This window comes from Nesoenas mayeri (assembly GCF_963082525.1).
Source record: "Nesoenas mayeri genome assembly, chromosome: 25".
Classification (NCBI taxonomy): Eukaryota; Metazoa; Chordata; class Aves; order Columbiformes; family Columbidae; genus Nesoenas; species Nesoenas mayeri.
The window spans coordinates 4,651,147-4,927,524 of record NC_137549.1 but is presented as its reverse complement, the minus strand read 5'-3'; the positions used below and the strand labels follow the sequence as shown (position 1 = coordinate 4,927,524).

The 276,378-nt window shown below is 53.7% G+C and overlaps 18 protein-coding genes across 29 annotated transcripts; 7 read left to right on the top strand and 11 right to left on the bottom strand.

Moving 5' to 3' along the window:
* Nucleotides 1-7,739: 7,739 nt before the first annotated feature.
* On the bottom strand, nucleotides 7,740-16,887 carry PGPEP1 (pyroglutamyl-peptidase I). Of its 4 annotated transcripts, XM_080359446.1 has the most exons (6): nucleotides 16,853-16,867; nucleotides 14,088-14,142; nucleotides 13,819-13,871; nucleotides 8,988-9,104; nucleotides 8,563-8,795; nucleotides 7,740-8,218 (listed from the first exon to the last, which is right to left on the bottom strand). In XM_080359446.1, exons 5-6 carry the CDS (start codon nucleotides 8,766-8,768, stop codon nucleotides 8,026-8,028), a joined length of 399 nt encoding a protein of 132 aa, XP_080215572.1. In that variant the 5' UTR covers nucleotides 8,769-8,795; nucleotides 8,988-9,104; nucleotides 13,819-13,871; nucleotides 14,088-14,142; nucleotides 16,853-16,867; the 3' UTR covers nucleotides 7,740-8,025. The 4 variants fall into 4 exon arrangements, with proteins under 4 accessions (XP_080215572.1, XP_080215570.1, XP_080215569.1 ...); XM_080359444.1 differs by lacking the exon at nucleotides 14,088-14,142 and having other exon boundaries at nucleotides 16,853-16,887; XM_080359443.1 differs by lacking the exons at nucleotides 14,088-14,142; nucleotides 16,853-16,867 and adding an exon at nucleotides 16,484-16,525.
* A 139-nt stretch (nucleotides 16,888-17,026) lies between these two features.
* LSM4 (LSM4 homolog, U6 small nuclear RNA and mRNA degradation associated) lies at nucleotides 17,027-22,676 on the top strand. The gene is made up of 5 exons (XM_080359375.1): nucleotides 17,027-17,129; nucleotides 17,325-17,366; nucleotides 17,475-17,573; nucleotides 19,208-19,391; nucleotides 21,467-22,676. Exons 1-5 carry the CDS (start codon nucleotides 17,127-17,129, stop codon nucleotides 21,553-21,555), a joined length of 417 nt encoding a protein of 138 aa, XP_080215501.1. The 5' UTR covers nucleotides 17,027-17,126; the 3' UTR covers nucleotides 21,556-22,676.
* Nucleotides 22,677-26,937: 4,261 nt separating this feature from the next.
* Nucleotides 26,938-28,269, top strand: JUND (JunD proto-oncogene, AP-1 transcription factor subunit). Its single transcript, XM_080359256.1, has one exon. It carries the CDS (start codon nucleotides 27,042-27,044, stop codon nucleotides 27,999-28,001), a length of 960 nt encoding a protein of 319 aa, XP_080215382.1. The 5' UTR covers nucleotides 26,938-27,041; the 3' UTR covers nucleotides 28,002-28,269.
* A 5,511-nt stretch (nucleotides 28,270-33,780) lies between these two features.
* On the top strand, nucleotides 33,781-42,162 carry PDE4C (phosphodiesterase 4C; the record flags this gene model as incomplete). The annotated part of the gene is made up of 16 exons (XM_080359191.1): nucleotides 33,781-33,822; nucleotides 34,371-34,576; nucleotides 37,543-37,725; nucleotides 37,798-37,834; nucleotides 37,939-38,003; nucleotides 38,108-38,157; nucleotides 38,607-38,719; nucleotides 38,840-38,933; nucleotides 39,357-39,535; nucleotides 39,609-39,707; nucleotides 39,778-39,942; nucleotides 40,027-40,126; nucleotides 40,219-40,373; nucleotides 40,462-40,584; nucleotides 41,386-41,568; nucleotides 41,644-42,162. The coding sequence occupies 16 exons, from the start codon at nucleotides 33,781-33,783 to the stop codon at nucleotides 42,160-42,162; spliced, it is 2,313 nt and encodes a 770-aa protein (XP_080215317.1).
* A 2,174-nt stretch (nucleotides 42,163-44,336) lies between these two features.
* On the top strand, nucleotides 44,337-48,527 carry RAB3A (RAB3A, member RAS oncogene family). The gene is made up of 5 exons (XM_080359510.1): nucleotides 44,337-44,413; nucleotides 45,179-45,406; nucleotides 45,594-45,712; nucleotides 45,806-45,930; nucleotides 47,270-48,527. The coding sequence occupies exons 2-5, from the start codon at nucleotides 45,179-45,181 to the stop codon at nucleotides 47,458-47,460; spliced, it is 663 nt and encodes a 220-aa protein (XP_080215636.1). The 5' UTR covers nucleotides 44,337-44,413; the 3' UTR covers nucleotides 47,461-48,527.
* Nucleotides 48,528-48,708: 181 nt separating this feature from the next.
* On the bottom strand, nucleotides 48,709-53,149 carry MPV17L2 (MPV17 mitochondrial inner membrane protein like 2). Its single transcript, XM_080359511.1, has 6 exons — nucleotides 52,016-53,149; nucleotides 50,829-50,990; nucleotides 49,888-49,964; nucleotides 49,450-49,578; nucleotides 49,294-49,367; nucleotides 48,709-49,117 (listed from the first exon to the last, which is right to left on the bottom strand). The coding sequence occupies exons 1-5, from the start codon at nucleotides 52,179-52,181 to the stop codon at nucleotides 49,329-49,331; spliced, it is 573 nt and encodes a 190-aa protein (XP_080215637.1). The 5' UTR covers nucleotides 52,182-53,149; the 3' UTR covers nucleotides 48,709-49,117; nucleotides 49,294-49,328.
* Nucleotides 53,150-54,182: 1,033 nt separating this feature from the next.
* Nucleotides 54,183-56,594, bottom strand: IFI30 (IFI30 lysosomal thiol reductase; the record flags this gene model as incomplete). Its single annotated transcript, XM_080359459.1, has 7 exons — nucleotides 54,183-54,300; nucleotides 54,401-54,469; nucleotides 54,545-54,697; nucleotides 55,415-55,510; nucleotides 55,588-55,662; nucleotides 55,764-55,943; nucleotides 56,460-56,594. 7 exons carry the CDS (start codon nucleotides 56,592-56,594, stop codon nucleotides 54,235-54,237), a joined length of 774 nt encoding a protein of 257 aa, XP_080215585.1. The 3' UTR covers nucleotides 54,183-54,234.
* Nucleotides 56,595-57,246: 652 nt separating this feature from the next.
* On the bottom strand, nucleotides 57,247-75,026 carry PIK3R2 (phosphoinositide-3-kinase regulatory subunit 2). Of its 3 annotated transcripts, none has more exons than XM_080359440.1 (16): nucleotides 74,921-75,026; nucleotides 68,790-69,517; nucleotides 65,452-65,544; nucleotides 64,925-64,987; nucleotides 64,039-64,170; nucleotides 63,701-63,902; nucleotides 63,504-63,589; nucleotides 62,946-63,051; nucleotides 62,743-62,841; nucleotides 62,453-62,633; nucleotides 62,126-62,251; nucleotides 61,861-62,003; nucleotides 61,496-61,672; nucleotides 61,165-61,236; nucleotides 60,556-60,726; nucleotides 57,247-59,828 (listed from the first exon to the last, which is right to left on the bottom strand). In XM_080359440.1, exons 2-16 carry the CDS (start codon nucleotides 69,127-69,129, stop codon nucleotides 59,636-59,638), a joined length of 2,184 nt encoding a protein of 727 aa, XP_080215566.1. In that variant the 5' UTR covers nucleotides 69,130-69,517; nucleotides 74,921-75,026; the 3' UTR covers nucleotides 57,247-59,635. The 3 variants fall into 3 exon arrangements, with proteins under 3 accessions (XP_080215566.1, XP_080215568.1, XP_080215567.1); XM_080359442.1 differs by having other exon boundaries at nucleotides 60,670-60,726; XM_080359441.1 differs by lacking the exon at nucleotides 64,925-64,987.
* Nucleotides 75,027-77,496: 2,470 nt separating this feature from the next.
* Nucleotides 77,497-99,526, bottom strand: MAST3 (microtubule associated serine/threonine kinase 3; the record flags this gene model as incomplete). Its single annotated transcript, XM_080359190.1, has 29 exons — nucleotides 77,497-78,494; nucleotides 78,594-78,775; nucleotides 78,949-79,085; nucleotides 79,195-79,317; nucleotides 79,429-79,655; nucleotides 79,739-79,939; nucleotides 80,037-80,269; nucleotides 80,821-80,969; nucleotides 81,074-81,183; nucleotides 81,896-82,018; nucleotides 82,180-82,281; nucleotides 82,609-82,774; nucleotides 82,885-83,017; nucleotides 83,251-83,389; nucleotides 83,697-83,905; nucleotides 84,045-84,130; nucleotides 84,494-84,561; nucleotides 85,062-85,194; nucleotides 85,602-85,703; nucleotides 85,785-85,994; nucleotides 86,309-86,384; nucleotides 86,787-86,944; nucleotides 87,397-87,475; nucleotides 88,388-88,408; nucleotides 88,517-88,589; nucleotides 89,119-89,207; nucleotides 95,642-95,722; nucleotides 97,197-97,228; nucleotides 99,488-99,526. 29 exons carry the CDS (start codon nucleotides 99,524-99,526, stop codon nucleotides 77,497-77,499), a joined length of 4,479 nt encoding a protein of 1,492 aa, XP_080215316.1.
* Nucleotides 99,527-100,929: 1,403 nt separating this feature from the next.
* IL12RB1 (interleukin 12 receptor subunit beta 1) lies at nucleotides 100,930-105,974 on the top strand (the record flags this gene model as incomplete). Its single annotated transcript, XM_080359189.1, has 15 exons — nucleotides 100,930-100,975; nucleotides 101,333-101,447; nucleotides 101,583-101,752; nucleotides 101,825-101,976; nucleotides 102,452-102,488; nucleotides 102,634-102,744; nucleotides 102,828-102,910; nucleotides 102,992-103,208; nucleotides 103,288-103,458; nucleotides 103,533-103,634; nucleotides 103,737-103,883; nucleotides 103,967-104,110; nucleotides 104,239-104,335; nucleotides 104,404-104,488; nucleotides 104,579-105,974. 15 exons carry the CDS (start codon nucleotides 100,930-100,932, stop codon nucleotides 104,948-104,950), a joined length of 2,049 nt encoding a protein of 682 aa, XP_080215315.1. The 3' UTR covers nucleotides 104,951-105,974.
* A 7,518-nt stretch (nucleotides 105,975-113,492) lies between these two features.
* ARRDC2 (arrestin domain containing 2) lies at nucleotides 113,493-121,886 on the bottom strand. 2 transcript variants are annotated; one of them, XM_080359504.1, is made up of 8 exons: nucleotides 121,387-121,886; nucleotides 116,620-116,686; nucleotides 116,362-116,509; nucleotides 116,089-116,191; nucleotides 115,561-115,817; nucleotides 115,124-115,283; nucleotides 114,727-114,878; nucleotides 113,493-114,636 (listed from the first exon to the last, which is right to left on the bottom strand). In XM_080359504.1, the coding sequence occupies exons 1-8, from the start codon at nucleotides 121,649-121,651 to the stop codon at nucleotides 114,583-114,585; spliced, it is 1,206 nt and encodes a 401-aa protein (XP_080215630.1). In that variant the 5' UTR covers nucleotides 121,652-121,886; the 3' UTR covers nucleotides 113,493-114,582. The 2 variants fall into 2 exon arrangements, with proteins under 2 accessions (XP_080215630.1, XP_080215629.1); XM_080359503.1 differs by lacking the exon at nucleotides 121,387-121,886 and adding an exon at nucleotides 117,786-119,866.
* A 799-nt stretch (nucleotides 121,887-122,685) lies between these two features.
* SAXO5 (stabilizer of axonemal microtubules 5) lies at nucleotides 122,686-126,971 on the bottom strand (the record flags this gene model as incomplete). The annotated part of the gene is made up of 8 exons (XM_080359188.1): nucleotides 122,686-122,946; nucleotides 123,297-123,385; nucleotides 124,019-124,220; nucleotides 124,412-124,530; nucleotides 124,862-124,977; nucleotides 125,062-125,156; nucleotides 125,339-125,442; nucleotides 126,323-126,971. 8 exons carry the CDS (start codon nucleotides 126,969-126,971, stop codon nucleotides 122,758-122,760), a joined length of 1,563 nt encoding a protein of 520 aa, XP_080215314.1. The 3' UTR covers nucleotides 122,686-122,757.
* On the top strand, nucleotides 126,970-129,428 carry PEX11G (peroxisomal biogenesis factor 11 gamma; the record flags this gene model as incomplete). The annotated part of the gene is made up of 5 exons (XM_080359255.1): nucleotides 126,970-127,035; nucleotides 127,107-127,295; nucleotides 127,821-127,999; nucleotides 128,189-128,239; nucleotides 128,359-129,428. 5 exons carry the CDS (start codon nucleotides 126,970-126,972, stop codon nucleotides 128,582-128,584), a joined length of 711 nt encoding a protein of 236 aa, XP_080215381.1. The 3' UTR covers nucleotides 128,585-129,428.
* Nucleotides 129,429-131,008: 1,580 nt separating this feature from the next.
* LOC308049454 (ectoderm-neural cortex protein 1-like) lies at nucleotides 131,009-134,976 on the top strand. Of its 2 annotated transcripts, none has more exons than XM_080359123.1 (2): nucleotides 131,009-131,096; nucleotides 131,829-134,976. In XM_080359123.1, exon 2 carries the CDS (start codon nucleotides 131,844-131,846, stop codon nucleotides 133,611-133,613), a length of 1,770 nt encoding a protein of 589 aa, XP_080215249.1. In that variant the 5' UTR covers nucleotides 131,009-131,096; nucleotides 131,829-131,843; the 3' UTR covers nucleotides 133,614-134,976. The 2 variants fall into 2 exon arrangements, with proteins under 2 accessions (XP_080215249.1, XP_080215250.1); XM_080359124.1 differs by having other exon boundaries at nucleotides 131,033-131,096; nucleotides 131,834-134,976.
* Nucleotides 134,977-143,427: 8,451 nt separating this feature from the next.
* On the bottom strand, nucleotides 143,428-184,435 carry ARHGEF18 (Rho/Rac guanine nucleotide exchange factor 18; the record flags this gene model as incomplete). The annotated part of the gene is made up of 31 exons (XM_080359509.1): nucleotides 143,428-143,711; nucleotides 143,804-143,926; nucleotides 145,595-145,922; nucleotides 146,106-146,573; nucleotides 147,130-147,177; nucleotides 147,768-147,824; nucleotides 148,863-148,984; nucleotides 149,878-150,015; nucleotides 150,656-150,844; nucleotides 151,134-151,225; nucleotides 151,411-151,589; nucleotides 152,579-152,655; nucleotides 153,498-153,746; nucleotides 153,908-154,025; nucleotides 154,859-154,984; nucleotides 155,699-155,949; nucleotides 156,467-156,607; nucleotides 156,766-156,878; nucleotides 157,670-157,814; nucleotides 160,788-160,851; nucleotides 163,325-163,392; nucleotides 174,266-174,440; nucleotides 174,829-174,934; nucleotides 175,377-175,457; nucleotides 175,694-175,738; nucleotides 175,943-176,000; nucleotides 176,569-176,683; nucleotides 177,336-177,546; nucleotides 178,827-179,326; nucleotides 179,825-179,961; nucleotides 184,360-184,435. The coding sequence occupies 31 exons, from the start codon at nucleotides 184,433-184,435 to the stop codon at nucleotides 143,551-143,553; spliced, it is 4,761 nt and encodes a 1,586-aa protein (XP_080215635.1). The 3' UTR covers nucleotides 143,428-143,550.
* A 6,156-nt stretch (nucleotides 184,436-190,591) lies between these two features.
* On the bottom strand, nucleotides 190,592-230,815 carry INSR (insulin receptor). Its single transcript, XM_080359458.1, has 21 exons — nucleotides 230,661-230,815; nucleotides 224,243-224,794; nucleotides 208,673-208,988; nucleotides 207,134-207,279; nucleotides 206,737-206,881; nucleotides 206,302-206,516; nucleotides 205,306-205,432; nucleotides 204,580-204,830; nucleotides 204,097-204,264; nucleotides 203,278-203,479; nucleotides 198,962-199,230; nucleotides 198,627-198,769; nucleotides 197,865-198,024; nucleotides 197,446-197,545; nucleotides 197,122-197,189; nucleotides 196,723-196,952; nucleotides 196,127-196,237; nucleotides 195,888-196,047; nucleotides 194,965-195,094; nucleotides 194,545-194,679; nucleotides 190,592-193,071 (listed from the first exon to the last, which is right to left on the bottom strand). Exons 1-21 carry the CDS (start codon nucleotides 230,734-230,736, stop codon nucleotides 192,717-192,719), a joined length of 4,059 nt encoding a protein of 1,352 aa, XP_080215584.1. The 5' UTR covers nucleotides 230,737-230,815; the 3' UTR covers nucleotides 190,592-192,716.
* Nucleotides 230,816-234,743: 3,928 nt separating this feature from the next.
* On the bottom strand, nucleotides 234,744-239,311 carry USE1 (unconventional SNARE in the ER 1). Of its 5 annotated transcripts, none has more exons than XM_080359090.1 (10): nucleotides 239,028-239,311; nucleotides 238,316-238,510; nucleotides 238,067-238,116; nucleotides 237,775-237,853; nucleotides 237,413-237,565; nucleotides 237,164-237,182; nucleotides 236,434-236,464; nucleotides 236,041-236,203; nucleotides 235,702-235,824; nucleotides 234,744-235,279 (listed from the first exon to the last, which is right to left on the bottom strand). In XM_080359090.1, the coding sequence occupies exons 2-10, from the start codon at nucleotides 238,415-238,417 to the stop codon at nucleotides 235,271-235,273; spliced, it is 729 nt and encodes a 242-aa protein (XP_080215216.1). In that variant the 5' UTR covers nucleotides 238,418-238,510; nucleotides 239,028-239,311; the 3' UTR covers nucleotides 234,744-235,270. The 5 variants fall into 5 exon arrangements, with proteins under 5 accessions (XP_080215216.1, XP_080215215.1, XP_080215214.1 ...); XM_080359089.1 differs by having other exon boundaries at nucleotides 234,744-235,120; XM_080359088.1 differs by having other exon boundaries at nucleotides 235,712-235,824.
* A 298-nt stretch (nucleotides 239,312-239,609) lies between these two features.
* Nucleotides 239,610-273,069, bottom strand: MYO9B (myosin IXB). The gene is made up of 40 exons (XM_080359092.1): nucleotides 271,853-273,069; nucleotides 265,331-265,425; nucleotides 263,659-263,721; nucleotides 263,433-263,532; nucleotides 263,187-263,287; nucleotides 262,836-262,965; nucleotides 262,016-262,105; nucleotides 261,683-261,799; nucleotides 261,286-261,420; nucleotides 259,769-259,890; nucleotides 259,044-259,185; nucleotides 258,582-258,777; nucleotides 257,398-257,473; nucleotides 256,902-256,991; nucleotides 255,803-255,913; nucleotides 254,187-254,226; nucleotides 253,567-253,689; nucleotides 253,043-253,123; nucleotides 252,746-252,856; nucleotides 252,116-252,238; nucleotides 251,689-251,838; nucleotides 250,906-251,072; nucleotides 248,786-249,745; nucleotides 248,193-248,259; nucleotides 247,824-247,954; nucleotides 247,118-247,275; nucleotides 246,794-246,984; nucleotides 246,231-246,329; nucleotides 245,577-245,753; nucleotides 245,055-245,096; nucleotides 244,811-244,922; nucleotides 244,566-244,636; nucleotides 243,249-243,441; nucleotides 242,803-242,931; nucleotides 242,555-242,660; nucleotides 242,025-242,156; nucleotides 241,379-241,502; nucleotides 240,300-240,439; nucleotides 239,879-240,018; nucleotides 239,610-239,743 (listed from the first exon to the last, which is right to left on the bottom strand). The coding sequence occupies exons 1-39, from the start codon at nucleotides 272,687-272,689 to the stop codon at nucleotides 239,880-239,882; spliced, it is 6,171 nt and encodes a 2,056-aa protein (XP_080215218.1). The 5' UTR covers nucleotides 272,690-273,069; the 3' UTR covers nucleotides 239,610-239,743; nucleotide 239,879.
* Between the last annotated feature and the right edge of the window lie 3,309 nt (nucleotides 273,070-276,378).

The window sequence follows — 276,378 nt, the reverse complement described above, 5'->3', positions numbered from 1 at the left end:
ATGGAGGAAACAAAATCCAACCTCAGTACATCGCAGAGCATCATCTCCTTTAGCAAGGGAAGCCTCAGGAGATGCTATGAGGGAAGGAAAACCCAGAAAGCCCCTTAAAACAACAGGATTTTAAGTGTGGATGGTTTTCTTTAAGTGTGAGGCACAACTGTGGATGGGGCACGAGATGGGAGCTGCTGAAGAACAAGGTGAGGTTGCTGCCAGCCTAACCTGCACCAGAAATACATGTATTTATTTGCACACCCGGCATGGACCAGGCTCCACGTGCCCGTCAGCAGGGAATTAGTCAGAGGAATGTGACTCGGGCAGAGCTACAGAGCACCCACCGCCGGCCAGGAGCAGCGGAAAGCGGTTTTCACCCAGGTCTGAACTCTACCGCTGGTTGGGAACCAGCCAGGACAACCCCGGGCTGTGGCAGAGGTGGGTGACGACCCATTTATACAAAACCATGGAATGGTTTGGGCTGGAAAAGCCCCTTGGGATCACGGGGTCCAACCGTTCGCCCACCCCTGGCATTGACCCGTGTCCCTGAGAAATTAATCTCTTGGTGCAAGGGGCTCAAAACTGACCCCGGGGTTTGGGGTGAAGCTCCTGAGAAGCTGGAGCAGACAATGAGGCACCTCCAGGCAGCAGGGAAAGAAACACGGTTGAAACGCCGCGATGAGGAGCCCACGGTGGGCAAATCTTTGCCAGAGCATCCCCGCTGCCGTGGGAAGCTCAGACTGGGGATTCCCGGTGTACTGGGAGCCTGTTCATCCTCAGCGAGGCTGCGAGAGGCAGCAAACCCCGACCTGGGACCTGCCCGAACATGCAAGAGCTGCTCGGAGCGGGCAGGAAATTCCAGCCATTCCCCGCACCAGCCCCACAGCTGCGGATTTCTGGGGGGAGCTCTGGGGAGCCCTTGGGCAGTGGCTGCAAAAGCGTGAAGGGGTTTTTAGGGGGGGGGCGTTTCTCCAGCACCTTCGCTTGAGCTCGGCTTTGATTTGCGAGCTGGGAAAACGCGGGGAGGCGAGCGGCCCCGCCAGATGGACGCTGCCCAAAAATCCCACCTCGTTTACAGGGGGTTTGAGGAGAAGGAAAGGAGGGAATAGACGGAGCTGCTACACAAATATAATTAAGATCTACGAGGAGCCAGCCCAGCAAAGAGATCCCGGGATCTACAGCCAAGCAACCCAAGAGAGACGCTCCACAATGAGCTTCCTCACCACTGATGAGCAAAAGCTGCGATCTTCCCCCCGCCCCCGGAGAGTTTGGGTTGCAAAACGACCTCCTGAGCTGAGCCAGCAGCATGACATCACCTGGAAATGCCGCGCAGGAAAAGCTCATCACCTCGTAACGCAAACTGAAACGAGAGCGATTTCATCAGGGTTTGGCCGGCGGGGACCGCGGGCTCTGCAGGGGCTGGTGTTCGGGGATCTCGAAGCTCTGGTGCCCATCGTACGCTGGTTATCAGTGTAAGGAAACCTGGGGAAAAACGTCCCCAGAGAGAGGACAATAAATAAGCAAAAGCGGAGATTCAATAAGAATAGTGAGGTCTTGCTCTCTGCCCCCCTGCAGTCACAGAGCACCGCGACCTCGCCAGAGTCCCCAACTTTGGGCCAGGATGTGTGTGTGTCCCCCCCCGAGCCTCATCCCGCATGGGGACGCTGGGCTGGCTCTGGGCTCTACCCAGGTCAGGCTTTAACCCGCAGGCTTAGCAAAGCTGCGCCTTGCACTAATGAATATAATCCAACCTCCAGTCTGCTCGGGGAGAGGTAAACACTGAGTTACCGGCCTTGGCACGTGTGCTGCGGCGACCTGATGTTGTCCCTTCAGCAGTGACATCCCCGCTGCTCCAGCTCTGAACCACTGGGGTGGTGGGACCACCAGATCCCCCAGGACCAAATCGAAGCTGTTGGTACCTCCAGGCCATCCCTGGATGGCAGCACCATCTGGTGGCACCAGCCGTCCCCATTTGTCCCCATCCAGCCCGGTGGCAGCAGGGAGCCGAAGCGACATCCTCAGGCCGGGCTGCACAGACCCCACATTTAAGACCAAATTGCCCTTTTTTGTTTAAATTCTGCAAAACCCAAGTGAGTTTTGTCCAAATTTGAGCATGGGGTGCAAAGAGACGACTCCAGAACGTGGCTCCTCCACATCTCCAGGCGCAGGGAGAGCTGCTGCCAAACCTGTCCCCATGAATAATAACAAATCTGAGTAAAACCGGCATTTTTGGTGTGAAACACTGATAATTAATCAGATACGAATCAGATCCTTTCAGCTGCCTCCTGGAATTATCCAGTTTGGAGTCTCAAATTCGTAAAGGAAAACGGTGAAGTAGCTTTTGCTCCCCGGGCTTCTGTATCTTAATACCAGTCATGGGGTTTTTTTTGCATAAATAAGCAAGTTTTGCACAAATATTTTGGTGCTGGGCCTCAAAGTACAAAGAAAGAACATAATAGATAACGGTAAGATAAGATCTGCAAATACTCTTTTGAATAAAATGCCAGAAATATCTTGTTAACATTAGAAAACAAATGGTCACGTGGGACAGGGCAGGGGATCCACACAGCCGGTCCTTAGGGAATGATACAAACCCAAAGCCGCGCTTAAGGAACAGCCTAAAACCAAATCTGCCATTATCTGATCACCGCTACCAACGACCGACCCTACAGAACCCTTTTAAAAACCGCTCCATCCAATATCAGAGTCAAACTCTTTATTTACTTTGAAACACGGGTTTAAGTTTCCAGTGACAAAGTCCAGTTTGGCCGCAGCGAGCGCGGGGTTCGTTAACGGTTCTTGATTACACAGCCCTTTGTGACACGGGGTTGTTTGGGTTTACAAGGCACTGCGAGAACACGCTGAGAAAACCAGGAAAGCCCCGGCAGACCGAGAATTGTCCCGATAAGCATGAGATCAGCAAAACCTGAGGCACCCAGACAGCTGATTAACTCACAATTAACGAACGGAGGAGCCCAGAGGAGCGACGTGCAGAACCCAGTCCCAACAAAACACACAATTTCAAAGAGACGGAAAAACCTTCATGAATTTGGCCAAACAAAGCGCAGCAAATATTCTTTTCTTTATTGTAGGGTCGGAGCGTGTGTCAGAAAAACCTCAAGAAGGCGATTTGGGGCAGTTTCTGAAGAGTATCTGGGATAACGGGGACACCGAACACCCCGTTTTAACACCCACCTCCCAGCAAGCGGCTCCTCGCTCCCCATTACAAGGCACTCCCTGTTGCATCCAAGTAAACACTTGTGATTCCAGAAGCTGGTGCAATAGAAAACCTGAAGGTGTATTTAAGTAGCACAAGAGTTTTCTTTAAGGGCAGCGTGTAGTTTCATTTCCTATATCTAATTCCTACCTACGAGGAGGCATTTTCTTCTCTACTTTGTCTTAAAATAGACTGAGCAGAAGCGGATCGCAGGTTTCAATTAACACGACGAGGAATTAACAATCTCCTTGGCTTCGTTTCTGCTTTGGGGGTTTGGCAGAACAGCGCTTTTACCATCTCAGACACTGATCAGACACGAACACAAGGGGTTTTTAACAAAAATTGCACTTTATACGGCAAAACATGAGGGTTTCTGGTGCAAAAATACTAAATTCATCTCCGGCGGGATGCGTAGTTACGTATCAACCGGGGTGTTTTATCCAAGATAAAGTTTGTAAGAAAGCCTTCGCAACTCTGAAAATTCATTGAAATATTATCGGAGAATATATTAAAGTAAGTAAAGGAGACAATAGGAAGTTACATTGTGGAAGTACATACGAACTGCTGACAACTCTCGGCTGCACTGTGGGATGAGATCTGAAAATCAGAATTAAAACCCCCAGGTAAGTGGAGTTTCCATGGTTAAACATCCCGGTTCCGCTCGCTCGCAGACGCTCCGGCTCCCCCGTGGAGCTGCTCCGTGTCTGAGCATCAGCCGCACGAGCGGAGGGTCGGAGAAACGCCCCGAGTTCAAAACAGAGACACGAGGAGTTAAATCGTGAACCAGCACGGACAGCGGGATTTGTGGGGAACTACCCACCCAGCTCATTTCCACGGGGTTTTTCCCCATTTTTAGTGTGAAGAAACTCCTCCTACCGCGGTTCCTTGTACACGTTTCCTAAGCAAGTGGGCAACAGATCCGGCGCTCAAACACAGATTGAGGATCAGGAGAAACTTCAGCGGATTTTAACTCTTTTAGCCTTTTCATTAACAAAACCACCAGGAGCGGAGCCTGTGCTGTGGGAGTGCAGGTCTGCAGCCCTGGGAGCTCTGGGGGTTTATTCCAGGTGTGACATGGCCTGGAATGATCCCCTTTTGCCAGCCGAGCGAGGCACCAAAAGGTGAAACGTTGCCCGTACAACCAGCAGAACAACCAGAGACGCGCCGGAGTTTGAACGCTGCATCTCCCAGTGGCGCGTAAATACAATTAGGAGTTTCCTACCTGTACGTATGTACAAACCTTACAGAGATAAATAAAGGTAAACGGGTGCATTAGATCAGAGCCCTGCTCGACGAGGCTGTTCTGCCGCCGCAAGGAGCCGGCCAGGAAGCATTTATTAACATCTCCAATTTACTCTTGACATCTCTTGCCTTTGCATTTCCCTCCTCTCTGCGGTGAGAGCTGAGCAACCCGTGAATTGTCACCGAGTTGGAAACTTGAAGGACTCTGGAAGCTCATTCAGCTTTAGCCTCATGTCACAACCACATTCAACACCTCGAACCATCCTCATGACCTTTTTTCTTCCTCTTTTCCCACTACCAGCACGTTTGGGAGAAGCAATCAGGTTGGGGAATGCTCCAGATAAGCGTGAACTGCTCCGAAATCTTATAGATTGAATCAATGTACAACGGGTGTTTACCTGCAACTAAATCACAGAATCATAAAATATCTCCAATTAGAAGCCACCCATATGGATCATCAAGTCCCCCACGTGTCTTTAAGGTAATTTTCAGCCCGTAGTTGCTTTCTGTTTTATAAAGCAGATTATCAGGTTTAATCCAAAGGAAACTGGAAGCGTCACCAAATTATGGAGTTTACGACTTATCTGGAGTTCCTCAAAATCCTCCGCAGCATTTAATAAACGAACCAATTAAATAGTCACCACCAAACTCAACCAGCTCAACCAGCTCCCGCTCCGAGCTGCTGGCGCAGATCAGAACGACACCGGAGCCCACGCGGCGGAACCTCCCGAATTCTCTCTTCCACACTCAATATTCTCACTCCGCTTCTCCGCGATATCCCCCGAGACCTTTTTGCAATCACAGGATTCCAAAATTAGCAGTGATTAACACTAAATCTGAACTTGCTACGCTTACAAGCACTATCTCTTTTTTTCTGTGGTTGGCAACAGGTCTCGCAGGTCAGTGCAAACGAGCAAATTCTATTGATTGATGATCTGGAAGAGAAAGCAGATAGGAAGCGTTACACAAAACATCAGCTTTTTGAAGCTCTGAGCCATTTTTATGTTGTGTTTCCAAAGAAAATACCTACAGGAAAGGCATTATGAATTCAGGAGTTTAACAAAAAGCCTTCAAAAGTATTTAATTTAGGTCAGATTAAATAAAATTAGTTTAATGCCATTTTTAAATGTTTCACTATACAAAACTCCTCTACCACAAAGACACCCTTTACAAACACAACCTCTGAGGACTAATTCTCACCCCCAACAAAAGAAAAGATTATAAAATAAATTATGTTTGCTAAGAAAACGGAAGCTTCACCAAAACAGGTTACGAGGGAACGCGCAGCTCGACGCGACGCTCAAAATATTCCCGAAAATCGTCTCCAAAAACTTTTCGTCGCAGAAATCGGCTCCAGATTTTCCCCCAGAGCAGCCGAGTGGACCCAAGAAGGAAAATCCATAGGTGTGGGATGCAACATATGGAATAGAGCAGTGTGGGAAGCTGCTCGCCCCGCCAGCCGCTGCTTCCCCGACGTTGCATTTGGAGCCGCCGCGTCTTTTTCCGTTATCACCTCACTAAACTGTCCATTTTCCGCTCCCGTTTGATTCCCAACTACGAGCAAATTAAATAGCGTTACTGACAATTACTTAAATCAATTGCTGACTCAGAATACACAAATTATTCCTCTTTTATAAGTTTAGCAGCTAAGGTACACCGACAATAACTTCTTACCAGGCAAAGGAATCGACCTACAAGTAGCTCAACTATTTGCAAAAGAAAAAAAAAGTGTCAAACCACAAATAGTTCAACAAAATATTAAATAGAATAAATTACTAATCAGAAAGCCTGCCTGCCCGCCGACGAGCTGACAAGTGCTACTTTGTATTTGAACGCAAAAGAGAATATTGACTTTGAAGGCAAAACTAGATCTGGAAAGCCTGGAAACACAGCGGTCATTTCCTCGCTAAGCCAGAAATCTGTCCCAAAAAAGCCTTATACACTGGTCCTCTTGGCAAAGTCCCGACAGCTGCAGAAGCCTCCGTCCCCACGAGAAGCCCTATTTCCTTTTTCACTAGATTTCTACTGGAAAACAGCAAGTTAACGGCAGCTCTCACTGAGAGATACTATAGCAGAATCACTCATGATTAGAAAAATTAAAATAACGGTATTCTGAAATGTTTCTAAAATGTTATTTTTTATATATACATATATATCTGTAAAAGCATTCGAATCAAATCGCAGACCTCTTCATTTAAATGGTCCCTCAACGAGACCCACTGGTCACTCGTTACCAATTTTGTGTCCGTTCCCACTGTAAAATCCTCTGGTTTTTGCTGGAGTCTTGTAATTTGGAAGCAAAAACCAACATATACGATTCACTTTTAACGTCCTGCTTGGAACCTGCGTGCGCCCTTCCCCAAATGAACTCCTGGGAAAGTTCACACAGGAAGCAGCACCTCGTACCCTCCCATTGGGAGGGGGACACTAAAACTCCCCAGAATCCTCATTTGAAGCAAAATTCCTATTTTTCTAACAACCCCCTCTGGTTCACAGACAGCGGGAACAGGTTGAAGATTTTTAGATCTGACAGAATGTCTCTGAATCCGCACGCCCGTCTATTTACGCCTATTACAAATCAACGTGGCAACTTCAAAGTTAAACATTATTCTTCTAACCTTTAACGAGAACGAAAATGTATAACTAAGGAGGTTATAAATTACTCAACCTTCACCTTAAAAATAACAGCTAGCACCAAGAGTCTGGATAAAGATCTCCTGTGGAGAAAGTGGCCTTTAGCAAAGCTATTTAACCGCTAACGATTCGCTTTATACACGTATGAAACTATGTGTTTTGTACAGGAGGTATATGGTTGACTTGAGCGAGGAAGGTGGTGTTGAGAGCATAGTAACAAATAAAGACATTTGGGAATATCTGGCGCAAGTTGGGCTCATAATAAAATAAAGATATTCCTGCTCCACAACAGCAGGAACCCAACCATCCCTTTACCTGCAGCTACCAGTGCATTACAGAGGATCCGGCAAATACTGGGGGTGAAAAATCAGTGCCTAAAATATTGTTCCATTTCAGCAAAGTGGTTTTGAAGACTCCCCGTCCCCATCAAGCGCTGTTTATAACAAACCCACACCGCTCCAACTCTCTTACATTAAAACCTATAATCCGGGCCAAAGAGGGGGGAGGAAAAAGAATAAATCAAACCAAACCAAAAGCAAATCTTCTGATTTAAGAACTAGGCATGAGAAGATGGGGTTATTGCCTCCCTGCACCTGAACGGCAAAGTCCAGGTGGGAAACTCCCCGTCCGCGCTGCGTGAGACGGGGCGGGAGCCACTGCTTGGCTGATAGACAATACAACACAGCACAAACACATCAGTCGCTTCAGAGAACCAGCAGTCGCAGGTGTTTTAAAAGAGATTCTGAATCGTTGGTTGCCTGGGCTGAAATGCTCACATCTGACCAAAAACAAAAGTCAATTTCTAGCAGTGGAATTTTTTTCCTTGTTTCTTTTTGAAGTCTCCAATTCTGGGTCTGCACGTTTCAGACCGTTTTCCCCAAAACTTCAGTAGCAGGGAAACAATTGTGGAAGTGCAATACTAAGAGAGCTGCTGTCCGTGTTCAGTGTTCGTGCTGACAATTGATTTTGTCTTCAGAGTGCTCCAAAACATCCAGCATTTCCTCTATGATGGCCTGGAGCGCCCGGCCCAGCTGTTCGGCGCTGTAGGGCTTTCCCAAAGGAGGCACGTGGACAAAAGCCGACCTCCCGCGGCTCTGGTATAAAGACGTGTAGTAAGTGAAGTCACAGAGGTATCTGAAATACAAAAACAGAGTTTATTTAGCAACAAGTGATAAATACAGCATGCAAAGTGCAGGGCAGGATGACCCATCTTATCACTTGGCATTGCGGCAACGTCCTGCGATCAAGAGCAGAATAGAAGACAGGTACTGTGAGTCTGTGGTCACTTTAACCAAATTTAGGACAAGTTTTATCTTTTTCCCCCTGATGATGGTGTAACCACTGAAAAATCGATGGTATTGCAGTCCCATGAGAAGGGGAAAGCGCACGAATCGTACGGGCCTCATAAACCGAGCGTGAAGGGAACGCGTGTTGCGGGACAAGTCTTATTTCCCCCGCTGATCACCAGCATCTCGTACCTGCCGGCGTCCTTGGATATGGTGACGGTGACATCCAGCCCCAGCGCCGAGACCCTCTTGCAAACCGTGTCCATGTCGATAATGGAATCGATGCACTCGGGGCCACCTTCAACACAACACTGAGAGCCCGGGCAGAAACGGCAGTTGTCCAAACCTTTATAACCGACGTTATGGCCGCACTTCTCCAGAGTCACGGTCGTGGCCATCCCCGAAACACCCACGTGAACCACCAGCTACAAGAAGAGAAGAAACGAGTTAAATCAACCAAAATACAAGTGGTGGAAAAGCAACAGCCTGCTCTTCCCAATCAAAGACCGACGGAGTTGTTATAGGGTTCTCGCGTGGATACCGCAGTAACGAGCTGCTTGCTGTTAGAATGGCAGATTTTAACCATTTTCTCTGTCTTTTCTCCTCCACTTACTCACCTGGGGACTGTGTTTTTTCCACAATGCGGGAATGAGCCTTTGCACCGTCTGGTATTCAACTGGGACTTCATAGACGTGCAGATCCACATCATCTCGCAGTCCCAGCTTCTCCAGCTCCTACCAACACAAAGGAAGAAACCCAGGATGGTCAGGCACAGGATATTAGGATATTCAAGTGGTTTTCTAGCTCATACCCTGCACTGCCTCGAGGAGAGAGTCTCTTGAGAGCTAAGACAGAAGAAGCAGCAAAAAGAGCAAGAAGGGAAGAAAAAAACCCATAACGGGGAACAAGAAAGGTGTCTCTCCACCTGCGTTAACAGACTTCCCCGTCAGGCCCGTTTGTTTTGCTCTGATGTGTGTATAACAAAGAAATCAACGTTTAACCGACAACAGTCATCAACAAAGAAACCAACATTTAACTGACAACAGTCATCAGCAGCGCCCACGCTCAAAAGAAAGGTTGGCTAAATTATTTATAGAAGCAGATAGTCACACTCCCTTCTTGAAAGAACCAGGTATTTTGTAGAGAAAGTAGAATTGAGAAGATTATATTCGTCACATAATTTGTCTTCTCTCGAGTGTGTTGGCCTCAGGAGCAAACTCGCATTTGTTTGAGGAGCGAGAGCTCTCGGGGTGAGGGGCCGGTGCTCCCAGGCTGTGATTTGGTGTCTGTGTCTCCACAAATATTAACAAACGCTCCAGAGCACCCCTGGCACACTCTCCTCAACGTATTTGCTTTATTTTGGCAGAACCTGGAATACGACACAGCCCATTTCCAAAAAGCAGGTTCCCATCACTAGCTTTACCTATACCTAACATATAGTACTTAATTTTGCAACAAGAGTTGTTACCATTGTAGTGATTCAACTAACGCAATAAATTATTTCTCCCTCTATAACGGTAACTAAAGCCACGCCGTGAAAACATCCCAAATATCCAGGCAATAAACTTACCCTATTTCCTTAAACCTTTATAAGCACGAAGTGGCAGTTAAGTACCAGAACAGGACTTTATCAGAACTGAAACATTCTAGAGCCGTCAAACCCAAACTCTGAAGAACTCAAGGAGAGGATACACCCCCATGGCCTAAAGCTGCTGAAAAAAAATCATGTTCTTAAATAAAATCATCAGCTGAGCTCAAGGCCAGGAGCCTTGTGCAAGTCGACACTTTCCCAGTGACTGAAGCAACTTAGCTGTTGTGATTGATGAATTCCAACAGTGTCTAACACGGATCAAGTTCCCCTCTGATGAAAACGACATTTTTCGGCACTCTGAAAACTTCACGGCTGCTTTTCAAGAGTGGTAAGTGACCGTACGTGCCACAGAGCCAGCAGCCTTGGGCAGAGTCCTCCCGCAGCTCCGTCTCCGCTGGAAAGCAGCCGCAAGCGCATCCTTCTCCTTCTTGCATCTCCATCGCCAGGCCTGGGGGTCACTCAGAAGAATCAACTGCAGCTTTTCACACGTTAACAGACAGCAGAAGTTTGTTGTCTGATGTTGCTCTTCTCCTGAGATATATATTGGTTGAAAAATGCAAACTTACTTGCGGCAAGAGCTTGAAATGACTGCTTGTGCTAACATCAAAGGGGCTGCGCGTACAGCAAGAAAATAACCTGCGACTCCCATGTCCCCACGCCACCGTCGTCAACCTCATGGATCTGAGGTAGAAACAGCGATGAAAGAAGCCATCAAACTATCAAAGGACATTTTAAAATATGCTTGAATTATTAAAGTGTCTCTGTTTCAGGTTCGCATTCTGTGATCAGAGCCAAGAGCTGCGCTTTCATGCAATGATTTGGCTTTATTTTCCTGTGTGCGGAGATCAGCCTTGCAAACTTGAGGCTAAGGAGTGCAGATGGGCTGTTTCCAACGGAGCCTACCCGATTCCAAATCTTGAATTTCCCTAGGTTTCAAATTCTGACAAAGTAAAGACCTAAAACACGGAGCAAAAGCAAGAGTGAGACTTTCACGGCCCAGCAGATCTGAGCAACAACAATGATAAATCACTTGCTCTGGCTTGGAGGGCGAGTCTGATATTAAAGCATTAAAGTATTGATTAGCGTCTGGCGCACACAGACATTCATTACCGGAGATGGATGCTCAGCGATGTCTCATCACATCTTCTTTACACGAACGGGCCTTCCAAACGTTAGCTGCTTTACGCGGTGCGTTAATAAAGTAAGTAGTTTGCAAATGAGAGCATTCAAATACAAGTCAAACCTCTTTAGGAAGATCTGCACAGTGTTAATTGGTAGGAATTCATCATCGCTTCTCTGCAGAGTGTGAAACGGCTCCTAAAGATGAATCTGATCGTGGGAAGTTTTACCGGTGGCGCAGAACGAGCGTCTATAACGAAGGGGAAACCTCGGGCCGCGCATCCCGGCGACAACCACCTTCTCGAGATATTAAACCTTTGCTTTACAAATTCACAACGTTTGTTTTTTAACCAAACACGGCGTTGGCGCGCTGCCGCTCAATAATAAAGATGTATAAAGATGTACGCGGGCCCCCAGACAACAACTGATTGCCCCCAGCCTTGTATACCTGACAAACACAGAAAAACGAACGTGTTTGACCGATTCCCTGACCCCTCAACAATGGTCGCCTTTGTCAGCCTTTAATATCCTTATCAGGTCTGTCTAGACACCCTGACAGCAATTGTCCTTTGCCATGTCAAAACGCGCTCTGACCTCTCTCCTCCTCCTCCTCCTCGCCAGAAGCACTTTGGGGGATGAAGGCAGGAGCCCATCAGCTCCACAGTCCCCAGGACACACCTGTGTGTGCACCTGAAGTCACATCGGGAAGGGCAGGAAACGCACTGAACAGAAAGCCCGTTCTATAAAACTTCATCTTTAAAAAGCAAAAATTGCAGCTGGATAAAGAAAAAATCCCTCCAACGAAATATTAAACAGATGAAAACATTGAGCAGCAAATCTACATTAACAGGGAAGATTTCTGCTGGATGCCTCGGGAAAGAAAGCAAAAAGAAGTCTTTCTTCCCTCTGAATTTATAGGAAATCTCTCTCCTATGTGTAAAAATCTCCAAACATTTCATCTTCACTTTATGAGATTGTTACCGCTGCTATTTAGGGTACACTATGTGTTAACTACGTGTAAAAGTCATTTAGCCTTCAAAAACATGCAGCAGTACTAGAAAATCCCTGCAGTCCCAGGGAAAAGTCACAGCGACCCTGCTCTGGAGAAGAAGCCAAATAAAACCAAAAAGCGGCCGGGAAAGAAAAGCAGAGAATTTTATCCTCAGGATGTAGGATAATAAAAGGTGTAATAAACCAGAACTAGCTTAGCCCTAGAGCTAGGAAGGATTTACAAAGATTGTTTAATTGATTTTTTCTTCTATTAAAATGCAGATCACACCGTCTGGGACTCAGGAACTCAGACACGTCTTTGTGTCCACTCAGCTCCATGAAGTCCCCTGTCTGAAACCCGCACAATGCCCAACTCGCATGTGCTCAAAGACACGCTGTTCCTTTTTGTCTGGGCCTCTCGGGGCCGAGGCGGGGGAAGGAAAGGCAAAAATCCTGCCTAAAGTTGCTTTTTTGGTTTCAGTTGGAAGCAAAACGAGCTGTTGAACAGGGCTGGGAGGACGACGGGCTGCAACGCGGCAGAGCCCACCCCAGCAACTGCAGTTTTAGACTCTCAAAACACCTGCAGACCTGTAAAATTAATTTAAAATGCACTTGATTATTCATCCATGAGCCACACGGTGCCTCGAGCCGCCGGGCTGAAGGAATGACACACAACTGCTCTTTTTTTATATATATATATATATATATATTTGTTTTTATAAGGCACTCTTCCTGCCCCAGGAGCAAAATACTCTTATGTCTGTCTCCTCTAGAATAAAAGGAGCTTCTTTACAATAACGGACATTACACAAGTAAGAAAAAATCAAATCAATTAGTCTCACTAATAATTTCAGTAACGTGTCATTTTTCCACATACACAACGTGCGTTTTTCCCCAAACTGGGGCTGAGCAAACCCTCACTCAAACGTTCATTTTCAAAAAGCTCTTGGAGGCAAAGGTTTCGTCTTCTCGAACCAGCCAACACATTAGACATCTGGACATTAGTTGACTGTAATTGATTAGAGTTTGTGATTTAATTTAAAAGCATTCTAGAGAAGATATTAATCTCAGGGCTCTGAAGGGAAGAGAGACATGTTGGGGAGAAAAATAGATTTAATTCCCTGAGCAACTGTACTAAAAGGTACCCTGGAATTCCCAGTAGCTTTGTCATAAACCACAGCCAGAAGTGACAAATAAGAAGCGGGATAATGCGGCAGCGCTGTGCCTGGATGATGTTTTTACAGCAAACGACCTCAAATCCTTAGTTTAGCCGCACATCTCGCAAGAGTTTGATTTCCTCTTCTTGCCTTGTTTGTGGATGTATCGGCGTTACGTGGACGCGCTCGAGCAGACGCAGCTACAAGTGGCATCAGCACGATTTGCTCGAGCACGAACGATCTGCTCGAGCGAGGATCCTCCTCTCTGAGAGAAAACATTCCAATTCCTCCAGGTTTGTTTGTTTATTTGGAATTACCTCCTGCAGAGGAAGATTCCAGGCTCCCTGCTCCATTTAACATCCTCCAAACCCAGGGAGTTATGAATTCCTCACTCGCCTTAGCTACATTAACCAAATCTCATTAAATTCCACTAGCTAAGGGATTGTTTTCCGAGAAGCGAATAAAACATTATCCAGCTGACCAGCGAGCTGGTCTCGGTTAACAGTCTGAGCAGCCAAGTTATAAAAAGAGCTGCAAACTAAGATTTTTAGGGGTATGTCACGAGCAGGGCGCTGTGTTTGAACTTGTTACCTGCACTGCGATCCAGCTGGCGTTGACGGCGTGCTCTCCAAACGGCCCAAACCCTGCGAGAGAAGCGAAAATCCACAGTGATGAAGTCACCCTCACACGCTGGACTGAGCTTAACGTTGCACAGCGATCCCTGGTTTATATATCCTGAGAGAAAACTCACTTCTTCTAATGCCCAGTCCTTGTCTCCTTTACATCCAAGTTCTAAGTGAGACCTTCACAAAAATGGTTGAACTCTGCAGCTTTTACCGCGAAGGAAAACAATAACTCACCTGAAAAGAAACTCTTTTCCCCCAACAGACAGCAGGGAAACACGTTTTTTCCTTCCTGACCGGGTTAGAAAAACTTGTTATGAGCAGATAAGTTGACCGATGTCACGGAATGAGAATCATTATTGGATTTGCTGTCCCTGATCGTTTTAGCCCGCAGCAGACGCTTCCACAAACGTGGACAAACCCATCTCAAATATTTTTCTCTACTCAGCCCTTCAGCAACATCTTTGTTAGCATCGGTTATACCTTCGGAGGAAAAACCAAAATGCTGCTGATAACTCACCTGCTCCGAGCAGCAAAGTTTATGATAGTGTTATCAAAAATACTTATTCACCACATCTAAATTTCCTAATGAGTAACTTAGAGTTAACCAGTAATCCATAACATCTTTTCCTGAGCAAGCACACAAAGGTTAGGCAATTTATCTGGGCGCAATGTCAATATGCTTTAATTTAAAATGTCAGAGTTACCCTGTGAGCCTAATGCAATTAGGAGGCATAAATTCTGTCTAACTCGTGAAAGGACTTGAGAGGGGCCACAAATATTACATGACACGTTAATGGAAACCTTCTACTTGCTGTCCACAGTGAGTCTGAGGTTACGCTGCGCACGAGGACGTCAGGAATTTGCACAGCGTGGGCTCGTCTGAGCTGATAGATGTCTCACAATCCAACCAAAGTCGATATCTCCCCACCATAAACCTTCCGAAGGTTTCCACAAAATCAAAATGTAGGTGTATTTTCCTGGGAGAAAACCTCCAACATTACTAAGACAACCTACGACCGCAGCACAGGCCAATAAGTCGAATAATCCAATGTTTTTTCAGGTGCTTCTGCAAGTCAACACAGTCCTACAACTCCCTGGAAACAATCGCAACCTGCTGTTTCATTCCTAAAGAAATCGTAACAGTCTTACAAAAGAAATCAAACATAATACACATATTTCTTTTTAACAATTCAACCACCGGAACGGTGAAATCCTACAGGTGCCCACGCACGTAACCTAATCCTCTCCCTCTGAAACCAAAAGCAAACTGGCACAAAAACAACTGGGGGCTGCTGCTCCTCTGACTCATCCCCGACACAGATCCCTCGCGTTATCTGTTTCACGGAAGATAAGCAACTTTGGCAGCAGCATCCGACTCCGCCGAGCTCCTCCGCATCCACAACGGGCCCCTCCAAGGCTCATTAGCAGTAAACCAGCTGCAGGGATCTTTATGGGATTATCTCCTTAAAGAGTTCTAAAAAAGAAACCACATACAAATAACGCTCATGCTCGGCGAGCACATGCCTCTAACGGAACGAGAACACAACGCCGCTGCTGATTTTAAAAAGGAATTTAGCGCGAGATCGATGGCAAATTATCAAATATGGGTAGAGCTGACAAGGTAACCACTGCGTTTTAGCAACAGATTTCACTGAAAACAGGGAAAAAAGAGCAAGCAGCACCTTTGCAAGCGGCAGACTATTTACTGACGTGAGTTTTCTGTTTAGTCACCGCCGAGCGCGGCTGCTCGGCGTTAGATCCGGGTTTGGGGAAGCCAGACTTTGCCACCTGCTCCTCCGCTCTCTGCGCCCGTTCTCTGCAAAGACACTTTGCCTCCAATTAAAACCGCTCCAGCGCCTCGACCGCAACGAACCCCTCGCCCCCGCTATTCAAACGGTCTCAACTTCAGCTGCCGGAGGCGGGTGGTGGAGGGGGGGGAGACCTGAATAGTTTCCCCGGGTTCCCCATTTGTCACAGAACTGCCTGCCCCACAAATCAAGCCGCCCGGTCCTTTGTACGCGGGGGGCAAAAGGGCCTGACGAGCTCTCGCCCGCGATGCCGGGGCCTTTCGCCCCCTGGGTTGTGGTTGTTCTTCCTTCTGCCGTCCCGCGCGGGTGATTTTTGGGAATGGCCCCGGCACCTTGATGGGGTGGTCAGTGAGAAAATCCCCCCCGCTCCAGTGCTCTCATTGGTTTTCTTGCTCCTTGGGAGACTCTGTCCCCATCTGTCCCCAACCAGGAGACCATTGGGGGGGGTCTGGGGGGTGCCAACCCCCCCGCCCTGTGCCTGGCCAAGTGTTTGGAAAGTCAATGAAAAGCCCCTCAGCAAACAATGAACCCCCCCAGCTTCTGACACCCCCACAGCTCCTCACACCCCCCCACACACAGCAGCCCCTCAAAATCCCCCAACCCCGCCCTCAGTCATCTGCTTATCACCCCACACGGGGGACAGACCCCCCCCAGACAGCCCCCCGCAAGGCACCTCCTTAGTCGCCCCTGAGGGGACAGCACCCTCCGCCAAATTTACCTCAGGGAAGGGGTTCCCCATCTCCCCCTCTTCTCCCGCCTCACCGCCATCCCCCTTCATAGCCGCCCCTCAGCTCCCCCTCCCGCCCCAGGACAGCTCCGTACCTGTCACCACCACCGCCCGCCGCGGTTTCTCCATCGCGGCTCCGTCCCGTCCCGTCCCGTCCCGTCCCGTCCCGTCCCGTCCCGTCCCCGGTCCCGCCGCCGCCCCGCACTGAGCGCGCGACCCCGCCCCGCCACCGAGATCGCTCCGCCCCGCCGCCTAGAGCGGCCCCCCCGCCACCAACCACCGAGAGCGCTCCGCCCAGCCGCCTAGAGCGGCCCCATGCCCGCCGCTTCCGCCGACGAGGAGGAAGTGGTTCGGCGGGAGGTGCTGGAGCCGCTGCACCGTTGAGCGGTGTCCGCCGGAGTCTGTAAGGGACCCGGGTGGCAGTTGGTTAAACCGTTACAAAACGTTCAGACTAATCCACGCACGGGACTCTCTTTCCCCCGGGGAGTCTGCGGAGACCACAAACCGGAGCCGCTTCCCGCCCTGCTCTTCTGCTGTCGTAAAAGCGCGGACCGACTTGCCGCGGCGACGCTTTACGGCCGAGCCCGTGTTCTGCGCTCTGATTGGCTCCGCCGGGACCGCGCCGGGCGCTGATTGGTTCCGCCGGCGCCGTGCCGGGCGCTGATTGGCTCCGCGCAGAGCCGGGGGCGGTTTGAGCGGCAGCGCTCGGCGCGGCGGCGGCTCCGCGGCTCCGGCACGATGGTGAGTGGCGGCGGGGCCGGGACTCGGGGGCCCGGAGCCGCGGGGAGGGCCTGGAGCCGCGGGGAGGGCCCGGGGCCGCAGGGAGGGCCCGGGGCCGCGGGGAGGGCCCGGGGCCGTGGCGGGGGGTCTGACTCGCCTCTCCCCGGTGTCCCGGTCACCGTCCTGGTGCCTGAGGCTTCTCTGTTCCCTCCACAGCTGCCCCTGTCCCTGCTGAAGACGGCCCAGAACCACCCCATGGTGAGTACTGGCCCGCACCCCTGGCCTCGCCGGTGACACCGGGACAGGTTCCCGGTACCGGGGCTGACCTGACGCCCCCCCCACCCCCGTGACTCCCGTCTCTTGCAGCTGGTGGAGCTGAAAAACGGGGAGACGTACAACGGGCACCTGGTGAGCTGCGACAACTGGATGAACATCAACCTGCGAGAGGTCATCTGCACGTCCCGGGTAAGGCTGGAGCCCCCGGTACCGGGAACCGGTTGGGGTTTCTCACCCTCCATGTCCCGGGGAGCATCCCTGGGACAGCTCAGAGGCCGTCACTGCTGTGGACGGGTGATTTCTGCCCAAAATGTAAATTTAATGCAGTTAAAATGAGAGGAAACGGCCTCAAGTTGCACCAGGGGAGGTTGAGGTTGGATTTAGGAACAATTTCTTCCCCAAAGGGCTGTGGGGCATTGGAACAGGCTGCCCAGGGCAGCGCTGGAGTCACCATCGCTGGAGGGGTTTAAAAGGCGTTTAGATGAGGTTCTCAGGGACATGGGTGGGTTATGGTTGGACTCTGATTTCGAGGGGCTTTTCCAACCCAAAAGATTCTGTGATTTTCTGCTCTAGCGGGATCCAGAGCCACCGGGCTCAGTAAAACACCCGAACCACCTCCCCAACCCAGTGACAGCGGAACTGGAGGCTCTGCCGGGGCTGTACTGGTGGCACTGGTTTCACTGGCCGCTAGATGGCACGGAGAGGCGGCGGAACGCGGCCCCGGCCCCCGGGGGGGGTGTTTACTCCAGGGGAGAGGCCGGAACGAGGAAGCGAAGCAGCGTCTGGCTCCGTCCCCCCTCCCCAGCCAAGGAGCAGCATCCAGGGCAGGGTGGGGTTCACTGGGCGGCGTTTGGAACACGACTGGTTCTCTGTGTCTTGTCTTGTGCACAAAGAACTTGCCTGTACAGGCAGAGTCGCCCCAAATAACTCCTCGTGGGGCGGGGAGGTGGGGAGGGAAGCGATTTATTTTCTCCCCGGAGAGGAGGAACGAGGCGTTCTCGTCTCGCTCGCTCTTCTGGGGCGTTACAGGCGCCTCGGCCACGTGAGAATCGCTGGGCTGGAGCCAAACCCGTCCGCGGCCAAACCCTGGCGGAGCCGCAGTGCTGGGGCGAGGCGGGTCCCGGCCCCCCTCCCGCTGACATCATGGGCAGCCCAGTTGTTGTTTCAGCTTCGACGCTCGATTCCTCTTCCCCCAACCGCCCTCGGAGGTGAAACCCCCAAGAATTTACATCGTAGGAAAGCCCCGAAACTGCGTTAAACGACATAGCGAGGTGGCTGCTGCATAACCACACACCTGAAACGTTTATTTTTATATATATATATCTGTAAGCTCTTTATTTTGGCACATGGCAGCTGGCTCCGGACCTGCCTCGCTGTTCCCTCCCCAGCCCAGAGGAGGGAAGGAGCGAGGTGACTCCACGACGACGCCTTTTGCTGCGCTTTTCTTGCCAAAATAATCCAGTTCTTTTAGCTGTTGTGTGTGACTTACCACGCTCTCCGCTCCCGCTTTCGATTCCCTTCTCGTACGAGAAGGGAAGGTGCTGGTTTCCTCGGCCTCCTCGTCCTTCGTTTCCTGCGGTTGTGGAACAAATTAAAGCTACGGTTGCTCGTGGCTGAACGCTCTTCCCCCCCAAAGTTATAGGGCTGCATGTTTTAGAGGAACAAAACCCCTTCTTTTTGCAGCTAGTTACAGATAGCGCTTTCAGAAAAGATTGGTGGAGCCATCACACTCTCCAGAAGTGATGGGAAATATTCAAACGCCCCCAAAGTAACACAAAAAGCACCTGGTTTTGTTCGTAGCCTAACACCTTCCTCCCCGCTAGGATGGAGACAAGTTCTGGAGGATGCCCGAGTGCTACATTCGTGGCAGCACCATTAAATACCTGCGTATTCCGGACGAAATAATCGATATGGTGAAGGAAGAGGTGGTGTCCAAGGGCCGGGGCCGCGGTGGGATGCAGCAGCAGAAGCAACAGAAGGGCCGCGGCATCGGAGGTGCTGGACGAGGTAACGATCCTGCTTTGTTTTTCAGCTCGGAGAGGGGCTGAGCGGGATCTTTGCTTTGAAATTTCACCTCTTGTGCAAGGAACGGCTGTTTTTTCTCAGCTTTAAACCCAAACTGTGTGTCTGGGAGAAGCTGGAGCTGCTGCTGGGTGAGGTGTAGCCGAGCGAGCGTGTTGCCTCTGCCAAAGAATCGGGCAGATTGTTGCCAGGGATGTGCCTCCCTCCTTCTGGGGTTGGGCAGGAGCTTCAGAGTCTGAGCTTGACTGCTTCTACCCCTCCTGGCTAATTCGGGAGCGTGGCCTAACAAAACTGGTGTCTCTTGGCTCAGCAAGTCTGGGAGGGAAACAACTGGCCGTTCTGGTTGGAAATACACTGTGGCACTGATAGAAAAACATCAGCTTTTCTCCCAGGAAAATGGGGCTTTTGCTCTCCTGACTTGTTGACTTATATATGTTTTAAAAACCAAAAAAATACCGGAGGGTTTGTGTTCCTCCCGCTCCACGTGAATAATTCATGTTTCTGATAAAAGGACAGGTTGCCACTTAGGAAGAAATAAGTCACCAAACCAGCTCTTCCTTCCTGCGCAGTGTGGTCAGGGCACCTTGGAGCGCTTCGGCTGGGGGATAGATTTGCTATTTTCTCCCCAAAGTGTCCTGCTGGAAGCCGAGAGCCGTTCCTCTCCTTTCCTGCTTGTCCCTCCCGCCATATATTTGCAGTTCGTGGTCACCTCGCTCAGCCCCGGGGTTGCTCCCGGTACAGACTCATCCTGCAGCGCGAGCTTTGAGATCCTAAGCGCGCCCACTCCCGGCAACAAACCCGGGTTTGGCGCAGGAAATGGGAGGTTTTCAAAGTCACCGTGACACCGAAGGGGCGACATCTGATTGCGGAGCAGCCTTAACGAGCTGCCCCCGTTTAGATGACACGAGGAAACCTGGCGGGACGTACCCGGGGCCATCGCGCGACGGCTGCGACTCGCAGGGACTTCTGGAGGAAAAACCCCACGACTTCTTCTCCTCCCAGCGCGCAGAAGTGACCTTTACAAATCTGAAGGCGCCTTTTCTTTTTCCTCCTTCCCCTTTTTCAGTGGCCAAAGCACTTGGCATAACAGGTTTCTTTTTCATTTTTTTGGAAGGTGGTTATTTGGACAAACATTTCAGCTGTGGAAATAACCCCCTCGTGGGGAGCCGAGCCGAGCTCGGCTTGAGGCGGAGTTCCCCGCTGTTCTGATGTGCAGCTTCAATTCGCCGATGGAATATTTTAAAGGGAAGCTTTGGCATTTGCTAATTAGCTCAAACGTTTGGCTCTCATTACCAAGACACGAAGGGAGGAGGGAGAAAATAAAGAAGCAGGCCGATTCTGTTGCGAGGCCAGCAGGCAGAAGCAAAGCTGTAATTGTGCAGAGAGTTGAAAGGATTATTGTTTCTGACCCTGGTAAATCTTTCGCCTTTTACTTCTCGGCTTGCCAAACTCAGACAGTTTCTGCTCAGCTTCTCTGGAACTGCAGGGTTAAGAGCGATATTTTTATTATTACTATTTTTACTTTATTTTTCTTTTGCCCCTGCCGTAGTCGCATCTCCAAGGTGAAGCCGCCACAGCCGAGCGCTCAGAGCAGCTTTTCTGCCCATTGCCCAACCTGGGCTGCTCTAGGTTCTGCCCTTTGTAGGTTGGTGGCAGTAGATCCGCAGCCCCTTTACTACTTTCGCACACCAAGATCCAATTCCCCCTGTTGTGTGTATTTGAGGTGAATGTGAGCGGTGCGGGAAGGACGAGGGGGCTCAGACGCTCGTGCCTTTTGGCTCCTTGTTTTCTGTTTTGTCGCCTCGTTGCTTTTATTTGCCGTTTTGCTTTGGGGGGACACAGTATAACCCGCTCACCCCACAGGATTTAAAACACAGTGTCGCCTCCTCCTTTCTGTTTTTCAGAAAGGAGCGCAGCTCATCTGAAAGTCGCGTTTCTGCTGCTAAGACTAGAAAATAGGCGTGAGTTTGGGTAAAACTAGAATCAACGTAAAGCTGTGGGACGTGTCGCCGGCTCACGGGGTCGCTCTCCCATCCGCCCTCGTTCTTTCTGCCCCGCAGGTGTGTTTGGCGGCCGTGGCCGAGGGATTCCAGGCAGCGGAAGAGGCCAACAGGAGAAGAAGCCGGGCAGGCAGTCGGCGAAGCAATGAGAGCCTGTTTGCACCCCGTTTGGGTTTTAGCACCTCAGGATCGCCGTTTGTTCCAAACCCGTTACCCTCCCGCTCCGCCAACCGGTCCGAGCCCGAACTGTCTCATTTTGGAAAGCCCCTCGCCATTTAACCCGGGAAAGCGGAGTTATTCGCTCCTTCTAGTCGGCAAGTCATTGGAAACGTTTAAAAAATAGTCTTTACGGACTTAAGTTTGCCTTCTCCTGAGGGGGAAAGCGCCGTTTCATCTCTCAGGGTCACTGGGTTTCATTAGAAACGTGAACCACGTGCGCCAGAATGGAGGCAAAAACACTTTTTGGGTTGTTTGGATTTCTTGTATGTATTGAAAGGTGGGAAACTCGTTGCATTTGTAACAGGTGCGAGTGGTTTGGTTTAAAACACTGAACCTGAGGATGTTGGGTCTGTACCTGAGTACTCTAAAGGGTTTGGGGTTTTTGTTAAGAAAAAACACCAAACTTTTAAGCTGTGGTTTATCTTTATTTCTGGCTGGTCAGTTCTGTCTCTTTCCTGCGGCTTGAAGGAAACGTGGGGTGAACGTTGCGTTGGCCATCAAGGGTTTTTTCCCAGAGCGTTTGTGATAAATGAGTTTCCCAATTAGCTTATTACTAATTTGACTTGAGATTAGAAGTTGCCTTTAAAGGAAGGAGTTTTCGGTGGTTTTGTGGAGGGCTGCTCTGCCCCTTCATCCTCATGTGTTTGTTTTTTTCTGAAAAGCAACCGAGTGGTTGAGTTGATTTATTTCCCCAACACTTTAAAACCTGAATTCTGACAATATTGCTCAAGTTCTTTGCTTCTGGGACCTGGTGATTCAGGAACCTCCGTGGATTCCCAGCTCTGGGGCAAAACGCACCCACAAAATACCCTGGTTGATGGGAACTGAGGGTCTGTGTGGGGACACAGGGGGACAAAGCGGCTCCGACCGCAGCTCAACCCCCCGAAGGGATGAAATAGTTTAATTTTAGGGGAAAAGCTGATATTGTGACTTGTCCCGAACAGGTTTTCTTTGTTTTGTTGTTTTTTTTTACAAGCAATTCCCATATTGAAGCCTACTCTCTGCCATCGCCACTGTGTGAAAATGGGTGAAGAACATGCTTTTATACATACTTAATTTTTTAAGGTTTCTGTAACTCGCGTGCAGTGGTGAGTAGGAATAAACCGCCAACCTCCACAAGAACGACTCCCTCTCTCTTTTCTCTACGAAGGCGCTGAGCCCGGCTTCGCCTAAACCCTCGCTCTGGCCTAAGTAATTAATCCCCGAGCTAAACTTTCGGTTTCTGGTGCCAAGGAGCCAATTCCGGGCGATGGGAACGGGGCAGAGCGTCCTCCCTCCTGGAAACTCGACATAAACACCCGTGTGGCATTTGAACAAAGCCCAGCCCCAGCTTTGTGTCAGACTTTCCCTTCCCAAGCTGTTCCCTCCCTCCCGGGTCCCTCCGAGCCGCAGAAGCTCCAGCTGCCCTGCTGGAAAAGGGGAAGCGGCCGCAGCGCTGCCGGGATGTCGGGGCTGCTCTGGCCAGATAAACCTTCACCGCAACAATGGGACCTTTGGCTCGGGCTCAGAGTCCTCCGCGTCCGCCTTATCTCTGGGGTCGGGCGTTGGAGCTCATTAAGCTCTGCTTTCGTTTAATTACAACCCCAGGCTTTAGCAGCCTGCTCTGCTCGCCTCCCCCTTTCCTTTTCCCAGCCCTGACGGGATGTTTTTGTCCCTAGGCGTGGCAGCAGGTTGGGTGACAGTGGCTCCGTGTGACAATGGCATGGCTGTGGCTTTGGGCCTTTTTACCCCCAAAATGAGCGTCCGGGGCTGTTGTGTGCCCCACAGCAGTGTGGGGAGGCTGGGAAACAAAGAGAACAACAACAACAATCAATGAGGAGCGAGTTAAAAGCACCAAGGGTGGGCGTCACGGGACCAACGCGTCCGGTCAGACAGACGGGGCGCAGGGGACACGGCGAAGGCCACTGGAAAGCCTCTCTGGGACACTGGTGTCACCGGGGCTGGTGGCACCTCCGCGGGGCCGTGTCCCCGGTGCCGGTGCCCTGCGGTGACTCATAGCCCGGTGCTGCGCCGGGGAGCAGCACAGGAATAGTTACACACCAGCCGCCTGCGACGCGGAGGGAGTGGCTGCCGAAATATTTCAGGGCTGCGCTAAGCAACTAAAAATACACGTCAAACCCTCCTCCTCCTTTTTTTTTTTCCTTTTAAAATGTGTTTTCTTTCTTTCTTCCTATTTTTTTTCTTTAATTCTTAGTTTGGGTTGTTGGCAGCGCGGCCCCTCGGCGCTTCCTTGGGGCCCGGTGTGGCTTTGGGGACACGGAGCCGGTGACTTCTTGTCCTCCCAGCTCGGTTCCTCTCCATGACTAAGAGGCAGCTTCCCCTGTGCCCACGGTGCAAATCCCAGGGTGCTGAACACCCTCCTGCTTGTTCCCTTTTTGGGGGGACAGGGGGATCCAAGCGCATCCATGGTCGCTTGTGGGCATCTTTGGGTCCAGCCCGTGTCCCCAGTTTGCCAAGCGTCACCATGGTATGTTGTGGCTCCCGTCCGGAGCGGGATCGGGCCCGACCGGTGCGATGGAGCCGGTTACACACCAGGGAACGGTCCCGTTACGGGGGAAATGGGAAGAGCAGGAGATGCGGGGGATGATCGGGCAAACGTGGCTCCAGGCTCGTCGTGCCTCGGACGTGGGTTCATCCGAAATCCTGCTCCGGGGTAAATATAACCCCCTGGCAGGTGGCGAGGGACAGCAGGACTCGACGGGGGCTCCAACGCCTCCGGGAACAGCAGTTTCGGCCACCAGCCGAAGTGACACTGGCGCTGCCACCGGCTCCGTGGGCTGCCCCACTCGTGTTCCCCACGGGTCTGCAGGCGGAAGGGGCAGCTGAATCATGACCCTCATTAAACGCTCATTAAGAAAATGAAGCTGCCGGCTCGCCACGGGCATCAGGCTGTCACCGGCAAGACGTCCCGTGGTGCCTCGGTTTGGGGACAAGAGGCACGTGGGACCAGCAGCAGTGGCGATGGGGTGGGGGGACGTGGCAGGACGAGCCCCCGGGGTGCTGTGACCCTTTTGGGGGATGCTGAGGGGCGGCTGGGTTTTGCTGGGGAGCGGCGGCTGGGCCAGGCTGGAGCGTGGCTTGTGGCTCGTAGCCCTGGCTACCAGCCAGCCGCTCTTCCAGGGGGGCCCTGGGGCCAGTTCGTTCCTCCCTGCAACTAATTAAAGCACCTTCAGCCAAAGCTGGTTCTCATTTCGATGGCGACGGGGGGGACGCAGCGGCACGGAGGGATGCGCGATGCCCGCGGGGAGATCCCTGGCCAGGGGGGCCCTGTGCGGTGTCAGGGCAGGGGGAGCCACCCCCAAACCCCGGTCCCTGTCCCCTCCCCGGTCCCCGTCCCTCGCCAGGCGGGTTTCGTCAGGACGGAAAGTCTGAACCTGCCGGTCCGGCCGCCGCCGCGCCCCTAATGACGGGTTTGCAGCGGAAACGCAGATGGCGGCTTCACCTGGGAGCCGCGCGGCGGGTCGGCACGCCGAGCCCCGGGGACGCGGGCACCGCCGAGCCCGGGGGACACCGGCACTGCCACCTCTGCCACCTCCCCGGGTCAGGACACCGGGGATGGCGAAGGCCACCGGCTGGCGGGGACAGCAGGACCTCGGTCGCGTTCTGGTTTATTTGAGGGTTAAGCAACCGAGTTGATTTGGGATGTAATTAACTGCAGGCGTGGGGGGAGGGGAGGTCCCTGTCCCAGCCGCCTCCTGCCTCAGTTTCCCCAGTGCCAGCACCAGGGGCTGCCCCAGCGCTGTCCTGGATGTCACCTATGTCCCCTGTGACCTCCTCGCAGCCAGGGCTGAGCAGTGCCCTGTGCCACGCTGTCCCCATGGCCAGTGCCACACTGTCCCCATGGCCAGCGCCATGTAACACTGTGCCCCACGCAGTGCCACACTGTCCCCACACCCGGTGCCATGTCACGCTGTGCCCCACACTGTGCCAGCCTGTCCCCATGGCCAGTGCCACACTGTCCCCACACCCGGTGCCATGTCACGCTGTGCCCCACGCTGTGCCAGCCTGTCTCCATGGCCAGTGCCACACTGTCTCCACACCTGGTGCCATGTCACGCTGTGCCAGCCTGTCCCCATGGCCGGCGCTGTCCCCATGCCCAGTGGCACACTGTCCCCATGGTCAGTGCCATGTCACTCTGTGCCCCATGCTGTGCCACACTGTCCCCATGGCTAGTGCCATGTCACTCCGTGCCCCATGCTGTGCCACACTGTCCCCATGGCCAGTGCCACACTGTCCCCATGGCCGGTGCTGTCCCCACACCGTCCCGCAGCTCATTTATCGCCCCTGTTCACGCAGCCCCGGGACCATCTGGCTGCATCTCGGGGCGGCTCAGCCTCCCCGCGGTCCCGGTGTCCCCGCGGTCCCGGTGTCCCCGCGGTCCCGGGCCCCTCGGGCTGCGCCGCCTCCCGCCAGCACGTGCGTTATCGGCGGCCATCGGCGCCGCCCCCCCGCGCGGCGGCCGCACGCGGGGCCGGTGCCGGTGACGTCAGCGCTGACGCCGGTCCGCCCCCTCAGCCGCCCGCGGCTCCGGCGGCCGTGACGCGCGCGCCGCCACCGCTTAACTCCTTCGCCGCTGCCGGTTGAACGGGGGCGGCCCGGGGGGAGCCTGGCCCGGTTGGCCCAACGTATCACGGCACTGGGGTGGCGGGACCGCGCGGTTGGCCGTGACCCCCCCGCCCTCCATGAGGCTGTGCACGCTGGTGCTGGCTGGGCAAACCTCACCGTTCCAGGTACCACGGGGCGTAAACACCGAGGAGGCAGTGCCGGGGCGACCTTTCGGTATCACCGCGGGCACACACGACACGGCGGCTCCGTCCCACCGGGGCAGGGCCCGGTAGCCACCGGGGGTAGCCACCGGCCGGTGTGGCCCTCACGGCCCGGCTGTTCCCGGCGTGTTCATTTATTGGCCGCACCGTTTTACGGCCGGTGCCCGGTCCCCGGTCCCGCCCCTCCCTTTGTGCCCCATCAGCCCCGGCGGGGGCGCGCGCGGCGCCGGGGACGGCCACGTGACCGCCCCTTCCCCCGCGCTGACGTCAGCCCAGGGGCCCTCGCGCTGTTGTCCCGTTTACCCGCCCGGTCTCCCCGGCGACGGCGGGAGCCAGGAGTGGGCGTGGCGCCGCCTCTCCCGGGGCGGCGGCCACGCCCCTTTATGCAAACGAGGGCGGGCGAGGACGTCATCTTCAGCCAATCAGCGCTCGGCGCGGTGAGGTCACCGCCGCGCCGCCGCCTATTTAAAGCCCCGCGGGGGCCGCGGCCGCGGCAGACGCGTGTGTGCGCGCGCGCAGGAGCTGGGCCGCCGCCGGTTTTACCGGCGCCTCCCCCGCCCTCCCCTCCCCCCCGGCGCAGCGTTCGCCCCGTTCCTTTCCCTTCCCCCCGCCCCGGCCCCCCGTTCCCCGCAGCCGGGCGGGGGAGGAGGATGGAAACACCCTTCTACCATGATGATGTGTTGAGCGGTCTCGGCAGCGGCTTCGCCCCGTCCTCCGGTAGCAGCGGGCTCCTCCTGCCCTTCCCCGGCGGCAGCATGATGAAGAAAGACGCGCTCGGGATGGCCTTACCGGAGCAGGTGGCGGCAGCGTTGAAAGCACCGGGCGCGACGACGAGCGGCGAAGCGGCGGGTTTGCTGGGCTCGGCCGAGCTGGGTTTGCTTAAACTGGCGTCCCCGGAGCTGGAGCGGCTCATCATCCAGTCCAACGGGCTGGTGACCACCACACCGACCAGCGGCCAGTTCCTCTACCCCAAAGCGGCCGCCTCCGAGGAGCAGGAGTTCGCCGAGGGTTTCGTTAAAGCGCTGGAGGACTTGCACAAGCAGAACCAGCTGGGCGGCGGCGCGGCGGGGAGCGGCGGCGGAGCGGGAGGAGGCGGCGGCGGTGCAGGAGGAAGCGGCGGAGCGGGCGAGCTGCCCGCCGCGGGGCTGGCCCCGGAGCCGCCGGTTTACGCCAACCTCAGCAGCTACCCGGCGGTCAGCTACGCCGCCGACCCCGGCCCCTTCGCGGCGCCACCCCCGCGGCTCCCCCCGCCGCCGCCACCCCCGCCACCCCCGTTAAAGGACGAGCCTCAGATCGTCCCGGAGGTGCCGAGTTTCGGGGAGAGCCCGCCGCTCTCCCCCATCGACATGGACACGCAGGAGCGCATCAAGGCGGAACGCAAGCGGCTGAGGAACCGCATCGCCGCCTCCAAGTGCCGCAAGAGGAAGCTGGAGCGGATCTCCCGGCTGGAGGAGAAGGTGAAGAGCCTCAAGAGCCAGAACACGGAGCTGGCGTCCACCGCCAGCCTCCTCCGGGAGCAGGTCGCTCAGCTCAAGCAGAAGGTCCTGAGCCACGTCAACAGCGGCTGCCAGCTCCTGCCCCAGCACCAGCACCAGGTGCCGGCGTACTGACCCCCCCGCCCCGGGGGATCCCCCCTGCACCACCGAGGGGGCCCGGACACGGACTAAGGGGCCCCGCGGGACTTGAGGGTGTGTGTGGGGGGGGAGAGGACAGGTTTTTTTCCGAGGTGTGGGGGGGCACCGTTCGCTTCCCGCGCTGCAAACGGACTTAGACGGGGAGCCCGGGCCGCCCCCCCGAACCCGCGCCGGGACTCACGGGCCCCCGTGCCCGAGACATTCCAGTCAGGCCCCAGTAAAACTCCCCCCGCGACAACGGTGACCGGCTTGTCGGTGTTTGCTGCGCCGGGGGAGAACGGGGTTGGGGGGGGGGGGGGAACGGATGGGACCTGGCGCGGCGGCGCGGGCAGGAAGCGGCGCGGCCGGCTGCCATCTTGGGGCGGGGGGGGGAGAGGGCAGGCGGGGGTGTACCGACGGGAATGGGGGTCGGAGGGGAGGGATGTTGGGGTGCTGGGAGGAGTGGGGGGTTACCCCCGGGGATGGGGGCTCTGGGGGTCGCTGGGAGGGGGTGTTGGGGGGTGCTTTGTATGCTGGGGGGGTGTTGGGGGTGATCTCGTCAGGCTATAGTGGAAGTTTTGGGGGTTACAAGGGCTCCCTTGGGTAAAGGGGGATGTTCAGGGGTTAAAAGGGCTCCCTCGGGGGCGCCTGGGGTTACTGGGAGTTCCCTATGGCTGGGGAGGTGTTGGGGGGAACCTGGCTGCTTGTGGGGCTGCTGATCCTGGCTACAGTGTTGTCCTGCCGCCCCCCTGGGCTGGCTGGTGCCTCCATGGGAGGGTCCCCAACACCCCCCTACGCACACAGTGCTCTGGCACCCTGGGGTCACCCCACAGCTCCTGGCCGGGCCCCCTCAAGGCAAACAGGGAGTCTGGGCGTCCAGGGCTCCTCCCTGGGCTCCGGCAGCCGGCCTTGGCTTCCCGGCACTGCCATGGCTCCTCCTTCATGGCCCCCACCTGCAAGGGCTGGTTCCCCAATCCAGCCCATGAAGCAGCACCCAAGGGACAGACCCTCTGTCCTGGGAGCATTTAGGGACAGTGGCACCAGCAGCAGGAAGCTTGGCTCAGTCGCTCTGGCCACTTCCAGCCGCGGCATGCCGAGCTGTGCCATACTGTGCCAACACCAAGGATGGCCCTGCTGGCGGGGTGCCCAGCACGCTGGGGCCCTGCCCTGGGTGGTGGCGGCAGGGGGAGCGCGGCCTCCCTGAGGACCCGGCGCGGTGCCGGGGCAGCTGCGGTTTGCCGGGAGGAAGCGCCGTTCCCCGCCGTGCGGAAGCGGCCCCGGCGCGGCCATGCTGCGCCCCAGATGTGCTGCTGCGCCACTGGGACGGACGGGATGTCTGTCTGTCCCTGCGGCAGAGCCAGTGCAGCCCCGTGGCTGTGGGTCTTGTGCCCCTGTGTCCCTACATGCCCATGTTCCCAGGTCTCCGTGTCACCACATTCCTGTGTCCTCAGATCCCTTTGTGCTCAAGTCCCTGTGTCCCCACATCCTAAAGTCTCCATGCCCCCAAATCCCTTTGTCACCACATCCTTACATCCCCAGATCCCTGCATCTCTCCATGTTCCCAGATTCCCTCATCCCTGTGTCCCCATGCCCGTGGTACCAGATCCCTGTGTCCCCACATCCCTCTGTCCTCAGATCCCTGTGTCCCCACATCTCCCAAGTCCCTGTGTTCCCAAATTCCCTCATGCCCATGTTACTAGGTCACTGTGTCCCCACATCCCTCTGTCCTCAGATCCCTGTGTCCCCACATCCCCAAGTCCAACCATCCCAATGTCACCATGTCCCCAGATCACTTCTTCATCCCCATGCCCCCACTCGACCCTTCCCCTCCCCGGGGTGCCACCGGCAGGGGTGGCTCCTGCTGCCCAGGGTGGTCTCACGGTTGGAGGGGAGACTGGGGCACGGGGTGGGGTACGGGGGATGCTCGCGGGGTGCCGGTGCTGCGGCGCGGCCCGGGGCCGGCAGGGGGCGCCGCGGGCGGGGTCGCCCCCGCCTCCCCCGGGGCGGATAAAGGCGGAGGCGGCGGCAGAGCGGGCGCGGGGCGGCGGCGTGGCCCGGGGCGGCGGGATGGCCCGGGGCGCGCTCCGCCTGCTGCTGTGCTGCGCCGCTGCCGCACTCCTCGCAGGTACCGGGCGACGGGGCGTGGGGGGCACCGGGACGGGGCCGTGCACCCCGGGGGTCTCCGTGCGGTCCTGGCGGCACTCGGGGGCTGTGCACGCCGCGGTACCGGGAGGGCTGTGTGCTTCCCCGTGGGCTCCCGCCGCCCAGCCCGGCAGCACCGGGCACCGGGGGGGTTCGGGAGGGGCTTCCCGTGGGCTCCCTTGCACTCTGCTCTGCCGGGCTCAGCGTGTTCTGGGGTCCGTATGCCCCCCCCCAAGCCTGGGGAGCACTGGGGGGGCCCTGCCTGCTACCCCAGCTCCTTGGGGTGCAGCGGGGCCGGATCCAGCCCTGCCCCGGGGCAACCAGGGTTCTGTGGGAAGGCGGGGGGCTGCACCCCTGCACCCCCTCCCTGGGGGTCCCGGGGAGGCTGTTCCCCCCGGGGGCTCCCCGGGTGGGAGGAGAGCACCCTACCCCTCCCGCAGCTGGCAGCACCGCAGGGCAGGATGCGGCCCCGGCGCTGCCAAACCGGCTGGGCCGGCTGGTGCTTGTGGTGGCGTGAGTGCTCCGGCACCGCCTTGGCACTCTGGGGGCAAAGGGCCCTCATACTGTGGGCCGTGCTGTGCCGTGGTCCCCCCATTTCCATCCTGGGCCCCCCGACCACTCCCCTGCACCCTGGGATGCCTCGACTTGCCCGGCCCGGCACGGGAGCTGGCACCCAACCCTGGGTGCTCAGCCCTGGGCTCGCTACCAGCCTGGCACAGGGTGGCAGCTGGGTGGGAACGGCCCATCCTGTGGGCCCGGTGTTTGTGGGGACCCCCAGCAGCCACTCACACAGTCCCCCGTGGGTGCTGGCGCTGGGTGCTGGCTCTGCCGTGGGGCATTTGCTCCGGTGTTCCCCCGTGGGGCCGCGTTGGACCTGCTCCTCCTCTTGTGCAAACAGGACTTGGGCCGATAAGGGCACCGCGGTGCTGGCGCTGCCCAGCAATCGCTGCCGCGTCCCACGAGGCCACAGCGGAGCCCCCATCGCAGGGTGGCGCGGGGCTGCCTGGTGGGTGCCACCGGGGCTGGGCTGGCACGTGTCCCTGTGCCGTGCCCACCGCTGCCGCGCTGCTCTGCTCGTCCCCGTGGCACTGCGCCCGTGCCGTGACAGCTCGGGAGGCTCTTCCCCACCCTGGATTTCTGGGATGTGGTATTGGCTTAATCCCGGTTTTCTGGTTCTGGTGTATGGTGAAACCACCTGGGAAATGAGCATCGCGAGGGCAGGAGCTGGGGCCGGTGCCGCTGTCCCCCCGGGGCTCTGCCTGCCCCACGGTCCTGCCGCATCCTTGCTGACCAGCTCGCTCTCCTCCACGCTTTAGAGATGGGACACGGTACCACAGATGGCAGCAGCACAGTGTCTGTGAGCACATCGGCCTCAGCAACACCTCCACCTCCACCCACCTCAGCACCTCTGTCCAGTGCATCGGCCACACCGCTGTCTGCGTCACCTTTACCTGGCTCAGCCACCACATTGGCTCCAGAAGCACCTGCATCTTCATCCAGCCCAGCCACAGCATCACCTCCCACCGCAACGCAAGGCTCAGCAGCACCTACAACACCCCCATTCAGCACGACGGCAGCACCGTCATTGTCCCAGTCAACTGTGCCCAGCTCCCCGGCCACCGAGCAGCTACCTAGCTCGACGGCAACGCTGGCCCCATCCTCACCTGGAACCTCCGGGTCCCCTCCTGCGCCCGGTTCTCCTGCACCCAGTTCTCCTGCGCCCAGTTCTGCACCCAGTTCTCCTGCGCCCAGTTCTGCACCCAGTTCTCCTGCGCCCAGTTCTCCTGCACCCAGTTCTCCTGCACCCAGTTCTCCTGCGTCCAGTTCTGCACCCAGTTCTCCTGCGCCCAGTTCTCCTGCGCCCAGTTCTCCTGCACCCAGTTCTCCTGCGTCCAGTTCTGCACCCAGTTCTCCTGCGCCCAGTTCTCCTGCGCCCAGTTCTCCTGTGCCCAGTTCTGCACCCAGTTCTCCTGCGTCCAGTTCTGCACCCAGTTCTCCTGCGCCCAGTTCTCCTGCGTCCAGTTCTCCTGTGCCCAGTTCTGCACCCAGTTCTCCCGCGTCCAGTTCTCCTGCGCCTACTGGGACCCCCAGTGCCAACACCTTGTCCACCAGCTCCAGAACGACAGCAGCCATCAGCACCGGCACCGCAGCCGGCAGCTCGGGTGAGAGCCAGGCCGGGGGGCACCGTGCAGGAGGGGAACCCCCAGACCTGCTCATGGCCATGGGCTTGGCAGGAGCCCCAAGTTTCCCCTAGACCCCCCACTCAGGGGCTGCACCCACAGGGTGGGGTGGGAGGCTCAGGGATACAGGTCCCTGCATGACCCCAGAGCCCAAGCTGGTCCCCCCAAGGTGGAGGTGACACCAGAGCCAGGTGCTGGGTCTGAGAGGGGTGGGATAGGGGGATTAGGGAGACCTGGAGCTGGTCTTGAGCTCCCTCTCGCCCCGAGAGCTGCCGCGGTGCTCAGAGACCAGGCACACGGCTTGGCGGTGCCGGGGGGTAACGGGGTGCCTGTCTCCCCCTCTTGTAGCGCAGCCCCCCACCAAACCCAGCGCTGGTGTGGTCGTCATCATCTGCCTCTTCGTCTGCGTGCTGGTGGGGGCAGCAGCGGTGCTGCTGGTGCGGCTGTGCCGGCGGCGCGGGACCCCCCAATTCCACCACCTGGACGAGGTGCCCATGGTGCGTGGGGGGGACTTGAGGGGTGGCGGGGGGGCAGTGGGCAAAGCTGGGGGTGCTCACCCCACTTTCTCTCTTTCCTAGAGCAAGGTGACAGAGGGGTCCCCCATCACCCACTACGGACCCAGGTGACCCCCCCTCCGTGGCCCCCCCCGGGGCTGCCCACGCTGCTGAATAAAGAAGCTGCTGCCTTGGCCTTGGTTTTCTGTCTGCTCTGCACCCAGTCCAGGGAAAACCCCCACAACTGCTTTCGGGGTTCCCCCTACACCAGGCTGGAGGCCCCGGGGTGCCCCCAGGGTGGGTGCGGGGTGCCATACGGTGGCGCACAAGGTGGTGGGGGCCGTGCAGGCCCCCCCGGCGGGGTGGGATGGGAGGGAGCGAGCAGCCAGGCACGCACGTCGCCTTCCTTCTGCTCCGCTGCACTCGGCCGGGGCCGCGGCACACTGCGGGGCTGGCGGCACACCGCGAGGACCGGGCGCTGGTAAGGGGCTGTGGGTGAGGGTGGGCGCTGGTGGCGGCAGGGACCCCGTGCTGGGGCTCAGGATCCCCCCAGCTTGGGAGAGGCCGCTACTGGTTCTGGTTGGAGTGCAGGGGGCTCAGCCCCAGGGAACGGGGGGAGCTATGTGCTCACAACCGGTGCACCGCGGGTCCCCAGGGATGGCGGTAACAGGTGCCCCTGCCACAGGGGGTTCATGGCTTGATGGGCGCTGAGACCATAGACCATCCCCGTGGCCTCAGGCCTGGGTGACCTGTCCTCATCAGACCTCGGGGGCAGCGGGACTTGGGGGGGACTGTGCCAAGGGGGTGCAGCTGCGTGGCCCTGAAACCCGAGGCGGGGACTGAGCCTGGCTGGGGCAGCTGCTGGGACCCAGCACCCATAAATCACGGCCACTGGGGGGGGGATCCCGTCGCTGAACCCCCCGACCGCTGCTCCCGGAGCTCCCCCCCGCAGGGACGGCGATGAGACGCAGCCGGACGGCGCTGCCCTTCTTCGGCGCGGAGGTGAGACCGGGATGGACACCGGGGACCGCGGGGGTGTCCCCAGGGCGGGGGTGTTCCCGGTACGAGCGTCCCCGCGCCGGGCCCCAGGGCAGCAATAACCGGGATGGAGGCGCTGAGCGGGAGTTAATTATCCTCTTAATGGGTGGTTAATTATTATTCACCTCTGCGTAATTGCGCGTCGGCTCCGGGGGTTTTTCCGGCGGGGTCCCCGGGGACGGGGGGAGGCGCGGCGGCGGCGGGGGGAATGGGGTGTCCTGGCGGCTCCGTGCGCTGCGGGCTCAGCCGCTCCGGTATACCGGCTGTGCCCTTGGCTTCGTGCCCCACCACTTCCCCGGTACCCCCGGGGTGCAGCGCCGCACCGTGTCCAGCAGGGGGCGCCCGCGCGCTACCGGCGCCCGATAACGGGGAAGTGGGTGGGGGGAGCTGTCCCGGGGGAGGGACCCCCCCGTGCCGCGGGTGGGGACACACACGGACACCGGGAGCAGCACCCTGCAGAGCTCCCCGGTACCGCTGCCGCCGCCCCTCACCGCCGCCCCGTCTCCCCGCAGCGCTGCCGCGACGCCACCGACGCCGCCCCGTCGGGCCCGGGAGCGGCGGTGGGCGCCGTCCGCCGGCGTTTCTCCGGTAGCCCGTTACTGCCGCCGCTGGGCTGCCGGTTGGCGGAGGCCCGCGGCCCCGAGCCCGAGGGCAACCGGGTGGTTTTCACCATCGAGGAGAGCGGCCCCAGCAGCGGCGACGAGTCCGAGCCCCCCCGGTAAGAGCGGGACGGGGTGTTTGCTCGCCGCGGTGGCACCGGGATGGGGTTACCGGGCAGGGCGGTGCCGCCCCCGGTTTCAGCACCGGCGGGGCGGACAGTGGCACCGGAGAGCGGCCCCGGGGCACCGGTACCGGCACCGGGAGAGCGCCCGGTGCCAGCGGCTGCTGCGGGACAGACCCCTCTGTCACCATCCCCGCTGCTCTGCCTCCAGGATGTGCATCCCGTGCACCGGTTGTCACTGTCCCTGTCACCCCTGTCTCCCCCATCCTGTTCCTGTCCCCATCACCCCTGTCCCCATCACCTCCATCCTTGTCACCTCCGTCCCCATCACCCGTCCCTGTCCGCATCCCCTGTCCTCATCCTCCTCATCCTCTCCTTGTCCTCATCCCTTGTCCCAGCCCGGTGTCACCGCAGGGCTGGCCTGTCCCTGCCCGGAGGTGACCTCCGTCCCGGCTGTGCTGCTGCAGGGTTATTTTTGGGCCATTCCCCACCCCCGTGCCTGTCCCAGTCTGGCTTGTGGGGACAGCATGGGCCTGGCACAGCCGAGGGACCTGGCTCCGGTGTCACTCGCTGTCCACCCCCTGCACAGACACGTGTCCGGCAGGGACAGCCACAGCCTGGGGGGGCAGAACTGACTGTCCTGTGGCCAGTGTCCTAGGGCGTGTTCCCTGCCAGGTAGCCCAGGGGGGCCCGGCTTTGCCCCCACCTCAGCGTCCCCTGGTGTCCCTCTGTCATGGCATTCCTCTGCCTTGATGTCCCCATGCATCAGGCTTGCAGTCCCTTGGAAGCGAGTGTGTCCGGGATGCTCCAGACTCAGCGCGGCATGTCCGCGCTGCACGCCCGGGATGCGCCAGGCTTGGCTGTGTCCCTTGGTGGCACCATGGCACGGCCACCCCACACATCAGAGCCACTTGGGGCATTTTGCCGCGTGTCCGGGCAGAGCACCCCTGTCCTTGCGGGAGCAGCTGCCGCCTTGGGGACAGCACGGTGGCCAGTGGCACAGGGCCAGCGAGAGGCCACGTGCCCAGGCAGCTGGGCGCACACCGGGCCGGCACGGCCGGGGGGGACCCGCTCCATGTGCCGGAGCCAGACAGTTGTTTAATTTCCCAGGCGCGGGCGGGAGGGGGATGGAAACTTTCCCGGGGCCGCTGGGGCTGGGGCTGGGACGGCCGCACGCTTCCTGCTCCACACCGGCGGGCAGCCTGGCCTCTCGGTCACTGTCACCGCTGTGCCGGGGGTCCCTGGGCTGGGCCATGCTGCCCACCACGTACCGCTCGCCGGGGGCTTCGCCGGCGGCGTCCCCCTGCAGTTCTCCCCTTAATTCCCCCCGCAATTCCCCCGTCCTCTTCCGGAAGCTCCTGATGAACCAGAGCATCCGCCTGCAGCGGCGCTTCACCGTGGCGCATCCCCTCTGGTAAGGGGGGGGGGACGCTGGAGGGTCCCCGGCGAGGGGACACGCTCAGCCCTGGGCAGGCGGGAGGAGGCACCGGGCACAGGGTCAGCGTGGAGCCCCCCCGTGCTGTGGCACGTCCCCAGGGCCATGGGGGACAAGCAGGGGACAGCGGGGGTCCCCTGCAGCCGGGGGCTGAGCCGAGCCGGGGGGGCTGAGCACAAACACCATCAGTGCAGTGATGGGCAGGCGGGATGTGCAGGTGCCATGGGGGGGAGAGTGGGGTGGTGGGGAGGGCCAAGGGGCTTTTCCTGGCACCGCAAAGCACCAAAGCACCCGCCCTGGCACAGCTGGGCACCCCTCTGTGGCCCCCACCTTGGAGCTATAGAGGATTTGGTTTTGGGTGCCCCCCTGCCCGCACCCCGGGGTGCTGGTGGGTGTTGTGGGGATCAGCAGGTTCCTCCTCAGCCGCAACGGCACCTATTTATAGCAGCCCCCGGCCCCCCCGCCGCCCGGCAGTTATTAACGCTGACAGCCCGTCACCCAAACGAGGGGGTTTAATTAATCACGACCCCCCCATGGGGGCTCGTGTCCCCCTTGCCCACCCTGGGTGCTCGGGGCTGTCCCATAGGGTGGCAGCGGGGTCAGAGGTGGTGGCACGGGGCCGGGAGCAGCCGCGGGTGTCACTGCGGGGCCATCAGAGCCACAATGCAGCTTTGTGTCCCCGGTACCATCGGGGACGCGATGCAGGGGCAGGGACAGCACGGGGCTGCGGGTGGCACGGCACGGTGCCGCTGCCAGGGACGGGCACAGCGCGGGGAGCCGCGGCACCGCCAGAGCGGGGAGATGCTGCCGGGCAGCCGGTGCCCATCCCGGAGGCACTCATGCATCGGGTAGGTGACAGCGAGATGGGGACAGGATGGCCCTGGCGGCCCCCCCGCTTTCCCAGTTCACCCAGTGCTCTGGGGTGGCTCGTCCCTGTCCCCACAGCAGGGGGGGCATGGGGACATGCAGCCTTTCCCATGACCCCAGAGCAGGATGGGGGGGTGAGGCGGCCACAGCCACCATGGGGACACCGCGGGGTCACCATCCTTGTCCCCATGTCCCCTGTCCCACCACAGACCCACACAGCTGCCGGGTGGTTCTGGTTGGGGTGTCCCAAGGCCACCACCAACCTGTCCCTGAGGGTCAGGCCTTGGCTTCCTTGGTGGCTTCTGTCCTTTGGTGTCCCCTGGCTCCCTGCCATGGCTGGGACACTGTCACCCGCCATGGGACACGGCGCCTGGAGCTGAGGCTGATGGAGGTTTTGGGGCTTTCAAGGACTTGGGACAAACAGGGACCATGAGGTGGGGACAGGAGAGGAGGTGGCTTGAGGGTGTGGGTCCTATCCCCCCCTGACACCTTGGCTGGCCGGTGTCCCCAGCACCCATGAGGTCTGTGTGCACTGAGCTGCGCCGGTTCCCAGCAGCGGGACGATGGAGCCGCTCTGGCCGTGCTGGGCGGTGGCCGGTGTCACCGCAGCGGTCCCCGGGCCACCTGCCCCGTGCCAGCCTTGTCCCCTGTCCCCTCGCAGCTTTGACCTGGAGCATGGCCCCCCCGGGCGGGGGGCGCTGGACCCCCAGGCCAGCCCGGGGCTGGTCCTGCAAGGGACGTTCCCCCATGGCCAGCGCCGCGAGTCCTTCCTCTACCGCTCCGACAGCGACTACGACCTGTCCCCAAAAGCCATGTCCCGCAACTCCTCCATCGCCAGCGACCTGTGAGTGTCCCCCCGCACCCACCCCCACCCTGACCCCCCACCCTGAGCCTCACACCCCCTTTGTTCCCGCAGGCATGGAGAAGACATGATCGTCACCCCGTTCGCCCAGGTAGGTGCTGTCCCCGTGTCCCAGTGAAGAGGGGACACTGCCCTGCACCGGGGTGGGTGTCCGGGGGGGTCTGCGTGGCCCCAGCCCCTTTTCCCCCCCCCTAGGTCCTGGCCAGCCTCCGCACCGTCCGGAGCAACCTGACCCATCTCCAGGACCGCGCCACCATCAAGTGAGTGTCCGTGGGACAAGGAGGATGAGGGTGTCACCTGGGGGGGGAACTGTGACCCACGGCAAGGGGGGGACACCCGTGCTCAGCCCCGCTGTGTTTCACAGGAGAGCATCGAGCAGCAGCCTCCCCTCCGGGAGCAAGGCCAGCCTGGCCGGTGAGTGCTGGGGGGCAACGTGGGACAATTTGGGGGTGAGGGACGGGTCCCATGTGGCCCTGGGGGATGCACAAGGCCACCCCCAAACCAGGGCAGAGTCGCGGCTTTGCCCTTTGGGCTCCATGTCTGGTTTTCGGCAGCTCCAGCCGCTCTCAGCGCGGTGGAAAAGCTCCCGTTGATGTCAAACCTTCCATTAATAAAACCCCGGCGGCCGGCAGGGCCCCGCGGGAGCTGTCACCCCTCCTGGGGACAGCGTGACACGCCAGGCCATGGGGACAGCGTGACGCCCCGCTGCCCGGGGATGCTTGACCCCCGTCCGCTCCCCCGCGTCCCCCCGTGTCCCCAGCTCCGGGGGCGCAGCTACCCATGGGGGCTCGGGGTGCTGGGACCCTGTGTGTGCCCCCGCGGCGGTGGCAGGTCCCTTGCCAAGCCGGTGTCCCCCCCGGCAGAGGATGCCCAGCAGAAGCTCTCGCGGGAGACGCTGGAGGAGCTGGACTGGTGCCTGGAGCAGCTGGAGACCCTGCGGACCCGGCACTCGGTCAGCGAGATGGCCTCCAACAAGGTGAGGAACCCTGGGACGGACCCCACATCACCCTGGGAGGGGGGTGGAGACCCCCAGGATGGGAAACTGGGGGTCCTGCCCGCTCCCCCCCGTTGCTGAGCCCCTTCCCGCTCCCCCCAGTTCAAGAGGATGCTGAACCGGGAGCTGACGCACCTCTCGGAGACCAGCCGCTCGGGGAACCAGGTCTCCGAGTACATCTCCAGCACCTTCCTGGGTGAGGAGCCCCCTCTGGGGACCCCCCCTTGGGGACGCCCCCACCTGGGTGTCACCTCTGGGCTGGCAGCTGGGTGGGATTCACATTCACCCACAGGGACGGTGCCACTTGGCTTTTGCAAAAACATTTCAGTGTATGGAGCTGGGGGGTGGGAGGGGGTTCCGTGTGTCCCTGTGGGATTTGCTGCCTTAGGGGGGGGTCACAGTCACTGGTGTATACTGGTGCATACTGGTGGGGACATCCCTGTGGCCGTGGGGGGGTGCCCAGGGTCGAAGGTGGGTGGCCCCATGCAGGGGGGGTAAGAAGCAGCACTTGGCATCCCCCCGTTGCCATGGCATCACGGTGTCATCCGCACGTCACCGAGGGGATGCTGGGGGACACATGAGGCTCCCCCCGACTCATGATCCCCCTGTGCTGGCCCAGACAAGCAGCAGGAGGTTGAGATCCCCCCAGCCAAGGACAAGGAGAAGGAGAAGGAGCGGAGGAAACGTCCCATGTCACAGATCAGTGGCGTCAGGAAGCTCCCGCACAGCTCCAGCCTCGCGGCCACCGCCATCCCCCGCTTCGGGGTCCGCACGGACCAGGAGGGGCTGCTGGCCAAGGTGGGTCCCAGCGGGGGTGACCCAATGGGTGGCAGGGTCCTCCATGCTGGATCTTTGTCCCTTTGGTCCCCAGGAGCTGGAGGACACCAACAAGTGGGGTCTCAACGTGTTTAAAGTCGCCGAGTACTCGGGCAACCGCCCGCTGACGGTCATCATGTACAGCATCTTCCAGGTGAGCATCTCGGCGGGATGTCCCTGTCCCTGTCTCTATGGCCAGATGGGGACAATCCACCTCCCCGCAGGAGCGTGACCTGATGAAGACCTTCCGCATCCCCGTCGACACCTTCATCACCTACATGCTGACGCTGGAGGATCACTACCACGCCGACGTGGCTTACCACAACAGCATCCACGCCGCCGACGTGGCTCAGTCCACCCACGTCCTCCTTTCCACGCCTGCACTGGAGGTCAGTCCTGGTCCCCACGAGGCCACCAAGTGTGTCTGACCGGGCTGGGACACACCAACAATGGCTTTTTTCCCCCCATCCCAGGCTGTCTTCACGGACCTGGAGATCATGGCCGCCATCTTCGCCAGCGCCATCCATGATGTTGACCACCCTGGTGTCTCCAACCAGTTCCTCATCAACACCAGTGAGCCAGGGCAGAGGGATGGAGATGGGGGGGAATGTGGGGGACCCCAGTGTCCTCCTGGGTCACCCGGGGTGACCGGTGTCACCTCGCAGACTCGGAGCTGGCGCTGATGTACAATGACGCCTCAGTGCTGGAGAACCACCACTTGGCCGTGGGCTTCAAGCTTCTCCAGGAGGAGAACTGCGACATCTTCCAGAACCTGAGCAAGAAGCAGAGGCAGTCGCTGCGCAAAATGGCCATCGACATGGTACAGGGGGGGTCCCGGAGCACCCCAGGGTGAGGGGGCTTTGTGGGGGGGTCCAGGCTGAGCCCCATTCCCACTTCACCTCGCCCAGGTGTTGGCCACGGACATGTCCAAGCACATGAATCTGCTGGCGGATTTGAAAACCATGGTGGAGACCAAGAAGGTGACAAGCCTCGGGGTGCTGCTGCTGGACAACTACTCTGATCGGATCCAGGTGAGCACGGGGACACAGAGTGGGAACCTTACTGGTGCTCCAGGTGCTGGCTGTGGCTCCAGCCAGGGCTGCTGGGAAGTCCTGTTTGGTGCCACCATGTTTGGTCCTGTTTGGTGGCCCAACCATGGCCAAGTGGGTTCTTGGCACAAGGGTGGTGGACAAGGGACTTTGGGTAAGTCTGTGTCTGTGTCCCACGAACCACCCATGTGTCCTGGTGGCCACAAAGGCCAATGGTACTGGGGTGCATGAGGAAGAGTGCGGGCAGCACATTGAGGGAGGTTGTTCCTCCCCCTCTGCTCTGCCCTGGGGAGGCCCCATCTGCAGAACTGGGACCAGTTCTGGGCTCCCCAGTTTAAGAAGGACAAGGAGAGAGCCCAGCACAGGGACACAAAGATGCTGAGGGGTCTGGAGCATCTTTGTGATGAGGAGACCGAGAGAGCTGGGGCTGTTGAGCTGGAGAAGAGAAGCTGAGAGGGGTCTGATCAATGGATCAATATGTCAGGGTGGGTGTCAGAGGATGGACCAGACTCTGTTCAGTGGTGCCCAACGCCAGGGTGAGGGGCAACGGGCACAGACTGGAACACAGGAGGGTCCATCAGAATATGGGGAGAAACGTCTGTGCTGGGAGGTGGCAGAGCCCGGCCCAGGCTGCCCAGAGCAGGTGTCGAGTCTCCTTCTCTGGGACATTCAGACCCCCTGGGATCCTGTGTGATCTGCTCGGTGACCCTGCGTGAGCAGGGGTTGGATGGGGGATCTCCAGAGGTCCCTGCAACCCCAAGCACCCCGTGACTCTCCCCGCAGGTCCTGCAGAACATGGTGCACTGCGCCGACCTCAGCAACCCCACCAAGCCGCTGGAGCTGTACCGGCAGTGGACCGACCGCATCATGGTGGAGTTCTTCCACCAGGGCGACCGCGAGCGGGAGAAGGGCATGGAGATCAGCCCCATGTGCGACAAGCTCACGGCCTCCGTGGAGAAGTCCCAGGTGGGGCAGCGCTGTGGGGCCGGGAGGGCACAGGGCTGGGTTTATAGGGGGGCTCAGCTCTGCTTTCCCCCCCAGGTGGGCTTCATCGACTTCATCGCTCATCCGCTGTGGGAGACGTGGGCCGACCTGGTGCATCCCGACGCCCAGGAGATCTTGGACACGTTGGAGGACAACCGGGAATGGTACCAGAGCATGATCCCACGCAGCCCGTCCCCACCGCCCGAGGGACCCGGCGTGTCCCCCGCTGCCACCGACAAGTTCCAGTTCGAGCTGACGCTGGAGGAGGAGGAGGAGGAGGGCGAGCTGGACACGGAGCCCGAGGGGGCCGAGAGCCCCTTGGATGAGGACAACAGCGGCTCCAAGACACCAGCCACAGATGACTCGGGGTCGGCTGACACCGAGCGCCTGTCACCCGGCCCTGGGGACCGGGACTCGCCTGTCACCCACCCCAGGGACGTGGACAACCGGCGGGCGCTGGAGGGAACGTTGCCGAAGGACGGTGGCGGCGGGTGCTCGGTGCTGGGTGCCGAGGGCAGCCAGGGGCTGTGCCTGGACACGGAGGGCAATGTCACATTCCTGTCCCTGGGCAGGTAGCGGCACCGGCCGGTGGGTCCCCTCGCTACTGCAGGGACGTGGGACAGGACGCTGCCCCGGCGAGTGATCGGCACCGCGGGGACACAAGGGGACACGCCACCTGTCCTGCGTGGGAGCTGGGCAGGTCCTGAGAGGCATGAGGACACTGCTCGCCCTGTCCCAGCAATTGTCCCCTGCTCACACCCAGTGTCCCTGTGTACAGCCGCTGGGGAAAGTCCCTGTCCCCTTCAGACAGGGCTTGGGGACGCTGCTCCAGCCACATCTTTGGGGACACAGTCCCCCACGGGGCCGGGCACACCCAGAAGCATTTTGGTGTCCCTTTGGTGTCCCCTGGCAGAACCGCAACCCCACGGTGGGACGGCGAAGGGGGCTGGTGCCATCCCCCAGCACAAGGGACTGGGGCGCAAGCCAGCAGTTTATTTGGGGACAAATTCACTTTTTCAAGCCTTGTTTTGTAGCTCACTTTTTAATCCGAGCCTCACCCGGGCGCACTCACACGCGTTCCCGCGGCAGAAACACGTTTCTGCGCCGCGATCGATCCTCAAAATGCTGCCTTCGTGCTTTGCACTTTGGGCCCTGGCGGGTGCCGCGACCCCCCCACATCTCTGCAGGGGCCGGCGCAGCCCCCGGGGTCCTTTGGGTTTCATCCTTCACCTTCCAGAGATTAAACCTGGTTTGTTCCTCACTAATTCTGACCCTTTAAGTGCCTCTTTGCCGCGCTGCTGCCGCGGTGCCGTCCTCGTGCCACCGTCCCCGGGGACTGGCGTTGTTGGTGGCCCTGCTCGGTGTTTGAACAAAAGCCGAGCTCCTCCCTGGAAACCTCGATCCATCACTGGCAAACACAACCGGCTAAGGTAAATATTTAATCGCCGGCTTGGTGCGGCGCAGAGACCGTTCTCGCTACCCGCCCCCCCCGCCTCTTCCGCATTGCTCCCCACGGTGATTTATATCTGCAAACACGTCCCCACCCGTGGCACTGCCCTGGCACGTGGGGCCCCGCCAGCGCTCGCCCATCGGCTGCGGGGCCGCGGGAGCTGGGTGCTCCTTCCCCGGCACCACCGGGGGCTCCGTGCCGTCCCTGCCCGGCCCGCGGGCGCTCAGCATCACCACGTTTCTCCCGATGAAGCCAGCGGGTCGATAGGGACCAGACGAGGCTCTGTGATCTCCAGCAGGGCAGGAGCCTGTTGAAAAAGCCTTTTTCAGCACTTATTTGGCTGAGGGGCTGCGGCATCTGTAGAATCAGAGAATAAATGGGTTGGAAAAGACCCTCAAGATCATTAACCCACCCCCAGCACTGCTGGATGTCCTGAGAACCTCATGTCCGTCTGTCCAGCCCTCCAGGGATGGTGACTCCAGCACTGCCCTGGGCAGCCTGTTCAATGCCCCACAGCCCTTTGGGGGAGAAATTGTTCCCAGATCCAACCTCAACCTCCCCTGGCGCAACTTGAGGCCGTTTCCTCTGCTCCTGGCGCCTGTTCCTGGGGAGCAGAGCCCGACCCCCTCCCCGGAGAGCCCCAATCTCTGCACAAGGAGCTGCCGGGCATGGCCGGGCAGGGCTGGGCGAGGCCGCAGGCTGGGGAGCGTCACCGCTGCGGAGCCATATGCTGCCTCCCCTTAATCCCCGCCGGTTGCCACAGGGCGACGGAGGACGCGGGGGTTCGGGCAGGACACGACGCCCACCTGCGCCCCCCGCCCCAGCTGCGCGGGGCACTGGGAGCATCAAGCCCCACCGCGGTACCAGGTGCCCCTGGAAAGTTATAGGGTCAGGCCGCCCGTGGCTGCAGGGAAGCCGCAGGTCGCGCTGGCCGTCGCGATAGGGGGGTCATGTCGTGACAGGGGAGGCTGTGAGCTGGCTGGTCACCCACCCTCCGAGCGGGAATGGTCCGCCCCGCGCCCCCCGCCCGGGGAGAGGATGGTTCAGCCCCCCCGGGCCACCGCCGCGCCGCCGGACCGCACCACTGCGCGCCGCGGGGGGGAAAGCGGCGCCCACCACCGCGCCAAGAGGGGCGGCTCCCCTCCCTTCCCTGCCCCGCCCAGCGTGCCGCCCGCCTCCTGTCAATCACAGCGCGCCTCCGGCCAATCAGCGCTCCCCACCGGGGGCCGGGCCGTGACGTCACCCTCATTTACATACCTCGCCCCGCCTCTCCCCCCTTTCTCTCCGACGTCATCCGGGCTCTGCAACCGGCGGGGCGGCGCGCGCCGCTGCTGCAGTTGCTGCAGGAGGAGGCGGCGGCGCGAGCGCGGGCTGGAGGTGAGCGCGCGCCCCCGCGCCCCCCCGGTGTGTTCCACCCCCCCCCGCCCCCCGGGCACCCCCCGGAACCGGTACCGGCGGCTGCATCGCCCTGGGGGGCGGGAGGGGCGGGAGATGCGGGCGGGAGCCGCTCGGGGAGGGGGTGTCCGCCAGCTGGCGGCTGCACCGGGCGGGGGGGGGAGCAGGTTGCAGGTTGCAGCGAGGGGGCCGCGGGTCCCCCCCGGTCACTCTGCCGGTGCACCGGGGTGCGGCGGGCTCGGGCCTGCGCGGGGGGGGTGCAGGGGGATGAGCCGCCTTCTTGCAGCACCCAGCGCCCCCTCCCCGCAGCACCCTGCAGCACCCTACATTGCATCCCCCCCCCGCAGCACTCCCCGCTCCGCCCTGCGCCCCCCATCTCCGTGCCCGCTCCCCAGGACCCCCCCGCAGCACCGCTGCAGGTGCCATTTTGCAGGGGAGATGCAGGATTGGCCGCAGCGCCCCGACCGCTACCGGGGTCACAGCCCCCCCCACCCTCTCTGCACCCCAAATTTGCTGTGGCACCTTCTTGGGGTCACCATTGGGGATGACAGCAGAGCCCCCCAGCGCTGACAGCCCCACGCCTCACCCTGGGTGATACCCCCCCCCATCTCAAATTAAAATAGGATGTAATTGCCATTGCGTTGGTGGGAAAACGGCTCCGGTTGGTGGCTCCGGTGCCGCCCGGAGCCCGATGCTGTGCGGGTTTGTCACCGCCGCCGCCGTCATGGCCTCCCCCCCGCCTTGCAGATGGCGTCGGCAACCGACTCCCGCTATGGGCAGAAAGAATCCTCGGACCAGAACTTCGACTACATGTTCAAGATCCTGATCATCGGCAACAGCAGCGTGGGGAAAACCTCCTTCCTGTTCCGCTACGCCGACGACTCCTTCACCCCGGCCTTCGTCAGCACTGTCGGCATCGACTTCAAGGTCAAGACCATCTACCGCAACGACAAGCGCATCAAGCTGCAGATTTGGGTGAGGTCCCCGCACCCCCCGGCGTGTCCCCGGTGGTCTCCGTGGGGCTGGTGTGATGTTTTGGGCTTGGCATGGGGCTGATGTCATGTACCCTGGGGACATTGCTGTCCACCTGGAGCGGCTGCATCCATCACCCCAGGGGTGACATTGTGTCCCCGGGAGGGTGACATCCTTGTCCCCTCCGCAGGACACGGCCGGGCAGGAGCGGTACCGCACCATTACCACGGCCTATTACCGCGGCGCCATGGGCTTCATCCTGATGTACGACATCACCAACGAGGAGTCCTTCAACGCCGTGCAGGACTGGTGAGCGCTCACGGAGCCCTGGGGGAACCTCCCCAAAACCATCCCCGCGTTCTTCCCCCCCCACCATAATTCCCTCTTCTTTGTCCCCCAAAGGTCCACCCAGATCAAGACCTACTCGTGGGACAACGCCCAGGTCCTGCTGGTGGGGAACAAGTGTGACATGGAGGACGAGCGCGTCGTCTCCTCGGAGAAGGGCCGCCAGCTCGCCGAGCACTTGGGTGAGCCGGGGGGGCTGTGTCTTCCCACGAATAATTTAATTAGGGGCTTAATTCCCTGGCTGTAATTCTTCTGCCTCAATAGCGGCGGTGACTCGTCAGTTAAGGAGGAAAAACAAGGTGTAATTAAGCCATGAGCGCCGGGGTGTGATGGCGGGTTCGGTTATGGTGCCGTAAACCTGCCGGGAAGTGCTGGGGGGGGAATTGGGTGTTCCCGGGGCTGGGGGGGTCGGGGTGTGCAGCACTTCAGTGTTCTCCAGGATTCTTCTCCAATATTGTTCGATATTCTTCAGTATTCAGCATTCTTCAGTATCATTTAATGTTCTCGGTCAATTTAGTTCAGTATTGTTTAATAGGGTTCAGTATTGTTTAATAGGGTTCAATATTGTTTAATAGGGTTCAATATTGTTTAATATTCTTCTCCAATATAATTCATTATTCTTTTTCAATATTCAACATTCTTATTCAATATTGTTCAATGTTCTTCAATATTGTTCAACGTTCTTGTTCAGTATTGGTTTTCAATATTGTTCAATATTCAATGTTCTTGTTCAATATTGTTCAACATTCTTGTTCAATATTGGTTTTCAATACTGTTCAATATTCAATGTTCTTGTTCAATATTGTTCAACATTCTTGTTCAATATTGGTTTTCAATATTGTTCAATATTCAATGTTCTTACTCAATATTGTTCAATATTGTTCAACATTCTTGTTCAATATTGGTTTTCAATATTGTTCAATATTCAATGTTCTTACTCAATATTGTTCAATATTGTTCAACATTCTTGTTCAATATTGGTTTTCAATATTGTTCAATATTCAATGTTCTTACTCAATATTGGTCAATATTGTTCAACATTCTTGTTCAATATTGGTTTTCAATATTGTTCAATATTCAGTGTTCTTGTTCAATATTGTTCAATATTGTTCAATATTGGTCTTCATTATTCTTCAGTATTCAATGTTCTTATTCAAAATTGTTCAGTATTCTTCTCCAACGTTGTTCAATATTGAACATTCTTATTCAACATTGTTCAACATTCTTGCTCAGTATTATTCTTCAACATCGTTCAGTGTTGTTCAATATTGTTCAGTATTGTTAAATATTGTCCAATATTCTTCTCCAATAATCCCCAATATTCAACATTCTCGTTCAATATTCCAATACTGTTAAATATTGTTCAATATTCCCTAATATTCCACTTTTCTTCACTATTGATGGCCACGTTCAGTGGCGATGAGCTGCAGGATGCCCATGGCATGGCGCTGCTGGCTATGGGGCTGGGGCTGGGGGGTTACCCCAATGCCCCCCCATAGCATCACCTATCCCCCCGCCCAGGTTTCGAGTTCTTCGAGGCCAGCGCCAAGGACAACATCAACGTGAAGCAGACGTTCGAGCGGCTGGTGGACATCATCTGCGAGAAGATGTCGGAGTCGCTGGACGCGGCCGACCCGGCCGTCACCGGCGCCAAGCAGGGCCCGCAGCTCAGCGACCAGCAGGCCCCCCCGCACCAGGACTGCGCCTGCTAGGGACGCCCCAAAACCCCCTCAGTGCACCCCACACCCCTCAGTGCACCCCAAACCCCTCAATGCACCCACCCCCCCCCAAAAAACCCTCTTTTGTGGGGCAAAACATTTGCTGCTGGTACCTCCCGAAGGGCTGCGGCCTACCTAGGAGCCCCCATTCATTTAGGCTGTGCCCCCCTTTTCCCCCCTCCCTTAATTTATTTTTAAGCCTGGGCTGGTAGATCCCCCCCCATTCTGCTTTTAATCACCATTATTTTCTCCCCTACACCCCCCAAAACCTCACGTGTCCCCCCCCAAACCCACCCAAAGGGCCTTTGGAGGCTCTTGGTGCCCATTTCTCCCCCTCGCTGGATGGATATTTCCTAAAACTCTTGTTTATTTGTATAAATAGATGCTAATTTATGCTCCCGCCGTCTTCCTCCTTGTACAGAAGAAACTCTCCTTGTAAATAGGCGTAAAGGTGTGACCTGCCGTGCCGTGGCCGTGCTGGTGCAGTCCCTTTTATGTTTAATTCTATGTTTTATTTCGTTTCGGTTTGTTTTTCTCGGTGTGGCAACCTTGCTTGTGAATACCACTTTAAAAAGCTCTATCTATTATTTAAAGGTTTAAAAAGATAATACTACACGAGCAAGGGCAGCCGAGCCCTGGAGCAAATTAGCGCCGGTTTGGGGACCTTTGCAGAGGCGCCGTTTTGGGCTCGTTTTGGCTCTTTTTGGCTTGGGGGGCTTGAAGGAGCGTCGCTAATTTGCCGCAGGGCGTTGGGCTCCGTGTGTTCCTGTCGTGCTGTGATAAGTGGATATTTCTGTAGCGATGACAGACCCGAGATCCTGCCGCCCCCTATTTATGTTTTTCTCGGAGCGCTGTGTCTTTATTTTAACAGATTCCCCCCCTATCGCCTCTCTCTCCCCTTTCCTATTTTTGTGACGTTTACTCTGGAAGCGTTACCACTGTACTGTACAAATGTCAAAAGTGTCAAAAAACGGAGAAAAATATGATAAAAAAAGAGTACAATTTCCTAAAAATCACTGTACTAAAAGAAATGTTGTGAAGAAATAAATCGATGCTGATCACCTGTTCCTCGGGGTCTTCGCTCCTCCTGTTGCTGGGTAGGAGCGAAAATTAGCTGGTTGCTTAATTAATATACCTATTAATATACATATTAATTAATATGTACCACGTGGTGGCTCGGCAGTTGGGGGGGGTTGGTGTCACCCCGGGGGGACGGGGACAGAGTGGGAAATAAGGCACAGCTTTACAAAATACATCTATTTAAAAAGAATCCCATTTAGGCAGCTTTTCTCGCTGCTGGAAATGAATGAAGTTCTCAGGTTATTGGGGGAAGGTCTGGCTGCCATCAGAAGGGTGTTTTGGTCCCAAATCCTGCAAAATTCACCTTAAAACCCCCCTCCCCGGCCGCCTCCACGTTGGTTTGGCCGCTGGCAAACGTGGCGAGCGGGTGCAGCCATCGCACCCCTATTTATATCAACCCGCGAGCGGCTCCTCGATCCAGCTCCAAAGTAAAAGATGAGCAGGTAAAAGGGCTGAGGAGCCGAGGGGGCGGCAGCCAAGGGGGGGAACGCTGGAAAAAGGTGAAAAATGCCGTTTTTGGGCAAGGGGAGAGCGCAGAACGTCCCTGGGGGGGTCAGGCAAAGCGTGGGCTCTGTGGAAAAACACATAAAAATAAATCAGCTTTCCAGGCTCATCTGTGCCACGAGACGGGTTGTAAATGCGATCCCGAGCCATCGCGGCAATTAGGGAGGGAGTTAATCAGGTTGCGGTGGGGTTCTGGCTGTTTTCGGGGTGGGTTGAGCCGAAACGCCCAGAAAAACCACTCGCCGTTGGCAAAATGTCACGGTCATGAGCAGCTGATTCTATGTCCCGACGTCGCGCTGGTTCTTGGCGTGATCAGGCTGGGAAATAAAGAAGGAAATAAAGGTAAATTCGGTGCGAGCGGGGCTGGCGGTGGCAAGAAACAGCGGTGCCGGCGCTCACCCGGTGCTTGAGGTAGGAGAGGTAGATGTCCCAGCCCAGTGTCACCACGTTGACGTAAACCACCCGGAATTTGGGGGGGACGAAGAGGAAATTGAGGAGCTGAGCAGCCGGCCAGATGCACCAATCAGCCTGCGGGGAAACAGCGGGGAGAGGGTAAAAGAGGAAACGGCCCCAAGTTGCGCCAGGGGAGGTTGAGGTTGGGTTTGGGGAACAATTTCTTCCCCAAAGGGCTGTGGGGCATTGAACAGGCTGCCCAGGGCAGTGCTGGAGTCACCATCCCTGGAGGGCTGGACAGACGGACATGAGGTTCTCAGGGCAGGGAGAGGGGTGGGTTGTGGTTGGACTCGATGATCCTGAGGGGCTTTTCCAAGCACAATGGTTCTGTGATTCCATCTCCTCGCCAGGGTCGGCACGGGGAGCTCAGGGGGACGTATTTACCTTGTAGAACTCCCAGAATTTCTCCTTCAGCTCCCCCCAGCTCTCCTCTAGCGACTGGCCCTCCAGGGCCCCCATGCCTGCGGGGACACACGGGTGTCAGTGGGGACAGACTGGGGACAGGGACAGACGGGTGTCAGTGGGGACAGACTGGGGACAGGGGACAAATGGGTGTCAGCGGGGACAGACCGGGGACAGGGGACAGAATGGGGATAGCAGGGACAGACTGCAGACAGACGAGTGTCAGCAGGGACAGACTGGGGATGGCGATAGACGGGTGTCAGGGGGGACAGACGGGTGTCAGCAGGGACAGACTGGGGACAGGGGACAGACCGGGGACAGATGGGTGTCAGTGGGCACAGACTGAGGATAGGGGACAGACTGGGGATAGGGGACAGATAGGTGTCAGCAGGGACAGACTGGGGACAGGGGACAGACCGAGGACAGGGGACAGACTGGGGACACGGGACAGACTGGGGACAGGGGACAGACGGGTGTCAGCAGGGACAGACAGGGGACATGGACAGACAGGTGTCAGCAGGGACAGACTGAGGACAGGGGACAGACAGGTGTCAGCAGGGACAGACTGAGGACAGACGGGTGTCAGTGGGGACAGAGTGGGGACAGGGGACAGACCGAGGACAGATGGGTGTCAGTGGGGACAGATTGGGGACAGGGACAGACGGGTGTCAGTGGGGACAGACCGAGGATAGGGGACAGATGGGTGTCAGTGGGGACAGACTGGGGACAGAGGACAGACCGGGGACAGACGGGTGTCAGTGGGGACAGCGGTGCCCCCAGGGCTCCAGCGCGGGGGAGCAGGGATGGGAATCAGCATCTCAGCTGTGTCAGAGGCTGCAAAATACCCCCCAAAACCCCCAGTTTTCTCCATGAACGGGGGGTGAGGGGTGTCACACTCAGTCCCCAGCGACAACACCACACACCGAGGAAGTACCAGGAGCCCAGGACGGGCGATGCCACCAGCTGGTCGATCAGGACTTTCTTCAGGACGGTTCTCATGCCCCGCGCCGGGAACGCCGCGTCCAGCCAGAGGTACCAGTAATGCAAGGGGGGGCCCAGGCTGCAGCCCACGGCGAACATGCGTCCTGCAACACAACACCCCCGGAGCCCTGAATTATTGATGTCACCCCCTCGGGACCCCCCCGAAAGCGGCTCCGGGGAAGCCACAAAGGGAGCGCGGCTTTGCAAACGTGACCCCGATTCTGCTAACGATGCGATTAAACGAGCGTTGTGGTGTAAACCCAGCTGGCGATGCGACCACGGCGGGCGCTCGGTGCCCCTCGAATAGGGGAGGAAATGGGAAAGAGGAGGGAGAAACTTGGGCTGAGATAAACACAGTTTGATAAAATAACAAAATGCTAATGTGCTGACGGTAAATATATATAAAAAATAGAAATAAAAGATAGTCGAGGCAGCTCCCTGTGAATTGTGGCCACAGCAGCCTGGGGAGCTGCATCCTGCTCCCAAAAAGAGGAAAAAAGGCAAAAAAGGAAAAAGGCAAAAAAGCCCAGAGGCCCCTGCAAAATGGGAAAAGGCCGAACACAACGTCCCGAACCAAAACTGTCCTGATTCCAGCAAAAAACAGCCAAGAACAACTGCACCTGAGAGCAGGAGCGGTAACGCCCAAGAGAGCAAGTGGAGGATCCCGACTCTCCTTAAGTAATTAGCATGGTGCTAATGGGATGGAATACTCCTATTGATCAGTCTGGGTGTCAGTCAAGGTCTGTCCATCCATCCCCCTTCCTCGCGGTCTCACACCTGCGGGCAGAGCTCAGCGCTCAGATCAGAGCAATGAGCAACATTAACCCTGCTGGGGTGTCATCTCCTGATCTCAAACCCAATGCAAGCGAAGCTCCCTGTCCTGCTGGAACTGAGGGGCCACAGCTGGACACAATATTCCAGGTGTGGTCTCCCCAGGGCAGAGCAGAGGGGCAGGAGAACCTCTCTGACCTACTGACCACCCCCTTCTAACCCACCCCAGGTCCCATTGGCTTCCTGGCCACAAGGGCCCAGTGCTGGCTCATGGTCACCCTGCTGTCCCCAGGACCCCCAGGTCCCTTTCCCCTACGCTGCTCTCTAATAAGTCATGTATGTGTCCCTTGGTTGTCACCTGTGCGCGCCAGCTGGGGCTGCGTGTCGGGGTGGTGGCGGCGGTGCCAGGCCTGCTGCAGCGTGTCGCCAGCTGCCAGCAGCGCGCCGCAGCTCGCCGTGTTGGTCAGCAGCAGCAGGCGCCCGTGGAACAGCGGCCGCAGCAGCCGCCGGCCCCGCGACAGCATCCTGCGGGAACAGACCCCCCCTGCGCCCCCTGCCAGGGGTCAGCGGGGACAGACACCCCCAGACACAGGCACACAGTCACTCTGTGCCCCCCGTTACCCGTGCTGTGCTCCCCAGTTAGTGCTGCCGTGCCCCTCCAGTTCCTCTTGTGCCCCCCAGTTATCCATGCTGTGTCTCCCAGTTACTGGTGCTGTACACTCCCAGTTCCCCCAGTTATCCACACTGTGTCCCCAGTTACCCGTGCTGTGCTCCCCAGTTAGTGCTGCCGTACTCCTCCAGCTCCTCTCGTTCTCCCCAGTTCCCCCCAGTTCACATTGCTGTGCCCCCAGTTACACCCGCTGTGCCTCCCAATCTCCCCAGTTAGTGCTGCCATGCCCCTCCAGTTCCTCTTGTGTCTCTCAGTTACTGCTGCTGTACACTCCCAGTTCCCCCAGTTATCCACACTGTGCTCCCCAGTTAGTTCTGCTGTAGCCCTCCACTTCCTTTTGTGCTCCCCAGTTATCCATGTTGTGCCTCTCCGGTTCCCCCAGTCATCCATACTGTGCCCCCCAGTTACCCGTGCTGTGCTCCCCAGTTAGTGCTGCCGTACCCCTCCAGTTCCTCTTGTTCTCCCCAGTTCCCCCCAGTTCACATTGCTGTGCTCCCCAGTTATCACAGTATCACAGTATGTTTGGGATTGGAAGGGACCTCAAAAGCTCATCCAGTGCAATCCCCCCATGGAGCAGGAACGCCCAGGTGAGGTCGCACAGGAACATGTCCAGGTGGGTTTTGAATGTCTGCACAGAAGGAGACTCCACAACCCCCCTGGGCAGCCTGTTCCAGGCTCTGTCACCCTTACTGAGAAGAAGTTTTTTCTCAAATTTAAGTGGAACCTCTTGTGTTGCAGCTTGATCCCATTACCCCTTGTCCTATCATTGTTTGCCACCGAGAAGAGCCTGGCTCCATCCTCATGGCACTCACCCTTTAGATATTTATAAACATTAATAAGGTCACCCCTCAGTCTCCTCTTCTCCAAACTAAAGAGCCCCAGCTCCCTCAGCCTTTCTTCATAAGGGAGATGCTCCACTCCCTTAATCATCTTTGCTGCCCTGTGCTGGACTCTCTGCAGCAGTTCCCTGTCCTGCTGGAACTGAGGGGCCACAACTGGACACAACATTCCAGATGTGGTCTCCCCAGGGCAGAGCAGAGGGGCAGGAGAACCTCTATATATATATACCCGCTGTGCCTCCCAATCTCCCCAGTTAGTGCTGCCGTGCCCCTCCAGTCCCTCTTGTGCCCCCCAGTTATCCATGCTGTGTCCCCCAGTTACTGCTGCTGTACACTCCCAGTTCCCCCAGTTATCCACACTGTGCCCCCCAGTTAGTGCTGCCATAGCCCTCCAGTTCCTCTTGTGCCCCCCAGTTCCCCCAGTTATCCATGCTGTGCCCCCCAGTTACCCGTGCTGTGCTCCCCAGTTAGTGCTGTGTACCCCCCAGCTCCTCTCGTTCTCCCCAGTTCCCCCAGTTCCCATTGCTGTGCCCCCAGTTACATCCGCTGTGCCTCCAGTCTCCCCAGTTAGCGCTGCCATGCCCCTCCAGTTCCTCCCCCGCCAGTCCCGCCGTTAGTGCAGCCGTACTCCCCAGTCCCCCCGGTGAGCCGCCCTGCGCTCCCCAGCTCCGCCGCTGTCCCGCCCGGCCTCCCCGGTTCTCCCCGTTCCTCCCGCTGTGTCCCCAGGTCCCCCCGTGTCCCCCCCCGCTCACCGCCGCGCGCTTCCGCCACCGGCACCAGCGGGGCGTGCCCCGTAACCGAGCGCCTTCCGCTTCCGCCGGCCGCCATGACACCTACCGAGGCGCAGGATGCCGCCATGACACTTACCGCAGGAAACCTACTGAGGCGTAGGGGGCCGCCATGACATCTACCGAGGCACAAGCGGCCGCCATGACACCTACCGAGGCAGCAGCGTTCTCGGCGCGCCGCCCCCCCCCCGCCCCCCAAACACGACGCTCCAGAGCCTGTGATTTTTCCACAAAATCGTCCTTTTTATTCGCCGCTCGCTCCGTGCTCGCACGCCGCCCCTCAGCGCCTGCAGCCAGCCGGGACCTTCGGGGCCGCTGGGCCCCCACAGGCCTCGGGCTTCTCCCCCTGCCAGAGAGCGGCCGGTAGAGCCCGAGCAGGGACAGGGACAGGGACAGGGATGGGGACAGTGACAGGGACGGGGAGCCCCCCTGGACCCCCATCCCACCTGGTAGAGGCGGCAGATCAGCCCCAGCAGTGAAGCCTGTGCCTGCTCCTGCAGCTCGTCTGTGTGTTTCTATGGGGGACACAGGGCGCTCAGGGGGGTCCCCGCTGCGCCCCTCGTCCCCACATTGTCCCCTCCCCGCCGTACCCCATTGACGAGGATCCAGGGCACGTATTGGTGCGGGGGGTCGAGCGCCTCGGTCAGTTGTGCGTTGCGGTGCATCAGGGCGGCCCCCACGTCCCCCTGCACGCAGGCGGCGACGCGGCCGCTGTCCAGCTGCGGGGCATAGACCTGCAGGCACTGCGGGGACGGGGACACGGGGCGTCAGGGGGACACGGGGACACATGGGGATGTCAGGGGGACACATGGGAACGTCAGGGGGCACATGGGGACGTCAGGGGGACACGGGGACACATGGGGATGTCAGGGGGCACATGGGGACGTCAGGGGGCACATGGGGACGTCAGGGGGCACATGGGAACGTCAGGGGGACACAGGGACACATGGGGATGTCAGGGGGACACATGGGAATGTCAGAGGGACACATGGGGATGTCAGGGAGCACATGGGGACATCAGGGGGACACATGGGAACGTCAGGGGGACACATGGGGATGTCAGGGGGACACATGGGGACATCAGGGAGACAGAGGGACACATGGGAACGTCAGGGGGACAAATGGGGATGTCAGGGGGGCGGGGGGGATATATGGGGATGTTAGGGGGCATATGGGGACGTCAGGGGGACACATGGGGATGTCAGGGGGACACATGGGGATGGGGACACACACACCGGGAGGTCAGGGGGATGGGGACATCCTTGCAGTGGTGAGGAGGGGACAGGGGCCACACACATGAGGTCATGGGGACAGGGATGTCCCTGTGGTGGTGAGCAGGGGACAGGGGGACACACACCAAGAGGTCAGGGGGATGGGGACAGGGACACACACACAGAGGGAGGTCAGGGGGACGGGGACGTCCCTGTGTGCGGGGTGCAGGGGACAGTGAGGGGACGTACGGCCTCCAGGTTCTTGGTGACAGAGCTGCCCGACTCCAGGCAGAAGATGACGGGGAAGTAGGTGCTGAAGTCCTTGGCCTCGTGCATCAGGCAGGTCTACGGGGACAAGGGGGACGGTGAGGGGCCAGACCCCCCTGTGCCACCACCTTGGGGATGGGGATTGTCACCGTCACCTCGATCATGTTGCCCAAACACTCCTCGGGGCCGTGCTGGCACTGGAAGTGCCACTTCCCGCTGACGTTCCTCTCCTGGGGGACACACGGGTCTGAGCAGCCGACGGCGGCACCAGGGACAAGAACCAGTGGCACAGGGGACAGGCACCGGTGGCACCGGTGGCAGCGGCTCCTACCTGCGCGTTGCCATAGGGGACCAGGGTGACGCTGAGGACGTCGTCGGGCAGCACCAGCCACGCGGTGAAGAGCTCCCGCACCAGGAACGCGCGGCACGCCGGGCACAGGCTCTCGTAGAACAGGCTGAGCTCCACTGGGTCTGCCGCCGGCTGCGAGCGGTTGGCGCAGCGGCGCTCGGCCTGCGGGAGGGTTTGGGGGGCTCAGCGACCCCAATATTTGCAGGGGATGGGGGGGTGAAGCTCCTGGGATGTGGGGCCGGGGTGCGCAGGGCTGGGGAGGGAAGTGAGAGCGGCTGCAGGGGCCGCGGGTCCGGTGCGGTGCCGGCGCGGCGCTGGGGCTTTCCGAGGGAACTTCCTCAAAATATTTTTGGGGAAAACAGATCTGGTGTGGTCAGGATGTGTCTGGGTGGGGACGCAGCCCAGCGCCCACCGCCCGTTGCGGCTGCACCCCCAGGGCGCTGCCGGACCCACCGTTGCAGGGTGGAATAAGCCAAAAAGGTGGTTTTATGCCGAAAAAGCAGCTGGGGACGGGTTGGGGGTCTGTGCATCCCCAGCGTGGCACAGGCTCCCCGGGCACCCCCGCGATGTGCCAGCCTGTGCCGCAGGGATGCTCAGCACCGGGTACCGCGGGCGATGTCCCCACGCTGTCCCGGCGGGACGTGTCCCCCTGTGCCCGGTGGCCGCGGTGACTCTGACCTGGCAAGCAGCGGTGATCTCCGGCGAGCGGCACCACAGCGGGGTTGGGGCGTCACAGCCCGGGGTGGTGGCCGCCACCCCGAGCCCCAGGGCCAGCAGGGCCAGCGGCAGCACCAGCGTCACCGCGGGGGCCATGGGGACGCTGTGGGGCGGCGGGAGCCGAGCCCGGCGCTGCCGGGGGTTTTAAAGCCCGGCTGCGCCCGCCCCCGCGCACCCGTCCTGCCCGGATCAACCGGCCTCCTCCTGTGACGCCAACGCTGCTGACTCAGTGGGGACAGCCGGCTCGGGTGACCCTGTCCCCGCTGTCCCCCTGGCTATGGACGCCCCGTCCCCGCTGGCCCCTCGGGAGCCAAGCCCTGAATGCGGGTTTGGGGTCACAGCCGCTCAGCCCCGCCGGCGGCTGCCGCTTCCCCGCAGGTTGTGACACGTTGGGGACAGGAACCCAACACCGTGCTCAGCGGCTCCGAACGGGCAGGGAGGTGACTCTGTGTGGGACCCCCCCAGACCTCTATGGAACCCCCAGGGGATTCAGTGCTGCCTGAAATCCCCCTGTGCTCATGGCTGGGGCTGAACACTGAACCTTGTACTTCCCCGCCGGGTTCAGCCGCCGTTCCGGCTGTTCCTTGCCCCTCAGGCTTCGGTGCCACCTCCCTGTGCTGCCACCTCCCTGTACGGGGACAGTCCCCACCTGTCCCAGCTCCCCAGGCAATAGGTCACATCCTGCGCCCAGCCCAGGACACAGGACGAGCCCCATTGGCGCAACACCCACAGGAATCCTCGCGGCCCCTTTAGTAATTCTGTTTATTTCTTCTCTTTTTTTTTTGTGTGTCTTTTTTTGGTCATTTTCGTGGTTTTTTTGTCTTTTTCTGCTGAAGTACCATACAAAACCAAATCCTCTTACCGTAACAAAGACCGGTTTACGTTAGTGAACACCAACAGGAAGAGCAGAGAGAACTACTGCTGGCAATGAACAACCCAGGTGGCGAGTTACTGATTATTGCGGATACTTAGGGACTAAAAGCCACGCAGTCACCACGTCCCCTCCGAGCACAAAGCCACCGGTGACACGGGGGACACGAAGGGACGAAGGCCAGGTTGTGCCCCGGGGAGCAGGAACGGCCACGTTGTACCCACAGGACACGGGTTTGGGGACACGGGGTTGGGGGTCACAAAGCAGCGAAGCGGAGCTTCGGGTCAGCGTGAGCGAAAGCAGCAAAGGGACAATGACACGGAGCTGACCGCGGGGGGTGCGCGGGTTCGGAGCATGGGGGAGTAAGTTGGGTTTTGGGGGGCAAGTCGGGGAATGAGGCCCTGGAAAGGGCGTTTTCCTCCTCGTTGTGCAGGGGACTCGCGAGCGGTGTCACCCGGTGGGGCCGGGACGATGCGCCGGTGTGACCGTCACCCCCCGGTGCTCCTGGGGTGCAAGAGGCTCTGGGTGGGAAAGGGGGGAAAATTCAGCAGAAAGGGTTAAAAACCCACCATGAGGAGAAGCTGGGACGGGGGGCAGGAGCAGCAGAGGCTGGGAACCCCCAGCGGGATTTGGGGTGTCGGAAGGGCCCCCCCAGCCCTGGGAGGGTGCGCAGGGCTGAGCAGCGGCCGCCCTGCCCAGCACACGTGCGCTCGCCTCTCACGCGGCCGAGCCCGAACCATTCCCTTAATCATCCCCGACGGCTTCTTCCAAGCGATCCCCGAAGCCAAACGCGGCGTCACGGCACCGAACACCGGGAAACCAGAGCCAAAACCACAGCGCGGAGCGGGGTCTGTGCGGCTGAGAAGCTGCCGCGAGTGACACAGATAAGATGTTTTGCTCCAGCAAGCGCAGCTGCAAAAGGATCCGGGGAGCGCCCCGCGGCAGCGCTGAGCGGGGACAAGGGACGGCGCGGTCCCTGGGGCGGTGACATCGAGCGGAAGCAGTAGAAGCTCCGGTGTCCACCAGAAGGGAAGAGCCTCTCGGGCAAATCAAGAGGATCACGGACGTTTTGTCCCAACCAGGCGGGCAAAATAACCCAGCGGAGAAAACACCACCGTGGCCTCAACTCGGGAAGCTCCTCCAGGGCCCCCCCGCTGCCCCCGAGCGCTCTGACCTCAGCGGTATCCAAAATACCACACCAAACCCGCGCCGGCGACCGCGGCTCCGTCACCCCGGCTCCCCGTACAGTACTGACGATTATAAGTGCTTTGCATACATAATTCCACATCATGCATATACATTTCTAGGCGCTCAGGAGACACTGTCCTCCTGCGGCACACAGGTCCTTCATTCCAGGGGGGGCTCATTGTGTGTGTCGCCTCCAGCCCCATGGAGCTGAGTCTGGAACAGCCCAGCTGGGCGCCTGCGGGAGTTCAGCAAAAACCAGGACTAGGGAAGGAGGCGATTAGGAACCGAACGATATTTACAGAGCTACAACAGGTTAAAGTTGCGAAGATTCACCAGAAGACAAGCGTGAAACGACCAGCTGCGCATCCCCTGCACTCTGCCGGGAAAACCACGGGTACCGACGGGGGGTTCACAGCTTAGTTGGCACAACTGGGACGAGAGATTCGTCGCTTAACCACACCCGGACAACAACGCTCCGGGGGCGGTGACACCAGGGGACAAGACGGCGAGGTGGAGCGTGACATGAGCAGAGACCTCGGCCCAAAAGTCCCATGGAGGATGGGGATTCTCCTTCCTAAATGAGTCGGAGGAGCAGCACCTCTCGTACCGAACACCACCAAAAACCCCGAGGGGAGTGAGAGCGGAGATGCGCACGCTCAGCTGAGCCTCCTCCGGCACCAGGCAGGGATCCCGCGGTGACATGGGGACGGTGACACGCGCCGAGGAATTGGGAAGGCACCGCACAGCGGGACGACCTGCCTGCAAGAAAGGATCTGACCTGCTGGTCGGGGAAGAGGAGTGGGCTGCGTGTGCCTCCCGGAGACTCAAATCCCAACTGGATCCCACCTCCTAAAGGCTGGAAGAATCCACAGCTCAGCCTGTTCTTTTTGTCCCACCAGCCAACACGGGTTTCAAGCTACTGACCAAAAGGGACACCAGGAACGGTCACAGACATCTCAGAGGCTCTGGAGGGGCAGGAGCACAGAGACTCGAACTATACAGGGTGCGAGAGTCCAGAGCCGGAAAGCAGCGCCCTGGGGAGAAGCTGGAGGCAGCTCTTGCGTGGTGCACGGGCTGCTCATCTGGCCGGCGGCTGGGACAGGACGGGGTGAGCCAGGGTGACATTCAGGGAGTCATTGTGCTGCACCAGGGACGTGTGCTTGTAGTGCAAGACCAGGTCCTTGAGGGAGGCGTAGAGGTTGTAGGGTTCGGCGAACCCGTAGCCCGTGGCCGTTTTGTAGATCACGCAGTGCTTGGTGTCACCGTCCACCCTGTGGGGAGATAAGGGAGTACGGGTCAGCGCACGGGGGACAGGGACAGCAGAGCACAGGTGGTGTCACCTCAGAGCTGGCAGCAATGTCTCTGGGGATGGCTCATCCACCACCTCTCTGGGAACCTGGGCCAGGCTCTCACCACCCTCAGGGCAACAATTTCATTATATCCATCCTGAATCTCCCCTTTTTTAATTTAAAACCTTGTCCTGTCACAACAGGCCCTGCTCAAAAGTCTGTCCCCATCTTTCTTATCAGCCCCTTTTAAGTCCGGAAAGGCTGCAATAAGGTCTCCCCGGAGCTTCTCTTCCTCTTTCTTCTCTTCTTCTCCTCTCCCTTCCTCTCCTCTTCTTTCGTTCTCCAGCCGAACCCCCCAGCTGTCCCAGCCTGTCCCCAGCAGAGCATCCTCACATCATTCCTGGGGCTCCTCTGGACCCTCTCCAGCAGCTCCATGTGTGTCCTGTGCTGAGGATCCAGAGCTGGGACGGGGATCTCACCAGAGGGGGACAGAATCCCCTCCCTCCACATGCAGCCCAAGATACAACGTGATTTCTGGGCTACGAGCCCACACTGTCGGCTCATGGTCAACCTTTAATCCTCCAGCACCTCCAGCTACTCCTCCTCTCCATCCCTTCAACCCCCAGCCTGGTACCGGTACCGGGAGAGCGCTGTGGGAGCTCGGCCCGTGCCCGGCGCGTCCCGGCAGGTCTGCGCAGGGGTTACTCACACCACGGAGCAGGCGTAACATCCCTTCTGGCTGCTCTCGCGGATCAGGAAGGTGCCGTCTCGTTTGCCGCACAGCATCTCCTCCGCCTGCAAGCGGTTGATCTTCCCCACGTACCACGTCCGCTCCTCGTGGTGCGGCAGCTCCTCCTCGTCGTCCATCATGGAGTATTGGCTGCAACAGAGCGCAGGGAGGGTCAGACCCCCTCGCTTTGGGGACACGGCCCCCACATCTCCCCTCTGCCACATGCTGTCACCCCTTCCAGTAGGGATGGTATCCCCAGCTCCCTAGTGGGGAGATGGGACTGACCCATGGTCCCACAGCCCCCACATCCCGAGAGGATGAAAGGAAATGGCCTCAAGTTACGCCAGGGGAGGTTTAGATTGGATATTGGGAACAATTTCTTCCCCAAAGGGCTGCGGGGCATTGAACAGGCTGCCCAGGGCAGTGCTGGAGTCACCATCCCTGGAGGGCTGGACAGACGGACATGAGGTTCTCAGGATATGGAGTATTCCTGGGGTTGGGGTAACAGTTGGGCTCGATCTCGAGGGTCTTTCCCAACCCAAACGATTCTCTGATTCCACCCCACACCGCGTCAGCGGGGACACTCACTCCTCCGTCTCGTTCTTGATGCCCAACCACTCGTTGATCTTCTTCTGCCGGGCTCCTTTCTGCGTCAGCCACCTGGGGAGGGACAGGCAGAGCTCAGCGCGGGCACCGTGCCCGGATCCCCAACGCTTGCTCTGCCATCACCAGAGGGCAGCAGCCGTCCCCTTTGAGGGGCTGCCATGCCCCGAGGCCACACGCTGCAGGGCTCAGCAGCTCACCAGCCGGTTTTACAAACCCCAAAACCCTCCAGGAAGCAGCTGAATAGCTCCCGGGCTGGGCTGGAGGGGCAGCAGGGCCCCATTTCCAGCCCTGTGCGGGGGCAGGAATTACTTACACCAAATATTGGTCCCGGAGCTTGCGCAGCTGCATGAGGTCTGGCTTGAGGCTGTTCATGCGTTTGTCGATCTCCCGGTTCTCCGAGGCTTGTTTCTTCAGGTCCTGCTCCAGCTTCATCTTGCTGTCGTGGATTTCCGTGATGCGAGATTTGAGTTTCTCCGAGTTCATGAGGATCCTTGTGTGGGGGGGAAAAGAAGCGGGTTTAGGCTGCAAGCCAGCGTGGAGGAGGCAGAGGAGGCGGCCTGCCAGCTCAGCACGCAGCATGCTGCTGGAGAGGCGAGGATTGCGCACGTCTGGGCTGAGGACGGTCCTTTCCAGCCCCCATCCCCTTCCAGAACCGGTCATGGCACCCCCGGTCCTCACCGTTGCACCTCCTTCTCGTTGCCCTCCCGTCGGAAGCGCTCGATGTACTCCTTGCTGCACTTCTCCTGCGTCTGGCACTGCTCCTCAAAGATCTTGATGGTCTCGTTGAAAGCCTCGATCGCCGTCCTCTTCATCTGCAGCTCCTGGAAAGGGAGGGGAGGGCTGAGGAAGGAGGGAGGATGGGCAGGTTTTTGCTCATTCTCATCCCTTCTCCCCCCGGCCCAGCGATCGGGGGCTGCGGGGGCGGCCCGGGGGGTGGCGGTACCTGTGAAGTGCGTGTGTACTCCTCGTACAGCAGGTCGTACTCCCAGCTCTTGTCCTGGTACTGCTGGTGATAGACCTTCAGTTGCTCCCCGACGGCCTCCACGCTGTCTTCTTTCACCACTTGGTCCTGCCGCATACGCAGCGTCACTCAGAACCTGCTCCTGCCCCTCGGCAAGGCAGCTGCTCCCACAAAATCCACCCCCAGCACCCCAAAAAGTGACATCCCAGCATGGGGCAAGCAGTGGGATGCTACTTGCCACAGATGGATGAGCAATGGCCCCTGCTTGGGGCTGCGCTCCCCGTTGTGTCCCAGCAGCTCAGGCCTCACCTGCTGGTACTTGGAGATGGGGTAGAGCAGCCTGGTGTCCAGTTTGGCGTTATACTGGGCAAGCGACTCGTGCCGGTAATGGGTGATGAGCTCCACCACCGAGCCGAAAGTCAGGGGCTCAGAGAAGCCGTATTTCCCTTCCCGGTGAAAGATCTTGATCAGCTTGTTATTGCCGCCCTTCCTGCAGCGGGGAGGGGACACAGGGCACCGATCACCACCCTGACACATGGGACACGCGGTGACAACTCCCTCTCAGAGCAGCGGAGGCTCTCGGGGACCCCAGTGCCCACCTGAGCGTGAGCGTGTACTCTCCCTGGATCTTGCTGGAGGCGTCGCGCACTAAGAAGGTACCGTCTGGCGTGTCCCGGAGCTTCTCGTTCACCTCCTCCCTGCAAGGAACGTGATCGTCATGGCCTGTGAGGTGCCAGCAGAGCTCCCTGGCATAACAGGAAGGACGCAGCACACAAATGTCACCTGCCAGACACCCCCTTACCGAGAAATGTCCCCCCAGTACCACTCGGCGTCCTGCAAAGGCACGCTGTTCCCGTTGGCCAAGCTGGCTGCGCTGGGCTTTGGCTTAGGAGGTTTTGGAGGCAAAGCTGGAAGAGAAGGAGGGGAGGAGGAGGGTGATCTCACGTCCCAGCTCCCTCAGTGTCACCCTCCCCGCAGTGACCATTCTGGGAAGCCCCCTTGGCCACCACGCTGCCCGGAGCTGCTCCAGGCACATCTACAGCAGCAGCCGAACACTCTGAGCTGCCCCCGGGCACAAAAACGCTTTCTGCAACCCGCTTGTGGGGGCAGAGACTCCACACCCACGCAACACAAACGCCAGCGCCTTGGGCCCCAAAGAAGGGGCGTCTTTTTGCTACTGAGAGTGGTGAGAGCCTGGCCCAGGTTGGCCAGAGAGGTGGTGGATGAACCATCCCTGGAGACATCCCAGGCCAGGCTGGACGGGGCTCTGAGCACCCTGAGCTGGTGACGATGTCCCTGTCATGGCAGGGGTGGCACTGGGAAGGTCCCTTCAACCCAAACTGTTCTGTGGTATCAATACCTGGAGGCAACTGCTCTGGCTCCAACTCCTTCGTCTGCAGAAGTATCTCCAGGAAGAGCACGGAGAAGTCAGGGCTCAGCTCCGGGCTGCAGAGAGAGAGAGGAGCCGAGATCAGTGGTTGTTGGGGAGAATTGGGAATTCCTCCCATGCCTGACCCCTGTGTCGCCTGCTCCATCCCAGCACAGAGCCTGCCGTACCTGGCGCCGGGCAGCCGGAGGAGCAGGGGCCCGAAAATCTCGCCCAGGGCCCGAGGGTGGAGGTTGTTGCTCTCGGCTTGCTGCGATACCTTCCCCAGATGCCGGAGCAGGAACTGCAGGGTGAGCGTGTTCTGCAGCGGGACCGCAGGCGACTCCAGGGCCAGCATCAGCTGCTTCCGGCAATTCTCGGGCTGGGGGATCTCTGGGGAGAGAAGACGACATGATGGAGGAGCCGGTACCATTTGTGTCTCTGTCACACAGCCCCCACAGCCGCAGGAATTACTGTAACACCCCAAATGTGTTTGTCCCACCCAGCTGCCCATTCCCGAAGCTCTTACCCTGCAGGACACGCAGGATGTCCCCGTGCACGGCCACCGGCACCACAGGGGACGGCAGGTCCTGCAGGTAACCCCGCAGCGCTTCGCCCAGGGAGTGCACGTCGAAGGGCTCCAGGTCGCCCAGGGTCCAATCTGTGGGGTCAGAGATGTCCCATGGGTGGTGGGGCCAGCACTGGGCACCAAACAGCAGTTCTGGTGCTGCCGGCACCAGTCCCAGTGACCGTCACACCACCTGGGGACATGGAGGATGCCTGGAAGTGCCCCCCTGCACCCCAGACATGAGGCGCCCGGTAGAGTGGAGCTGCAGCTCCAGCCAACAAGCTGAGCTGAAACATCCTCCCCTGCTCATTTGTGGTGTGATAGAGCAAGAGAAACCCCCGCCAGCCCATTGGCACCCCGAGAGCAGCCGGACACAAGCGCAGGGGTTCGCTTGTTGGGCTGCGAGTCTCTGAGCTGGCGCCACATCCCTTTCACAGAATCATTTTGGTTGGAAAAGCCCCTCAGGATCATCAAGTCCAACCGTTCCCCCACCCCTGTCCCTGCCCCATGTCCTGAGAACCTCATGTCCGTCTGTCCAGCCCTCCAGGGATGGTGACTCCAGCACTGCCCTGGGCAGCCTGTTCCAATGCCCCACAGCCCTTTGGGGAAGAAATTGTTCCCACATCCAACCTCAACCTCCCCTGGCGCAACTTGAGGCCGTTTCCTCTCATCCCCCCATCCTGTCCCTTCCACATAAGACGGGGACCTGTGGGGCCATCCCAGCCCCACGGCAGCGGTGCCGGGAGCCAGGAACTGCCTGGATTGCATTAGCACTGGCGCTGTCACGTCCCCTAATCTCCTCCATCTGAGCGGATTCGCCTCCTCCCCGCGCCGAGCTGGTTCTTACCGGTTCGCAGCGCTTGCCGCAGTTCGGAGCCAGATGTCCTGTACAACATCTCGCTGTCTAACCCTGCGGGAGGGAGGACGCTGCTGTTAGCGGCGTGCCCCGCGGCTCCCAGCGCACGTACTGGTTTGGTGCCAGCCCTGTGCCGGCCGGGCAATGGCTACGGCACGGCTAACCGGTGTCTGAACCGACCTCCCGCAGCCCCCAGGACACCTGGGTTAGTGGCCCCGTTTCTCCTGGAAGTGTTTTCCAAACCCCAGCACCCAGCCAGGGTGCAGACCCAGCACCCCCACGTCTCTGCAGGACGGGTTGAGCCCAATCTTGGGGAACCGCAACTCAATTCAGGGGGGAGCAGAGACCCCCCCACCCCCATTCCTGCAAGCAGCTGCATCCAGTGTCCCCCACGGAGCTCCATCCAAAGCCAACTGCTTTTAAAGACAGCTGCCTTCCCTTCTGCCCTTCCTGGAGAGTTTTGGGGGGTCTCAGCTCCTCAGTGCTCATTTTGGGGGGTGCTCAGCATCTCCCCTTACCTTTCTTCTCAATAGCTTCCACCAGTTTCACCAGCAGCGGCGGCGCGAGCTCCGGAGGGCTGAACTGGTCTTGCAAATCCGGGAGAGGAGATGCTGGAGGGGGAGAAAAGAGGGAGAGAAGGGGGTCAGAGCCCACTCAGTCCCCCAAGATGGGCTGGGGTACAAACAACCAATGCCAGTCCCAACACTGGTGTCCAAGAGGGAAGAAAAGCCACAGCCACAAGGCCACAGCCCACGCAAACACTGCACGGAGGCTGTGGGGAACCCATAAACCGGCTCAGAAACCCGTATGGTGCTGGTTAAGCCCGGCTTTGCTCTGAGCCCCCGATGGGGTGGGTTTGGGGGATCCCTGCTGCTGTGTCCCTGGGTTCGCTCCCTGCCCGGGGCCGGTGGAGCGGGGCCAGGGAGCTCGCTGGCGGCGCTGCGCCGCGATTAATCCAGCAGAACGCCGTGTCAGCAAATTCCTGCCCTCGATTGCTCGTTTAACATGGAAACCAGCCCTCAGCCTCCCCTGCTGTTATGGGGCACAGACATGGGACAGGGGGTCCCCCCCACTATTCCTGGGGGGATCCACAGTTACATCTGGCATTTTGCTGTCACCTCCAGGAGATCACGATGTCCCAGCGCCGGGCACGTTGTGCCGGAGGGTGACACATGCCAGGGCAGGAACACGCAGGCCTGGGCGAGCAGCTGCCAGCGGGAGGCTTGCCAAAGGATGAGCCGCGCCAGAGCCCCGTTTTTCTTCTAATTAAGCACCAGCCGGTGCAGGAGGCTCCTCCGGGCTCGTCCACAGGACCAGGCAGACCCCGGGGAGCCTTCGGTGGGCGAGGACACCCGGGACGCTCCACACGCACAAAAAGGCTGCTCCCCGTTGCGAAACACGGCTCTGTTGTCACAGATCTGACCCCAAGGCGCCCGGTGTGGTCTCACAGCAATTCTGGAGCACCCACGGGGAAATGCAGCAGCTCGTGTGGGTGCTGAGGAGCAGAGGGGCAGTTCTTGTGTTGTTTGGAGGGGGCTAAAATTGTCACCAGAAAGAGCCCCCGGGCACGGGAAGGGACCCGGCATGGTGCTGGGGAAGCTGCAGGCGAGGTGCCAGGCTGGCAGCTCCGCGCCTGACCCCTTGGGGAAGGGCTGAAAGGAGAATAAATAGTGGTGCTGCACACGTGGCCCGGCCGGGAATGTGCTGCTTCAGCAGGCAGCAGCTCGCCTTTTTGTAAAAAAAATATATATAAAATAAAAGGAGAGAGGCTGTGGCGGAGCCGGCCAGGCCGCCGCGAACAAGGCTGCTCACAGCACGGCCGGGGCAGCTGCGGAAATAGTTCCCAGCCGCATTTTCCGCTCGTGTTCTCGACGGAAGGCAAAGCCTGGCAGCTCGTAAATCTGCGGGCAGAAAGCGTTGGGTTCTGGCTGCTCCGCGAGGACGGTGCCGCTCCAGGGCTGGGTGGCAATCGTGGCATTGTCCCTGCTCCGTGTGTGACACCGGGGAGTTCATAGCCCCCGTCAGCTAGGATGGGACAACAGGGCAGAAATGCCACCAGCTCTGAGCTCCGCAGGGCAGCCAGGAGACACCCCTGCACCTCCCAAAGTGCAGACCGCGAAGAAATAACACAGGCTTGGCTTAAATATAGTTTCTCAGTCGCAAAAATGCATCTCCCCACCAGCATCCCAGCGCTAAAATGGCCTTTGAGGTTTGAATTGTCACCCCAGCTGTGGGGATGGACCCACGAGGGATGGGGACAAGGCTGACACCCCCCTGGGGGGTCCTGGTACACGATCCCCTCTCTGCTCCATCCCTGTGCAGGGCGCAGACTGGCCGGTTTTGGGTTTCTTTCCCAACCTTGTATTTTGTGCGTGTGGGGCGCTTTGGCACGTATCTCCTTCCACACCCCTGAGATCCCCACCCCTGCTCAGGGCGACGGCTCTGACCACCCAAACACGCCCCCGCCAAACTCCGCTGGAGACGAGGAGGAGGAGGGAGCCCACGAAGGCACAAATCCAGTAAACGCAGCCCCCGAGGGAGCGCGGGGCTGGACGCGGGCACGGGTGGCACATCACCCACCGCAGAGCGTGCCCCCGGCTCCCGGGAGAAGCGGCTTTCTTGGAAAGGCAGGTTGTGAGCAGGATGACTCAGGACAGCAGCTCTTGCTGCCAACCCAAACCCACGGCCCGGCCGCCTTCCCACCCTGCGGAGACATTTCCCGGGGCTGCCCCTCCAGCTGTGGGAGCGGGAGGATGGGGGGCACCTCTGGGGGGCTGCAGACACAGCCCCGGCACCCCAAGTTCAGAACCGGGTCTCCCTCTTATGCCTTAAGACCCCAGAGACGTTCCACACAGCCTGAAGCACCTGATGGGACGGGGAGGAGCGGGAGTGCGTTCTGATCCCCGTCAGCTCCTCCGCTGACCCCGCTCCCCCAGTACACACCAGTTCAAGGTGCTCTGCAAGGTGCAGGAGGAGCAAAGGCAGCGAAACGCCCGTTTGCCATCTCAGGGCACATAGAGCCTGCTGAGCCCACGCCACAGGGCCTGTACAATTTAAAAACACAAAAACACAGGAAAGAAGAAGGTCGGTCCCAAGCCCAGCGCCGGCCGGGATCAGCCGCGAGCTCTGCGATCCGCGGGAAGGGCCGGGTGCCAGGCAGAGAAGCAATTAGCTCCAGTTCTCAGAAGTTCTCTTTTAGAGCCTGACTCTTCTCCTCTTTGCCCAGAGACAAGTTAATTGCGTGTCTCAGCGGGGCCGAGCGGCTCTTGGCACGGAGCGACGCCCCCGGGCGCTCCGGAGGCAGGGAGGTGGTTGGGAGAGGTCAGGAGTTGTTCCTAAAGGGAGGGAGAGGAGCAAAACCCTCAGCAGAGCAGGGAGAGGGTCCAAGGACCGCAGGGATCCTGGCTGGTCACAGACCAGAGAGGGAGAAGGATCCTGGAGCGGTAACAAGGAGCGGGGCAAGGCTCGCTCCAAGAAGCTGGAGGGACAATGTGCTTTTTTCTCTAAGCGTGAGCCCAAAACTGAGACATGAGGAAGGAATTGTTGGCCCTGAGGGTGGTGAGAGCCTGGCCCAGGTTGGCCAGAGAGGTGGTGGATGAACCATCCCTGAGACACCCCAGGCCAGGCTGGACGGGGCTCTGAGCACCCTGAGCTGGTGACGATGTCCCTGTCATGGGCTGGACTAGATGAGTTTGGAGGGTCCCTTCCAACCCAAACCACTCTGCGATTCTGCCCCCCAGGCTGCTGCCAAGCCAAGGGCTTCACCGCCGTCCTGCAAAGCCACCAACACCCCCTCATCGGCCACACGCTGTGAGTGGGGACGTCTTGGAGCAACCCGGCCCACGGCAGCGCTTACCTTGCTCCAGAGCCTCCGGCAAGCGGCCCCCGCCAGCCCCCGGCGTGGCGGGGAGGGGTCTCTGCACCCGCGGCCGGTGAGAAGGGACCGAGATCTTCACGGGCCCCACGTACTCCACATACGTGCCGGGAAAGTCCCCCTTCTGCTTGGTCCGCTCATTAACGCCCAAGATCCACCCGATCTGATTAGGGGTCTGCTCATCCCCGTCTTTGAAGCCCAAGGCTTGCAGGGCCCCCTTGCTGACCACCAGGATGTCCCCGGGCAGCAGATCGATGTCCTCCTCGCGTTCCTTGCGGTAGGAGTAGAGCGCGCGGTACTGGAACCCATCGGTGCTGCCCATCCTCTCTGCGGCGGGGAGACAGGCTCTGAACGGCGAGGCGGCGTGGTTTTGGGTGCGAAAGGAGGGATTTCAGAGGCAGCTCTCCCCCATCGGCGCTCCGAACGTCTCGACGTGAACCAGCACCGCAGGAGCTTGGTCTGGGTGTCCGGGCACGCTTAGGTGCAGCCCCTTTTCCTGAGCTTGAAACCGCGATTCAGCCAAATTATGGAGCAAAGGGAGAAGGAGACAAACATAATCCAGCACTTGTGAGCGGGCATGCAGCGGAGAAACGGGAGATCAGGGTCCGCTTCGCTGAAAAAGAAGCAGGTTTCTTGGAGTCTGGGGGGTAAAACCACGGTGCGATTCCAGCCTGGAACAGCGTGACGTGCTCCGTCTCCCTTCTCAGCGCCTGCGAAGAGAAGAACCACCTGTCACTGCACAGTCAGACACCCAAAACCCCCCCAAGACGCCAAGGTTTGAACTAGGGGTTCATCCGAGCAGCTGGGAGTGGCGGGAAGCGCTTCTCTCCTCCCCACCAGCTGCTGCTGAGCCGTGGACCCAACCAGGAGATGCTTAATTCCAATTTACGCTCCCAAAAAAGCGAGCGAGGAGCCGCGTGCAGGAATGTCACCTCCTCCCTGCTCCAAGCCAGCGCTGGCCCTGCAGCTCAAAGAGCTTCCACTCCTTCTCCAGCTCACCCTCCTCGCAGCACTTATGCAAACAAGACAACAAACGGGACAAAAAAGCCTTTTTACACAGGAACTTCTGCACAGAGAAAAGGGTGACCCCCGCAACCACCAGCTGGAGGCCTTGAATAGGAGCAAAACAAACAGATTTAACCTTTTCTTGCTACATCGATTCGATTTCACAAGTCACCTTTACATCTCCCCCGTGCGCAAAGTCATCTTCTGAAGGTAGCTGCCCGCAAACGCAGGTTAACCGAGCTCTCGGCACCCGGCTTTCGAGGTGCCTTTGCCATTCCCACAGAGCAGCACTTCAAAGCTTCGCTCTGAGCAAAGTACATTTTTGAACCTTTCAAAGGCAGCAGCAGCATCAAGTGCGGGCACGGGCTCCGCTCGCAGCAACGGAGGCGAGACGAGTGAAAATAACCTTCAAGAAGCCTTCAAGTCTGCTTAAAGCTGCTAACTGCCTTTCAGCTATTCGGAGAGAAACTGAAGAATAAGCTGCCTGCCCTGCCCAAAAATCCACCAAAAAAAACCCCAAACCTGGGTTATAACATGTTGTTGAAGGGATGGATGAGTTGGGGCATTCCCACCAGCCGGGCACAGCCTTTTTTTCCCATCCCCTCCCGGTTGCACCGGCCAGTTTTCCACTTCCCCCGGGCAAACCCCAGTTCTCCCAGCCAAGCCGGGCCTGGGGGAACTGGTGGAGCCAAACCCCAGGGACACCCCGAGAAACTCCGCGGGTCGTCTTAACGCTTTGAGGCGTTTTGGCCCCAAACCCACCCAACCCGGCTCAAACTTTCGAGTCTCATCTGCAAACTATTAGCGAGCAGGAAGGAGCTTTTCAGGGCTGCGGGAGGGAGGCGCAGAGAGCCCGGGCACCTTTCCCAGCGGGGCCAAAGCCAAAGCCGCTCCGACCGCTGGCTGGACTCCGCGAGAGGCACTAACGCCGGGATCTGCGCTATTTCAAAATAAAACCTCCCCGGCCAGCGAGACATTAAGAGTTCACATGGGCTCCAAAGCCCCTTGTCCCTCCGGCACGTTCCTACCCCCGCGCGCTGCCAGAAAGCCCCAAATCGGTGCAAATCTGCCATGAGGAGCCAATTTTGCCTCTCTGCAGCCAGCTCGCCATGCTGCGGGCTCCTTCTCTTAATAAAAAAAGGCACAAAAGAGGCCATGGCGCATAAAACCCGTGCAGCAGCCAGGGCCCGCGCTCGTTGCTCAGGCAAGCGTCCCGGCTGGGTTTGCTGTGCCACGAAGGAGCAGGCGCTGCCTGCGGGGATGCAGGACGCTCGCAGGCAGGATTCGGCGGGTGAGGAACAGGATCAAGCTTGATTTGGGTCGCTGGAGGGTTTTCCCGGAGCTCCCGGAGCGACATGAAGCTGCAGGACTCACGGGGAGACCCTGGGGATGAGGTATTTGCAAGAGAAGCGGCACATCCCCACAGAGCCAGAGATGGCACTTCCCCGACCAGACCAGCTCCATCCAGGAAAATATTACTTCATCATCCAGAATATAAAGAGAGACTTACAAGCAGGCTCCTTGCCCCTCTAGACGCTGCTTGTCAGGGTCCGACAGACCCTGTAATTGCACCCAGAGCCCAAACCCAGCGCAGTCAGTGCTCCCCGGTGCCTCCGACAAGGCTGGAAGCACAAAGCACTGAGCCCTGGTGAACTTGTTCAGTAGCTTCTTTAAAACCTGCATGGAAGGGTGGGAAGAGGAGAGAGTTGCCCTGGAGCAGCGAGTCTCTCCAAAGAGCAGGTCCTGCAGCTTCTGCTCTGACATTCAGGCTGGACATAAGACATTTTTGGCACCGAGGGTGGTGAGAGCCTGGCCCAGGTTGGCCAGAGAGGTGGTGGATGAACCATCCCTGGAGACATCCCAGGCCAGGCTGGACGGGGTCTGAGCAACCTGAGCTGGTGAAGATGTCCCTGCTCATGGCAGGGCTGGGATAAGATGATCTCTAAGGTTTATTCTATGATTCTATGACTCCTTCCAGCTTCCTCCCCTGCGGTAGGAACACAGATGCAGCTCTGTGCCCTCTCTGCTCTCCATGGCCCAGCAGGTCACTGGGGAAAATGAAAAATTACAGAGAATTTAAAGCCAGAACACGGGTGAGGAGCCCCCCGCGAAAGCCAAATCCACATGGCAAAACCCACTGTCCCCTCCAGGGGAAACACTTGTCCCTCTGTCCCACCACAGACCCAGCCAGTGGTTTCCCAGACCCATGTGTGCACGTGGGACGGCAGGAAGGCTCCGCAACCCCTGAAAAGCAGCCTGCACGTCTTTGGGGAGGGAGAACAGGCGCTTCCCAAACCCCTACAAACCAGCTTTCTGCAGGGAAGGCAAGTCGGGAAAGGCAGGAGGGAGAGCCGGGGACAGGCAGGAGCGTGTCGGCTGGAAGCGGAGCGCGAGCGGGGGCTCTGCACGCCCGTTGCCAAAAGATTCCAGCCGGGCCGGGCTCCAGCTCCGCTCTCGGAGAAGAACCTGGTGCGTCCGCGCTGGCGAGCGCTCGCTGCAAGAAAAACCCCATGCATCAGACATCTAAATACCTTTGGTAAATCTATCTCAGCGCCCAGGAACAATCCCTCGATTCATTAACTGCTGTCAATACTTGCTTTGTTTAATACATGGGCCTGAAACAAAAAACACATTACAAGCCTTTTTTTGTGCGCGCCCAGCGCATAAATAAAAGCATCTTAACGTTTTAAATGTGGTTCCTGTGCTTTTTACCCCAGTTCCAAGTGCAGTTCAAAGTTCAAAGCCAAACTGAGAATTACTTTCCCTCCAGTGAGGCGAAAGAACGCATACAAATATTTTTAAAGAAGAATATGCTTACAACAATCTAAACAGCTCAAATCTTCCCAAGTTACATCAAACCCTTAGCGACCAAAACGCCACCAAATCAAGTTTTGAGCTGTAAAACGCTACATGTTAATGGGCTGCAATGAGAACAAACTTTTCCTTTAATTAAAAAAAGACAGAAAATGGGACAACGCAACTGGGCATGGAAATGAAAATGGACACGGCACCGCATGCCACATCATGCCCTGTGGTGACAACTGCTGCTGCACTGAGTCCTCCCGCTCCGCACAGCTGGGCTGAGAGCTTGCGAACCCCACTGTATAATTTGGGACAGATTAGGCTGGTTTTACCTCTTTTCTCACCAAGAAACACTCCCCATGCAACCACCCCCACCAGGGACATGGAGCACTGACTGCTCAGCCTTGGATTTCATTGAATACTTCACTTTATTCACTGAAGCCCAAGGCAATGAAGGAGTATCTCCAACATTTCCACTCAAGAACTAAATGTTATGGCGAGCAGGGACCTGAGGAGCCTCATAAATCCTCGGGATAACCGATACCTTCCTCATTTCTGAGAGAGAACTACTTCCATTTCAGAGCATTCACAGGCTGGGCTTAGGGACTTTTTAAATCAGAAATAACCCCAATGTTCTGGCTACTTCCCTCAAAAATTACAGTTTTAAAAAAACCAACTGCTGTTGCTAACTTATCTGCTTAGAATCACATTCCCTGGGGTATATGGGATTCCTACGCTGATTTTTTAGCAGCTCTACAGCAATCACGTTCGCAGGCCAACACATTTTGGGTATTGGTTGAGAGAGGCAAGACCTTCCAACTTGAGAAACCCGCTGTCCCTTCCTCTGTTTGCTTTTTATCTTCCATTTCTTGGCTACTTTAGCTCCAAGCTGTGGCTCCAGATATTCCCAGAGGAATTAAAAGAGCTCTCGATATTATAAATACTCCTTTTTTTTCATTGTAAACACACCGCAGCGCTGGGAGCGAAGTGCCGGCGCTCTGACACGGCTCCAAACTGGCTCCGCGAACCGTTCCAGCTCAGCCGCGGCTCCTCTTCCAACCCGGCGCCTTTGTCCAGCGAGACCCAATTGCGAGCGGTAAAGGATTTCCCCGTTGTGCCGAAAACCACGTTCCAGCGAGTTAAAAACGGAGATTTTTGGGGGCAGCGATGGGAGACCGGAGCCTCGCCGCGAACCGCACGGGCAGATCGAAGCACGATCTGCCCACGTCAGAGAAAAGAGTCACCAAAGAAAACCAAACCATCGCTTGGACTTTCCCACATCATGGAGGAGCCGATGAGTAGAGCAGAGGCCAACCCAGCCTCGGGGACACGCCAGCCCTCCGCAGGGCGGGGGAATGGCCAGGAAAGCAGTGATTTAGGCTATATTTACTCAGCTGTCTCCATTCTCTCGCTCTCACAGAGAAAGTCACAGGGCCAGTTCCCCAGTGGCTCAGAGAGTGGCTTGGGAAATAAAAGCCTGGCTTTACCGGGGAGGAGAGGCGGCTGTTCCCCCGCCACGCCGGGTGCCGAAAGGCGCAATCCTGGTGGTACTTTTCGCAGCTCTCATTTTAAACAGGTTTCTCCCCCCCGGTTTTATTTCCTATTGAACACAGAGCCTCAAAGTGGATGTACGTGACCACGGGAAGCTCCTCTTCAAAGGGGTCGGGAAACATCCCCAGGATTGGGAGGGACGCGGGGCACCAAGAGGGGCTGGTCACTGTCCCAGAGCCAGGGTTTGGGGACAACTGGAGCCAGCAAAGCCACAGCCACCCTGGCTGGGCAGGGGCACCCCTGGGTCACCCAGCCCCCATCTGCTGGGGCAGAACCGCGGTGGGGACAAGTCCCCAGCCCAGGATGGAGCCCTGACAGGGGCTTTGTCACCCCCAGGGGGTGCCTGGGACCTCAACAATGAGGGGGGGACCCTACCAAGGGGGAGGTCCCTGCACTGGCACCACTGCATGGGAATGGCACTGAGGTGCCCACCATCCAGGGGACACAGGGGACCTGCCCTGGCGCTTCGGGGAGAGGGGGACAGGGCCAGCCCTGGGGTGGCACAGCCCTGGGGGGGTGACACTGCGCTGGCAGCACCGGGAGAGGGACGGGGACAGTCCCGGTGCAGCCCCCGGGGCCGGGGCACGGCCTCGGCAGGGCCCCCGGGGCGCCTCACGCTGAGGGGCCGCGCTCACCGCGAGTCCCCGCGCCAGGCCCTGGGTCTGGCTCCCACCCCGGCCTCCCGCCTCCCCTCTCCCCCAGTCCTGGTCCCGGTCCCGGTCCCGGTCCCGGTCCCGGTCCCGGTCCCGTCCCACCTCTGCTCCGGCCCCATCCGCCGCCGCTCGGCTCCAGCCCGCTCCGACCTCCGAGCCCGGGGCAGCCTGGGAAAGGGCCCGAACACCGCCGGAACGGCCCGAACCCGCCCCGGAAATACCCGACAGATGCCGGAGAGGAACGAATCTCTCCGAAGACACGCTGGCCCCGCCCCTTCCCCCGGCCGCCGGCCGCGCTCGGGACCACGCCCCTCGCCCGGAAGGAGCCGAGTGGTTGGCGGAGCGCGGCGGCGCCTCCTGGCGGCGGGACGGGACCGCGGAGCGGGCACCGGGACTGCACCGGGCATTGTACCGGGACTGCACCGGGCATTGTACCGGGACTGCACCGGGCATAGTGCCGGGACTGCATCGGGCATTGTACCGGGACTGCACCGGGCATTGTACCGGGAGCCGGGACTGCAACGGGTACCGGGACTGCATCGGGCATTGTACCGGGACTGCACCGGGCATAGTATCGGGAGCCGGGAATGCAACGGGTACCGGGACTGCACCGGGCATTGTACCGGGACTGCATCGGGCATTGTACCGGGAGCCGGGACTGCAACAGGTACCGGGACTGCACCGGGCATAGTACCGGGAACCGGGAATGCAACGGGTACCGGGACTGCATCGGGCATTGTACCGGGACTGCATCGGGCACTGTACCGGGAGCCGGGACTGCATCGGGCATTGCATCTGGTACCGGAACTGCACCGGGCATTGCGCCGGGCACCGGGACTGCATCGGGCACGGGGTCTGCACCGGGCATTGCATCTGGTACCGGGACTGCACTGGGCATTGCACCGGGCACCGGGACTCCATCGGGTACCAGGACTGCACCGGGCATTGCACCGAGCACCGGGGCTGCACCGAGCACTGCAGACACAGGGCACTACACCGGGTACCGCACCGGGTACCCCCAGCCCAGCTCCGGCCCCCATCACCCCTCGCCATCCCCCACCCGCCCCAAACCCTCCGGGCTGCAGATACCACATCAGGGCTCAGCCAGTGGAACAATTTTAATACGACATCAAACACCCCGGAGGCAGAACGAAGCTGGCGCTGCGCGGGAAGACGCGGTCCCCTTGCTTTAGAAGACATTTTCCATTAAAAAAATAGCTTTCCTGCCGTATCCAAGCTGCCAGTGCGTGGCCGAGCTCCTGGCGGGCAGGGGGTGCCCAGCGTCCCCCTCAAATCCCACTGCCCTCCTGAGACCTTCATACAGAAAACGGACGAAGAAGCAAAGGGAACACCGAGTGGCTACGGCCGCTCATTTTTGGGGGTTCAACGACACCGGTTTAACGGGGGGGAGCAGGATCCGGAGCGTGGCACAAACCACACGCGCACAAAATGATCCAACACGCGACTGAAAAAGCCACCGGCTGCTTTGGGGTTGAAAATGCACCTGTTGGCGGCGGCACGGTGATGCCCGGTGGCACCAGGGGGTCGGCAAATTGGGGACAGTCCCCCCCATTGCCAGGACGGTGCCCAAAGCACCGGGGCGGTAAAACGTGGCCATGGGGGCCAAGCCAGTACATGCGTTATCAAATGGAAACGTTTATATCCTAGAAAACAGTAGAAATGGGGGGGAAATGCTGGGCTGAGTCGTAGTTTGTTGGATAAAAAGCGACAAGGGAAAGAGGGGGGTGAAATTTCCGAATTACAGATGAAGCAGCAGCACAGGCTCTTGCTGGGTGGGTGGGTGGTTATTTGCTTGTTGGTTTTTTTAAAGAAATATTGGCTTTTGATGGGTGTCTGTCTGCACGGACCGACGGACACCGCGGGATGAGGTGGCAGAAGAGACGCAAAGAGCGAAAACCGACCCCAAAATCCCATTTATATTCAAATCCGCTTGCTGACCCCATGGGGCCGCCTTTGCTTTTCCTGAGCTGCTGGAGACGAGCGGCTCCAAAAGGCTCCGAATAAAAGAACTAAAACCTTTACATCTGCTATACGCTTATAAAATGAACCATATGCATCATCATACAATGACCCATAGGCATGTAAAATCAGGCATATGCATCCCAGCTCCGGCCGCAAGTGCCTGGGGGGCTGTTGCTGTGCCTTGTTTATTTTTAATTATTATTTTAAATATTACAATTACCCCACTTAACGGGCATTTTTAGGAGATTTAGGGTGTTTCCAGCTAAAACTGAAGTTAAAAAGTGGGGAAAAGCAAGTGGGTCTTTGCAAGGTTAGAAAACATCGTGTAATCCGGCTGGGAACTGCATGGAAAAGCCTGGGGACCCCCTGGGTCCGGATGGGACCCTGCGACCATCCTGCACTGCCCCTTTAGCTTATAAAAGTAATAAATTAATTAACGAATATTTGCACCGAGTCCTTTCTATACACAAAGGGTTGGGGCCGTGCCGGGGAAACGCCGCCACCGGAAAAGCTCCCGTGTCTCTATAAAAATATCAGCATCTTTTGGGGAGTACAAAAAGCCTTTTTGGGAGGGGAGGTGAAACGCTGGGGCACCGGCATCCAAAACGGCTCCAGGGATGGTTCATCTCATAGATACACCACACGGGAAGGTTGTTTCGGGAGGTGGTGGATGTCACGGGGTGCCGGCGTGGGGCTCAGGGGTGCTTGGCTCCATTCCACACAGCACCCCGGGGCGCTGGGACCGGAGCACCCCCCGGCTCCCGGCCCCGTACCGGCACCGATTGCTGGTGGCCGGTTGTTCTCTCCCCGCAGTCCCGGTGCTGCCGGGAGCCGCGGTCCCACTGCTCGCACCTGTCCCAGCGCGGCGAGGGGACGCTGCCGTCCGGCTGCATGGCGCTGCCGATGGGGTAGGAGCCGCGACATTCCCACTCGGCCGCCGGCGGCTCCTGCTCGTCGCTCTCGGAGCCCTGCACCGCGATCTGCGGCACCGCGCCGGGCTTGGTGCCGCCACACCGGAGAGCGGCGCCCTGCGCGGCTTCGCTCTTGTCACCGTCTTCGCTTGCTGGTACTGGCTCCGGTTCATCAAAACTCACTTCTTGAACTGCTTCTTGCTTCTTGAAGGAGTCCCGACGCTCCGAGAGGTTCAAGCGCCGCATGACCACCATCTCCTGGTCGCGGTCGTGCCGGGAGCTGGGGGGGTGATAACTGTGTTCCCCGGGGTACGCCGGCGCTTCGCCCTCCCCAATGGCCTCGCTGTCCATCGCCGGCATCTCCAGCCCCAGTTTGCGGCCGCTCCCGGTTTTCTTCTCTGCCAGGATGGTGACGATCTTCTCGGCCGACTGGACGCGTTTGAGGAGGGGGGAGCGGGGGCAGTCGGTGCTGCGAGGCCGCGAGCTCTGCCGGATGATGGTTGGGGGGGACAGGGTCTTGCCCTGGAAAGAATGATGGGGGGCTTTGGGGTAACCAGGGAGCGGGGACGGTGAGCGTTGGGGAGAAGGCGGGCGCTGGGCGGAGGAAGGGGTGCAGGCCAGGGGCGAGGGGGGGATGCTGCTGGTGGATTTGCGCCGTCCCACTTTGTAGCGTTGCCCCCCCAGCTTGGGCGCCAGCCCGTGCAGGGAGCTGGGGCGCACGTGGCCGGCGGGGGACGTCGGGGTGCTGGAGGAGGGAGAGGTGCTCTGTGGGGACACAGCGTCTGGGGAACAAAGAGAAACAGGGCATGGTGAGGGACAGAGTGACACATGGCATCCCCGCCTTGCCCGGAGCAAATATCCCCCCGCCTCGCCACGGGTACCTGGGGGCAGGTCAGGAGCGGGGCTGCGGCAGGGGGTGGCGGGACCAGGGGACACGCTGTGCGTTGGGGACTCCGGGAGGCTTTCGCTGGAGGACAGAGAGTGGTGGAGACCGGAGGAGAAGCTGCGGCTGGTGTGCAGGACCGACGACTGCTTGGAGATCTTCTTGAAAAGGGTTTTTCTCCTGTTTGGGGGGAGGACACAATGGTGGTGGGGAAAGGAAGAGCCCCGGGTTCTCCTTAAAGCCAGGGACCTGAATCTGCCACGCAGAACTGGACCCCATCAAACACCCTGGTACGGAGAGCCAGAGCATCCCCCCAGGACAAATGGCATTTTGTCCCACCAGGTTGTCCCCACCTGTCCTGGCCGTCCCTTTTCCTGCTCTTCTTACTCCTCCGCGCCATCCGCGTCTTGGAGCTGTTCTTCCGCGCGGGGCCGATTTTGATGGAAGTGTTTTCCAGGGCGGTTGTACGCAGGGCCACTTTATTCCCGCTCTGAGGGGAATAAAAAGACGCCACTGTAGCCCAAGAACCAGAGGAGACGCTGCGGAGCCGCCGGATGGACGCGCCGGTGCGGCTGAACGGAGCAGCACCGCTCACCCACCTTCAGCAGCAGCTCCACGACGTCCCGGTGAACCAAACCCAGCACGGACTCGCCGTTCACGTGGGTGATGAGATCGCCCGCCCTCAGCCCCGCTTCCTGCGCCGGGCTCCCCTCTTCCACACTCTGCAACCAAAACACCGAGATGTTAATGGATGCAAGCCGCAGTTTCCTCCTGGGGTTTTCCCACTGGGAAATGTGACCGGCACCACCCCACGCAGAGCCCAGGCCACCTACCCAGACCATATGGTGGACAGTGTAGACGTCACTGTCCCCCATGTAGACGCGGATGGCGCGCAGGGTGAAGCCGTACTTCTTGCCCGAGCTGTGGATGATGATGGGGGGCCGCAGGCTGGCGATGGCCAGGGATGAATCCCGGCTTGGGGAGGAGTCGCGGGAAGACGGGTTGGACGAGAGGGAGTGGGGAGAGATGGGGCTCATCAAGGCGCCGCCGCCGAAATCGTCTGTGAGCAGGAAAAGCCGGTTCAGCTCGGGAAAAACACGCGGCAACCGCCACGCGGCGGGACAGACCGCACGGCACACGGACCTGAGGTGATGATGAGGGACAGGGCTGAGACGGAGGCGGATTTGGGGACACGGCCGCTTGGCGAGGATCTCTGTCTGTCCGGGATGTCCTTCTGGCTGCCCAGCCGACGGCTCCCGCCCGGCTCCAGGCCCCGGGGAGCCGAGTTTTTGGTGCCGGTGCTGTTGCTCCGGAGGCGGATGCGGTTCAGGCTGGCGAGATCCGCTGCGCAGAGGTGACGAGGGAGAATTTGGGGACATGGAGAAGCCATCCCACACCACCCCAGCTGCCCCCAGAGCATCCCGCTCCAGCACCTACATACCGGATAACGCCGACGGCTTCACCACGCTGCCGGTCCCCGTGTCGGGGTCTCCCAGCACAAATTTGGGTCTCTCCGGCTTGGAGGACGCCACGCAAGGGCTTTCGTCCTCCGAGGAGAAGGCGAACTTGGGCATGGTGTCCAGGCTGTAGGTGCTGGGCAGCGCGGCGGGGCTGCGGCTGCGCTCGTGCCGGGAGCTGTACGGCGTGGAGCTGCTGGACGTCCAGGAGCGCAGCCTGTGGGGACAGCGCAGGGCTCAGGGCAACCCAACAGGGGTGAGAGAGGTGACACCGAACCGCGCAGGAGCCCAGGAGCTGTCCCACCAACACCTCTGCAAACCCTCAGGGCTGGTGAAAACCCCCAGTGCCAGCACAAACCCTTGAGGCTGGTACAAATCTTTGATGCTGTTACAAACCCTTGATGCTGATACAAATCCTTGATGTTGGTGCAAACCCGCGATGCTGGCACAAATCCTTGATGCTGGCGCAAACTCTTGGTGCTCGCACCAATCCTCGATGCCAGCACAAATCTTCAATAGCAGCACAAACCCTCAGCGCTGACACAAACCCTCAATGCCAGCACACACGCATAGTTCTGGCACAAATCCTCAATGCCAGCCTAAACCCTTGGTGCCAACACAAACCCTCGGTGATTCTAAAACCCCTCGGAGCTGGCACAAATCTTTGATGCCAGCACAAACCCTCGATGCTCGTGCAAACAAGGGGTGCCAGCACAAACCCTCGATGCCGGCACAAACCCTTGGTGCATCCCCCGTCTCGGCACGCACCGGGGCTCTGTGCCCGCCAGCCGGCTCCTGTCCTCGTCTCCTGAGTGCCGGTCCCATCGCTCCTCTTTGTCCTCGCTGTGACTCCGGTCGGACGATGACGAGAGGCTGAGGTTGGAGTTGGCCGCCAGGAATTCGGAGCTGCTGTACACCTGAGGAGGAGAGGAGACATCAGCCAAGAGCAGAAGAATCCCCAGGGACATGGATGCTCGGCACAAGCGCGGCGTTTCAGCTGCCGGAGGAAGGATGGGAGCACCTTGCTGAAGCGATGGGAGCAGGAGGAGAACTGCCCGATCTCCACAGATGATTCCTCGTCGTTGGTTTCTTCATCCTCCGAATCCAAGTGGCGATACCTCTCGGAGCGAGCTGAGAGCAAGAGGCAGAGCCACAGAGTCACAGGGTGGTTGGGGTTGGAGGGACCTCTAGAGAACCCCCATCCAACCCCTGCTCACGCAGGGTCACCGAGCAGATCACACAGGATCCCAGGGGGTCTGAATGTCCCAGAGGAGACGACTCTACACCCGCTCTGGGCAGCCTGGGCCAGGCTCTGGCACCTCCCGGCACAGACGTTTCTCCCCATACTCTGATGGAGCCTCCTGTGTTTCAGTCTGTGCCCGTTGCCCCTCACCCTGGCGTTGGGCACCACTGAACAGAGTCTGGTGCATCCTCTGATACCCACCCTGACATATTGATCCATTGATCAGACCCCTCCCAGCTTCTCTTCTCCAGCTCAACAGCCCCAGCTCCCTCAGTCTCCTCATCACAAAGATGCTCCAGACCCCTCAGCATCTTTGTGTCCCTGTGCTGGGCTCTCTCCAGCAATTCCTTGTCCTTCTTGAACTGGGGAGCCCAGAACTGGACCCAGTACTAAACCTGGTCCCAAATCCCAGGCAAGTTTTTGGGGGAGAAAATAAGGGATTTGGTAAGGCTGAGCAGTGTGGCAACAGGACTGCATCTGTTTTGCAACTTGGGTTGTAAAGGGACCAATTTACATCTCCCGTGGGAGCATCCAACCTGTGGCCGGGATAACGGAATGTGTGGGGGGGTGAAGGGGAAAAGGGGATGGATTTGGCCTCACTGTCGAAGTAGCTGGTGTCCTCCTCTGACTCCAGCTGTGGGATGAACTCGGCTTTCTGCCGCAGCAGCCCGTTCCAGTCCAGGTGCAGGAAGAAGGAATGGTGCTTCACCTCGTGTGCACCCCCTGCCAGGAGAGACAGCCCGTCAGGGGGACGGGGCGGGACCCGGGGTGCTCCCATTCCCATCCCAAATGCCATGGTCCCTCCTCCATGCGGAGCAAATCATAGACTCATGGGCAAGTTTGGGTTGGAAGGGACCTTCAAAGCTCATCTAGTCCACGCGTACCGGTGCCCAAGCGCTCGAGGGGACACTGTCTCAGCAACCTCATGATCAGGTCCTGGGCATCTGCAGGAAGAGCCTCATCCCCTTCCGGCCACATAATTTCATCTGCAGGGAGAAAGGAAAATGAGTTTGGGGCGTCTGGAAGAATTTGGACATGATGGGGGCTGTGATGATGCAAGGTTGGTGGATAAGACACTTCTGGGCAAGAGAAGAGTCCCCCAGGAGATGAAAACATCTGCCCAAAGTGGGAAATCAAAGCTTGAGGAGCCTCCTCGCTGTTCAACACTCTCGCTCAAGGAAATGCAACAAAGTGCTGCGAGGAGGGTGAAAATGTAGGTGTGAAATGGAGGAACGAAGCTCTCCAGGTGTTGAGGATGAGCCATGACCACTGGGAAGAGCGATCCGAGGAGCAGCGCTGCCACCAACACTCACCGCTGATGACCTGCCCAAAGAGCTCCTCGGGGGTGTCCCCAAAGAAGGGGACGCAGCCCACCAGGAACTCGTAGAGGATGATGCCCATGGCCCACCAGTCGACAGGCTTCCCGTAGCCCTGGATGAGGATGACTTCTGGGGCGATGTACTCCGGGGTGCCACACACCTGCATGGGGAGCAGCAGCTGGTGCCTCTGCAAGGACCTTTGCAGCAGGTCCTGAGGCCATCCCAGTCCCTGGTGACACCAGATCGGCCGAGAGGAGCAGGACCTCGTACCTGCTTGTCCATGAACTCCCGAGTGTCCTTCTCCATGTGCCCTTCGTAGAGGTTTGTGGTCATGTTCATCAAGCCGATCTTTGACAGACCGAAGTCTGTCAGCTTTATGTGGCCCATGGAGGTGATGAGCAAACTGCAAGAGAAGATGGACACCCCACGATGATGCTGTTTGCTTCTGAGGAGACCTGTGCAGGACCAGCTGGACCTCAAGGCCTCCAGTCCTGCTGCAACAACACAAAAATAGGTCTTTGGGCACCAAAAACCCATGACCTCATCCTGCCTTATCCTCTTGGCTTGGATCAGTCCCTCTCTCACCCTCACTCCAACCCAACCCCGTCCTTACTCAGCCCTGACCCACATCCTCACTTGTCAGGTTTGAGGTCGCGGTGGACGATGCCGTAGTTGTGCAGATACTCCAGTGCGAGCACGGTCTCGGCGAAGTACATCTTTGCCATGTCCACAGGCAGCGGGCCCATATTCTTCAGCAACGTGGCACAGTCACCCCCTGTGGGGACATGGGTCCTCCTGAGCATGGGGGGCTCAGAAAGGGCAGGGAGGTCACTGGGAATGGTGACATTGACTCTTCTGCCAAGTAGGATCCCAACCAGACCCTCCTGTCCTCCCTTGGAGCAGCATTGAGCCCCAGGCATGGGGAACAAACTCTGTCCTAGGTGAGCACCACCACCTTCATCAAGGTGAGACGCAGGATCTCCTCATGCTTCCCTCCACTTCTGAAGCAAAGCAGGGCAGGAGATGCCCAGGTGGTGTCTTCAATGCTCAGACATTGATATTGCCCTGAATCCCGTTCTCACCTTCCACGTACTCCATCACCATGCAGAGGTGCCGCTTCGTCTCGAAGGAGCAGAACATGCTGACCACAAAGGGGTTCTCCGCAAAGGTGAGGATGTCCCTCTCCACAAACACCTGCTGGATCTGGTTCCTCAGGATGAGGTTCTGCTTGTTGATCTTCTTCAAGGCGAAGCGCTGCCGCGTCTCCCGGTGCCTCACCAGGTACACGGCCCTAGGAGAGGGCACAACGCTGGACCTCAAAACACGTCCTCCAACACCAGGACCGACCATGGCGCACCACAAGGCCCAGCCGGGGAGGACTTTGGAGATGTTTAGAGATGGAGACAAGTGTTAGGAACTTCCCAACTCACCCATAAGCCCCATTGCTGATCAGCTTGATGGTCTCAAAGTCCCCCTCGCAAGGCTTCCTCCGAGGGGCGGTGGCTGAAGGTCGGCTCTGAAGAAGACACGAAAGGTTTCTAATGTATCCCAGCGTGCCAGCGCTCTGAGTGCCATCAGCACTTCACCAAGCACCATCAGGTGTCACCTCCGAGTGCTCCTCACTACCAGAAAACACCCCTCTCTGACCCCTCTCCAGCCACCAGCCCCAAACCAGGAGACGAAGCTGCTCTGCAGGTCAAGAGCCCAGAAGCCAGAGGAGGGACTGTGAGATGTGACACCCAAATAGAGCAGCCACCCTTGGGGACAACCCGAATGAACATCTCGCAGCCTAAGAGAGCAGAGGAGCCGCTTTGGTGTGGGGTGACACAGGACAAGGCTGGAGGCAGCAGGTGGGACGGGCAGGTAGGACCATACTCACTTCACAGGTGTCATCGTTCTCTGGTGTAATGGTGTTCCCACTGTCAAAGTGATCCAGTTGCACCATTTCTGCAGAAGACAGGGATGGTTTTCACCTTCTTCATCCTCAGCCCTCACCAAAATAACTCCCCACCAACTACTTTCCCTCCAAGCTCGGAGTTTTAGCCACATACTTTGCTCAAGCTATTGGATGGAGAAATCCAGACCATGGCATTAAGAGGTTCAACACAAGGTTAAACATTTATTTCATATAATTCTCTTTTTCCCATAGTCATCCCCACGTTCTTCAGGAATTACGGTTCCCCTCCCAAGACTGTGGTTCCGTATGGATTAAGTGCTCTTGAGCTTAATCTGCTTTGCTGAACTTTGGGAGCAATAACCAGGGATGTGGGGTGGGCTGGGAGACCTGGACATTGTCCTGGTCCTGCTGTGGCCCACCCCATGACACCAGCTCAGCCCTGCTGGTCCCTCTGCCACCTCCCAGTGCTCATTCACGCACACCAGTGGCCAAACTGGGAGTCCCCATCCCACCGCAGACCTCAAAGCCACCAAGCCAAGCGCTTCCCTACCCTCCAGCGGGTCCTTGACGAGCCCCAGTTGGCTGATGATGTAGCGGGGAATATCAGTCTTTATTCCCTGGCCAACTTTCGCATGTCCTTCCGCAGCTTCCAGAAGGTGGTAAAACTCCTCCGGGTCAAACTCCTGGATGGGGAAAACCAAGCGGAGTTGAGGAGCAAGACTCTTCCCCACATAAAGGGTTGATGGGAAAAAAACAAAGCCCCAAGAGCTCCTCCTTCCAGCTGCAGGAACCACAGCACAACGGCGAGTGCTTTAGAAATTCAGTGCAACAACTAAAAAAATCCTGAAAAAGGATGAGAAAGCTTGCCGAGAAGTTCACATGTCCCTACTCTGCTAGGAAAAAACAGCTTCTCCTCTCCAAGAAATGGCTTTGATGCTAGGAGAGGTCTCAGCTCCTTGCTACAGCCTGGCCAGGATGGTGAGAAGCAGTGGTTCCCATGGAAACTGTGGACCAGGCAAAGTGGCGAGAAGATGCTTTGTCTTGCATGGACCATGCAAGACAAGGCATATCAGGAGCTGCCATGTCTTACCAGGCACTCCAGAAGGCGAGCGGGACGGGAGATGATGATCAGCAGCTTCCTCACCAGCTGGTCAATGAACTTCACCTCCTCGCTCTCCGAACGCTCCTGAGCCTGTTGGAGAGGAGAGAGAAACCAGGTGTCTACCGGTGGCCCCAGATGATGACACTGGGCAGGGAACTGCCTCGTACTCACATCTCGGAGCATCTTCTCAAGCTTCTCCTGCAGCTCCATGAAGTAGCGGGAGGTGATGAGAGCTCCCTGGGACTTGGCCAGGCAGTCACGGGCCAGCTCGATGATCTGATGGTGGATGAAGCCCAACACCCCGTCTGCAAGTGGCAGAGTGCTGCTCGGAGAGAAGTTTGTGATGGTGTCCTGCAGACGTTCTTCCATTTGGGCGGTGGCCTGCAAGGCAGAATGGATGGTGACGCCCAGGAACATGTACCCCCATACCACTTGTTGGGTTTGGCCGGCCAGGATCTCATTCTACCACCTCTTGCTTTGGGTTTGGTCAACTGGGATCTCATGCTACCACCTCCCACAGCTCCAATATCCATGTGGACATCCTGGCCGCACCTGGAACCCAGCTTCCAGCAGGCTGGAAGAGCTCCACCAGAGTCTCCAGAGACTGGTGTATCTACCCGTGCATTCTGGAGCAGATGCTGTCAGGAGGCTAAGGAGGCACTAACATGCTCGTCCTCCCTGGTCCCAGCAGTTACCTTGGGGAACCGCTCCTTGTAGACATGGTTCATCATCACAACCTCATTATCAAATGTTCCACTCGTCCGTCCAGGGCTGCAGAGTGAGGAAACCAGCTGCGTTACAAGGTCCAAGTCCTTTCCATTTACGCAAATAGCTGCTGCTCCTGGAGACTAATTTGTTCCCTCCTCTCAACTCCCGATCTCAAGTATTAAAGCTCATCTGAGTGGAGCCATTAGCTCATCTGCCATGAGCAGGGACATCGTCACCAGCTCAGGTTGCTCAGAGCCCCGTCTAGCCTGGCCTGGGATGTCTCCAGGGATGGTTCATCCACCACCTCTCTAGGTAACTTTGGCCAGGCTCTCACCACCCTGGTGTCAAAAATGTATTAAATCCCAGGAACAGCTCCTGAGAGGAGCAGAGGACGCGCCGGACGTCCCAGCACCCAGTGCATCATCCCAGCAGCACCGTGGATGCTCCTCATGGTGGGTGCTGTACCTGAGGCTCCGGGACCGCGGGCGCAGGCAGGGCGAGTGCCGGCCCTCCTCGTCCGTGACGCTCTCCGTACTGCGGAAATGCTTAGAAAGGAAATGCAGCTCGTCGGGGGTGGGCTGGTACGGCAGCTGGTGCAGGCGCTCCTGGGAGGATGAGGACGACTGGAAAAGAAGAGGGATGCTGGACATCAGGAGATGGAGATGACCACGAGGGAAAGATTCCTCAGAGCCTCTTAGGAGGCTTGAAACACCAATGGGCAGCACCAGGGATGAATAACACCCAGGGACGCAGTAACGCTCAGGGATGCTCTGACATCTGGGGATGCCATAACACCCAGGGATGCAGTAATGCTCAGGGTTGCCATAACACTCAGGGATGCAGTAACACCCAGGGATGCTGTAACACCCAGAGATGCCGTAACACCCAGAGATGCTGCAAAGCCATTCACCAAACTCTACGCCTTTTAAAAGCACATTTGGAAAGGACAACGTGGCTAAAGCGCATGGTCCTCTCGAAATGGAGGGGCTGCCTCAAAACTGATGGGGCCTGAGCAGGTATTTCATGAAAAATCAAAGGTTTTGGGTTCTTCTTGCCATGAGAAAGCAAACGTTACCGAGACAGTGGAGCTGGGGGTGTTGGTCCCGTAGCCAGAGGAGGGGAGCGAAGCCAGTGACCACCTTCTGCCATCAGCCCTGTGAGTGCAAACGCGCCCATCATATACAGGGAAAAAAACAACGTCTAAATGCAAATAACATCAGAATGATAAGGATGGGGAGGAGGATCCAGGTTTGGCTGGAATAATAAACCCTGAAATCTCTTTTCCGCATGGACTGAAATTGGGTGAAATGAGGGGGGTTTGCAGGCGAGCGGGGGGGTTGTTCTGCAAAAAAAGAAAAGGAAGAGTGGAATCTGGTTTTTAGTCGGACTAAACTTCAGCCTCCTGGGGCTTTGTCCTGGGAGAAATGGGGATTCCTAAAGCCCCATCCGCAAGACAACAGGCGCCGCGGAGCTGAGTCCGGTTATAAACAGGAAGGCGATCGCTCGTACGTAGGCGAATGTTTCCTCCCGGAGACGTTTGTAAAGGACGGGGCAATGTCCAGGTCAAGACGAGGACCTTCACCTCCCGCTTCCCGTGGGAGCCGAGGGCGGCGGGAGCTGGACGGGTGCCGGATTCGGCACCGCATCACCACGTGCCCTCACCGCCGGCCGGCTTGCAGCCCCCTGCTTTGGCTTTCTGCTCTGTTACAAGCGTGAAAAGCATCGGTGAGCCTCCAGCTTTATTCCATAGGATGATCGATGGGTTAAAATCAGCTGTCCGCCCTCCCCATGTGTGCAATTAATTAATTAGCTAAACAGGATTTTGGCAGCTGTGCGGGATGGGGAGGGGATGCAGCAAGATCTGCTCCACGGGGACCTGGCCAAGAAGCATCTGAGCTGGGAATGGGGACAGTGTGATGGGAACGGGGACATTTCTGTCCCTGGAGCTGCAGGGGACTCAGTCTAAGTGCAAAATCTACCACCTGGGGATGCACTTAACGAAGGGCCATGCCGACGTGGGGCAGACATCTCCCCAAAGGCAGCCCCGGCGTGTCCCTGGTGCTCACCTGTCAGTCCGAGGAGCATGGCTGGGGAGAAGAAACAAAAGCAGAGAAAGAGAATGAAAACATAACCCAGCTGTTGGACTAGAATTATTAAGGCATAGTAACGGTGTGGGACGAGGGCTGCGGGCTCACCTGCGAGCAAAGGGAAAGTTGACGGAGGTGCTGGCGGAGAAGTTGCGCGGGCTGTCCAAGGGGCTGCTCCCGGCTGTGGGGAGGGAAGGGGGGAAGTCACAGAATCACTGTGGTTGGAAAGACCCCTCAAGACCATGGAATCCAACCGTTATCCCACCCCAGCACTGCCTCGTGTCCCGAGAACCTCATCTGTCCAGCCCTCCAGGGATGGTGACTCCAGCACTGCCCTGGGCAGCCTGTTCAATGCCCCACAGCCCTTTGGGGAAGAAATTGTTCCCAGATCCAACCTCAACCTCCCCTGGGCAACTTGAGGCCGTTTCCTCTGCTCCTGGCGCTTGTTCCTGGGGAGCAGAGCCCGACCCCCCCTGGCTCCAAGCTCCTTTCAGGGAGACACCCCAATAATCACCCCAGCTGCTCCGTGAGGGAAAAAGGGGATAAATCATTTCTCAAGCTATTGCCTCCTGGAAAAGGCACCCAAGGCCAGGAGAGAGCCCACTGCTGCTAACAAGATGCTGAAGAAGTAGAAGACACCCCCCCTCCAAAAAAAAATATTGGGGTAATTTTGAGAGATGCACAACCCACCCCCTGGGATGTCCCTTTACCTGTCGGCACGGAGAGGGGGGACAGAGGCCGGGAGAGGGTCGGAGAGGGGGTCCCCACCACTAAGCTCTTCCTATTGCTGCTTCGGCAACTAGGGGAGAAAAAGAGGCAATTAATTTGTAGAAGGAAAGGGCAGGTTTGGGCACAAACGGGCCCATGGTGCCCTATGCCAGGGGATGTGGCTGTTGTCACCCCATCCATTAGGGCTCTCTCGCTGCACGGGAGGTCTGTCCCTGGTTCAGCGCTGCTGGAGATGGGACAACGGGGTTATTTTTAATGACAAACCGTCTCGTCGAGGTCCCACTTCTGGTTTTGGCTTGCTGGGGGGAACAGAGCAGCAGCCCCTGGGCACGTCGCCGAGGGCAGGAATAGAAAAAGGGATGTAAAAGGGGGAAGCGATGGAAATGCCCAGGCGGCTTCAGGCCACAACGCACCCTGCTCCATCGCCTGGAAAACGCCCCCAGTTCTGATACATCTCCTTACATTGGGCAGTCCCCATGTCACAGTGAGGACCCCTGTGTCACTAAACACCATCTGCAGCCCATTTTGACCCTATTTAAAACATGATCAGCTCGTTTAAGTTCTTTCCCTCTGCCAAGGGGGAACTGCAGATATTTCCAGCACAGAGTAGCAGCTCAAGCGCCAGGACGACCTTCCCCTTCCTCTATCTGCGCTTCCTCGGGCTGCAAATTCTGCACAGATGACGCTAAATTTCCTCGCTGGGCTGGTAACAGGAACCCGCACGGGTACCGCTAATTAAAGGACATCGTTTAACATCAGATATACCCACAAAATCAAAAGGATTAACCCAAGGCAAAGGGATTCTCCCCGTATCCAAAACTGGGAGCCCCAACTCTTCTGCTTGAGAATCTTCTTGCTTAAACACCGGCTTGAGCACCCATTGCAGCACCCGCGGCTGCACTCACAGCCCGGCACCCACCGCCGGAGCGAGAGCAAAACCGCAGCTCCGCGTTGCCGGATGGGAAACTGAGGCACAGCAAGCAAACCCGCCACGAGCAGAGGTTCAGCAGCCAGAAAGCACCAGCTTCGCCATTCCATTGCGCACGTGTGTCCCTGTCCCGCAGCGCGGGGGACACCCCAGGGACCAGGGGCTCACTCCCTGCACGGGAGGTTTCATTTTGGAAGTGAAAATGTATCTTTAACGAAGCAAGTTCCAGCCGTGGTGACACAGAGAGAGGCCGATGTTTCCTGTTTCCGTGCGCTCCACCCTCGGCTCCGCAACCATCTTGCGCCACTTCACCCCCCCCGCTTCGCCCCGTGCATCATCTCCAGCTGGTTCCCATCCTTCGCGCACGGAAACCTCGGGCTGGAAACAAGCCCCGGGGTAGAGAGGAGCTGCCGAGCCCCGAAGGCAGGAGCTGGGGCTGCTGCCCTCTGCCTCCATCACCGAATTGCACATTTGGTACCAAAAATGGAGTGGAAAAATCGCTGTCAGCATCTCCCGTGCTGCTCACGCTGAGGCCGCCTCGGCGCTGCCGTTGCCATCCAGCATTTATTTCAAAGGATGTGGAAAGCGAGTGACAGAATCACACAGAGTGGTTGGGGTTGGAGGGACCTCTGGAGATCCCCCATCCAACCCCTGCTCACGCAGGGTCACCGAGCAGATCACACAGGATCCCAGGGGGTTTGAATGTCCCAGAGGAGGAGACTCCACACCCGCTCTGGGCAGCCTGGGCCAGGCTCTGGCACCTCCCGGCACAGACGTTTCTCCCCATGTTCACATGGAGCCTCCTGTGTTCCAGTCTGTGCCCGTTGCCCCTCACCCTGGCGTTGGGCACCACTGAACAGAGTCTGGTCCATCCTCTGACACCCACCCTGACATACTGATCCCATTGATCAGATCGCTCTCAGCTTCTCTTCTCCAGCTCAACAGCCCCAGCTCTCTCAGTCTCCTCATCACAAAGATGCTCCAGACCCCTCAGCATCTTTGTGTCCCTGTGCTGGGCTCTCTCCTTGTCCTTCTTAAACTGGGGAGCCCAGAGCTGGTCCCAGTTCTGCAGATGGGGCCTCCCCAGAGCAGAAGGGGAAGAACAACCTCCCTGGAGCTACTGCCCACACTCTTCCTCATGCACCCCACGTATCGTTGGCCTCTGTGGCCACAAGGACGTGTCAGTGGCTCGTGGTCACCCTGGTGTCCCTCAGAGCTCCCAGGTCCTTCTCCGCAGAGCTGCTTTCCAGCAGGTCAAACCCAACCCGTGCTGGTGCTGGGGGTTGTTCCTCCCCAACCTGTGCTGGTGCGTGGATCGGGACGAGTGGTTTTGGGTGGCAAAGAGTCAGCACCGTGCGATACCGAGAATCACGCCAACATCACCGGGAAATCCACGGAGGGGCTGCAGCATCCCGCATCTCTCTTGCAGCATCCCACCCTGCAGGCTCCCCAGGACGACCGAGCATCACGTGCCAGGTGCCAGCCTGGCGACGGGGGGAAAAATCAGGCAAAAAGCCATCGTTTTGGAGCAAAACAGGTGCAGGGTGGTGGGAGCAGCGTGGCAGCGAGGGCAGGGTCGGGGCGATAAGGGAGCGGGCGCAGTCTCAAAGGGCAGGCGGGTGGCTCCGCTCCCAGCTACGTGATTCAGAGCACGAGTTTCTGCTCCCGGCTCCCTTCTTCACGTGGCTGCAGAGAACGCTTTTCCTCTCTATCCCCCAAAAACGGGCGCACAGCGCTTAAATGCCTAGAGATTTAGGGAAGGGCCACGGATCACCACATCCTGGAAAAATCATCTTCCAGTGGGATAAGCTTGTGTTTAATGTTGAAGTGCACCGAACCAAGCAGCTGCATCACTAAGTTTCTCCATGAGGTTTCTTCTCTGTGACTTGGGACGGCGCTGAACTGGGGACGGAGGCTGGGATGGGGGAGGCTCAGGACCAAGGTCTGGATGGGGAAACGCACCACGCTGCCTGGTACAGGCCACAGACAACCCCAAACCCACCACATTGTCACAACAACCCCACCACATTGTCACAACCTCCTCACCAGGCACCCGGCATCACTCTGCGGAGTCGCCCTGGCCCCTCAACCCACCCCAGCCAGAAACCTGGCACTGCGGATGCTCTTATTAACCCACACCAGCCAGAAACCTGGCACCACGGATGCTCTTATTAACCCACCCCGGAGCACTGAGCAAAATCCCAAATCCTCGCAAGGAATCACGAGGTGCCAAGTTGCATCAAGACTTATTTATCTCTTTGCGCTGCAAGAAAACAACCTAAAGAGCTGCCCTGCTCCTCAGGACACATCCCCGCGTGTCCCCGTACCACAGTTTCCCATCAGCGGGTAGGAAATGGTACCTGTTACACCTGCTGGCACGTTTTCCTGCAGTGTACAAGGTGTGAACAGCCACGGGCAGCATCCACGGAGGAGAAGAGCCCCATCAAGCACTGAGCCGCCGACCGTCCTGCCCTGCACCAGCCAGCCCAGCATCCCCCGTGGGAAATTAGGATCCCTCAGACCTCTTAATCCCACTTAAATAACATCATCTGCTTTCTGCCCACTGTAAAATAGGCCAGACCGGTTCTCACCGTGGATTCTAGGAATACCAATGAAAGAAGAGCAAATCCTTCTGCCCTTCATGAGAATTACAGCCTCATCACGCTCAGCTGGACACAGATGACTGCCTGGATCATCTCTCCAATTACACATCTCTCCCAGGGCCCCTTTGATTCAGCCACCCCAGGTTGGAAAACCCCATCCGATGCCTTTTCTCATTTATTAAGCATCCCCCTGGCCCATCCCCAGGTGCGTTAGCAGTAATTCCTGCAGCCTGGGGGAAGCAGGTGCCTTACGGGGCCGCGATCAGTGCTGGGTGGATTCATTTGCTAAGCAACCGTGTCGCTTTGTGCCAGCCCACGGTAATATGGAGAGACATTGACAATGGGAATATCTCCACTCTGCCTCCGCGCTGTCTTCAAACACCTTTTTTTCATATCAAGCCAGGGAAGGGTTTGAAGCCTCAGTTGGCTACAGCACGCACCCCAAATCTGCTGGACGGAGGTGCCAGCCCCCACTGCCTGCACCTGGGGGGTCAGCAGGTGTTCATTACACACCTAATGCATCCCCTAATGCCCTGGGACCCTAAAATATGCACCTCCATGGTCCTGGGCTCCCACCCCGATGCACAGCACACCCCACCCCAGCAACCTGGGGGCTCTGGGGATGCACTCTCCTCCCGTCCAGTGACCAAAACCCTCCGAAAAGGTGCAGCCATGGTGCACAGCCACACACCTCGGTGTGCACCCCCGAGTGCACAGACCCCCCCCAAACTGTGCACTCCAGGGTGCACCCTTAGTGCAAAGTCCACCCAAACCATGCACCTCCGGTTCCGCCCCCCCCACTACAAATACCCCCCAAACTCACGCACTCCCATGTGCCCTCTTGGTGCAAACACTCTCCCCCTGCACCCACACACCCCGCTGTGCTCCTTGGTGCAAAGCCCCCCACAACCCACGCACCCCGGTGCACAGCCCCCCAAAACCATACACTCCAGTGCGCCCCCCCCCCCCTTAGTGCATGTTCCCTTCCCTGCAACCCACGCGTGCCGGGGTGCACCTCCGGTGCACAGCGCCCCCCAAACCACGCACCCCGGTGCACAGCCGCCACGCCCGGGGGTGCACGGCCCCCCCCAACCCACACCCTCCGTGGGGCGCCCCCGGTACCTCTTGGAGCGCTGGAGCAGAGCGCCGGCCGCCCGCTGGCCCCGGTAACCGGGCGGGGCGGCTCCCCAGCAGCTCGGGTCCGACATCCCGGGAGCGCTCGGCCCCGCCGGGGCCCGGTCGCACCCACCGGGACGGCCGGGAGGAGCCGGCGGGGACGCGCGGGGCCGGCAGCGGCGCCGGGGGCTGGGACCGGGGACCGGGGCCGGGCTCCCGCCGCCGCCGCCTCCCGCCGCCGCCCGCCCCTTCCCGCCCGGGTTACCATGGAGACGGGCAGCGCCCCGAAACGGGTTCGGGGTTTCCATGGCAGCACCCCAAAAGGGGGGGGGGAGAATAAGGAGAGCGGGAGAGATGGGGTTGGGGTTATCAGAGAGATGGGGCTGCACCCCAAAATTGGGGTCAGGGTTATCAGAGAGATGGGGCAGCACCCCAAAGTTGGGGTCAGGGTTACCATAGAGATAGGGCAGCACCCCCAAAATGGAGGCTTGAGGTTACCATAGAGATACAGCAGCACCCCAAAATGGGGTCAGGGTTACCATGGAGATGCAGCATCTGCTGCTGATGCATTCGAGGGGCACAAATCGACCCCTCCCCAAATCAGCGGGGGTGGCCCTAAAACCTGGGAGTCCCTTGGGAGGAGCACTCCCCCAGCAGCACCCTGGCAGCCCCGGGACACCGTGCTCACAGGGCACCCCTGTGGTAGCATCCCGGTAGACACCCACAACCCCCCTTCCACGCCGGCTGTCACATGTAATCAGGGAGATCCTGAGCAAAGACCCAGTGACATCCATCCTCCACCACGCCGCTGACAAAATGTGGCATGGCAGCGAAGCCACCCGAGCCGCACGGCACAGCACCGCCGCACTCACTGGGCACCGCCGGCCAGCGCCACAGCCAGAAGTCACCACACTGGGGGTTCGGCCTGGCAAAAGGGCAGCACCAAGAGCGGCAGCACCAAGAGCGGCAGCACCTCCTGCCCGGCGGCTGCAAGACTCCAGCAAGTGGAGGCACCCATGGGTGCTGCCAGGCTGCCCGTCCTCATCCCCATCCCAAGCGCGCCAAAAATGCCCTCCCCGAGGCATTAGCTGAGCAGTTGCATGGCCGTGCATGTTTTCCCATGTGCAGCAGTCACTGTGGGCAAGGGGCAGCCAGCCAGGGCTGGTGGGGGGAGCGCAGCAGGCAGGGCCCCTGCGCAGGCAGAGTGCAGGCAGCACCCTGGCTCCTGCCTGCAACAAATGGCTCTGCCGGTTGCTGAGCAGTGGCAGAGCTCCCCACTGGGTCCCTCCCCACCCGGCACCAGCCAGCTGATGGATGGAGGCACCCGGTGTCACCCATGGGTGCCAGGCAGGCCACGGCTTTGCCCCGTGGGGTGTGACAGCCAGGTGCCAGCACACCCGCTGCACCTTGTCCCCGGGGCAGAGCTCAGCCGGCACATGCTGCAGGGTCTGGGCACCTGCTCCTGTGATGGGAACACCCAATGGGGCACCACAAAGTGGCATTTTGGGTGGGGAGCACCCATGCCCTAGGGCAGCCCTCCCTCCCCTTCCCACACAGCAAAACAGAAAAGGTGGAGAGGGAGGATTCCTGGGTGGGATGGAGGCGCCATACCCGCTCCCACCCTGCTCCCGAGTGGTCAGGCCACTTTTGGGGTGCACAGGGCTGGGGACAGACTCTGGCCACATTACCTCATGTTTTCCCCAGAAGACAGTGCTGCTTTTGGGGCCCCTCAAGGCATCCCTGGTGGGGGGACCCACCTCGCTGCCCCCATCTCCACCTCTTCCCCTTCCCTGTGTGCTTCCTTCTGCCCCAGCGCTGGCGGCCACGGTGCCTGGGGATGGTCTGGGGCTGTCTTACCTCCAGGGGTGCAGGGTTAGTAAGGGGCTGCAGGGGCTGCAGGGGCTCAGCAGCGTCGGGCTCTGGCTGCATGGAGACAAGCTGCAAGGCAAGACGTGCCGGCATGGCGTCAGCCGTGCCGGTGGGCACCCCCGTGGCGCAGCCCCCAACCAGGCTGGGGATCCGGAGGGGGCCCAAGAGCAGAGGCAGAAAGGGCTGGAGGGGGGACAAGGGCTGAGGGGCAGGCAGGGCAGGGAGGGGGGGGGTGGGGCAGAGCTGAAGGGGGAGCACAGGGGACAGCAGGGACACTGCGGGTTCTAAGGCTGCGAAGGGGAAGACAGCGGGTGGTCTGGTGCTGCCAGAGGGGCACCACCGGGTCTCCGGTGCTGTGGGTGCAGGAGGAAGGGCTGAGACCTGGAGCCTGGGGGTGGGAATGCGCTGGGGTGGAGATGGACCAGGGTGGGGGTGCTCTGGCATGGGGTTGGACAGGGATGAAGATGCTCTGGGATAGGGACAGACCGGGATGAAGATGCTCTGGGATAGGGATGGACCGGGATGGGGACGCAGCAGGACGAGGATACCCCGGGGCCCCGCCGCCCGCCCCCGGGGGCCGGTACCGGCGCTCCCTGCCCCAGTCCTGACTCACTCCAAGGTCAGCGAGGGGATCTTCAGCCTGTCCCGCCGCGACTTCATGCCGCCGCCGCCCCGCTCCGCTTCCCGCGCCGCCGCCGCCCCGGCTGCCCCCGCGCTGGGCGGCTCCCGCGGGCGGGCGGCAGCGGCGGCCCCGCCGGGGCTCCGTGCTCGGCCCGCCGGGCCCGGGCCCGCCCCTGCGGCTCGGCAAGGCTCGGCTCGGCAAGGCTCGGCTCGGCAAGGCTCGGCTCGGCAGCCCCCAGACCCCCGACCTGGTCCAGCGGCAGCCCTGATCCCGATCAGCCCCGCGATGTGCCGGTGCTGAGACACCACAGCTCCACCAGCACAGCTCCAGTACGGCCCCAGTATGGCTCCAGTGCACCCCAACACAGCCTCAGTATGTCACCAACATCCTGCTGGTGCCTTCCCAGAACAGCCCAGTGACCAACCCAGTGCCAAGAGCCCCCTGTGTTACCTCCGCAACACCCCAAAACACTCTGGAACTGCCTCAGTACAGCCCCACACACATATTGAGTAACAGCCCAATACACAACCCCAGCACAGCTTCACAACAGCCTCCTACCACACCCCAGTACACCCCAGTACTGCTTAGAACATCCCAGAACACCCTGATACGTGTGCAGCAGATCACAGCACAGCCCGGTACACCCCAGTACCACTTAGAACACCCCAGTACAGCCCAACACACCCCAATACACCTGCAGCAGAGCGCAGCACACCCCAGTACACCCCAGCACATGCACAATCAGGTCCCTCCACTATCAGAAAATATGGCGATGCCACCCTGGATTTGGGCACCACAAGCCCCAGTGCCATCCAACACCCGTTCCCTCTGTGCCCCGCAGTGACAGTGCCACATCCCCGAGTGTGTCCCTCCCGGTGACACCCCGGCCCACACCCCGGGTGGCCCAGCTCGGGGACTTACGCTCTTCCACGGCGTGGCAGGCTCAGCTCCTTCTGCAAGGAGGAAAGCGAGAGGCAGAGTCAGAGTGCAGCCACAGGTGTCGAGGGGTACCCCATGTGGGACCCCCACCTCCCACCAGCGCCTGGCAACACCCCCACTGCCCTTGGCACCCGGGTGTCAGTGTAGCATCGCTCCCCCCTCACCGTGCCCAGGGTGCCCCAGCTCTGCGAGATGGGGGTGACAAATCACCCACCCATGCTCAGCACAAGGGGACATCTCCTTGCAAAGTCTCAAGGCTGGTGGCCCCAGGCCTGAGGACTCATGGGTGGTGGAGCGGGAGCAGCACCGAGCTGCAGGGCTGGAGCGTGGCCCTGGGGTGGTGGCTGTGCCCTGTCCCCCACCCTGTCCCCCTGTCCCCGGCTGTGGGGAGCAGCCCACAGCCCCCACACTGTTTATTTTTGCAGCTGCTGAGAATATTTCTTGCCAGAGCTGTTTGCTCGCAGGTGCTGCAACAGGACAAAGGGCGGTTGTGTGGGCAGGAGCCCTGGCCCACGCCATCCTCCCGCTGCGGTGGGCACCAGCTGGCTCCGGCACAGCCCCTGTGCCCACCCATGTGCCACCGGGCATGTCACAGGGCATGGCACCGATCCCACAGGCACGCTGCGAGGGGCACAGTGTGAAGGGAGCAGTGTGAGCCCTGGCACTCCGTGGGGTGGTGGCATGTGTGGCGGGTGCTAATACCCCATCATCGCTCTGACCCTGCGCCCACCAGCCCCATACCCCGAAACAGCTTAACTGCATTTCTGACACAGACAGGGAGCTCCCCGCGGGCAGGGGCTGCTGCCACCCACAAGGGGACACATGGCAGCACTCACGTACCCCGCACCCCTTGGGGTACCCCCGCCCCATCCCGCAGCCCACGCTGCACAGCCCCTGCGGAAATCCCAGGGTTGGGACACGCTGCAACGCAGTGATGCAGCAGCATCGCCATGGCAACGGGTGACATCACGCCTGGGCGCACAGGGACTCGAGTGTGTATTTGCCCCCGGGGGTGGCGCGGGTGCATGGGGTGGGTGCCTGGGGTGAATGTGGGTGTCCAAGCACCACACAGCACCACTGGGTGACCTGAGCCTTGTCCCCCATACTCCTGTCCCACAGCGCAGCCTCCCCACCCACCTGTGGGTGCAATGAGGGTGCAGAGTGGTCCTGTGGCACCCAACACCCATCATTGCTGGGGGCTCCCTGGCCACGCTGCATCCCTGGGGACAGCCAGAGTGTCCCCTGAGAGCCCTGGGGACCCACGTGGGGCAGTGCCACAGGGCCAGCACACACAGGGTGCCCCATACACCCATCCAGCACAGCGCATCTCCCACCATCCGGGATTAACCATCAGCTGATCCCTGCGGGGACAGCGTCAGGGATGCCATCAGGGACAGTATCAGCCCAGCATTTCGGGATTATCATCCCCTTCCCACCCCTCCCGCCACGGGGATGCCGGCACACAGCCAGGGCCCCAGGGCTCTCCTGTCCCCAGGGAGTGACACCCAGGGCCAAGAGCCCCGAACTCCATGGCTGTGGCTGCAAGCGGCTGTGTTGGTGGGGAGGCAGCTCCAGCAAGAGCTCTTTCCCGCGGGGGAGCGTGCAGCGGAGCGCAGCCGCCCCGCGGAGCTGCCAGCTCGGATGAAGGCAGTGCCGTGCCATCCTCCAACCGCCCCGACAGCTCGGGCTGGGCCCCCCCGGTTACTGCAGCCCCGCTCTGCAGATGGAGACGGAGGTGGGAGGTCACCTGGAAAATCAGGCTCAGCGCTCAGCCCTGCAAACTGGGGGGCTGCGGTTGTCACCCCTCTGAGCATGGCAGCGGGTGCTGGGGAGCAGGTGCGGGATTGGTGCCCCTTGGCCTGCCCGGAGCGGGATCACAGGGTGATGGAGGGGGCGGCTGCTCGGAGGAGTAAACGGGCGCTGGCACAGCGGTTCGGCACACAGATGGGCCAGAGGGACCACGGTGCTCCCAAGGAGCCCTCAGCGCCCGCACGGGCGGGTGTCCCGCCCCAGCACCCCCACCTCTTGCATGCAGCACCCCGAGACCCCAACTCCCGCCTCTCACTCACAGCACCCACTTCTTCACGCACACACAGAGCACCCAACTCCTACACACAGCACCCACTTCTTGCACCCACAGCACCCATCTCCCGCACCCGCCCCTTGCACACCCGCACCCAGAGCACCCACCTCCCCGCAGCCTCACGGGGGCTGCGCTCCCCCCGCTTCCCTCCCGCCCCCGCCGGGCGCCGGTGCCCGTTCCCGGTGCTCACCTGGAGGCCCCGCCGCCGCAGGATGCTGGACTCGTCCATCCCGCCGCCGCCTCCCGCTGCGCCCGCTCCGCCCGGTGCGCCCGGTCCGCCCCTCCCGGTCCGCCCGGTGCGCCCGGGGCGCCGCCCAGCGGCCCCGCCGCGTCACCGGACGCGCATCAGCAGCGAGCCCGGGGCTGGCACGGTACGGGGCCGGCACCGCGTGGCACGGGGCTGGCACTGCGTGGCACGGGGCTGGCACATTATGCCCGGTTTTGAGCAGCCCGGAGTGAGAGGGTCTGGCACGGCACTGGTACAGTGCGCCTGACACGGCACAGCCCGGCTGTACAACCTGGCTACAGCCCCCCCAGCTTGTTGTGGTCCAGCCAAGATCTGTCCTGCAGCCAGCACTGCCCAGCACTGTCCAGCACTGCCCAGCATGGCACAGCCTGGCGTGGTACAGTACAACACAGCCTGGCCTGGTTTAGCATAGCACGGCACAGCTGTGTGTAGCGCGGTCCTGCTGTACGTTTTGACATGGCAAAGCACCACATGGCCCAGTTTGGTCCAGTATGGTGTGCACCCTAAGCTCGGAGGGGACATAGAGCGAGGCAGGAGGTGCCAGGGGACCCCCTGTGCCCGCACCTTGGCAATGGCCGTGGCAGTGGGACAGAGGGGTCCCGGCAGCGCTGCCCCGGCACAGGGACATTCCCACCACCATCCGGCCCGGAGCAAAAGCCTCACAAGGGGACACTTTCTGCGGGAACAAGGGGACTCTGTGCGCGGCCCTCGGTGCCACCCGGCTCCGCCGTCCCGGGGTCACCCGCCCCGTCATGCGGCTGCCGCTGTCCCAATGACACCGCGCTCTCACGCCTCACTGGGGCTTTGTTTGCGGCTGCGGGGGACAAGCTGTGCCAGGGATGGGCACAAACAGCCCAATTTTGGGGACAACCACACGCACACGCCGCCAAAGACCTGAACAACCCCTCAACCTTGGAGCAGCCACTCAAGATCCCCCCTGTTAAGGGCAAGGGATCAAAAACACGCTGTGAAGGTTGCATTAAAAAAAATAGAAAGCCCAAAACCCTCAAAACCCCACGGCGCCTCTTTTGCTTACCTTGCGCTTCTCGGCGGGCCGGGCGCGCGGCGTGGCCGGGGCACGCGGTGCAACCAGGGCAGGGTTTGGCCAGGTCCCGGCAGGCGTGCTTGCAGAAAATAAGGGGAATATTCTTGGTTGCTTTCTCTTTTGCTTTTGGTAAAAGCAAGGCATGCAATCACGCCCTGCCCTCTGCCCTGCATGGGAACGGCCGCCTTTCGGCGAGTTTATAGCAGAAGAGGAAACGCCGGGTGCGGGGAGCTGTGCCGAGCGCCGAGCCGAGGAGAGGCACCCACTGGGTGCCGGGGGATCGGGCAGACGGGGAGGGCTCCGGAGCCCTGGATGCGGTGCGGGACACCCCAAGCGCCCGATGCTGGGGTGGCTGCTGGCGGCGCTGGCGGCGCTGGCGCGGGGCGGTAAGTGCTGCTGCGGCACCGGGAGATGAGAGATAACTTCAGAGAACTTTCAATGAATGATTCTGGGGGTGATAAGGCTCGGGGAGCTGGCGCTGAGATGGAGACGTTCCCCTAAAACCACAGGGACACAGTAAAACCAGGTGAATCCCCACTGGCGGCAGGGTGAGGGGCACCAGCCTGAACCGCATCCCTGGGGAGGGGGGATATAGTGTTTTTTGGGTGGGAATCACCCACATGGTTGCTCTGGTTGCCTGTCAAGTAATACAGTGATGGTTACGCTGATGCTCCATCCCAGCCTTGCCTGACCTGATGGGTTTTGGGGTGCACAACCCCCAGAGCCACCACCCTCTCCCACAGGCACCTCCACGGCCCCCGGCTTCTCCTGCTGGAAACAATGCAGCCCCCTTGGGTTCCGCTGCTCCTGGCCGCCCCACGGCCCCCCCGGCAACACCTCCTACCTCCTGACACTCTGGTGAGTGGGGCACTGTGTCCTGGGGACCCCATGGGATGTGTCCTGACACGTGGGGACATGTGGGGACATGTGGGACACGTGACCTCTGCATCCCAAGCCCCATCCCGTTCTGAACTTGAACCTGCCCCCCCGCAGCTACACGTCACCCAGGCTGTGCCGGGAGTTCGAGGCGGGAGCGAGGACAACGTACCCCCTGAATCACCGGCGCATTTATGTCCTCACCAACGTCACAGCCTGGGTGGAGGCACGCTGGGGGGGCCACGTCCACCGGACCCCCAACATCACCCTGTACCTCGATGAGGCTCGTAAGTGCCCGTGGGGCTGGGCCGTGTGCCAGCACCGGCACTGATAACCATGAGACATTCTCATCCTTACAGTCAAGCCAAACCCACCGCCCACCACAGTGCCCTTCACTAAGAGTGGTGGGCGGCTACGGCTGCAGGTGCCACGGCCACCGTGCCACCGCAGGGGACAGCCACCCCAGCGGGAGGCTCGGTTCCGGAGGACAGGCGGCTATGGCTGGACACAGGTAAAAAACACCGTTTGGCAGAGCCGGTGGTGACCAACGGGATGGTCGGTAGCATCACGGCAGCCCAGGGATGCGGTGACACCACTGTCCCCCCCAACCCTATCCATGTCCCATCTGCTTCATGGCATTATCAGCTCTGCCCCATCCTCCTGGCCATGGGATCCTGCTGCTGCCTGTAACGGGATCAGTTCATGGGGATTACACAGGCAAACCCCTGGATTAGACTAATGACGACAGCGGATGCAATCTGGCCGCTTCTCTGCACTCATACCCCCCCAGCTGGGGGCCCCCACACCTGTCCAGTGGCACCAGGAGGGTCTCAGGGCCAAGGGGACCCTCCTGGCTACTGTGTCCCCCACACCCTATGTAGCTCTCCCATCCCCAGGGATGCTCAGGAGACACAGGGCAGCATCTGCTTTTCTGTCCCAGTAACATACTGGTTTTACTGGGCCTCTGTCCCTGATTCTCTCCGCAGGTGACATGCGAGGCAGAGACAGATGAGGATGACACAGGTCAGTTTAGCATCTCCTGGGAGTGCTCCCAGGTCTTGATGGGGGCTCTGCCCTCTGCCCCCCAACACCCCTCAGCATCCTGAAATGGCCGAAAGCTGCGGAAAAGGGGGTGTCCCCCCGACCTGACCCTGTCACCCCTCTGCAGTGACCTGTGCCCTGGGGGGGGACGGTGCCTTTGAGGTCCAGCTCCGGCACAAGCCCCCCCACTGGAGCAGCTACTGGAGTGACTGGAGCAGCTCCATCTTCGTCCCTGAGGGTGAGGAAGAGGAGGGGGAGCGAGTGGGATCCCAGCAGATCCCAAAACACCACCAGTCCAGCCCGGGCTCCTTCCTCTTGCAGAAATCCTGGAGAGCCCGGCACTGAGCTACCAACTGGGAGAACTGGGGCCCGCTGGGCAGCGGGTGCTGCAGCTGGGCTGGCAGGTACTGTCACAACCCCAGGGACCCTCCTGGGTGCCCACTCACGAATTTCACCCACCAAACTGCCCCTTACCCATCCCGCAGCGAGCCCCCGAGGAGCAGGGGAACGTCACCTACACGCTGCTCACCCACATGCCAGCGTGCGGCTGCACCGAGGAGGACACAGTGGAGCTGGGGACAGAGGTGACAGCCCACAACCTCACCCTCTCCGGCGCCGAGTACCAAATCCTGCTGACCGCGGCCAACGCTGCCGGGACAGGGCCACCGCGGCAGCTCCTCGTGCCGGCAGCGTGGCGCTCAGGTACCTGCCCCGCAGCCTGGGGGGTTATTTTCCACCCGGCGGGATGCCAGCCATCCCTTGTGCCCCTCATTTCATCCAGATCTTGACTTCAAGAACGTCAGCGTGGTGGGCAGCGCCGTGACGGTGCAGTGGGAAGCACCCAGCGCCGGTTTGGCGTCCTGCTTCGAGCAGCAACCGCTGCAGGGAGCCGCAAAACGGGGTGTTTGTACCCAGCGGGGGTTCCCTGCCAAGAGCATCCATGTGGAGAGAGGTAAAGGAGCACCCACCCGCCCCAGGGATGGGTCCTGGTGAGGGTTTAACCAGCATCACCGGTTCCTGCCCCAGGAGCGCTGGACACACCAGCGTGTCATCGCCTGGCCGTGCACGGCTGGTCCCCAGCGCGGGGCTGGGCCACCTTCGCCCTGCACCATCACTACGTCGGCAACGGTACGTATGGAAACACGGAGCACCCCCCGCACCCCGATTAACTGCAAACCAGGGTTCCTAAAACACCCCTCCGTTGTTTCGCACTCCTGTCACCACGTGCAGCGTCACCCGCTCTGCCCATCCACATCAACACCAACACCAGCGATGCCACCGTTGTTCTCCAGTGGAGCCCGTCCCCTCGTGCCGCCTGTCCTGGCGTGCTGGCCAAGTACCTCATCTGCCACGCGGCTGAGGGGGACAACGTGACCTGTGAGTGGGACCCACTGTCCCCATGGGGCAGGAGGAGGGGGGGATACCACCAGGCTACCGCCTGCTCGTTATCGTTTACCCAGATGCCGAAGCAGATGCCGCGGCATCACACTTCACCCTCCAAAACCTCCGGCCCGGCACGGCGCACAGGGTGGGCGTTCAGGAGGTGACAGCAGAGAGCAAAGGGACCTGCGGGACTTGGTGGCGCTTCCAGACCAAGGCGCTGGGTAATGGTTGGAGACGCCATCCCCTCCCCAGTCCCCATGGGGCGCTCACCCTTGCTCCAAAACGGCTCCCGTGTCCCACCCAGGGGTGCTGGGGACTAACTCCACCACCCAGCCGTGCCTGTCCCCAGGTCCCCAGGGAGCAGCGTGGAAACCCAACCTGAAGTACCTGGGCATCCTGCTCTGTGTCCCCACCGTGGCTGTCGTCTACCAGCTGAGCAAAAAGAGGTGACAGCAGCACCCTCACCCCCCCCCAACTCCCCCTGTTCCCCCCCTCACCAGCACCCCCTCCCCAGGGCTCGCCGCCTCCTCTTCCCCCCACTGCCCGAGCCGGTGGGCAGCAAAGCCATTGAGTTCACCACTGGTGAAACCGCGAGCCAGGTGAGATGCGGGAGGGGACAGATCCTGCACCCTGTGCGTGGTGCTGGCAGGGGACCTCCCACCCCAAACACATCTGTCCCTTATTGCCAGCCCCGTCCCGGCTTCGTGGAGCCATCGGAGAGGTTCACCGTGGCCGAGCTGCTGCTGGCAGAGCCGAATCCCGGCAAGGAGGTGAACGATGGCGGCACGCGGTCCGGCACGCCGCAACCCAGCCCCACCGCGGCACAAAAACCGGTGACGGTGTCTCCGCCAGAGCTGCCGTTCACCTACCGCAGGCAGGAGATGCTGAGCCCGCCTGGATTTGAACCTCATGGCAGCGCTGAGGAAGAGGAGGAGGAGGAAGGGGGAAGGCAAGTGGTGCGCCAGCCGCTGATCCCCATCGCCCTGCTCATCTCCGACAAACCCGTCATCATCCGGGACCAGGCGGGATGGGACCTCACGCCGGAGGAGCCGCTGTCATAACCAGCACCGGGATGGACGGCAAGAGGGGTCCTGGGGATGCCAAACACCCACAGGGGACGCGGAGCGCCCACCCCACGTCTTCACGGTCACACCAGCACTTTCCAGGGGTTTCCTGGTTCCCAGGGCGTGAAGGCGATGTCTTCAGCCTCAGCATCGCACGGGAGCTGGATCTGGCCCCGCACTCCCCAGCCTCAGAGTTTTATCTGTGATAAATGACGCGGGAAGGTGGTTGTAGGGTCTGGCTGAGTGGGGAGGATAAGGAGGAATTGCCCCCGGCCTCCTGCCACAGCCAAGGCCGGCGGCGCCCCCGCCCCGGCGAGGTGCGGCACAAACAGCCCGGACACGCGCTCACGAAAAGGTTTAAATATGTGCAAAGAATAGAAATACGTGCAAAAAATAGAAATATGTGCAAAAAATAGAAATATGTGCAAAAAATAGAAATATGTGCAAAAAATAGAAATATGTTAAAATACACAAAAAATAAAGATAAATGCAAAAAATAAAGATAAATGCAAAAAATAAAGATAAACGCAAAAAATAAAGATAAACGCAAAAAGTTCAAAAAAAGCAAAATTAAAAATAAGTGCAAAAATTCCAGAAGTGAAATGCACAGGGCAGCGGGGCAGAGATGGTTCCCTGCTCTGATCTGCAGCCCATGGGACTGGGGGTGACCCAGGCGGCAGGGCCCCCCCGGCACCCCCCCGTGGGGCCGCCCCGGCACCTCTGGCCTGACGTGAGGCAGAGCTGGAGACGCAGGGCGGTTTGCGGTCTGTGTGCCTGCGCCGGGCCCGGCGGCGTCAGCGCGCACTGCTGAGACTGCAGAAAAGGTAAAAAGGGGAAAAAAAAGTGATAGAAATGAGGTTAGCAGCGCGGGGAAGTCCCGGCAAAGGCAGCACCGGCGCTTGGCTCAGCCTCCCCGCTGCTGCTTTTAGCCCCGGTTTGTGTTTTGCAAGTATTTGACCAAAACGACGCTCGTGGCACCGGCACGTGCAGCGGGACCGCGTGGATGGGACCGGAGACAAAGCACCGGAGACTGTTTTGACCGCCGTGTCCCCCCCGCTGTGGTTGGGTTGGATTTACGGCTCTTCCCAGTGACCAGGAATGGCTGCGATGGCGCCGTTGCCATGGTGGGGGGTCCCTGATGGCTGCGACTCCCCCATCGTCATCGTGCCACCGGTGTCCGGCACCGCGCGCCCGGGTGTCCCGGTTGCTGGTGGAGCCACGAGGTGGCACCAGCCCTGCGTCCCCACGGCGTGTCCCCACCTCCCGCCACAGCAAACCCGCCGTTCCCTCCCCACAGACCCCCCCACGCCGCCGGCAGCTTCTCGACCATGAATCAACAGGTTTATATGGCAGCGTCTTGGCTGTGAATCAACAGGTTTATACGGCAGCATTGTGATCAAAGCCCCAGCCCTAAACCCCCTGCATCGCCGCAGCTCCACCCTCGCTCCCCAGATCCCTGGGGATCTGCTGGAGGTCGGGGATCCCGCACCCTCCCAGCACCAGAATCCCAGCTGGAGGGATCGTATTGGGGGATTTTACTGGGATTTGGGTGATTCTGGGCTCACCAGCCCAGTCACGTGTGGAGGAAATATTCGGTTACCGGCGCGAGCGCGCACTCAGGTTTCAGCACCGGCTCCTGTTTACAGCCCATGTTTGGGGTGAATTCATTTGGCAAACAAATCAGCACCGGGGTCACCGCTCGGCACAGTCTGTGGTAAACACATTGTCCGGCTCGGGGCCAGCGCCGGCAGCGGTTAATCATCCCCGCGCACGGAACGAGGTCACGCCGGGCCAGCCCGTCCCGAAAAACACCCCAGGGAGACGGGGGGATGGGAGAACCCCCCCATCGCCACCCCCCAGGGATCCGTTCCGCCCGTAGTGCTGCTCGTGTCCCCCCAAATGCCTCCAGGGACGCCCCTGTGCCCAGTTACAACCCCATCCCCATGCATGTCCCGAGTTGCTCGGTGCTCTGCTGGGAACTCTGCAGAGCCCACGGGCAACGCGCTGGGGAAAACTAATTAAGTTTGCCTTGCCAATTAGTATGAGCGAGGAGCTTAGGACTTGCTAATTAGTTTAAATTTTACAGGACCGGTTTCCAAATGAGTCTGCGGGAGCCACGCTCAGCCCAGTGACCCGAGAGCAGCCGCTGGGGTGACATTCACAGCCAGGACGTGACCGTCCCCCTGCTCCGCCGGACCCAGACGCGTCGCATCGGTGACACCGTCACTGAGAACGGGCAACTCCTCACACCCATGGGGGACCCTTGGTGGGACAGCTCGGGGTAAGGAGCAAAAATCACAACGGGGGGAAAAAACCCATCCCAGCACAGGGGGACAACAGATCTCCAAGACACCCCAACCCGTGGGGTCCCCCCAACTTTGGGCTCCCCCAGGCCAGCAGAGCAGCTGCCCGCACACATACCCCAACACCTTCCCGAGCAGCTAATTTAAGACCCCTCTGCCTTTTATTTTTAGCAGAGGACATCTCATTTTGTCCTGCGATGGTTTTTTTTGTATTGCCTGATATGCCAACTATTTCCATCCGGCTGTTTACAGGCACCGGTGCCAGCGCCGCCCGAACGCCGGGGGTGGAGGTGCGGGGGCTGCGGCGGGTGCTGAGCATCCCAACGGGAGAAACCTCCCCCTATTCCCTCCCTATTTATTCCCGCAGGGTCTTGGTGCCATGTCCCCAAAATCAAAGAGCACCAGGGACTCGCAGGGGTGGATTTACCCCACACCACCTCTGAAAACTCAGCACCACATCCTGATAAAACCAATAGTGCAGTGGAAGGATGCTCAGAGCTCGGCGATGGGCTTTGGTCTCCTGGATTTCGGGGGATACGAGCTCAGGCACTGGAGGAAAACCGTGAAGGGGTTTGCCACGACCCCATAACCATCAGCTGCCCGAGCTGAGGTCCTTCCCTGAGGGTCTGGGTTGGGGTTTTGCTCCTAAATTAAGGAGTTTAACCTGTTTTTCAGCCCCGAGGAAACACAGACCTGCTGAGCAAGAGCTGGGCTTTAGCACGGGCAGCGGAGAAGCTGCAATGCTGAAGTCACTTCCCTCGTCTGTCTGTCCCTCTCCCAACCCCTTCCCTTGTCTGTCTGTCCCTTTGCAGCCCCCTTTCTTGCCCCCAAACCCCAGCCTAGAGCACAGCCTGTGCCAGGCGGAGGTTTAAGCTCAGCCCAACCACAAAGGAGGAAGATTATTTGCTGGGCAACAAGCCGACACTGCCACCTCCCACCCAGCGCCAGCAGCTCCTGGGGAGCTTCGGTGACCATTCAGGAGCTACTTTCGCTTGATCTCTAAGCAAACTGAGCCGATCGGCAGGATCTCGTTGTTATTACTTATTATTTAAGCAGAATTTAAAAGCTACATCTCACAAGGCAGGAGGTGCATCCCCCCCGCATTACAAAACCCCCCCGGCCGGGGTGCCCGGCAGGGCTTTGGGGTGGGGAAATCTCAGAAAGCTTTTCCTTTTCCTTGCTAAAAGAAGTTTTTGGGGTTCTTTCCCCCCCCCCAAATCCCTAACACAGGCATCGTAGGGTGAAGGGGCTGCAAGGGCCACAGCTGGACAGACACCCACAGCTGGACAGACACACACAGCTGGCTGCAGCTGGGCTCGCTTGTTTTTCAGAGTCACGGGGGTTTCAGCACCAACATTTCGCAACTGTGGGGTGTCCCAACAACCAACAACAACAACTCGACTCAACGAGTGTGGCCACCCCGCGCTCCAGCTCCTTCCTGCTGTTGTCAGGCGGAGCGCGCTGCGGCAGCCTCACCCGGGCCAGCGTTATTTCCAAAGCCCAGGGTGGAAAATGCCCCAAAGCAGCAGAAAAATGGAATATTTAGTTTTATTACTTTTTCTTTCCCTGCAGAAACCCACGAGGATGCTGCATTAGAAACATCTTCTCCCTCTGCCCTGCACGAAACACCCGGGAAACGTTTTCTTTGTGCAGCGTTAACATTGGGACGCTGCTCTCAGGGCCGGCCGCCCCGGGGCAGCTCAGCACTGGCACGGCCACGGCTTTCCAGGCTTTGGCAGCAGCAAAGCCACAGCTGCTGGTGGGTTTTTGTTGTTTTCCAACCAAAACCTTGTAATAATAATAAAAGGAATCACAAAGCGAGGGCGCTGGGAAGGGGCAGCCGCCCCCCCGGCTATGGGGTGATGTGGAAGGACGGGACGCGGCTCCTTATCAGCGCACTTGGCAGCGGAGCCGGCCAGAGCTTTGCGGCGTAAACATATTTTGCTGGTGTGGGCAGCCAGGGTTGAGCTAAGGACAACCGGCTCGGTGGCAACCAGAAACACCCCCCGTACCCCCCCAAAAACCTGCCTTCTCGCAGCAAACCCCCACCTGCGCACACCAATCCTGGAGCAAACAACCAGCCCAGCTCCGCAGCAATAAATACAGGAGCAACAGCAAACGCAGCGCCGGCCCCGCTCCCCGGTGTTTACCGGCTCTTTGCAAACACATTGACTCTCCCTCATTTTTTCGCACACAAACCTGCCGGTGAGGCAGAGCAAACCAGCTCAGGGTCCCCAGCTGTGACCATTGTCCACACCGCAGCCACCTCCAACCAGCCAGAACCCCCCGGCTATCGCTGCCTCCATCGCCGTGCTGGGATGTGGTGGCATTTACACAGCTGCTCAGCAGGAAAACCCTTCTCCCTGCCCCACACAAACCCTTGCATTTCAAAGTATCTGGGTGCAGGTTTGCTAACGAGGTTGGCAGTGGGAAGGGGTTAATTGCAAACTCCTGGGGATACTTTGAGATTGGGGAGCAGGTGGGGGGAGTGCTGACCCATCGCAGGAGCTGCCCTGGGGTGTTGGGGGATGGGGAGCAGTGACAGCCCAGCTGTGTCCCCACTGTCACCTGTGGCAGTGGCTGCTGAGGGTGGGGGTGCTGCTCGTCCCCTCCCCAGTGCCAAGGTTTGAGATGCAGTGACAGCGTGCGCGATGCCACCGCGCTGTCCCCCGACGCCGGCATGCGGGCAGCAAACACAGCCGGGGTGGGGAGCGGCACTGGGGACAAAGTCCCATGGCACCGTGTTCTTTTGCACACCCATGTCACCCACAGATCGCAGCCCGTCCCCGGGTGCCGTGGTGGGAGCCGTGCCGCGTCCCCAGCACCGTCCCCACGCTCCCTGTTTGTGCACCAGAGCATCACGTGCTGCCGTCGGGTGACTTGGGAGTGGGGATTGTTTTTAAAGTGTTGTTGTTTTGTTGAACAAAGCCAAAATATTTGTGTCCCTGGGGTGACGGCTGCCGAGCCTGGGACGTGGCACTGGGGTCCCAGCGGGTGCGGGGACACCCGGCTCGGTGGGGACGGGCCCTGCTGGCACCCGGTGCCGGCAGCTCCGGCCCCCTGCGCCGGCTCCACTGTTTATCCATAGACATGTTTGTGCGCGGCGCCCGGCCCCTTCCCGCTGCCAAACAACCGGAGAAAAGGCAAAAAGTCATAAAAACTTTCCATTGCCCGAGGGAGGGAGCGGCGACCGCACAGCCCCACAGTGACGGACCCAGATGGGGGGGCAGCCTCGGGAAAAAACAAGGGGTTGGGTTTGATATAGTGAATAAAGGTCCCATGGCAAAGCCGGCACCGGTAGCACCGCTGCCGTTGGGACTCATGGGGTGTCTCGGTGAGCACCGTGATGCCCGTTTGCGCTGCCGTGATGCTCCCAGGGGACACGACACATGGCACATCCCACACACCCAGCCGCCTGCTCCAGACCCCATCGTTCTGTGTAAACCGACCCCGGTTTCACCGGTTCCCCCCACACCCGGAGGGGTTCACCGCCCGCACTGGCTTGGCCACGGCTCCGGGAAAGAGCTGCGATTCCTGTTGTGCCGTCGGGGAAAGCCCCGGCACGGGGATGTGGGGACTTTGCCTGTGGTTTCCGTGGGCGGCAGCGGCTCCGGCAAACGGGCGGCTGAGTCAGCGGGTGGAGGACGGGCCGCGGTGCCGCCCGGGCATGCCGGGGTGTGCGGCTCCTTCCCGGCATCCCGGCAGAGCTCCGTGGAGGGGGGACCCCCGGGATGCTGGGGCGACCCCGGGGATGCTGCAGGGACCAAAGCAAGGCCCGGTGCTCTGGGGACAGCACGTGTGTCCCCGAGGTGCTCAGGGACCCGTAGCCCGTGCTCCCCAGCACCCCTCAGAACCAACTCACTGCTCCCCAGCTTCAGACCCGCTGCAAAGATGCTGAATTTGGGGAGCGGGCCGACCCCGTCGGCAGAGCAGGGCATCCTCATCCGTGCAAAAGAATTCAGATTTCTCATTACTGAGCACCCCCACCTGCAAACAGAGCAGCTCTGGGTGCCCCTCCCGTGGGTTTTGGGGTGAGCTGCACCCCACGGGGCTCAGCCCAGCTGGGCTGGGGGACGGCAGCGCTTGTTTTGGGAGCTGGATGGGTGCCCGGCTGGGTGGCAGCAGCTGATCCTCGGCCACCGCGGGGCTGCACCGGCACCGGCACATTCTGTACCTGCCAGCGCCGGGACGGCGTGAGTTTCATGTGTCACCCCCGCACCGTGCTGGCCCCCCGTCAGTGACCCCCGCCGGGGGTAACACAGCCACTGTGCTGGGACCCAGCATCCGATGGGGACAGAGGGACATGACGGGGGAAGGAGCAGCCCCCCAAGTGCTGCAGAAAGGGGCTGCGGGGCCATGAGCTGCAGGGGGGGTCCCAGCACCCTGCAGAACCAAGAGCTGCTGGGGAGGGAGGGGGGTCCCAGCACCCAGGGCGGAGGGGTCCCACATTTTCGGGACTGAACGCAAAAAGAGAGAGGAGCGGAGCTGGGAGGGGGCTGATGTTTCCACACCCCCCGGCATGGAGCAGATTTTTGCCGGAGGGTCTGGGAAGCATTTTGCAAGGCGTGGGGCCAAGAGCTATAAATACCCCCGCACTGTAATTGCATAACCCAGCTCCTGCCCGGCACCGGCCTGCGTGCCGCCGGCACCGCCGCACGTGGCGCGGGGCCATCGCGGCTCAGCAGACCCAGGGACCCCCGAAACCCCCCCGTGCCGATAACCAGGGGAACAGCACGGGCCGTTCGATACGGACTTTGGAGCGGGGGAAGATAAACAGCGGAAGGAGGGAGCAGCAGCGGTTGTGCAAGCGCTGCGGGGGGGTCTGCCCCTTGCCCCGGCTCCCAATATCCAGACAGGGTATTTTTAGCCCCTCGGGGTTCGGGAGCACAGCCCATCGCTGGCAGGAGCCCCAGCCCGGCTGTGCCCCCCCGGGTTGTGCTACTGTCCGTCTGGACGGGAAAAACCTGGAGGCATTTGTGAGATGTTCCTGGTGGAAAGATCCGTTCCACGTGGCGGGTGGGAGCGGTGCCCACCGGCATCGGGTTCCTGGCCCGGCATGGCCTGTCCCCACGGCTGTCACCGGCCCGGCGTGACGTGGTTTCCCAAAAAGGCTCGTTGGGATGGAGGGGGCGGCTCGGCGGCCTTTTCCCCCCTCCATCCCTGGGAATAAGCGTCCCCTTGTGCGGTCGGGGCAGATGATCGGGGTCTGACCGGCAGCCCCCGGCCGTCGCTGCCGCTGGGCGTTTGCCGGCACAGAACGGCTCCTTGTGCCACGGCGGGGCGGCTGATCACAGGGTTTCCTTCGGAAGCATCTTTGTGCCTTTTGATGTCACCGAAAAGTCACGTACGGCGAGCAGATCCGGGCACGCATCTTCCCCAATGGGGATGCAAATAAACCCGCTGTGAGGCCGGTTAATCCTCTTCCGAGGAAGATTCCTGGGTACGGGCGGGACGCGGAGCGGAGAGCCGGTTTGAGTAAGGGCTGCAGGAGCTGGAGGCTCTTGCGGGCGAGCACGGGGATGAGTGATCGCGCTGGGCTGTGGCCAAGCGCTGGGCCACCGGCAACACGTGTGCCGGGGCGGCCGCCGCGCCGAGCGGCTCAGAAATGATTAAATTAAAGGGGGGGAAGAGAAAAAGCTATCACATGCCAGTGGCAATATCTTTAAAGAGCACAGTCTGTGGAAGACAGAAGTAAACCTGACTCAAGCCTGGCTTTGCACGTGCCGGAATCTGCTGTGCTCAGCAGGCGTGGAGCAGAGAAATCGCCTTAAAACCACAAATCCCAGCCTGAGGAGCAGGTGAAGGAGCCCCCCTGCTCCTCCTCGCCCTTCTGGGGAGCAGCCGGAGCCCCGCTGGGATCTGGGGATGGAGAGGAGCGGGTTTGTCCTCCAACAGCCCCGATGCAGGAAACGAGGGTGGAAAAGATACCCCAGGAGAGATGGCTCATGGCCCCACCAGGTTTGTGATGGGAAAAAGGCTGAACCCCCCCGTGGCGGTGGAGCCGGGGGGACACAGAGCATCACGGCATCCTGGTGCGGCTGAGCCTCCCAGTTAATCCCAGTGCAGAGCGGGATGGGGTGCGGGATGGAGCGGGGTGTCCCCAAGGGGACGAAGCGAGGGGAGGGGACCTGCTGTGACACCCCCAGGGCCGCACGGCGCCGGGCGATGGCAGAGCCGCCAGCAGGTCCAGCGGAACAAGAGCGATAACTAATAAACTACAACATCCAGGCAACGTCTGGGTTTGAAGGATTTATTTCAAGCAAAAAGTTCTCCGTACAAAAAGAATAATCAGAGACAAGAGTGGTCGCTACAAAAGTGTTCACAGATAGAAAAGTCACCTGAGCAATCCCAGCGAGCGGGGAGGGATTGTCTCAGCGAGGGAATGCAAAGGTCCTCAGCACCCACACTCTGCTCAGGCCCCAACGGGAGCCCATCCTGAGCAGGAACCTTGGCCACCAAGGACTCGTTTCAACTCCAACCTCCCGCCAGCAGCTGCGGTTGCCACCAGCCTCAGATCTGGCTTCCTTCTTATCTTCTTGGCCACCACAGCGATGCCAGAGCCGCGGCTCCAACACCCCGTGGCGGTACCGCGGTTTTTGGGATGGTTTCAGCCCCATCGCAGGGGAGGAATCAGAACATTGGGCAGGTTTGGTGCTGACGTCCAGGAACCAGCTTTCCTGTTCTTTCTAAACCGCACCAAAACGCCTCCACAGGTGGTAAATTCGTCCCCCGAGTCCTCTGCTCTGGTAACAGCCCCTGGAAGCCTTTGTAGTTTGGGTAGAGCAGCTCGAACCATTCCCCACACGGGCAGCACCAGGCTCGTGGCAAAGATTATCAGCAGTGGACAAAGTCTCTGCTTCATCTGGCCAGGAAAAAGGCCCTTTAGCATCTGAGGGATCAGCGACCCCGGTGAGCGGCTGCAGAAGAGCTGCACCCGCGGCGCCACGTGCGCACCGAGCAAGCGCAAAACGTTCTCCAGAAACCCTGAGAAAACCTCCAAGCTCCTGTTCCCCACGACAGGCGGCAAGGGGAGCGCGCTCCTGGCTCGTGCTCAACCTCCCCTTGTTTTAACCCCAAAATCCTGGGGCGGTTATGAACCTTCCACGTCCTGCCCATCCACACGCGGAGCTGCTCCCCGTGTTCTGCCACGCACGAGCCCGCCCCAGCGCTCGGCGTGTGGGACGGTCACGCGGGAGCGGCTGGGGACAGCGAGCGGAGCCGGCGTCATGGCCACCACGGCCCCGTTTCCAGCCCGAAGCGCTGCCAGGGTGCCAGTTTCCATCCCAAGGGATCTCCACGCCGTCAACAACATCCCGTGCGCTTCTCTCAACAGGTCATGCAGCGTGGACGGATGTGATCTGAGGTGGGGTTTGGATCAACCTGCAAAGCCAAGTTCAGAGTTAAAAACCCCGGTGGCGGGAGCATCCCAGCCCTTTCCACCAGCTCTCCCAGCTCAGGGGGGTTTTTTACCTCTGAATACAGGGGAGGTGGTCGGAAGCGAAACTCCTGGATGTAGGCAAAGAAAGGACCTTCCATGATGCTGCCGAGCTCGCTGCGGCACGGCGGAGCCAGGCTCTGCTCGGCATCCGAGCTGGACACCACCGACGAGTATTCGGGGGGAGCTGAAGGGAGAAGAGAGGCTTTAGGGAACAGGAAACACCCGCCACTCATGGGAGACACACAAGCAAAAAGGCTAAAAATCCATTCATTCCCAAATCTCCCCAGTTCCCAGCGAGGGAACATGCAGCACCACAACCAGAAAATCAGTAGAAAAGCAAAAGCTGGTGCTGGAGCGAGAGGGTTGAGAAGGTGCTCTGAGCTGAGTGGGGTGACCTGGGGGTTTTGTAGCACCCAGGGAGCCACTCACCCTCCAGCTGCTCCGGGATGCTGCTCAGCCAGTCCAGGTTGACGCTGTACTGGCTGCTGACGCTGGACGTGCGGCTCCCGAACGGGTGCAGCGGGATGGTTCCGATGACAAGCGGCAGCTCGAGGAGCAGCTTGGACGTCCCAGGAATATCCACACAAACCTTCAGAGACAGGAAACAAGCAGGGAAGCTCAGCTGTTGGCGTTTTCCCAGTCTGCAGGGGTGGGTACCAACCCAGAGCTGGCCGGGAGGGAATTCACAGCGGGATGCAAACGGAGAGGGAAATGCTCCTGCAGGAGCAGCAACAGGGAAAACGCAATGCCTCCCACAAGCCAGCCCCAAAAAACCTCTGCACCAGCCCAAAGCAAGCAGAACGAGCGGAGGTGGGAAGGGAGACAGTGAGCTGAGCCCCAGCGATGCTCCCCATGCAGTCACTCACCTTCAGGGAATATTCCACCTGGATGATGCGGCACTGGAGGATGGAGGGACCCACCGGCGGGATCTTCAGCGCCCGCCCGTGCCACACCTCCCGCTTCCCCGCCGCGATGGAGTCCCCGACCATGCTGGTCACCACCGACTTCTTCTGCTTCTTGGTGCCGCGCGCGATGAAGGTCTGAGTCTGGATGATGGCCGCCTTGGGCACCACCGCTCGGCTGGTGCAGTTGTCGATCTCCGCAAAGATAGGGATGACCTCACCTACCGAAACAGACGCGTGTGTTGGAGGAGGAGGAGACGGAGCCCGGTCCTGCCTCAAGGAATTCCTGCATAATATCACCCAGGGCACATGGTCTAATCCCCAGGAGCGTGTCCCAAGGGGACCAGTCACATCAGCTGTGCACACTTGAGCTCTCGGAGTGGATTTAATGCCAGAAATGAAGAGCTCGGCTCGCAGTGACCCCACATCCCCTCCCGCTGGTGTCAACCCCCGCGCCCGCAGAGGTTCAAGGGCACCAGCGCGTTGTCTCACCTGGGGTGTAGCCTTTTCGGTCAATCTTGGCGGTGACAGAAACCTGGCCGCGATTGCAGTACCAGGCACGAGCAAGTTTCTCCTTAGCACCTGCCTGGGGAGCCTGAAAAAAAAGGGACATATTTAAGCCATTTAGTTAAGAAAGGATGAAAACTCAAAGCAAGCACCTCCCCGGCACTGAGAACCTGCCAGGGAGCATCGGCAGCTTCTCAGGTATGTGATGCAAGATGCTGTCGCAATGCATTCAAGTTTGCGAAAATGCGGGGAGCTCACCAGCAGCGCCGGGGTGTTGATGTCGATGGGCTCGATCACAGTGAACTCCTTCTTCACCTTCCTCACCGTGGCCCAGGGCCTGCGCAGTTTGGCCTTCACCCAGTAGCGCACGTTGCCGTGCTTGCCCTCGAAGGAGGTGGCCAGGGTCCTGTGCCAGGAGCAAGGAGCCGTTTAGAAGGGTTTTGCCGAAAGAATCAATTTCGAGACACCCTGTGCCCTCCCCTTTGCATTAAGGCAACAAAAAAAGCGCCGACTTACTCAGGGAGCTGGAAGGTGAAGGGGAACTCGTGCCTTCCTGCCTGCAGGACAGTGACCTCGCCGTTGTCTGTGGGCAGAACAGATTTAAGATGATCATCTCCCTCCTGCAGAACAAATCGGCGGTGGGGACATACGGCAAACGAGCAGCGGGATGGCACAGGGATATTTGAGTGCGGGTTAAGCTGCAGCAGCACTAATAGAGCTGCAACGTGAGAGCCGGGCACGTCCCGCGGGTGCTCTCCACGTGACCCCGTGACACCCATCAGGGAGCCGAAAAGTGTCCCTGGGAGGGCTCCATGTCACCCTGCAGCCACCCAGCAACAAGAGCCCAGAGACGCGCGGCCAAGCCAGGAGCAGACGAGCCCCCCGTGCCCCCCAGGTCTGCACCCCCGCACAGAGCAGCTGGGGCTGGAGGGGCCATCTGGGGGTCACACAGTCTGACCCCCCCGCTCACAGTTAAGTCCTGAACCTCTGCAGGAGTTTTCTAACGCTGCTTCCCTGCCCAGGAGCACCCACAGCAAAAGGGGAGCCCGGTCTCTAATCGGGGTGCCCTGCAGAGGGAGAGGGGCTGGCTGAGCACCCCAGGGTGCACTCAGCATTTGGGGTGTCTGCAGGGGACCTACGCACCCCATCCCCAGAGTGCCCAGACCCTCAGGCACCCCACGCACCCACATTTCAGCTGGTTGAGGTGTCCCACATACCCAGATTTCAGCTGGTTGGAGTGTCCTACACACCCAGCAACTGGGGTGTCCCACGCACCCAGATTTCAGCTGGTTGTGGTGGCATGCACCCAGCAACTGGGGTGTCACACACCCCCGCATTTCAGCTGGTTGGGGTGTCCTTGGCACCCAGATTTCAGCTGGTCGGGTTCCCACGCACCCAGATTTTAGCTAGTTGGGGCATCACGCACCCAGCAACCAGGGTGTCCTGGGCACCCCGATTTCAGCTGGTTGGGGTGTCCCACACACCCAGATTTCAGCCAGGGTGTCTCATGCACCCAGATTTCAACTGGTTGGGGTGTCTGGAGCACCACACACCATTATTTCACCTCCTGGGGTCTCCAGTGCACCCCTATCCCCACTCTAGGAGCCAACCGGAGCCCCCTGTGGGTGCCACCCCGAGCGGGTTGCCCTACCCGGGGGTGCCCCCCGGCGGGGTTACCGTACCTGGGGGTGCCAGCAGCGTGTCTCGGTGGTTGAGAAACTCCACCTGGTCGCTGTAGCTCTGGGTGTAGGCGGTGCTGGAGCCGGCGCTGCGGGACTCGGTCCAGTGCACGCAGGCAGCGCCCATCGCCCGCAGGCTCAGGGCGCCGAGTCGCGCCGGGGCCGCCAGTTCCAGCACCACACGGCCCGTCACCGCCTGCCCGGGGCTGAAAGCCACCGGTCCGTCCCTCTCCGCACCCTCCAGCATCAGCAAGAAGCGTTTAACGCGATCGAAGATCATGGTGAGAACGCGCACGGAGCCGCCGCCGCTCGCCCCCGCTTTAAGTGGCCGGCGCGCCCGGGGGCGGCCCCGGGGGGGCGGGACGGGACGGGGCGGCCTCAGCGGGCGCTGCAAAACAAGGCAGGGAGCATGTGCGGGCCGGTCCCCGCCTCTGCGGGGCTGCCCGGGGGGTGTGTGGGGGTGCGTGTCCCAACTGCGCGTGGGTCCCCGCCCCGCGTGGGTCCCCGCCCCGCGTGGGTCCCCAGGCGCCCCGGAGCGCGGGTGCCCACGGGGACGTGTGGCGGAGCACACGGGTGACAGAGGCGAGCGCTGCCATGGAGAACCCGCTGTGTGTTGCTCAGCGCTCCCCAAAACCCCCCTGCCAGCTCCCGTCCCATCCTTGGGATTGTGGCACCGGCCAAAATGCACGTTCCCAGGGTGAAATCTCGGGGTTTCTCCCCCGGAGCCGCAGCCCCTTTTGTTCCAGCCCCCGTGGGCGATGGCGAGAGCTGCGACGCACACGGATCCGCGTCCTTCCCGTCCCAAGACGCATTCCCGGGGTCGGAACGAGCCGTGGCTGGATCTGGGCTCCTCGCACGGTGTGGCCGGGCCAAGTGGTGACGAAGGGAAAGCGGTCTGGGACACGGCTCCACTTATTTCTAAGAAACCAAGAACTGGCTCCTATTCAGCTTGTGCAATTGTGGAGCGAGCAACACATCTTCCCTCTGCCTCGTTAACCAGGCGAGCACTGGTTTTCCACCAGCTCATACTGGGGTTTGTGTGGTGCTGCTCTGAACCCCAGCGACCCATTGCACCTCCATGGCACGGGGACTCGCTCCGGCAGCAGCGTCAACTGGGTTAAAAGCATAAACACTGGGAAGTGGTGATTCCCGGTGTGGACATCGGTGTTAGCAGCACCCTGAGATGTCATAAAAGGGAGGAGAAAGGGGTCTAGGCCCCCTCTGAAAGAGTTAATATGGCTTAGGAAACTCCCAGTTCAATCACGATTGTCACGTTTGCAGAGCACCAGAGCTCAGCAGCCCAGGCGCGGGCTGGGGATAAGACAAAACAGGCATTAAAAATGTTACTCAGCCAAAATTTCTGAGGATTTTTGCGAGTCGCTCCCAGCCGTGCTGGGCAGGACCTGCTGTGCTGAGCTGGGTTGATCTCGGCCACCAAAAATGAGCTGGGTTGGAGCCTTGAGGAGCTTTCGGCGTCTCCAAAGGCTAACTGGAATTGTCTGCCTCCTTCCCCAAGGGAAGGGAACCGTGGTTTATTTTCTGTGCACGACTATTTGCAGCCACAAGCAAATATGAATCATCGCAAATCCTGCAAAGGGAGCCTGACAACAAGAAGGGAAAGAAGGAAGGGAGGCGTGTCACAGTGAACGGGTGACAGCAGCGCTGAGAAGGCGCCCGGTGTCCCCACCGCGGTGCACGGTGACGTTAGAGGCGGTGGGGGTCTGGAGAGGGGCTGGAGCCTTGGCTGGGCTGAGGCAGCTCCATCCCGAGCTTGGCATCTTCCTCCCGCTCCCGCCTGTCAGCACACGGGCTGTGACTCAGCCTCGCCCACGGATGAGGATCTCTGCAAACCCTCCTGTGTCTCGGGTGTCCCAGCCACCCCTCGCTGCCTCCGTGCGGGTGGGAAGCCCCTCTGTGAGCTCTTCTGGGACCCCAACGCCGGGTGGGGGTCCCTCCTCCAGACATGGCAGCTGTGGGACCACAGCCAAGGGATTTTTCATTCAAGAACACTCCTGGACGCCCAGACCCAGCTAAAACCCAGGCCAGGCTCAGTGCGGGAAAGATCTCCAACTCTTCAGCCCCACCTAGAGTCTGGACAGGCTTAAGCCGGTCCTAACAGGAGCTGAACATCCAGCCCAGCCCAGAAGGGGCTTCTCCTTCCCTGCGGCGCTTGCTGGGACCTGGTGGCTTCTCCCCGCTGACCCTGCAGCCACATGAGTGTCCCTGGAAAACCAAAAAGAGGGGGACACAGCAGGTGACAAGGAGAGTCAGCAGCTCTGCGCTGGGGGACAAGGCGGGACAACACGCGGCCTCGCACAGGCGCACGCTCCCAGCTTGAGGAATAATTCCATCCCTGCCAGGCCTGTGAGTGTTGCCTGTGTACGGGGATTATGGAGCCGATCAAGAGCCGACCCACAGTGGGACAAGAGCCCAGACGTGCTCGTAGCCCACGTGCTGTAACTATCCATTCAAATAAAATGGTTTCTAGGTGCTGGCCTCTCCCCAGGCTGCGAGACCTTGGGACAGAAGGAATCGTGGCACAAAAAGTGCTTCTGTTCCCTCGGGCTCTTTTGCATCACCTTGTGCTGAACAATCCAGGGTCTCCCCTGCCTCTGCTCATTAAACCTCCATCCTTCCCTCTCTTCCTGCCCCCCCCGTCTAACGTGGTTACACAATATGTGTTTAAATATGCCACACATCCTTCTTTCAGCCTTTTTCTTGTCTGGTGGGGCAGCACCCCAGTGCCAGCGCTCACCGCCCTGCCAGGAAACCGCAGATAAAGCCCCGAGCCCGGCTGCGGGGAGAGCAGAAGGCAGAGCTGTTATCTCGCCTGGCTTCCCTCCTCTGCGCTGCCGCGTTACCATGACAAACCCTGCCGGTTTTAAACCCCACGCAGGCACGGTTCGTCTCATCAAGAAGCAACAAGAAGGGAGCAGTCACAGGGACTTTGGGATGACAGCACGTTTTCAGCTGGCTGATATCAGGAGGGTTCTCAGTCACTGACACTATGAAATGCCCTCAGCACCAGTGAAGTCCTTGGGCCACCGCGGGGCTGGGCACTGTGTCACAGGCGAGAACAAGGCCACCGGGAAGAGAAAAGCCACAGAGCCATGACTGTAATCACTGGAAAGGAGGATAAGAGACTTTCATGAGACCAAACGGCGTTAATGAGAGGATGGGCAGCTGAGATGTCCCATATCCCTCAGCCCTGGATCATTTCATCCCAGCCACACAAAGAACTCAAGCGCCTTGTCCTCTCGCAGTGGATCTAAGCAGCACGCCAGTGGGGCACGCGGTCCCAGCACCAGGAAACCGAAAACCAATATTTACTGACCTACTAAGTGCTCTTTCCACACTTGCGAACAGATGCTTCTATTTGCGCTTCCCCGTGCAAACAGAACAAAAGCCACAACTCTTTCGTGCTCTACTGGCCTCAAATTTGCAAGCAACCTCCTAGAAACCAGCAGGAGAGGAGAAGGTGTCCAAGAAGGACAACCCTGCTTGGGTGGACAAGCGCCCACCGGGGCAGAGGGTCACCCAGAGGGGATTCCAGCAGCCCAAGGGGGTCCTGGAGCAGAGAAGCACCCCCGTGCCGCAGCCTTACCGAGGATGAGCTGGCAGCGGCGGTGCAGGAAGGTCTGGTAGGCGGTGTAGTCCCGGTAGACGGTGTTGAGCCCCACGCTGTAGGTCTCCAGCCAGTGCGTGGTGGCGCGGCCGCGAGCGTGCACCTCCAGCGCCCGCAGCCGCAGCGTGCCGCGCACCTCCAGCCGCACGCGGCCGCGCAGCAGCTCCCCGCTGCCGTACGCGCCCCACGCTCTGTCGGCGTCCAGCTCCACCGACAAGCTCCGCACGCGGCCCAGGAGCTGCATCGCTGCCGTCCCTGTGTCTGCAGTCCCTGCCTGGGCTGGGGCGAGCGGGACAAGCAGCTCTGTAGCCCTTCGGGGAGTGGAGGGAAGAGCAAAGGCTACACTGAGATCCCCTAATGTATCCCTGCCACAAACTGGCCGAACCCCACAGGCCTAATCATCGACATGGTTGGACTGAGACCCTGTTTTGCAGCGGTGCTTTAGCATTGACCTCACTGAGGATGAGGCCAGGGAGACGAGTGACGTGTTTTTAAACCCGTCGAGAAATAACGTGACTTCGACTTATCTCCAAGTCACAGACACTGTTGACGTGTGACGGGAACGTGCTGGCAGCTCCGTCGGCAGGGAGGGGTGTCACGCACCCGCAGTGTGCGGGCAGGATTCACATCGCTGCCGGAATCAAAGAAAAGCTGCTTGGCCCCCCTGGTTAGTTCAAACGTTCCTGGGGTGCTGCTGGAGAGGAGGTTAGAAAGCCAAGACCCTCACCCCAAAAGCCAATTGTACTTTCTGTGTCTGAAGTCGCATCAAAATCCAGATTGTGGATAACCACAGGGGGCTGAGCAGCCCGTGCTGCTCCCTCTTTAAAACACCCGCATCCCAAGCAGAGTTAGTGCAAGCTCAGCATTCAGGGTGAGTTATTGACTCAACAGAAATACACCTCCAGGAAAACATAAAGCTGAGGAGAGCTGCCTCTCTGCCCTGCTGTTCACTGACCTTTGGTTTCAAGGCCTTGACACCAAAATCCAAATAGACAACAAGGGAATATTCCAGCCCACATGCACCCCTGACGGTGCCTCTCGCTTTGCTTCTGCTCTCTTTGCCCTTTCTCAGAGTTGCCCCCACCCCAGCCGCTTTCTCCTGCCTCCAGGCACTCGCTGGGTCTCGCAATCCAAAGAAATGTGTCACCCGCGTCTTTTGGTTAATCTCCCAGTGTTTATTCTTGTTGTCACAACACCTTCTTGTGTCCTCTTTCAATCTGAGAAATAAAAGTTCCCCATAATCACACCCAGACGGGGCAGAGCAGGACAGCGGGACCACCAACAGGTAACGCGATGCGGAGGCAGCCGCAGCGCAGCGAGTTCTGGGCGCTCGCTGAAGCGGGGAGAACATCACGGCGCAAAGTGCACCCTCCTCTTGGGATGGTATTTCTTCAGCGTCCCCAGGGGGACGGAGCTCACTTGGCAGTTTGCATTTGGGGGTTCTGCCGGGCCTCTGAACTTGGGTGTGAACGCATCTCGCTGCTCGGTCCTGAAGAGACCCGGCGCCTTCCAGGGTAGCGTCAGGGGCGAGGATTTCATCTGAGAAGGGAGAAAAGCTTTCAGCATGCAAGGACAGGGCTGGGAAGAGGCAGGAGGTAACGTGACACCTGGCGGCTTCTACATCTGGGGAACCAGAATCCCCTTCACCCTCCCTCTGTTGTTCCTTGGCTCAGGAGTTTGTCTGCCTGTTCTTCCTCTCCTTTCAAAGATTCTTCTCAGCTCAAACTCCACTCCCCCCGAGCGTTTACATGGGATGGGAGGCAGCCGGGATTTGATGCTCAAGAGTACACACCAAAGCCGGTGGTTAATGGGGAGGCTACAGCTTTGCTTGGTATAATCCTGCTTGCCTAAGCCACCCTGTGGTAAATCCCAGCCTATTAAGGCTGTACCTGCTGTAGCGTGTCTTCAGAGAGCCGTTGTTTCTGCTGTCTGTGTGGGACCAGCATGGCCTGCGTGGTTGTGACACAACTCCCATCTGCTGACAGATGGAATTGGAAGAGAAATTAAATGCAAGCCAGTAAATTAGGAGGCAACATGAGAAAAGCTTTGCAGTTTGACTAGCAGTCCCAGATCTGCACGCATTTCCATTAACGAGAGGAAAAGACGGGCTTTGCCGTCATGCTTGGCTGAAAACCTTTGCTCAGACAGAAAAGAATTCTCAAGGTGAGGAGGTAAATGAAGAGATTCACATGGCAGTTAAAGGAATATCACTCTGGTAGTTATAGAGCTGCTCTAGAAGTTTGGGGCCAAGGAGAAGATCAGTTCAGCTATGATCTGTTCCAGATTTAGTAAAATAAATGGTTTAAAACCAGATACATGGCATGAAGGGACCTTTTAGTTGCAGAGCACTGGCCATCAGAAACAGAAGGCAACGTCAGAGGAGGATTTTCTTAATGTCCTCCACGACCAGCTCTAACCACATCCCTTCCTGAGGTTGCGTAAGCACAGCTTTTGATCCCAAATATAAGTGCAAAACAACTTCTAAAAAACAAACCATCTCCAACCCGCCTCCTTTCCCAGAGCACCAGGTGCTGTTGCCTCTCACACAGGGCCAGGAAAACCTCAGCAAACCACATCCAGCACCACGACAGCTGGAGCAACGCGGCCTTACTGGGGTAGTCGAAGGGGATGTGGCTCTCGTGGTGGCTCTTGCCATCTGCCATCACCCTGTGGCCCTGGCAGGGCGGCTGGTAGTCTGCCTGCTGTGTTGTGTTGAAGAAACGGGAGCCCGAACGCTCGTCTCTCAAGCAGACGCTGCTTCGGTGTTTCTGCAGCAGCAAGTCAGGCTTTGGGGAGAAGCTCCACCTGTCAGTCTGGGGAACACAAGAGCTGCGTTAATAGAAACAGGCTGGGGAAGGCACCTTATTGCATGTTACACCCTGCACAGCCCAGAGCGGGAAGGGGAGAAGGGACGACAACGTCACCTTTAGGTGCCAGAATAATGTCTGTCAGAAAGAGAGAGTCTTCAGCAGAGAAACACCCGCTCGGAAAGCTGGGAACAGACCTCTGGGTAGGAGAGCCGCGTAGTAGTAGTTGCTGTCAATGCTCGATTGCGCTCGGGGTCTTCATCGCCTCTGGGGATGGAGGAGGCGTTTTTGTTCGGACGGACAGTCGTCACAGGCTCTGGCAAAAGTGAGAGGGAAGGATGTCAGAGCATTCTGGTTTCTCAACAATTTACAGCCAGAGCAGCTTCTGCTCATGCAGTAAAGCGCAGGAAGGAATAACGGTATTTAACCAGCCAGGGAAGCGGAGTGAGGGTGACACTGAGCCCCACAGCGATGACGCTGAGTACACAGAAACTATAAATCCTTAAAAATCTAAAATGATATACCTATTATATGAACGCATTATATCCTTTTCTACAACTATATCGCTAAAACCAAGTGATAAAGCCTCCTGTTGGGCTGGTTCTAAACCTCAGCGGTGGTCCGTACACATTGTCGCTGTGTCCCACCTGGCTCGTGGGCCGGGAAGAGCTCTGATGTCGAGGTGGAGAACCTGCTGCAGCCATCCCCCAGCCGCACGTTCGTCTGGTGGATCTGGGACACAGCATGTTCCTTGTCGTAGACCCTGCAAGACATCAGGTGCTCAAACAGCAACGTCCACCAGAAAGAGCAGTCCCAGGGGACGCCTGTCGGGCTCTCCTGCTCATACCTGTGTCCCTTCTTGTCCGGGGCACTGTAGGCGTATTTATGCTCGCTCGTAAATCCACTGCTTGTGGGATCGCCAAATTTAATTGAAGAAATGTGCTGAAGGGAAGGGAAGAGAGGCACAGAACAGCCACTAAAGCACAACCCCTTTGTTTCCCGTCTTCCCATCCATATGATTTTCACTTGTGCAGATCCCACCCCTTTCAGGACAGAATTCAACATGCAAACGTGCTGCCTTTTAACAGTGTCTCTCCCCCCACCCCAAAAAATCGTGCTGTTACCTTTCCACTTGGCTTGGCAGGTGGACTCCATTCACCTTTAAACTGTGCTTGGTAAGAAGTGTTGTAGTAGGACTGTCCATCCCCTCTGATAGTGGGAACACACTCTGCCAGACAGCCGGGAGGAAAAACGAACGGTGTTATTAATACTTCTAAACACGCTCTGTTTGCCCTGGTAAGGAAATATTAATGATCTTGAGGCTGCAGTCTCAAGACAGCTGCTGTTTTAGTGGTTTAGTACTGCTGAATCCATTTCATATAATGAAAGGGCAAAAGGAATTAACATCGGGTGAGCTACAACGCCGCAGGACGTGGATGTGGTGCAGCAGAAGTGATGCAGCTCTGGTGGGAAAACTCCAGCATCGGAGGACTCAGCGAGTGTTGAAAACAGCTGGAAAAGCTGTGCAGATAAAGCTCAGCTGGCGAGCAGCTCTAGTAAGTGCTATTGACCTCTTTTATGAGCATCAGATTGATTTGCTCCATGATAAGGAGTAAAATATCCAAATAGTTAGAATAGCTTTAATTGCTACGATTTTGTGGAGCTTTGGGGACTTTGGGGAATCACAGAATCCCAGAGTGTCGGGGGTTGAAGGGCCCTGGAAAGCTCATCCAGTGCAATCCCCCCATGGAGCAGGAACACCCAGATGAGGTTACACAGGAAGGTGTCCAGGCGGGTTGGAATGTCTGCACAGAAGGAGACTCCACAACCCCCCTGGGCAGCCTGGGCCAGGCTCTGCCACCCTCACCCCAACAAGTTTCTCCTCAAATTTAAGTGGAACCTCTTGTGTTCCAGTTTGAACCCATCACCCCTTGTCCTACCACTGGTTGTCACCCAGAAGATCCTGGCTCCATCCTCCTGACGCTCACCCTTTAGATATTTATAACCATTAGTGAGGTCTCCTGTTCTCCAACTAGAGGGACCCCGCAAGCTCTGTTGGGGGTCTGGGGAAGGTGTGCTGGGGACAGCCAGCCCGCGACCCCGCTCACCCCAGCGCGACGGCCGCGGTCTGGCCGGCTGCACCTCGTGCGCGGGGTACGCGGTGCTGTAGACGGAGGCGGGGAGCCCGATTTTCTCCCTGTCCCCACAAGGGATGCTGTCCCCCTGCAGCCGGGCGGGCGGCGGGGGCGGCGGGGGCGGCTGGGGACAGGGGAAGCCGTCCCTGGTCTCTGAGCTGAGGACGCGGATGCGGGGGTCCGCGTGCATGCGGACACACGACCCCGGGGGGACAAACGGTGCCACCGGCTGCAGGGGCTTCTCTGGGAACGCCAGGCGGGTTTCCGAGCAGGTTTCCCCGCCGTGACCCCCGGGCGGGCCCAGCACTTGCCCGCTGCGCGGCAACGGGGCCGGGGGCGGCCTGGAGACCCCCCAGTGAGGGGGGAACTGGCTGTGAGAAAACGACTGGCGGGCAGTGGCCGGCGCCTGGCGCTCATCCCCCAGCTGGAAGTGAGACGCCTTCATGAAGGGAGCGCCCGTGAGGGGCGCGGGGATCGCGGGGACCGCGGGGACCGCGGCCACCGCCTGCGCCGCCATCGCCGGGCGGGCTGGAGCGCGGCAGCCGCTGGGCCGCGTCGCTATGGCGACGGTTCCGCCACCTTCCCGGCGTGCACCGCGCCGCGCCCCGGAAGGCGCTGCCATGGCGGCGGAAGCGCTCGGCGGCCTGGTCGCCGCTCTGGAGTCCCACCGGGGCCGCGACCGGGTGGTGAGTGGCGGGAGCGGCCCGGCGGGGCGCTGCCCGTGCGGCCGGGCGCTCACCGGGCTGTGCCTCCGCAGGTCCGCGCTCTGTGTTACGGCTGCCAGCTGGCGGGCGGGGCGCTGGCCGGGCCGCAGCCCGCGCCGGCCGGGCTCCCCGGGAGCCTCCTGGCCGTGTCGGCCCAGCTGAGCGCCTGTCGCACGGCCCTGCGCCTCTTCGATGACCTCGCCATGCTCAGCTACAGCTGCAGCTACGGGCTGGGCCCCAAGGTGAGCGCGGGGTACACCGGCAGCCCCCCCCGGCCACCCACAGGTGTGTGTCCCTCAAGAGAAGCCGCCAAATTAATACGCACTGTGATTAAGTTATAAAAGATGCGCCCATCATTAACCGATCGGCATGATCGATGCTTTCTGACCCCCCGCAAAACGAGGGGATAGTTTTCAAGTTTAAGATGCTTCTGCTTGACAACAAGGAGACAGAAGGTGAAGTGATGCACTGTTTAGAAGCAGAGTGCTTCGTTTAAGTAATAATTAATAGAGATATTGTAAGTAAGAAATCAATCAGTCATAGCTAATGTCATCAATTCTTTCTCAGTATAGATGTAGGTCAAAATTTGTAATAAAAACACATAACAAAATTGTAACAAAAAAATGTAATAATTATGTGAATATAAGCAACGCAAGAACATTGAGTCTGTGGAGCACTGAGGGAGGATGATCCCCAGAGCCCCCCAGTGCTGTTAAAATAAAGAATGCCGCTTACCAGTATAAATAACTGCTGTTTCCTGCTTGCAGGATGAGGACCCGCTGGTGCGGGGGCTGTCGGTGCTCAGCAACGTGGCCAACCAGCTCTACTACCCCTGCGAGCACGTGGCGTGGGCGGCTGACGCCAGCGTCGTCCGCGTGGGCTCCCAGAAGTGGTGGGCGCTGAGCACGGGGCTCTGGGCCTCGGCGCTGCTGCTGGGCATCCTGCGGTAAGGACGGATGGGGGTGAACCGCCATCCCCGGAATCTAAAAGGAGGAACCCTCTTGAAACGGATACTATACGTTAATAGAGCAGCTCCTCTTTGCTGCAGAAGGGCGCTCTGCCTCACCGGTGTGGTTAACGGTAGAGAACACCCTCCCCTTCGATGCTACAACAGAAATAACTCTGTTCTTTTCAGGTCCCTGAGAATCTTGTTCCGGTTAAGACAGAAGCTGAGGCAGCACAAGGGGTATGATTCCTTTCCTCGGCTATACAGCTGATTTAACCCACATATTTCTGTTGGCGTTTGCGAGCTATTGCTAATTAACGCTACACTACGGGTTGTCACTAATATTACACTTCCAACAGTACATCTTCGCCTCTGAGTCAGAAGGAAATGAAAGCCCAGGTGAAGGCTGAAGTCCTGAGCATCCTGGCAAGCGCGGCGGATCTGTCCAACGCGATCCACTGGCTGCCCCCGGGCTTCCTCTGGGCCGGACGCTTCCCTCCCTGGTTGGTAGGTCTCCTGGGGACCGTATCTTCCCTGATTGGTATCTACCAAGCGTCCAGAAGCGGAAATTCTGAATCTGCCTAAACTGTCATGAAGCTTCAGGAGCTCAGTTTGTGCATGGTAAAAATGCCTTTGTGGAGGCAGGGGGAATTTAACTCTCTTGGGTGTTGATGATTGTAATTCCACGCATCCTGGAACTGTAGCTGAGCTGTCTATTGTAGAGAAGATTGATTGCAGTGAACAATTTTTATCACTCTTCATCAGAGAAGTCTTTCAGGCGAATCGTGCGAAAATCAAGAAATCTCCTAAGATGGGGGAAAAAAGTCACTTTAATCTTTCCTTCCTGTGTCTTAAGAGACAAGTACAACCCTGCAGTCTTCACTGTCACTGAAAAGAGCACAAAGTCAGAGTTTTGCGGAGAAACGGCCACCGTTCTGTTGCACAAAACTTCTAAGGGACGGATGCTGTGAGCTGGAGCTGTGGGCTCAGCGCCTCACCTGCATCAGGGACTCGTACCCTGGGAGCTTCTCCGATCATTTGGTGTCTGAGCCCGGAGCACAAACAGCAGCAAGTGCTTCTTTTGTTTGTGACAGTTCTGCCACTTTAGAGGCGAGAGGGGAAGGAAACAGCAGCTGTGCGCGGTGCCTCCCCGAGCTCTCTGCCAGGCTGCCTTACTAATTAAGGAGAAATACTGGAAATTGAGCCTTCCCGTTGAACCAGCAGCACCCTGAGCCGCCGGCAGTGCCTTTGCAGATTGCCACCGGGTGGAGCTCTTCCCCCAGACTCCACCAGAAGCCAAACGGTTGTTTTTTCTTTTAAAAAAGCAGCAAATTTATTAATTGCCTTATAGAGTACCAATTAAACGTGTGCCAAGATGAGTTTCACAGTTATATTTCTAGGCGGCGCCCGCAATAAATGAGATGAATGCTTCAAAGGTGGCCTTGAGTGATCTTTCGCTCTGATAACTGGGCAAATGTTCGTTATCTGGTTCTAGAAAGCTCCAGCGAGTGCCCAGGCAACAGAAAACATTAGTGCTGCGTTAGCTGCAGCTCCCCATCTGTTACCAGCCCTCCTTCTGCCAAAATAACTCAGAGCACCTGACTAACTCGTGGGAATGCGCCTTTTAGGAACGTTTCTGCTTAGTCTGCGCGGTGCTGCTGCTCCCTGCAGCCAGTACAACACAGAACGCGTTTCCACGAGGTTTAACCTCTTCTCTCGTTGGGTTTTTTCCGGCACTGACATGGAAAACTATCTCCTGCCTGTGGTCAAAGAGCAGAGCGAGGTCTCAGCGCTCTTTATCCTTCGCCCCGTCCGCACATGTACCTGGACCTTCACCCCACCAAGTGTCCCAGGGCCTTCCTAACTGCACTGAGAATTTGGTGTCAGATTTCCAGGTTTTGGGACAACTCAGCAAAGCGTTATCTGGAAGAGACCCTTGTTTGTTCCTCTGGTTGCACTGCAGGTCTTGTGCCCTAACAGGCAGAGCACAGGGTTCTGCTGCTTGGGGACGGCTGTAGTTGTCACCAGCTGCGGTGGCTCCTGCTGTCATTTAGTGGCTTTTAATTAGAAATCACGTTCTATCTTTTTGTATTCTTAAACCATTAAGAAACCCTCAACTACACCCACCTCCGATGCCAAATCAATAGCAAAAGGATCCTGTAGACTGGTCTGAGTGCGTTTGCTTCCTCCACTTCTTCACCAAGCAATTTTGAATTGCAGCTGGTGCAGCGCAGGACAAACCGAAATATGCAAAGATCAAGCAAAATGTGGTAATTCAGAATTTCTGAAATTCAGAGGGCTTGTTGTTAGTTGTATTTTTTGGTTTGGGTCCACACTGGGACCCCCACATAACATTTAAGCGCCCGTGGTGGCTGCTGCTGACAGCCCAGGGCAGCACTTGCTCTTTTTTAGCCCTCCCAAAACCTGCTGTTTTTCCCTTTTTCTGCCGCGGCCCATCAGCCCAACTCAACCCCCGCTCTGCCCCGTGCTGGAAAACATTTGCTGAGCAGGGATGGTTTGTTCCGGCCGTGACCTCCCTTTGTCAGCAAGCCCAGATTTAAAGGCAATTAACAAATGAGCCGCTGATTCCAGCTCAGAACCCTGACTCCGGCTTTTATGGCTCTTTATGGCCGGTTGACGCCATGGCCGGAGCTGCGGCCGGTTTTACGAGCGTCGAATTTGCCCCCTCGTCCCTTTTTCGGCTTCCTAAGCCTCGCTGCGGGGTGAGCGCTGCTCCAGCCCCGGGATCGCCGCTCCAGCCCCGGGGGGAGCGGCGGAGGATGTGCCGGGGGGACACACGGGGACCCGCCAGCGGGCGTGAATGGGTTAACGAGCGGCGCATGCGCATGCGGGACCCCGGTTCCCATTCACAAAAGAGCGAGCGCAGGGCGCTGCGGGCGCTGATTGGTTGTTCCTCTGCGCCGGTTCGGGAGAGGGGCGGGGCTGGGGGCGGGGCTGACGGCGGGGCGGCCACGCGGCGGGGCGCGGCGGCAGAGCGGGAGCGGCGGCGCTGAGTGCGGGACGGACCGGGGAACAACGCAGCCCGCTCCGGGACCACGGGACCGAAAGGGCACATCGCACCCCGCTCCGAGACAACGTGAGACCCGGGAGAACGGGGCCGGGGTGGGGGCAGCACCAGGAGGGCACATCGCACCCCGCTCCGGGACTACGCGGGGCCCGGGGGAACGGGGCCGGGGAGGCAGCTCCAGGAGGGCACAGCGCACCCCGCTCCGGGACTACGGGACCGGGGAGGGCACAGCACACCCCGCTCCGGGACTACGGGACCGGGAGGGCACAGCGCACCCCGCTCCGGGACTACGGGACCGGGGAGGGCACAGCGCACCCCGCTCCGGGACTACGGGACCGGGGGGGGCACAGCGCACCCCGCTCCGGGACTACGGGACCGGGGGGGGCACAGCGCACCCCGCTCCGGGACTACGGGACCGGGGAGGGCACAGCGCACCCCGCTCCGGGACTACGGGACCGGGGAGGGCACAGCGCACCCCGCTCCGGGACTACGGGACCGGGGGGGGCACAGCGCACCCCGCTCCGGGACTACGGGACCGGGGAGGGCACAGCACACCCCGCTCCGGGACTACGGGACTGGGGGTATGGGACCGGGGTGGGGGGCACATCGCACCCCGCTCCGGGACTACGCGGGGCTCGGCGTTTGGTACGGGACTTTCCGGTACCACCGGGTGATCCCCGCCGCTGCGGGACACCCGAACTCCCCTTACCGACTGGGCACCGTGCTCCCGCTGCAGCCTCGCCGCTCCTCGTCCCCGGTGAGCGCTCCTCCCCGTGCTGACTCCCCGGTTTTCCGTTGCAGAGCAGCCTCGGCACCATGTCCGTCAGCAGCCACGAGAACCGCAAGTCCCGTTCGAGCTCCGGCTCCGTGAACATCCACCTGTTCCACAAACCGGGCCACGCCGACAGCCTCCTCACCCACCTCAACCTGCTCCGCAAGCGGCACCTCTTCACCGACGTGGTGCTGCGGGCGGGGAACCAAACGTTCCACTGCCACCGCGCCGTCCTGGCCGCCTGCAGCCGGTACTTCGACGCCATGTTCAGCGGGGGACTCAAGGAGAGCAGGGACGCTGAGGTCAACTTCCACGATTCCCTCCACCCCGAGGTGCTGGAGCTGCTCCTGGATTACGCCTACTCGGCCCGTGTGCTGATTAACGAGGAGAACGCCGAGTCCTTGCTGGAGGCCGGGGACATGTTGCAGTTTCAGGACATTCGGGATGCTTCCGCTGATTTTTTGGAGAAGAACCTCTACCCCGGGAATTGCTTGAACATGCTGCTGCTGTCCGATGCCCACTGCTGCGAGCGGCTGCTGGAGCTGTCCTGGAGGATGGCGCTGGCCAACTTCACCTCGCTCTGCAAGACCGAGGATTTCCTCCGGCTGCCCAAAGACAAGCTGCTGGAGCTGGTGCAGAGCGAAGAGCTGGAGGTCGAGGACGAGACGCTGGTCTATGAAGCCGTTATGGGCTGGATCCGCTACGATTTACCCCGGCGCCATGAAGACCTGCCCGAGCTGCTGCGCTCCGTGCGCCTGGCGCTTCTGCCCGAGTCCTACCTGCGGAAACAAGTGGCCTGCGAGAAGCTGGTGACCAGCCACAAGCTGGGCGAGGAGATCGTGGCCGACGCCGTGCGGTGCAAAATGAAGATCCTGCAGAACGATGGCCTGGTGACGGGGTGCTGCGCTCGCCCCCGCAAGGTCAGCCAGGCCCTGCTGCTGCTCGGCGGCCAGACCTTCATGTGCGACAAGATTTACATGCTGGACCATAAAACCAGGGAGATCATTCCTCGTGCCGACATCCCGAGCCCTCGTAAAGAGTGCAGCGCCTGCGCCATCGGGTGCAAAGTGTACATCACCGGCGGCAAGGGCTCCGAGAACGGCGCCTCCAAAGACGTCTGGGTTTACGACACCCTCCACGACGAGTGGGCCAAAGCCGCCCCCATGCTGGTGGCGCGGTTTGGCCACGGCTCGGCTGAGCTGGACCACTGTCTGTACGTGGTCGGGGGTCACACGGCGGTGAGCGGCGCCTTCCCAGCCTCTCCCTCTGTCTCTCTCAAGCAGGTCGAACATTACGACCCGCAGCTGGACAAGTGGTCCTTGGTGGCCCCTCTCCGAGAAGGCGTGAGCAACGCCGCCGTGGTGGGAGCCAAGATGAAGCTGTTTGTTTTCGGCGGCACCAGCGCCAACCAGGAGAAGCTGCCCAAGGTGCAATGCTTCGACCCCTGCCAGAACCGCTGGACGGTGCCCACCAGCTGCCCCCAGCCCTGGAGGTACACGGCGGCCGCCGTGGTGGGCAGCCACATCATCGTCATCGGGGGGGACACCGAGTTCTCCGCCAGCTCCGCTTATCGCTTCCACACCGACACCTTCCAGTGGTCCAAGTTCGGGGACGTCACCGCCAAGCGCATCAGCTGCCGCGCCGTCACGTCGGGGAACAGACTGTACGTGGTGGGCGGCTACTGCGGGGCGCGGCGCTGCAAAACGCTGGACTGCTACGACCCCACGTCCGACACCTGGAGCAGCGTCACGACGGTGCCGTATTCCCTCATCCCCACCGCCTTCGTCAGCACCTGGAAGTACCTGTCTGCCTGAGTCACGAGGCGGCCGACAACCTGGACGGTAAAGAGTTGCGCATCAACCCAAAGCTCCCTGTGTAACTTTGGGCTGAAGCCCCGAAGGGGCAGACACGTGTGGATCCGGACTGGGGTTGTTCTGCAGAGCAGCGTTGTGTGAGCGTCAGCTGCAGAAACGCGCTTCCAGACGGGCAGTTTGAGACCTAAACCCTGCGAGAGAGGGAGAAAACACATCTCTTTAGGTGCTGAAATGCTGCGGGGAGATCGGTATAAATAACAAGACGCTTAACCTGGCATCTTAGCCCTTCCACTGAGTCTTGGCCTATGCAAGGATCTTGGGGAATGCGCCCCGCAAGGATTGGGTGTCGCTGCTGGTGCAGAGGGCTCGTTGGGGCGGCGGAGCTGGGACAGACCGCGCGGTGCCAGGGGGACCGGCTGCTGCTTTTAGCGCAGCCGCCTCCTCCCGGGGCTGCGGTTAATCTGGTGGTGGCACCACACGGCTTGGGAGACGCCGGGGCCGCGAGCTGCTGCCAGGACATCGGGGCTGGGATTCAGTCCCAGAACGGCTGGTAACTGTGTTTGTAAGACAAGCCCTGTCTGCTTATAAACACAGGGTTTCTCCGCTTCTAATTACACTCTGGTGTCGCTTTCATGCCGTTTCTTTCCTGCTGTGCAGCCATTAACTCTTCAAAAATTTGCAACTGGAATGGAACCTTCCTAAAGGTCCCGGCAGAAAAGGTGCCAGTGAATCACAGATCCCTGCAGGATTTTTCTCTTCCCCTTGCAGGAGATGTATTACCCACACGAACTAGTTTAACGTAATAAATACCCTGTAGAGAACCCTGGAGGTCGAGGGAAGCGAGCAGCCGCCGCGCCACGGTGACACGTGAGGTTTCTGGGGCTTGTTCTTGGGTTTGCTGCACGCTGGTTGCACAGCCCTTTCCTCTGCACTGGGCAGCTCTTGCAGCCCCTTGAGCCGGCAAAAGGTTCCAAGGTTCCTCGTAATTCTGTGACCTCAGAGCAGGAACCAGAGGAGTATTTCTTACTTCTTTCATTGAATATTTTAAGTGCTATTGACTAGAACGGGCGAAGGAGGCGGCTCAGAACACGGGCAGCGCCAGAGGCAGCTGCCTGAAGTGTCTTAACACGTGACTAATTTGCCCATGGGCTGGTTTTGTACTTTCTTTTTTCCTCCTTTTTTTTTTTAATACAGCAGTTGTGTGTGTTTGTTTTTCAGCCTGGAGCTGCTTCAATAAATCTGAATCAAACCCACCATGTCTCTTGTCTGTTCTGTGTGCTTGAGGTGCAGGTTTTCCCAGCCCACGCTTGGGATAATGTTGAGGAATCCAGCAAAGAGCATTTTTTACCTTCATCCTGTATCTCTGTAAGATGGGACTTGGCCAAGTTCAGGTCCTGTTTTGTCTTCTGGTCTTGAAGGACACACAAACCTCTTCAGAACTCCCACGATGAAGCTGTGCTCTTGTCCCTGGTGGGGTTTGGTTTCCTCATCACCTGCTCTGGGTGCTGGTGGGTGCAGGAAAAGCTCCGCTGGGGCTGGGAGGTGCGAGACAGCGTGGTCAGAGCTGCATGCAACGGCGCTGCGAGCGACCGTCTCACCGCAGCCGCACGGTTTGGGCGTGATCCATTATTCAGTTCAATACATCAATGTCACGGCCCTTCCGAGCTGCTGGGATAGGCAAGAACTGGCAAGACTGGAAGGAGGAAAGCTGCCCCGCTGCTGCGGGCTGGAGCGGATAAACTGGCTGCACGTTTCCATCCTGTTTTCTCATGCCTTTGCCATTTCAGCCTCTCCGCGGCTCACATTGCAGCGGGCTGCAGGGAGACAACCCCACACCCTGCCCTGCAAACCCCACCGGCAGCACCGCAGAGTGAAACCATTGAGGTTGGAAAAGACCTTTAAGATCATCAAGTTCAGCAGCTGGAGCGCCTGGCTTTGCTGGACACGGCTGGGAACAAAAGCCAGCAAGGAGCATCTCCGTTCCTGTTAGCGAGCAGGGAGCCGCTTCACCTTTATCATTAATATCTACAGCTATTCTCGAGGGTCGGACAAAGTCCGGCTTTACTCAGCAAGTCAGAGCAGCGGAGCTTTCACCCACAGCAGCTGTTTTCTTTATGCTGCCAAGCAATAAAGGTTGGCTCCCGGCCACATCCGCTTCTGCACCGGGGACAAAGCTGCTCGCAGCAACGTGGGGCTCTGTCTGCCCCATCTCCTGGCGCTGGGACGTTATCTGAGCCCTGCTCAGGGTATTTTCAGCTCGGGGAGCGAGCGGCCCTGCTGCTGGAGCTTTTGCTTTTTTGAAGTGTTTCCTCGTTTCAAATTAACAGCTTAACCACCGCTCCGGGAAAACCGGCGCTTCAAGCACACCTGGGCTCGGCAGCAACAGCCAGAGCCGCGTTCCGCTGCCTTCACCCCCCGCAGCTGGCACAGACCCCGCGCCGGCCCCAGCGCACCGCGGAGCACCCCGGGGAAAACCAGACGCTCCTGCCTGCTCGGCTGCGCCCAGCAGACCTGTTCTCCCAGTTTGATGTTTCCATGCATTGATCAAGGGTAGAGTCTTGTATCTGGGCAGGAACAACCCCAGGTTCAGTGTAAGTTGGGGAATGAGCTATTAGAGAGCAGCGTAGGGGAAAGGGACCTGGGGGTCCTGGGGACAGCAGGGTGACCATGAGCCAGCACTGGGCCCTTGTGGCCAGGAAGCCAATGGTACCTGGGGTGGGTTAGAAGGGGGTGGTCAGTAGGTCAGAGAGGTTCTCCTGCCCCTCTGCTCTGCCCTGGGGAGACCACACCTGGAATCTTGTGTCCAGTTGTGGCCCCTCAGTTCCAGCAGGACAGGGAACTGCTGGAGAGAGTCCAGCGCAGCCACCAAGATGCTGGAGGGAGTGGAGCATCTCCCGTGTGAGGAAAGGCTGAGGGAGCTGGGGCTCTGGAGCTGGACAAGAGGAGACTGAGGGGTGACATGTGCCACAAGTGTAACTGAGAAATTCCCTTTTCTGGCCAAGATCAGAGATGGATCATTCAGACGTTCTGCAGAGCACCCGCCACGCATCTAGTGGGGAAATGGAGTCAACGCTGCGACTATAACGATGAACCACGGCAGCTCAGGAAAAACGAAGCACTAACTACACCCAGTGGGATTCTGTCCGTGACTTTAAACGTTCTAGAAGGGAAAACAGGACATTACACACATCCACCTGCCTGAAATCCTCTGAAAACGTGCGTATCCCAGGCTGGGATGGCTTCAGGTCTGCCCTGCACAGTAAGAAGGCACCAGGTGCTGCTGACAATTTACAATGAGGGGTTTTCAGGATCCTGTGTACACGGAGCCCCGAAACAAAGCGATTCCTGCCCTGTTTGAGCCTCCTGTCCCAGCGCCAGGGACGCGCGTCGCTCGCTCCGGCCCTGCCAGCTCCAAATGGGGTTTGGCTTTGATCCTCTGCCAGATGCCGCAGGGCCAGCAGCAGCGAACGCCGCGGGCTCCGCACACAGAGGGACCCGCTGGCCCCATCGTGGGGCTGAGAAATTAAACCGGGTTTGAATCACAGGGGCGAGGAAAGGCAGAAACTAGCCCATTCCCACTGTCGGAGCGCACGACGGAGCCAACATCCTTTGTGCACGCTTGTCCTCGAGCATCTGGTTTGCCAACGAATCCCGTATGGGAACCATCAGCCCCGTCTCACCCACATGAAAGAGGAAAGTTTAGCATAAAGCTGGTCATCGCCTATGGCCTCGGAATGATTCATCCGCACAGAAAGAACGCGGTTTGGGTTTCAGGTTAATTAGCTGCAGATTTTAAAGGGAGACAAGGGAGGGCGGAGCTGCTGCGACGGTGGTATGAGCACATCGAGAGCTCTGAAGGCACCGCGGTCCGTCCCGAAATCACACCCTCCCTGCGAAATGGAGGCCGCGTCTCACAGACGAGCGCCGGCGTTATCAATGATGCTGTCAGTCAAGGTGTTTATAACCACCGAAGGAATGTCGGCCCTGCTCTTGCGGCAAGAACTGAAGCGTAACACGGAAACGCCCACGCTCCTTTGAACACGGCGGCAGCACCCGCCTTCTAACAGATGCAAATTCTGCCCGAGATGGAGCTGCTGCAGTTCCCAGTGGGAATCTGCTGCAGGGATCCCTCCTGGCCACATTAACCCTGCGTCTCCCTCATCCGGGCTCTTATTTTTTCTAGGAACAATTCCACTGCTCCAACACAACTGCGGCTGCAGGAGAGTACAGTGCAACTAGAAAATAAAGGTTGAACTCACTGCTCCGCAAGCAGCTCCTCGTAACTTCTGTTCTAGCCTGTCCCTTGGTTCCATTTCTTGCTGCCGAACATGCAGCAGTGGCCACGAAGCTCCCTCGGGGCGGGACGGGGCCGCGCGGACGCAGTGACCTCCAGCGGCTGCTGCGGCTCCGCTCCCTGGAACCCGAATTGAGCAGATGTGAGGAATTCTGGCCCGGAGCGCGAGCAAAAGCTCACGTGCATGCACACATTCAAATTCCCTCACTAACACCTTGTCTGTTAGTTCCCATAGGGATCAAGCCGTGTTTTAAACACACAGAATTTTTTGATTAGTTACATACTTTGGAAAAGTAGTAAAACTTGTGTTTTTCTGATTTTGGGCCGCAACCCAGATTCCGGCGGCACTTGGGAGGGTGCAAAGCGCAGCCCGTATCCCTGAATCCTGCTGCGCACACAGAACCCGCGGCTGCCGGAGACGCTCACAGAGACTCATCGCGGTGCAAAGCGACTCCCCAGCACACCCCAAACCGGCCGAGGGTTTCCCCTCAACGCTGCTAAAATCACCCTTTTGAGAGCAGTCCCAGCTCTCCCCCTCTCTCCCCATTTTCCAGCCGTTCTCATCTGTAGTTCCCTGAGGTTCTGGCGTTTGCGCTCCGCTTGCCAGGACGGCACAAGCGGGGATTTTTCACCAGGAAACGCGATGGGAAGCGCCAGCCGGAGGCGATGGGATGGTGCTGGGAGCCGAGCTGCCAAACTGGCACAAGCACCGGGAGAAAGTTTCTATTTTGGTTATATTCTCCTGGTTCCAAAGGGGAGGCGATACCGCCGGGGCCAGGCGCGGCTCCGGCTGCGCTACACACGTACCCACGTGCTGAAATGGAAGCGGTTTGGTTAAAGTGGCTCCTTCACCTGTGCAGAGCAGCTGGTTCCTCCCCAGGTGCTCGCGGCGTCGGCGGCTCCGGGATCCTCCACGTCCCGCTCCAGCCTCTCACTTCCAAACACCAGTTTGCTTTGTTCATATGGCACGTTCTTTCTGTCTGGGGTAGAAAATGAGAACATAACAAGTGGCTGCTGCTTTAACCTTTGATTCAAACAGAAAATAATAAACAATATTTTATAGATATGTATATATAAAGGCAACTAGTTGGGTTTTTTCTTTCTTTTTTATTGCTGGAAGTTGGTTTCAGTCCTATTGCAGCTCTGAAAATCCTTCAGTGGAGAAACATTGCAATCATTGTAAAAATCATCATTTGGTGTGCCAAGATCAAGTTTACAATCAACCGAGAGTGCACAATTCAACAGAATATTAACATTTAACCATCGACTTTACAAATAAAATAAGGACTACAGAGATGTTGCTACCGCGGTATCAACAGGAAAGGAATTATTTACAATGTTTACAGCCTAACGAAGAAACAAAACCAAACTCTTCCCCAACAAAATGGGCGATTGAACCATGGACCATGATCGTTTAAGTCTTTGCAGTGCAAGATGGGCCTAGAAACCAGACCTAAGACTAAAAGAGCATCCACAGCTCCGAGTGAGACGCAGTCACGCCAACGGGATCCATCGCCAACACAGGTTTCCTTCCCGCTACCAACAGAAACGGAATTTGCAAGGAACTTTTACTAAAGTGCTCCGATTGCTTTCAGTACAAAACCATTTAAAAACCGATTTATAAACATGGCACAGCGGTCTGACCCAGAGCCCACACAAACGGTCTTTGAGGAATCGTGTGCTGAGGGTAAATGGTAAAGAGCCGCCAGTTGTTACGACGACGTCGGTCCGGCCTCAAAAAAGAGCGCGGGGAAAAGGCTCTTGTTGGATCTGTTCAGCAGGAGGGCCGGGCAGGGTCAGCACAAGCAGAACCCGCTGTCAAAAAGGCTTCTTGGACTTCTTGTAAGTGTGAGAAGTGCTGGGGAAGACAACAAAACGCTCCAAATTCCCTCGCGTGGGGTACGAGACACGCTGAGCAGCACCGGGAGCACGAGCTCCTATCTGCAGAGTTCAAAGCAGAAGTGAAACACAATCTAGATCTTTTTAACCCTTTCCTAGCTTAAGTTTCAACTCTCATTGCAAATGCAAGTCACGAACAGCAAGCTCCATATATGTGGGGTCATCTGGCTATTACACAACTGTCCGTGAATTATTTAGAACCGCTCCTACCTTTGCAGGAACGCTATTACCCCAATGAGTAAGCGCCTCTAAAACACCGATTCTTCCGCCTCACGTTGGGAATGATTAGCGATCTGTTTGCGGGACGCGCCACAACTACAACCCACAGAAAGCACAGTTAAAACACAAGGAAAACATTTACAACAGACACGGGGGGGGATGCGGTTGGTGCTGAACACGGAGGGGTTCTCAGTCTGAAATACAAAATGCCCGTGGGAAAGGAAGGGAAAGAGGGAATAATCCTTCACACCAGAGTTAAAACTGAGTATCAGAGCCACAGGAGCAGCCTTTGCGTTGCAACATCACAGTATCAGAAGCCAAGCGTGGCGGTAATTTTAAGGCTGTGACACAGAGCGAAGGCGGCAGCTCAAAGCTCGCGCTGGAATTCCCTCCCCACCCAGCTCAGAAAGGAGCCGAAAGGCATCGGGAGGCACAGAATGTTCCACTATCTGACCCTCGGGTATCGCTCCAAAGGAAACTTTGATCCGAAGCAATCGAAAGGCCAAAGGGAAAGGAGGTTACTCGGAACCAAGGGCGGGTGACGGCCCAGGACGCAGCCGCATTTTGCAATCCGATTTGCCTAGAAAAGTTATTTTTCTTGGGAGTGAGATATGAGTCCAAAACTAATTCGCTCAACTAGAGCAATTTGAGGACAATTTCCCCAATTCTGTCCTGCAGAAGGGAAGAGATGACTCGTTATTCACTGAAAGAAAATCTCTCCCTTCCCTCAGCTTCTACAGGTCATTTTCCCATCTTCTGGTCCGGTCAACTCCACATTAGCGAGGGAATTTTACATCATTTCCCAGTTCTCGAACCTTCTGCACAATGGAATGGTACTGACCAGCACACCTCGCGTGGCACTTACATGATTTTGCCCCAAAGAAAAGGAGACAGAGTTTCTGTTCAAGTGAAAATACTTTTCCTAAAGCCAACCGCAGCCAGACACACACTGAGGACAGATAACGACTTTTAAGGTCATTTCTCAGTTACAGATTGAAGACCCATATTCCAAGGAGCTTTAGGGGTGCTGAACCAACAGCCTGGCCCGTGCAGCACTGACAATGAGCATTAGAACAGTTCAGTTTGTCTTAAAACATCAAAAGAAATGAGACCTCACTGCAGACTTTATTTTCCAGATGTTACTGTTCTATATCTAAGCTCATCCATTGCACAGAAGCAGCCAAATAAACCCTTCAGCCCACTGAACACCCTCTGCAATACCTTAGAATGGGGACAAGATTAAACTAAAGAACTGTTTCCCCAAATTGTTTTCAAATACTCAGAGACATCCCTCTCAGCTTTAGGCTCAAACTCCTAAAAACCTGGTAATTTAAAGCGATGTGGGCAAAGAGTTTTCACCGGGAGCAGCTCAAAGAGAACACCTTGTGCTTTGCTGTGTTTTCAGGACTTCTGTGTCCCCTCTGGAGTCTCCACATCGTCTGATGGAGGATTCGGTCCGATAGAGCCGCTGGATCTCACGCTGGCCTGACCAAAAGTGACGGTAATCTTAAGAATTCTCCCTCCATTCCAATCCAGCTTTTAGGAATGCAAAAGAAATGCAAGTAGAACTGCGTTCTAACCATCGTCATCGTACCGCAACGATGCAAAGATCACTGTGTTCCCCACGCTGCCTTCTGCAAATCCACCTGTAAGCTCTGCAATTCTGTGATTTACCAAGCAGTCCTTTGGTGTTACAATTAAGTGTCTCCACATTAATTTAATTGCAATAACTTGCCAGGGCGCGGGTGAGTCTCGGCAGGCTGGCAATGAGGCAGATGGTTTGGGTTTCCTCTCATTGGTAACGTCCCAATCGCCAATCTCTGTGCCATCACTTCAGGCTTTTAGCACTATCACTTAGCAAAGAAAAAGACCCTTAAATCCCAGAAGTGTTACAGCAAGGACCACTTGCTCCCTAAGACTAGTTCAGTACTTTGTAACTTGGCTTTTCCCTCTTGCACTGACCAGTAAATTTAGCTTTTGCCATTTCTTGTCTGGAGACAATAATGCAAATGATCACCACTTGAAATGATTTGAAGAGACTGAGAAATTGCCATTTGGTGCCACTGCCACACGACCGCATGGAGAACGGACCAGGTGTTCCTTCCATTGGTGCTAAAATCACTTTAAACCAGGGTTAAAATATGGAAAAAGCTCTTATCAGTCCTGTTCTGAAAGGCATCACCCAGGTTTGTAACCTCTGAGACATTGATTTCTTTAATTCTGTAATAATACCCTCTAAATAATCTCTCCTGTGCACAACAGATCTGACCGATCACATTCAACACATATGGGAATACACATCCTTATGTGACGTGTGGAATTAAGAACTGAGACACAGAGTGAAGGAACAGAATACAACAAAATGACCGTGCAAATTACTACAAAGGAAATAATGCCTTTTGAGCAGAACAATTAATGTCATCACCACTCCATGATTAAGAACTGACCCATTTAACAAGAGGTATCAAAGCTGGTTGAGCTGAGAGCAGCCAAACCAGCGCAGGTTCAGTTAAGAGTATTTTGTTTTTAATTTTAAAACCAAGCGGTTCTTATTCCCTTCATTCCTAACACGGCGCTGCAGAGAAGTCTCCGCAGTAACAGCAGCTTTGATATCTTCTGGTATTTGGAGTAAAGTTCCAACAAGTGAACAGACAAACAAAAGATGCAGAAAACTGAGGATTAAACGAGACAATAAATTACTGCGTTCAAAGGCTTCTTACACATCTTCAGCAAGGAACAAAATCCAAGTCTCTCGGCTCATTCTGAACCAGCTCAGGAGTTCTGTTTGGGAAACTGTGTCGCTCTCACTAACACGGAGACGGGTGTCCCGGCGCAAGCTGATGGCCAAGGAAATGTGCGTTCAGTCCAATTCTTCATTACTGTTGTATGTTCTCCCACATCCAGCAGGTGCAGCTCCTGACCCACAAGGACTCTTAAGAAGCTCTTACCTTCTGTCCTCCACTGCACCTGGCCATGAATTCAACTTCAGAAACAGAGAGTGGCTCCTGGGAGCGGGTACGGCCGTGTCTGTGACGCCTGGCCGTGGGGAGATCGGCCTGCTAGCCACCTGGTTACCAACACACCGTTAGCATTACCCACTACACCCACCTCCGAAAATGGATTTCAAAGTTTGCAGCCATTTTGGGGCCTACTACTCATTTTTTTTTAAACATAAAAGTCTGGGCGGTTCAACATTAACATTTACAAGATGGTGCCCACAAAGAGCATACATTCTCCAAAAAGAGTAAATTACAATAAACGGCGGCACTTTAATACACTCTGACTTTCTATGCCATGTGTCAATACACTTCCATGTTTGGAGAATTTAAAAGCAAGTTGTTCCTACTGTGTCCTCATTCTGAGCTGGCGGCAGAGAAGCCAACAAAGCAGAACAGGAATCCTTGTCTGGTCCTTGCTACCAGTAACAGAGCTGGGACAGACAGACATCCATGTCGGGTCTTTGTCACGTTGCACGCTGCGGCCTGAGTTCTTGGAACAGTATGTCAGAAGATTAAAGGGGAACAATTAGAAGAAAATTACATCTTCTTTGCTGGTATCATCTTGCGCATTTAACAGACTCGGCTGAGAGGTCACCAAGGTCTGAAGGTGAACGTTATTGGGCTTCAATAGGTTTGGTGGGGCAGAGGAAAGTGCTTCTGGCTGAGCATCTGTAGGGCCGTACAATTCTATAGACAAAACAAAAGGAAGGGACAGGTTGATCACACTGCACGGAGAGCGCGGTGCATTGCTGCGGACATGCAAGCTGCTCGGGCTGTACCTGGTGGGAACGCAGGGCTCTGGCTGCTCGGGAGGACCGGGCTGGCGGATCGCCTGCCTCTCAGGACGCCCTCCTCTCGCCCAACAAGCCTGGGGGGAAGCAGCTGCTTCTGATCAACAGATGCTAAAGGAAATATTTTACACGTTAGTATTTGAGGCTAGCAGTACTTCACAATGTCACTATTTCATGTACTGACACCTTTGTATATCCAAGGAAGCTGCTACACACAAAGAGCTGGTGCTTCTCTTGCAAGTAACTTACATTTTCTCTTCAGCTGTTTGGACCCTGAGTACTTGCCCTCTCCGTTTCCTTGAAGACTTCTAGTTCACTTACTAGCAGCCCCTGACAACTATAGATTTAAAACCTGGTATTATAAAGCACAGTAGAGAAAAACCCACAAGCCTTTGTGCTTTGTATTCAAACAGCAATGGCTATTTGCACTACTTTCAACAGGCAGAACAGCGATCAACTTCAGTCTCCGCTCTCCATCTGTCTCACAGCTGCTCAGCAGCGGAGCACACGGACTCTGCTGTCACGGCCTGGCGGTTCCTTCACTTCCACAACAAAAGCCATTCATGAAATGGTTTCTCTGGATCCAAAGAACTCTCTCAGTGCACGTTCCTTACGCCTCACAAAACCCAAATTCAATACACGGTATTTTGTCTCTGGTACAGAAAGTCTTGTTCCATTTTTACATACGGGCATGCATCCCACCAATGCTCATGAGAGAACAGACCAGTGCATTTGTGTTTTCTACCTTCCATATAAATTCCAGAAAAACACCATTAAGTACGTTTCCACTGCAGAGATCATTATGTAAGAGCAATTAAAAATAAACTTAGGGAGATGCGGTATTAGAGCTTTATTTTGCCATTTACCAGCATTTGGTATTCAGGATAAGAGGATATTACCCTTCGTTTCTCTGCAGGAACATAAGCTTGCAATTGCACTAAACTTTAGGCACAAGAGAGACAGATGTTTCTAGAACGTGCACAAGCCCTTCGCCTCCCCTCACCAGAAGGTCTGGCCCTGAGCCCGCTAGAGCAGTGTAGGCCCCAGCAACAGGTAAACTCGCCAAATCTGAACCTTATACAAGGCTAAAAAGAGAATTTTGTAACTTAAAATGACAGGCCATGCTCCTAAACTGGCAGTAAAGCTATTTTCAGCAGTAGCAAGTAAGTGGTTTTTACTGTGTCTGTCATTGGCAAGGATCGCTACTTTGGTACCTAGCAGTTACCAGCAGAAATTACACCGTGACAAGGCAACTGCATTTTTACTTGCTTCTATTTCTAACAAAATGAGCCGCTTTCAACTCTACAACACACACAGCGTCTCAGTTCTGGCCTGTAGATGTGTATTTAATGACTGGCTGGTGCTAAGAAAGGCATTGTGCTCAGTGTTGTTCCAGCTCTGGACGGCAGTGAGAAAAGGTTAAGCCAGCTTCAAACCATCTCACTCATGCAGAACAAGCAAAACATTTGCTCTTTTCCTTTGACATGACAGTTGGGTGAGAAGATTCTACATCCAGGTTTACAAATTCTCACCATCACTCTGTCCTGGTGGATCACAGAACTCCATTTTCAACATTATTCCTTTGGGCTATATTTCCAATTTAAATAGTATACACATGTAACTCCTAACTTAAGGATTATAAGAGCCTACTAACTGCAGTAAGCACACTAACAATATATTAATTTCTGGGCTCCGTGTGGGTAGATAGAGGTTGAAAATACAGTGCTCTGTCTCCCAGTGATGCTGGCACAGGTCAGAAATGCATTTGGACACACTTACCTGAACTGTCTGTCCTATGAGATGCTTTGTTCTTCCCGCTTTTCTCTTTGCTACCTTTTGTAAAAGCGGCCAGTTTAGTAGGAATCTGCTGCTGGACGGCAGCCGGTTTCTGTATCTGATTGGTCGCGCTCAGGAGATGGATTGGCACTTCGTTTTTCAACGCGAGAGCCGGACGGTTTTCCAGAGTGGTACTGTCCCTGCGAACCAGGTCCGGCCGCTCCAGGTAATCCATCCCGGAGACGCTCACTCTCACCGAGGTTTTCAAGACGGGCAGAGATGGTTCCACCCCTTCTCCGTTGAAGCTGGCGGAATGACTAACCATCTGGCCCTACGTGAGGAAAAAGGCATTTTCAGTCAAATAGGAATTTTCAGCCTCTCAGATACAACAAGGAGAGACCACCCTCAGCCCTGAGAACATAAAGCACTTTCTAGCGCAAAACAGAACCGCTTAGATGAAGCCCAAAAGCAAGCAAGTTAACAGAAATGAAAGCCCACGAAACGGACTCCTCACCTGTCCCATTTCCGGGGAAAACGTGCCCGACACAGTGTTCTGCTTCTTCAGCTTCCGCAGCTGATCCAGACGTTCCTTCTCCTTCTCGACGGCTCTCTGAGCCTCCCGCAGCCTCTCCAGGTCGTGCTGATAGGCCTCCCGCTGCCGCTCCAGCTCTTCCCTCTCCTGATTCAGCTTCTCCCGCAGCTGCCGAGTCCCCTCTTCGCGCTCCTGCAGCCGAGCCTCCGTGATTTCAAACTCCCTCTGCTGCCGACTCCTCTCCCGCTCCAGGCGCTGCTGCTCCAGCTTCAGCTGGCTCTGAAGCTTCTGCACGTTCATCAGCTCTTCCCTCTGTTTCTCGAAGTTCCGCTGTTTCTCCTGCTCCAGCAGCAGGTTGCCCCGTGTAGATTGCAGCCGGTATTGCTTCTCCCGGTCTATCATGGTGGCTCGTTGCATCTCAATGTAGCTGTCCTGTTGAGATATCACCGCCTGAAGGGGAAATAAGCTCAGCGTAAGCCAAGTGGGTTCAAAAACCATGCACAGCTAAACCAAAGACAATGGCATCTACCAGGTCAGATTGCAGAGACTTTTTTGTCATCGAGAGCAGATCCAAGTTGTACAGTCCATGTGCTACTGGAGATGGCTAAGCAAGTAAGTTATGATTATGTATGTCAAAATTAACAATTATTGCACTAGAATTATTATGCTGAGTTGAATCAGTCAATATATTGCTGATTCCAAGCTTACCGTAAAAAGAACTAATACACACACGTGTATATCAACAACAATTTTAAGAAGAAATGAGCACAGAGAGCAGCTGGAGCTCAAAGGAGCAAAAGAACTGCACTTAAGTGAGCAGGAAAAAGGAAACAATTGCTTAAGACAATGCTTCCTTCTTCAAAACACCACAGTGCCTGTTTCCTTGAGTCTTGGGTCCTAAATTCCGCACTTCACCCTAGCTTGAGGGGATATTTTCTCCACACCTGCATACATTTTACTACAATTAATGCCTAACAAACCTCTTAGATGGTAAATAGCGATTTACCTGAAGACTGAAGAGCAGCTGTAACAGCGTTTGTATCCTTTGAACAAGCTGAAGAGAAGGGGAGGGAAACAAGACATTAGACACGTGAAGAGAGTTCAGTTTGGATGCATTAGACATCTATATTTTTTTAAACAGTGAACACAATCAACAATATCTGTACAAAACGACAATGGAAGCCTGGCTACAAGCGTCTCTAACACAGTAACAGCCAAAAGAGCAACAAGCTGGCACGACAAATTTCAGTCTATTAGTCCTTGCACAGATGTAAATAAGAGTCCAGCAAATCTCACTGGGGTTCCAGAGAGCAAACTTCATCCTCAGTTTTCTTTCTGACAAGGTTTGTCAGTGAGCTGAGAACACGCAATTCCTCCACAAACGCAGGAAAAGCAGTCAGCCAGCGCTTCGAAATGTGCGTCTATATAGCCAGAACCCATCATTGTTTTCTAACAGGACTTTTATCTCTGCATTCATAATGCGCTAGAGTCATAAGGTACAGGCTGTTAATGTGCTTGTGGTTCCACAGACATTAGAAACAGAGTTTTTTGGTGGGGTTTTTTGTTTGGTTGGTTTGGGTTTGCATGTTGTTATGATTATCTGGCTATTTCCCATGAGATTTCCTAACGGCAGAAGGAACGTACCTGAGATTCTATGGTGGGCTGAACACCACTGCTGTCATCCAGCCTCGTTCCATCACTCTGTCAAAAAGACAAAAGAAACATCTGTGCTAGAACAGTTGTTTGGCAGCAGTTTACTACAAGCTGGAAAAGTTCATCTTGTTAGGGACTTTAAACTCTGGATTAGCCCCAGCCAGCATGGGTTTAGGAGGGGCAGGTCCTGTCTGACCAACCTCATCTCCTTTTATGATCAGGTGACCCACCTGGTGGATGAGGGGAAAGCTGTAGATGTGGTCTATCTAGACTTCAGCAAAGCCTTTGACACTGTCTCCCATCATATACTCCTGCAAAAGCTGGGAGCCCATGGCCTGGACAAGTGAACTCTCTGCGGGGTTAAGAACTGGCTGGAGGGCTGGGCCCAGAGCGTGCTGGGGAATGGGGCTGCGTCCAGCTGGTGGCCGGTCACTAGTGGTGCCCCCAGGGGTCAGGGTTGGGTCCGGTCTTGTTTAACATCTTTATTGATGATTTCGATGAGGGGATTGAGACCATCATCAGCAAATTTGCTGATGACACCAAGTTGGGAGGGAGTGTCGACCTGCTGGAAGGTCCAGAGGAGAGCAACAAGACTGGGGAAGGGACTTGAACACAAGCCCTATGGGGAGAGGCTGAGGGAGCTGGGCTTGTTTAGTCTGGAGAAGAGAAGGCTTAGAGCTGAGCTCAGCACTCTCTAGAACTACCTGAAGGGCAGTTCTAGCCAGGTGGGGATTGGGCTCTTCTCTCAGGCATCAGCAATAGGACAAGGGGCCATGGGCTTCAACTCTGCCAGGGGAAATTGAGGCTGGAGATTAGAAAGCAATTCTGTGCAGAGAGAGTGGTCAGGCATTGGAATGGCTGCCCAGGGAGGTGCTGGACTCACCGGCCCTGGAGGTTTTTAAACTGAGATTGGACATGGCGCTTAGTGCCATGATCTAGTCAATGGGCTGGAGTTGGACCAAGGGTTGGACTTGATCTCTGAGGTCTTTTCCAACCCAGTCCATTCTGTGCAAGATCAGTTTTGCACCACTACTACAAGGAGGAATACGACGAAATGAATTTAAATCGTTCATGAGCCCAACGTACGGTTTGAGATCCTTCTTCTGCATCAGAAGGGAGGTCATGGAGCTGCACATCTGGACCTACTGCAGGGCCCCTCCAGTCCCACGGCCTCTGGTCACCACCGCTGTTCTTCCTGAAGTGACCACCTGTAGGAAGAGCAGAGTATGAGCAGCTCACAGCAGCACAGGGCCTGTGAAAACTCACTGTACCGCAGAGCAAGCAACAAAAAAAGTGACTTTGAAGAATTAGAACCAATATGCAACCGCACGGCTTCTCCACGCTGACTCAAAGTGGAGGAGGAGACAATAGGACTGCTCAAAAAGTACAAAAACTTGAGGAGAGTGGGTTGAGATAAATACAGGGAGGAAGTTCAAGTTACATTATACTATTTTAAGTGCCACAGCCACAACGTGTGCATGAAAACGATCGTCTGTGGCTGCCAGAATTGCCAGCTCATAACACAGAACACTCGCTAGTAAAAAATTCTATTCAAAGCAGCACCACTGTAGCATTTTTTCAATAAATGCATGAGGCAAAAATGGAGATAAATAGTATCTATTACTTCCACTGATAATTAACTGATTAAGCATCTGTGCCCAAAGGACAATTGATATTATCTAAGGATTCAGTGACCCTTTAGTGACTGTGCGGATACAAAAGAAAGCGGAAAAAACTTCATGCCTCCAAACCCAAAGCAGGCAGCTGGATTCCAATTGTCTAGGTTTTCAAGTTTATTTTTTTTCATCCATAAAATGAAAATCCTGTGCGGACTTGTAGTGATCAGAAAGCGTGGGTTAAGGTAATGCCCTTAGCGTAACACTCTGCCCTACTCTGCTCTCTAGTGTTGGTATTGGAAGCAAAAGACACAACGTGGTAAGAGCACATGCTGGAAATTTGCTCTTCTCTTCCTTTTAGAGCCTGGTGAAGCTTCCTTATGTCAGAGCCTCAACTGACTCATTGCTTTATCTCGTTGTCTGCACAGAGAAACACCGTAAAGAGCCACGACGCTCAGAAGAATGCCGAATGGTGCCTTTCTTACTTTTATTTGACACTGAGGGACTACTGTCGTATCCTCCAAAGGTCTCTGCTCTCCTGGGAAGTCCTGACCCCGAGACGTCTTCAGGCTGACAGGAACCATTGCCTAAGTGAGTGAAGATAAGGTTCTGGAGATTTTCAGCTAGGAAAGAGGAGAACACGTCATGTAAACAGCTGTGTCTATGCAGCGAGACTAATGCATCATGGTAACAAGTTAAAAGAGAAGAACATTCAACCATCAAGTACCTTAAGATGGGGCAGCTTGAGAGATTTCCTGCAGTGCAGATGAATTTTCCTTTGTGAGTAGCTGTTTACAACAGGCTCTTTGTATTGCACATATAAAGATGATTGCCTCAAGTCTTTGATTTTTCTTTTTTATTTAACCGCAAAATAAAAGTTATATTTGTGCCTATTTTCTTTCTAAATATACTATATTTAGATGGGCTGTTTTCATCTATAACCCTCATATAATATTATATTTCAGGACTGGTGTATTATTAGAGCACTCCGTTACCCATCTGAACAGACTCATCCTAAGACTCCACTGGTTGATCCTCAGAAGTAAAAACACTGAAGCTGTGAAGAAGGTTCCTCTGCCTAAAACCACAGGTGCGCATCACCTGTCTCACAGATTGTTTCTGAGAACAGGGATGGCTGAACAGGGTTACATACAAGCATTATGTTATTACAGAATGATTTGCAGGAGCTGTACTTGGATTGTACGTGCTTATTCTCACCCTTGCACCGGAGTGAGTACGTACGCAGTCCCACGTTGCGCTTACCTTCCGTCACTGCGGACTTCAGAAGAGCCTCTCCTTGCAGATTTTCTGAGATATCCGCCCGAAGAAGCAGCCGAGATCGGGATCCTTGTGAATGGTCTTCAAACCCGTTCATTTCAGACATCTCTAGATAAATCTGTTGCTTCTCAGTTAGGCTTTGCAGAATCAGGTCGTCTTTCATGTTCAAACGCTCTAAAGGAAGAAACAAACTCAGTTCTGTCTTCCTGAGCACTGTCAGAGTACAACATTCAATCTGGAAGATCATTATTCATTTCATACATCAAATGCAGAGATATATTAACAGTTAACTCATGGAGCATACAAAGCTTATTAAACTTATTTAACTTAACTATTTCTTGCACTACCTTGAAAGACTTATGAAGGAGAAACTTGATCACATCACGTGATAAAAGAATAATACGGTCATGAATCACAAATGATGCCGAGAAGCAGTTCGTGGAATATGTAATTAAGTCATTACCTTGAAAATCTTTTAACTTAGCAGCTCTTGCTTCAGCCAGCCTCCTCTCTGCTTCGGGTTCATTGAACGTTCCTCCTTCTTCATCGGGACAGCTGTAAAAAGGGGGAGAAAGAGATATGTTTCACACAGAAGATGACTTAAAACCATCTCAGGATTCAACCTGGAGCTTTTGCCCAGGATGTGGTTTATCTGGTGTGTCAGTCTTCACCTCTGAGTCCTGTGAAGAGCAGACGGATGAGCAAGAAATGAGACCCTCCTGCTTTCACTCATCACTTACCTCTCCACGGCTCTGCGGATGTGTGCCATCCAGGAATTCCTCTCCTCTTTTGAACTCGTGTGAATTTCATACATTTCTGGTCCTTTTAAGGAAGCACTAATTAAGAACATTGCCTTTTCCTCATTAGCTACCTCTCTCACAATCAGCTTTTGCAATGAGATAACCGGCGGTTTCGAGTCCTGTAAAACAAAATGTAATTTATTGCACTTCATTATATACATTCTCTAGGGTTTGTGCTTCCTCATACAGAGCCATAACATTCAAATGCTATAACTTTATTGCTATGGCCTCTTCACATGACACTTTTGACATCGTCATTTTTTTACTCATCAACCAGAGTCTTTGCAATGAAAACAATGTCATCAAATAAACTACAGCTCAAAGATTCACCTAATGCTGCTCAAAGAGAAACAAGTTCACAGAATCCCAGAATGTCAGGGGTTGAAGGGCCCTGGAAAGCTCATCCAGTGCAATCCCCCCATGGAGCAGGAACACCCAGATGAGGTTACACAGGAAGGTGTCCAGGCGGGTTGGAATGTCTGCACAGAAGGAGACTCCACAACCCCCCTGGGCAGCCTGGGCCAGGCTCTGCCACCCTCACCCCCAACAAGTTTCTTCTCATATTTAAGTGGAACCTTTTGTGTTCCAGTTTGAACCCATTACCCCTTGTCCTGTCACTGGTTGTCACCAAGAAGCGATCCTGATTTGTGAAAGTATCCCCCCACTGAGCATTAGAAGATGGTTAATGTGGAAAGCGGTTGATTTTACAGCCCTGATGTCACCAAAACGGCTTTTGCCATTAGAATGTGGCTCTGATGTTCATGTCTTGGAAAAAAAAAATACATCCAAGAAAACACTAGTTTCTGTTACTGCTTCTATTAGAGCCACAACTGAACTAGATCAGGACAAAATGTTCACAATTAACTGCTCTGAGGACACCTGTGGAAATGCCCTAGAAAAGCAAGTGAATCCACTGAATCTTCTAGAGTGGAACAAGCACCAGAATTGCTTCAGAAGAAGTGATTCTATGATAGCAGGCTGGTTCATTAACTTTTCTGAACCTACCATAACAAGTCGTTAACATTTCTAATTGTATTTCTTCTGTAGTTACTGTCACTTGCATAAAATACTCCAAGTGAAAGTATTAAATAAGGAGAACAATACCTACCACTGATGCAAATGTGTATTTTTGGTCCTTTTCTTGTAAGAGCAGCAGTACATCAGTCAACAGGACTGCCAGAATATCTGTAGTAACAGAGAAAAAAACCCACAAAGGCAGATTTTTAAAGCAGGAAAACTGGTCCAGACGCCAAACCACTTGATTTAAACTTAAATTTCCTGTGGGTCAGAGAATAGCTTGTCAACATTTGCGATATTGGGTCTGCTATGGCCTTCCACTTGGGTTGCCCACAGCCTGTGGTTGCGCAGAACCAGCGCAATACAAATCGAGCTGATTTAAAGCCTGAAAACACCTACACGGGCACCCTCCATATTGACTCAAACACTCGCGAGGGAACTTGTCTCCCTCAACGGCAGAACCTTCTGGAACTGCACATGTTCACAGTGCCACCTACTCCTGGCTGCATTTTATGGGCCATTGAAGCTTCTCCTTGAACAAATGAGCAATGAAGCTGTTAAAATATTCGGATGGATGCTGGTTTGATTGTTCTGGCAAAACAGACGTTTTGGAGAACAAAGGTGTCGTGGGGTTGACATGGCACAGTTTTTCGAAGCGTGAAGCAGAGCTCGCACAAGATAATCATTCCCACAGGAGACTAAGTCAGGATGACTCAAGCCTTGTCATCTGAAGACCTCCCTCTTGAATTGGAAAGCAGATCAGGCAGATAATAAGCAAACAGCATAAGGAACTTATCATGCACCGTCATAAAGATGCTTATTGGACAAGCCAAGAATAGAACAAGTGCTATTTCCTCCAATATCCTATTAAACAAGCAGGTTATTGTCATCTTATTTTATACTCAATCGATCAGGTAATAAACAGTTACTAAATAAAAAAATAAAAACATCTCTTTTTTTGGTTGAAATCTTGTTTCTCAGTTGTACTTGAGCCCATCCTGTCCCTTTACCTTTGAGTCGCCCTGATGCAGCCTTCCAGTACAGCATCCCATCCAGCAGAAGCCGCCTCCGTCCCATGTCATCCTTCCGGAAGAAAAGCCCATTCTTGCATTTCCCAGAAGATTTGAGCTCCATTTTGTGCATAATCTCTTTCAGGCGCTGCCCCTTCTCGCACTCATTTACCATGGCGTCTACGTGAGTGATCGTGTCCTTAATTAAACTAAGGGCTTGGGTGAGCTCCTCGTAATCTCTAGTTCCAGCTAAGAGAAAGAGTAGCAATCAGTCACCTTTTCAACTCTGGAATGCAAGACATGAGCCACCCAAACACAACTGAACCCGAAAAGGAAAGACCACGCAAAACACAGGAGAAAAAGGATCAGCAGACAACCGTGAGGCTTCTAGAAAAGACCAAGCAACCTACCTTCTGTATTCTGAATAATCCGTTCCACCAAGACCGGGTACTTGGTGATGCGCTGGGTAACGAGCAGGATGCACTCCTGAACACCGAGTCTCCTCACAATGGAACAGTTGCCGATTTTCTAGAAAACAAGACAGACCCATCACACCCATTGTATATATTTGCTCTTCTAACTCCTCACCTCTCCATTCGCACATTTTTCCGTCTCAAAACGTTTTCCTACAAAATCACCTGCATTCTTTTACGAAGGCAAAATCCCTGGTAACATGAAAAAATGGATTTTATTACTAGAAAAATATTGTAGGTATTATTTTTAACTACTATCAACTAAACCTGGAGCCAAACAGAGCAAGTTTCAAGCCTGAACTGTTCAATTGCCTGTTTGTCGTTCCATCAGTTGCCCAGGGATGGAGGTGAGGCTGACCGGTCTATGGTTCCCCGGGTCCTCCTTCCTGCCCTTTTTGAAGATTGCAGTGACATTTGCTTTCCTCCAGTCCTCAGGCACCTCTCCCGCTTCCCAAGACTTGGCAAAGATGATGGAGAGCGGTCCAGCAATGACCTCAGCACCGCGGGTGCATCCCATCCGGACAGATGGTGTAACGGGCAAAACCTGACTAGGAGTACCTGCTTTTTCTATAGTAGTTCACAAACAACATCTATACTTGATTTCATTTATTATCGAGCCAATTTCCAAAGGTGGCCGCAGTGACAGAGCCATGAACAGAACAAATACTCTGTTCCCCAGCCTCAAATGTATCACCTGTTAATTGCGGCTTTGTGTCCAAACAGCTCAAAAGATCTAAAACACAAGAAGCCAACAACTCCTCAAATAACAAGAACATGCTTTTTAGCCTGCTCATTCAAATTTAAGAGATCTTCAGGTACAAAATAAAACTTAAAGTGGCCAAGTGTATGTTGCACAGTCAGAACAGGAGATTTCTGGTTGCTGTTTACCTTTATTAAGTTCTGGAACTTCTTATTGCTTTGGAGCAGGTCCTTATAGTGACCAACAGCTTCATTGTGTCCACAGCAGAACACGCCGTATTTTTCTTTCATTCTTTCCCCATTTTCACCTGAAAACTAATTGGAAACAGAAGAGTGAATCACGGAGAGCAAACCTGCCTCCTCCACAAGCCCCAGGTGTAACACGGTTTGATGGTAACTGGTGTTGAGACATTTCTTCAATATTTCAATTTCTACTGTACCAGGAATGATAAATCTATTCTGTGTGACATATGAGAGCTGGGGATACCACAAGATAACCCGGTATTACATGATAGTGCCATTATGAGAATGTAAAAAAACATTTCTGGGCCTCTGCACTTAAAAATATTGAGAATGGTAAAAGGTGAAGGGCAAGAAATGGTCATGGTATATGAAATAAATCATTGTGTCTGCTCCAGAGCGGAATGGGTGCTACACGGCAATGAGTTCAAAGGATCTTTACTGCATTTTTAAAAGGTCAGAACCACGAAGCTCAGCATTAAACGCAGCAGAGCCAGGTATGGGATGGACACCAAGACCGTGTTACCTGACTGTGGAAAGAGATGAAAACCAGAACCAAACCATGTACACAACCCACAACATGCATACACACTTGCCTGAAGAACATTCAATGAATATTTCATGTTATCTGTGACCAGATATGTTCCTTGAGTCTTATACACACGTCACACTGGGAGGATAATCTTAAACCCAGTATTAAATCAATCTTTACATAACGTAACTTTATCCTTATAGTGAGCTTTTAGAAATTTAACAGTGTCAACAACATTGGTAGAATTCAATTCACACCTGTTTTACCAAGAGGTCTCCAATGTTCTGGATTATATAATTTCGGTCACTGCCTTCTTCTAAAGATTCCTTCCGGCGCTCCTTTAGCTGCAGCAGGAATTGCCCGTGCATCTCCAGCAGCTCGTCCACGCAGGGGAACAGCTTGTTGATGACCGCGTGTGGGAACTGCAGCTCCTCCCTCATGGCCCTGGAGTACACCTTCAGCATGATCTTCAGCGTCCTCACATGGTGCATTTCAGTCTGCATTAGCTCTGGGCAAGGGGAAATAAAGCAAATCATTAACACGCTGCGCAGTGACCAGAGAGATATGAACCAGGAGGCTTCGAAAGCCACCGTCTTTGCACCACCCTCGTCCTCACCGCAATCTTTGCATCATTGATGGGAAGTTCGAGAATTTGCCCTGACTAAACCCACCCATTTAACGACATCTCCCGGTCGCAGCTGAGCTGTTCCCTAATTGTATGGCTGGGTTTTGCTGCACCCACAGGCACACTGGGTTGCACAAAACCATCAACAGGAAGACTTAAGCACACAGAGAATTGGGGGATTGGACTGGATGACCTTTTGAGGTCCCTTCCAATCCCTGACATTCTGTGATTCTGTAAGAAAGGTAACAGACTTGAAACCAGACTTGAAAATCTTCACTCAGTTTTAGTTTTCAAGCACAGGTCAAAACGGGAGCCAATAAAAATCACCACTAATGCTTTGTTTCTAAACAGTGGCACTCTGAAATAATAAAAAAGTTATAAGAATAATAAATCCTCTTACCATAAATGACATCTTGCCTTTTTATAACGTCTCTCTTTTGCCTTTTTACATAAGGCTGCTCCACGGCAACACTCCAAGACTCTGCCTCAAACTCATGAGCGTCTGTTTCGATTTCACTTCGGAGGGACACAGAATACGCATCTAGACCAAAAGCACATTCAGTTTCTATCATTATTAAATTGTTTCTCACCACATGCCTCATTAACATCATTACCGACAAGAGTGAAAACACTTCAGTGCTGATTTAAGACTGTGTAAGAAAGCACATCAGAGTCCCGAAGAGCACAGCAATTCCATACCTTCCAGAAAAATGGAGTCTGCTGTTGATGGCGCAAGTGACACAACGTCCTCTGAAGTCTGCTTAAATTTTACAAAGCCTGAATCACCTTCATCCATGTCTCCTGAAATTAGTCTAAATAGCCAAAGAAATTAGATCAAGGGACCAAAACAGAATATCAACATTTTTTTAAGTGGCTTGACAAAAAGAAAACAACTAATAATCCACCTACTTTGATAAGCATCTTTCCTTAACTATAGTGCAATTAACTTCAGATAAACATACAAAAGCTATCCTTGTACTCCAGCAATCAAATCAATTCAGCAACTCCATCACTTCAATGTTACGGTTTTAATCAGAGCAGCACGAGCAAGTATGTGGCTCCTGGTGTGACATTGGAAAAGGCATCAGCTGGTGACACGGCACAGCCAGTTCAGAGTACAAAGGGCAGCGGCACTAAGTGGGGAGCAAACTGTGGCACAGAAAAGTAAACAGCTACTAAAACAGCACAGAGCTTTGAATCGGTCCACCATTCAACCACAGCATCCTGCCGTTCACAACAACGCTGTCTCCTGCGCTGGCAGGACCAGCACAACCCGGAATAACTGAGCGCAGAAGAGATCACTGAATTTCAGCAAGTCTGAAGACAAATATACCCACAGAAACCATCACCTAGACAGATAGATACTGCCCAATTTTATAAGATACATCTTTCTTACGTACTACAGAGAGACTAAAGGCAATTTAAACAGACAACTGACATTCATTTCCCTGCACTGTAAGTTTTCAGCATTAAACGGCACGACAAATCTCTTCTGTGCTTGAAAGCAAACGGGAACCCTTGCTTCAGTTCTGTAGTTGTTTTTGTTTTCACACGGGGGTGGGCAGCAGAATGCAGCAAGTTAGACAAGCAGCCGTTGACTTACCCGAATTTATTCACAGCCGCAGCAGTATTCAGCGGAGACGCAGAATTTCCTCTTTGGGCGATAGTCATGCCGAGGTTCCGCGGCAGCACTGGGGTGCCATCCGGCCCCAGGAGGAGACTGCGGGGCTGCTCCTTCAAGGAAGCGGCTAGAGAGGCAAAAATTGAATTGGTACTCAGAAAATGAGGCGCACACTGCAGGTCGCCTGCTCTCAAACCTCGCTCCGAATGAGGACGGAGGACAGACAGGATCCTGGACGTCAGGAGCTCGTTGTCCAAAAAAACGTTCTCGTTCCATTTTCTCGAGAAGGAACCACAAAAAGACAGCTCGGGATGAGCTGGAATCGTGTTGCTCCTGCCGCTGCTTTTTGAATTTGTATTCCCCATGCTCGGCACTGGCTGCCCTCAGACCCGGCACAGTAAAGTGGCCCCAGAGATGCGGTGTTTTTATACCACCTGTGATCCTTCTAGAAATGTAAAGCTGCCACTTAACTTACTGTATTGGCTAAATCAGCAGGTCTGAAGTGCAGGAAATTGGTCCCTACTGTGCCTATTTAGTGTGGAAATTGCAAAGTATCTTCTCCTTTAGTAAAACACCAGAACCTACACACAATTATTCACACCCTACCGTATAAGGGCACAGAACATTTCATGGCAAACGAGAAAAATCTGAGATCACGTAAAAACCACAAGTTCTTTGCAATGCTTATTGCTACCCGATGATTTATATCTGCAAGCGCACACGCTGAATGTAATAGATACCAGAGCTAAATTTAATTTTAATACTGCAGCTTTTTGCTGCTTTTTCAATCTAGACAGACTGTGAACTGGGAAGGTATTTAAAACTTTAATCACTGTTACACAATACGTGGAAGCCTGGAATAGGCTTATAAAAAATGGATACAATTATTTAGCGCTAATGTCTGTAATGAATGATAAGGAACAGGAGACAAAATACACCCTTTTATGCAACGAACTTCAAGGAAAGCAAAGATGAAGAAGCAGGCAGGCAATCTGTACACCGATCGGCGGCAAGGCGTGCGGCTGCCCGGTTCTCAGAGTGCTTTTAAGGACATGGGGGTGGAAGAAATCTCAGGGATGCACAAAGGGCAGGTTTGTCCTACACCCAGCTCAACTCCCCTTTCCCTTGATGTGCCCCTGAGGCTGCGTCAGGGTCTGCAGCTCCCAGCCAAGGTTTATGCATCACCAATTCAGTTTCTCCTGTAGAAACACGGGTGTCTCCCAGCCCCACGCGTCCCCCTCTCCCCACCTGTACTTCTGGCTGCACCCCCACTGACAGTCACCTCTCCCTCAACCAGACACAGCTGCACCAAGGCATGCGTGTTTCTGCCCAGAAAACAGGTTTTTCCACATTTCTTGGTATCCCATACTCCACATGTGCTTGTGTCTCATTCAATCTTCCCTGAAAGAGTCGACTAGAATCATATTAGTGCTGCAGGGGCAGCTTTATCGATGACATTTAATAGAAGTTATATCACCGCATCTTCTCCTGCTGGAAATACCTCTCCTGACACCTGTTTGGGGCTGAAATCTCTTGGCGCATTCCCAGTCTACATCAAACTGGGTAAACTGAGTCCTCCTCCATCACCTCCAAGTGATGAGCTCCAAAAGAGGAGACTAAATAGACATCAGCAAGATGCGGAATTCTTAAACAAAGACTTAATAATAAATGCCCCCGCAGTTTCCATTTGGGGAAGTATTGCAACCATCAGCCATCAGGTTGTCTTTCTGTGCTCCACGAGCCAAGAACATCAAGTTCTTTTTCACAAATCTAAAAGTCTCCAGAGGTAAAGCATGGGGAAAGGAATGGGGGGACACAACCGACACAGTCTGTACCTTTCTTAAAAGGTATGTTGACACAATACAGCTCTTTTTTTTCGCTGGGCACTGCAGTCCGCAGTGTTATACTGTGGGCAAAGACCCACAGTGTCCGTGCTATTTGCTGTTCCTTGAACTTCCAGCTTCTGCTTTTGACAATGGAAAACAAGCACTGGCTGCCTGGCAGAGCCATTTTCTGAGTTCAATTAGCACTGTCTGCACACTGCTGAGAGCCCCTATCGATCCCTGTTAACCTATCGCACCAGACCAGACTGTGTACCGCAGAGCTGTTCCAACGACAAGCCCTACAGCCAACTTTTCCTATTTTCATTATCCCTTACTGTTTCCTATTTTAGCCCCTGCGCTTTCCCTTAAATGCACAAAAAACATTCTTGGTAACACAAACAGCTGCTTATCTTCTTCTAACAATTATTACCTTTGCGCTTCCTTCTTGATAAGGATCGTTTCATGAAGAAATAGACCTCGCAATGCAAGTCAAATGATACTTTAACAAAGGCATATCACAGAATCCCTAAACATTGATAAGGTCACCCCTCAATCTCCTCTTGTCCAGCTCCAGAGCCCCATCTCCCTCAGCCTTTCCTCACACAGGAGATGCTCCACTCCCTTCGGCTCTAGTCACTGTGAATCATCTGAAAGCCCAGAATCCTGCTCTGTTAATGCAGACCTTGTAACATCTACCAATTAAAATGCCATTTAAATCATCCACCTGTGGCCACAATGGTCTTTTCCAGCAGCAAAAAGCTATTTCAAAGCCTATGCTGCAATGGAGCTGCTCCTTCTTCTTGCCTTTTTCTCCCATATCCCTTCTCCCACTTTGGTTCAACCAAGATTTATGTGCAGAGCATTAGTGCTAGCTTGTCTTAGAGATTTCTAGCAACCACTAGCTGCAGGCAAGTTTTAAATAGACAATTATGGAAATCTGATGTAAAACAAGGTTCACAGTTCTAGTCTTTTCAGAGGCCAGAGAATAGACAATCAATGAAAAACGAGCTTATTGATCCCTTTTCACCATGATATTTTGAGGTTACACAGCAAGAAGGTATAAAGAAAAATAAAAAGATAAAGAGATAAAAGCACACAGGAGATTGCTACGAGCCTCCAAGCCATTCCCAATAGAAAAAAAAATGAAGCCATCTTATTAAAAGAGACCTTTTCTGTACTTCAATAACACACTGTGTATAGCCTTTAAAACATATTAAAGAAAAAAATACAATTGAACAGATAAGCCTTGAGCACAGAAATCATTCTTTAGTACAAACCTGGGGAAATGCACCGGGGCGAACTCTGTGGAGATCCAGAAGGTCTGTGCTGCGAGTCTTTCTGCTACAGGAAAAAATACAATGTTCTTACACATACAGACCAAACTTTCACTCCAAACTGACGCATATTTTTTCCTACCACAGAGCACTACCTGTAAGTGAAGCTGTCTACCGAAACCACAAAAGATTTGACAGAGCAACCGTTTTGATTTATTTTCAGTTTCCAGAAGAATGGCATATAGCCATTAACACTTTGTATAACCGCATCAAGCAGAAACCAGACTGAAATAGAACCAAAACTGACATTAACAGCCAAATTAAAGCTATGATCATAAATAATTTACTAAATGAAAGCAAACCCTTTGTGTAGAGTCTTCACTTATGCTTTGCTGATAATTTTACAGCAATACTAACTAAACCAACCCAGCCAATTTCAACCCAAATTCAGACTGCCCATTTGAAATTGCACCTTTGGTAATCTGTACAACTTTCTCCTTCTTACACATGGCACTGACATACAATTTATCGAAATACAGTCTGTAAGAAATGGCTTTCTGGATGTTGCACTTCATTTTGAGCATCTAATTCCTGCCTTCGTTGCTCACTTTGTGCTACCGTTCCCCCTGTGCTCTCTCCTGGCGAGGTTTGTCGGGGCTGACACAACCATGGAAGTTCAGGAGATGGCAAAGAGTGGAAATCAAAGCACCAGAGCAAGGGAAAATTTCAGTTTAAAAGGAAAAAGCACAATGCCTTGACAAGTTTAAAAGGATATATCAAAAAGCCCATAAGAACATTTCTGCCCTCCAAAGAGTCACGTTCTAAATCACCAACAGCTGAAAGCGCTTTCTCTAACCTCTAATTGCCAAGGTTTGAGCTGTTCTGCTCTCTCTCCCCCTCAAGCTACTCCCTATCTGCTACAGTCTCTGAAATCCCAGAATGTCAGGGGTTGAAGGGACCTGGAAAGCTCATCCAGTGCAATCCCCCCATGGAGCAGGAACACCCAGATGAGGTTACACAGGAAGGTGTCCAGGCGGGTTGGAATGTCTGCACAGAAGGAGACTCCACAACCCCCCTGGGCAGCCTGGGCCAGGCTCTGCCACTCTCACCCCCAACAAGTTTCTTCTCAAATTTAAGTGGAACCTCCTGTGTTCCAGTTTGAACCCATTGCCCCTTGTCCTGTCACTGGCTGTCACCCAGAAGAGCCTGGCTCCATCCTCCTGACACTCCCCTTTTAGATATCTGTAAACATGAATGAGTCACCCCTCAGTCTCCTCTTGTCCAGCTCCAGAGCCCCAGCTCCCTCAGCCTTTCCTCACACGGGAGATGCTCCACTCCCTCCAGCATCTTGGTGGCTGCGTTGGACTCTCTCCAGCAGCTCCCTGTCCTGCTGGAACTGAGAGGCCACAACTGGACACAAGATTCCAGGTGTGGTCTCCCCAGGGCAGAGCAGAGGGGCAGGAGAACCTCTCTGACCTACTGACCACCCCCTTCTAACCCAGCCCAGGTCCCATTGGCTTCCTGGCCACAAGGGCCCAGTGCTGGCTCATGGTCACCCTGCTGTCCCCAGGACCCCCAGCTCCCTTTCCCCTACGCTGCTCTCTAATAGCTCATTCCCCAACTTACACTGGAACCTGGGGTTGTTCCTGCCCAGATTCAAGACTCTACACTTGCCCTTGTTCTATTTCATTACATTTTCCCCGTCCAGCTCTCCATCCTGCCCAGGTCTCTGATGGCAGCACAGCTTCCAGTGTCACCACTCCTCCCAGCTTGGTGTCCTCAGCAAATTTGCTGACAGTCACTCTATTCCCTCGTCCAAATCATTGATGAATATATTGAATAATAGGGGTCCCAGTACTGACCCCTGAGGCACTGCACTGGATCCAGGCCTCAACTGGACTCTCCCCCACTGACCACAACACCATGAACACTTGCAGGTTAAAATAACTGAAACTCCCTCAAGTGTAATTAGTTATAAGGAGGAGGAAGTGCTTTCCAAAACCAACACCAGAATAATAATAAAAGACAGAGAGGCAGCTATCGCAGGCGCCACCGTGACAGAGATAAAACATGAACAGCTTAGCAAGATACAAAGTTCATCACAGTTCAGAAATCAAATTGCTTATTCTGCATTGCTCAGCTTATAAACTAGAAACTAACTGTTGTAAACAAATCTCCCTTCACACCCATCCACCAGCTTTGAGATGGCACAAGCTACTAAAATACAGTGGCATAAAATTCAGAGGTGTCACATAATTCAATTATGCTCCCCAAAAAAGTGATGGGTTTGAGCATTCTTCTAAGGGTTAGTCATGCTTCTCACAGACACAAGCAAGGGTAATTTTGAGTATTAAACGTGCCACTTTATTTTCCCTGCATAAATTGTCATAAATTACTATAATGACAAGTTAATAACTAGTCGATGTCTTGAAGATGTAGGGCAATATTCTTTACCCATGTAAATTAATACACTCGCACTAAATTAAACATACTATGTCAAGCACTGTTATTATAAAAGAAGAACAACTTACAAAACCCACCTTGGGTCTGATGCTGCTGCATTCAGCCAGCAAACTCTTGCAGTTCTTATGGACATTCACTGCACAATCTGAAACACACACCGAAAAAGTCTGAAATTATTGTTGTCATTCCCATCTAGGGGGAGAAAGAGTGGGAAATGAAAGACCTCCTAATTTGGAAGAGATGCGGAGTAAGCTTAGGGGTTTCAGAGAGCACCCTTGTGTGTGTTTTGTTCCTTTACACCAAATGCTCAAGGTTTTCCAGTGTGACTCAGAATCACTGACAATGCAATTCACACAAACAAGCACAAGGAGACACTATTGAATGTATTAAGAGTGTTCTGCTTCATCCCTTTTAAGCCAGAGTGCTGCTTCCTGCCTTACATTACAATTCAAAATTGATACAGTTCAAGAAGGCACCAATTCATTGGGCTCCATACAAATAATTCAAACCACGCCACAGACTCAGAGTATTACTTCTTTTCTAGCTTCACAAAGGAATTGTTTCCACATAAAGCAACTAAAGCAGTTCTCTCTCAGCCAAAAGGCATAAAACCATTAACAGGAGAGTAAAATCCAATCTCTTATTTTTTTCCTTATAATAACTACTGCTTGAGAAAACAGGATGACAACCGGTAGCGTCAAATATTTTCTGCGGTCTCGATGCCCGTCTATAAAATAAGATCCACCAGCAAAAGCAGAAGCAGGATACCAGCAACTCAGACAGTAAAGGAAACCAGGATTTCTTTCTTCCCATATCACAGAATCCCAGAGTGTCAGGGGTTGAAGGGCCCTGGAAAGCTCATCCAGTGCAATCCCCCCATGGAGCAGGAACACCCAGATGAGGTTACACAGGAAGGTGTCCAGGCGGGTTGGAATGTCTGCAGATACAAGACTCTACACTATATTTCAGGCATGTCTGTGAAAAGAGAAATAGAACAAAACTGGGAGGATGAACACTGTGCTTTCTAGAGAAAATCTTGTTCATGTTTAAAGAACAGCGGAAAAACTACTTAAGGACTCTTCCTCCAAACAGACCCGTCGGCCGTGCCCGGCGCCGCGGCTGCTGAGCTGCTTGAAGGCTCCTGGCTGATGCAGAGAAACACTCACTTTTAAGTGTCTTCCATAACTCCAGTAAAAGTCAGAACAGGAACAAAATGCTTACATGGCCTTAAACACAAATAAATTAACAAAGACGTAAAAACAAGACAGAGAAAGACTGAGTGCACAGCCCCAGAAGTTACGCAGCTTCTACAAGTGTGGGAAATAAGAGGAGAATATTGCACGTGGAGTACCTGTCACACACAGAATCTCCACAAAAACAATCCCCTCCCATAACTTCTCTCTTATTTGTCATATTTCTACCAATACTGTACAAAAGAAAAGGCACTCTATCTAATTTCCAACACACATGCCTCTGCAAATGCGTGATTTAAATGTATCCAAATTATTCATTTGCTAAGGCTACGTAGAGGATAACAAACGTATTCGCTATTTTGGCATTGATAAGGCCTCTGCCTGTCACCAGAAAACGAGGATTTTGTTCAAAGACAGGCCACAACAACAACCGAATTGTAGACAAAGGCAGCCCCTTTTCCCTTAGACAAAGGAGCAAACTGTAGGACAGAAATCACCACACAAAAGGAAATAGAGAATAAATTCTCCATGACGTTAAGCAGGGTTGGATTCGGGTCCAGCTGCTCCCTTCGGGGCACAGCGGCAGCGGCGATGGGGGATGCATTCCCTGATCAATAATGTAAAACACAATGGCGTATCTTCAGTGATTGCAGTCGATAATTCTTTCCCTATTGATGATCATTAGGAGCAATTCTACTTCAAAAGCCTGGGTACTTTGTTAAGCTAATTGTGAAAGGGAAACAACTTAAAAATGTATTTCAATGTTAACATCATGCGCTCTGTTGAAGATAACCGCTTATATCAGTCTTGGTTGCTATATCTAATAGTTCTGGGTGTTTCCTACGCTGCTGAAGGACTCTTCACACGGCAGGAGAGAACATACTAGAAAACATGAAAATGCTACAGAAAAGCCTCAGAAAAGTGCAGGTAAATCCAAGGACTCGGTTTTCTTAGAGACTATTTGAAAAGCAATTAACGTAATGATTTCCCGGTGGCATTATTTTTGCCCACGTAACAGAAGAGAATTTTGACAAGTGACAGAAGAATCAGACTGTTTTGCAAGCACCCTTAACTGTATAAAATATGCTCCAGCTTTCCCTTTTCAACACACTTTTGCAGGCAGCGCTGAACCAAGTCCATTCCAATTACGGATGAAAACAAGCATTTGAATACCAGTGCATCTGATTGCTGAGAACACCAGTTAAGCTGCCTCGGACGTGGCTGCTGGAGCCAAAGCTGCGACAGCGATCGATAACACGGGATGCCAAGCAAACACACCACAGCTGTGTTTCTGGGATTAAACCTACAGGTTTTGGGATGAAGACTGAGAATTTTGGAAGCATCACATTGTCCCACATCTGCTTACCAGGGGACTGTCACTGAATTGCTCTGCATGGGCCAGCCAGGAACTATTGCTCAGCAACCGGCTGGCACAGGGGCCTCATCCAGCAAAGAAATATTTAAGACCAAGCGGCTCGTAAACATCATAAAAGATCCTATTCACAACTGAGGATAATGAAATTAATACCTGGTGTAATAAAACACCACCTCTTATTAACGAGATGCTTTCCCAAAGTCTCAGGGAAAGCAGTTTACAACTCAAGAGGATGTTATTGGCCATGGCGTTACGACGCCCAAAAGCATCGCCCGATTCACAGGATGCGCGAGGGCAACGAACTTTGCTGAAAATGGGCACATATTTTCTCTCCCGGCCAAATACCTTCCAGTGGATCAGACACTGGTCATGTCCTATAAATGTCTTCCAGAATTGGATTCCAGGACAAATCTATGACTCACCAGATATTATGAGTATTATGACCCTGACCTTTGGTCTGGAACGGCACTGCCCAATAAAATCACTCTTTAAAGGGCATTTGTGAACAGCTAGATCTAACAGACAGATATGCTGGGATGGATCTAAAATTGAATTAGTGGCTCTTTTTTTCCCCTCAAGCATATGGCTTTTTGATGTTTTTTAAATGACGGGTTTCAAAAACCCGTTAAAACAGTGAAGTTCAGACAGGGACTCCTTTTAACAGTGACTCTAATGATACAAGGAGCTCAAGCACTGTTTTAATGCCGGGGTTATATTCACCACCTGTTAAATCCGACCAGCTGAAGAGAGCCACAGACAAAATGGTTTTCTTGTGAAACTCATTTTTCTGCTTTCAAATGTCCGATGCTTCAGGGATCAAAGAGAATCTCTTCCCTTTCTCCTCACCCATACAAGGCAACTCCTTCCTCAAGCCGACAAACAGCTTGCATACGAATGATTAATATAGAATATAACATCTGAATTTATACACAGAGATGGACAGCAGCTGAGGAACTTTACAAAACTACAAAGTGCATGATAAACCTCCCAGGAAAGAGTTTCAGTGCAACACGGAGAAGTTTCTGTATTCGGTAAATCCAGGTCAAGTATCTTCAGGAACTCGGAACAGATTTAACTTTGTCCTAGTGGCTTTGGTGACCCGTGTATACTTGTTTTGCTAATTGCCTAATTGTGTAGAGGCAGAAGCCAAAAACTGGAAGGGTGCAGGGTGATGAGATACTTCACATTCTGAAACAGAGACAGTCTGTGCGAGAGAGCAACACCACTAAATTATGGAGTCTCAGTGGCCCTGTTACAGCATTCCTCTTTGTCTCCAAAAACAACCTATAATTACCCCCTGTATCTGGTTTTATTGTCAAAATATCAGACAAACGGGGGATAGGGTCGTGTCATTCCCAACACCACAAGTCCTCATGGGCTTGGAGTTTTCTTTAAACAGAGAAAGCCAAACCAGAACAAACAAACAACTGATGTTTCTTTTTTTAAAACAATGCGAAGTAAAATTAGCACATTATTCGAGAAGAAATCCGAGGACCATTTTAATTCTCTCACGCTCAACCCTTCCCCCATTCTACAGGAACGCTACGGGACTGAAGCAGCAACTATGACAATCATAAAAGGTATTTAAAATATTTCATAGGTAAACATTAGGTGGAACTACAACACACCATGTCTGATGGCTCCTGTTTGAGAGCCGTGTTTTCTCAACCCTACCAAAGAGAAACTATTACCTCACAACTTCATCAACTAAAAAAAGCCCCCATCTCTGTTAAAAAGGGAGCAAGAAGGAATGGAGAAGCAGCCATTGCTTCTCTTGGTTTTATACAGAGGACACGCATACTACAGCAACAAAACCACAGCACAACATCTTCAAACAACAGTCAGTCGTTTTGTTTATTTATTAGAGCAAAACCCCCAAATACGGTACCAGAAACATCCACAAAGCTGTTCCCGTTGGGAATCACTCCGTGTTTCCCATCATGTCCTCCTACCACAGTTTCCTTTCCAGCACGGACAGGCTAAGCCTACAAGCTGATATTATCTCCCTAATATGCCAGGACGGTGGAATATTTTAAATAGGTCAGTTATCACAATTGCGAGTAAGGAAAAGCTTTTACCATGGTTTTTTTTCTAATATTCAAGCTCTTTTTATGTCCACCCCGGGCTCTTCTCCCTCCTGCAGCCCCAGCACCACAGTATGTGCGTAAGTGACCCAGAACACAAGACGCAGAATTTAATTATTACAAACATAAGGATGCTCAGACACGAGCTGAGGCATCAGGTGAAGAGGTTTCACATCGGGCTACCTCAGTTCGCTTCCCTAACGCCAACAGCAACACGTTACCTCCTTCTTTACTCCCTAAAAGATAAAACCAGGATCTCCACAAGCTGTGTGCCCCAGTTTAATCCCCGAGCAGGTAACGTCGGGCCGGCAATAAACCCGGCGGGATTTGCCACGGGAGGGAAGATAAACCCGCTGCCCCGGCCGAGCTCCGGGTCCCCTCGGTACCGACGTTGCCGGTTCCTCCAGAGCTCCCCAGAGAAACCCCCTCACCGCCGGCACCGCGAAGCCCCGGGACCCTGAGGAAGGGGCCGCGGCCCGGGGAAGGGGGGGGTCCCGGTGCCGGGAGGGGGTGGCGGCGCGGGGGGCCGGGGCTCGGGGAAGCCGGCGGGCGCGCTGACACCCCGCTCGCTTACCGGACTCCCCGGGGAGCCGCCGGTTGCACTCTCGGTCCCGGGAGCCGCCGCCACAGCAACAGGAAACACCCGGTGTCCCGGAAGGAAAAGGGAGATGGATGGGGCTGCGCGCCTGCGCACCGCGGGCCGGCGGGGACTGTCCTCGGCCTCGCTCCCTCAGGGGGGCACGGCCACCCCCGGCCCGCGCTTTTCCCTCAGGGAGGGCACATCTATCACAGTATCACAGTATGTTTGGGATTGGAAGGGACCTCAAAAGCTCATCCAGTGCAATCCCCCCATGGAGCAGGAACACCCAGATGAGGTCGCACAGGAACATGGCCAGGCGGGTTGGAATGTCTGCAGAGAAGGAGACTCCACAACCCCCCTGGGCAGCCTGGGCCAGGCTCTGCCACCCTTACTTTGAGAAGTTTTTTCTCCAATTTAAGTGGAACCTCTTGTGTTGCAGCTTGATCCCATTACCCCTTGTCCTATCATTGTTTGCTACCCAGAAGAGCCTGGCTCCATCCTCATGGCACTCATCCTTTAGATATTTATAAACATTAATAAGGTCACCCCTCAGTCTCCTCTTCTCCAAACTAAAGAGCCCCAGCTCCCTCAGCCTTTCCTCACACGGGAGATGCTCCACTCCCTTAATCATCTTTGCTGCCCTGCGCTGGACTCTCTGCAGCAGTTCCCTGTCCTGCTGGAACTGAGGGGCCACAACTGGACACAATATTCCAGATGTGGTCTCCCCAGGGCAGAGCAGAGGGGAAGGAGAACCTCTCTTGATCTACTAACCACCCCCCTGGCCCGCACATTTTTAAGGAGGACACATCTACCCCCTGTCCTGCACATTTCCCTCAGGGAGGGCACATCTACCCCTGTCCCGCACATTCCCCCTCAAGGAGGGAACATCCACCCAAAGTCCACACATTCCCCTCAGGGAGGGCACATCCACCCCCGTCACGCACATTATAAGGGAGGGCACATCCAACCTCAGCCAAGAGCCACTCGGCCTCACCCCAACGAGGGTCCCAGGCCACCCACAGGGACATTAGAACCGCTCTGGGACATGAGAACCACTCCAGCTTCCTTCCCCCTGAGAGCAGCCATGGCACAGGGGATCTCCCGGGGACCTGTCCTCCATCAGCGCCCAGAACAAAGACAACAGGCCCTTAACGGATGGGATGTAGCATCCCGAGTGACAGCTTTAAGGTGTTTGCGCAGCGCCTGGGACTTTCTCTAAATATACAATTCGTTATGAAGAGCCGGGTGGGATTTGCCATTCAAAATGTGCTGAAGTGTTTACAGCCGCTCCTGCCCGAGCCTTTGCAATGACCCCTGCACAGACAAACAGCAAAAGCAAAGGGGAGTTTCTCTTTGCTATCAGCAGTTTCATGTATGGGCTTGTACAACTACATTGCTTGCTGGAAGAAAAACCCTTTTTCCGGTGAACCAGGCCGCTGAAGTACAGGGGAGAAAACCAGAAGAGCTTGTGATCTAACCTGACCTCCTGATCTGTGATTCACTCTGGGAATTCACGATACCGATCTCCATCACAAGCTCGTCATATTTTAAGTCACGCACATCCAGGCTGCCTGTCGAAAATGCAACACACGCAATTACAAAACGAACTTCCCTCTCCAAATCCACCCTACGGCTTTGCCACAGCTTTGAAAGAACCTGACACTCTTTGGGCTGGAAATGTGCTGAAATCCTGGATTCACCACCACGGGGCCAATATTGTCTCTGGTTTCCACAATGACCTGTTTAATTGATTATATTTTTTCTCTTAATCTTATAGTTTCAAGCTTTTCAGAAACATTCCCTTTTGTGCTACTTCTATACAGGCCTAAGCACAATAACATCCCAGTCGTTTATTAGCGCCTCGCGGCACTACAGAGAAATAATCACTAAGTAAAGCAGTTTGGGGATCAACTGTCACTTTGCGATTAATCCTTAGACACTTCAGACTTTGTGCTTTGCCATAATATAAAATAAAGCACTGCAGATTGCCCAAGTGCAGCCGTCGCACAGGGGACGTGCTGTGCTTGTGCTGCTGGCCCTGGGGCATCTCCGTGAAAATGAGAGCGAAATCTGGCACAGCAACTAGCTCAAAGACGCTGTAGCTTAGAGCTAAACAGAGAGTCTCACCGACTTTCTAATCCTGTGTAATTCTAGAATAACAAAAGATTTCTTATTGAACGAGCTTCAGGTAGATTACAGGTATGAAAAGAAGGTGAAAAGTAGAAAAGGAGGAGCACTGAGAATAGTGTATTCTTCAGCTTGCTTCTCCAAAACCTCTAGAACTGCTGTGAGTGCTCGGCAGGGCCAGCTCTGTGTCAGCAGACTCATCGCTCGGTCAACGTTTCCTCCGAAACCGGCGCTACAAACCACTTTCACATTTCCTTTAGATCCTGCTGCATTGCCTTATAACCGCACGAACCCCCAGATATCGCAGTCGCTCTGGTTTCACCCGCTTTAGTTGGAGTCCTGTCAGTAATCACTTATTCCGAGCAGGACTCCCAGTCCATTTCTCACTGTCATCACGTTACAGCACCCAAACCTCCTTTTCCACCTCAAAATAAAAGCTGTTTGTTGGTTGCGTCTCTCCCCAGAAATGCAAAGTTCCAGGTTGCCTGCTGCTTTTCGGATTTCTCAGAACTCTGTGTGGGCTACAAGCAGAAATTTCAGGATAGAAAGATCAAGTCATTCCTCCCTATGATAAGCCAAAGCTGTTCTTTCCCATATCAGCTTATTGGTGCTCCGCTGGGAATCCTGAACGCAGAAGTATGCAGGCAAAGGGGAATCTCACACACCGAATTTCCAGCCCAAACCAAGAGCTGTCCTGGCCTCTCCTCCTTATAGATAAAAAAGAACGGCTGGGGGATGTTTGCCTGACAAACTGCAGGGACCTGTGTCCTCTGTTTACCCACAGAACCGCTGTGAGAAAGGGAATGGTTCTCCAAACCCTTTTCACAGCAGCCCTGGAGACGAGTTGTTAGAGCAATTTCTCACAGATGAGCCCGTCTGCCGCAGCGGCCAGCACGGGTCAGCCCAGGACAGGCGGCCGCTCTGCTATCCAGAGCAGCGCGCGTTATTGAATTCATTACACTGAGCACCTTCTCTTAAAGACAAGGAGTTTGAGCCTACACAACGCTTTGGATGCATCTGTAGGCTTTCCTTGTGAAGAGGATGGTTGATCCAAGGTCCCTGTGGGGGCCAGGGCTCTGCCTTTCACATAAAGCAATAGAAATGTAACTCTCAACTCACAAAGATGTAAAGACCCAGCTCTAGCCCAGTGCCCAAGCTCAAGTCGCCCGGGGGGAGGCGATCCTCCTGCCATCTGTATTCCAGGGCAGATCCTTGGCTCGCCAGCACCGCTTGGAGAGCTCTGCTCCTGTCAGGGCTTTCCTGGGACTCATCTCTCTCCTGTTGCATAAACTCTGCAAGCATGTTTATAAGAGAGGATTAATTTAGGCACAGAACCTTCTCCACCCTTGACAACAAAGGCTCAAGAGGAGCTTTCTTTATTTCCAGGTGAACAATAAACTTTGAGCTGTGAGTCTCTAGGTTTATGTAACGGTGAAGTTTGGGTGGCCGCTGTTGCTGAGATCGCGAGCGACCGCAATCATTCCTCTTTGTTTTCCATCCCTGCCAGACTCCGAACGTCACATCTGGGAGACTCTGGAGCCGCAGAAACTCTCGCGCGTGTGCTGACACACACCATGGCCTCCTTCCCCCTTCCCTGGGAAACCTTGTGCGTGTGGTGTGAGGATAAACCAGAGCAATCGGGTGGGAGAATGAAACAAGTGCCCACGTACAGGGCCACCTGGCTGCCTGCCCTCCTCACAGCCCATGTGCGTGTTACTAGCAGAACTATTCCTTACTCTGAATTAAAAACATCATCCCTCCTGCTGTTATTACACTTTCCCTAATAAGAAGAGTTCTCACTCTTGTGTTTCCTCACAGCCATGGAAGCCACCAGACTCCTTGTGTCTACTGGGCAGTGACAAGTTCTCATGCTTCCCAACCACTGCCCCATCCATCCTCCCCCTGCTTTCAGCTCATCCCTTTCTTTAACCACCGGATTTCCTTTTCTTATTCTGAGCCTGTTTTGTCTTCTACCACGTGGTGGTGCTGCAGTTAAAAATACCACGGAGATAACAAACAACAGCACCTGACCAGAAGATGGACCAAGAGCTGGCGCAGGCCCAGGGATGGCGAATGTGAGTTCGTGATGAGAAAACAAGAGGAGCAGCCAAAATATCCTCAGATCCTGGCAGTGACTACAGCTCAGGCTCACAGTTCCCACTCCTGAAGGATGGGAAGTGCCACCGGCTACACGGCGGCCCCGAAAGTTACTTTTCCAGAGCCCCATCAGTGACCTGTCAGGAGACCGGCACCGCTCCTAGTGCAATAACGCGAGTGAGCGATATCAACTGTCAGCCGCGCTGCCCAGAAACGGCTTGCCAAGGTTTCAGCCCAGTGTAATCCAAATATAGGCACTCTCAGGCCAACAGCTGTCACACAGCAAGTCCCAGATCGGACCACAGACGGGCCGTTAATTTTAATGAACATCGCAGAATCCTGCCCAATTATGCAGCTGCCACAAAGGGAACACGCGCAAACGAGCTCTGACGCCCACGTTATCCCAGCCAGCTCACCCTGAGCGGCCCAGGAACCCAGAGATGTCAGAGTCTCGAGCACATCCTGGTTCCTCAGCCTTAGCAAGACTCGAGAATACAAATTCCTCATGGAAGGGCTGAGAAACAAGCTAAGATTGCAAACAGAGCCTCTGCAAGGAGGCTCCTCGGAGAGGAACAACGAGGCGTAACTCTGCCTCCTCCTGTAGCATTTGGGTTCTCAATATCCACAAAGCACTTGCTTGTTCAGCTCCTTGCTTCCTACTTTTTGCTGTGACACATGAAAGATGTTCAATAACAGGACCTGTGGTCCTTTTCAGTTTCCTTCCAGCTGCCCTGAAGGGAAAATGTGCTTCTTGCAGCACATGTCCAAGGGCAGCCAGGTTGCTTGTGCCCCAGGAAAGTTTTACTGACCTTAGGAGCCTCTGAGAGACCCTCACTGGAGAGCGAGCAGTGCTTGAGGGAACAGAGTAGAGAAAGAGAGCAATTTTCCCATTTCCAGCAGGTTTTCTCTTCCCACAGGCAATCCCTTGGGAATTAAAATGCTCGTCAGTGCCCTGAGGACCTGCCCCAAAGCAGAAGGACGGGGTTTGTCCCTCAGCCCAAGCCATGCAGTGATGCCACGGGGAAAGCATGAGGACAGAGCCCTACGTGTGCCAGCAAGGGGCTGCTGCCTATCCTGTGCAAACTTACATCTGAAAAGCAACGATCTCACCCGTGCAAGTTCTGGGAGGCACCGTTTGACTTTTGCGTTAGTTAATAACGTTTTGGATGCTCTAGAAATCCTTGTGCTGGTGCAGAGGGTGGATGCTGAGCTGAGACACGCTGCATCTGGGAGAAACAGGCTAAAAGATCCAGCTACATGCAGGCAGCAGGGACACTGGCGTGGGCAAAGCAGTGTTGTAGAAAGAATTATTAGAAGTTGACCTGAACTTTCCTTGGGGGAAAGAGGCAGGAAATGGTCAAGTGGCCAAAGAAAATGAGGATAAACTATTGCCAGGCAGGATTTAGAGGTAGTTTAGAGCGTCTGGAGAAACAAGCAAGCCAGGCCGAGCAGGGTGGTGGGTACGGCCAAGCCAGAAGAAAAGTGAAGCAATCCAGAAGGCAAATTCAGCAGAGAAAGGGTCAGGGGAGGCCGAGGGGCTGAGCAGCGACAGCCGTACTCACTCAGGCACTGCAGACCACTTTTATTCACAAGGGGTTTGGCACACAGGGAGCAACTGGTGCAACTGGAGAAAACCCCCGGCACAAGCTGGTGCCCATTGATCTCTTTCCACCTCTCTTTTGGTTCCTTCACATCTTTCTCCTTCTCCCTCTCTTTTGGTTGCTCTTTGTTCTTACCCTGGAAGGAGAGAAAACCACAGCTGCGTTACAGACCTCGCGCTGCCCCACACGTTCCTTTCCCCACTGAGAATAACAAGCTGGTGCGCAGGAAATACAGCGGGCACCCTTGTCCCCCAGCTTTTGAGATGGTTATGCTTTTCCCACACGCCTTCCTAAGGCTCAGGACAGTCCCTCTGGGACAGGGCTGTGTGTGACAAGGGGACACGTCTGTGCCGCAGCAGGCTCTCCTTGTCCCAGCGGGACGTCCAGGCTGTCACCCGGCCAAAGCACCCCTCAGCCAGCCAAGAGGAATCCAGCTCCAGCTGCCTGCTCTGTGGGGCTCAGCCTCCCTTTTTGGCCTGAAGGATTCAACAATTCCTCCTGCAGCTTCAGCACGTCTCCCTCACCTTATCCTTCTGCCAGGACCCAGTGACCCGGCTCCGCAGGGAACTCAGGCGCCGCATCACCTTCGTGCCTTTCTCCGCTTTATCGCTCTTCCCACTGTCCTCATTTCTGAAACAAAACCAAAACCAGATTAATTAAGGGGAAGTTAACCGGCCAAGCCTAGTGCAGGGAGGTCACTGATGAAGTTTGCCTGAAGTATTTATTTTGGGACCTCACCGCCAAGCTTTCCATCCCCTAGAGGATCTGACTCGCTGTCTGTCATGTCGTGTCATGGCCAAAGAAAATGAGGATAAACTATTGCCAGGCAGGATTTAGAGATGGGAAATCTCTGCAAATAAGGAGCTGAACTTTCAAATTATTTGTGCGATTTCTGGCTGTCTCTGTTTTTATTCAGTGCCACGTTCAATACGGCCTTAATCCTGGCTGAACCGCTGCAGAGAGCGGCGTCCTGCACGCAGTGCTGTCAGGGCAGTGGAGCCGAGACAGAGCGGGGCTTGAAATCAGCTGTCCTGGGGATGAATGTGTGTGGGTTGCCACCTGTGTCACTTACTCGTTAGACAGAAACTCAAACCAGGTGAGGTTCTGCTGGGAGGAATCGCTGCCTTCTTGCACACGAGCTCTCTGCTTCGCCCTGCGCGGGGAGAAGGCGTCAGACACACGGCAGCAAGGCTTAATTTTGAAGATGGGGTGGGAACGCGTTCAGAGTTACGGAAGAGGCACGTGAAATGCTACTTCTGCTTGCGATTTTACCCAAGTTTTACTGGAAAAATGTTCTGGTACCTTGGGGATTTTTCCCTCATGGGACCAAGTGTCACTCGCCCCATGGGTCCCCACCCTCTTCCTCATCCCTCTCCCACACACACTCACCCATGATATTGTTTCAGCTCCTGAAGTACCTGCTGGACAATCAACCTACCAGGGATGGGACAAAAGAAAAGTGAGAGGTTAGAAAACATCCTTGTGAAGACATTCTGCACCCTACAAAGCACGGGGCGCTGGTCTGTGACCAACTGCTGAGCGGTGCCCCAGCATGGCTGGGAGCTCCTTGGCTATTTCATCTCCAAGAGCTCAGATGTACCCAAGAACCTCAAAACAGGCAGGACTGACAATACCTACACGTGGTCTGGGGATACATGGTCCTTCTCCAGCATCTCCAGAGCAGGGGGTTCAACACCTGCAACACAAAATGCTCTCTGTAGGGATCCTGCTTGGCCTTTTGCAGGGCACCGTGTTGTGAGCTACACGACTGGGCAATATTAATCTTGCTGGGCTACCACTCTGCCTTTAATGGGGAGGGAGAAGTGCCAGGAGGAGTTAGGGAGGCAAAAGCCACCTCACCTTCCTGTGTTACCCCTCTGTTCTCCAGCAAGTATTACACTAACTTCTGAGGATCCTGCTTGCAGCTACAGGGCAGGAGCTGCCACCAGCCCAGAGACCCTCCCCATAACAGCCTGGCCACTTCCCCGGCTCTTAACGAATCTCTGTATCTTCCTCCAGGTGAGAGAGGTCCATCAATCCAGCAGCAGGGAGCAGGCTGAAATCAAGTTTACAGGTGTTTTTCTAAGGCTCTTCACTTCAGTGCAGAAACCAGAACACGCCAGCCTTGTCCCACAGCCTGGGACCACGACAGAGGGAAGGGCAGAGGACGGCTAGGCTTGCAGAACCTACATCTCCAGTTTTTAATCTGCTTCATCACAAACACCTTGAAATAATAGCATACTGTATAGATAGCCTGTACCCACCTCGCACGGCTGGGACAGAAGTGCTGGAACTGGAAGGTGTCTGAGGGGACGCAACTGTCTCGCAGGCTGGTGGGACAGACTTCGACCTCAGCCTCTTCCCGTTGCTGCTGCATTCCTGGAGAAGTAAAAAGTCATGGACATCTTTGGTGTATCAGAGCACAGGGTTAGATCCAGGCTCAAGATATCACTGGGAACAGGCTGAATCCGCACCCCTTCCCTCTCGTTTTGTCGGGGTGATGAGGACAGGACACCGTAAGGCCCAGATGTTTGTCGGCTTCAGCTCTGGGCTCCAAGGAGCCTGGAGCAAGTGACACTTGTGACCAAAGCCTTCCCAAGTGCTTCTCGCTTTTAGAGGATACGTACCACTGCGATACGATTGTCCTTTTAATATTAATTGAATCTAAAGAACTTCCCCGAATGAAAGCAGTGTGAAAGGGGGAAGATCACGCTGCTGTCTTCAACTACATAGCAGAGGATTATAGAAAAGATGGAGCCAGGTTCTTCTTAGAGGTGCAGAGTGACAGGATGAGGGGCAAGAGGCAGAGGCTACAGCACATAGGCAAAGCAGGCTGTGATAAACCATCTCCCAGGGCCCTTGTCCTGCAAGAAGAGGCCATTTGTCCCAAAGCAGATAAAGCCCGTCCTCACTACAGTTCCTGCGGACCTCCCGGCGTACCCAGTTCAACGCTGGCATCAAAGGGGTCCAGCCTGCAGCTGCCACCTGCCTGGGTCACCTTCTGCACCCCAGCCTGCCCTCGCACACTCACCGCCTCCTCCAAGCCAGGGCTGACCGTGAGGGTCGGTCGTAATGGTTCTATCTCCACTTTGATCACCACGCCGCCCCCGCCGCTGCTCCAGGTTTCCCGTTCTCCTTTGGGCAGCTGAAGGGACACCCGAGGCTGCGGGCAGGACTGGCTCCCCTTCTCCACGTCCTCCTGCTCTGGGTCGCTGCCCATCTCCGTGGCATCCAGGCTGAACCTAATTCGAGGAAGAGGAACAAGCCAGTTGAGCAGACCCGTCCCATTATGTGGCAGAGCCCCTGCAATGTCCTGCCCTGGGGCGGACAGTCCTGAAGAGCTCCTGCAACTGGGACAAGGAGGCTCTGGGACAAGGAGGCTCTGGGACAAGGAGGCTCTGGGACAAGGAAGGGTCACCACGGCAGGCACGTGGCAAAGGAGATGCCAGGAAGTGTCAGCCTGGACACCAAGTCCTGAGCCTGTTCAAAACAGCTTCTCTGGCTGCCATCCGCTAGTCCACGAGCTCCTTGGTCACCCGGGGTGTTTAGTGCCCGCCGGCTCTCGCTGATCTCTTAGCAACTCCTGAGACTGAGCAGCCACCCAGCAGCCTGCCTGGCCTGCGTGGGAGCTGCTGCTCCGCTCGCTGCCCTGCCAGCAAAGCCCTCCGCGCATTTAGAAATGGCACAAGTTGTCGTTTATCAAATCATCACTGTGGCATCGTGTCATAAATCATGCCCCCACCGGGGCCCAGCTTTGAGGAAGGAAAAAGCACTAATTTTCTGGGAAATGAGGGGCAGCTCAGCTCCCCCAGTGCCCCACGGTTTCCCGAACACCAAGTACTGTTGCAGTGCCAACAGCACAGGAGCAAAATGATGGATAGGGCTCAGTGGAAAATCTTACTCTCTGCATGGGTTCTGTCTGCAGATCGCTGTCACTTCGTTCTCCTGCCAGAGACAGGCGTCAGGAAGCATTTGCTTAGGGGACAGCGGGTGGGTGCCCCTTCCCTGGCTCGGTGATTAATCACCCAGCGAGGGGACCGGAGGAGTCCCTGACGCCGGCAGCCGCTCTGTGCCGCTGCTTGTGTGCCCATTACACAGAATAAACTGTGAATGATCCGCGCCACATGGAACAATAGGTCTGAGAACCAAAGCTGGAGCTTGACAAAGAACTGCCAAGATTTCAGGCTGAGATAATTTTTGGGTACCTTATAAGGAGGGGAGATAAAAATAGTCCTTGCTGGCTTGCACCTCACTCCCTGTCACCCGGGAGATCAATACATTTGTCAGCAGGGAAAGTGGGGATGTAGGAACCTGGAGACCAAGGGAAGCTCCAAGGAGCCATTAAATCTCAACATCTGTTCTTCCACATCCTGCCCAGCATGAGCAGTAGGTGTCCAGCTGCTTTGGCAGATGCTGATAAGAGAGCGAGGCCACCCAGGAGCCCAGGGCAGCATGGTGGCTCCAGTCTCACGCAGCATCGCTGGACCGTATATACTAAATATCGCTCGCGGTCCTGCTGTACCTGCGTTTGCAGTCCACGGGTGACAAAGGGCTTTCCCAGCTGTGCCTCCGAGAGGTCGACATGGATCTCACCAGCGTGGGGAAGGACTCCGTGGCCTCCTGCGTGTCCGGCTCTTCGTCTGCCTCTGCAGGACACTCCGAAGTGGTGGTACCATCCTCTGGCACCGCCGCGCAGGAGCAAACCTGGCCTTTGTTCAGAAAACGGCAGTCGGCCTCGCCGTAACGCACCGAGCAGGAAACGGGGTTGGAAAAAGCAACATCCACAGATATTTTGCTCAAAGCCCCCGGTCTCTCTTCCAACAAGCGGATGGCGGACACGGCCTGGGTCGCTTGTTCTGGCTGCGCTGCCATTTCTGGCTCCGTTTTGGCAACCGGCGGGCTCGGGAGCCCCAGATCTCGGTAATACTCCGTGCCATGGAGAGCGGAGTCCGAGAGGAGATCCTCCGTGCTGCTGTGCAGGTCTGCCGCTGGGACATCCAACTCTGTGGAAGACGAGTCCTCCTGCAGAGACAGCGACAGCTGAGCTCACAAACCCCACCCGAGAGGGGTTTGCACCCACCCTGCGAAGGCGACACCTCCAATGCGGAGCTGGAGCTGCTTTGCTTTGCTTTCTCATGGCAAACAGCCCACCTGCCGCTAGCGGGGTCAGGCCTGCACCTGCAGCTCAGCTTATCCCACCAGACTTTCTAACAGTAGATATAATCTGATAGCAGAAATGGTCTAATAGTGTCCTGCTGTGCCTCGCCAGACCTGCCCCAGCCCCACCAGCTCAGCTCCCTCCAGCCCCCGCATCTCTCTGTACCTTATTCCTCCCAACTCCAATACCAAAATCACATCTGTATGATTTTTCCCAGCAGCAGAAGCAATATAACCTCGTATTCCTTGATAGTCTGGACCAGCAGCCCTTCGCTCCGTCCTTATTCCACCGCAGCCCCTCCGAACACGCTGACTGTGGCTCCTGCCTCGCGCGGTGGCAGCGCAGGGAAAGGGGACACTTGCCTTTTCCTCGGCCATGGTGCTGCAGAAGGTGTCATCCTCAGCAATCAGGGACGGGAGGAAGGTCTTGGGGCTGGGATACTCCAAGGCAGGGTTGCTGTGGTCGGCGAACTCCCGTAAGCATGGCTTGCAGTCGGACCCTGCGAGACAGAGGAGGTGACAGCGGGTGGGCAGGAGGGATGTAAAATGACAGAGAGGTGACATCAGGCATCACCCAAACGCTCTGCGTGGCCCTCTGCTCCCCTGGCCCTCGCAGACAGGCGGTTTGGGGACCTGATCCTGTGGAACATGGTGCGGGGGTCAGCACAAAGCTCACCCCTCGAGCCACACGTGTGCCGGGCAGAGAGCAGGCTCGCACCCTCCCAGCCTCCCCCTCGGCATCGACATTATGGACCTTTAACCAGAAATCTGTGGGGAACAATAAATAAACCCTGACTGCTTTTATTCTTATCCATAAGGAATAAAGGATGGCACTGGGAGCCCAAACTGGAGGCACATTAGTGGCTCCAGCAGCACCGAACGCGCAGAGTGACAGCGGGAAGTGGAATTCCCCGGTGCGGGCGCTCTCGTGTGGATTTTCCCCGGGCAGGATGTGAACCTGAATGTGTCCACACCTCCCCGGAGCTCATTGAGAAACAAATGCAGGGTCTGGACGCGCTTTGCGGCACAACAGACCGTGCGGCTGACTGAAGCGCGTTCTTAGGTAACGAGGCACGCTGTCAATGTTCACCACGGTCTCTAATGCATCGCGTGGATCGTGAAAAGCCCTTTGATTCCTTCGAGATACACAGAGCTGGGCTGAGCAGAGCAAAGCCAGGCTCTTGGCCGGAGCACCGCAGCGGATCTCGGAAGATGCACAGCACAGCAGCAAGAGAATATAAGAGAATATTCCACCCAACGGGGAAAAAACAGCAAGAAACTGCTAGAAACTCGTCATACTCCAGGAAATCCAAGTGTAAAAAAGAATAATATAAGGGAAGTCTTGTTGCAAACCACGCTCCCAGATGCCTTGCATCCTGCTGTGGGTTCGATGCTGTGAAATGCAGCCGGGGCTGCGCGGGGCCAACTAGAAAAGGCAAAACGCGAGGGGGACTTTGGAGGTTTGTTCCTCGGGTCCCGTGCCAGGTTTTCTGTCTGAAGGAGTGTCTGGCGTGTTTAACCGTGTGCGGTCATTTCAAGGGGGGATCTATAAATAATACGGGAAGAAAGCACGCTTTGAAGGCACTATTTTGATTAAGGGTTTTTTAACTATACGAGCAGGGGAAATCTGAAACAGGCTTTCCAACAAGGTTGTGCATTTTTAATTAATAGGCAAATTCCTGCCCGGGATGTCCTAGAGCCGCGTCTGTAATGCTCTGTCTGTAAAACTGGTGGGTTTACCGAGTTAGTGAACACTTTGCTTTCCACAGATGCACCTGGATCGCCTCTAATCAGCTCGTAAACAACAATCAGCATTTTGAAGGGAATATGCATTTGAACCCGGGCAGGTTTTGCCCTGAGGTTGAAGGAAACACGGCCAAAGATGTCAGCGAATCCCCAAAGCTGGGGATTGAAGGGAACCAAGGGCAGGAACCAGGCGGTGGGGAGAGTCCCAGGATGAAGTGGAACGTGCAAGGAAGGAGGAAAACTGAGGTCCCCTGCTCTGGCCATCCCCTGTAGCAGCGAATGACCCGCGGGAAGAGCAGCCGAGCCGCGGAGGCGCAGGAGCTGCCACGTGCCGCGGGCTGACAGAGCCCAGAGCTAAAACAAGGAGGTGTTTCTCCTCCTCTGACCACCCCGCCTGCCCCACGCTGGGCCTGCAGCTGCCTCCAGCTCCGAAGTGCATCCCTGGAACAGAGTCAGCTCCTCGGAGGCCTGGAGAACATTCCCCATGCTCTGGCTGTGCCTTGCAGGGCTCAGGGTTTGGCCAAGACATGGGCTACAGTTAACAGACCCTCCTCGAGCCCCACCGGAGGATGGATATATCCTCCTCGGAGCCTTCAGACGGTCCCGTTTGGACACGCGATAAATCAGGTTTGCAGGCAGGCTCCGGTGAGCGCGGCGGCAGCGCACGGGGCCACGGCCATGGGGAGAGACCATTTTAGGCAATGTGCGAGCAGCAGACGCGACAGTTCAGGGCTCCCTGTATCTAACGCCTCGGTGGGTTGATGCTGGGCTGGCACCGTGCGTAGAGCCGCGCTGTGCCGACAATGTGGGGCTGACAGTGGGGAAAAAAAGTGTTTTCAGGCATCAGGTTCTGGTGTGATGAGCAAGGAAGGAGCTGCATGGAGGATGCACAGGAGAGAGACAGGTCTGAGGGGCTGCCCACACCCCTATAGCCACAATCCAGGTGGTGACCCATATATCAGCAAACTCCGGAGCCCCTCAGGTCCCTGAGACTCTGTGCTCCAGCCCGTTTGGAAGGATCGATGCTCCATCCGGCTGCGGCGCGGTGACAAAGGGACAGAGCATCCCGGCTCCCCGGCACACAGCGGCGTCCACCTTTCCTCAGACGGGATGACAAAACGACGCTTTGAAGAACACAACACTGTTTGCTTTAGGAGAACATTAGGCAGATTAGGTATTGCCGTTGCTTAATTCGCCTCTGGCCGGGGACCATAAAAGGTTATTGCTGGAGGGAGCAGCGCAGAGGAATTCCCAGGGCAGAGCGGGCGAGAAGCGGCGCTGGCTGAGCCGGCGGGTCCTGCACACGAGCGGGGCTCTGCCGTGCTTGGCCACGGCTTCCCGGCAGCAAAACGTGACAATTCTGACCTCCTGCACGGAGAGGAAGGACATAGGGACAGTCTGGGACGTTCCCAGGCATTTTGATGCCCTGGGGATGGTGAGATGAGCCAGCTGAGCTGGTTTGTCTCAAGGCAAATGAAACACCGTGCTGCCGTGACCACACGCAGGGGAGCCCAATGAAATATTTAAATATTCCCATTTCAGACTTGTAGCTGACACCTCCCTCCTGCAACTGGTTCCCTTGGATGGGCCAGTCGCTGGAGATGTCCCCACAAGTGCCACAGCGGGTGGCAGCGGCCAAGCAGCCAGTGCTGGGACACGACCCACCTGCCTGCTCGCGGCTCAGGACGCGGCTCAGGACGCGGCAGGTCCCCCAGCGACCCCGCGGCCGGCGGAGGAAACATCAGAGGAAACACAGACGTGAGCTCTCGCCATCACATCCTCCGAGCATCAAACGCTCTCTGCATCTCCCCCGGGGAAAGGCCACACCAAACGGTGGGAAACGGGGCACTGGGTAGTTCTGTACGCAAAACAATCCCAGGAGGAAGGACAGAGCAGGCATTTCCCAGCAATCGGGAGTAGAGAGTGTCAGGAAACCAAGGAAAGCGTCATGAACAAGAAATAAAATGACTCCGTCTCCTCCTGGCTCTGCTGACCCCCCCCCAGCTGCCCGTTACGTACCGGCCTGCAGCCCGGAGCTGGAGGGTGAAACCTCCGTAAAGCGAGCGCCGAACTGCGGTGCCAAAACCCGGCTGAAGCGCCGTCCTGCGCCTGGTCTGGGCCCCACATCGGCGTTGGCAGCGCTGGGCTGGCTCAGTGAGCCGGGCTGGAGGAGGGGAGCAGATAAGCCGCCCGACACTGTAACACACTGTACAGAGAGCTGCTGCCTTATCACCGCGCCTGGGGCCTGGGGTTTGGGCAACGGGGGCACCAGCGCAGAGCTCAGCTGAGGGGTCTCGGTGGGGCTGGGGGGGATTTGCAGCCCCTGTGATGCTCCTGAAGTCACAAGGAAGAGCGGCGGTGCAGGTTCCTGCAGTGACCCCGCGGAGAGAAGGTCCCCATGGAGCCCCAGGGCTCACCCCGGATCAGATCCCACGCGACCCTGCTCTGAGTTGACCTCCCTTTGACCGCTCAGTCTGGATCCTGGTCCCCTGCACACTCACACCAGAAAAGAACTGGGGGTAGAGGGGAAAACGGCAAAGGAGAAAGTGCTGGCAGTTATAGAGAGCTCTAATGTGGCAGATAAAGGCACCCGAAAGCAGCAGGCGGGTTTGCAGGCAGGGACGGCAGCGTCCGGCGCCTCCGGGACTGCAAATGTCCCATGTCCCAGGGCTCTTGTGTCCCCTCTTTACACCGCATGCAGGGATGAGCCCAGTTCACACCATCGCTGGCATTTCCCATTGCGGCTGCTGGATACCATGAAGACCAAACATGGGGGGTCTGCTCCTCAGCCCCCTCCGAAAGACCAGAGGAATCTCCTCCACAGCATCTGCTCCAACACCGAGCTCTGACGCGGGGCTGAGCGCCCACCGTGCAGACACCGCACCTCCCGCTCGCTGGCAGCAACGCAACACGGCTATTGCAAAACCAGAAGGCTGATGTTTAACCCATTACCCAGCTCCGAAAAGCACAAACGTGCCTCAAAAAGACGACGAAACGGATGGAAAAGCGTTACAAATAAAAGCAACGCTTACGCAGCGCTCTCTGCGGCGACGAGCAGGGCGCACGCAACACGGGGACCCCAGCGCCCGGCGCTCGCGCGGGCTCTCCCAACGCGCGGCTCAGACTCCTCTCCCCGCACGAGGGGCCGTTACCTCGCTTAAACGACCATCTCTTCTTCCAGCGCTTGGAGAACGACGGCCAGGAGTGGTTGAGCAGCGAGTCTGACATTTGGGAGCCCCGTGCGAGGTTCCGAGCCCGAGCGGGAGCGGCGGCAGCGAGCGCGGCGAGCCCAGCGCGCTCTAAGGCAGCGCTGCCGGCTGCAGCACAGGGGCTGCCAAGGGGGGAGTGGAGGAGCCAAGTGTTTTGTCAGAAGCATCAGCTGATGGAAGCCGTGGCCAGGCAGGAATTCCTGGGCCCTGGCGCTCCCACCTGTGTGACGGGTCGGTGACTCCCCACAGCCCGGCCTGGGGACTCGTGACCCCGGAGGATACGCAGACCCCAAATGCTGCTGCGGGGTTGTGGATAGAGACAGCAAATGAGCGGTTAACACGCTGTAACCCCCTTCCCCTTTCTGCCAGAGGCCTCCTGCTCTGCTCACAACTATCAATCAGCCTGATAACCACCACCTTGAATGTGGTTCTGCAGAGGCAGAACCTTCACCTGGGTCAGAGTCACCTTCACCTTCAACGCAGTGTGATAGTCAATGCCACAAGCTTGGTATTTACACCTCTGGCTTTGTTTTCAAGTGCTGTGGCAAAGCCTCTGCAGGGGAAAGGATGAGACCTTGTCTGTCTGCAACATCAGCGTCATCTCGCAGCAAGTCCCCGTCCCCAGCAAGGACACTTCCAGCCCTCCCATGCAGGGATGATCTCATGTATCTCCAAACTGCCCCAAGAGACCAAATTCCCCACCCTGAGCTCCCCAAGCCCAGCGCCCCCCACCAGCATCAGCCCCACAGGCCAGAGCAGCTCCAAACTTTGCTCCTGATCCCTCAATCGGGCTGAATTAAGCCGAGTTTTACCCCTGTGCGGCTGCTGGGATCCCAGACCAGACTGAACCCTCTCCCTGCTGTTCGGCCTCGCTGGGCGGAGCTCAGGCAGCTTGGGAGCGGCCACGGGCACCTCCAGGGCGCAGAGCGGGGCTGGTGTTGTGCAAGGTGACGAAGAACATTTCCCTCACCCGGCCGCAAACCCCAAAAGCGTCATCTGCCCAGCGCAACCCTCCCCACATCCCCTCGGCTTCGGTCTCCCCGACACCGCGGGTGCCCAGCCCTGGGTGGGGAGTTTGGAGCGGGGTTTGGGGGTCCCAGGGGCAAACCCAACTTTGCCAGTGCTGCGGTGTCCTCACAAACCTCCAGCTGTGGCCCCGTGGGAGCTGAGAGCAGCAGCCGGAGCGTGTTCAGCCGCCCCGGACACATGTGGGTTAAACCTGGCTTAATCTCCCCTTCTTTGCTCCCAGCAAAGCTCCTCTCAGGCCGGGGCTCCCCAGCCCACGTTTTGCCGTCGCACACATGCAAGAGGGAGGCCGAACAAAACCCAGCGCTGGGGCTTTTGGCTTCAGGACAAGCTGCTTCCTCACAAGGCCTTGAGGAAGACGAGCGACAACCCCATCGTCGCGGGATGGCGCTTGTGCAGAGAGCGACTTACCCCGCGGGCTGGAGGCGCCTCCCTGGCGAGACCCCGCGCACCCCACAGCTCCGGCCTCTTCTCCAGCCGCCGCAGCAAAGCGAGGAGCAGAGACTCATCGGGGAAGCAGGAGCCGTGCGGCTGGTTTGCTCACGGGGGCCTGTGGCTCAACTGTCTCACCGCTTCCCCTTTCCAACGACACCAGCAAACCCGCCGCTCCCATGCTGCGGCTCCTCCGACGGCGGCCCCGGTGCTGCCACGATGCTCGCAGGATTCAGGGCTCTGCGAGGGTCCAGCAGGATCACCCAGGGGAGTCGTGCACCCCAGAGCACCCGGTTTTGGGGGCCTGGAGAGCTGCTGAGAGCAGCGCTGGCTGCGAGGACGGCGATTGCTGCAAAAGCTTCCTGTTCCGTTTGGAGATAAACCGCGTGTGCGCCCCAAGAGCCCGGCACACACGGGGCTCGTGCACCACGGCTCGTTGGGCTCCTGTCCCCAGCACGGCCCTTCGCTCCTCGTCCTGCCGGCCCCGAGCAGCCCCCAACCCGCTCACACCCCCATACTCAGGGATGGCAGCTTTGGCAGCGCTGGGAATAGCGATCACCCCTCGCAACAGCGATCACCCCTCGCAACAGCGATCACCCCTCGCAATAGCGATCACCCCTTGCAATAGCGATCACCCCTCGCAATAGCGATCACCCCTCGCAATAGCGATCACCCCTTGCAATAGCGATCACCTCTCGCAATAGCGATCACCCCTTGCAATAGCGATCACCTCTTGCAATAGCGATAACCCCTCGCAATAGCGATCACCCCTCGCAATAGCGATCACCCCTTGCAATAGCGATCACCTCTCGCAATAGCGATCACCCCTCGCAATAGCGATCACCCCTCGCAATAGCGATCACCCCTTGCAATAGCGATCACCTCTCGCAATAGCGATCACCCCTCGCAATAGCGATCACCTCTTGCAATAGCGATAACCCCTCGCAATAGCGATCACCCCTCGCAATAGCGATCACCCCTCGCAATAGCGATCACCCCTCGCAATAGCGATCACCTCTTGCAATAGCGATCACTCCTCGCAATAGTGATCACCCCTCGCAACAGCGATCACCCCTTGCTCCAGGAAACCACAGGGCAAAGAGGAATTAAGGTTTAATTTCTCTGAAGTCCACGAGAGCTTGATTAGTATCAGAGGCAGCTGCTCCAGCTGGCGAGACGGTGAGTTGTCCTCGGCTAAAAGGAGATCGTCTCCTCCTGCGCGGTGTCTGATGTGGTTTGGGGGTCACCAAAGAGGTTCAGACACCCTGGAAAAGCGATGAGGAGTAACAGCGCGAGTCTGGCCGAGCCTCGGCGGCCTCTGCGCAGCACCCGGAGACACAGCAACCCCCCGCGACACCCGGTGCCAGTTTTGTGCCTTTGCTCAATTTGGCGTTTCGGCATCCCCAGCAAAATGAGCCTGTTATGGGAGAGACAACACCGAAGCGTTTTAAAATGGGGGTTTGTTTCTCATCACCCTCGTGGTAAGAGGCCTCCAGGAAAGAGCCGGAGTCCCGCTGAGCTCCAGGGGTGTCCCCAACAGGAGGGACAGCAGAGCGGGACCGGCACCCGCCGTCCTCCCGTCCCGCGTTGGGAGGCACTAGGTGGCATCAGCACCGCATGCAAATCCTCGACCAGCAGCACCATCCAGCCATGGGCTGCGGAAACGGCTCCTGGGGTTTGTCGGGGACACGGTGCCGGGGGGCAGGAGTTGGGCTCTTTCCCAAGTGACAGAATGAGAGGAAACGTCCCGCATCCCCACCCGCACGTTCCTCAAACATGTTCTGATACTTAAGGAAAAAAAACATCACCCTCAAAGCGAAGCCAAAGGACACACTTTTCCTTGGTGACGTTCTCTTTCCCATTGAGAACCTTTGGAACATCCTCCGTGGCCGGTTTCCACGGGGCCGGGTGACGGGAGGTGGGGGACGCGTTGCGGCAGCACCGGGGGAACAGACGCGCTTGGGGATCAAGCCCAGCTCAGGTCTCTCTGGTGTTTAGTCCTGAGCTCAAGCTTTACTGGTGACACCAGGACTCAGCCCAGTGAGCACATCGGTGCCACATTTAAGCTCCACTTTAGCTCCCAAACTTGGTCCCCCTGGCCGGACCCGGTTCACTCAGGGACATTATTGGACTGAAACCATTCAGTGTCATCCCAGCCCTCGAACAGCGGACTCGGGATGAAACAACCACCGGAAACGTCATTTCCTGCCCATTGCAAATCTGTTGGCGAAAAGATATGAAAAATAACAATGCTTTAGGAGTTGATACTAACTTTATTATACAATATTTAAAAAAGTCATTTCTCCACCTGTCCCCGTGTAGCTTGCATTGTGCTGCAGCCGTTTGGTGAAACTGCACTAAGTGCTTACTTTCCAGAAGGACAAGCGATTTCATTTTAAAAAGAAGTAGCACATTGAACGACAGCAGATTTGCTAAAACCGGTAGCTTTAGGATCGCTTACTCCTAAGTCACCCGTGTGATCGGCTTCGCCGTCACGACATGAAGCCGAACAGAACAGGCGGCGATCGCCCCGACACCAACACCCGCGCACAGAACCCAGCGAGTCCACGCGGAGCCAAGCAGAAGGGAATAAAAAGCCCCAATTCAATCAACTTCATACAAATACCAAACTAAATCTGAATCTCAGGTATTTCCGTTGTAACTGTATCTTGATTCCAACCCAGCAGCTCCTTTCCCCCGACCACAACAGAAGAAACAAGCGGCATCGGGTGTTTGTTTTGCGGAGGGGACGGTGTTCCTGCCGTGCTGTGTCACCCGTCCCCGCGCGGCTGGGACGCGGTCAGAGGTTTATCCGCAGTCTCCTCGCTCCGGGTTCGGCGCCGAGTTCGGCGCAGCCCGCACAGGGACGTTTTTATGGCACAAAGGTATCTGAACTTCTCTGAAGCTGTAAAATGAGGTTCCAGTCTCGGGATCAGGAATCACTGCCCACAGCAAACAGCCCCGAGAGGCTCAGGGTTCAGCCTCATGTCACAGGGACGTGAAGGGGAACTCGATCGTCTCTCTCCCTCCCCCAAAAGGCTCAAGAATAACCACCCAGCCTCCGCTCCTGGTTTTCTCCCGTTTGCCTTTGTCATTGGTAGCTCAATAACACCATAAGCGACCTTGAGATTCTTCCAAAGAGATCCCAACGTTATACGCAACGTAGTAAAATTAAGCAAAAGTCCCATCGCTATAATACAAATGTAGGAGGAAAGGCATACGCTGCCCATAAATTAACAGTACCCTTGAGCAACCTAAGAGCAACCTCTTCCACCCCAACACTTTGTGACCAACAGCAAACATCATCCTCGCAGCGCCGCCTGGTTCCCACCGCCATCCACATCGCCATTGCCATTCCTGCCATTGACGTCCCCGCCGCGGTGCTGGCACAGAGGTCACGTTACGATTCTTCTATTTTACAACACAGAGTATTTACAAGCAGCCAAGAAAAGACGCGTTTCCGACCCAGCGGCCGAGAGAAGTACCAGATCCGCAAGAGGCCACTGAATTGAACGTTGATCCAACCCTACGATGAACGATCCCTCTGGGAAAGGAGGAGCCTCCCGCCCGCCCCTCCAGCTCCGGCCCATCGCAGCGTCTCCAAACAAGCACCTGCGAGGGATCCTGGCATCCCCATGGTGAAGACCTTGGGCAGCGGAGACCGAAGCGCTGGCCGCGGGCTGAGCGTGAAGGATTCTCCAGGAGCGAGAGTTGGGCTTCAGGAGTGACCTTCACTGATCTTCCTGAATTCTCTAGTTTAGTGAGTGTCTTCAACTGTGTTGAGAAAGTTAAACCAGACGTAAACCGGCGTCCTCAGCACCAGTACCATTCCTCGCCCTTGGCACGATGGAGGAAGGATGAGCAGAATATCTTCGCACGCGATACTGGGTGTAAGGAGCGGCTCCGCGTGGCGCAGCGGAGCTGCCCGTCCACACAGCGCGACAAACGTTCCCTTGTTCAGCGAGCCGAGCGTTGCAAATCCAGTGGACTCGGAGGGCCAACCAATATCAATGGCCTTGACAGCCAGACCCAATACGAGGTGCCGACGTTTCTTTATAGAAAAGATCTTCTATTCCCACAGTTGTGGTCACTGCGATTGAAAACGTTATCGGAGTGAGGTCGTGCTGGGAAGGGTTTATTGTGGGAGGTCTCATCCTCCCGGCAGGACTCGGGGTTACCTGTGAGACCAAAACGTGACCAAAATACCCCAAACCAACCCCAACCCAGGCTGCGCACGTCCCCGCTGCCACTGCTGCTCCTCTTCGGCAGCGCTTCGCTAAAGTCCCAACATTGAAATGGCTCTTTTGTTCTTTTTTTTTTTAATTTTTCTTTTAATTATCACAGCAGAACTAAGAGGCCAATACCAGAACATCGGAGCCCAACGGGTGATCATTACCTTTGGTCATTACCGCTCAGACGGGCGATGATCAGTGACGGGCGATGATCAGTGACGAGCCGTTCTCTGCCCATTCCCTTCCGTGAATGGTCCCCAGCATTGGAATCGGCCGATATTGATTGTCCCCCGATCCACAACAGGTCCAGACCAGAACATTGAAGCAGGTTTAGAGGTGCGTAGTATTAAAAACATCCTTAAGAAACACTGAGGTAGACTGCACCAGAACAGGACGAGAACAATCCCACCACATCCACCTGCCAGGGTTTGACGGGTACAAACGGACACGTTCCGTGTGTTTAAGAACACAAATGGTTTGCTGTTTTTTCTTTTTACAGTGTTTTATATATTAAAATAAATTAAAAAAAATCTACGGAGAAAAACTTCTCTTCCTTAGAAAAGCGCGAGGATACGTCTCCTTTCCCGCAGCGCAGGACAGAGCTGCTCGACAGTCACTACTTCGTAAAGCAGAAGAAATGTAAACGAGGCCGTTAGGAACCGAAGGTTCTCACCCACGTCGGGACTGTTTGCCAGTAGCTCTGCGAGCAGCCCGTTCCCTCTGCCTTTGTCCCCAGCGACCACGGTGCCACCGAGCCCCTCGTCCTCCCGCTCGGAGCTCCCGACCCATTCGACCCCATCCACGGGTTCCAGGGAGGAATCGGCAGCATCGCCCGGGCTGGAATCAACAGCACACGCAGCCTGACGTCCCCACTCACAGGTTGGGAGAAGCTCCTTTTCTCCTGGCGTAGAGCACAAAACAGCCCTCGGGCTCCCCCCCGAGCAGCAGAGGACTGAGCATCCCCCTTCCCTTTTGAAACACGGGCCCGCCACATGGGTTCTATGGCCGTTTCTCCCCGCCAGCGCGCTCCCCCATCGCCACGGGACGCGTTGCAAGTTTCGCAGCTCTTTTCCAGCACCTGGCGCTGATCGGCTCCGGCGTCTTCGCGAACAGCAGCACAACGAGGCGCAGTCCAGAAGATGCAAAGTTGATGTCCCGACGCGTCCTGGGAAATTCATGGGAATTTTGGGAGGCGACGCACGGCCGGAGCAGCAGCAGCTGGGTAACATGGTCACAGTCGTTTCCCGCCCCATAGGCAGAGCCCAGAGCTCCGCGCTCTCACGCTCTCCCTCCTTCACATCGGCTCTAGCGTCTCTTTGTCGGTCCAAAGTTCTTGCCCGTCCTGCTCGCCGGCTGTGTCTGCGATGCGGGAGCGAAGGGACTCGGGACCAGGATGTTCTGGTGTCTTTCAGCCCCTCAAACCCAGCGAAATCCCAATTACTTGACGTCGGGGCCTCGGCTGGAGCCAGCGGACCCCGCTGGATAAATCATGAAACTGGATTATAAAGCCTTGTCAAATATAAACTTAACGTGTGCTTCAGAGCTCCTAAAAGGGTAATGGGGCTAAAATTAGTTCATTCTGAAATCTTTGGACCACTTTAAGACCAAACAATCCCACAAATTCTCCCCTCCCCGAAAGGATCATAAACAGTCAATAATTTATATGAAGTTAAAATTTAAACTAAAGACATTTTTAAATATGTTACAACAAACAATATATATACTCAATGCTGTAAGGACAGAACACTCCGTATCTCAGGTCAGGGGACTCCTACTCCGTTTGGTCTTGAAAGTACCCACAAATCTCAGATTTCTGCTCCTTTTGGCTCCGGGCACGTTTTCCTCATTTGTTAATGAGAGAAAACCTACCCCAAGAGTCCTTAGTACAAAAATAATCTCTTTAGGATTCAGTCACTCCAGGGAAACGGGAAACAAAGATAAGGACACACTTCCGAGAAGAGGAAAGCTCCTGTGAGAACATACAAAACCTATGTACAAAACACCAGAGAAGTGTATATTTTGCCATACATATACACCCCACTTATAGATAGCGCACACACGCGCGCACACACACACACACACACGCACGCACCCCCGGGATTTAACTCTTGAAAAAGTACAAAAGCAGCAGCTATTGGTCAATCTGAGGATCTGGCGCGTCCGAGCGATGTGTTGAACCCTTTTGCCGTCGTGAAGAGGATGCCCAACGCCTGGAATTCTCCTGGAAACGCTTCTGCCCGCAGCAGGTTTGTTCCGCACCGTTACGCTGTAGCTCAGATACCAGCAAATTTCACGGCTGTTTGGTTTTTTTGCTGTTGGCAAATGTGGATGCGCCTCCTTCGGTCGAACTCAACACGGTCGCATCCTGTTTTGAAACCATGGTTACGGAGCGACAGCAGCCATGGAAACCTCTTCCATTTGTGTTCACAGATAATCCACTGACAACCAGTCAACTTGGCAAAAAACCAAAAAAGGTATTAATCATAAGATGATTAAAACTCTGAAGAGTCTGTAGATGTGTGTCATACACGGTGGCAGCAATACCGAGAGTCCTGAGATTTGTGGAGGGGGGGGAAAAGCAGAAACAACCCTTGGGCTGGACAGGAAGCGTTAGGAAGGGCTTGACCTGGGCATGGAGAGAATGCGCCCGTTCTTCTTGCCACCGTTCATGTGAGTGTACGGGATGTGCTCCTCGTAGTTGCCCTTGAGAGCCATGGAGGGGCCGTTGTCCCTGCCCAGGGCTTTGTCCCTCTGCGAGTACGAGGAGGGGTCCAGGGGAATGCTCTCCATGTTCTCAAAGTCCATCTCGTACTCCTCGGTCTCCAGAGGCTTGTTCTCCTCGCTGTAGAAGAAGGAGACCTCGTGGAAGCTGGGGTGCAAGTCGTCCTTCAGCATCTCGATGATCTCGATGAAGGTGGGACGCATCTTGGGGTTGTACTGCCAGCACATCTGCATCAGGCTGTGCCTAAATCAGGACAAACCAGGCTCAGGGGAGGAAGAAAAGAGTTTCGCGCAATCCGCGATCGGTATCTGCAACCCCCCGCCCACGCTGCTCCTCCGACACTCCGAGCTGTTTGTTCTCCTTCCAGCCTCCGTATCTGCCTGTGGATCCTGACACTCCTTTTTCCCTATTTCTGCCTACATCAAAAATTCCTTCCAATTCCTTCAATTGTTCTTAACTCGGCTCCTGAAGGAAACGGGGCTGCGGTTCACACGCTCCGCGTGTGCGCACGCACTTAGAGCCGCGTCACGATTCCTTAATTCCTTTGACTTTAATTTTAACTCAGCCTGGGAGATAACGAAGCTCCTCAGGCCTCAAGGCAAACAGGAGACCGTGCGGAGGACAGAGGTCCTGCCAACACCAGGCAACACTGCGGCAAGAGGTCGCGTGGTATCAGACACCGGGGAGAAAGAACTTCCATGTACAAACAGTTTCAAAGCGGAGTCTGAGGGACAAGCGTTCAGGACAGCAGCTGTTTCCAGAAGGATACTCACAAAACACATTTGCTGTCGGGTTCTGAAGTGCTGTTGTGGCCAGACGCGGGCCGGGGTTCCCAGAACCCATCGCCACCTGCGTTCCCTTCTCCAGCCAGGGCTCCTCCCGCCCATCCCAACGCCCCAGCTCAGCTTAAACGCTTCCTAATGGGGTTTTGTTTAATTACTCTGGCAGAAGCAGCTCAGGGAGCACCTGGGAAGCTGCGGTGCTGCCAGAGCTGGGGACACGGTCACCCCCAGACACTAAACCTCACCATTAATAACCCTTCACCTCAGCGCAGGAGAACATCAGGCTCCTTTTGCCATCCCTACGAGGTGTTGGGCCTCTTGCCTCTCTCCCTGACCTTGCCTGGCCTTGTACTTTAACAGAGGCAATGCTTCTGCAACAGAAGCAAAAAGGCTTTGGCCACTTGGAGCAGCTCTCGGCTCCGCGCAGCGTCCGCCCGCCTCTCCCCTCTCATCAGCCACAAACCGCATCTCTGAAAACCAGCGGGGAAAAGTCGCTGTGATTCTCAGGGCTACTTCCGCGGCGCGGAGAGATGAATGGCAGAAACCCCCAGAGAGCCGGGATTAACGAGCCGCTCTCCAGGCTCCGCAGCCACGTGGACGTGGCTCCTGGCCAAGCCTTGCCACGTCACACCAGCCAACTGCCACCCCGTAGCGTGGAGTGGAGGGAAAACGTGATGTTTGGGCAACTGATACAGCGCTTGGGGGTTTATTTAAGCTTTGCTTGTGCTTAAAACGTGGTTTAATTTCCCTTCTAGTGCAACAGGCTGGCTCAGGTCTTTAATCCTGGATCACTATGGATGCGCTGGTTGAATTTCTGTGTGAGGAGGCTCAACTAAAATGTGTTTAGTTCCTCCCCAGCAGAGAAGGGGTTGAGAGGTGCCTTGTGTCACCAGCTGAGGAGCGTGGTGGGGTCAGCTGTCCCCGTGTCACTTACAGCCTCTCGGGGCAGTTGTCTGGCTGGTCCAGGTACCCTCCGTCCATCACGAACTTCAGCACCTGCTCGTTGGAGAGTCCCTGGTACGGCTGCTCCGCTAAACTGCTTATTTCCCAGAGGACGACACCAAACGACCTAAGAAACAGAGAAGAAAACATCCTGGAGATCTACAAGCGACACTCTTTATTTTGGAGAATATACATTAAAAGAGGACGACTATATTGTTAAGAAGAGGATTTCCAAACAATCACAGAATCCCAGAATGTCAGGGGTTGGAAGGGACCTCAAAAGCTCACCCAGCGCAATCCCCCCATGGAGCAGGAACACTTACGTCTGTACTCTAAGCCGGTAACTCACAATTTAAACCAGGTGTGTTAAAACTGAGCTCGAATCCATCTGGGATCGCAGAGTCCGACTTACCACACGTCGGAATACGTAGTGAACACACCGTCCTTCAGCGACTCGGGCGCCATCCACCGCACCGGCAGCAGCCCTTTGCCCCCTTTGCGGTAATAATCCGTCTCGTAGATGTCTCGGGTCATGCCGAAGTCTGAGGGAAGCAATGGGGACGTGTTACACGTCTGCGCATCATCTCCAGATGAACGTTTCCTTCCCTCGACCTCGGGTCATTTTCATGCACCCTGAGTTTCCCATGGCCCAACGTGCAGCCATCAGTCACCTTATGATGAGTATTCTAAACACTTCCCTTTTCCCTGCGTTTTTCCTACAGAGCCGTGATAGAGACGGCAAAGGTGCATTTTTTAGTAACAGCTTCTCTTCCAAACATTATTTCTATTCATCCCTTCTAAATAAAACAGAGCTCTCTTTGCCCTGAAATGCTACGGCCTTGGCTTGGCGTCCAAAAAGGTGTGAAAAACCACCAGGCTCTGGGGTTTGGGTTTATTTTTACATGTTGTATTTGCTTATTTCTAAAAGGGTTTGGGTTCAAAACTAGTTCTTGTGGAAGATAAATGGCTTTTCAAACACACCTGACCTAACAACAGGATTATCAGCCCTTGGTTTGCTGTACCCAACACTTTCTTTATCATAATTCTCATGAAATTCAAGAACAGTGATGTAACCCCAGGCAGCTCAGGCTGGAAAGGCAATAAGCTTTTCGGATAGAGGTTTGAGAATGGAGAAGGTGAGGAAAAGCTGCTCTGGCTCTAAGGGAGATTATTTTCTTACTAAAATCCATACAATTATCTCACCGGGGAGACACAGAGCAAAGTTTGCTGCGTTTCCAAAGGGAGCCACTGAAAATCCCCCGTGTTTGCTGCACTGGTCTTGGCCTTTACAGCCAACATGACCCACAGGATTATCTTCTGACCACACCTACGTACCTCCAATTTTCACAGTGAAGTCTTCCGCGACCATACAGTTGCGCGCCGCGAGGTCTCTGTGGACGAACTTCTTGGCGTTCAGGTAGGCCATGCCATCGGCGATCTCGGCGGCCATCTGGATCATCTCCCTCAGCGTGGGCGGGGGACGACCCGGGTTGTTCTACAAGGAACACAGAAGGTTAGAAACCACATCGAGTGACTCCGCGGCACAACAGACTCTCTCTCTCTCCTGTCTCTACCTCGGCATCGGGTCTCAGAGAGCGAAGGTAACTCTTCAAATCTCCATGTGCCATTAACTCCATGACCACTAGAGTCGGTTGCCCTTTGGAGACCACCCCAAGGAGGCGAACCTGGAAAACAAGCAAGAGATTCCCTCAAGGTTGTGTCCAGCCACACTGGGATATGGAAAACGGGGGACATGGCAAAGCCAACAGCCCCGAACCAGAGCTCAGGACAGCACCACAGAGCCCTGACACACTGAGAACCTTTGTAGGATGCATTTTATAAAATATGAAATGCAACTGAGCTGTCATCAGCCTAAGATGCATTTAAAGCCACCCTAAAAATGACCTTAACCCATACAATCAATTCAATTCTATTCCACAAACAGAATCCAATTCAAATCCAATTCAATTCCATGAAATTCAATCCCATGAAAGCAAGGACACAAACTGGGATTAGATACCCCACCCCAGCCTTAAATCTTGACGCTCACACTACTAAAGCATCCACCCAAGGCTCTTTTCGATCAAGTGCTTCTGCAAGCCGAACGCCAAGCTTTAAAAGCACTGCTATGCAATGGCGCTTGCTAATCACGCGAGGCGACGCTAATTACCACGTGATGGCAGCTGAAGCCTTTCATCACGGACGCCTCGTTGAGGAACTCGATGCGCTCGCGCAGGCTGGCCGACTCGTTGACGGTTTTCACGGCCACGCGGGTCTCGGGCTCCCCCTTGACAATGTCCTTGGCAATGCCCTCGTAGACCATCCCAAAGGAGCCCTGGCCCAGCTCCCGCAGCAGCGTGATCTTGTCCCGCGGAACCTCCCACTCATCGGGGACATAGACTGTGGAGCAAAAGGAAACGTTTCTGAGTCGAGCAAGTACCTTTCGAAAGACATTCCAGCGCTGCCATGGGTAGAAATTGAAACAAAAAGACTAGAACACTCCATCAAGACAACGCCAACCCCACCTGAGTGACGACACAAGAGATAAAGCAGCGGATAAAGTGCTCACCGTCGCTGGCGCTGAGATATTCGGGGTTGGAGGATGCGTAGAGTGGTCCAGTTGGTCCTTCGGTTTGTCTGGAAAAGAAAACCCAACAAATTCTTCAGCAGGTTTGCAGCCTGTGACGCATGAGAACTGCAGGTGGTTTGATTAACTCCCAAAGCACCAGCAAACACACAGTCCCCGCTTCCAAAGGCACAAAATATTTCCTAAACTAATGTCGCCACCGTTATGTCAATTAGAAAATAAACACAGAGTTAATTCCAACAAATAAAATAAGATCTTTGAATACGAGTTTTGCTTATTCTGGCGGAAACAGAAAACGGCACTCACCTCTTTTTCACGAGCACGTAAGCAGCTCCAATAATTCCAGCAATTATTATGGCAAAAATAATCGGAACAATGATAACAGCAATATTAGGCTGAGCATTCACTAAGAGAGAGAGAGAGAGAGAGAGTTGGAGGTGTCATAAGGGTCCAAAATCCAAGTCTTTTCCTCAGTAACATCAACCCCTTGAATAAACTGAACAAATATGAAACTAGAGGCTATTTCAGACACAGAATGTGGGGCTGCAGCTCTGCGAAGAGAAGTCACACATTTCTACAGCATTGCAGTTCCCAGAGAGTAGCTGCATTGCTAAATATTTTATGAGCCCCTACGGCTCCCTGTGTGCTCCTTGCTAAACCCCCATCTCCCCAAAATAACCTGGGCTTCTATCAGGAAACACGCATTGAAAACAAAATGAACTCACGGTAATCGGCCACGTAAAAATAGGTGGGTTCTGTCCAGGAGCCGTTCCCGGCCAGAGACGTCGCTCGGATGCGGACGCTGTAGTTTCCCGGCTGCAGCCCCCGCAGCCTGCAGCCCTGCTCGCTGGCAAAATGCTTGCGGGACACGCAGAAATGAGCTTCCTGCGGGAGGAGGAGGAGGAGGGAGCACAGAGGAAGGCTGCGTCACGCCATCGCCGCAACGACAGCTCCGACAGCAGCCGGGATCCCCGCCTCGCCTCCCGGTCTGGAAAACGCACACACATCGGGCTGTAAATGCACCCAAATTGGGTTTCCAGGTGCTCGAGTTGTTTCCCATTGAGCGGTTTGCCCTGGGTTTGTGTTTTACGCTAGAGCTCAGCCCTGAAACCGGAGCTGGGCCTGGCAAGGCTGCGCGGCTCCGCGTTCTGCCCACGAGCTCACCCCTTCCTCAGCTTCTCTGCGCAACTTAAATTGAGACGTATGTTTGCTGTGACATAAAGCTCCTATAAAAACTGCACGCGGAAAGCTGGCAAATTAGATACGCTTGTTTGGCAAACAGGCGCCGCAGAGGCAGATTTTTATTTCTCAATGTTGCCACAAACCTCCAGGGGACACAAATCCACCGGCAAAGTTCTGTGTCACGTTGGTTGGTACACAAGGAAACCAGCCGGGACAGAAAACCACACGCCCAAGGACTATGAAAGACTGAACTGCAGGCGGAGTTAATTCTCCAAGCGTGTTAAGGGACAAGCGGAAACTCTCACCTCTGTCTCCCCGAGACGCCCGTAATTCACCTCGTACAGCACAATGAGGCCGTTGGGCTCCTTTGGCTCCTGCCACTTCAAGTGCACGCTGTTCTTTTCAACCACTTCATGCGTAACCGGCCCCACGATGTCATCGGCCTTGGCTGGAACCAGGGATGAGTTACTTTATTTCATGTCTTGGGCCAAACTCAAAAATTCATCTATCACCCTTTTCTATCCGGACATAAGGACAGCGCCGCCCCGCACGACGTGTCTGTATTTCCACTCGCTGCCACAGGAACGGCAGCATTTTGCACACATCCATTAACCCCACGCTCAGGAGGATAATTACCTACCTTCGGGCATGGTCCTGGCGCTGACATAGGCTGCCACGCTGCAGCGCGACTCCTGGGCGTCGTGGTTGCAGGCGTGGAGCTCGATGCGGTACCCGGTGAAATGGCGCAGCCCCGAGATCACCAGCGACTCCTTGGACTTCACCTTTTCAAAGGGTTTTTGCTCCTCAGCGTTCTCGGACGCTGCCGAGTTGTTCGGGGAGGACGGGACGGTGGGAATCACCACAGTGGCGTTTGCCACGGAGCCGAGGTCCCTGCGCTTTCTTGACGGCCTGTTAAGTAACACAGGTTAGGGTTTTAGTTGCTGGGTTCAATACAAAGGTGCTCAGCTGCAAAGGAAGAGGTCAAACGGGAGGGCTCAGAGCGCCCCGGAAAATCCAAATTCAATGCAACAAAGAAATTCTGGATTTAAAAAAACCCCCAAAATACGCAATTTGCCTCGCCTGTAATGCTTTAAAAATTATACACCCTGAGGCTCTTTCTCTGCACAACTTCATACAGGGAAAAACATGAAAATAAATCCAAGTCTAAAGTATTTGCTTGAGAATTCGAGTTTTTCTAGACCCTCTCAGGTTCTCTCTGCCGCCGCGTGTTGGGTTTAATGGGAGCAAACGACGCCGCGTCGCAGCCCCCGGGCTGGTGACCTTCGCCGTGCCACATGTTCCCAGTGTCACAAACACACGTTTGCAAAGCACGAGACCAGCGCCCAGTGTCCCCTCTGCCACTCAGAACCCTAAGGCTGAGTCTAAACAGATAAACAGGCGATTTTAACCTTTTCCCAAGAGACCAAAACTGTTACGCTCTTTGCAACAGATGAATTTAAAACTCACGGATCCGGATTATTCGTTGGGTGGATTCATTAAGCAAATAGCACCTCTGAAATTATCGCATTTCAGCCTGAACACTCAGGTTTTGGCAGTTGTAAAAGCAGCCCTGGCAGCTCCCTCGGTTCCCAGTGCCATCAGCCAACCTTAAATCCAGTTTTGTCAGTAAACACAATCAATTCAGCCCAATTAAGAGCCATTCACAAATGTCATTTTCATGGGTGAGAAAAAGAAAGAACTAGTATCAAACCAAAATTCCTTGTTCTAGAGCTTCACGTCCTGCCACAGAGAACTCCAGGTTGGGAACCGCCCAGCACGGTGAATCAGTAACAGCGCTTTGTTACGCTAAAGGAATTAACGTCGTTTTAAAAGCAGGCCGTGCATTTTAAGGGGATGATGCTCGTTTTGTGTGCGGAGCTATTAATGGGTACAAAGAGCGACCTGAGCTGAACCCGCACTTGAGGCGTCTCCAGCCTCTAAAAATGTCCCGGGGTGCTGGAGCAGATCCGAGCTGAACTTTCCGCTGCCGCCTCCGAGCGCCGGGCAAATCATTGGCCAAACGTGGCTACAACGGGGAGCTGCGCAGCCCAGGTCCCGTCTGCAGCGCCAGCGCCGTGCCCTGCAGTCACTTCTCCTCCCACAGCAAACGCAACGAGGCAGAAAAGCCAGTTTTAAGGTTTCCTCAAATCAGGTTGGACGCAATCATGGAAGCTTTTGCCATCCACCTGATGAAAAGGATCAACGGGACGCAAAGCGGCGGGTTCAGAAGAGCACATTCCTGATTTTTGTTGTCTCTAATTACTAATTAACTCGTTATCTCCGCTTGAGCATTGTTGTGAACAGTGTCCCCAACAATGGGGCAGAGTTCAGAGACCCAGGTCCCAGGTTGGGAGGAATCTTGATAGTCAAACAGGACCTTTTTTGGGCTTGAGTTACGCGCCACCGTTTGCAAAGTGTGGGCTCAGCTGTTCCTCGGCTTTCGGAGAAATCTGTTCTTCACAAGTAAAACAGTAATTTGACCACTGATACAACAGAGAGTAAAACTCTGGAATAACTTCTCCCCTCTCAAGTAACAGTGAGCGAGAAAAAGCTTTTGAAGCTGTAAATCCCGATCTTCACATATTTATTATCCTGGATTTGCAGCGATATTCTTGCCAGATTCTCCGTACTTTCAAATCTGTGGCGCCTTCCCATAGCTGTTCCCATGCAACTTTCCTTATGGGCGCTTCAGGAACTCCTGCGGAATTCTCAGGTTCTGGTTCCTGCTCCCGTGACAACGTGACAATTTATCACACACACCACGGCCCGCGCGGGGATTTTAGACCCAGTTTAAGCCGAGCTTTTCCACACATCTGCCAAGAGCAGAGGAACAGCCAGCCCGTCCTCCCCCTGGTAAGAGCACCTATATATCTGTTCACTGGGTTAATTGGGAAACCAGGAATCAAAAAAGCCGCTTTTAACAGGAGTCATTTCCCAGACCTTGTCCACTCTGTAGCCCACTCCTGTTCATCATGGCACAAGTGCGTGTGACAGAGAGACAGATGAGAAACCGCTTCTTCTGCAGTACCGGTGGAGAATCCACATGAAATCACACCCTGAAGAGCAGCCATTTAGCTCCTTTCTGCCCCTCAGGACTTTCTTGGAAATCTCTCCATGGTTTGCACAGAATCCCGGGCTGGCTGAGCTCGGGAGGCACCTCTGGAGGCTGCACGAGCCGCCCCCTGCTCGGAGCCTCAACATCTCCAGGGATGGAGGCTCCACGGCCTCCCAGGCAACGCGCACCCACCCGCCTGCTCCAAGCTGCGCTGAACCCCATCTGAGGTAAGAGCAGCTAACACAGGAGAGAAGAAACAAAGCATCAGCTTCTGATGGCCACTTTGTTCAGCCAGGGAGGTGACAGGTGTAAAGACACCCCTGAGCTCCGCCTGGGTACGGCGAGGGCTTAGAAACTTCTAGTTTGCTTTGCCAGAGCAAATTAATCCCCGAGGCTTGCGATGGTATCTCCTGGAGAAGCTACTTGACCATGTAGAGGGGAAGGAACCGCTGCGGTGGTTTCCAGCGGGGTTTCTCAGCACAGCGGGTGAGATGGGAGCTGGACTGAGGCCCATCTGCGGCAAAACCTCGTCCGGATGGGAAAGAGCACAGGGATGGGAGAGTCGTGAACAGAACGAGAGGAGAGAAGTGGAAAAGGAGGAGACAAGACGTAGGGGGAATAACTTCTCAGCTGCTCTGTCCTCTGCACCTCTGCCCTCTCCTATTCCCCATCGGCCTCAGCTCAGAGGTTCCTGAGCAGGCAAAGGCACAGTATTGCCAGGAAAATTCATTCTAGTTTACGCTGTCACAGCCTGGGGCCGGTCGGAAACCACACGCAGGACAAGTGTCAGCAGGAAAGTATCTTTAGTGCTGACCGATAACAGCGAGAAGGGCTGGTACGGAAAGGATCAGTTAGCCCGGGGGAAGAGGAGGTTTCTTCCTTAGCAGGCTGACAAGGTGGCACATCCTGGTGATTGGTTTCTTCCTAAAATACATACCCCAGAAACTGGCCTGAGAAGCATCCCGGGCTGGCTGCACAGTAACATTGAAGAAAGAAAACAAAAAAGAAATCAGAGTGTCACAGTTTGCTGCCTAAGTCAAGAGGTGCTTGGCGTTTGTACATTGTTTGGTTCTCCTCTGCTCTGAACACGTGTCCTGGCATCGTTCTGCACGCTGAAACTCATCCTGATGGGCACTAGCAGCAAAGAACCAGCAAAAGGAGAGAATGTGCGCGAGGCGAGAGCTGCAGGCAGCAAATCAGGTTGGCGGGGGTGGGGGGGACGCCGGCTATTAATGCACCCCACAGTCAAAAATACCCAGTGCATTAACATGGCTTTTGGGAAGCACCTGAAAATAAACGTTGGTTAGGTAAGGGCAGTGAGAAGAGCATAAACGGAGAGAACAAACCGTGAGGGTGATGCCCTGGAGGCTCTAGCGCTCCCCGTGCGGGTGCGTACGAGGCGCGGGGACACTCAGGACAGGACATCAGCACCCGCAGCACCCGCACTCCTCGTGGCATCGCAGGCGTTTCCCAGGCTAAGCGCAAGGAAGAGCGCACACCTCGCTGAAGGACAAGCTGCGGCATGGTAAACTTCCCTTCTTTCTTTTCTTTTCAAGCTTGACCACAAAATTTGGGGAAAGAAAATAAACCAGCTACTTTGGCAACACCCGAGTTTAAAGGAGCTGTGGGCCTGGAGCTGTTTGCTAAGGATTCTCTCACTCCACTCTCAGCTGAGGAGAATTCAGAGTCAGAAAACAAGAGCAGAATCTTCCAAACCTGCAATAACATCGGCTGTAGGTGCTCAGTTCTCAGTCTCCAACCTGCTCATTCAGCTGGACCAGACAGGCTCAATAGAGCCGACAGAGACGGGCAATACGGCCACGTCCAGCCCGATGTTTTGGTTTAATAATCAATTACATCCCCCTACCCCTGACCATCCGACCATTGTTCACTATTCATACCTGGGGACAAAAACCTCATTGTGAAGATAGTTCTCAAACGTCTTGCGGAAAGCGGACTCTTCCAGCTCCTTTTGTATTTGAGAATCTGTTTTAGGACAGGAACAACACTCTCCGCTGACATCCTCGTTTTCACTCTGATTATACTTCTGAGGGTCTTCGGATTCAAAAGGAGGAGACCACGTCCTTGAGGGCAGTTTTAACCCTGTGGACAAAACCATTTTGGTGTCACTCACACCTGACACAGCAGCAGCAGATGTTGGATCCTACAAAGATCCAAACCAAGAGTACACAAGACTCCTGGTGCCTCCTGAGCTTTTGGACCCGGTTGAAGCAGCTTTCCTTATTTTCTGACAGGCCTTTGATTCCAAACTGTGCTATTTCTGAAAGGGAGCTCAGAGTTCCACCCAGTTCAGCTCAGTTCAGGTAACACGGGGCTGTGGGTGAGATTCTGGGCGTGCTCAGCAAAGCTGTGTTCCCAGAGAATCCCAAACCGGGCACAGGATGTCTTAAAGAATCAACCTGGCCGCTGATCTCCAGAGTCACTGAGATCTTACTATCTCCATAGCTGTTATTAAACTTACTACTTGGTTTAAAAGGAACAAGTGCAGCAGGGAGATCCCTAAAGGCAAAAGAATATCCCATCACTTTGTTTTCGGAGAGCCACCTAATGTAGCTGAGCACTGGGAGAACACAGCTGCGCCTCAGCCTGTCTATTGAACAATAACCTTGAAAACAGCAAAACTGGGCACCCAGAGCGTCCCCAACGCGTGTGAAAAATCTCCAGGCAATCCTGAGAAAGGCTGAAGGAGAAACACGCACCTTTTAAGCAGTAATCGAGCTCATAGAGCTCGCTGTCTTCTGCCTGCTGCTGCCAGAACACCAGGTAGTGCGTGATGTTGCCGTTGGGCTCGGAGGGCGGTTTCCACTTCAGGATGATTTGGGATGAAGAATTGGAAACGGAGATGGGATCTAAAGGGACGGATGGAACTGCGAGGGAGGAAAAGAGACAGAGCCACATCAGTCCCACCGCTCCGCTGGGGGGAGCCAGGGACGGGCAGAGGACACCGGGACACCCAACAGGACACACCGGGGGGCCACAGAACTCTGGTGCAAGAGCTGCGCGTTGGCACCAGCTCCCCACGCAGCAAAGCACATTATTCCATTTGTAGGAATACCTTCCAAGCAAAGCAGAGCAGCAAGAAGTTTCCCGGACATGGGACTATCAGGACTCTCAAGCAGAAGACAATTTACATCTATTTTTGTTTTTCACTCGCAAAGCAACGTTAATCTAACGACACTGACCAGTAGCGTTGGTCTGAACGTAGATGATTTCACTCTTTGCACCGTAGGTTCTTCGTTCATCCGAGAAGGTGACCAGAGTTTTGACAAACACGGCGTATTGTGTCCATGGCTTCAAGCCCCTCAGAAGCCACCCGGGCTGGGCCTGGGCCTTGGGCTCGTTGGAGCGCGGCGGCGGATCGACATCCACAACTGTCCAGCTGTTTGATCCACACGCATCTTGGCCATCAAACTCCGTCACGTTTTGGTAGGGACTTGAGGGGAAAAAAAAGCCTCAAATTAACATAATTTAAGCTTTTAAAAACATATCTAAAGACGTTGTTGTAAAGGAAGTTGTAATTCTTGACCCTCTGGAGAAAATAAAACTACCTCATTGTGCGTATTCTGAAAACAACGTGCTTTTCAACCCAGATCAGGTACTGATCCCAACAGCTCGATCCAGGCTCATTATTTGCAGCTTTACAAAAATCAGCTTGGTAACCTTGATTCTAAAAGGATGTTTCCCACCTCAAAGAGCACAAACACCTCAACAACCCCTGGAGATAGCGGGAAGGTGATAAACTCCATGGTTAGATTATGTATGTCTAGAACAGTCGGAGTAACTAACGTTTGGATTGCTGCTAAATGAGGAATTTTGACTGTACACGGGAATCTCAATGAACACTTTATAGAGGGTGACAGTGGAAACTGGAGCGTAGGAGCCTGACAGTCCCCGAGGGGATCACTTACGCTTCTTTGTAGAACAGCATGAATCCCAGCAGGTCCCGGAAATCGGGCGGCCAGTACGGCTCCCACTTCAACAGGATCTTGTCGTGAGAAGTTCGGATAGAAGAAAACTTCAGCAGTTCATTTTCGCCTGTAACGAAAGCGACAACAGCTTTGTTAGTGCTAAAAAAGGAATGTTTCTATTGTCGATCCTTTCAGAAGTTTATTTTCTCCATGGATGAACTTGAGAACGTTGGCGTTGAGCTGTTCATTAAAACCCTTCCCTTTTGATGCTACTCGAGCAGGTTGGAGCAGATGGAGCTCCAATGGGATCTGCCATTCCTGCAGTAGAGGGAGGAAGAACGTTCATTTCACCGGCCCCACAGCCAGAACAAACACGGGCTCATGAAAAACTGGTCTTGAAATGTCAAATCAAACAAAAAGCCGCACACATTGGCGAACTGCGGTTTGGGGCGTCCCAGCGAACAGCTCAGCAGAGCGGAGTCAACGCTGGCGAAGAGAAACGCGACCACCTCCGGCTGCCCCGACATCCAACCCGCTTAAAAACCTCCGCGAAGCGCAACAAAAAAGAGTTGCAAAAATATCTCTGTTGCCATAGCGACTCCTTCGCACAGCTCCAGAGATGGTGCAAATCCTCTGCGGGGCTTGTTCCGTGCGCACTGTCACCTCATGACATGGGGAAAGAAGATTATGACTATTAATCAGGTTCTGAGCACAAAGTCCCTGCCTGGCCTGAGCTTAAGTTGCGCTAAACTCTTCGGGAAGACACAACAATAAACTCGGCCTTGAAAAAGAGCAAAATTCTGAAGACCAAAGGATGGTTCTGGCCAATGGAGAACCAAACCACACACCAGGGGCTTTACCAAATGGACAAAGCCGGTCCCTGGAAAACCAAGGACTAGGCCAAGAGAAATATGATAATACTTTAATAGGAGAGCAAGGCTAGCAAGGCAGAGGGAAAGGCGAACGACGCGTCTCGCTGCACCGCGAGTCTCTTACACGAGGCTTGGTCGCCGTTCGTCTTCAGGGCAATGTCGTTCCTCTCCTGCCGCCCCTTCGTCCCCGAGATCTCTTCCATCTTGTGGATCTCCGACAAGCACAGCTTGGGGTTGTAATGGAAGAAGAGTTTCCCCCGTGCGATAGTGAGGTTGTGTTTACTCCAGTCCCAGAGCTGGCGGAGATTCTGGTTGTCCAAGGCGTAAAATGAATAATTCCTGAAAGCAGAGAATGACAGTGTGGGTTGGGGGGAGGATCCACTGAAAACTCCTTTTTTGATTGTTTTCTTATGCACTAATCCAGACACCAAGGAAAAATGAACACAAACTATCTTCCCCATAGGAAGATTTAAAACAACTCAGGAATTGCGTACAATACAGCACCGGCACACCTCAGACTTCCAAGCGCTAAAACAAAACGTCTTTTGGAAGAACTCACCCAGCCTCCAGGGTTTCTCCTCTGATCAGATGGAGTTTACGAAAGAAAGAAAGAGAAACCAAGGCGTAAGAGCGGCGAATTTTCAGGTAACCTGAGATTTCTTCTATCAAGCCAAGATTCGCTTCTAGCTCAGCTGCTATGTTATCTACGGAGAGGAAACATCGGCTTTAGTTTTCTGATATCACAGACAGAAACACTGATATCGGAGCCCAACTGTATAGATAAATAGAACTGCTTTACGTAGATTTGTAAGACCTTAAAAAACCAGCACAGAGCCCCAAGGGAACATGACAAGGGCCTTTCCTTTGCCAGTGCTTTTCCCACCCCATTCAGAGAGAGCAATGCCGCAGCCCCGGTGCGGCGCTGTGTTCCCGACCCCGCGCTCGCGAGAACTCACTTCCTCCGCGGATGTTGATAACCAAGCTCCCGTTCACCACGGTGCAGCCGCGCAGCTCCTGGGCCGACGTCACCGAGTCGATGGTCTTCTCCTTGCCGTAGTCGCAGACCTTGGGGCAGGGCCCCGCGCACGGCGTGCAGTGCAAGCTGCGGAACGACACAATCAGCAACGGCAAACATGATGCTTCCCAGCAACTCTTACAAGCAGGGTGATCAACTCAAAGTGACAATACGTCATGGGGTTCACTTGCCAGCTCTTCGGAACTCCAAATAACTGCTGAGAACAATTTAAACTGTCATTTCTACATTCTGAACGCTAATCGCTGAGTCCCTTCCTACGTAACGGCAACCAGAATGACTTTGAACAGTCCGTCCACCCCGATGCTGCTCAGTGCTACACACACCAGGGGTTCACGATCGAGAATCGCCGGCCCAGTCTCCATCCCAAGATCGTTAATCAAATGTGTATTTAATGAGCGGAGAGCCAGCTGTGCATCTGGGAATCCTCTGATTAAGGGCTGTACATAAAGTTGCTTTAAGAAAAGACAAGCAGCCGTGTGCTCTGGGGAAAGAATTATTAAAGGGCAGCAAGTCAGCTGCTTGCCCTGGTCGTACCACCGTAAGAACACGCTCCCGACTGTTTCAGAGGAATAAATGCTGAGGTCCGACCTGCAGCCCGACCCAGCGATGGCTGGTGCCGCACAAGCCGCGTATCTACTTCATTCTTTTGAAAAGCAAAACAGGAAACGGAATAAAAAGTCCCGTTAGAGCAAATTCCCCGAAATTCTGATGGCAGCAGCAAAGGCAGGCGAGCACAAAGCTATCAATACTCATAGGAAATCTGACTCATCACGATATACAATGTTATTGCGGGAACAAACAAAGTTTTCAGTGATAAACAGCCCAGCAGCATAAATTATTTAATTCCTTTGTTGGAAAGCCCTGGGAATAGTCAGAATGGCCGTTCCCTGCTTTGACCGCGCCGCGGTTGTTTGTTACTCTGCCCGTTTGCGTCTGGCACAGCGTGAACCCGCTCAATGAACGTTATTAGGGAGATGAGGACAGACATTCTGAGAACCAGCCACGCCAAACACGCTCCGCTCTTTTCATTAGACACCACTTTGCACTTTTCTGCTTAATGGCCGGGCTTTCGGGTCTGAGTTCTGCTCAGAAGGGACACGGGGAAGGGACACGGGGTCACTAAAGCCTCGTCACTGCCCGTCTCCCTCGTCCCACTCGGTTACAGAAAGACCTTTCCAGTTCCAGCACCTTCCTCTTCCTTATCCTCTCTCTCCACTTTCTCCAAACTTAGAGGAAACAAGGGAAACAGATAATAAACCAGTAGGTAGACCTGGCTGCTTTTAACGGCTTTGAATTAGCAAGGTATTACTTTCCAAATCATATTAAAGTCGACCAGGTAATTATCACAGCCACTCCAATCCAGAAACTTTTCTTTGTCTTAGCCACAAATCCGCTGTCCGGGCGAGAGAAAAGCGCAGCACGAGAACCGCTTTCCCCGCCTGCAGACACGCGCACTTACTTGCTGGAGTTCATGATGTACCCCGAGGGGCACTCGTGAACACACTCGTTGTTGTGGATAACGTGACACCCCGACTCCCGGGCGTTTTTGCACTTGTTGTGCAGCTCCTGGCAGAAGCCGAAGGTGACGCAGCGCCAGCCCTCGAAGCGATAGTACCCGGGCGGGCAGGTGTCCACGCATTTGCCTTCCAGGTAGAAGTTGCGGCAAGCCACGCACTTCTCGGGGTTGTTGGGCTCCGTGCAGTCCCCAAGACACTCGCTGTGACAGCACTGACCGTCCGGCGTGCAGCCCTGGGACTTGCAGGCAGGTGGGCAAACTGCGGAGAGAAAAGATAAGAGGCGACTGAGCAGCGCAGGACAAGCTCGTGGTGCACGGCCAGGAAGCACGAGCAACACCAACTTGGCCTACTTGGTTTGGCAACTTGCTTTTCAAAGAGGCATCCATGAGCCACCTCATTTTCACTTTTTAGCGTGAATTCCAAACGTTAATAATCTTTTTGAAGCGTGTTATCATTCACTCTCACAATTCATTGATGCTCGTCTTCAAAACAAATAAACCCCCGAGTTTTTCTCTCCTCTCAGCCCGGTGTGACAAGCTCTGGTGACTCCAGCATTCTGAAGCCCAGAAGCAATGGGACTCCAGAGCAAGAGCCTGGGACGGACCGTTTCGGTTTACACCGCAAATAACGCACGTCCAACACTTTCACCAACCCTCTGGGTTTATCAGGATTTGCTTCCCATTACGTGCCGACCCAACGCCCGTTTCCCTGCGGACGCTGCTTCCCGGGCACCTAGCACAGGCTCTTGGTGACTGTCCCTGCGGGTGCGACAAGGAGAGCACCCACGAGTGCTATTGCTCAAGGTTCTTAGGGTTTACTTTTTAATCACGCATCACTTAGCACCTCACAATACTTTTAATGAGCGGTTTGGGCTTTGAAATGGAACCCGAGGAGCAGCGTAGCTCCGAGCAAACACCACGGCTGGGGCTGAGCGAGAAGTGTCCACAGGTTTCATTCAGCTCAACGAGCAGCGTGTGACCCGTATGGTGATGATCAAACCCCAGCTGTACGTAGGGCAGAACATCCCCCTTCGCCGCAGCCCGACCCACGTATAAACTCTCAACTCTAAAGGTTTTGAGAAGATACAATTAAACTACTTTTGAACTGTGCTTAACGTTTCTCCTTTTCCTGTTCTACGAGCTTTTGATGCCTGACATACCGCTCGAAGGGAGCGAAGAAGCCAAGGCAACGTCTCTCTTTCCATTAAGCAAAGAGCAGAAAGCATCAATTGTTATTTTGTGCAAATCCTCGTTACCCAAGATCCTGAAGAGATGCCGTCCTGACGTTACCAAAGCACGTGTGCTACAAACTATTGCGTTTTTCCCAAACGAGCAGCTGGAAGTCGCACAGAAACCTCTCCAGGGTCCCTCCGCTACCACTTCTTGCAATTATTACTGCAGCATCCAGGTTGGGTGACTCTGCACGTGTCGGGTTTTTCGCTTTGATTTGGTTTTGGCTTTGTGTTTGCAGGTTTTTTGTCTCGGTTTGGAGGTGGGGGGGCTGGTTTTGGTTCTCTGTGCCACGTTACACTTCCATTGCAGGCCAGCGCTGTCCCTAAGGTGACACAACACTTCACTAACACAACACTCAACTACCCCCCTGGACGGGGGAGAATCGGAGCCCACGCTGCGGTTCAAACTTCTCATTCCAGGGGTGAATAAATATTTAACCAGCTTCCCAAAGACCTGGGAAACAATGCACTTTTACAAACCTTTCCGATTACAGATTCCAAGTGCCGTTTCTTCGTGCCACTGAGGCCCAGCTTGGGGACAAAAGGCAACGGAGTCAGCGCGAAGGAATTTCTACCTCTGGATCGCTCCGTTTCACCACTTCCCTGCGCTCCAGGTAAAAAAAAAACACATGGATCCTGTAAACACGTTCCCGAGCCAACACGGGTAACCAGGAGATCCATATTGAACAGGCAAGTCAATTAAGCGTTAAGCTGGTAAACAGTCTGGATACGGGAGTACGGCTGAAAACATTAAGTCCTGTTTCTTGCTTTCTGCTAAAAAGCAGCAGCAGCGAACGGCTCGAAAAAGGAAAAAAGAAATGTAAATCGCTCAGTTTTGCTTTTCCTTTGGGATTCGGTGCCATGGGATGGGTTAAAACAGCAAGGAGCTGGGTGAGATGAGCGTTCCAAAGGACGGGGGTGTGACGAGAGGGCTGCGGCTCGTTAGGAAGAAAGTTTACAGGGTAGGTAATAACATTGAGATGCTGTGTTATACACTGCACAGGGACAGCCGCTCCCATGGGGGCTTGGGACCAATTCATCATGAATACACACAATCCCTGTCCTGTGCAACGCGGGTCGGTTCGGGCCACCCCGCGGCCACCGGCACGGAGCAAACTCACCGGGCACCTCGGTACGAGCGGCACAAACCTGCGCGTTGATTAGAGACGAGGGTCATTAAGAGGCTCCGGATCCCAGGGAGTCCAGGACAGAAAACAACTGCGGCAGCAGAACCGCCCTCAGCCTCAGCCAATGCATTTGCAGGGAGGCTCCAGCCCTCCGCTATCAAACCGCCCTTAACCCCTCGTGGCGCCCAGCGCGGCGCTCCCCCCGCAGCCCCACGCGCCAAATGCATCAAGCTCACGCAATTTAACGGGCTATTAAAGGCTGTTTTTCCTCCTCACGGCGAGTGTTTAACTCACGAGGCGTATTTATAACACGGAGCCAAAAAAAAAAGCGTAGGAGGAAGCCAGTGCGGACCTGGCATGGACGCGGCTCAGAACGGGCTGTTTTGGCCGCGATATGTGCCGCTCGCTGCCAGAGCTTAGGTTCGTGTAATGCTATATGACGTGCACACGCGTAGAATTCAAAGCCAGAGTCCCACGGAAACAGTATCGGAGAGCTCTGCGCTTTTTTTTCCCCCCCTCTTACTGTAAATGGCTGCGGTATCTGTCATATACATTTATTCACGAAGAGCCTCGCACGTATCTAATCGCACTCGGGTTACGGTTGCGGTGGGAGCTGTAATTTGGTTTCCTAACTGTACAGTGGCGATAGTGACCTCTGTGGAAATGGGCTCTTGCGGTTCTAAACAACAACAAAGGCAGCAAGGGGGAAGAAAGGCAATGCGAGGAGCGAGGGCCCCGCGCCGCAGCTCCTGCCGCCTGTGTCGCAAGCGTGTGATCTTAATTTAGCCCCGCGGGCTCTGTGCTGCTTTCCCGAGTCTCTGCAAGTGCTGCGCGGCGTTGCTGCCATTGAAATCCATACGGATCTCAGCTCCTTATGGAATTATATATTACATCATGGTATACGTGCATAGCGTTTTGCACTTGATCACTTTTCCTTAATATCAACTCATTCTCTTCCCGTCACGAAGACTCCAGATTCAGTAACTCGTTAAGCAGCGTTTCTTAGAGTTCTATAATAAAATTTTTATCTGTAAAACAATTTTTTTTGCTCACAATCATTTATGTGATCGGACACGTGAGGATGACACCCAAGCTGAGTGCATTAGTGTATCGTAAGGTTGAAAAGAACTATTAAAAATCAAATCAAACTCTGTCCAGGGGAGGTTCAGTATAAGGCTACAGGGGTCCAACAGTAGCTCTCAACCTTAATCTGCAAAATAAGTGGAGAAACTTGGATAGAAAATAAGAATTTAACATGCTTCTACAAACAGACTGTCAGCAATGCCTGATGCTGGCTGTCATTATCAAGCAAAACTCAGGAAATATCACATTACATTCAAGCAAACTTGATGTCGCTTATTCCTGGTGCTCAGCTGCTCTAACAACAGTTATCACTCCCTTTTCCCCAAAGACACACAGGGAACAACTCGCCCAAAACACGTCGACTCCAACAGGATTTGGGCCCTTAGCACCAAGTCAGGAAGAGCCGAGTGCCAGATAAATTCAAGGTTCTACATCAGCGCTAAAATTAAAGTGTTTTTTATAAAACAAGATATGACAGGACATAATGCCACGACCCCACGGAACTGCGAGGTGGGAACGTTAGGAGGTTCGTATTTACACAGGAACAGATAAAATTAACTGCAGGTGCCTCCCTTCCCATGGACAGTGACTTCCAAAAACAACATGTCAAGGAAACTCTTCCCACTGACATTTCTCGGGACAGCGTTTCGACTCTTATCTCATCTATCAGTAAAGAACAAAAACCCTTGTTTTGCCTCCTTAGCCTTTCGTGCTCATTTGGAGCTATGGGAATATCTCCAATATTCCAAAATGGGACGGGTGGTACCTGCAAACCCCCGTGGGTTTGGCCGCATCCTCCCAGTCTAACACAGCTCAAAGCGGCGGAGATGCTGGTGCTGTCATCTGGACCTCTTGGGATCAGCAAACGGGAGTTCAGAAAAGATAAAAGGGTTGGGAGTTGCGTGGCACCTTGTCCTGTGGCGATAACGCAGGATCTGGAGGCTTGTGGAAGACGTTGTTCAATGGAGATAATGGAGGAAAAGGTTGAGTTGTGGTGTTGATAGAGGAAAAGAGCAGATAAAGGGAGATCTCTTGAGAAATGCAGCCTCTTCCATGCCAGCCTTCCGCTGCTCAGACCAGGGACTAATCTATTATCTTCTGTGCTACAACTACCGGGGGAGTTTTGCTCTGGAAATAGAGAAATTTACTCATACGTGAGTGGAGTGGAGCATCTCCCATGTGAGGAAAGGCTGAGGGAGCTGGGGCTCTGGAGCTGGACAAGAGGACACTGAGGGGGGACTCATTCCTGGGGATCAATATGGAAAGGGGCAGTGTCAGGAGGATGGAGCCAGGCTCTGCTGGTGACAACCAATGGTAGGACAGGGGGTAATGGGTGCAAACTGGAACACAAAAGGTTCCACTTGAATATGAGAAGAAACTTGTTGGGGGTGAGGGTGGCAGAGCCTGGCCCAGGCTGCCCAGGGGGGTTGTGGAGTCTCCTTCTGTGCAGACATTCCAACCCGCCTGGACACCTTCCTGTGTAACCTCATCTGGGTGTTCCTGCTCCATGGGGGGATTGCACTGGATGAGCTTTCCAGGGCCCTTCAACCCCCTGCAACTCTGAGATTCTGTTTTCTGTGACACGCACAACCTCTGCTTTCTGCAGAGACAACAGATCCCATTTCTCAAGGCCACGGAGAAGGATGTTGTAGTAAACAAGGCACGAAAGAATGAAAGCGAAGTCGACACATTCGGCTCTACGGGAATAGGGAGGATTGCATCTGGATATGTTATGGAGGGGGATGTGTCAAATGTAACCTGGACACACAAAATAGGAGCAAATCTAAACTCCAAAGGCCGTATGGTTTACAGCAAATGGGAAAGCGGAGCTGTCCTTAACAGGGAAAGGTAATGAAATGGGTGGAAGCATAAGATTAACCACAAGATGAAGCTGATAACTAATGATCTGCACCGAAATGTCAGACAGAGGTTAAGATCTTAATCTGGAGAGATCGCACGGCATGGTCATGAATCATAAACATGGATACCGGAGTTGAATTTGTGTGTGTGGATGAAGATACTGAAAAGAAGCTGGAGAGAAAGAAGGAACACAACCCGCTCCAGATCCAGATACATTGATTATATGCATCCATATAATATTCTCTCGCCTACTCTGGTCACTTTGGCCTCACCAGCTCATGCCCACTCATCCATACACCCCTCTCCCTCTGCCCAAAGCTGCAAGTATGCTCTCCACAGTTTATTTCTAGGTATAAGAATTTACTTAGCAGCACTGAAATAGATCCTGTTTGCTTGCTGTCCCCGAGCCAAGCAGTTGAGACCTCTCTATGAAATGTATTTTTATTTACTACTTGCCCTTGTCATCTCCGGCACGCCAGCAAGACCCACGCTCCAGTCATTCAATGGATAATAACAAGTGGATCAGGAAAAACAAATGGCTATAGATAAGTACAAAACCCACTAACTCCACTGCACAAGCCACCCTCAGAGCCTACTAATCTATTTCTCCTTGTAAGTTATGCAAGAGAATGTTGGCATCTGAAGGAAATTAATCCCTAATTAGTTGGGCCATCCCAACAAGGAGAAGCCAACAACAAGGGAACTGAACCGTGTGAAGTTACAATAAATCCAGGGGACGTCTTGGGTTCTCAATCTTTCTTCCACAACAGTTAATGGCTCCAAGTGTCCACTGCCACAACGTTTTGTTTTGTTTTATGCCTCTGCCACGATAAACTCTTCAAACTGTCACTGAAGTCACTTGGTTCAATTACCACGTGTGGGGGAAACTTATGGAAATAAGCTTCCTCTGGGGAAAACAAAAATCCATAAACAAGCGGTATGTAGCAAGAAGAGGAGATGGGACTCTGCTCGGCAAGATACCAAAAGCCCTATCAGTTTCTTCAGAGACAAAGAGTCTTTTCTCAAGCAAACTGCAGCGGTTCCCAACGTCAGCACGGAGCTGCTGCCACTGGAATCTTGGACCAGGAGGGACCCTGCGATGTGCTGGAGATGCCGCCGAGTCCATCCACCTGGCCAGGGCCAGATCAAACACTTTACCTGAGAAATTTCCGACAGCTGCTTGTCTAAACCCATCTTAAAGTTAAACTCTGTCTCAATGCTCTTGCTGCATTCACCATCTGAAGTTTTGTGAGATCTGGCTCTGATCAGCTCCACGTTACAACCACCGAGGTGCAGAGGGGCGCAGAACAAGACAAGGCAGCAGAGAAGAGATCGGTGGTACCGAGTCCACATCCAGCGTGAAATCCTCTGTAAAATACCCCAAATAAAGCGAAACACTTGACAGTTTATCGCTGAGCTCTGCTCAGGCTCCTTCAGCATCAGAGCAATGCTCGTATCTGAAACCGCGCCGCTTCAAGTGATGCCCTGGGTGGCTGGATGCGCCACCGCAGCTGACGGTCGCTGGCGAATCTGAGCACCCAGAGACAAGCGTGTTTGAAAAACACAATCTGGAGCTCGTTTTGTTATCACGGATTAGAGCATGTGGAAAAACAACCCGCTCTCCCCCAGTGCCGATCAACAAGAGCCGTCCCGCAGCGACTCCTCCTTCCGCACAGAGCCATGCAAAACACCAGGACGGTTTCTTATCACACCCAGCACTGTGCGCCCTCAAAGGAGAGCATTTTATATTCCACTGAGCAAAAAACACCCTGATGCTTGATGAAGGTCCCACCTAGTTCTAATAGACTTGTAGATTAGTTTCGTACCAAGCCACAGAAACCCGATATCCAAGCGCTGAAAGAGCAGTCGAACACTATACAAATTATTGAGGCAGCCTTGGAGATAATGTTATTGGAGTGTGGAAGAGCAGCCTAAGGAGAAGGCAATCTTCACGGGACGCTTTCTTTCGCTAATGTAACAACTGTAGGTTTTAATGAGTATTGCTCATGGAGCATTCAGTGTGGTTGACGCAACGTGGACGCCTGACGGAGCCTAAAACGGCACCGGAGACGCGCGGGGCTGCACCGAGCGCCCGCTGACCCGCACGTGCCGTGCGCCCGGGAAACCCGACACGCCGCGGGGCCTCCTGCGCCGTCCTGCGTATCCGACTGTGCCCTCGCCCGCGCAGCAGCGTCCAAACCCACCTCCATGGGCAAAAACCCTTCACGCGCTTCCTCAAGCATAAATTCCCGACGTGATGCAATTTTAGCACGATTTTCGCGTGAGAGGTTCACAGAGCAGTTAGCACAGAGCATCCTCCTTGCCCTTCCCCACAGCCCTTCCGAACCTGCTTTGAAGAACAGAACGAGAAATCTCACATCACAAAACTTTTTGGCCGTTTAACAGGTGCCGAGCGCCCGGCCCCGTTTTTCAGTTCATTTAAATAGGGATTCACGAGGAAACCAGACAAACGCAAACATCACCCTCGCTCAGCCAACATTTAAGCGCTAGACAGAGCCAAAGTTAATTCTCCGTTTGTTTTAAATGTCACACGCCAAAATAAAAGCACCGCTGCCGGCTCTCAAACAATGTCAGCCCAGCCAGCGCCGTGCCCGCGGCCTCAAGATCCTGATCCAGCTGATGAACGCACCCGCCCGCAATCCGCAGCATTTGGTGACCAAAGCGGGGATCAGAGCAGCCCCCAAAATAACCCCGGGCACATCCCAATCCCCCACCTCCCCTGCCCAATCTCATTATCTTATTTTTTGTCGGCGAACCAACAGCTCTAATTAAGCAGCATAAACATCCCAGCAAGTTCATTCACATCCCTCCAATAGGAACCGGCAGACAATTATAGGATATAATTGGGAAGCGCGATGGTTGAACTCGTCACCAGCTATTGTTCCAAATGCAGAGAAGGGGCCGAGCTGCTTCCTCCACTGGGTTTTGCACCAGCTCGGTGATTAATCAAAATGTCTCAGAATCCACGACCTTTCGTTAGAAACAATCTGTGCGCTGCTCACACCTGAGGCTTTTTGACTTCTCTTTTGTGGGTGGTTCGGGTTGTTTGGTTGGTTTGGGGGTTTTTGTTTGGGTTTTGGTTTTTTACACAAATTTTATCTACAGACACAACCCAATTCCCGACAGCTAAAGATCTTTCGGAACGTTTGCCCAGTGACACGTTTCAGCCGACCCCTCATGCACCCGAACACACATCTTTGTACGGACCTCTCGGCTCACAATCCCTCCAGAGCTCTTACAGCACAGATCTCCCATTCCTTCACCATACAATGACACAATACTGATGATCCTCAGGGTCCCCTGCAACTCGGGACATTCTGAGGGCCGCACCACCATACGCAGCTTTAATTTGTCTTGCTCTTTGCCTGAATCTGGGAAGCGGCAGCAGAACTGCATTTGATGTGGAATACTTTTATAATTAATCCTAATTGTTAAGGTTTAGAATACAGAACGGTTGTTCTGCCTGCCTTCAGGAGGGTGAAGGGAGGACACCGCACCGGATACAGAAGGCGCCCGGTTCCTTATCTGTACCGAGGGAACTGAATCACTCGTAACACCGGGGCGGACTCGCTCTGAATGAAGCGCGTCTCCCGCCCCCCGAGCAAACGCCGCCCCAGGTGAACCCCGCAGCTCTCCCATTCACGCACCACTATCACTAACGCACCTTTGCTCGCGATTTCACCTTTTTTCCGCATTTTGCCATTTCCTGCTTCACCTCCGTGCCCGGCCAACGGCGTTTTCCAACAGGCCTGCCAAGTGCACTCAGTCTGCTGCATTTTATCGAACAAGGGGTAGTGCAGGTTCCCTTGTTTAAGCAAATAAGGTAACTCGGAGCTGGTCTGTAAGTGGGAAAAACACGTACCCTGCCTGCAGTGCCCTTGGGTATCTCGAGCAGCCGACGTCACCGTGGGAGATCAAACTGAGATGTTCAAATACCTTCTAGTACTGCTGGTGCCGAACCTCTGCATGTGAAGGGTTAAACTCCTCTCAGCCACCACCAGCTTCAGCAACAAGTGTTTTGGGAACGGGGAATGAGGATGAAAGAATTTAAGCAGCAACTCGGCTGAAAACTTTCCCAGTGTGGTGAGACCCCATGGGGATTTCTTCACCACCATAGTATTGACATCCTAGTTTTTAAGGTAGTAAACTGTTCAGTAGCCATGCCACCCCTTTTCCCCCAATTCTGGGCTGTACCATGCCACCAAGCGCCATAAATCTCTTAACTGCTCTTAATAAGCTAAATTGAATTAGTTTAGGATGTGGGACCGTTCGCAAGCGTCACAATAGCGACACGCACTCATTAAACTGCCGCTCGGCAGGGCTGGGAACAGACGCCCCGCGAGATTAGGGGGGGTCAGAGCTGGGAGACCAGGAATAATAATAATAATAATAATAATAATAATAATAATAAAAATAAAATAAAAGGCGGTTCTTATCAGATCTCCACCAAAACGAGCACTTCCACCTCGTGTGGGAGCAGCTGGAAACATTTCTTTTGTGTTTGAGGCTTTATAAATATCTTGCCCTTGACGTTGTCTGAGTCTGTTCGGCGCTCTGAGACCCCTTTCCCATGCAAAGGTAATAAAACTAAGCTCGTGGTTACAGAAATTCCCAGCACATAAAAATTACAGGAAGCTGTTGCTAAGTAATATTTCTACCTAAGTAAACAGCACAAAGCGTTTCCCACACACACCTCTGAACTTTGTTATTCGAACCTGCCCTGAAGATGTTTGTAGCTGCAGAATCTCTCCCGGCACCACCTCTTTAAACAGCTCTCGGTGCCATTTCACAGACGCTGAGAAACATTTGGGGCTGAGCAACGTTCTCCTGGGTGTTTGTTGTGTCGCTTGTACCAGGAAACAAAGCTACTGGAGCTACTTTTCAATCCCTTACCTGTCTCTCACCTTTCCCTGGATAAGTCATAGAACATTAAAGAGATGCTGTTGTACCCGTAGCCTCCAGACCCGCTTCCCCAACACCATAAAAATGTGCATAAACGTTATTACTTGCATACAGTACCTTTCCTTAGCATGGCGATTACTCCAGACTGTCACCCCTTCTATCAGCTCTGCTCCTATTGACCCAAATGTTTCATGTACCTTCCTGGGGTTAATATCTTACAAAAAATTCGCAATTGCGCTAATGGAGAGAGACAGCTTGGAGTTTTATCACATAAAGATAAGAGTTTGCAGAAAGATTCTATCTACAAACCTGAAACAGCCCACGCTCTTAGGAACTCGAATTTCCTGGTAGCGTGAAGTCCCGAGATGGAGAAGATAACAGACTCCTACAAAGGTTTCATTCAGGATGAACAGAACCAGAATTGCAGCGTGTTCTCCAAGGAATGAAGCCCATATTTCAGATATTTGTCCTATATTCCAGGAATGCGTCCCTCCAATCTTCACCAAGGGACTGTCTGATATCACACATCATTTTCCTGCCCATTTTTATCTGGCCATTCCACTTTTCCTCCTTTACTCCACTTCCAAGTGATCTGATATGTAAGTAAAGGCTAAACTGGCCTTTAGAATTAGTCCATCAAAACCATCGGGCTGCTTCGGATTATCACAGAATCACAGAATCCCAGAGTGTCAGGGGTTGAAGGGCCCTGGAAAGCTCATCCAGTGCAATCCCCCCATGGAGCAGGAACACCCAGATGAGGTTACACAGGAAGGTGTCCAGGCGGGTTGGAATGTCTGCACAGAAGGAGACTCCACAACCCCCCTGGGCAGCCTGGGCCAGGCTCTGCCACCCTCACCCCCAACAAGTTTCTTCTCCTCTTTCAGTGGAACCTCCTGTGTTCCAGTTTGAACCCATTGCCCCTTGTCCTGTCACTGGCTGTCACCCAGAAGAGCCTGGCTCCATCCTCCTGACACTCCCCCTTTCCATATTGATCCCCATGAATGAGTCACCCCTCAGTGTCCTCTTGTCCAGCTCCAGAGCCCCAGCTCCCTCAGCATCCAACTGGACTCTGCCCATTGACCACGACTCTCTGGCTTCTTCCCTTCAGCCCGTTCGCAGTCACCTCACGCCCCGCTCATCCAGACCACACTCCCTCAGTTCAGCTGTGAGGATGCTGTGGGACAATGTGTCAATGCCTCACTCAAGCCAAGGTAGATCACGTCCCCCGCTCTGCCATCATCCATCCATCTTGTTATGTCCTTATAAAAGTCAATGAGGTTGGTCAAGCACGACTTCCCCTTGGTGAAGCCACGCTGACTGCCCCTAATGACCCTCTTACCCCTGATCTGCCTTGAGATGGCACCAAGGAGAAGTCGTTCCATCGGTTTCCCAGGGATGGAGCCAACGTCGGCGCACAGGGGGCAGGTCCCCGGGGGGTCCGCAGTCCAGCACCGTGTCTCGGCCAGCCCCCAGCAGCCGGCTTGGAACTATTGCGGACCATAGGAATCCGACTGTTTAATTAAACAGAGCATCACGAAGGCCACAGCGGGTGTTGACGTGATGTGATTTCTGCCCATTGCTCTGAATGTCAAAGGGAAGAAACTCAATGGAGCGCAGGTAAATGGCGGGAGGAACTGTGACTCTCTAAGGTGGCCAAATGCCTCATCAGCTAATTAGCGACGCGCATGAATGGATGAACAAGATTCCCACTGTCACTTCCTACTATCCAGAATATGCGTGGACGGAGAAGACCCAATGCGAGGAGAACTGGCAAAAAATCCCGTTCCGAAGGGAATTGTTTCTCCAGCAAGTGGAGCGACAGACATATAGCATTTTATTACATTAAAAAAAAAAAAGTGGAAAAAATGCAAAATATGAAAATCATGTTTGGCAGATGCAGAGCGAGGTCTAGGACGTGGCATTTCCAGCATTTTTGTTGTCTGCATTCTTCAGCAAAAACACTCTCTGCATGGACATGCTGCACCAAACTATGTTTGTATGGCAATAAAAGCAAGTATGTATGTAAAAAAAAAGCCTTATAAAAATGTGGGCTGAAAATGTACAAAACCTCCAGCACAGGAACAGCGCTTGCCTGCCACCAACAGCACAGGGCTAGGCCCAAATTCCAAACAGACTACATATTTCCCCTCTTCCTACTCAAAATATAACGTGAGTTGGCCTTAACTGAACCAACTTGCGTTTCACACCAACACGAGTAATTTAGGGGGAAAAAAAACAGAAAAAAGGAAAGAAAACTTTGAGGAAACGTTGAGGAAACACGCGGATCCCAATGGATGGCGCGTCCGCCTCCGCGGCTCCGCGCTCACACACGCGTCCCTCAACATCGCGACTGGTTCTTTCCAAGCTGCCCACAAATCATTTCGGTTCCTCCCCACCGGTTCCATCCGAACGTCCGTAAGAAGATCCTTTGTTGTTTTGAACATGTTATCACCAACTGAAAAAAAACAACCCCCACCATTTCTGGGCCGGAGTGAACGCTGCGAGGATGACTCAGACTTGGCCGCGCGCCCTGCGGATAATCACACGCGGCAACTCGGAGCTGGAGCGAACCCGGAGCTTAGAACACAGATACCAGTCGCAGGATCGACGTGAGATGTGGGGGGATAACGGGAAGGAGGTGACACAGGGATCAGGGTGGCAGCGATGGGGACACCCAGGGACCCCAGTGTCACCATCACCCTCCCCGGTTGCACAAACCCCTTTTTCCACCCATCCTGCCCACATGGGCTCCCTCCAACTTCTTACCCATCTCCACACGTTTCTGGAGCTGAGCAGGCTGGACAAGCTCGCCAGCGTGGAACTGGGTTTTATCAATCGACACACACTCTCTACATTTTGTTTTTGTTGTTTTTTTTAAATCAATATTTACATATTCCTTAAGGATTTACTTTTCCAGCAGACAAACCAGCAAACACACCATCCCAGCCCGCGGTCCCGGGGCAGCGGTGCCGCTTCACACAACAACAGCTTCCCATGCAGAGACAAACCGAGACACCAGCCAATGCCAGACTGTGCGCCCGGCGTTAGAAACCAGCCCAGGGACACACACAGGACACAGAACCAAACTTCCCCCGAGAAAGTTACCCTGAAATCACCACTTTTCATTCCCATATTGGTTAAAATACAAAGAGCAGAAATAAGGCTTAACAGCAGAGAGACGGGAGCTGCTGAAGATTCCCGGCTAAGCTGCAAAGATGTCCTGACGTTAATCCCCTCGGTCCTGCGAGTTTCTATGCGGCTCTTCGGGCAAAGGAAAGCGAAGTACAATTCACACCAGCCCTTAATCTTGACGAAACAATTACACACGTTGAGGACACGTTATGGTTGGCACGAGAAGAGAGAACGCAGCGATTCCACCGACGGGATCAATAAATGTCACTTATCTCGACCGCACTTGCCAGCGCGCGTGTGTGTTGAAAGTCTAAAGGCTATTAAAGAAGTTTCAAAGCCCACTCAAGTTGTTAAGATCAGTTCTGAAGCAGGTGGCACAAGGCACAATATCACACAGACACCAGCTCGTTGAGAACACCAGCCACCAACAAATAAAAGCGCAAATCTCAGTATTCAAAACAAAGATAAGCGCGGCTTGTGAAGTGGTTTTGAAAACACATACCAGTTCCAGCCAAAATATGCAGGAGCTTTGCTGCTCCAAATGACCACGGAACGCCAGACGGGAGCACCGGCAGAGAGCGGCTTCTGAAACCATTTTCAAATTCAAACTTCCAACCCAAATCAAACGGATTTACTAGGTCGGATTTGTCAGGTAATGAACTAAAATAGTGGGTGATATCGTATGGGTGCCACCCAACAAACGCGGCTGAATTCGTATGAGAGGCTCAGGAGCTGAGACTCCGGCCCCAATGGTAAAATACCCCGTTCCTACAGGTTTGCTGGCAATAGGCTGTCACAGAACAGAGAAAACCCCACATTCCATCGGCCCCAGAGCCGTCTCAGGAATGAGGGACATCACCGACGGTTTAGCCACAGAAAACGTTTCAGTCGCATCTTTAACCTTGTGAAACAGCAGAAAACACCAAATACGAACGCACTAGAAACCAGGTTTCAGCGCTGATATATATCGAGTTTACGAACTAAAGTGCTTTATAATGTTATTTCTCGCTTTTAAAAAAAGAACGCACGCGTTTGCATCTTCTTGCTCGCACCCTGTTATTCTGGCGAGAAAAAATAACCACTGTCTTTAAAAGGAAGGCGGACGGTTTGGGAGTGAGGAGTGGCAGAGGGGAAACCACACTAATTTCATTAGGTTATGCATGCTGGGAGGAATTCCTGCTCAAATCTGGCACTTAGACTCAGAATTGCCCTTTACAGCTTGGCAAGAAATGCTCTGCAGCCCGCAAGTTTCCTAATTCTGTCTGCGGACACGCTGCTCCATTGGGATGCGCCACCTCCAGCAACACAGCCCTAAACACAGCCGTTTCACCTCAGTTCACTTTGCTCCCCGTCAGTCGGATTTCACACAAATCAAAGTAAATATGTAATTTCAGTTTAAGGTTGGTTCCAAGTTTGGAAAAAAACTAATCTGTATGGAATTAAAACCGACTCTAATACGGTTTAAAAACGCGACTTCAGGGGTGGCAAGAGCAGCTGAATTTCTGAACAAAGCTGAGCCAGAGCGCAGTTTTTGACTTGTCCCATGGACACCACCAGCCAGGGCCTCTCTCCTTCACCCTTCAGGTTGGACTCGCCTGCCAGCCTCTTACTCTGCGCAAATGTCATTCGCTCACCCACATCTCTTACACCTTTTTATGGCAGGATGAGTAAAAATGTAACTGCACCTTTCCGGCGTCGGGTTTATTCCATAAAGACTTTTTCCGCCGTTCTATCTGCCGCAGCCTTTCCCTCAACCTGGACTTTTAACCCCCCACCCAAGCCCTAATGGAGATACTGTCACCCCGAGGCACTGCACCGGCTACAAGCCTGAACTGGACCGTGCCCCATTGACCACGACTCCCTGACTTCTTCCCTTCACCAGTTCGCTCGCCCAGCCCGCGCTCCCTTTGTTAAACCTGCGTTTAACCAGGTGCTCCCTAATCTCCCAGAGAAACCAAACACATTTTTGACACATTATTCACATCAGTGAACTAAACACTAAAACACCCCCACCCCAAAGGTCCTCTCTTGGCCTAAGATCGATTTTGAGCCTGGCTTTTAGGAACCTGGGCTTAAAGTTCGCAATTAATAGGTACCTCTCAGCTCTCCAATAGGCCTGATGGGTTAAAAACAGGCAGAAAACCCCGTGGACTCACCCCTTTGGCAGCGATCGTGGGTCCAGCAGCGCTCGATGAAAATGCCATTTATCACCGTGGGCGGACAGTTGCTTTTCCCTTTCACGGTTCCCGGACACACGTCTCCACACTCCTCTTTGTCGTCCTTGTTGGCCACGATGTAATTGTCCTCTACAGAATCCAAAATCCTCGACCAGTCGATGGTGGACAAGTAACACAGTTCGTTGTTCTTCTCAATGCGCACGGCGCCTCGGGTGATGTTCATGAGGTTATAGAGGCCGATCTCCTTCAGGTGAACCATCTCAAAAATGACGAGGGCGTAATTAAAGAACAGATGAGTCCCTCGAATCACAGTGAGGTTTGGGAAAAGCCCCTTTAAACTCTCCAGGCCGTACACGCGAAAAAGCAGCAAGTAGTCCGTAATCATGGTCAGCTTAGGAAAGCTGAGCTCACGGAAATCCTCCGGCTTGGTTTTGAACATGAGCAAGATCTGCAGGTGGCCCTCGATCACGGTGCAGTTCTCCAGCATGTTGAGCCGGGTCAGGTTGTTGCGAATGTCCATGCTCCTGCAAACTGGAAGGCAAAGAGCGGCGTTATTTATTTCGGAAAAGGCAACATTTTGAGTTTTCTGAAGGCCCAGTTTTGTCCCCCCGCGCTCAGAATTCACCGCTAGGCCCTTCGTAATAAAACCTGCTTCAAGGGTTAAGAAATGCACCGCGGGGAACATTCCCTGCTATATGGTTACAAAACACGACGGAAAGAGGATTTCATCACTTTTCTGCCATCCTGAGGTTCTGGATGTTCCCCCGTCACGATCTCCGGGCACCACTTGGGCTCACACAGGTAAGGAAAGTCGACGCAACTGTTTTCTTTCGACACACCCTCCTCGGCCCCGATTGTGCAATTAACGCCCGCGGATTAGAGGGAATAATTCCGAGTTTGTGCAGGGAGGGGAGGACAGGAAAAGGATAACAGCAAGGAAATGGAACGCTTTGAGGAGAGCAGAAAATGCTTGAAACGCTCCCATGCAAGAGCTCGGCCCACACTCCTGCCCAGCCGCTGCCGACAGCCGTGATTTACTGCCGCGGTAATTCTGGCCCTGAGCATTCTTTTCAGATCAGGCGTTCGGGCTTTTTTATGACTATTATTATTTTCTCAAGGTTGCAAATCTCCTGGCCACGACTACCTGTAGTTCATCCCATAGAACCGGTAACCCAAGAACTGCCAAAGTGAACAACCGCATGAAGCAGAAACTAAACAGAAGAACACGAATCCTGGCGCCAGCAAAAGGAGGAAAGTAAAAGGTTTGACTATAAAACGACAGCGTCACAGCCCCGAGAAATCACAGAGCGATAATCAAAACTGACGCAGAGACAGAGGTTGAATGGTGACAACTGTCGGGGTCCTCATGGTTTGACACAGACGCTGCCGCGTGGGTTAAATATCAACCCTACGCAAACGTCTTCACGATTATTCAAAAATCTGCTCCACCGCAATAGTAAAAAAAAAAAATAAATCAATTTGGCAGCGCTAATAGAGGATTTGAAGCAACGTTATTGCCCAACGGGATTTTTTGGCACTATATCCAAGTCATTTCATAAATTGCCTTCTGGAAGAGAAAGCGAATGCACACGGTGCTCGAGGATCAAGGACGCACCTTCTGAAAGGGGGAGAGAAATTCAAATGGCCAACAATGTCTCTGCCTCGTGGAAACCTGCAGCCGAACCGGAGGAAAGCAGAAAGCGGCACGTCCCAACCATGGGCTGAAACAACAGTATGCTCTGCGTGTCTATGTGAAATAAGAGAGACAGGGACTCCCATGGAAGCAAGTGTGTGTGACAGGGGGATTCCTCGCTAAAGGACAAACAACAAAAGGACAGAATTCAAACACAAATTCCAGTTACGAGCCACCGGCGCGGCTAAAACTACCCCAATACACTCAAAATTGGGCACCTTGGTCCTCGTTTGCTGAGCGCACCGAGGTGCCACCACGACCAGCCGCTGTGCTCCCCATTTCAAGTACTTCGCGGAGTAATTTCAATGTATAGAGCTGGCCCTAAGAAAAGGTCGAAGAATCCAGCTCAGATCTACAGGCCAATAATGGCTTTAAAGAGTAAAAGCTCCAGGATTTTAGTGTGGCTCAAGGGTTTTAGTGTGGCTCAAGGCAACAAAATGCATAGATACACTAAGTGTAATTGCCTTGGTCTTTCGTCATTTTGAGCGGAATGAGGTAACCCTCTGCACTCCTGAGTTCACAGCACTCACCGCTTCCCTATATATTAATATATACTCAAAATAAGTCAAATTACGCTGCTTGTGGACCTGACCTGTATCACTAGAGGTTTCTGAGGTCACTAATGACACAACCAGTGCTGCTCCTGGTCCGAACAGCCAGAGAGATGGAAGGAAACACCAAACACCGACATCGCCCTGGTATAAGGACAATTTCAAACAAATTAGAGGGTTATTTATGAAATAATCAACTAAACAAAAGGCCCAAATAATTATAAATTTACAAATATTAACAGGGTTTGTACAGATTGTTCCCATGTTCTACTTCAGTTTAGTTTGTAAGTGATAAATACACCCACAGTATCTGAACTCTTATTTGTTTTTACCACCCTGAAGGATCAAGGAGAACAACGGGGATCCAGAACACCCAACCCCAAATCCGCCTTGTTCTTGCTGGAGGATTCTCGATCTCTTCACATTTCTGGATTCTGTTCAACGTTCCGTATCTGCTGTTCACGCAGCAGCTGCTTGAGCCGACCCACAAATGTATTGTTACCAAGACAACAAGAAGCAGTTTTAAGCGAAGCAAGAAGCCTTTTCCCACGTGTAGCGGGAGCCAGGAGAAGTTATCAACAATTGGGTAGGAAGGCTGGGCAGGTTTGGTCCCTGCAGAGCAAAGCTGAGCTCATATCAAAGCTGTATCATAACTCGGTTATGATACAGACAACCTGGTTTCAAACGGCACAGAAACCAGCTTGTGGGAAAAGGAAAACCTCCCCTGGATCCTGAAGCAGCAGGCGCAGAGCCTTTCTGCACAAAACACCGCCGACATCTCCAATAAACGCCCCGAGTTCCACCGAAATCCCCAACGCCAAAGCCTCTGGACAAACCACTTTGGTATCGAGCTTAAAGTACAGAATGTACAGGCAGAGTTTAGCTCTCACAACAGGGTCTAACCAGGGGAAATCTGGAACTTAAGCCTGCGTGAACAGCAGATACGGAGCGTTGAACAGAATCCAGAAACGTGAAGAGATTGAGAATCCTCCAGCAAGAACAAGGTGGATTTGGGGTTGGGTGTTCTGGATCCCCATTGTTCTCCTTGATCCTTCGGGGTGGTAAAAACAAATAAGAGTTCAGATACCGTGGGTGTATTTATCACTTAAAAACTTTGTGGCAGTGAACCCTGTGGATCCCAAAGCTCAATAGTTCACTGTGCTCCAGCCCTTTAACAGCCCAGACCTGGGTAATGCAGCATCGCAGAGAGATCACAGCCCATTCAAGAGAGCTGCTGGGTAACGTTGCATTTTATAGTGTTTGCTGCCTAATGGAATAAACAATATTTAAAATAATTACACTTTGGTGATGTGAAAAGCTTTGCCATTCTGGATAAGGTTGACTTTTAGGAATCGGCAAGAAGAACAGGCGGCGAAGCGATGGCATTGCGTGGGAGATCAGGCTGGGGAAGGGGCAGAAGTCAACCCCGACACTTCTCCCAACCCCGTCACCCACGGGGAGCACCAGCAGCTCTCACGCGTTGCCAATATCACCGCGGTTCTTACTCTGGGGGTTTCACCGTAGCCACGCTCGCCGTGCTGCCGCTCTTTAAAATAGCAGAGGGCACATTGGGACAGCCGATGGGCGCCGCTGCCGCCGGGTTGATACCCCCGCCTTGCTCCTTCTGCGTACTCTCGGAACTAAACTTCATTCTAGACCGAGTCTTTCGACAGCAAAAATTAACACGGGGCTTCTTAACGAGTTTCCATATGAGCCAGAAATACTAAATAAGCAGCAAATTATTTCTAAAGGCTGTTACTACGGACATAAAAGGTGAAGCTTGTGGCAGGTGGTGGTTTAGGTGGAGCTCAGCTGGATTTCTGACCCCACCAGCAGCAATGGAGCAAACGTGCAGCGCCCAGATTTAGGTGAAGTTAGAAAGGGAGGAAACGTACCCTACGCTTTATTATAGTAATTATATCGATTGGTCTCCTACTGCTCACAAAAGGAGCCCAAAGTAAGTTGCTCAGTTAGCAGACGCCTAAAGCGAGGCGAGGTAAATCTGACCCTAAATAGCACGGCTAATGAATTGACGTGCGTGAGTCATGTGGGAGATTTATTTCAAGAAGTTGCATTATGTTTACACAGCGATTAAAAAAAACACACAAACCTGTTTTTCCTCACAAAACAAGATAAATGTATCTTCATTCTACGCGCAGGGCAGGTCTCCTGCCCTTAACCCTTGCGTCTGCTCCTCTCGGTGACTACTAAACCCAGTAACATCGGTCATGTACAAAAGGAGAGTTCTCAGCATCGTGTTCCTCAACGACTTAGGAAAACCGGGGATGGGCTAAGGAGGAAAAACTCAGCGTCTCCATCCTAAGGTTTAAACGGGAGCTCAAACCACCCACCCAGTTTGCCGCCTGAACCACCTACAGATACATTAACACTACACGCCGCTCAGCTTCTTAACAGATGTTGTCTAAAAGGAGCGAAGGGAAAAGAAAGACACAGGGCGCAAACCCCCACGTACGGCTGGGCTCGGTGACGGGGACACTGTTACCGGCGAGCAGCGCTATCGCGGGTGCGTCAGCGGGGAAGGCAGGACACAAGTCTCCAGGAAAGCCGCCTGCATTCGTTCCGTTGCTCAGGGAACAACGTGTTTGCTTATGCAACTCCTGCCCGTGCGCCTACCCCAGCGCAGCCCCCGGGGCCGTTTGCCGCCCGCGCCAGCGTCAAGGGCCTGATCACCCTCAAGAAACCCAGTCAGGCACCGAAGCGGCCGAGAACCGTTTGGATTAGGGCCCTTATCACCCAAATTGTCCGCAAAATACTTTGTGTTCACGCCGAATGGTATAAAAATACTCCTCCCTAGGCTCTGCTTTGATGCCCCGTGCATCGCTCCTGTCTCTCCATCCACGCACTGTACGGCGTATTTTCCGGATGTGCGGCGATACGGCAAAGATTAGGGAGTCAGGATCGTAAACACACTCACAACCCACAAAGCAAATATTCGATAAAAAAAATAAGAAGCTCCAGTGTCGCAGTAATAATAACGTTGTCAAATTAGGAACCGCCGGACTAAAGCTGCACACATATTTATTATTAGTGCTATATGTCAACTACCTTTCCCACGTCTCTATTGGTAACGGGCAGGTTTGCACACGTTTGCCAGCTGGAGTGGAGTTCAAACCATCCCGCTGGTCTATGGTAAAAACCATGAGGAAGAAACCGGGTGTTTTTAAAACATATAACTTGTCCGATTGCTTGAAAAAAAAGGGGCTGACTGAAGGGCACGAGCTGCTTTATTTCCTGAATATCGGACACGTCTCAAAACGCCCATCGTTGCATTGTCGCCACTTGAACCAGTTCTCTCGTTAGCGCTTTTTCTGATGGGAAAGCGAGCAGGTAGACTAAAGCACCGCCTATGGCACACGCAGCTTAGGTAACCAGCCCGCTCTCTTTAATTAAACACTTCCCTTTTATTGCTAAACATCTGTACAGATAATTCAAAATTGAAACCTCTCACTAGGAGAATTTGCTAAGAAAGTGTATTTGATGTAAGCCACCAAAACAGCTCGTAAGGCTTAACCTTGTGCCAGTGGACAAAACACACCTGCGACCTCCACCACAACATCTTTATATCCCAAAGGTGTATTTGCAAGACCCTGTTTAAACACATCCCCCCACCCCCCTGACACCTGTGAGTTTGAGAGCCCGGGTTAAAGTATGAAAGTTAAAGACACAACGTCCCAATCTCTCATCCCAAGCCCTCCCCGAGCGGCTCGGACACCGGCCCGGGGGAGCGGCCCCAGCGCCCGTGCCCGTCCCGCAGCGGAGCCCCGCGGAGCGGCCGCAGCGCCCCCGGTGCCCCGGGCCGGAGACCCGGCCGAGCCGCCGCGCGAACGCTCCGGCGAACCGGGGGGGAGCTCCCGCCCCTCCCGCCCCCGCTCCAATCTCGGCCTCCGCCGGGCCCTCCCTCCCGGCCCGCTCGGCGTTCGGGGCCCAAAACCCCCGACCCCAGGCATGAAGGTGACCCGGGGCGCTCCGCTCGCCGCTCCGCAGGCCCGGCCGAGCCGCCGCCGCCCAGCCCCGCGGCGCGGCCTGGCCTGCCCGCCCCCCCCAGCAGGTACAAAGGGTACGAGCGGCGGGGCCGCGCCGCCCGCCTCGCCCCGGCCCGGGCCCCGCCGCCCGCCCCCGGGCCCCTACTCACTTTCGGCGCGGCTGCGGCCGCACCAGGCCGCCAGCACCACGGCCACGGCCAGCGCCGCCGCCGCTCGGGGTCCCATGCCCGCGTTCGCTGGGAGCCGCCGCCGCTCCGGCGCGGCCCGGCGGGGGCGAATCAGAGGCTGCGGGGCGGGCGCGGGGGCCGGGCCCGGCTTCGCATGGTGGGGAAGAGACCCGGAGAAAGCGCCGCGGGGTCCGCTTTATAGCGGCCGGCCCCTCCCTTGCTCCTCGGCGGCGGCCCCGGCGGCCCCTTCCAGTGCAGGCCGGGCTGGCGGCCGCTTCCCTGGCCAGTAAACAAGGGGCTGCCCCCGTCAGCTGGGAGCGGGGCGGCGGCAAGAGGCGGCGCGGAGCCGGGCAGGGGACGGGACGGGACGGGCCGGGGGAGGAGCGGCCGCATCAGCACCTGCCGGGGCCGCCCCCGCTCAGGCGGCTCCGGGCCCGGGAGGCCGCGGCGCGGCGGGAAGGGCGGGCTGGGTCCGGGGGGGGTTTGGCCTCGGGAGCTTTGAGGAAAACGGTGGAGCTTTCGGATTTCTCCCTCACGGCCTGGAGACAGCGGGGAGCGGTTCAGGAAGGACAGGGAACCGCTGGAGAGGGTCCCATGCGGGGCAACGAAGATGCTGCAGGGAGTGGAGCATCTCCCGTGTGGGGAAAGGCTGAGGGAGCTGGGGCTCTGGAGCTGGACAAGAGGACACTGAGGGGGGACTCATTCATGGGGATCAATAAGGAAAGGGGCAGTGTCAGGAGGATGGAGCCAGGCTCTGCTGGTGACAACCAGGGACAGGACAAGGGGCAGTGGGTGCAAACTGGAACACAGGAGGTTCCACTTAAACATAAGGAGAAACTTGTTGGGGTGAGGGTGGCAGAGCCTGGCCCAGGCTGCCCAGGGGGGTTGTGGAGTCTCCTTCTGTGCAGACATTCCAACCCGCCTGGACACCTTCCTGTGTAACCTCATCTGGGTGTTCCTGCTCCATGGGGGGATTGCACTGGATGAGCTTTCCAGGTCCCTTCAACCCCTGACACTCTGGGGTTCTGTGACTTGGTCCCAACCTGTGCCCACTTCCCTCAGTAAGACCACTCGGGGAGGTGGAGTTGCCCAGACTCCCTTTAGGGGTATTTCCCACTAAACGTTTCCATTTCACTGACACAAGGCCCAGCCCAAACAGCCATTTCAAACTTCTGGTCGTCGTTTCTCATGGGATTCAACATTTGGTGTTTTTTTTCTCTGTTTTCAATCGTCTCCGCAGTGCGGTGCTGAGCCATGGCAGGACGTTTCCTAGCAGCTCTGGTACTTGTACCTGCCCCTTGCTTTCACCCTTTCCTGCAAGACACTGAGTTATATACACTGCTAGAATAAAGCTTTTATTTTCATTCAAAACCACTTGGTAAATGGCCATTCTCATTTCAAATCTTTCCCCCGCCATCCTCAGCTCACAACAGATCTCCCTTGTGAGCTACTTTTCTCGCTCGATGGGCCAGCGGTTCCCAGCAGGGCACTCAGCCTGGCTCCTTTTTTCCAGACGCTGAAACAGCATTAAGAGAACTCGCACGATTTTAAAGACTTCGTGTTGCTTTTCCACGTGAGGAATTGTCACAGAGCCGCGAACGGGCGGACGGGCCCACGGAATCACGTCTGGTTTGGCGCAGGTCGCTCTGCGGCGCTCTCTGGGGTCGACAGCCGGACTGGACCAAATCACCCGAGCGTAAGCAGCGTGTGTACCAAGAGCTACACCTGAGCATTTGCAAACCATTAGAAGCGTTCACATGAAAGGCCCGGCTGCAGCGCGGCTGCTCTCTCTGTGATCATCGCGGTACAAGATGTGTCTGCGCGGCGCAGCGGCTGTTGATTCAGCCCGCGGGTGCGTCGGAACTGCCATGGTGGGAATCCATTAATCCCGCTGGCTCCCACGTACGCTACCCCCCGCCTCACAACAGCAGAGGAGACTCGGAACGTCCCTCGTTTCAGAATTCAGGAAGCGAGGACAGTCAAGGAATGGAAATAAACAACAAAACCAGCATTCTCCGCAAATTAACCTGCTTTGTAACTACAGGCTTTGCATAAACCAGAGCCAAACATCACCCAGACGGCTGGGGCTCTGTGGAATTCATAACCTGGCTGTAATAGCAACCTGCTTTCACTCACTCACTTCTGTTCTCCTTGCCTTTCATGTACTAATGATATCAGCTTACAGGCTCGCACCGGAGGATTAAAGGCTACAGGTTTATTATCATTCCCTAAAATACTATTTTTAGTTTCTAATTACCGATGAAGAGCATCAGGGCACAATCTCTGCAGCATCTTTCCCATGCGCTCGCTGCTGCAGGACACGGGTGTGCAATCAGATAAACCAGCGGCACTGATGCGGGCGCTGGGAAAATAACCCAGAACCCGCTTACTTCTTGTTTTCTGATTCAGGCAACTACTAAACTCACTAGTTTTATATATGAAACACGGCTCCTCTCTTCATACACTAACACACGTTTTGGCCGATCCAGAATCCAATTTGGAGGGACAGGGCACCTCAGCGAACTGTAACTCTATGTTCCACGTGGTTTTGTCTCACGTTTTTGCATTTTAGACAAGACAGAACTTCCAGTTCCCATTTTGATCACCAGTTTGTTCTGTAACCAGGAGACACACCCCTTCTGTGTAAACGTTACAAATCAGGCGTATCTAATCCATTATTCACTGGCGGCTGCTGCTGCTTCCCACTTCCATCTCTTATTTGGAGGTAGCACTCACGCCAGAAATGTCACGGTGGTGTCATGTGGCAGGCGGTATTGGTTTAGCTAAGCCGGGTTTTAATGTCACTCTTGCTCGGTGGGTGCACATGGAGCAGATCAGGACAAGCGCTCCAGGCCGAGTCTGGGCTGCAGGACTCAGGATGGCAGCTGGACAGCAGGAAATCCGATTATTATTTTCTGCTCCCCTGTGCTGTATTATCATTTTTGATCTTTTTTTTTTTTACGCCTGTGGCTATTAATCGTGATATTTTTATTCTCAGGTTTCCAGCAGCATCAATGGGAAAAGCGCATTCGCCAGCCTGACGTGACCCAAGCCTCCAAAAGATTATGTATATGTTTTCATTTGCAGTCTGGAAGCGGGTAACCTGCCAAGAAGCCCAGCAAGGCCCAGCAAGGCCTAGCAAAGCCCAGCAAGGCTCAGCTTTGCTGAGCATCTCTGCAGCTGGGCTTCCCAAGCTTTGGGACAGCAAAGCAATTCTCACTTGCCAATGTTTGCAGCTCTCACAGAAGCTATTTCAAGGAATAAAGGGGAAGAACGTTACGACATTAATGCTTCATCCCTCTGCTCTACGAGCTCAGCACTGAAACACCTGCAGGAAAGTAGGAAACAATTAGAATGAAAAGATAATTTGGTGATGCAGCACTTGGTAACGAAGCACGGTGTAACGCCTAACGCTACAGCTGAAGAGAAAGGTCCTTAAATGGATGGCTACAGCTACAGATTTTGATACCTGTAGCTACAGCTACAGATTTTGATACCTGTAAGTAACAGGTTTGCTTGAAGAGAAGCAGCGTATCACCAAAATGAATAGCTACAAGAAAAACTGTACTGGAGTAGAATTACTCATTTGATAAGCCGTAAGTGAATGGCACATTGAATTACAAACATCCTGTTAAATGAACAAAAATATTTTATGGAAAAAAAAAGTGAACTGTTTTCATTAACACAGCTGGTTCAGTGGAGAACAAAGAACAATCCTGAACCAGAGCCCGCGGCTCCGGGACGCGGGTTGTCACAAGAATTTGGTTGTGACCAGCGGCTCCTCCCCACCCAGGGCTGCTGCGATCGCCACCCGAGCCTCAAACACCCATCGTGGGGCAAAATAGCCCCAGAAATGGCAAAAGAACACCGAGGGTTGTGTGAAACGCTCTGCACATCTCAGCACGACACCGGCCACAGGACTCGGGAAACAGCAGCACAGACGCGGAACGGTTTGCGTTTAGCTTAAAAGCACTGAAAAATGGCTCTCGCCCCGTCACGACAGGCTGCGCGTTACTGCGGGTTCTCATTTGTAGCAGTACAGCGCTTTAAAATGTTCATTCTAGCTCAGTTCATCTCTGCTTTATTGTAGCGACCTCTTAGGAATACAAGTTTGACACCGACCTCTTGAACAGAGTAACTCAGCTCAAACGCTTAAGGCTGATTCGTTATCATTTCTTTTTAAAGACACGTTTCCTTTGCTCCCATCTTACAATGAACACACGTCTCCCATCTTACAATGAACACACGTTTGCACAGGTGAGGTCGGCACTATACAGAGCGTTAGTACCATGGGTTAATACCGGGGTTATGGTGATTTCTTGATGCAAAAGCATCAACATGCCAGACAACGAGAACATTTGCGCACGAGGGAAGTGAACGTCGCACCATCAAGCTGCTTCAGCTCTTCGCAGTCGTCTTCAGCTCAGACTTCCTAGCGAAGGCTGGAGAAAGGTGAGCCCGAGATCAGTTTTACCTGCTGATCCGCTCTGAACCTGAGCCAGGCCAGCAACTCAATGGCGGCATTCTCCTCCCACACCTGGGTACGTACGCAACCTTGTAATTAAATATCCTGTTGGCAGCAATGTCCTGGTTCAGTAAAGCTGTAGAGACAGGGGCAATTTAAAGACTTGGACTGTTACTTGTATTCATATGGATTAAACACCTTTTAGGAGTCGTGACATTTTCAATAGTCACATTAAAAACAGGACTGTGTCTGCCCACTAAGGAACTCGTTAGCAGCTCAGCATAAATTGCCTTCTTGAACCCAGTTCTCCCCTCAATAAGCAACAATGTTCACTAGGTTAGAGAAAGTAACCAAACATCCAAGTGTAGCAAGTCTTCAGTGTGAAACCACTGAATTTGCACTGGATTTGGGGACATGAAAGGTGGCAACGAACTCGACTGCTGACAGGTATCCCAGCTGAGCTCTCCAGCTGCTCTCTGGCAGTCTAGAAAACCCAAGTCATTTTAGTTTGGGGAAAATTCTGATAAAGAGGATCATGCTGATGAATATAAAACAAACCACAATTAACATTATCCACAGCAGCCAGTTGACTGATTTCTTCGCGTGCTGCTCCAGGCGGTCGGATTCATCCTTGAGCTTCTCGAAGTTCTGGTCTGCCATCCGCAGAGAGTGCGAGAGTGTCTGCGGGGCAAAGGGAACAAAGTTCTGCGCTCAGATTTGGACGTTCTGATGCTGTTTCTTCCAACAAAGAAAAGGTTCAATTGCATAGACACACAGATCCAAGCCTCCCCACTCTAACCCCACCTGGAACCAAGTTATATGTACAGTATTTAACACGTTAGCACTTTAACCTTCTCAGTTGCAAAACGGAGAGGTCAGAACTCGAACACGCGCTACCTGGTTATCTTGTTTGATCACATTCTGCGCAGCCAGAGTGTTGTTTTTGAGACTGCGGGCCAGACTGAGCATTTCTTCGGCCAGTTTCTCCTGCACGTCCTGATGGTGCTGCAGCACGGCGTCCAGCTCGACCGCCGACTGCTTCTCATCGGCCGCCGGGCCTCTGCAAGAGCGCGAGGGGACAAACACGGGGGGGTTTGTACTTCCCGGTGGGCCGATCTCCCAAGGGCTCCCCAGACCCTGCAGCTCTGCCAGTTAAATCAACTGAGGCCACATTTCGGTTTGCACCAGGAGGAACTTCACCCAAACGGAAGCACACCTGGGATTTAAAGGGCAGCGGGAAAGCATTTCCCACCAAAAAACAGAGCATCAAAATAAGAAGTTTTGACTTACTTGCGCTTCCTTATGTTTAACTCCTCAGCATCTGGAAAAAATGAGTTAAATTTGTGGTTTAGCACGTTATAAATTGCCACGCGATCAGAAGCTGAACAACTTTTCTCTAAGGGGTTTTCAGACGTCCACATCCTATTTGGCCCCCGAGCCCAGGGAATATGGATTTCAAACACCCCCCCTGCTTCCCACAGGGAAAAGACAACACGTAACACCGAATGCACGGCGGAGAGAACAAACAGATGAATCATATCCCTGAGGGCACCGTTTAAGCCGGTGTGTCTCGGTGTTCTCTTTCAGGACACGTTACGTTGGCCCAGATCCAAGCACTGCAACAGTAGCTATGGAAACTGCACATTAATTCCTACCAGCCCCTCCACGGCTGTATATTTAAGAGGAATCGAACAACGCCTACTCACACGATCTGCTCAGAGCCGGAGAGAACAGAAGCCACAATAAAAGTAAATTGTCCTTGCTAATTCTATAATTAGAATGTCTGTTTCTATGTGGATTCTAGGAAAATGGGTTCCTGCGTGTCCCTGCTGTCATACTGATAACAACACCCCAGCTTTAACTGCGAGGGGTTTTGGGTTTGTTTTGAAAATCTGCTCTCTTGAAAAGAAGTGAGCTACTCAAAAGTGCTTCTGGCCAGTCTCTAATACTGACCTTCCTCCTCCTCTCTCTGTAAGTCCCAGGTTAACTAAGATTAGAGGAAACAAAAGATTAAACTTACCATCCACAGCCAAAGGGTCCTGGGGGGCAGAAAGAGAAACAGAACAGAAATGACAAAGGGCCAGTGATAAAAGACAACCCCCCAGACGCAGCCGAGCGCCTGCACCCACCATTTACTGTCCAAACCAAAAGAAAAGCGGCTCCCCACCCAGCCTGGGGCACGTTTGAGGTACAACCGCCAACGGCAGCTGAACGCAACAACAGTCCACCCAGAAACCAGCAACGACGAATCGGCAGCACCAGAACATACTGTACCAAGCAGCTCACTCCTCATCCTGCCCGTGCAACGAGCCTTTGTCTGCAGGTGCACGGTTTTAGTGGCCGGAGTTCTCTCTTTGGTCGTCGTGGGCGTGCGGCCGGGGGCCAAGAACTGGTTAGCCAGAGCCTTTTCACTTGATGAAGGCTGCGAGTGGGAAAAAGCAATGAAAAGACATGAAAATCGCAAAACCCCAGTGTATTTATTCATCTTTTTATAAAGATTGACTCATAAGACTTTAGCAAGGGTTATTTTGAGAGAAGAGATAAAGGCGAACATAGGAACCAGGCAAAAGGGTGAAGTGAACACAGGCAGAGGATATTTAAGCCTTGTCAAGCTGCAGTAGTAGATCTTACCAATTTTTCAGCTTCTAAAAGTCCCTTTAGAAAGTCCACTTTGCGAGAGTATTCATTGAGCAGCTCCGGGGCGGGCTTGCTATTGGAATAGAAAAGTAATAACACAAAACCCAGAAGTTATCGGTATTTTCTATCGTTCAGGTGATTTTCCAAACAACAATAATTTAAAAAAACACCCAATGAACAACACAAACCCCCCCAAAAAACTGACAGAACCCAACACATGGTTCTTGAAGGTTTATATTGCGGGTAGGAGGCTGAGGAGGCCCCAAGGCCCAGCCCAGGGACTCACCAGGACTGCAGCTTCAGCTCCCGCAGCATGTCCTCCAGAGCCGCCACGTACTGAGGAGAAAAAGCTTGTAAGTGGGAATATTGTGCGGCAAAAGCCCGGCTGAGGGTGAGATCTGGGTCTGAGCGCTCTGCAGCGCTCACCGGCCTCAGTTCATCTGGAGGCTCCCGCGCTGCTGCGGGGACTGAGGGGCGGGAGGTTCCCGCGCTTCTCCCGGCCGCTCTCCCCCCGGGAGGCCGGGCCGGGTCTCACCTTCTCCAGCCGCCACTCCTCGGGGTCCCGCCGCTCCGCCGCCAGGGCCTCGCAGCGGCTCAGCAGCCGCATCAAGTTCAGCTCCAGCCGCGTCGCCGCCATGGCGGGCGGGCGGCGGCGGAAGCTGCCTCAGGGGCCACTTCCGGGAGGCGGGCGCCATCTTGAGGCGGGGCGCAGGGAGGGGCGAGGCGCCATCTTGGGGCGGGGCGGGAGGCAGAGTTTTATTAAAAAATAAAAACAAAAACCCCCCCCAACCCAAAGCACAAACCGACCAAACAACAAAAGAACCCTACAAAATAAAACAAGACCACAACACCCCCTCAAAAGCTCCCCAAGGGCCCTCCACACATCAACAGAGGCGGCTGCTGCTCAGGGCTGTGGTGGCATCGCTGCAAAAAACACCCCCAGGTGACACCCCCGGCTTCACTTCAGAGCTTCCGCCTCCATAAAACTATTCCCGATGCTTTCTGAAGTATTGCACAAAGATACACGGCTCTGATCAAAGGCTCCCAGCCAAAGAAACTGTGCGCTAGACAAGGCAGACATTGACTAACTAACACGTGTATTTTTAAAAAGTGCAATGTATTAATAAACGTTTTTATATATTTTGGTCTCAGTTAAGGCTATTACAACATCAACAGCTCTGTAAACCACACAGAAAGTTGTCATACAAACATAAAAATTAAGGCAACACACACTGACGCAAACTCACTGTTGGTCCCGTAAGAGTCCATTGTAAGGCGAATGGGAAAAGGCACGACAGCAGAATCAAGGGACTTGTTTTTCTCCTGTACACTCAACTCACATGTTTTACTCCACGTAAGTTTTACGCTCGACTTTCTTTGCAGGGTTTTAATTTAAAGTGAAGAATATTTGTTTTAGACAACCTTGTTCAGCCCTTACAACACTGTACACTTCACAGCCTCGAAGGGTTAAAGCCAAAGCTGCGGTCGACTTCAAAAAACAGTCCAGACAGCTGATGTATTTCACTTCTCTACACAGGGATGTGAGAGTAAGGGTCCGAAAACCTCCGTTTTACTTTTGCTGTTGGTTCGTATTCATCCAAGAGTTCCTGAGCGTGGGCCATCGCAGACCCTTGTGCAATGTATACAGAGTGGATCTTATCAGTTCGCCTTGCTGGCTGCTCCCTTCGTCTCACCACCGCTTGAGACCCTTCGTTAGCCGAAATCCCGTCCTGGCTTTCCGTACATTTGAAAATCCCAGGAGGAAGTTTTATATTTGCTGTTGGCATCACCGGGGTTCGACGGGGCACTTTAATCCTGGACAGCGTTAAGGACGATCTGTGTCTCAAAGGCAGGGATGCAGTGGAAGAGTTTGAAGAGGTTTTTTGCAAAAGAGAAGGCACTTTGCAAATGTCTTTGGCAGGCACACCGGAGCTCTGAGCACGGCAGTGAAATCCAAGAACCGCTTTAAAGAAACAAGACACTTAGATACTGAAAGCACGCATAAAGATGTAACTTGATACAAGCAACTGCGACCAGATAACATCTGGTCACCTGGCTGTACGCAGTGAAAGATATAGAATAAAAAAGCACACACTACCTTAATACTGACCTTCGGTATCCACCCGGCCCGGCCGATCCTCAAGCAGGCTCTCGGTGCTCGCTGACGTCTCCGAGTCCGCGTTTTCCTCATCAGAGCCGCGCTGATCAAGCTCAGGTAACCGGTAAGTTATATCCTCCCTATGGCAAAACAGAGATTGCAGCACTATAGAAGGACGGTACCTCTGATATGAGCAGCTCTACTCAGCAGCTATTTCAGAGGTAAACCCGCATGTAGCCATTAAATATTAATTCTCATGGTGTTTCCTCTCAGTTAATTCTTTGCATTTTCCTTGTCACCTTCATAAAAACCCACAGAACACGATTAACTAGATGACTTTGGATAGAAGGCACGCTGCTTTAGTGCCTGTGTCACCTCCAGCCGCAAAGAGCACAACCTACAGAGGTAAAGGGTGACGTACTTTTCTTCTTTGATGGACTGTATGCGGTCAATGAGAATCTCCTTCTCGCGGTTATCGGCTTCAGAAACCTCCTCCTCTTCGCGCAGCAAGTCCAGTTCTGAGCTGCCACTGTCACTTCCTCTGGCCTGCGAGCTTTTACTCTGCAAGACAAGCGTACGTGTAACACAGCTCAGTGCGAAGAAGCAACACAAGTCCTGAGTGTCTACTAGATGCAAGGTGGAAGACAAATGAGTAGGTCAAACTCATGACAGGATGGATGAAGAGCTGTTAGTTACCCACACGAAGGTTTCCAAAAGTAACAGAAATGTTTCTATTCACCTGATTTCGATGGTTTTGTTACTTTTTGTTTTTGAAGCATAGTAATTTGATTTACCAGCCTCAGCTTAGTTTTAGTAGTCACTTATAAGTAACATTATTACATCCAATACAAGTTACATTCAGGATTTCTGTAAAACACCAAGTGATGACAGAACCAGCCCTGCATGCAGTCTGGGGAGAAAGTTGCACCAAACATGCAGCCTCGAATGTTCAAAAGAGTATTTAAAACCACGTTAAAATACACATGGTGAGTATTTTAGTCATGCAATAAGAAAACCCACATGCACTTTGAAGGTACATACCAGCATCCCCTCATATGGGGAAGAAAACCCAAGTTTTACAGGCCAGAGCTAGAGAGAGATGGAGACCAAATTCACTAGATCAGCTTCTGAGCAGTTTGGTTTGTTTCAATCAGCACAACAAACCCAAAAGAACAAGTGTATTTTTGCATAGTTTTGCCCGCCTCTGGAGCAAAGGAACTTTCCCCACGTAGAGTCTCAGCAGCCTCAGTTCTGACTGAACTACATGGACACAGATCTTCTGCACCTTCACTGAGCAGACTCCAATGAGGCCGGATATTTACTTAGAGCTCCTACCTACAGCTTTGGGCAAGTGTAACTCCCTTTTCTCCTTATCTTGCAATTGGTGTTTGGCTTACTGAATGGGCAGGACAGGATAAACAATAGCACAACCCTTCCCAAGAAACTGAGGGGACGCTTTCTGCCCAGCGGTGTGGTTCTGTGCTTTATTTCAATACTTACTGTATTCTGCCGAAGCAACGAGAGTCGTCGAAAAGCGATGCTCTCAGCTGCTTCCAGCTGACTTATTTCATCCATTTTTACCTTGTACTTCCTTATCTGTTCCTTTATGAGCATCTCAATACACCTGGACAAAAGCACAAGAGTTTATTGAGCAGCTTCATAGTGTTTTCATTGGGAACAGACGCAAGGCCAGTCATCTAGGGGGATGGCGAGGGACATTGGGAGAGCCGGAGCTGCTGGAGGGTGAGGAGAACCAAGAGGATCAAGGGCAGAACCTGCTCCGAAATTATCACGGGTTTTCAAACATGCAGGGGACAGTTTAATTCTATACCCTACTATTTATTACGGCTTGTATGCCAGCAAAATATATATGATTAGTGTACAATCCCACCAAAATATGATCTTGATGTAAAATGCAAACTTGATATTGAAGGTTTATAAATCATCCTACTTTATGTTTTCCAATTTCAGAGGTGGAAGGGGTCAGAGAAGGGCCTATCAATCCGCAGCACCAGAGCCAGAGTTTCTCAACTCTTGACCCTCAGTTTCAGGTTGATATGAACAAGGTTGTACCAAGCGCGGGGAGCAGCACTGCCCTGCCATTGCATTTCAAAGTCCTACTTTGCAGCAGACTGCTCGAACTTACATGGTTGTTTTCGAAACATCCTTCATGCTGGTTAAAGGGTCAGAGGTATCAGGACAACGCAACAGGCACGGAGCGAAAACAATGGCCAAGGCGTTGGGCGACATGCGGTTGACGTCTTCGATCAACGCCACTCTGAAATGCCACGTTCAGAACAAAAAAATCAAAGATTTTTAAAGCAAACTTTCCTAGAATACAAGCAATCTGGTCACACAATGAACACGAAAGGAAGCCTCCAGGGTATGAAATACATACAGCACTTCAAAGAAGTGTTTTTCAATTATTTTACACATACTAAAGTAGGAAAAGTTTGATGCGTCAGAAAAAGGAGCAGGAAGCCACCCAGGCTAAGCTGGTCTGGCAGTCTCTCCAAGTACCTCTGGTGACTCAGTGCCTCCTCTTTAGAAATCCCTTTTCCCTGTGTTAATAGGACCACTTGGAAAATGACCAAGTTCCTTGGCTAAGAGCAGCCCCTTTACCAGTGCCACTTATCCCAAGAGCTCTTCTCCTAATGAAGTAATTAAACGCATTACTTGACCAGATGGAAGATGAGTCGCTCCAAGGTGTTGTGATTTGCTTGCGGAAGCTGTTCGAGGACGCTATAAATGGCACAGAGCTGCTCCTGTTTTTCAGGTAGTTCTGCAGAAGGGGAGAAAGCACAAGATGAGAATGGATGTGCAACACTAACTGGAAATCATCTGGCCAGCGAGATCTGGTCCAGGACATCAAGGAGAAGAAAACATGGGATGAAGGGAAACCTTCAAACATCTCCAAAACCTACCTACAGCTCGCAGAAAATCATTGTACTGCGCAGACGTCATGAGTGGATCCGGTAATTCCCGCAGCCATTGCTTAAGGATCCCTGTAATAGTGTGAATGGGGTAATTCTCCAGTTTCACCGAGTGTGGATCTGAAAAGAAATGTTTTCTTTTGAGCGGCTTGTTCTTTCGATGTACTGAATGGGACCTCAAAGAAATAAGATTGGAAATATTCAGGTCTCCTGTTCACTGAATCAAAGTGGCAATTTGGAAAAAAAGAAGCGTGTTGATAGTCACTTATATGTACTGAAATGCTTTTTCCAGCCAACAAAAACAACAGAGCCCACATGGCCACCAAAAAGCTGGTTTTAAAACACTCCAGAGTGGCAGATACTTCCAGATGGAAAAGAATTGCAAGGAAAACTGGTGTCATACAAGGAAGTCAAAAGGGTGCACAATATCGCCTGACCTGCTTGCAGCAACTGTTTCAGCTCCTTCATTCGATTTGCTGACCCCGATTTCCTGTAGATGCCCTCGGTATAGAGCCCGTGCATCTCCACGTACTCCAGCAGCTTCTCCAGGACAACGGGCACCGAATTTCTCTCACTGGTCAGGGAACTCACACACACCCCAAAATGACGTGGTTCTGCATCCTGTTCGTTCTGGAAACAAAACAGGTCAAGCACTATGAAAACCAGTTCCCAAGCGAGAAAATTCCATTGTTTCATGCTGCAATTAGCTTATGCTTCCAGAAACAAAAGCCGAGTGTTTTATTCTAGCTTGCTACAAGCCTTGGATCATAAGACAGGTTTTTGGAGCTGCAGCAATAAAGAAACTTTAGGGCACACAGGGGAGGATTTCTTCAACAGTTTGTCCAACACAGCACACATACTTTTAAGGAGAAGTTTCCAAATTAGCTTGAGTTTCACCTTTTATAATAATTTTCTGTTTCTGCGACTGCAGGGCATGGCTCCAACTATACGCAAGCAGAGAAGCAAACTTAAACTTTCAAGCTATTTTTATTCAGTCCACTGCTCACTTGCCTGTAGCAAATTGCCTCATTTGACTGTAGCAACTCAGACAGACTGTCTGCCCCGAGCCGCGGCTGTTCAGGTTTCCGGCTGCAGGGAGTGCCAGCGCCTGCTGCTGCCGGGTGACGATGGCAGCGTCCCACCTGGGTGAGCTGGGAGCAGGTGCAAGATCTGCTCTACATGGCTGCAAAGCTTAAGGAGGAGGTTGAGGCGCTGAGGACCATCAGGAGTGTGACAAAGAAATGGACTGGTGGAGTAACCCCCTGGCGTGCCACTCAGAGAGGCTCCAAGGGACACCCCCCAAAAGGTGACAAACCCCTTGCCCTGTCGGGCAGAGGGAGAATCCCTGAGGCAGCCCCTGCCTGTCGCTGTCGGGCAGAGGTAGGGGACAGAAAAGATGACGAGGGTTGGAAGTGAGTTCCAGTTCGGGGCCGTAGGCAACCCCCCTCCCTGCCTGCTTCGCTTCCCCAGGTGCCACCCGTAATAGGTTTGAGGCCCTGGATCTTGAAGAGCGAGTTGAGAGTCTGTGGATGAAAGTTAAGGGGCAGGCTGGCAAGCGTGATACTATTGTGGGCATCTATTCTAGGCCATGAGATCAGGGTGAGGAAGTTGACGAGGCCTCTGCAGACAGCTGAGAGCAGCCTCACAGTCACAGGCCCCGGTTGTGGTGGGGGATTTGAACTTCTGCCAAGAAAAAGCAGCATTTAGCACGCGACTCGTATCACAGCACTGCACCCCAGATGTACCGTTCTTACCTTTTTTCCGCAGGACGTACAGCTGCTCTGTATCTTGGACATGCATTTCTTGTGACAAGTCAACTTGCAAACTAGAGAGAGAAGCAATTGTTACAAAAATTTCAAATCACACGAAGATGCCGAGCACCTTGTCTCATTCACTTACTACGTAACCCGCATGCACTTCTCGCTAAGCCACCCCAGCCCAGGTTACAAGCGATTTGCACGTGTTGTAAACGGAGTGGGAAGGAGGTGATTCCACTCACCGCTGCACAGACAGGCCTTCTCCATGGGCCAGATGTAGGACGAGCAGTGCTCGCACGACTGCCGGATGCTCACTTGGTAGCTGGTGAACACGTGGCCATTGTGTTCTTCAATCTAGTAGGAGTAAGGAAGCAATAAACGAAACAAAACAGAAGTTCAGTACAAAATCAAGTTCTTCCAACATTTTCTCTGTGTTCTGTGAGTGCAGCTGTGAACTTTGACTATTGCAAAAAGAAAAGTACTTACTGCACGATCTTGTTTTCGTTTCTTCTTCTGGGCTTTGGTTTGCTGCAGAGCACAGAACCGCCGTTAGGCTTTGACATTCAGACATTCTATTCCCTTTTCTTTTCCTATTCAGTTTCCCCAACTCTGTTTCACCCCCAGACATTCGAGCCCCTACACTGCAGCTTCAGCTCAGTACAAGGGTTGTCTGAGCTCACACCGGCAACTTCCTAAAAATCCCAGTGCTCCCTGCCTAAGGACAAAGCAGTTTTGTCTCTAACACCTTCAGAGAACTAAGCTTTCACCAAAGAAAATGCACAAACGCTTTAAGATTCTGAACATATTAAGAGCAAGTTAAATAATGAGCAACTCCAACAAGGTGCATCAGCACTCAGAATTTGTTCTATGCGTGATTCACGTGTGGAAAGCGTTTCACACGTAATGAAGAACGTTATGGAACAGGTTTCTGAGGTAACATAGGTTCCTTATCCTACAAGAGTAACGTTGTTCAATCGGCCCACCAGCCAGTGTCAGTGTGTTTTATACCTTGGGCTGCTCAGATTCCTCTTTTTTCGTATATCCTCTGATGAATTCATCCAGAAGGGATTGGAAGAGATTCAAAACCAGCTTGACTTCTTTCTCTTCCCTTTTTTTCGCCAGATTTGTAACTAGAAGCTGGTAATTTTCCACCAGATCTTTGTAGCCAACGTGGATTTGCCCATTCTAGAGAAAGATAAAAAAAGTATTATTCAGAAGATAGTATTTCTGGATAACGTTGAGACAGTTTCGTATTGTACGTGTTTAAGTTCAGAGGTGAGAAAGAGTGCTCGCAATTCAAGAGAGCGGCCCATGACGACACAAATGAGCACAGTTCCCATTGCACTGGGGAAGGACGCGTGGCCGAGACACGGCCATGTCAGGAGATCGGAAAAGCTGTCGCTCCTCCCCGGTGTTTGAACACAGCACCGTGAAGAGGCTGAAGACAGCAAAATCCATCCATTTCTAAAAATACGTTATGGCTGAGTGAATGAGAAACGGGAAACAAACCAGCCTGCTTAAGATTACAGTGGAACTGGAAAACGTTCTTTAAGTCCAACAATCAGCTTTGAATTTAAGCTGAGAATTGCTTTGTCAAAGAGCTGTAGGCCAAGCGTTTCAACTGCAGACGATTCATTCATCACCTACCAACTTACTACTTACAGGAGCAGAGTACATGGTCTTGATGTTTCCTCTAAACTTCTCTGTGGCTTCAAAAAACAAGCATTCGACACCAGACTTCTGGGAGCGCAAATCGTTGATCTAGAAGGGAAACACATCTGCATCAAATTTCACTAAAACAAGGACATCCAAGCAGTGTTGAGCTTCAGTTGCTGGGCTTAGTCACCTATGACCACTCCAGATATTTAAAATAACATTTCTTAATGCATTGTGATGGTACAAAAATAGGAGTCAGCTAGGTAGGTAGGCTCTAAAGAACTCGATTTCCTTACAGCTCATGCTTCTTTTTTTTAAATACTTTTGCTGCTCTAAAAAAAAGTTGAGCTAACACAAATGCCACCAGGATTAAATATAATACAATGGACTCACAGACTTAAAGGAAGGAATAGGAAGCATCTTAATACAGACCTAATTTGGTCGAGCTACCAAATCAGTTCCCCTTGGCTTTAAATCATCATATAAACTCGCACCCTTTAGAAAAGCAGCCTCTAAAATTCCACACAAACAGTGAACATACACCTGAATTTTATCGTAGTGCCTTTTACCTTGTTTAGGAGGAACTCATCAAGGTGTTTCAGCTCATTGGCGTTCGCGATCTCCCGGGCCATGGAAGCTCTCCAGTTCTGAGACACGCTCGAGATCTTGCTGATCTTTATGGTCCGGTTCTTCTTTGCTTTACTGCTCTCTTTCGCAGGGCGCTCCCCTGCCTGGAGGCGACTTGCCTGGCCAGAAGAAGCTGGGAAAGAAATTGATTTGGATATTAAAGCAGGATGACGGAGTTCTGCAGCGTTTATTTCCTCAGGAGCCATGCAAAGCTTTACAGAAAAGATGGTTATTAGTAAGCTGGGGATTAAGTGAAAGAAACTCACCTTCTGAAACCTTCTGGCTTCCTCCTGGTTCTGGAAAGAGAATACAAGACACAAGGGAGAGGCCGTCTCCTTCATCAATCACATCGGGACTCTCCCTTGGAACCTTCTTATCCGGCTTTTTCCCCAAAAGTCTACGCAAAGGACTTTTAAAAGCAGACCTGAACATAAAAGCAGATACAAGTTTGTCAGATGAGTAATGGAAGTTGGCTCTAGGACAAGAGGCTCTTCTAACAGTCCAGCTACACCCAGGACGGGATTAACCTCCACTGCACACACGTCCCTTAGGCCCAGCCTGCAGAGCAGCAGGGAAAAGGCAGGACAGTCTGAATGCACATGTGGACATTGCGATATCTACTAGATTAGAGCACTAACTACCTTGAACGTACACGGAGACAACACATCACAGACCCAGGACATCACTTCTGGCTCAAGGAGGCCCTGAGCGGCAGATGCCAAAGCTGGAGGAGCAGGGAAGGCAATGGCATCATATTATTATACGCTTGCTGGGTTCTTAAACTGTTCTCGTGGTGTCCTATTTCCCAGTCTGGATGACCTACCGTACACTACACGGATCTTTGATCTGAGCCTGGATGGTGGTTCTTCAGTTAAAAAGAACCACTTGAAAGACAAGTGTTATGAACCAGTGGAAAATCTCCCCCCCTTTTCCTTTTCGTTAAGGCAGGTCAGGCACCCACGGGATACGCACTTGGTGTCTATTTGCTGACTTGCTGACTGCATGGAAACCACTGCATCTGAGGTAGGTAAGAGGTCACCGGGCTTCTTTTGCACAGGATATTTCTTGCTGCCTTTTTCTTCTTCTATCGTATCTGGTGATTGCTGCAGCAGAGAGGAGGAGCAGTCAAAAGAAGTAAATATTAAGTGAAACAGATTCTTTAAATGGTTTTAAAAACTAGAATGGTGGAAAAATGTTTGCTTGAGGACATAACATTTTATTCAATAGATATTAGCTTACTAATATAAGATCCAAGTATATTTAATGCTTTGATCAAGGGTCCATTTATTAAAAATTAACTTTTCAAATTGTACAGTATTTGCTAATGATTTGCACCAGTACCTGATTCATGGCAACAGATTGGGCCAGTGCTGAGAGATCACTTAACGAAGACGAACTCCCCTTCTTCCTGCAATGTTACAAGATTAGTTTCAGAATATATATTTTCTAAAAGTCTGTAGCCTCTTAGTATTTACCATTTTTTAAATACCCCACATAACAATGTTACATCTGAGAGAGAATCCTGACCAACTCTTGCAACCGCCTTTTGAACGCAAAATGTACTGGAGAAGTAAAAAACTGGGTACGCCAGATTTCCTGCCATATCAGGATGATGCTTGCAAACTGCAGGCCAAGAACATCTTGTTTTCAATGGCCAAAAGAGACATGAAAATAAACTCCAGCCACTACTTTAACTGAAGCCCTGACTCTCATTTTAATCCAGTGTGGCAGATTCTGTATCTTTTGTTCACTTCTGAAAACATTCGACCCGGACAAATTCAACAGCAAGACCGGGGACTGGCAGCCAAGAGAAAGCAGTGGCTGCTCACAGCTCTATTTTCTCCCAGGTTCTCAGGAGCCCTCCGTCTATTTTTAAATATTACAGATACCTGTTTTGTGAAAAAAAGTCAAAATAAGTCGGAAGCTGCTCTTACTCCAGCTGATCCTGAGGAGACTTATCCGCTCGCGTCCTTTCGTCCAGAGACTGGCTCAGCATCTCGTTCTGACTGGCATCGGTCTGCCTCTTCCCTTTCCACTTCTCTCTCTTGTACTTTAGTTTCCCTGGGTCATCCACATATCTCTGGATCTGGGAAGAAGGGGGACTATCCAGATCTTTGGTTGTCTTCTGAACAAGACGCTTGTTTTTCTCTGCCCAGCATTCAGCTGCATTTTGAAGGCTCTCAGCAGCAGACAGTGTGTGATGGAGATTCAGTGCAAGATTTGTTGGCCTTTCAGGGCAGGTGAAGCTTTGGCTGCCTTTTATCTGGTTATTTTGATTCCCTTGTGTTTTCATTCCACCAACTGCCTTATCATCTATGTTCTCCCGTTCTGATCCAGGTGGTTGCTCGGGAATAGAGCCGCTTTCTTTTGTCTCGCTTGACACCGGGGTGTCTGAAAGAGCTTTTTCTTCACTGGGACTTTTTCCTCCCTCGTTGCTTCCTTGGGGGGCTGTATCTTGTTCTGTGGATTTCTCTAGCCCTGGAACAGTTTCTGGAGCCTCTTCAGAAGAGGTTTGTTCCTCGTGGCACAGCAAACACGGTCCTTTGAAGGAAAACAGGACGTGCTTGCTCTGTAACTCGTTGTGTTCCAGCCCCCTCTGCCGGCGAGATTCGCGTTTCTCTCGGTTGTTTGCTACTTTCTCCGAAGCCTCTGCCACATTCTTCTGGGGAAACGCGGCGTTTTCACACGAGCTCATGTTTTCAGCTTCCTCATTTGGAGCTTCGTTTCTGTGCCCAACAGCTTCATCCAGCTCTGACTTGTATGCCACAGGCAGCGGAGCTGTGGCTGCTTCACTGAGCTCATCCTGGCCTTCATCATTCCCTCTGTCTTGACCTTCCTGCATTTCTCTCTGTTTTTCTTCAGCTTTCTGCTTTTCCATGACCATTTTCTGAAACCTATTAAGAATTTGTAAGATGAGAACACAAATGTTTAATGCACAGCAGTCAAGAAATGTACCCAACTGTTTAAAAGCAGCAGATTAAATGGCAGTACAGCCACAAAGTGCAAATACGCTTCCAATCTCAGTATGACCGCAGAGACGGCTGCTTCCTCAACCTGGCCCAGCTGAATAACGCGCCAGTACTAAGTGCTCAGTCACTCTCCACACACCAGTAGCCATTTGATACCAGCTGCAGTTTCACGTGGCAATAACCATCTTTAAGTTGCTTACTTAGGAATAACCTAATGAAATTTAACAAGGGAAAGTGTAGATTCCTGCGTCTGGGCAGGAACAACCCCAGGTTCCAGTATAGGTTGGGAAATTACATATTAGAGAGCAGTGTAGGGGAAAGGGACCTGGGGGTCCTGGTGGACAACAGGGTGACCATGAGCCAGCACTGGGCCCTTGTGGCCAGGAAGCCAATGGTACTTGGGGTGTATTAGAAGGGGGGTGATTAGTAGATCGAGAGAGGTTCTCCTTCCCCTCTGCTCTGCCCTGGTGAGACCACATCTGGAATATTGTGTCCAGTTCTGGGCCCCTCAGTTCCAGCAGGACAGGGAACTGCTGGAGAGGGTCCAGCGTAGGGCAACAAAGATGATTAAGGGAGTGGAGCATCTCCCGTGTGAGGAAAGGCTGAGGGAGCTGGGGCTCTTTAGTTTGGAGAAGAGGAGACTGAGGGGTGACCTTATTAATGTTTATAAATATATAAAGGGTGAGTGCCACGAGGATGGAGCCAGGCTCTTCTCAGTGGCAAACAATGATAGGACAAGGGGTAATGGGATCAAGCTGGAACACAAGAGGTTCCACTTAAATTTGAGAAAAAACTTCTTCTCAGTAAGGGTGGCAGAGCCTGGAACAGGCTGCCCAGGGGGGTTGTGGAGTCTCCTTCTCCGGAGACATTCCAACCCGCCTGGACATGTTCCTGTGCGACTTCACCTGGGCGTTCCTGCTCCATGGGGGGATTGGACTGGATGATCTTTTGAGGTCCCTTCCAATCCCAAACATACTGTGATACTGTGATACTAAGTCAACATATCACACAGAAGCTGAGCCTGGCAAGTGAAGCCAAGTGGTTAAAACGCACGTTTTCATATCCTATTGCTGCTCTCCCCTCACCTCTTGCGCTGGAGATGCCCTCTGACCACAGCTTGCAGGAGACAAATCCTCCTCCTCCGCTCGAGGTAGCGTTTGCGCTCCCTGTGCCTTCGCCACGCCGACTGAATCTCGACGGCAGCGTTATTCCTCTGCAGCGCCATCCTAACGCAGCGGGAACGCCAGCAAGCCTAAGAGGGGAGATTGCTACAATAAGAGAGGGGTACCTCACGGTGGGGAGCGTTCTTTGAGCTGATTAAATCATACAAAATTGATTCACAGTTTGTGCAGCTACACCTGTGTCTTTTTGTATAAACAGTTTCAGACAGCAATGAAAAGTTAAGTGTCTCACCTCCATGCAACCTGATCTGTCAGCAAGTGTTCAGTAACCTAAAGGTCTTATTAAAAGAAGCTGCAGTAACTGAGTTCATTTCAGAAGAAGCGATACTATCAGCTTGTCCAAGCGGTATCAAAATTAAAACTATCAGGATTTGGTCTTTAAAAGAAGACTGGATGAGCTTTCGAGGTCCCTTTCAACCCCTGACATTCTGGGATTCTGTGATATCTGCCTGATTTCCATGGTTAACTTATCACTAAATTCTGGATTCAGGGAGCACCAAATTCCACTGCAAAGATTTCTAGTCTCCTTTATATGAATGTAAAGTCACCATATTTAAGAACCAATATTTTTTGCAGTTGTTTGCAATATGAACAGCTACAACAGAAGATACAGCAAAACCTCAAAACTACTTCCAAACCAGCCTTGTTTGGTTTTAGGAAGACAAGGCCGGCGATTCTTGACGATACCTGTAAAACGATGGCTGCCTGCCGTGTCCTGAGGAAGCGTCTCCGTTCTAAAACCATCCTGAGCCAGCTCTGAAGGAGGATGATTTTCCTGATCACTTCTTTGTGTAGTGTATCCTGTAGCACCTGCCGTTCAGCCTCTTTCATAAAGACCTGCTCAGTTAAAGAGAAGTTCAGCAATAAGGAGTCTCCGCTGGAGGTATCTCTATGAGCTAAAAAATGAGCATAGCAACACTTATAACTGAACCAAACCTTACCAGCTGACAAAAAAACAATGAGGCAACTACTGGCACCTGTGTCAACATTGACAAGAGCTAAAACCTGCTAATTTAAATACAAAACGCAGAAGAGCGTAACGTGTAAATGAACTGCCCTCAGTTTTGCAGCGTGCATCAGTATTTCTTAGTGGCTTACAGAAAGTTTCACAGACCTTGGTCGTTCCTATTTGATAGTAGTTTTCATCCAGTTTTAGTTTATGCAAATAAACACAAATGTCTTCCTTCGAGGCTTTGGCATTTTTGGGCAGTAACACCTGAAATTGGTCTATGAATTCCTGCAAAAGCAGAGGCAGTAAGAGATCAAGGTTAGAAGGCAATTCGCAAGTTCAGATATTTTAACTGGATTTCTCAAATTAAGCTATCTGTGCTACAAGGGTTTGAAAGGACCTATTTCTCACTCCAAATCGAGCTGTTTTTTCCTACTTTGTAAAACCTCTAACAGTAAAGATCACCTATATGTGATCTATAAAGCTACATACACACAGAGCGTTTTCTAGACAACCAGTTCACATATGGAGACAGTAGCGTCAGCACTGGTTGCTCGTACCTGCAGCACGATCCTCAGAATGCTTTTCCTCCATGCAACAAGTGAACAATTTACTAGTAGATAACTCACACAATAGTTTATACTACAACATGTCACCTCTGTCAAAACTACCGTGAATTTTTACAGTTCATTCCAAGCGGTCATGAGCTTCATATAAAGAGAGACACAAAAGAGTCCGAGGCAATGAAGACAAAAAGAGCAGCTATTTCTGAACGCATAATCCACTTCCACGTACCTGGAATGTGTATTTGGCACTGTAGCCAGATCTTCTGATCCGCACAGTTTCTAGCATGCCAGTGTATCTTAACTGTTGAAGCACCAAGTTTTCATCAAAAAGCATCTCTTTCTGAAAAACATCAGCAGTGAACAGCTCGTAAATGCCTGAAGAGGGCTATTTCTGTCCAGAAGAAAAAGCACATTCTGGTTTTGGACCCTGGTTGCCCTTCACTTTTGTACAGAATGACAGCGAACAAATCAAAGGGATATTACAGGGCTGGGAGAGCGAGATCCTCAGCGCTCGGCTCAGTGTTACCTTCTCAGCGTTGGAGCGGATGCAGCGGATGAAGAAGGGCTCAGCTTTACCCAGGGTCTCCAGTAACTTGCTAAGTGAAGTCTGAAACGAAATAGCCAGAAACATTTACTTTGTCTTCAGATACCCCCATTTTGAGTTGCGTTTGGCAGCAGTACAGCTTCTTCCTCAGAAATCAGGTTCTTTCAGGTGTGGTCGCTATACAATCCTATTTCATCCAACATGGAGCTTCTCCTGTATTGCACAGTGGATCCTTGTATTTTTTTTTCCTTTTTCTCAAGATAATGAGAAGCGGGGTTTACATATGATGTTACAATAGCGCTCCATCTGCATATAAGGATGAGGCTGATTGTACAAGCAAACTAACATTTCATAGTATAACGGTGATCTCTAAATGTAGTCTAACCTTAATCAAGTAATGAACCTTGCTTTAAACGAACCCGAGGAATAAAAAATAGCTTGTCTTCCAAGCAAGCTCAGCCTAGACCAGACCAGGGTCTGTTCCCACAAGGTCAGGGTGCACCCACCTGGAACTGCGCACTGATGCTGGGGGGTTTCTTCTTTTTGTGTAGGTGCAGGAGGGATTTCGTGGTTCGATCATGCAGGGTCATGCTCACAATGAGCTTCAGAGACTTGGAATCCAGCAAGTTCTAGAAGAAAGTTTTCATAATCAACAAAGTCTCTTAACTGAAGGGCAAATATTTCCATCTGCATCGAAGTGAGGAAGAAAACAAATCGACTACCTAGAGCTGCACATTAAACGACGTTACACTTCCTGACTGCTTCTATTTTGGACGAAAGAATCTTCTTAAGAGTGAGACTTTTACATTGTCCCATCCCAAGAGTGTAAGGTGAATGAGGTGAATTACGTAAACACTCTGTTTGCCTTCCATAACTCGATTAGAAATGGCATCTTTAGTCTAGTTAAACACATGCCAATTCACAATTTTTTCCTGTTCAGCTCTTGTTACAAAGGTGAACAATTACTTATCATTTAGATTGTCAAAAAGGAAGTTCGAGAGGTTAAAGGATACAACTTCCCTACACTTTGAAACGGTATTTTCTGAAATGAGTTCTATCAATCAAAATGAAAGTTCAAAGTGAAAGAAACAAACAAAAGAAAACGAAATTTCCTGAATAACTTTACCTTGGGAATGATCTGCTTTTGTTTGGTACCTCTACTTTTCCTGTTAAAACATTAAAGATCATTTAAGAAAAAAACACACATAATTTTTGGTGATTTCAGCAAACAATAAGTTGGTGCAATTTCTGAGGCAAGATAAGGACAGCAGGAAATCAGCACAAGAGCAGCGGGTGTGTTCGTGCACATCTCTCACAAGTGACCGATGCCAGAAATGCAAACTGCTTCGTTTTTAAATTAATTCTGTAGGTATTGGAAGCTTTTAAAAGTGAAACGTTTTCTCTAAAGGTAAAGCTATTAAAAACCGCACTGTTGCACAGAGTGCTCTTGTGGAAGCTTTTCTATTTGTCTAACTCAACAGACACTGAATTCTTATCACGATACTAAGGCACTATCGCATCCAAATGCAGAAGTTATTGCTGTACCAGAACTGCTGGGAAAACCCTTAACTGCTCACAGAAGGACAACCCACGCCCAGCATTCCGCTTGGGAACTGATGGGTCTGAGATCAGCACAGCGCCACACAGCCCTGGGCGCAGCTCTCGCCCCACAGCAAACCCCGAGCTGGCACCAACAGGCTGGAGTTCACACCCCCACACCATGAACCTGTGAACTCCATAACGTGAGGCACCTTCCAGCTCCACGCCACTCACTTCACGTTTATTTATTATATCACAGAATCCCAGAATCCATACACCCTCTGACAACAGCCTGATATTCTCCCCAAGTGGCCAGCCCCTCCTTGCATGATCTATAAACTCTCCTCTCCCACTTGAGCACACCCAGCAGCTCCTGTTTAACCACACAGGTTTCCTGGCTCCCTTCCTTCACTTCCTACGTGTCGGGATGCTCTGATCTTGTGCCCGGTAGAAACCAACCAACTATCTTGGGCCCCTTTACCTTCAAGCAGCCTTGCCCATGGGATTTCCCCCAGCAATTGCCTGAAAAGGCCAAAGTTTGCCCTGCTGAAGTCCAGGGTTGCAATTCTGCTTGCTGTCCTGCTCCTGCCACAGGAGATCCTGAACTCCACCATCTCATGGGCGCTGCAACCAAGGCAGCCCTCAACCTTTACCGCTTCAACCAGCCCCTCCTTGTCAGTGAGGATGAGGTCCAGCAGGCACCTCTTCTAGTCGGCTCCTCCACCCTTTGCATCACAAAGTTCTCATCAAGGCACTGGAGGAACCTCCTAGACTGCGGCTGACCGGCCAAGTCGTCCTTCCAACAAACATCAGGGACCAGAATGATTTTCTTACACATCTATAGGTGTACACACGTAAAGAAACTTAACCCAGGAATATCATCAGCATCCTGGGTTTCAGGAAACCATTAATCATAACTTGTGAGCAATTTCATTGTCAAATGTTTTGCAACAAGCCCGTACTACACACTTGGGTTTTCAAGCAAGTTTACATGAAAAGTAGGTTTGGCTTGCAGCTAACGCAACGAAGCGATAAAGTGTTCTCAAAGCCTTTATATTTTTTTAGAAGGAATTATTTTCTTTTTGTCTTATTTAGCTTTTTTTGCAGAAGACAAGCTTGGCGCAAGTATCTTTTCAACGGCCTGGAGTTACTGCTTGGTTTTTGCTGCACTTTCAAAGCAATACCTCGAGCACCAGAACTCACATGAAGTGGGAGCGGTGTTGGAGTCGACTGAGTGACCGAAGCAGCTTGCAGGGATCCCCACCCTGCCAGGGAAGTCCTTTGATACTTGCGATGATTTGTTCATGCATGTCTCTAAAATGAGTCACAGCAAAACAGAGATGGCAAACAGATACACAGCCAGGAGACAGTGGGGGGGGAAAGGAGTTAAAACCCGAGATCCCATCACCAAGTGTGCGCCAAACAGCAGCAGGTCAATCCCAGGCTACTTTTGCCTAAGCATGAATGATTCTGATGGCAGATCAGCACTTTCTCTTCTGTTAGTGCCTTAAAATTGAATTACCAGGGTCTCATACTAAACTTATTCTCTAATTTCACCTTTTTGTGTAAATTCTTGAGCCATCAATTCAGAAAACAGAAATTTAGCAGAATGTACTTAATACACAAGGAACATTTTAAGCTAAATAGCCTTTTCGGATAACGTAAGCTTCTTTATAATCAAGCAGTAAATGGTTTTATATAGAGATTTGACTGCCGGAAAAGTTAAAAACTACTCATCACAGGAATATTTGATGACATTTTGTTTTTCATTTCCATTTCAAATTTATTCATGTTTAGCTTTTCCAAGTAAGCCTGGGATGGTCCCTAATTTGTGGCAGACTCCATTATTTTAAGCATGCACCGTGCTTGTGAAGTGTCTCTGCACAGATCTTACCTTCTTTACTCTCCAGAGAGGCACAAACCAAAAATAACAGAAGCGTAAGAATCACTTCTGGTTGTCGGATGCTATCACCACCCTGAGCTGCTCGCTGAGGTAGCAACATCATTACAGACAGTTGCTTCCTCCCCTTGGTACCTCTGAACATTTTTGAACATCAAGACTTTGGTTTAAGATATGGCAAGGAAATAAATGCGTTATGCCATGACCAATCCTTTCAGCCCAATGGTATCTTCAGTTCTGAGTTGTCACAGGTGACAGAGACTGTCTGTGATGAAGTAATTATGAAGCAGCAGAAGTCACTGCTTCGTGTGTGTGTCACTTTTACACAGAGCACGCTCAGAAGGTCAATCTGTCCAGGCATGTGCCTCCCTGGCCTCTAAATGCCAGCCTAGTGCTACTTACTTCTTGTTTTCATAAAAAGAAATGATGTCTTCAAAAGCATTTATATCGAAATCCTCAGAACAATCAAATGAGAAATCAAGCATTGAGCAGCTGCAAAAGGAACACGTATAAAACCTGAATAACCCATCGAAAGGCAAATGGGTGGAGGCAGCTCTATAGGGCTTGTCCTGCCTCCTAATCAAGTTATAGGGCTGCAAAAAACATGAGGGCTCCTAGAAATCCCTCAGGGACACAGGCTGGGTGCAGAGGAACACACAGCAACAAAGGACAGAGAAGCCAGAAAGTCAGGGATAAGTGAAGTGAGGCTGTCACTGACATTTGGTAGTACCTGGTCTTGCTGAAAATAAGCTAGAGTATTGTTTTGATAATATTAAAAGGGCCAAACAAAACAAGACAGAAGAAATAAAACTTGCTGTGAAAAGATCTAGTTGACATTTGATCTACGAAAATGTGACTCGGACTTTTCTTTGACACAGGTTAAATATGTGTTTCTCACCGATAAACTTTTTCTACTGGTGTATTTGATCTCTGGAGTTCTCCAAGAGGAACTCTGGGTCCTTGACGTACCACTCCTGTTATGAAATAATCAACAGGTTGAATTTTGACAAAGACATGAGCATAACACATTAAAAACAACCACAAAACACTGAGTATAACAAGCAAAATATCTATCCAAGGCCCTGGAGTTTTTGTCTAGTACTTTAGTTATCAAGCTAGAGCACTTTGTTTCTCAAACTCCCAACTGCCAGATAGCAAACTGCAGCTGCTCAGAAAAGCTTTTCAGAATTACTATTTAATCCTGAATATTCATTTGAAACTTCAGGGAGCTCTGAGAAGATCAAAACCGGTGATGAGCACGCACTAGAACTAGTAATGTTTTGCCCAGCTTTTACAAATACGGCTTCAAATTTGGCCCAGCCTGCTGGAAACAGTGCACTTATTGGAGGAACACGTCTGAATTGTCTCCAGTAAAACAGCGACAGCGTCTTTGGTGCGTGAACATTGAGCCATTTGCACAAGTAGTACCAAAGCAAGGCCACATGTGGACAATTTTCTTTCTTCGGAGCTGTTCTGTCAAAACCAGGGAATGTCTGGTTTTATTTTACTGTTTCAGAGTGGAAATGCAGGAGGTAGATTAAAATGCTAAAACAAAATGCTGCTTTATATCTTCAGGTTTTAGAGATTCCTTTGGTCTTCTAATTTCTACAGGATGGAGTTGTTATTGCTAAGATGTCACTTACAGCAGCTAAATCTCTTATCCTCTGAAGAAGATAATACTCACTAAAGTGAGGATATCCTCACTGAAATGACATAATTCTAAACCAAAGAAATCTACTTCAGGCTTTGTTTTGGTATTTAGAAAACATACGGTACAATCTTGCACCCAGTGGTTTTGGGGTTTTTTTGAGATGCTGCAGTAAGAGCTTTAAAGTATATGGAAACTGTAAAACATGTTGAACTTGAATAGCCATTACAATATATTACACTGAACAAAGGATCTGAAAACTCCCCTTGCTTTGTCAGTTAATTCCAGGTAATTCATTTCTATGTCCAAACAAGATGCGCAGATGTGCTGATATAATGTTCATTGTTTCCAAACCTTTGCCGTAAACCGGTTCTGTCACCGAGCACTAAGCAACTGTCCGGTGTTTGAAAGTGTTTCTGGATTTCGTGCCATACCTGCGGTCTTCTGAGCTCTCTGGCGTCCAGCTTCTGCAAAGACGGCCATGGCGCGAATGGCCGCGCGCAGCACGGCCCAGCGGAACACGGCCACGGGGTCCATCCCGATCAGCTCCCGCACGTAAGCGCTGTCGCTGCTTCGGAGCAAAGCAACGATATCTGGTCTCATGTAATCCATATTTTTCTCTCTGAAATCCTGCAAAACAGGAACAGCGAACCACGAGCTCTCAAGACCGCTGTGTTTTGTCTCAAGGTGGTAATCGCTATTCAGAATGATTCATTATTCTACATAATTCTAACTATAGGAGGCGTTATCCTCAAGTCTAGACCACCACCAAAAAAACCTACATCTGAGGACACAACTGACCCAGCCCATTCCCAGCACATTTTCTACACTCCGACAAAACTATCAGAAAGGTAAGAATTTCTTCTTTTTTTGTGGCCATCAGATCTATCACCTACTTTTATCTGGTATTTAACTTTCCCAGCAAAGTGTCGAATAATAAAAGCAGGCTCCATCACCGGCGTTCCAACAAAAAACTTGTTGTCTTCGTGCTGCTGTTTGAATTTTGCAAGTAGAGTTTGGTTGGTGGCATGTGGAAAACTAGGAATACAAAACAAAAGCAGTCAGCTGTCTTTCAAATACGGTACATTTACTGAGCTGCAAAGGTGACAGACTAAGGAGTCTATTGATCCTGGCTGAAAGTATTTTATTGTCTGAGATCTCTACGCTATAACAGACTTACACAGCTGCTTTGAATCCTAGAGATGGGCTTAATTTCTGGAGCAAACCCACAAGTAGAAGAATATTCTGAGGTTTCCAGCATACGTCAGTGCTTCCTCCCATTTCATTTTAATTAGGCACCACGTTAACTATTTAACATATTTGCTACTTAATGTTCCAAAGACTTACATACATGCATTTTACTTTAATTGTAATTGCATGGTAAAATACAGAAGTCACAGTTTTTAAGCGTGCTTAAGTCAACGTTCGATGTTAGCGTTGATTTATATCAGCACCACACTGGGGTCATTGGAAGCAAACTCAAGGATAGATTATTGTTCAAGGCGACCCTTTGCTTCCCACAACATCCCTCTCCTCTGCCCTGTGCTGTATGTCTGTTCCCTCCCACAGTCCTTCCCTCCTCAAGCCACACATTTTGTTCCAGAAGATGTTTGTTGCTTACTTGCTTTCTTCATCCAGAAGATAGAAGAGGCCAGTGGGCTTCTTGCTGATTAAGTGAATGCAGGCCACATTATCAGTATAGTCAATATTGTGCCAAGTGATGCCTTCACTCTTGTATTCCTCCTGTGTAGCTCAAGAAAAGCCCCTCATCAGTACAGCGCCCTGACCTTTCATGTCCTGCGGTCTAAGCGCTTAAAAATATCCTTGAACAGCTACAGCAAGTTCAGTTTGTTAGTACAGGCAGCAGAAACAAAAATAAGGAGAAGTATCTAAATAAGAGCAGAACAGCAGGAGTACTGGGTCAGATCAAAGGTCTATCTAGACAAGTCATTCAACAGCGGATGCCTGGGGTAAATCTATTTAAAAACCAAAACAGGCAAAAGAATGTTTTGCTGTGCCTTCCCATCCACTGACAGTCCGCAAACTTGGGATTAGACGGGACATGTACATCATTAAAACCCTAGGGAAACATTTATTGGAGGAATTTAAGCCTATTTTTCTCTTCCATAGTTCTTGTATTATGAAAAGTGATAAATATTTAATATTAATTTCCAGAATTTCCAAATTCCATTGTCAAACAACATACAGCAGAAGTTTCAGAACAGGCAGGTAAGCCCCACAAATCGAGAGCAGAACTTCCCTCAGGAAGCAACGCGTATCATTTCGGTTCAGAAAACGTGGCGCGCTCTTTGAGAACACGAAGCTCTTCTGCTGAAATGACAATGCAAATGCTTGACAGGCCAAGCTGCCCATTAAAATATGGAGCCAAAAGATCAGTTTTCCTTAACGCTGTAAATGCCTACAGGAGAAATAAGCCCAGTAATGCTAAGTTGCTTATGTAAAAAAAGATATTGCCCAGGAATTTAACAAATAAGTTTTATGTTTAACAAAGACAAAGGGCACCTCTCACTGTTCTTGATGACGACGACGACAAGAAATGGATTATTTTTAAATAGGTAGAATTCAGTCTGCCCAACGACAGAGTGCTCAGTGTGCTCGCCACAGTACAGAACTGCAACGCCATTTTCCACACACAAAAACGCCTTTCTTTAAAAAGATATAGAGATCCCCCCGAGGGCCCTCATGCCGCAGAGATACAGGAAATGGGTCATTCGAGGATTAAGCTGATTTGGAAAAATGGCATTAGAAAAAAGAAAACAATGTAACTATTTACTCTACTTAGCCTGGCTGGCCGCTTCCCTCACAAGTTACAGAACAGGGACATCAGCACTATGTTTACACAGAAAAGTTGTATATTTGGTAATTTTGTTTTCTTCAAAATGCTTGTTTAGAGTTATCTACATATTGTTGGTGAAATACCACATGTGCCATCTTGGGGTCAGTAGGTCAGAGAGGTTCTCCTGCCCCTCTGCTCTGCCCTGGGGAGACCACAAATTAACTCAGACTTTGGGCAATACACTCAAGCAAGCCAGGGGGGTTGGCAGAATAGTGGCTGAGTTTGCATGATGTATCAGCATTTGATAAAAAGCTTCTGTTTCGGCAACTCTAATTTCTTACCTGTTCCAATTTGAAAATATGCTGATTGAAATAATACTGAAGCTGCTCATTTGCATAATTTATACAGAACTGCTCAAAGCTGTTGGTTTCGAAGTCTTCAAATCCAAAAATATCAAGTACACCAATGGACAAACACTGAAAGGAGATGCGGAAATGTAGTTAAGCAACCTGTCACTTCACAGCACAAAAAGCACTGTGGTTTCGCAACAAGATTTTTAATATTTAATGGTTTTGTCTATTGTGAAAACAGAGATAATTAAATGTTATCAAGCAATTTACCAGGGACTTCAGAAGAATCAAAACCTGTCCCAGATACCTGACCACGCCATCTGTAGGATTCTCTGAGAGCTCCAAATACACAACTGGCTATAGAGACTCATTCTTGTGAGAAACTTACTGTAACAGATTCCTCCATGTCCTTCTTATTAAGGAGCGCATGGTTAATTCGCAGCACAATCCAATCAAACAGGGCACTGTATAAGGACTTGGCCATCGAATCACGAGCTGTTATCGCCTGGAGATGAAACAACGTTCAGAACTTGGTTTAAAAAGAGCATTTCTATTTCAGAGCAGTGTCACTCGAAGGCTCCAATCCCAGCAGAGATAAATCAAACTACAATTTTCCTTTAGCGCTAACTTCTAAACGTGAAAGCGTGCCGTATTAGCCTTTTGGAGCCTGAAGAGCAAGTCTAAGCATTTAAAATAACACTGCTAGAGTTCTTCTACTCACCTCATTGAGACTATATGGCAAAATAAGCTTATCATTGGCAGTCACAGTTTTTCTTTTTGTTAGCACTTCTACTAGAATTTCTCGTTTCACCTTCAAAACAAGAACAAGAGTTATTGTCACCCTCAGACTCGCCAATGAGTGACCTGATGGCAACAGCAGCGTCCTCAGAGAAATGTACGTTCTTTCACAACAGCTACATTTTATCAATAGCTTTACAACTCAAAATCTTTAGTCCTCAACTTCTTCAAATTATTCTCAGCTTAGATGCATTCAGATGTTTCCCTGTGGTGGCCAAGAACACAAATCCAGCAAATTAACTCCTGCTTGGCTCTATGATTACTGAATAAACAAATTCTACTTCCACGCTATGGGCTAGATTCCATCTCTAACACAAATAATTGCAGCGATTTCACCCCTTTCGCCTCTCACAAGATAAATGCTGTGGATCTAGATAAAGCAAATGAGGCAACAAGATAGTCAAGTAAAATGTGGAAGCAGAATCACAGAATCCCAGAATGTCCAGGGTTGAAGGGACATGGAAAGCTCATCCAGTGCAATCCCCCCATGGAGCAGGAACCTCCTGGACTGGGGCTGCCCAGCCGAGTCTTCCAGCAAACAGCAGGGGAGTTCAAATCCCCCAGCACAACCAGGGCTGTGGCTGTGAGGCTGCTCTCAGCTGTTTGCAGAGGCCTCGTCAACTTCCTCACCCTGATCTGGTGGCCTAGAATAGACACCCACAATAGTACCACCCCTGCCAGCCTGCCCCTTAACTTTCCCCCATGACAATAAGATCAAACAGAGCTGAAGAGAAATACTCTACTTTCAAAAGCTGGGAAAGAATGTCCAGCACTTCGGGAGGTCCCACTTCCAACCCTTCTTCACGACCTGTTGCTTTCTTCTTGTACGTGATGTTGCCCAAATAAAGAATAGCTGAAAGTATTGAAAAAATCCTAAGGAAGAAAAATGGAACTTTAGAAGAATTCTTCTTACGAGTTCATTACAACAGGCTAGCGGACTTAATCCTGCTTCAAGAACTTGTCCGTACGCCTCAAATACTACGCTCTCCTTGCTTCCCGTTCAACTAAACGTGATCCCCACGCATCCACGGTTTATTGCCATCCAAGAACATTAACCAGCTATCAGTAACAAGAGCTTCAAGGGTTCTACTCACTGTTTTTTTGTTGCTGAAAGGAAGCCAACCATCTCCATGGCTTGTTTTAACCTTTCAAAGTCATGGCGGAGATCTTCCCCATCTTCAATTTTCAAGTTATGCTGTGAAGAGCCACCCACAATTAAAGGCAAAAAACAAAGTACAAACATCACAAGAAAACAAGTGGAATCTCTTCTGCTTTCTTTTACCTTTAACACAAGACAGACAACACATCCGACACATTTGTAAATCCCGGTCACAGATTACCTGATTGAGGTAGAAATAATCTTCAGGTTGCTTGAGGTGAAATTCTTTACGCTCCTCCTCGTTGACTCCAAGTAGCAAATAATAAAAGACGTGGTAGTTCCTACAAAGTCAATGTATTTCTCTTTCATGAAAATATAATGATTTTTCTTTTATTCTATATACTTGAGATGCTTTTAAACTCTTGCATTGACTATAACTGTGTTAGTAGACTATATTCATCTCTTACCTTTCATCTTTCTCTTGAGAAACCAGACGAGATTTTTCAAGCAGGTATTTCTCGACAACAGCCCTGAAGAGATGCAAAAAGGGAAAAAAACCATGAGGGCAAAAGAAAAGCTGTCACGAAACATCAGATAGCAACCGCCAAGAGAGTTTCAATAACAAACCTGCGCTAAAATATACAAGAGAATAGCGGAGTCGCCGTCTTAAACCTCAACTAAAATTTCAGTATGCTCTATACTGTAACTGGAGCAAAGAGAAATGCCCCAAAACCACCTGCGTTCAGTGCTTGGTTTTGGTAGACATAACTGGAAAGAGGGAGATGAAGCTAGAAAAGTGCTGATGAAGAACTCTAAGCAGAAACAAGATCTGCATGGCGCTAACAATCTGTTCTGTATCCCGAGATTAACAGTTATCTGACAAGGAATGCACAGCCTACAGGAGCCCCAAAATATACTGGACAACTACCTGATTGTCAATCTGAAAAATTCGCTGGAATTTAGGACAATATGTACATTCGCCAAAACCAGAAGGTAGCCAGCCAGAAAACCCCTTATATTTTGACAAAATCTCCTACATAATTATATAAATTCCTTGACGTGGGATATAATGAACAAGGCCAAAGTTTGAGTAGCTTTCTCTCATGCTGAAGACAAAACAAGCATATTCAAACTGTAGCAACCTTGTGAGCTGGTGCGCCACGATCTGAAAAGACACCAGTTGTGTTCAGAATAACACTCCGAGAAAATGTGGGACAGAGTGCCCCGTTGTTTATGTTAAACTGCAAGGACGAAGATGATCCAAAGGAAAGAGAACAAAGTCAGGGGTTGTTAGGGATGCTCCACAGTGCAGCAAGACTCTGCTGATGGTACGGGGCAGAACTCTGCACCAGCGCTGGGTCGCAGCATCACGCCTCAACCAGCACAGGCCCATCCTGACAATGTGTGACTGGTGCAATTTGTGCAGACGCAAGCATTAAAAATTTAAGCTGCGTTTTACAAAGCAAGAGATGAAAAATTTCCCACAATAGCATCACCCTTGCCAGCATGCCCCTTCGCTTTCACCCATAGACTCTTAACTCGCTCCTCAGCCATGCCTGGACAATACTCAATACATTGTAGTTGCGCTCTCACATAAAGAGCAATTCCACCACCACGCCTGGCTGGCCTGTCTCTCCTGAAAAGGACACGGCCATCCATGAGCACATTCCAGCCATGTGTGCTGTCCCACCATGTCCCCAGAATTGCCACCAGGTCATCATTTCCTGCCCTAACACAGGTTTCTAACTCCTCCTGTTTATTCCCCATGCTGCGTGCCTCGGTGTAATATAATATTGTAGCATTTAAAATGGCTTCCTCAAATCTATTTCACTTCTCTCCATCGCCTCTTAAAAATTCACATCTTCTGGTTTTAATAGCAGAAGGGAGAGGACAACAGTGTTATGAGAAAATCCTTCGTTTAGCGTGAAGGTACAAGATGCAGCAACAGTCAAATTCTTAACCTGATCTGGTTGTACAGCAGGGTAAGAATATTATGTATCGCCTGGTTATTCTGCAGAGCTCAGTTAGATGTTCTCACAAGAGCAGAGTCTCAATAAGGCAGAATTCTGCGTACAACAGTTTTCACCAACCCCTACAAGCACAGAGATCAACCCCAGAGGAACCTCAGACCGTACTTACCCTCGGACAACACCGTTCTCTAAATAGTTGACTTGAATAAACTTTCCAAAACGACTGGAGTTATTGTTATGTGCTGTTTTTGCATTTCCAAATGCCTGTAATAAAGCAAAATAGGTTAATTTTCAATTAAACTAAATACGTCACCACAGAGCTTTGCAAGCTCTTCTCCTCACTGTTCAGGCCCAGCATTCACAGGATGAACCCTGAACACGACCGGGATGGCAGCACAGATGGCAAACGGCAACTGAAGAAGCCTCCACTGGTCCTCACAGGACTAAATATACCTATTATTTGCCCCATGCAATAATATTTTGGAGGGCAAGTCAGCCTCACTCACTAACAATTACGACGTTAGCGAGGATATTAGGTAGGACAGCACAATTATCATGGAATTGCCTCTCCCATGGAAAAGCCATAAACTATGTCTGTTCCCCAATGTATTGCTCCCACTCAAACATTTCACAACGAGCACAGTTTTTCTTTAAGTGAGAACAGAACATCAAGATCTTATTTATAAAGTCAGCCCATGAATTTGCAAATTGTGTATTCAAGGGACAGGAAAAAGACAAACAGAAAACCTTTGGTTTACAGAGCTGCGTCACAGTCAGCGGGCAGCGAACTCGGCCGCCAACACGGACAAATGGGGGTTTATCAAGAGGAAAGGGGAAACACCAGGAATGGCACAAAACCTGATTGTGCATCTTTAACTCTTCTGCCTGTATCATAAGCCCTCTGATAGCTGCTAGTACACACGGAACACAAAATATCCTCTGCGTTAGCCACGCTTTAGAGCTATAAAGATAACTTACTACATCTAAAAGTACAGTAGACTTAGTTATTGGGAATATCTTGAACTTTATCAACTCTTAACTATTGTCTTCTCAGGTCAGGAGAAATGTCTCATCCTTAACACACGCAGGGGGCAACCCAGCACCCGGAGAAGAAACCCTGTGCAAAATGCAGTTGTTTGGCAAAGTCCACCGTGCGGTGCGAACCGTCACCAGCGCCACAGACGTTTCCTCTTGGAGCTCCGAGCAATTAAGGCCTCCCCTAGGAAATCCGCCTCCCCTAATATAGAACATTTGTGGAATGATTTCACACAAGTGCCACCCTCTTCCTCCACACACCCGGAGAGCGATGGACACATGAATACTGTACACAACAAGAACTGAGCTGGTTAGAGATCAAACGGCCCAGGTATGGTGTATATCCCAGGGGAGAACTGTTTTCACAGCAGTCATATTGTCTGTATATTGAAATTCTTCTCTCCCTCTGTTTTTTCCTCTCTCCTGGATCACTGTTTCCAGAACCGGCTCTCCAAGTTCTTACGAGCAGATTTTTCTGTCAGCAGCTGAGCACCCAGAGTCCAAGAAACTTCTTATCAACTGGGAGAATCTCCATCATTCCTCAGACAGCTGCTATTTCTGACCTAAAGGAATATGAGTGAGAACCTACCGGGTGATTTTCTGCTGTAACTTCAGAGAAGTCGATGGGTTTCTGAAAAGAGGATTTGTGTCCAAGTTATCACCCAGATGTATTTCTTTTTTAGAGCTCGTTTTGCATATACACGCACATTAATGGCTGCATGAAATCCAGGTCAACTCCTTGCAAACACCAACACCTAAAGTGGGAGCCCAAAGGGTCAGCACAGCAAGTTGTCTGCTTCGTAAATCCAAACCATCTTCCTCTCTGTGCAACACCGGCCAAGTCGGCAGGAATCCCTCGGGGTGAACAATTTGGACTTGCAAATTGATTCTGGAATAACTTCATCTCTAAAAAGTTTTTTAATTTAAGCCCCCAGTTAACTATCAGTTTACTTGATTCAAGAAACACAGCGTAGCTACATTGGCCACATGGCTTTTTAACAAGAAATATTTTTGGCATTAGGGAGTTAAGAAATCCCATAGCCCAGGCTTCCTGAAGAACTTCTCTCGCTGATTACTCATGTAAGTAATGAATACAGTTTAAAACTAAAGGCTCTTATGACCTCATGTGTCTGGTATTTAGTCAAAGCATACAGCAAATTCTTAAAAGCTGATTTAATATTATCAGTTTTTAGGAAAGTTTTCATGCACTGAATGGTTTTCTCTGAAGAGTCTTTAACATTTACAAGTTTTTAAAGAGTATTCCAAGTCCCCTGACATTCTGGGTGGGGAATTTTTAACATTAAACGCTAATCACTGCTACCATATCCTTCAATACACTTGGACGAACTAACTGTATAAGTGATATTCTCACCTAAAATCAGAACGGTGCAAAAATTGGAAATGTTAACTATTTCGCTGTTTGGCAGGTAGGTATCTTTCATCTGCTGTAGCTTTACCCTACAGAAAAAGGATTACAGGTAAGAATTAAGTTCCCTTGTTATCCAGCCATTGCTCTGCATGGCAAGCAGCTTTCACAGATGATTCTAGCCAGCTACTCTATACGTAGCTCAAATTCAACTAAAATATCACCCTAGTTTGCCTTTCCTTTGCTTTGCAAAATCAATTTGGAAGGTGTGAGGGGACAAGAGAATCTCAGTTAAAGAGAAATAATTGTTTATATAACCAAGCCCATTAAATGTTTTCCCTGACGAGTCCATGAGGAGAAAGATGAAAATGAACAACTAAACGGAACCCTCTCCAGTGCAGAACAGTAGCTACATAAAAAGAGAGCGAGTCAAAAATAGCCCAAGGCTGGCAGGAAGCTCATCCAACCCGTCCTCTTACCTCGCAACGCAAGAGGATGAACTGGAGTCTGCTGCTCCAAACTCCCACGACAGTGACAGCTTTACAAGTATTAGGGGGGGAAAAAACCCAAATCCTTTTATTTGCTGTAAGAAGACAAGCCCAAACCACACGGATCTAATGCCTACCTCAGGAACACAACTGAAAATCGCACTTAATTCTTTTGTAAGGACTGCCCAAATCTTCTACGCAAACCACTGCGCTCCACAGCAGAGCCATTGCGGCACAGACCTGTCTTTTCGTGTGCCAAATGACTCTGAAGACTCAAATCACACACCCTGGAGGAGGAAACGAGGACTTGAGAGCTGAACTCGCTTTTGTAGTGGTCATCACAAACATGCTGCAAAATCTCCACTCATTATCACCAGCGTTGCAACATTCAGGACAGTTTTGCAACGCTGGACGTTGTTCGAAGTCCTGGGGAGGTCCAGCAAGCCACATGATAAGGCTGTATAAAGGACAAGGTGATTTTCCCCCCAAGAGGTGTGTGCAGCAGGGAAAATTACACAACAGCACATTTCTACCAAAAAAACCCAGGAACATCCAACCAAATGGAAAAAGGAAGTTCCATTCCTCCTCTGATTGTGATTCTTAAAACAAACACATGCAGATAATAGCCTCAAAACAACTACTTTCCCTTAAATAGAACAGACTACACCCACTAAATATATATGCAGACTTCTAGGGCAAATCAAATGAAAACCAGAGCTGCAGCACCACTCAGCTTCAGTCCATCTTACACCAAAACCACAAGCACAATGGGACTGGAATAAAGAAAACAGAGCTGACAGTAAATTGCTTTACTCTGTTTTCCATAGAACTGTCAAGCATGAAAGTTTACTTTCTACAATGATATTTAACAAGCTTTTTAATAGGCTGAGTTCTAGAAAATCTCATCCCCCAGCCCTGACTGTGCTGTCAATATTAATTAATCCCTTCCAATCTCTGACATTCGGGGAATTCTTTCTTTATATATCCCTGATAGGCCTTGAGATGGCACCAAGGAGAAGTCGTTCCACCAGTTGCCCAGGGATGGAGGTGATGCTGACCGGTCTATGGTTCACCGGGTCCTCCTTCCTGCCCTTTTTGCAGACTGGAGTGACATTTGCTTTCCTCCAGTCCTCAGGCACCTCTCCCACTTCCCAAGACTTGGCAAAGATGATGGAGAGAGGTCCAGCAATGCCCTCAGCACCGCAGGTGCATCCCATCCGGACCCATGGATTGATGGATGTCCACACTGCCTAACTGCTCCTTGAACTTTTACAAAAGTTCAGTCTATAAACACACATTTTACTTGGGTGTCAGAACCATAAGAGGTCACTAAAAAGGGGAAGCTCTGAGCCAAAATGCAACCAACTTCTACACCATAAGAGTTGGGGAAACAGACTTCAGTTAAGAGCACATTTTCAGCTTTCATAAGGACTCAAAATAAAATTTCAGAATTAAATAGGCCATTCTCAACTAGTCCAGGCACACTAAAAACTGTTCATGCAAAAAAATCCCCTGAAACATCCATTGCAGAAAAATTCCCTTGTACGACTTTAGTTCCCTTAAGAAAAAACCCAAATGAGTCACTGCATTGGATTTAGAAGTGACCAACTCGAACAGAATAGTTTGTCATCACTTTAACTTCCACAAAGCAGAGTAAACTTTTCGTGCATTCCTCCCCAAGAGCAAGACTTTATTTGGTTTTTTAAAATTACGCTTAGTGACTGGAATTACACAAGAGCATCCATCCATATCAGGAAACGTGGAAACTTCAGTGTAAGCCAAACGAATCAATTTGTGACTGACAGACACCCCCAAAGCAGGAAAGTGAGAATTGTCTCTGAGAATTTGAGAAAAAAGACTCACATTTTAGACAATATGTGATCTAACAGCCATGTTAGAATCCATTTGGCGGGTATGCAAACTAAGCTTTCAATCAGACATTGTATTTCCAGCTAGCATGACTATTTTCTCATGAAATGCTCAGTAGAAGCCTGACAAAGTTGTAGTACTTATGACAGCAAATCTTACTGCAGAAAAATCACTGATGTCTCTTTATCCCAGAATGTGAGGGGCTGGAAGGGACCTCAAAAAGCTCATCCAGTGCAATCCCCCCATGGAGCAGGAACACCCAGGTGAGGTTACACAGGAAGGTGTCCAGGCGGGTTGGAATGTCTGCACAGAAGGAGACTCCACAACCCCCCTGGGCAGCCTGGGCCAGGCTCTGACACCCTCACTACGAACAAGTTTCTTCTCAAATTTAAGTGGAATCTCTTGTGTTCCAGTTTGAACCCATCACCCCTTGTCCTGTCACTGGTTGTCACCAGAAGAGCCTGGCTCCATCCTCCTGACACTCTCCCTTTCCATATTGATCTCCATGAATGAGTCCCCCCTCAGTGTCCTCTTGTCCAGCTCCAGAGCCCCAGCTCCCTCAGCCTTTCCTCACATGGGAGATGCTCCACTCCCTTCAGCATCTGGTGCCCCTTTATCTTCAAGCAGCCTTGCCCATGGGATTTCCCCCAGCAATTGCTTGAAAAGGCCAAAGTTTGCCCTGCTGAAGTCCAGGGTTGCAATTATGCTCGCTATCCTGCTCCTGCCACATTTCCAGACACACACAATATCTACCTGCAACCCCAGCAAAGTTACGAATTTGAATTTTGAAGCTATGTGCATTTCTCATCCACCAAGTAAACCGCGACGCCAGGTTTTATGTCTCTACCTGGTTTGACACAGCTGTACTGTGGCTGGTAAAGAAGGATCTGAAACAGTTAATTGTACCAAAGGCAGAGAGATCAGCTGATCAACCAGCGCTTTCCACAGTGACCCCTTCCTGTTTTCTGTTTAGAGCTGCAAACTTGAACTCCAGCAACCAACAAACCTCAAACTATTTTACTTCTTCTTTCAAGCAGCAGAAAGGAAGGCAAAAAAGAACTCGCATCTTTTCCTCATTCTTTAAAAAGCTTCCAAATCGCAGTTATAAATTTAACACATTTTAAAGTTTAACTTCATTGCTTTTTCACATTTTATCTAAAAAGCTTGCCTTTTTTCAAATGAAACTGTTGTTACATTGGAGAATATTTAAAGCTGTGTTTGGGCTCCTTGCTGTTGAAGATTTTACTGCGGGTGACCATTACCTGTATCCAGATTTTCAGTGTTTTTTCTTTCAGATGCAAGCAATAAGGAGAGGCTCAAGTCTAAAAGATCAGATTAAGTTTGTCCTGCTGATACCTAAAGCAAGATCCGCTGTGCCCCTTCCCGCACATTTAGTTTTGCTTTCTGTTAGAAATGCTGTAGCAATCAAAAGCCGAAACCACCTCACACTTTCTCCCCAACTACCAATGTCGACCTCTTCACAAACAATTGTAGAAAGGAAATAACTCCCTCAAAGAGCAAGTTCATGAAAATGCTGCAGGACATGCTTACACACAAAGGCACGATTAAACTAAGCAGTTAATGTTTCAGTGGAACAGTCTTTCTATGAAAACATTTACTTACAGTTTGATTGAAATGCCATCAAAACTCTCAGCTGGAAAACACAGGTAACCTCTGTCCCAGAACGTTAGTGTTTAGTGGTGGAAAGTTAAGTTAAATATAAATTAAAAGCAACAGGAAGTCAACTGAATGGAAGGATGAATTAAGGAAAATCAATTAGAAGCAGTGGGACAACACAGCCAAGCACCAGCACAGCCCAGTGATATTTAAAGCCTAAACCAAGTAGGCGACTCTCCAAAGTAGCATTCAACAGCAGCTGTTCGATGTTTGCAAGAAACAATTTTCACAGAAGGCAATTTCAACATCAATTTACCTCCAGAACTGGTCCGGCTCCTAGAATAGTTCTCTCCACACCACTTGCGTACCCTTTCTGGCTCAGAGCCGTGAGGCAGTGAATTAAGAAGTTTGTGCTTTGAGTTTTCCCAGACCCACTTTCCCCTGATATAACTATGCACTGATTCACATGTTTTTTAAGCATTGTGTGATAAGCCACGTCAGCAATGGCAAAAATATGAGGTTCCAGCTTCCCAAGCTGATGATTCTCATACATCTTGACATATTTAGGATTATAAATGGGCAGGAACTTGAAGGGGTTAATTGCAATCAGAATACTTCCTGCGTAAGTATAAATTTTGTGCTTTAGAAAGCGGCATTTGAGATTCTCTAGGAGCGTTGTCTCCGTTAAGTTGGGCAGATTGCACAAGTCATCGAAGTCCTCCTGATGCCATGGAAGAAAACCCCTTTCAACCAACCGCCGAGCATCTGTCTCCTTGGAAAGCAATTGCATCTGGACATATTTGATGGTCCCATCAGTGTTCCTCTCTTGTAAAAGAAAGTAGTACCCATCCTTTTGGGGATGCTCATCCTGAGCGCGACGAGGCCAAAGTAAAACCCTATGAACAGGAGAATCATTTACATCAAGTACCCATTCTTCACCACCCGTTTCTTTCACCTCCACCAGCACGTAATGTTTTGAGACATCCAGGTTTAAGATATTAATCACGTCCTTGATGACATCTGAAGCCGTGCTGTCCTTGTTTGCTGTCACTTTGCAGCAGGGAGCACTTTCTGTCGAGAGCTGGGGGTAAATATGAAGATTATAGGCTGCCTTTGCCTGGCAAACTGCACTTTCAGCATCTTTCAAACTCATTCTGCCCCCAAATGGGCTTCAGTCTTCCACCTCTGCTTAATATGCAGTGCCCATTGTCTAAAAAAAAGAAAAATAAAGATGTCAGGAGTTAAAAAAAATATGCGTACAAGAGGTCTTAGGGCATGGTACTGTTTTCTGAAGGATGAGAATAAAGTAGATAGCCAATTATTAAAGAACAAATGCACTATTCGTGCACATTAGTGCTATTAAGCCTGTTTAGCCCGTCTCAGGCAGTGGATAGCTGTCACAACACCTGCCCTCTTTTCACTCTTCCTTCTATTCCCCTGCCATCCCTTCCTCCCTGTTATGGCAACACACTGGGATAAATGTCCACATTAAAACTTCCTTCTTTCCCCAAGGTTAGTTTTAACCCAGATCATTTCCCTGACCTGGTTCACTGTATGGCTGCAGAAACATTTATTCAGACTCCCACATAAACCCTCCCTTAAAGCTGCACAAGCGACTTGAGGTGGAAACGGGCTTTGATCGGTACTGAAATCAGCAGCGCAGGTTCGGAGCAGGCAGGAACGCAGCAGGAGAAGCAGAGCACAGCTGCAAGGAGGAGGATGGTTACAGCACCGAGATCCACACTTTTTTTTTTCATTTCCCCCACTGACTTCTTTTCATGAAAGGTACAAGTCAGGTACAGTATTTACCCCAGTGCAGATCCTGCCGTCAGCTCCTTCCAACCCTGCACACCGGTGATTTCTTGAACATGCAAAAGGTACCCAGACAGACTGCTAATTTCACTTCAGTGAACCACATCCTTGGTACAGAAAGGTCTGAACATGCTTTATCTTCCATTTTAGGCAACGAAGTAAAATTAATCTTATTGCAACTACTTATCAGTTCAGTTAACAAGATCCCAAATAACCCACTTCATTCGGGAGCCTTTATATCTGTCACAGAGGCTCCAAAAACCATTCCCTTCTGATGGTTTTTTCCTCCTTTCATCCCTGATGCAGGCCAGCAATCTAATTTCAACCTAACATCGACCTCACGGAAATCAACCTCCTCCTTACCGTCAAGTTAAAAGTCTCTACACTCAGTAACACTCTGTGCCTTTGCCAGTGATTCTTCCCTCGGCCGTGACTCAGTACATCCAGATCACCAGGACCAGGTTTGCTTACACTGCTCTAGTTCAACGGGTAAAGGAGAAGTAAAAGGAGGCGGATAATGAAGCACCCCCTTTGTTTCAAGAGTCTGTAGAACTTCATACCCAGAATATCAGTTCCAGTTTTGTTTCAAGAACAAAGTCTTTCAATTATACAGTTACACGCTGACTATATAAAACAAAAAAGGCAGAGAAATGCCAGTGAAGTTGCTTTTTGCCACTAAGCAACTGCACAGGAACTTGCATAAGGCCACAGAGAGCAATCATTTCAAATTAAAATCAGTAGAGTGGGAAGCATTTAGCTGCCACTTCCACTGCAAGGAATGAATCACTTCACAGAAACTTATGACAGAGTTCTGCCTCATGAACAGCCTCAAAGTAGAGAACCACGCTTTAAGGGAACTCTGAATAGCAAGCTTACAGAAGACATTGTTATGCAAGCAGGATAATTTTTAGTGGCTACTCATCAAAAGGAAGGCTGAGCAAGCCACAGACAGCAAGGCGAACCACAGCACATCTCTGGTCAAGCACTATGATCCCTCCGAGAACGGCTGGGGTTTTTTTTCCCTATTAAATTTCATCCTTCATTCATTAAGGAGAGCTTATGGCAAGAACTTGGTCACACAGAAGGATGGACCAGTGAGCTCAAAGGCCCCTCTCCACTTCCTATAATTATCATTGGCCGCTAGCTAATAAGTCTGAAGCAATTATGCAAGTGTAAAGAATTCTTAGCCTATAGAAGCTCAAGCACTTTAATGTACAGTAGAACCTCCAGCAGACTGCTGCTTATGGGGAAGATCACTCCAGAGCACAGACAAAAAGAACAGTTACCACTTTCCTTCCAGCCCCCCAGCCCGTCCAAGGCAGACAGGCTAGTGCAAACTTCCTTTTTTATTTCTCCCCTCAGCAATTAGTTTCAGACACACAGTCTGGTACGATAGAGGAAGTCCCCTTGGGAGCACTGTCACCAAAACAGCACCCTAAGGAGCACGGCACCGACTTTCTGCCCACACAGAAGAGCTGAGCCCAGGTGCTGACCTCTGGCTTTGCAAACACACGTTTCCTAACTTCATCTCATGTTCTACCAAGATCTGGTGTGTTGCTCAAGACTCCCATAGCAGACTTTCCAAAGAGGAAACCGGAACACAAACGGCCTCTTCTCTACCGGTGAAAGACCCAGGCCAGTTACAGTAAGCAGCAATGCAATAGCTGGTAGTGTCTGCTCAGGTGTGTACGACTGAAAAGCTAGAAAGAAAAAGCCCTCTCATCCTGGAAACAACAGATTTCTTACAAAGCAACATGCAAACATCAACCTTAATGTATTTATGCTACATACAGATGTCTAAACTGTGCAGTCACACGACTCAATGGAAGCTCAAGTAGGCACCCATCACCCTATAGGAATTATTTGGAAGATAATCTACAGTAGAAGGAACTTGCTGAAACATTATTTCAATGCACAGTCACATCAGCAGGAAACAGAAAGGCAGCCCGCACAACAGTGCCCCGTTTTAAGCAGATATGAAATCCAGACACTACTTGCTTGCTGTCAACAGCACAGAGCTTTAAGACTGCTCTTGCATCCAACAACTCAAAATAGATACCCTATTTTGTATAATTTAATACTGATCATGAGACTTTAAGAAGAAAAATATTAAATTCTAAAAGTCATTTAAGGAAGAGTAGCGCTCAATTACTGCTAATGCCTTTTAACCAATTCTGCTTTTGTCACGCAGTTTATCTAGCTGAAAATGCGCTACGTGAGCGCAAGAAGAAATAATATGATGCTTAAATTCTTCTATCCAAGAACCAGAATAAGAATATTTAGTCACTACGGAGGTTTGAGGAAAACTTACTGGTCTCCAACTACTTGTTATTGTCTTAGAAAGGATATCAAATTTCTTTGCTGATAATACCGCTCTAAAAGATACAGACTTTGGTATACCTCTGACTTCATGCTAAACAATATTTCAATCCACAAATTGGAACATAAAAGCAAAGGAGAATACACTGAACAAATTATAAGCTGGTTACCTAATGAGTCCCAGTATTCAACTTAGGTCAGGGGTTGTTCCTGGGGTTGTTCCTACCCAGATGCAAGACTCTACATTTGTCTCTACAGAGACAAGGCATTCGGTGACTCTGCCTTCTCTGTATCTTCTGTCAGCAGGGCACCCACATTGTTCAGTGGGCCCACATTGCCTCTGCTGTTAATTTAATGTGCCACGGATTGGAAAAAGCTCTTCCTGTTGTCCTTGACCCCTCTTGCCAGGTTTAATTCTAAGGAGGCCTGAGCTTTCCTAGTTACCTCCCTACACCCTCTGACAACAGCCTGATATTCTCCCCAAGTGGCCAGCCCCCTCTCATTCATGTCAAAAGTGGTCTGAACAGGTGATTACAATGATACCTTCTAATTATATGATCGCCGATAACTTAGGGAATTCCTAAGCAATTGAAATATTTATTCAACATAATTTGGCTCATCAAGGAAGCACAAGCCTGAATCCAGGTGCAAAAAAAAGAATACTGGAAGAAAAATACAAGAGTAGAAGGTAATAATGAAACCATACAGGTC

Bases quoted from the DNA above. Each gene is read 5' to 3' on its own strand.
- LSM4 (XM_080359375.1), top strand. The intron at 17,367-17,474 runs GTGAGTACTGGC...CGTCTCTTGCAG, and splicing joins CGGCCCAGAACCACCCCATG to CTGGTGGAGCTGAAAAACGG. The intron at 19,392-21,466 runs GTAACGATCCTG...TCTGCCCCGCAG, and splicing joins CATCGGAGGTGCTGGACGAG to GTGTGTTTGGCGGCCGTGGC.
- LOC308049454 (XM_080359123.1), top strand. From the start codon at position 131,844: ATGTCCGTCAGCAGCCACGAGAACCGCAAGTCCCGTTCGAGCTCCGGC.
- INSR (XM_080359458.1), bottom strand. From the start codon at position 230,736: ATGGGACCCCGAGCGGCGGCGGCGCTGGCCGTGGCCGTGGTGCTGGCG. The intron at 206,517-206,736 runs GTGAGTTCTTCC...CTCTGCTTTCAG, and splicing joins GGAGAAACCCTGGAGGCTGG to GAATTATTCATTTTACGCCT. The intron at 196,953-197,121 runs GTGAGCACTTTA...TTTGCTCCACAG, and splicing joins ATATCTCAGCGCCAGCGACG to TCTATGTCCCCGATGAGTGG.
- MPV17L2 (XM_080359511.1), bottom strand. From the start codon at position 52,181: ATGCTGTCGCGGGGCCGGCGGCTGCTGCGGCCGCTGTTCCACGGGCGC. The intron at 49,965-50,828 runs GTGTGTGGTGTT...GTGTCCCCGCAG, and splicing joins GGGCTCCTGGTACTTCCTCG to GCATGGGGGCCCTGGAGGGC. The intron at 49,579-49,887 runs GTAAATACGTCC...GTTTCCCCGCAG, and splicing joins AATTCTGGGAGTTCTACAAG to GCTGATTGGTGCATCTGGCC.
- PGPEP1 (XM_080359443.1), bottom strand. From the start codon at position 16,517: ATGGAGAAACCGCGGCGGGCGGTGGTGGTGACAG. The intron at 13,872-16,483 runs GTACGGAGCTGT...CTTCTCTCGCAG, and splicing joins GCGGGCGGTGGTGGTGACAG to GGTTTGGGCCGTTTGGAGAG. The intron at 8,796-8,987 runs GTGAGTAAGTGG...CTCTTCTTGTAG, and splicing joins GGAAAAAACACAGTCCCCAG to CTGGTGGTTCACGTGGGTGT.
- MYO9B (XM_080359092.1), bottom strand. From the start codon at position 272,689: ATGAGTTTGAAAGATGCTGAAAGTGCAGTTTGCCAGGCAAAGGCAGCC. The intron at 256,992-257,397 runs GTGAGAAACACA...TTCCTTTTGCAG, and splicing joins CCAGTAGAAAAAGTTTATCG to CTGCTCAATGCTTGATTTCT. The intron at 242,661-242,802 runs GTAGGTTTTGGA...CCCCTTCTGCAG, and splicing joins TGATTTTCTGCGAGCTGTAG to AACTACCTGAAAAACAGGAG.
- PIK3R2 (XM_080359440.1), bottom strand. From the start codon at position 69,129: ATGGGCAGCACCGATGGGTTCCAGTACCGCGCGCTCTACTCCTACCGC. The intron at 63,590-63,700 runs GTACGGCAGGCT...CTCTCTCTGCAG, and splicing joins CTCCGGCTGCCCGGCGCCAG to CCCGGAGCTGAGCCCTGACT. The intron at 63,052-63,503 runs GTATTGATACCA...CTTCTCTTCCAG, and splicing joins GCCAGAGCAGTTGCCTCCAG to CTTTGCCTCCAAAACCTCCT.
- RAB3A (XM_080359510.1), top strand. From the start codon at position 45,179: ATGGCGTCGGCAACCGACTCCCGCTATGGGCAGAAAGAATCCTCGGAC. The intron at 45,407-45,593 runs GTGAGGTCCCCG...TCCCCTCCGCAG, and splicing joins GCATCAAGCTGCAGATTTGG to GACACGGCCGGGCAGGAGCG. The intron at 45,713-45,805 runs GTGAGCGCTCAC...TGTCCCCCAAAG, and splicing joins TTCAACGCCGTGCAGGACTG to GTCCACCCAGATCAAGACCT.
- ARRDC2 (XM_080359503.1), bottom strand. From the start codon at position 118,062: ATGATCTTCGATCGCGTTAAACGCTTCTTGCTGATGCTGGAGGGTGCG. The intron at 116,192-116,361 runs GTGAGCTCCCCG...CTTTTTTTTCAG, and splicing joins TCAACACCCCGGCGCTGCTG to GCTCCCCAGGCAGGTGCTAA. The intron at 114,637-114,726 runs GTAAAAAACCCC...TTGGCTTTGCAG, and splicing joins CACCTCCCCTGTATTCAGAG to GTTGATCCAAACCCCACCTC.
- USE1 (XM_080359087.1), bottom strand. From the start codon at position 238,417: ATGGCGGCGACGCGGCTGGAGCTGAACTTGATGCGGCTGCTGAGCCGC. The intron at 238,117-238,315 runs GTGAGACCCGGC...TTTTCTCCTCAG, and splicing joins AGGAGTGGCGGCTGGAGAAG to TACGTGGCGGCTCTGGAGGA. The intron at 236,204-236,433 runs GTAAGTCAAAAC...GCGCTCTTGCAG, and splicing joins TTAAACATAAGGAAGCGCAA to AGGCCCGGCGGCCGATGAGA.
- JUND (XM_080359256.1), top strand. From the start codon at position 27,042: ATGGAAACACCCTTCTACCATGATGATGTGTTGAGCGGTCTCGGCAGC.